Source organism: Mustelus asterias, chromosome 14, assembly GCF_964213995.1.
Source record: "Mustelus asterias chromosome 14, sMusAst1.hap1.1, whole genome shotgun sequence".
NCBI lineage: Eukaryota > Metazoa > Chordata > Chondrichthyes > Carcharhiniformes > Triakidae > Mustelus > Mustelus asterias.
The window spans coordinates 211,723-500,080 of NC_135814.1; the positions used below are offsets into that span (position 1 = coordinate 211,723).

The 288,358-nt window shown below is 46.7% G+C and overlaps 3 protein-coding genes across 4 annotated transcripts in view; 2 read left to right on the forward strand and 1 right to left on the reverse strand.

Moving 5' to 3' along the window:
• LOC144503445 (X-ray repair cross-complementing protein 5-like) overlaps positions 1 to 81,437 on the forward strand; it is a 292,714-nt gene extending 211,277 nt beyond the window's left edge. Inside the window, exons 17-21 of the mRNA XM_078227765.1 lie at positions 11,199 to 11,308; positions 37,873 to 37,969; positions 56,018 to 56,085; positions 56,870 to 56,941; positions 81,023 to 81,437. Coding sequence (XP_078083891.1) covers positions 11,199 to 11,308; positions 37,873 to 37,969; positions 56,018 to 56,085; positions 56,870 to 56,941; positions 81,023 to 81,037 — 362 coding nt within the window. The 3' untranslated portion in view covers positions 81,038 to 81,437. The remainder of the gene's footprint in view (positions 1 to 11,198; positions 11,309 to 37,872; positions 37,970 to 56,017; positions 56,086 to 56,869; positions 56,942 to 81,022) is intronic.
• A 25,985-nt stretch (positions 81,438 to 107,422) lies between these two features.
• On the reverse strand, positions 107,423 to 225,512 carry LOC144503455 (E3 ubiquitin-protein ligase MARCHF4-like). Of its 2 annotated transcripts, none has more exons than XM_078227785.1 (5): positions 225,020 to 225,512; positions 224,024 to 224,892; positions 200,182 to 200,337; positions 179,216 to 179,408; positions 107,423 to 108,349 (listed from the first exon to the last, which is right to left on the reverse strand). In XM_078227785.1, exons 2-5 carry the CDS (start codon positions 224,408 to 224,410, stop codon positions 108,027 to 108,029), a joined length of 1,059 nt encoding a protein of 352 aa, XP_078083911.1. In that variant the 5' UTR covers positions 224,411 to 224,892; positions 225,020 to 225,512; the 3' UTR covers positions 107,423 to 108,026. The 2 variants fall into 2 exon arrangements, with proteins under 2 accessions (XP_078083911.1, XP_078083912.1); XM_078227786.1 differs by having other exon boundaries at positions 224,024 to 224,530; positions 224,568 to 225,512.
• A 30,349-nt stretch (positions 225,513 to 255,861) lies between these two features.
• Positions 255,862 to 288,358, forward strand: part of smarcal1 (SWI/SNF related, matrix associated, actin dependent regulator of chromatin, subfamily a-like 1) — a 129,518-nt gene continuing 97,021 nt past the window's right edge. The window contains exon 1 of the mRNA XM_078229161.1: positions 255,862 to 255,940. Coding sequence (XP_078085287.1) covers positions 255,862 to 255,940 — 79 coding nt within the window. The remainder of the gene's footprint in view (positions 255,941 to 288,358) is intronic.

Consider the following 288,358-nt stretch of genomic DNA (forward strand, 5'->3'; position numbering starts at 1 on the left):
TTCCCAGTGTGTCCGCCTCCACCACCTTGCCTGGCAGCACATTCCAGGCCCCCACCACTCTCTGTGTAAAATATGTCATTCTGATATCTGTGTTAAACCTCGCCCCCCCTTCACCTTGAACCTATGACCCCTCGTGAATGTCACCACCGACCTGGGGAAAAGCTTCCCACCGTTCACCCTATCTATGCCTTTCATAATTTTATACACCTCTATTAAGTCTCCCCTCATCCTCCGTCTTTCCAGGGAGAACAACCCGAGTTTACCCAATCTCTTCTCATAACTAAGCCCCTCTATACCAGTCAACATCCTGGTAAACCTCCTCTGAACTCTCTCCAAAGCCTCCACGTCCTTCTGGTAGTGTGGCGACCAGAACTGGACGCAATATTCCAAATGCTCCTGGAGAACTGGAGCCAATGTCCTGGAAGAGTGTTTGCCAGTGCTGTTGGGGAAGGTTGAAACTAGTGTGGCGGGGGGGGGTGGGAACTGATGCAGGAAGCAAGGTTTGATTTGATTTATTATTGTCACACGTATAAGTATACAGTGAAAAGTATTGTTTCTTGCGCGCTATACAGACAAAGCATACCATTCATAGAGAAGGAAAGGAAAGAATGCAAAATGTAGTGTTACAGTCAGAGCTAGGGTGTAGAGAAAGATCAACTTAATGCAAGGTAGGTCCATTCAAAAGTCTGATGGCAGCAGGGAAGAAGCTGTTCTTGAGTCGGTTGGTACGTGACCTCTGACTTTTCTATCTTTTTCCCGACGGAAGAAGATGGAAGAGAGAATGTCCGGGGTGAATGGGGTCCTTGATTATGCTGGCTGCTTTGCCGAGGCAGTGGGAAGTGTAGACAGAGTCAATGGATGGGAGGCTGGTTTGTGTGATGGATTGGGCTACATTCATGACCCTTTGTAGTTTCTTGCGGTCTTGGGCAGAACAGGAGCCATACCAAGCTGTGATACAACCAGAAAGAATGCCTTCTATGGTGCATCTGTAAAAGTTGGTGAGATTTGCAGCGGACATGCCAAGTTTCCTTAGTCTTGTGAGAAAGTAGAGACATTAGTGGGCTTTCTTAACTATAGCATTCGCATTGAGGGACCAGGACAGGTTGTTGTTGATCTGGACATCAAGAAACTTGATGCTTTCGATCATTTCTACTTCATCCCCGTTTATATAGACGGGGCATGCCCTCCACTACGCTTCCTGAAGTAGATGACTATCGCCTCCATTTTGTCAACATTGAGGGAGAAATTATTGTCACCGTATCAGTTCACCAGATTCTCTATCTCATTCCTGTACTCTGTCTCGTCATTGTTTGAGATCTGACCCACTACAGTGGTGTCATCAGCAAACTTGAAAATCGAATTGGAGGGGAATTTGCCCACACAGTCATAGGTGTATAAGGAGTATAGTAAGGGGCCTTGTGGGGCACCGGTACTGAGGATGATCGTGGAAGAGTGTTCATAGAATCATAGAAACACTATAGTGCAGAAAGAGGCCTTTTGGCCCATCAAGTCTGCACCGACCACAATCCCACCCAGGCCCAACCCCCATATCCCCACATATTTACCTGCTCATCCCTCTTACCCACGCATCTCAGGACACTAAGGGGCAATTTTAGCATGGCCAATCAACCTAACCCACACATCTTTGGACTGTGGGAGGAAACCGGAGCACCCGGAGGAAACCCACGCAGACACGGGGAGAACGTGCAAACTCCACACTGAGTGTTGTTGCCTATCCTTACTGTTGTGATCTGTGGGTTCGGAAGTTCAGAACCCAGTCGCAAAGGGAGGAGTCGAGCCCCAGGCCACGGAGTTTGGAGATTAATTTTGTACGCATGATGTTGTTGAAGACTGAGATGTCGTCAATAAATAGGAGTCAACTTGGAGTAAATAGGTGAGGACAGAAACAAAAAGACAGGAAGGGGGAAAGTGGAAGGCAGAGAAACTAAAGACAAAAATCAAAAAGGGCCACAGTACAAAGTATAGAGACTGTGGAGAACTCAGTGAATGGGTCCAGTAAGGCTGAGAGAAATAAAACACAAGGAAAGTGTACAAAACATAACAGGACAGATGGTCTGAGGTGTGTTTGCTTTAACGCAAGGAGCATGACAGGTAAGGCAGATGAACTTAAAGCTTGGACTACTAAATGGAACTATGATGTTGTGGCAATTACAGAGACTTGGATGAAAGTAGGCCGCATTTGGAGTATTGTGTGCAATTCTGGTCGCCACACCACCGGAAGGATAGAAACATAGAAAAACTACAGCACAAAACAGGCCCTTCGGCCCCACAAGTTGTGCCGAACATATCCCTACTTTTTAGGCCTACCTATAACCCTCCATCCTATTAAGTCCCATGTACTCATCCAGGAGTCTCTTAAAAGACCCTATTGAGTTTGCCTCCACCACCACTGACGGCAGCCGATTCCACTCGCCCACCACCCTCTGTGTGAAAAACTTACCCCTAACATTTCCCCTGTACCTACCCCCCAGCACCTTAAACCTGTGTCCTCTCGTAGCAGCCATTTCCACTCTGGAAAAAGGCCTCTGAGAGTCCACCCGATCTATGCCTCTCAATATCTTATATACCTCTATTAGGTCTCCTCTCATCCTACGTCTCTCCAAGGAGAAAAGACCGAGCTCCCTCAGCCTATCCTCATAAGGCATGCCACTCAATCCAGGCAACATCCTTGTAAATCTCCTCTGCACCCTTTCAATCTTTTCCACATCCTTCCTGTAATGAGGCAACCAGAACTGAGCACAGTACTCCAAGTGGGGTCTGACGAGGGTCTTATATAGCTGCATCATTATCCCCGGACTCCTAAACTCAATCCTTCGATTGATAAAGGCCAGCACACCATACGCCTTTTTAACCATCTCCTCCACCTGTGGGGCCGATTTTAGAGTCCTATGGACCCGGACCCCAAGGTCCTTCTGATCCTCTACAGTACTAAGAGTCTTTCCCTTTATATTGTACTCCTTCATCCCATTTGACCTGCCAAAATGGACCACTACGCATTTATCTGGGTTGAAGTCCATCTGCCACTTCTCTGCCCAGTCTTGCATCCTATCTATGTCCCTCTGTAACTTCTGACATCCCTCCAGACTATCCACAACCCCACCAACCTTCGTGTCGTCAGCAAACTTACCAACCCATCCCTCCACTTCCTCATCCAGGTCAATTATGAAAATGACAAACAGCAAGGGTCCCAGAACAGATCCCTGGTGACCGACCTCCATTTAGAAAAAGACCCATCTATACACACTCTCTGCCTCTTTTGGGCAAGCCAGTTCTGGATCCACAGGGCAGCAGCCCCTTGGATCCCATGCCCTCTCACTTTTTCTCGAAGCCTTGCATGGGGGACCTTATCGAACGCTTTGCTAAAATCCATATAAACCACATCTACCGCTTTCCCTTTGTCAATGTGTTTCGTCACATTTTGGAAGTACTCCACCAGGCTCATAAGGCACGATCTGCCTTTGACAAAGCTATGCTGAGTATTCTTGAGCATACTAAACCTCTCTAAATGCTCATAAATCTTGTCCCTCAGGATCTTCTCCATCAGCTTACCAACCACTGTGGTTAGACTCACCGGTCGGTAATTTCCTGGGCTATCCCTATTCCCCTTCTTGAAAATTGGAAACACATCCGCAATCCTCCAACACCTCTCCCGTCTCCATCGACGACGCAAAGATCATCGCCAAAGCTCTTCCCTCGCCTCCCACAGTAACCTGGGGTACATCCCATCCGGACCCGGGACTTATCTATCTAGATGCCATTCAAAGATTCCAGCACAATCTCTTTGTTAAAGTCCACATACTCGATCTTTTCAGTCCACCGCAAGCCCGCAGTACATCCACCCAGGTCCTTCTCCTCTGTGAAAACCGAGGCAAAATACTCATTAAGCACCTCTGCCATTTCTACTGGTTCCGTACAGACTTTCCTGCCTTCAGCTTTTATAGGCCCTATTCCTTCACGTCTCATCCTTTTACTCTTCACATATTTATAGAATGCCTCAGGGTTTTCCTTAATCCTACTTGCCAAGGCCTTCTCGTGACCCCTTCTGGCTCTCCTAATTTCCTTCTTTAGTCCCTTCCTACAAGCTGTATACTCATCTATTGTTCCACTGGAGCAAGCTGAGAGGGAGTGATTGGAGGCAGCAGTGCTGGTGAGAGATTAATTGAATTGTTTATTTATTTAATTAGTCAGCTAGTCTTAAATCGGCCTCGCAGGTGGAGGATGCGGTCAAGAAGGCGTACGGCGTACTCGCCTTCATTAATCGAGGGATTGAGTTTAGGAGTCGGGAGATAATGCTGCAGCTTTATAGGACCCTGGTTAGACCCCACTTGGAGTACTGCGCGCAGTTCTGGTCACCTCATTACAGGAAAGATGTTGAAGCCATTGAAAGGGTGCAGAGGAGATTTACAAGGATGTTGCCTGGATTGGGGGGCATGCCTTATGAGGATAGGTTGAGGGAGCTTGGTCTCTTCTCCCTGGAGAGACGAAGGATGAGAGGTGACCTGATAGAGGTTTACAAGATGTTGAGAGGTCTGGATAGGGTAGACTCTCAGAGGCTATTTCCAAGGGCTGAAATGGTTGCTACGAGAGGACACAGGTTTAAGGTGCTGGGGGGTAGGTACAGAGGAGATGTCAGGGGTAAGTTTTTCACTCAGAGGGTGGTGGGTGAGTGGAATCGGCTGACGTCGGTGGTGGTGGAGGCAAACTCGTTGGGGTCTTTTAAGAGACTTCTGGATGAGTACATGGGATTTAATGGGATTGAGGGCTATAGATAGGCCTAGAGGTGGGGATGTGATCGGCGCAACTTGTGGGCCGAAGGGCCTGTTTGTGCTGTGGCTTAAAAAAAAAATATCCACAGATCTCTGAAGGTTGCCACTCAAGTGGACAGAGCCGTGAAGAAGGCCACTTGTATGTTAGTGTTTATTAACAGGGGGTTGGAGTTTAAGAGCCGTGGGGTTATGCTGCAACTGTACAGGACCTTGGTGAGACCACATTTGGAATCTTGTGTGCAGTTCTGGTCACCTCACTATAAGAAGGATGTGGAAGCACTGGAAAGAGTGCAAAGGAGATTTACCAGGATGCTGCCTGGTTTGGAGGGTAGGTCTTATGAGGAAAGGTTGAGGGAGCTCGGGCTTTTCTCATTAGAGCGGAGGAGGTGGAGAGGCAACTTAATAGAGGTTTATGAGATGATGAGGGTAATAGATAGAGTGGATGTTCAGAGACTATTTCCTCGGGTGGATGTAGCTGTTACTTGGGGGCATAACTATAGGGTTCATGGTGGAAGATATAGGAGGGATGTCCGAGGTAGGTTCTTTACTCAGAGAGTGGTTGGGGTGTGGAATGGACTGCCTGCTGTGATAGTGGAGTCGGACACTTTAGGAACTTTCAAGATGTTATTGGATAGGCACATGGAGCACACTAGAATGATAGGGAGTGGGATAGCTTGATCTTGGTTTCGGACAAAGCTCGGCACAACATCGTGGGCCGAAGGGCCTTTACTGTGCTGTACTTTTCTATGTTCTATGTTCTATGTTCTAGTGTGGGTTTTTTTTTTTGGCCTTTACTTTTGCAGTAGTATTTTAAGTTTAAAGTGAAAACTGGAAGTGGGCTGCTAAGGAGTCTGGGAAGGGTTTTTATTTTAACTTTATGAGTCAGTTACCTGGGAGGTTCCCCCTCATTGTTCCACTGGAGCAAGCTGAGAGGGAGTGATTGGAGGCAGCAGTGCTGGTGAGAGATTAATTGAATTGTTTATTTATTTAATTAGTCAGCTTGTGTGGGGGTTTTTTTGGCCTTTACTTTTGCAGTAGTATTTTAAATTTAAAGTGAAAACTGGAAGTGGGCTGCTAAGGAGTCTGGGAAGGGTTTTTTAAGCGCGTGAAGTATAAAAGGTAGGCTGCAGTATACAGCGGGCAGCGTCGGGAGCGGGCAGTGGAGTGAGTGGGAAGCAGAGTGTGAGCTATAAGGCTTTGGCTCACAGGGCTTCAGGGGCCAGGACGAGCAGGGGTGAGTTTAATTAATTTGTGCTGTTTCTACCTGGTACTGGCAAGGTATCTAGAGGGGATGGGTGTGCAGGCAGTGCTATGTTCCTCTTGCACTATGTTTGAGGTGAGGGACGACGACAGTGTCCCTGCTGATTACACCTGTGGGAAGTGCACCCATCTGCAGCTCCTCCAAAACCGTGTTAGGGAGCTGGAGTTGGATGAACTTAGGATCATTAGGGACGCAGAGGTGGCCACAGACAGAAACTTTAGGAATACAGTTACTCCGAGGAATGAAAACAGATGGGTGACGGTGAGAGGGGCTGGGAGGAAGCAGTCCGTGCAGTGATCCCCAGTGGTCGTTCCCCTTAGCAACAAGTATTCCGCTTTGGATACGGTTGAGGGGGATGACATACCAGTGGTGAGCCGCAGTGAGAGAATCTCCAGCACTGTGTCCGTCTCTGTGGCTCGGGAGGGTAAGGGGCAGAGCGGGAGGGCAATAGTTATTGGGGACTCGTTAGTTAGAGGGATAGATAGGAGGTTCTGTGGCAGCAAAAGAGACTCACGGATGGTATGTTGCCTACCGGATGCCAAGGTCCGTGACGTCTCAGACCGTGTTTTCCGGATTCTGAACGGGGAGGGGAAACAGTCACAAGTCGTGGTACACATTGGTACCAACGACATAGGTAAGAGAAGGGACGGGGATTTAAAGCAGGAATTTCTGGAGCTGGGCTGGAAGCTGAGAGCCAAGACAAAACATGTGGTCATCTCTGGTACGTTGCCGGTGCCACGTGATAGCGAGTTGAGGAACAGGGAGAGAGTGCAGTTAAACATGTGGTTGCAGGGATGGTGTAGGAGGGAGGGTTTCAGATACGTGGATAATTGGAACACATTCTGGGGAAGGTGGGACCTGTACAAACAGGACGGGGTGCACCTGAATCAGAGGGGCACCAATATCCTAGGAGGGAAATTTGTTACGGCTCTTCAGGGGGGTTTAAACTAATTTGTCAGGGGAGTGGGAAAAGGAGTTGTAGTCCAGAAGTCAGTGAGGGTGGTGAGGTATTTGGGAAGGTATCAGGGTCAAGGGTGGGTACCGGTAGACAGGAAGGTGGGTTGAAGTGTGTCTACTTCAATGCAAGGAGCATCCGGAACAAGGTAGATGAACTTGGGGCGTGGATTGGTACTTGGGACTACGATGTTGTGGCCATTACGGAGACGTGGGTAGAACAAGGACAGGAATGGTTGTTGGACATTCCGGGGTATAGATGTTTAACTAAGTGTTGGGAAGCTGGTAAAAGAGGTGGAGGCGTGGCATTGTTAATCAAGGATAGTTTAACGGCTGCGGAAAGGCACTTCGAGGGGGATCTGCACACTGAGGTAATATGGGCTGAGGTTAGAAATCGGAAAGGAGCGGTCACATTGTTAGGAGTTTACTATAGGCCGCCAAATAGTAATAGAGATGTGGAGGAAGAAATTGCTAAGCAGATTATGGATATGTGTGGGGGTCACAGGGTAGTTGTCATGGGGGACTTTAACTTTCCAAATATTGATTGGAACCTTTGTAGGTCAAATAGTTCGGATGGGGCAGTTTTTGTGCAGTGTGTGCAGGAGGGTTTCCTGACACAATATGTGGATAGGCCGACAAGAGGTGAGGCCACATTGGATTTGGTACTGGGAAATGAACCGGGCCAAGTGTTAGATTTGGTGTCTTTTGTTATTGCAATGGAGAGGGATAGGGCCGTACGTCAGGGCAAGGTTTACAATTGGGGGAGAGGTAATTATGATGCGATTAGGCAAGAATTAGGGGGCATAAGTTGGGAACAGAAGCTGTCAGAGAAAGGAACTAATGAAAAGTGGAACTTTTTCAAGGAACAAATACTGGATGTCCTTGATGGGTATGTCCCTGTCAGGCAGGGAGGAAATGGCCGAGTGAGGGAATCATGGTTCACGAAAGAGGTGGAATGTCTTATGAAAAGGAAGAGGGTAGCTTATGTAGGGATGAGGAAACAAGGTTCAGATGGCTCGATTGAGGGTTACAAGTTAGCAAGGAATGAGCTGAAAAAGGGGCTTAGGAGAGCTAGGAGGGGACATGAGAAGTCCTTGGCGGGTCGGATCAAGGAAAACCCCAAGGCTTTTTACTCTTATGTGAGGAATAAAAGAATGACCAGGGTGAGGTTAGGGCCGGTCAAGGACAGTAGTGGGAACTTGTGTATGGAGTCAGTCGAGATAGGCGAGGTGATGAATGAATACTTTTCTTCAGTGTTCACCAAGGAGAGGGGCCATGTTTTTGAGGAAGAGAAGGTGTTACAGGCTAATAGGCTGGAGGAAATAGATGTTCGGAGGGAGGATGTCCTGGCAGTTTTGAATAAACTGAAGGTCGATAAGTCCCCTGGGCCTGATGAAATGTATCCTAGGATTATTTGGGAGGCAAGGGATGAGATTGCAGAGCCTTTGGCTTTGATCTTTGGGTCCTCGCTGTCCACGGGGATGGTGCCAGAGGACTGGAGAGTGGCGAATGTTGTTCCTCTGTTTAAGAAAGGGAATAGAAATGACCCTGGTAATTATAGACTGGTTAGTCTCACTTAGGTGTTTGATAAATTGATGGAAAAGGTCCTTAGAGATGGGATTTACGACCATTTAGAAAGATGCGGATTAATCCGTGATAGTCAGCACGGATTCGTGAAGGGCAAGCCGTGCCTCACAAATTTGATAGAATTTTTTGAGGAGGTAACTAAGTGAGTTGATGAAGGTAGGGCAGTTGATGTCATATACATGGATTTTAGTAAGGCGTTTGATAAGGTCCCCCATGGTCGGCTTATGATGAAAGTGAGGAGGTGTGGGATAGAGGGAAAGTTGGCCAATTGGATGGGTAACTGGCTGTCTGATCGAAGACAGAGGGTGGTGGTGGATGGAAAATCTTCGGATTGGAGGCAGGTTGCTAGCGGAGTGCCGCAGGGATCAGTGCTTGGTCCTCTGCTCTTTGTGATTTTTACTAATGACTTAGAGGAGGGGGCTGAAGGGTGGATCAGTAAATTTGCTGAATACACCAAGATTGGTGGAGTAGTGGATGAGGTGGAGGGCTGTTGTAGGCTGCAAAGAGACATAGATAGGATGCAAAGCTGGGCTGAAAAATGGCAAATGGAGTTTAACCCTGATAAATGTGAGGTGATTCATTTTGGTAGGACTAATTTGAATGTGGATTACAGGGTCAAAGGTAGGGTTCTGAAGACTGTGGAGGAACAGAGAGATCTTGGGGTCCATATCCACAGATCTCTAAAGGTTGCCACTCAAGTGGATAGAGCTGTGAAGAAGGCCTATAGTGTGTTAGCTTTTATTAACAGGGGGTTGGAGTTTAAGAGCCGTGGGGTTATGCTGCAACTGTACAGGACCTTGGTGAGACCACATTTGGAATATTGTGTGCAGTTCTGGTCACCTCACTATAAGAAGGATGTGGAAGCGCTGGAAAGAGTGCAGAGGAGATTTACCAGGATGCTGCCTGGTTTGGAGGGTAGGTCTTATGAGGAAAGGTTGAGGGAGCTAGGGCTGTTCTCTCTGGAGCGGAGGAGGCTGAGGGGAGACTTAATAGAGGTTTATAAAATGATGAAGGGGATAGATAGAGTGAACGTTCAAAGACTATTTCCTCGGGTGGATGGAGCTAGTACAAGGGGGCATAACTATAGGGTTCGTGGTGGGAGATATAGGAAGGATATCAGAGGTAGGTTCTTTACGCAGAGAGTGGTTGGGGTGTGGAATGGACTGCCTGCAGTGATAGTGGAGTCAGACACTTTAGGAACATTTAAGCGGTTATTGGATAGGCACATGGAGCACACCAGGATGATAGGGAGTGGGATAACTTGATCTTGGTTTCAGATAAAGCTCGGCACAACATCGTGGGCCGAAGGGCCTGTTCTGTGCTGTACTGTTCTATGTTCTAATCCCAATTGCCCGCATTTGGACCATATCCCTCTATACCTATGTAACTATCTAAATGCTTTTTAGAAACATAGAAAAACTACAGCACAAAACAGGCACTTCGGCCCCACAAGTTGTGCCGAACATATTCCTACCTTTTAGGCCTACCTATAACCCTCCATCCTATTAAGTCCCATGTACTCATCCAGGAATCTCTTAAAAGACCCTATTGAGTTTGCCTCCACCACCACTGATGGCAGCCGATTCCACTCGCCCACCACCCTCTGTGTGAAAAACTTCCCGCTCACATTTCCCCTATACCAACCCCCCAGCACCTTAAACCTGTGTCCTCTCGTAGCAGCCATTTCCACCCTGGGAAAATGCCTCTGAGAGTCCACCCGATCTATGCCTCTCAACATCTTATATACCTCTATTAGGTCTCCTCTCATCCTATGTCTCTCCAAGGGGAAAAGACCGAGCTCCCTCAGCCTATCCTCATAAGGCATGCCACTCAATCCAGGCAACATCCTTGTAAATCTCCTCTGCACCCTTTCAATCTTTTCCACATCCTTCTTGTAATGAGGCGACCAAAACTGAGCACAGTACTCCAAGTGGGGTCTGACGAGGGTCTTATATAGCTGCATCATTATCCCCGGACTCCCAAACTCAATCCCTCGATTGATAAAGGCCAGCACACCATAAGCCTTCTAAACCACCTCCTCCACCTGCGGGGCCGATTTTAGAGTCCTATGATTTTAAAAGATAAAATTGTACCCGCCTCTACTACTACCTCTGGCAGCTTGTTCCAGTCACTCGCCACCCTCTGTGTGAAAAAATCGCCTATGTTCACCTAGGCTATCTGCAGTGCTGAGTTCTTTGTGCATATCTTTCCTTTATTCTTCTAGATAACCAGGGGTGTGTAAATTTGGCAGTACCACTGTTATATTTGAGGGGACAAATCTACTTTGTACGTCTATGATCTCGCTTCTTCGTGCTTCCTCTGGTTTATCCTCCAGCACTGCGATCCAGTCCACCTCAGCCAAGTCCTTTCTCATTCTTGCAAAATTTACTTTCCCCAGTTCAGAACTTTTACTCCTGCTTTATCTCTGACCTTGTCCATGGTAATGCTAAATCTAACTGAATTGTGATTGCGATGCGCGACTGCTCCTGTTTTATATGTTTGTGTGTAAGTGAAAGGTATCCTGGCAAGGATGGAGGTGTACTATATCCATAATCCAGGAATCTTGATTTGCAGTGAATAGAAGTTCTGAAATTTCTGTCTCCTAACAGTCACCGAGCAGCTGATGGAGCGAGTCTACCAGTTCCTCAAAGTCAAGAATCGGGAGTATTACATGAAAAGCATGGACTGTATCAGAGTCTGCAGGAAGGAAGCTGTAAAGGTACGCAGAGAATGTCATCTGTCAGTTTAGAGCCCTGACTCATTTGGATGGAGTGAAAAATGCTTTACAGTCTGTGTGAAGATATAAACATGAGCTGCTGCTGCTGTTTGTAACTAACAGCAGAATGCCTGTTTATTGTATGTCTTGCTTGTCTGTCATGTACTATCTTCATATATCCACTGTAGCTCATCTGCAACAGCTCTGTAACGTCTGTCATAAAGTTACACCGAGGTCGACCCCTCTTCCCGCTGTCCTGCACTCTACCTGATAAGAGAGATCGCTACTTTTCAACTCTGGTCAAATGGCCGAAATACTGATATTTTCTTTTCTGTGTGTCACTTTTTAGTGTTTTATTTGTTCTTCCAATTTCAAACACCCTCATCTGATGGTCTTCTGGAATTTTAAGCATGCATCTTAGCATCCACATTTTAAAGTCCTCTTTTTTCTTCCATAGATCTTTATTTCCTGTCCAGATTCCTGATGCATACATTTAGGGGCAGCACAGTGGTTAGCACTGTTGCCTCACAGCGCCAGGGACCTGAGTTTGATTCCAGCCTTGGGTCACTGTCTGTGTGGAGTTTGCACATTGTCCCCATGTCTGCGTGGGGTTCCTCTGGGTGCTCGGGTTTCCTCCCACACTCCAGAGATGTGTGGGTTAGGTTGATTGGCCATGCTGAATTGACCGTTGGTGTCAGAGGGATTAGCAGGGTAAATACATGGGGTTACGGGAATAGAGACTGGGTGGGATTGTTGTTGGTGCAGGCTCGTTGGGCCAAATGGCCTCCTTTTGCACTGTAGGGATTCTATGATTCATTCTAGGATAAAAGCGGATAGAAATTGGCATTTTGAGTTTTTCCCTTGTTCCAAAATTGAGTTTTCTTGTTGATAAAAGTATCCTCAACTTCACAAAATTCTTCTCACTACCTCTATACTTCTTCTGACTTGGACATTGCATCTAACATTTTAGAACATAGAAAAAATACAGCACAAACAGGCCCTACGGCTCACAAGTTGCACCGGTCATGTCCATACCTACCGAGGCTTATATATAGGCTTACCTATAACCCTCCATCCTATTAAGTTCCATGTACTCATCCAGAAGTCTCTTAAAAGACCCTATCGAGTTTGCCTCCACCACCACTGACGGCAGCCGATTCCACTCACCCACCACCCTCTGTGTGAAAAACTTACCCCTGACATCTCCTCTGTACCTACTCCCCAGCACCTTAAACCTATGTCCTCTCGTAGCAGCCATTTCAGCCCTGGGAAAAAGCCTCCGAGAAACCACCTGATCTATACCTCTCAACATCTTGTACACTCTATCAGGTCACCTCTCATCCTTCGTCTCTCCAAGGAGAAAATACTGAGCTCCCTCAACCTATCCTCATAAGGCATGCCAACCAATCCAGGCAACATCCTTGTAAATCTTCTCTGCACCCTTTCAATCATTTCCACATCCCTCCTGTAATGAGGCGACAAGAACTGAGCACTCCAAGTTGGGTCTGACGAGGGTCTTATAAAGCTGCATCATTATCTCCCGACTCCTAAACTCAATCCCTCGATTGATGAAGGCCAGCACACCATATGCCCTCTTAACCATCTCCTCTACCTGTGAGGCCGATTTAAGAGTCCTATGGACCCGGACCCCAAGGTCCTTCTGATCCTCTACACTGCTAAGAGTCTTACCCTTGATATTATACTCCTTCATCCCATTTGACCTGCCAAAATGGACCACTACACATTTATCCGGGTTGAAGTCCATCTGCCACTTCTCCACCCAGTCCTGCATCCTATCTATGTCACGCTGCAGCTTCTGACATCCCTTCAACCTATCCACAACACCACCAACCTTCGTGTTGTCGGCAAACTTACCAACCCATCCCTCCACTTCCTCATCCAGGTCATTTATGAAAATGACAAACAGCAAGGGTCCCAAAACAGATCCCTGAGGCACTCCACTGGTGACCGACCTCCATTCAGAAAAAGACCTCTCTACAACCACTCTCTGCCTTCTGCAGGCAATCCAGTTCTGAATCCACAAGGCAACAGCCCCTTGGATCCCATGCCCTCTCACTTTCTCGAGAAGTCTTGCATGGGGGACCTTATTGAACGCCTTGCTGAAGTCCATGTAAACCACATCTACCGCTTTTCCTTCGTCAATGTGTTTAGTCACATTTTCAAAGAACTCCACCAGGCTCGTAAGACACGATTTGCCTTTGAGGGTGGCAAATGTTGTGCCTTTCAAGTGTAAGTTGATAGGGATTCAGGACCAGCACATTCCTGTGAGGATAATGATAAAGAGAACAAAGAACAAAGAAAATTACAGCACAGAAACAGGCCCTTTGGCCCTCCAAGCCTGCACCGAACATGCTGCCCGACTTAACTAAAACCCCCTACCCTCCCGGGGACCATATCCCTCTGTTTCCATCCTATTCATGTATTTGTCCAGATGCCCCTTAAACGTCACTATCGTATCTGCTTCCACTACCTCCCCCGGCAGCGTGTTCCAGGCACCCACCACCCCCTGTGTAAAAAATCTTACCTCGTACATCTCCTTTAAACCTTGCCCCTCGTACCTTAAACCTATGCCCCCGAGTAATTGACTCTTCCACCCCGGGAAAAAGCTTCTGACTATCCACTCTGTCCATGCTCCTCATAATCTTGTCGACTTCTATCAGGTCGCCCGTCAACCTCCGTCGTTCCAGTGAGAACAAACCAAGTTTCTCCAACCTCTCTTCATAGCTAATTAGCTAATGCCCTCCATACCAGGCAACATCCTGGTAAATCTTTTCTGTACCCTCTCCAAAGCCTCCACATCCTTCTGGTAGTGTGGAGACCAGAATTGAACACTATATTCCAAGTGCAGCCTAACTAAAGTTCTATAAAGCTGCAACATGACTTGCCAATTTTTAAACTCAAAGTCCCGGCCGATGAAGGCAAGCATGCCGTAAACCTTCTTGACTACCTTCTCCACCTGCATTGCCACTTTCAGTGATCTGTGTATGGTAGTATGGCAGGTTTTGGGATCGAGAGATATTGTGAGCCTAGTCAAAGAGCAAAAGGAAGCATTTCTCAAGGCTAGCTGGCTGGGAACACACAAAGCAAATGTGGAATACAAGGAAAGTAGTGTTGTAGGTAAAAATACCTCTTAGACTAGGCGTAGGTCAAAGTGCAGTGTTTATTTTCACAATTGTGGGAGAGGTCCGATTTATAACATGGTCTCAGGCCTCTCACCGAATATGAGCCAAGATCAAACATTTATACATATTTCTTCACCCCTGGTTACGTCGTCTTCTTCCCATGATTACTGCTTTCTCAGCGATTACATTCTTCGCATAGTCCGCGTCATGGTGGCAGTGTCAAGGCTGTGTTTTGTCTTATGTGGACTCCTGTAGGTTGTTTAGATTATAAGTTTGCACAAACAGGTTAACTAAAACACAAGAGCCTATTATAGCAATTTATATCAGTTTAAAATAGCATAGATGAATAGCATATAATGAATATATATGAATCTATTGTTATACGAAGACAGAAGGCATACATGTCAGCTTCACCGTGTTAAACAAAGGTACATGAAAATGGAGTCTGTTTAGTTGATTCTGCGAGCTCAGTTAGCCACATTCCTGAGCACAATTGGCAGAGACAGCTGTGCCTCTTACCTGGTAAGAAGTTTAACAACACCAGGTTAAAGTCCAACAGGTTTATTTGGTCGCAAAAGCCACAAGCTTTCAGAGCCTTAAGTTCCTTCGTCAGGTGAGTGGGAATTCTGTTCACAAACAGGGCATATAGAGACACAAACTCAATTTACAGAATAATAGAACATAGAACAGTACAGCACAGAACAGGCCCTTCGGCCCACGATGTTGTGCCGAGCTTTATCTGAAACCAAGATCAAGCTATCCCACTCCCTATCATCCTGGTGTTCTCCATGTGCCTATCCAATAACCGCTTAAATGTTTCTAAAGTGTCTGACTCCACTATCACTGCAGGCAGTCCATTCCACACCCCAACCACTCTCTGCGTAAAGAACCTACCTCTGATATCCGTCCTGTATCTCCCACCACGAACCCTATAGTTATGCCCCCTTGTAATAGCTCCATCCACCCGAGGAAATAGTCTTTGAACGTTCACTCTATCTATCCCCTTCATCATTTTATACACCTCTATTAAGTCTCCCCTCAGCCTCCTCCGCTCCAGAGAGAACAGCCCTAGCTCCCTCAACCTTTCCTCATATGACCTACCCTCCAAACCAGGCAGCATCCTGGTAAATCTCCTCTGCACTCTTTCCAGCGCTTCCACATCCTTCTTATAGTGAGGTGACCAGAACTGCACACAATATTCCAAATGTGGTCTCACCAAGGTCCTGTACAGTTGCAGCATAACCCCACGGCTCTTAAACTCCAACCCCCTGTTAATAAACGCTAACACACTATAGGCCTTCTTCACAGCTCTATCCACTTGACTGGCAACCTTTAGTGATCTGTGGATATGGACCCCAAGATCTCTCTGTTCCTCCACAGTCATCAGAACCCTACCTTTGACCCTGTAATCCACATTTAAATTTGTCCTACCAAAATGAATCACCTCACATTTATCAGGGTTAAACTCCATTTGCCATTTTTCAGCCCAGCTTTGCATCCTATCTATGTCTCTTTGCAGCCTACAACAGCCCTCCACCTCATCCACTACTCCACCAATCTTGGTGTCATCAGCAAATTTACTGATCCACCATTCAGCCCCCTCCTCTAAGTCATTAATAAAAATCACAAAGAGCAGAGGACCAAGCACTGATCCCTGTGGCACTCCGCTAGCAACCTGCCTCCAATCCGAAAATTTTCCATCCACCACCACCCTCTGTCTTCGGTCAGACAGCCAGTTACCTAGCCAATCGGCCAACTTTCCCTCTATCCCACACCTCCTCACTTTCATCATAAGCCGACGATGGGGGACCTTATCAAACGCCTTACTAAAATCCATGTATATGACATCAACTGCCCTACCTTCATCAACACACTTAGTTACCTCCTCAAAAAATTCTATCAAATTTGTGAGGCACGACTTGTCCTTCACGAATCCGTGCTGACTATCTCGGATTAATCCGCATCTTTCTAAATGGTCGTAAATCCCATCCCTAAGGACCCTTTCCATCAATTTACCAACCACCGAAGTAAGACTAACCGGTCTATAATTACCAGGGTCATTTCTATTCCCTTTCTTAAACAGAGGAACAACATTCGCCATTCTCCAGTCCTCAGGCACCATCCCCGTGGACAGCGAGGACCCAAAGATCAACGCCAAAGGCTCTGCAATCTCATCCCTTGCCTCCCACAGAATCCTAGGATACATTTCATCAGGCCCAGGGGACTTATCGACCTTCAGTTTATTCAAAACTGCCAAGACATCCTCCCTCCGAACATCTATTTCCTCCAGCCTATTAGCCTGTAACACCTTCTCTTCTTCAAAAACATGGCCCCTCTCCTTGGTGAACACTGAAGAAAAGTATTCATTCATCACCTCGCCTATCTCTACTGACTCCATACACAAGTTCCCACTACTGTCCTTGACCGGCCCTAACCTCACCCTGGTCATTCTTTTATTCCTCACATAAGAGTAAAAAGCCTTGGGGTTTTCCTTGATCCGACCCGCCAAGGACTTCTCATGTCCCCTCCTAGCTCTCCTAAGCCCCTTTTTCAGCTCATTCCTTGCTAACTTGTAACCCTCAATCAAGCCATCTGAACCTTGTTTCCTCATCCCTACATAAGCTTCCCTCTTCCTTTTCACAAGACATTCCACCTCTTTTGTGAACCATGGTTCCCTCACTCGGCCATTTCCTCCCTGCCTGACAGGAACATACCTATCAAGGACATCCAGTATTTGTTCCTTGAAAAAGTTCCACTTTTCATTCGTTCCTTTCTCTGACAGTTTCTGTTCCCAACTTATGCCCCCTAATTCTTGCCTAATCGCATCATAATTACCCCTCCCCCAATTGTAAACCTTGCCCTGACGTACGGCCCTATCCCTCTCCATTGCAATAACAATAATGGTTGGGATGCGAATACTTACAGCTAATCAAGTCTTAAAGGTACAAACAATGTGAGTGGAGAGAGCATTAAGACAGGTTAAAGAGATGTGTATTGTCTCCAGACAGGACAGCCAGTGAGACTCTGCAAGTCCAGGCAAGCTATGGTGATTACAGATAGTGTGACATGCCATCATCTCACGTGAGAACACCAACCACCAGGTACACGGTACATACTCTTGCGACTCGGCCAATGTTGTCTACCTGATACGCTGCAGGAAAGGATGTCCCGAGGCATGGTACATTGGGGAAACCATGCAGATGCTGCGACAACGGATGAATGAACACCGCTCGACAATCACCAGGCAAGACTGTTCTCTTCCTGTTGGGGAGCACTTCAGCGGTCACGGGCATTCGGCTTCTGATATTCGGGTAAGTGTTCTCCAAGGCGGCCTTCACGACACACGACGGCGCAGAGTCGCTGAGCAGAAACTGATAGCCAAGTTCCGCACACATGAGGACGGCCTCAACCGGGATATTGGGTTCATGTCACACTATCTGTAATCCCCACAGCTTGCCAAGAATTGCAGAGTCTCACTGGCTGTCCTGTCTGGAGACAATACACATCTCTTTAACCTGTCTTAATGCTCTCTCCACTCACATTGTTTGTACCTTTAAGACTTGATTAGTTGTAAGTATTCACATTCCAACCATTATTCTGTAAATTGAGTTTGTGTCTTTATATGCCCTGTTTGTGGACAGAATTCCCACTCACCTGAATAAGGAGCTTAAGGCTCCGAAAGCTTGTGGCTTTTGCTACCAAATAAACAAAGAACAGTACAGCACAGAAAACAGGCCCTTCGGCCCTCCAAGCCTGTGCCGCTCCTTGGTCCAACTAGTCCAATCGTTTGTATCCCTCCATTCCCAGGCTGCTCATGTGACTATCCAGGTAAGTCTTAAACGATGTCAGCGTGCCTGCCTCCACCACCCTACTTGGCAGCGCATTCCAGGCCCCCACCACCCTCTGTGTAAAAAATGTCCCTCTGATGTCTGAGTTATACTTCGCCCCTCTCAGCTTGAGCCCGTGACCCCTCGTGATCGTCACCTCCGACCTGGGAAAAAGCTTCCCACTGTTCACCCTATCTATACCCTTCATAATCTTGTATACCTCTATTAGATCTCCCCTCATTCTCCGTCTTTCCAAGGAGAACAACCCCAGTCTACTCAATCTCTCCTCATAGCTAAGACCCTCCATACCAGGCAACATCCTGGTAAACCTTCTCTGCACTCTCTCCAATGCCTCCACGTCCTTCTGGTAGTGCGGCGACCAGAACTGGACGCAGTACTCCAAATGTGGCCTAACCAGCGTTCTATACAGCTGCATCATCAGACTCCAGCTTTTATACTCTATACCCCGTCCTATAAAGGCAAGCATACCATATGCCTTCTTCACCACCTTCTCCACCTGTGTTGCCACCTTCAAGGATTTGTGGACTTGCACACCTAGGTCCCTCTGTGTTTCTATACTCCTGATGACTCTGCCATCTATTGTATAACTCCTCCCTACATTATTTCTTCCAAAATGCATCACTTCGCATTGATCCGGATTAAACTCCATCTGCCACCTCTCCGCCCAATTTTCCAGCCTATCTGTATCCTGCTGCATTGCCCGACAATGCTCTTCGCTATCCGCAAGTCCAATCATCTTCGTGTCATCCGCAAACTTGCTGATTACACCAGTTACACCTTCTTCCAAATCATTTATATATATCACAAATAGCAGAGGTCCCAGTACAGAGCCCTGCGGAACACCACTGGTCACAGACCTCCAGCCGGAAAAAGACCCTTCGACCACTACCCTCTGTCTCCTATGGCCAAGCCAGTTCTCCACCCATCTAGCCACTTCTCCTTGTATCCCATGAGCCTTAACCTTCTTAACCAACCTGCCATGTGGGACTTTGTCAAATGCCTTACTGAAATCCATATAGACGACATCCACGGCCCTTCCTTCATCAACTGTTTTTGTCACTTCCTCAAAAAACTCCACCAAATTTGTAAGGCATGACCTCCCTCTTACAAAACCATGCTGTCTGTCACTAATGAGATTGTTTCGTTCTAAATGCACATACATCCTGTCTCTAAGAATCCTCTCCAACAACTTCCCTACCACGGACGTCAAGCTCACCGGCCTATAATTCCCTGGGTTATCCCTGCTACCCTTCTTAAACAACGGGTCCACATTCGCTATCCTCCAATCCTCAGGGACCTCACCCGTGTCCAAAGAAGCGACAAAGATTTCCGTCAGAGGCCCAGCAATTTCATCTCTCGTCTCCCTGAGCAGTCGAGGATAGATGCCATCAGGCCCTGGGGCTTTGTCAGTTTTAATGTTCCCTAAAAAACCTAACACTTCCTCTCTTGTAATGGAGATTTTCTCTAACGGGTCAACACCTCCCTCCGAGACACTCCCGGTTAACACGCCCCTCTCCTTCGTGAATACCGATGCAAAGTATTCATTTAGGATCTCCCCTATTCCCTTGGGTTCTAAGCATTCCCTTGGGTTCTAAGGGCGGCACGGTAGCACAGTGGTTAGCACTGCTGCTTCACAGCTCCAGGGTCCCGGGTTCGATTCCCGGCTCGGGTCACTGTCTGTGTGGAGTTTGCACATTCTCCTCGTGTCTGCGTGGGTTTCCTCCGGGTGCTCCGGTTTCCTCCCACAGTCCAAAGATGTGCGGGTTAGGTTGATTGGCCAGGTTAAAAATTGCCCCTTAGAGTCCTGGGATGCGTGCATTAGCGGGTAAATATGTGGGGGTAGGGCCTGGGTGGGATTGTGGTCGGTGCAGACTCGATGGGCCGAATGGCCTCCTTCTGCACTGTAGGGTTTCTATGATTCTATGATTCTATGATAATTCCCCTCCTTTGTCCCTGAGAGGTCCGATTTTCTCCCTGACAACTCTTTTGTTCCTAACGTATGAATAGAATGCCTTAGGATTCTCCTTAATCCTGCCTGCCAAGAACATCTCATGACCTCTTTTTGCCCTTCTAATTCCCCGTTTGAGTTCTTTCCTACTCTCTCTGTATTCCTCCAGAGCTCCATCTGTTTTCAGTTGCCTGGACTTAACGTACGCCTCCCTTTTCATTTTAATCAGATCCTCAATTTCCCTGGTTATCCACGGCTCTCGAATCCTACCTTTCCTATCTTTCCTTTTTACAGGCACATGCCTATCCTGCAGCCTTATCAATAGTTCCTTAAAAGACTCCCACATGCCAGACGCAGACTTACCCTCGAACATCCTCTCCCAATCAACATCCACCAATTCCTGCCTAATCCGGCTATAGTCAGCCTTCCCCCAATTTAGCACCCTGCCCGTAGGACAGCACTCATCCTTGTCCATTACTATCCTAAAGTTAACAGAGTTGTGGTCACTATTTGCCACATGTTCCCCTACCGAAACTTTGACGACCTGACCAGGCTCATTTCCCAGAACTAGGTCCAGTATAGCCCCCTCTCTAGTCGGGCTATCTACATACTGTTCCAAAGAACCTTCCAGTACGCATTTTACAAATTCCTCCCCGTCCGGACCCCCAGCTCTAAGCACTTTCCAGTCTGTGCCAGGGAAATTAAAGTCCCCCACTACAACAACCCTATGTTTTCTGCACCTATCCAGAATCTCCTGACATATCCTTTCCTCCACTTCCCGTGGGCTGTTGGGTGGTCTGTAGTACACCCCCAGCATAGTGACTGCACCCTTCCTGTTTCTGAGTTCCACCCACAGCGACTCAGTACATGACCCCTCTAAGTTGTCTACCCTCTGCACCGCGGTAATATGCTCCTTAACTAATATCGCTACTCCCCCACCTTTTTGAGCCCCTCCTCTGTCTCGCCTAAATCACTTATACCCCGGAATATTCAGCTGCCAGTCCTGTCCTTCTTTTAACCAAGTTTCCGTCACCGCAACCACATCCAAATTCCGCATAAGCATTAAGGCCCTAAGTTCGTCTGTTTTACCCGTTACACTCCTCGCATTGAAGCAGATGCACTCCAGACCTCCAGGCCCAGTCAGGTCCTCCTCCTCCAGAGTGCTCCTCTTCTTAGCTAGCCTTGCCCTGGCCCCCAGCTCAACCCCAGCCTCAGTATTTACTGACCTCCTGTTTTGTTCCCCACCCCCCTGCCACACTAGTTTAAATCCTGCCGAAACACTCTAGCAAAACTCCCAGCCAGGATATTTGCTCCCTTCCAGTTGAGGTGTAACCCATCCTTTCTGTACAGTTGCCATCCTGACTTGAAGATTTCCCAGTTATCTATGAATTTAAAACCCTCCCTCTTGCACCAGTCCTTTAGCCACGCGTTCAACTGTAGAATCTCCCTGTTCCGAGCCTCACTTGCACTAGACACCGGGAGCAGTCCAGAGATTGCTACCCTGGAGGTCTTACTTTTTAGCCGAGCACCCAACTCCCTGAATTTCTCTCGTATGACCCCCCTGCTCTTCCTACCTACATCATTTTCACCAATGTGTACAATCACATCCGTTTGACTACCTTCCTTTTTAAATATGCTTCCTACCCTCTCGGAAACATCCAGTACCCCGGCACCAGGGAGGCAGACTACCATCCTGGATTCTCGTTCAGTCCCACAGAAGCGCCTGTCCGTGCCTCTAACCATTGCGTCCCCCACAACTATCGCTCTCCTAAACCCCTTCTTTCCGTTCCGGATCCCTGAGCCTGTCTCCGTGGAGGCGATCTGGTCCTCGTGGCTTACCCCTGGAGGGTCATCCCCCTCCACAGAATCCAAAACAATAAACCTGTTGGACTTTAAGCTGGTGTTGTTAAACTTCTTACTGTGTTTACCCCAGTCCAACGCCGGCATCTCCACATCATCTCTTATTTGGTACAGACATGAAAACACCGAACTCTGACAAAAACATGAACTCTGCAGTGTTTCTGACAAAATCAGAGTTCGGGTCTTAATGCTTAAGTGTCACAAAGTTCATTAACCCATTCCCGTCTTCAGTAGAAAGAAATTTAAGTAAGGAGTAAGGGTCACGAAAAGTCGTTGATCAGCAGGACTGAGGAAAATCCCAAGGGTTTTTATACATATATAAAGGGTAAGAGGATAGCCAGAGAGAGGGTTGGCTCTCTCAGGGACAGGAGAGGAATCTATGCCAATGGAAATGGGCGAGGTATTAAATGAGTACGTTGCTTCAGCATTCACCAAAGAAAGGACTTGGTGGATGATGAGTCGGGGGAAGGATGTGCAGATAGTTTGAGTCATGTTGAGATCAAATTGGAGGAGGTATTGGGGTTCTTGAGAAATATTAAGGTATGCAAGTCCCCAGGGCCTGATGGGATACACCCCAAAATATTGAGAGAGGCAAGGGAGGAAATTGCTGGGGCCTTGAGAGAAATCTTTGGCTACAGGGGAAGTCCCAGAGGATTGGAGAATAGCCAGTGTTGTTCCTTTGTTTAAGAAGGGTAGCAAGAATAATGCAGATAATTACAGGCCAGTGAGTCTTACGTCAGTGGTCGGGGAATTATTGGAAAGGATTCTTCGATACAGCATTTACTCCCACTTGGAAATAAGTGGGCGTATTAGCGAGAGGCAACATGGTTTTGTGAAGGCGAGATCATGTCTCACTAACTTGATCGAGTTTTTCAAGGAAATGACGAAGATGTTTGATGAGGGTAGGGCAGTGAATGCTGTCCACATGGACGTCAGTAAGGCCTTTGACAAGGTCCCTCACGGCAGACTGGTACAAAAGGTGAAGTTGCAAGGGAACAGAGGTGAGCTGGCAAGGTGGATACAGAACTGGCTCAGTCATAGAAGTCATGATGTGGAGATGCCGGTGTTGAACTGGGGTAAGCACAGTAAGAAGTCTCACAACACCAGGTTAAAGTCCAACAGGTTTATTTGGTAGCAAATACCATAAGCTTTCGGAGCGCTGCCCCTTCGTCAGATGGAGTGGTTATCTGTTCTCAAACGGTGCAAACAGACACAGAAATCAAATTACAGAATACTGATTAGAATGCAAATCTCTACAGCCAGCCAGGTCTTAAATGTACAGACAATGTGGGTGGAGGGAGCATTCAACACAGGTTAAAGAGATGTGTATTGTCTCCAGACAGAACAGCCAGTGAAGTTCTGCAAGCCAAGGAGGCAAGCTGTGGGGGTTACTGATAATGTGACATAAATCCAACATCCCGGTTTAGGCCGTCCTCATGTGTACGGAACTTGGCTATCAGTTTCTGCTCAGCGACTCTGCACTGTCGTGTGTCGTGAAGGCCGCCTTGGAGAACGCTTACCTGAAGATCCAAGGCTGAATGCCCGTGACTGCTGAAGTGCTCCCCCACAGGAAGAGAACAGTCTTGCCTGGTGATTGTCGAGCGGTGTTCATTCATCCGTTGTCGTAGCGTCTGCATGGTTTCCCCAATGTACCATGCCTCAGGACATCCTTTCTTGCAGCGTATCAGGTAGACAACGTTGGCCGAGTTGCAAGAGTAGGTACCGTGTACCTGGTAGATGGTGTTCTCACGTGAGATGATGGCATCCGTGTCGATGATCCGGCACGTCTTGCAGAGGTTGCTGTGGCAGGGTTGTGTAGTGTCGTGGTCACTGTTCTCCTGAAGGCTGGGTAGTTTGCTGCGGACAACGGTCTGTTTGAGGTTGCGTGGTTGTTTGAAGGCAAGAAGTGGGGGTGTGGGGATGGCCTTGGCGAGATGTTCGTCTTCATCAATGACGTGTCCAAGGCTGAATGCCCGTGACTGCTGAAGTGCTCCCCCACAGGAAGAGAACAGTCTTGCCTGGTGATTGTCGAGCGGTGTTCATTCATCCGTTGTCATAGCGTCTGCATGGTTTCCCCAATGTACCATGCCTCAGGACATCCTTTCTTGCAGCGTATCAGGTAGACAACGTTGGCCGAGTTGCAAGAGTAGGTACCGTGTACCTGGTAGATGGTGTTCTCACGTGAGATGATGGCATCCGTGTCGATGATCCGGCACGCCTTGCAGAGGTTGCTGTGGCAGGGTTGTGTAGTGTCGTGGTCACTGTTCTCCTGAAGGCTGGGTAGTTTGCTGCGGACAATGGTCTGTTTGAGGTTGCGTGGTTGTTTGAAGGCAAGAAGTGGGGGTGTGGGGATGGCCTTGGCGAGATGTTCGTCTTCATCAATGACATGTTGAAGGCTCCAGAGGAGATGCCGTAGCTTCTCCGCTCCGGGGAAGTACTGGACGACGAAGGGTACTCTGTCCACCGTGTCCCGTGTTTGTCTTCTGAGGAGGTCGGTGCGGTTTTTCGCTGTGACGCGTCAGAACTGTTGATCGATGAGTCGAGTGCCATATCCTGTTCTCATGAGGGCATCTTTCAACGTCTGGAGGTGTCTGTTGCGATCCTCCTCATCCGAACAGATCCTGTGTATACGGAGGGCTTGTCCATAGGGGATGGCTTCTTTAACGTGTTCAGGGTGGAAGCTGGAGAAGTGGAGCATCGTGAGGTTATCCGTGGGCTTGCAGTACAGTGAGGTGGTGAGGTGACTGTCCTTAATGGAGATGCGTGTGTCCAAGAATGCAACCGATTCCAGAGAGTAGTCCATGGTGAGTCTGATGGTGGGATGGAACTTGTTGATGTCATCATATAGTTGTTTCAGTGATTGCTCACCATGACTCCAAAGGAAGAAAATGTCATCGATGTATCTAGTGTATAGCATCAGTTGAAGGTCCTGTGCGGTGAAGAAGTCTTGTTCGAACCTGTGCATGAAGATGTTGGCATATTGAGGTGCGAATTTTGTCCCCATGGCTGTTCCGTGTGTCTGGATGAAGAACTGGATGTTGAAGGTGAAGATATTGTGGTCCAGGATGAAGCGGATGAGTTGTAAAAATGCATCTGGAAACTGGCAGTTGACGGCATTGAGTACTGAGGCCGTTGCAGCAATGCCATCATCGTGGGGGATGCTGGTGTAGAGTGCCGAGACATCCATTGTGACGAGGAGTGCTCCTGGTTCAACTGCTCCATGTGTGTTGAGTTTCTGTAGGAAGTCCGTAGTGTCGCGACAAAAGCTGGGGGTTCTTTGTACAATGGGTTTCAAGATGCCCTCGACATAGCCGGAGAGGTTCTCGCACAGGGTTCCGTTTCCTGAAACGATGGGACGGCCGGGTGTGTTTGCCTTGTGTATTTTTGGGAGGCAGTAGAGATCTCCAACGCGTGGAGTACGTGGGATGAGAGCACGGAGGGTGCTCTGAAGGTCCGGTAGTCGTCCAGTACTTCCCCGGAGCGGAGAAGCTACGGCATCTCCTCCGGAGCCTTCAACATGTCATTGATGAAGACGTACATCTCACCAAGGCCATCCCCACATCCCCGCCTTCAAACAACCACGCAACCTCAAACAGACCATTGTCCGCAGCAAACTACCCAGCCTTCAGGAGAACAGTGACCACGACACCACACAACCCTGCCACAGCAACCTCTGCAAGACGTGCCAGATCATCGACACGGATGCCATCATCTCACGATCTACCAGGTACACGGTACCTACTCTTGCAACTCGGCCAACGTTGTCTACCTGATACGCTGCAAGAAAGGATGTCCTGAGGCATGGTACATTGGGGAAACCATGCAGACGCTACGACAACGGATGAATGAACACCGCTCGACAATCACCAGGCAAGACTGTTCTCTTCCTGTGGGGGAGCACTTCAGCAGTCACGGGCATTCAGCCTTGGATCTTCAGGTAAGCGTCCTCCAAGGCGGCCTTCATGACACACGACAGCGCAGAGTCGCTGAGCAGAAACTGATAGCCAAGTTCCGTACACATGAGGACGGCCTAAACCGGGATGTTGGATTTATATCACATTATCAGTAACCCCCACAGCTTGCCTCCTTGGCTTGCAAAACTTCACTGGCTGTTCTGTCTGGAGACAATACACATCTCTTTAACCTGTGTTGAATGCTCCCTCCACCCACATTGTCTGTACATTTAAGACCTGGCTGGCTGTAGAGATTTGCATTCTAATCAGTATTCTGTAATTTGATTTCTGTGTCAGTTTGCACTGTTTGAGAACAGATATCCACTCCATCTGACGAACGGGCAGCGCTCTGAAAGCTTATGGTATTTGCTACCAAATAAACCTGTTGGACTTCAACCTGGTGTTGTGAGACTTCTTACTCAGTCATAGAAGACAGTGGGTAGCAGTGGAAGGGTGCATTTCTGAATGGATGGCTGTGACAAGTGGCGTTCCTCAGGGATCAGTGCTGGGACCTTAGCTGTTTGTAACATATATAAATGATTTGCAGGAAAATGTAACTGGTTTGGTTAGTAAGTTTGCGGACGACACATAGGTTGGTGGATTTGCAGATAGTGATGAGGACCATCAGAGGATACAGGAGGATATAGATCAGTTGGAGACTTGGGCGGAGAGATGGCAGATGGAGTTTAATCCAGACAGATGTAAGGTAATGCATTTTGGAAGGTCTAATAAAGATAGGAAATATACAGTAAATGGCAGGACCCTTAAGAGTATTGATAGGCAGAGGGATAGAATCATAGGATCCTAGAGTGCAGAAGGATGCCATTTGGCCCATCGAGTCTACACCCACCACAATCCCACCCAGGCCCTTTTCCCGTATACCCATGCGTTTACCCTGCTAGTCCCCTGACACTACGGAGCAATTTAGCATGGCCAATCCACCTAACCCACACATCTTTGGACTGTGGGAGGAAACCGGAGCACCCGGAGGAAACCCACGCAGACACAGGGAGAACGTGCAAACACCGCACAGACAGTGACCCAAGTCGGGAATCAAACCCGGGTCCCTGGCGCTGTGAGGCAGCAGTGCTAACCGCTGTGTCATTTTGCTGCCCAATCTGGGTGTACAGATACATAGGTCACTGAAAGTGTCAATGCAAGTGGGGAAGGCAGTCAAGAAGGCATATGGCATGCTTAACTTCATCGGCCGGGGCATAGAGTTTAAAAATTGGCAAGTCATGTTGCAGCTTTATAGAACCTTAGTTAGGCTGCACTTGGAATATAGTGTTCAATTCTGGTTGCCACACTACCAGAAAGATGTGGAGGCTTTGGAGAGGGTACAGAAAAGATTTACCAGGATGTTGCTTGGTATGGAGGGCATTAGCTATGAGGAGAGGTTGGAGAAACTTGGTTTGTTCTCACTGGAATGACAGAGATTGAGGGGCGACCTAATAGAAGTCTACAAGATTATGAGGGGCATGGACAGAATGGATAGTTCAGAAGCTTTTTCCCAGGGTGGAACAGTCAATTACTAGGGGGCATAAGTTTATGGTGCGAGGGGCAAGGTTTAAAGATGTATGAGGCAGGTTTTTTACACAAGCGGGTGGTGGGTGCCTGAAATTCGCTTCCGGGAGAGGTAGTGGAAGCAAATATGATAGTGACTTTTAAGGAGCGTCTTGACAAATACATGAATAGGATGGGAATAGAGGGATATGGTCCCCGGAAAGATAGGGGGTTTTCGCTCAGTCAGGCAGCATAGTCGGTGCAAGCTTGGAGGGCCGAACAGCCTGTTCCTGTGCTGCAATTTTCTTTGTTCTTTTTCTTTGTTTAAGAAGAGCTGCAGGGAAAAGGCTGGGAACAGGATCTACAGGCATTTAGGGAGGCAAGGACTGATTAGAGACAGTCAGCATGGCTTTCTGAGTGGAAAATCATGTCTCATGAATTTGATTTGAGTTTTTTAAAGGGGCAACCAGGAAGCTACATGAGGACGGTGCAGTCGACATTGTCTACATGGACTTTAGCAAGGCCTTTGACAAAGTACTGCATGGTAGGTTGTTGCAAGAGGTTAAATATCACTGGATCCAGAGTAAGATAGCCAATTGGAAACAAAATTGGCTTGATGACAGAAGACAGAGGGTGGTTGTAGATGGTGTTTTTCAAACTGGAGGCCTATGACCAGCGGTGTGCCTCAGGGATCGTTGTTGGGTCCACTGTTATTTATCATTTACATTAATGATTTGCATGAGAATTTAGGAGGCATGGTTAGTAAGTTTGCACATGACACCAAGATTGGTGGCACATTGGATAGTGAAGAAGATTATCTAGGATTGCAACGGGATCTTGATCAGTTGGACCAGTGGGCTGATGAATGGCAGATGGAGTTTAATTTAGATAAATTAAAGGTAGGGGAGCCTAAGACTAGAGAGCATAGGTTTAAGGTGAGAGGGGCAATTGTTTCACACACAGGGTGGTGAGTGTCTGGAACAAGCTGCCAGAGATAGTAGTAGAGGCGGGTACAATTTTATCTTTTAAAAAGCATTTAGATAGTTACATGTGTATGATGGGTATAGAGGGATATGGGCCAAATGCGGGCAATTGGGATTAGTTTAGAACATAGAACAGTACAACACAGTACATGCCCTTCGGCCCTCGATGTTGTGCTGAGCTTTGTCCGAAACCAAGATCAAGCTATCCCACTCCCTATCATTCTGGTGTGCTCCATGTGCCTATCCAATAACCGCTTGAAAGTTCCTAAAGTGTCCGACTTCACCATCACTGCAGGCAGTCCATTCCACACCCCAACCACTCTCTGAATAAAGAACCTACCTCGGACATCCCTCCTATATCTCCCACCACGAACCTTATAGTTATGACCCCTAGGAACAGCTACATCCACCAGAGGAAATAGTCTTTGAACGTCCACTCTGTCTATCCCCCTCATCATCTTAGAAACCTCTATTAAGTCGCCTCTCATCCTCGTCCGCTCTAAAGAGAAAAGCCCTAGCTCCCTCAATCTTTCCTCATAAGACCTACCCTCCAAACCAGGCAGCATCCTGGTAAATCTCCTCTGCACTCTCTCCAATACTTCCACATCCTTCGTATATAGTGAGGTGACCAAAACTGCACACACTATTCCAAATGTGGTTTCACCAAGGTCCTGTACAGTTGCAGCATAACCCACGGCTCTTCAACTCAAACCCCCTGTTAATAAACGCTAACACACTATAGGCCTTCTTCACGGCTCTATCCACTTGAGTGGCAACCTTCAGAGATCTGTGGATATGAACCCCAAGATCTCTCTGTTCCTCCACATTCCTCAGAACCCTGCCGTTGACCCTGTAATCCGCATTCAAATTTGTCCTACCAAAATGAATCACCTCGCACTTATCAGGGTTCAACTCCATCTGCCATTTTTCGGCCCAGCTCTTCATCCTATCAATGTCTCTTTGCAGCCTACAACAGCTCTCCACCTCATCCACTACTGCACCAATCTTGGTGTCATCAGCAAATTTACTGACCCACCCTTCAGCCCCCTCCTCCAAGTCATTGATAAAAATCACAAACAGCAGAGGACCCAGCACTGATCCCTGTGATACACCGCTGGTAACTGGTATCTAGTCTGAAAATTTTCCATCCACCACCACCCTCTGTCTTCTATGAGATAGTAAGAAGTCTCACAACACCAAGTTAAAGTCCAACAGGTTTATTTGGTAGCAAATACCATAAGCTTTCGGAGCGCTGCTCCTTCGTCAGATGGAGTGGAAATGTGCTCTCAAACAGTGCACAGAAACACAAAATCAAGTTGCAGAATACTGATTAGAATGCGAATCCCTACAACCAGCCAGGTCTTAAAGATACAGACAATGTGGGTGGAGGGAGCATTAAACACAGGTTAAAGAGATGTGTATTGACTCCAGACAGAACAGCTAGTGAGATTCTGCAAGCCCAGGAGGCAAGCTGTGGGGGTTACTGATAATGTGACATAAATCCAACATCCCGGTTTAGGCCGTCCTCATGTGTGCGGAACTTGGCTATCAGTTTCTGCTCAGCGACTCTGCGCTGTCGTGTGTCATGAAGGCCGCCTTGGAGAACGCTTACCTGAAGATCCAAGGCTGAATGCCCGTGACTGCTGAAGTGCTCCCCCACAGGAAGAGAACAGTCTTGCCTGGTGATTGTCAAGCGGTGTTCATTCATCCGTTGTCGTAGCGTCTGCATGGTTTCCCCAATGTATCATGCCTCGAGACATCCTTTCTTGCAGCGTATCAGGTAGACAACGTTGGCCGAGTTGCAAGAGTAGGTACCGTGTACCTGGTAGATGGTGTTCTCACGTGAGATGATGGCATCCGTGTCGATGATCCGGCACGTCTTGCAGAGGTTGCTGTGGCAGGGTTGTGTGGTGTCGTGGTCACTGTTCTCCTGAAGGCTGGGTAGTTTGCTGCGGACAATGGTCTGTTTGAGGTTGCGTGGTTGTTTGAAGGCAAGAAGTGGGGGTGTGGGGATGGCCTTGGCGAGATGTTCGTCTTCATCAATGACATGTTGAAGGCTCCGGAGGAGATGCCGTAGCTTCTCCGCTCCAGGGAAGTACTGGACGACGAAGGGTACTCTGTCCACCGTGTCCCGTGTTTGTCTTCTGAGGAGGTCGGTGCGGTTTTTCGCTGTGGCGCGTCGGAACTGTTGATCGATGAGTCGAGCGCCATATCCTGTTCTTATGAGGGCATCTTTCAGCATCTGGAGGTGTCTGTTGCGATCCTCCTCATCCGAGCAGATCCTGTGTATTCGGAGGGCTTGTCCGTAGGGGATGGCTTCTTTAACGTGTTTAGGGTGGAAGCTGGAGAAGTGGAGCATCATGAGGTTATCCGTGGGCTTGTGGTACAGTGAGGTGCTGAGGTGACCGCCCTTAATGGAGATGCGTGTGTCCAAGAATGCAACCGATTCCGGAGAGTAGTCCATGGTGAGTCTGATGGTGGAATGGAACTTGTTGATGTCATCATATAGTTGTTTCAGTGATTGCTGGCATCTCCACTTCTTTGAGATAGCCAGTTTAGGGGTTTTAAAAAAAACGGGGTGGCATGTACAAGCTGGGCCGAAGGGCCTGTTTCCATGCTGCAAACCTCTATGACTATGACTCTAAATGCGAGGTGACGCATTTTGATGGATCAAATCGGGGCAGGATTTACTCAGTTAATGGTGGGGCGTTGGGGAGAGTTACAGAACAAAGAGATCTTGGAGCACAGGTTCATAGCTCCTTGAAAGTGGAGTCACAGGTGGACAGGGTGGTGAAGAAGGCATTCAGCATGCTTGTTTAATTGGTCAGAATATTGAATGCAGGAGTTGGGATGTCTTGTTAAAGTTGCACAAGACATTGATAAGGCCACACTTGGAATACTGTGTACAGTTCTGGTCACCCTATTATAGAAAGGATATTATTAAACTAGAAAGAGTGCAGAAAAGATTTACTCGGATGCTACCAGGACTTGATCTTTTAGGGGTCTGTAAAATAATGAGGGGCGTAGATCAGCTAGATAGTCAACATCTTTTCCCAAAGGTAGGGAAGTCTAAAACTAGAGGGCATAGGTTTAAGGTGAGAGGGGAGAGATACAAGCGGGTCCAGTGGGGCATTTTTTTCACTCAGAGGGTGGTGTGTGTCTGGAACGAGCTAACAGAGACAGTAGTAAAGGTGGGTACAATTTTGTCTTTTAAAAAACGTTTAGACCGTTACATGGGTATAGAGGGATATGGGCCAAATGCAGGCAATTGGGATTAGCTTAGTGGTAAAATCTGGGCGGCATGGACAAGTTGGGCCGAAGGGCCTGTTTCCATGCTGTAAACCTCTATCATTGTATGTTTGATCACACATTTCTGATATAATTTATAATTCTGTTTCTCCAAGGGCCTTGCAATATTCAGTTGTTACTTCATCTATGCCTGGAGCTTTTCCTGTACACTTCAATTTTAAAATATTCTTTACCTCTGATATCATTTGGTCCTTCATCTGCTTTTATATCTTGAGGACTCTCTCAATTTGAATTATCATGCAATTATTTTATATTTTCTGTCCAGTTTTTCCTCCTGCATGTCTTTTATACCATATTTTGTCATTTTTGCCTTTTGTGTACCCGCCATCTGTTGTTGTCTCTTTCTTTCTATCTTTCAAAGATTTCACCTTGCATAGCCATCATTTTTGATTCCTTTCCAGTTGCAGTGTTTCATCGCACAAATCATTTCTCTTTAGTGTGCCTATCTGCAGCTTTTATTTTCTCTTCAATTTCATCATACTCCATTGTGTTTTTTTTTCTTTCGCTTACTATCATTTCCAGTATCTCACCTTCCAGCCATTCCTTGTCTTTGCTTCTTTTCCACATTGGTAATATGTCCTTTGCAGTGTCTTGTATACTTTCTTGTCTGTTTTCCCATTTGGTTTCTATTTCTTGTTCTGAGACGTCTGTTTGTTCTGTTTCCTCAATTCTGAGACACTCATACATATGTTTATAAGATACAGGAGCAGAATTTGGCCATTCAGCCCATCGAATCCACTCATCATTCGATCATGGCTGAAATGCTCCTCATCCCCATTTTCCTGCCTTCTCCCCATAACCCTTCATCCCATTACCAATTAAAAAACTGCATAACTGTCCTTAAATTTACTCACTGTCCCAACATCCACCGCAGTTTGGGGTTTTTTGTTTTAAGAATGAAAGCCTCTCTGATGGGAGCAGGATATGGGAACTGGAATAGGTTCAACGGTCCATTGAATCTGCAATACAATTCAATATGATATGGCTTAACTTCTACCTCAACCCCACATTCCCACACTGCCCTGTATCCCTTACATTTTTGGACTCTAAGGGAGCTATCAGGTCCAGTCTTTAATATATGAATATACAACTCGGTTGGAGTAGAACTGCTCGGGATCAAATGAGCTGTTTAGAAACATAGAAAAACTACAGCACAATACAGGCCCTTCAGCCCACAAAGTTGTGCCGAACATGTCCCTACCTTAGTGATTACTAGGCTTACCTATAACCCTCTATCTTACTAAGTTCCATGTACTTATCGAAAAGTCTCTTAAAAGACCCTATCGAATCCACCTCCACCACCGTTGCCGGCAGCCCATTCCACGCACCCACCACCCTCTGAGTGAAAAACTTACCCCTGACATCTCCTCTGTACCTACTCCCCAGCACCCTAAACCTGTGGCCTCTTGTGGCAACCATTTCAGCCCTAGGAAAAAGCCTCTGACTGTCCACTCGATTGTTTGAAAGAGAAGAGCTGAAAATTCCTCATAAGAAAGAGTTTTATTTCTTTGACTGACATCTTAGTGGATTGCTGAGGAATCTGAGTGACCTGCCTTGGTTTGGTCTGCCATTTAATGTGTAGTTGTGTTGTGTTTGAACATAGAACAGTACAGCACAGAACAGGCCCTTCGGCCCCCAATGTTGTGCCGAGCTTTATCTGAAACCAAGATCAAGCTATCCCACTCCGTATCATCCCGGTATGCTACATGTGCCTATCCAATAACCGCTTAAATGTTCCTAAAGTGTCTGACTCCACTATCACTGCAGGCAGTCCATTCCACACCCCAACCACTCTCTGCGTAAAGAACCTACCTCTGATATCCTTCCTATATCTCCCACCACGAACCCTATAGTTATGCCCCCTTGTAATAGCTCCATCCACCCGAGGAAATAGTCTTTGAACGTTCACTCTATCTATCCCCTTCATCATTTTATAAACCTCTATTAAGTCTCCCCTCAGCCTCCTCCGCTCTAGAGAGAACAGCCCTAGCTCCCTCAACCTTTCCTCATAAGACCTACCCTCCAAACCAGGCAGCATCCTGGTAAATCTCTGCACTCTTTCCAGTGCTTCCACATCCTTCTTATAGTGAGGTGACCACAATATTCCAAATGTGGTCTCACCAAGGTCCTGTACAGTTGCAGCATAACCCCACGGCTCTTAAACTCCAACGCCCTGTTAATAAAAGCTAACACACTGTAGGCCTTCTTCACAGCTCTATCCACTTGAGTGGCAACCTTTAGAGATCTGTGGATATGGACCCCAAGATCTCTCTGTTCCTCCACAGTCTTCAGAATCCTACCTTTGACCCTACCTTTGAACACGGTGTTTTATGTTTACCTCATGTTAGTTCTGTATGTTAGAGTGTAAGTTAGATGGTATTGACTGGTTTGTGGGCTCTTGTATCGCAAAATGTTTTCTGTTTGTTTCAAATCTTGTGGCTTTATTCTCTTGGTGAGTAACTGGGATTTCAAATTTGGTCTACTTTAAATCAAAAAATTACAGGTCCCTGCTAGATTTTGACAAAATGTGGAGGTCTGTTCTGGGATCGTAACAAAGGTTTGGCTAGATATGTATATGCGTATATAAGAACATAAGAACATAAGAAATAGGAGCAGGAGTAGGCCACCTAGCCCCTCGAGCCTGCCCCGCCATTCAATAAGATCATGGCTGATCTGACGTGGATCAGTACCACTTACCCGCCTGATCCCCATAACCCTTAATTCCCTTACCGCTCAGGAATCCATCCATCCGCGCTTTAAACATATTCAGCGAGGTAGCCTCCACCACCTCAGTGGGCAGAGAATTCCAGAGATTCACCACCCTCTGGGAGAAGAAGTTCCTCCTCAACTCTGTCTTAAACCGACCCCCCTTTATTTTGAGGCTGTGTCCTCTAGTTTTAACTTCCTTACTAAGTGGAAAGAATCTCTCTGCCTCCACCCTATCCAGTCCCCGCATTATCTTATAAGTCTCCATAAGATCCCCCCTCATCCTTCTAAACTCCAACGAGTACAAACCCAATCTCCTCAGCCTCTCCTCATAATCCAAACCCCTCATCTCCGGTATCAACCTGGTGAACCTTCTCTGCACTCCCTCCAATGCCAATATATCCTTCCTCATATAAGGGGACCAATACTGCACACAGTATTCCAGCTGCGGCCTCACCAATGCCCTGTACAGGTGCATCAAGACATCCCTGCTTTTATATTCTATCCCCCTCGCAATATAGGCCAACATCCCATTTGCCTTCTTGATCACCTGTTGTACCTGCAGACTGGGCTTTTGCGTCTCATGCACAAGGACCCCCAGGTCCCTTTGCACGGTAGCATGTTTTAATTTGTTTCCATTGAGATAGTAATCCCATTTGTTATTATTTCCTCCAAAGTGTATAACCTCGCATTTATCAACGTTATACTCCATTTGCCATATCCTCGCCCACTCACTCAGCCTGTCCAAATCTCTCTGCAGATCTTCTCCGTCCTCCACACGATTCACTTTTCCACTTATCTTTGTGTCGTCTGCAAACTTCGTTACCCTACACTCCGTCCCCTCCTCCAGATCATCTATATAAATGGTAAACAGTTGCGGCCCGAGTACCGATCCCTGCGGCACGCCACTAGTTACCTTCCTCCAACCGGAAAAACACCCATTTATTCCGACTCTTTGCTTCCTGTCGGATAGCCAGTCCCCAATCCACTTTAACACACTACCCCCAACTCCGTGTGCCCTAATCTTCTTCAGCAGCCTTTTATGGGGCACCTTATCAAACGCCTTTTGGAAATCCAAAAACACCGCATCCACCGGTTCTCCTCCATCAACCGCCCTCGTCACATCTTCATAAAAATCCAACATGTTCGTCAAGCACGACTTTCCCCTCATGAATCCATGCTGTGTCTGATTGATCGAACCATTTCTATCCAGATGCCCTGCTATCTCCTCTTTAATAATGGATTCCAGCATTTTCCCTACTACAGACGTTAAGCTGACCGGCCTATAGTTACCCGCCTTTTGTCTCCTTCCTTTTTTAAACAGCGGCGTAACATTAGCCGTTTTCCAATCAACCGGCACTACCCCAGAATGCAACGAGTTTTGATAAATAATCACTAATGCATCCACTATTACCTCTGACATTTCTTTCAATACCCTGGGATGCATTCCATCCGGACCCGGGGACTTGTCCACCTTCAGTCCCATTAGTCTACCCAGCACTGCCTCTCTGGTAACATTAATCGTATTAAGTATTTCTCCTGCTGCCAACCCTCTATCGTTAATATTTGGCAAACTATTTGTGTCCTCCACCGTGAAGACCGACACAAAAAACGCATTTAAAGACTCAGCCATATCCTCATTTCCCACTATTAACTCCCCCCTCTCGTCCTCCAAGGGTCCAACATTCACTCTAGCCACTCTATTCCTTTTTATATATTTATAAAAACTTTTACTATCATTTTTTATATTAATTGCTAGCCTAGCTTCATAGTCTATCCTTCCTTTCTTTATCGCTTTCTTAGTCTCTCTTTGTTGTTTCTTAAATTTTTCCCAATCACTTGTTTCTCCACTATTTTTGGCCACTCTGTACGCAGCTGTTTTTATTTTAATACTCTCCTTTATTTCCTTCGTTATCCACGGCTGGTTCTCCCTTTTCTTACAATCCTTGTTTTTTGCTGGAATATATTTTTGCTGAGAACTGAAAAGGATCTCCTTAAAAATCCTCCACTGTTCCTCAGCTATCCTACCTGCCAGCCTGCTCTCCCAGTCTACCTTAGCCAATTCATCCCTCATCCTATCATATTTCCCTCTGTTCAAACAGAGGACACTGGTTTGAGACCAAACTTTCTCCTCTTCCATCTGAATCAGAAATTCGACCATATTGTGGTCACTAGACCCAAGAGGGTCCTTCACAATAAGATCCTTAATTCTACCTACCTCGTTACACAATACCAGATCCAAAATAGCTCGTTCCCTCGTCGGTTCCGTAACATGCTGTTCAAGGAAACTATCCCGACAGCATTCTAAGAACTCTTCCTCCATTCCACCCTTACCGACTTGAGTCTGCCAGTCAATGTGCATGTTGAAGTCCCCCATGATTATTGCCGTTCCGTTTTTACACGCATCCCTTATCTGCTTGTTTACAGCCCTCCCTACCTCAACATTATTATTTGGGGGCCTATATACCACACCTACTAGTGTCTTTCTCCCTCTACTATTCCTCATCTCTACCCATAATGATTCCACGTTTTGTTCCTCAGAGCCTATGTCATCCCTCAGTACTACCCTGATATTATCTCTTATTAATAGCGCGACCCCACCACCTTTTCCTTCCTGTCTATTCTTCCTAAACGCCTGATACCCCTGGATATTCATCTCCCAGTCCTGGTCACCTTTCAGCCACGTTTCTGTAATGGCCACTAGATCGTACCCACTTGTGCTGATTTGCACCATCAACTCATTCACCTTGTTCCGAATGCTTCGTGCATTCAGGCAAAGTGTCCTTATTCCAGCTTTTATCTGGACCCGCTTTGATGAGTCGCGAACACCGTCTCCCTCTACTCCCTTATCTAAATTACCGCCTTCATTCACTTGCACCCTCTCCTCTACCATTAATTTTGTAATTCCCCTTACCCCTGCATCCTCCCCCCCATCAATTAGTTCCTTGATCCTAGTCAACTCTTCTAGCTCCCCTCCCCCCAACCTATCTAGTTTAAATTCTCCCCAGTAGCCTTAGCCAACCTACCGGCCAGGATATTGGTCCCCGTGTGATTCATGTTCAATATGTTCGTTCGTTGGCACTCGCCATTGGTCTCCAATCAATGGAAATTATTTTAAATGATTTTGATGTTAAATTATAAAGATTGGAGGCTGGATGGTTCCAAATGGTCACCCGACCAGGCCTTTATACCTCACTTTAGGTAGGTGGGTGATGTTTGTACACCAATTTGGATAAGTGTAATGCTGAAGTTTATAAAATGGGCACTGCTTGTGTAAGCTAAAACTGTCCTATTGCCGGTCAATTGATTTCCAGGCTGGAGAATCTGAACTCTTCAATATGTTACTGAAAACTCTGAAAGAGAATGTGGAAACAAAGGGGCTACAAGACTTCTGGGAGTTGATCGTGCAAGGTGGGAAGCATTTCTTTATTCCATTTGTAAGATGCAGACAGAACGACAGCTTGCACGTATCCAGCACTTTTAACATAGTATGGTCATTCATCTAATTTAGTACTGGACAATCCAACATTCAAAGGGACTGCCTCAATTCCAGTATAAAAACAGAAAATGCTTGAAATATTCAGCAGGTTGGTCAGCATGCACCCGGACGTTCTCTCTTTCACCTTCTTCCGTCAGGAAAAAGATACAAAAGTCTGAGGTCACGTTTCAACCGACTCAAGAACAGCTTCTTCCCTGCTGCCATCAAACTTTTGAATGGACTTACCTTGCATTACGTTGATTTTTCTCTACATCCTAGCTATGACTGTAACACTACATTCTGCATTCTCTCCTTTCCTTCTCTATGAATGGTAGGCTTTGTATAGCAAGAAAGAAACAATACTTTTCACTGTATACTAATACATGTGACAATAATAAATCAAATCAGATCAAAGCCTCTGCAGTGGGAAATAAAATGTAATGAGCTGAATTTTACAGGGTTCCGCACTCCCCATGCCCCCAGCAAAAATACAGTAAGAGTTTGAACAACACCAGGTTAAAGTCCAACAGGTTTATTTGGTAGCAAATGCCATTAGCTTTCGGAGCCCTGCTCCTTCGTCAGATGGAATGGATATTTGCTCCCAAACAAGGCACACAGAGACACAAAATCAATTTACAGAATACTGATTAGAATGCGAATCTTTACAGCTAATCAAGTCTTAAAAATACAGACAATGTGAGTGGAGGGAGCATTAGGCACAGGTTAAAGAAATGTGTATTGTCTCCAGACAGGATAGCCAGTGAGATTCTGTAAGTCCAGGAGGCAAGCTGTGGGGGTTGCTGATAGTGTGACATGAACCCAAGATCCCGGTTTAGGCCGTCCTCATGTGTGCGGAACTTGGCTATCAGTTTCTGCTCAGCGACTCTGCACTGTCGTGTGTCGTGAAGGCCACCTTGGAGAACGCTTACCCGAAGATCAGAGACTGAATGCCCGTGACCGCTGAAGTGCTCCCCCACAGGAAGAGAACAGTATTGCCTGGTGATTGTCGAGCGTTGTTCATTCATCCGTTGTTGAGGCGTCTGCATGGTTTCCCCAATGTACCATGCCTCGGGACATCCTTTCCTGCAGCATGTCCCGAGGCATGGTACATTGGGGAAACCATGCAGACGCTACGACAACAGATGAATGAACACCGCTCGACAATCACCAGGCAAGATTGTTCCCTTCCTGTTGGGGAGCACTTCAGCGGTCACGGGCATTCAGTCTCTGATCTTCGGGTAAGCGTTCTCCAAGGCGGCCTTCACGACACATGACAGCGCAGAGTCGCTGAGCAGAAACTGATAGCCAAGTTCCACACACATGAGGACGGCCTAAACCGGGATCTTGGGTTCATGTGACACTATCTGTAACCCCCACAGCTTGCCTCCTGGACTTGCAGAATCTCACTGGCTGTCCTGTCTGGAGACAATACACATTTCTTTAACCTGTGCCTGATGCTCCCTCGACTCACAATGTCTGTATCTTTCAGACTTGATTAGCTGTAAAGATTCGCATTCTAATCAGTATTCTGTAAATTGATTTTGTGTCTCTGTGTGCCTTGTTTGGGAGAAGATATCCACTCCATCTGACGAAGGAGCAGGGCTCCGAAAGCTAATGACATTTGCTACCAAATAAGCCTGTTGGACTTTAACCTGGTGTTGTTAAAACTCTTACTGTGTTTACCCCAGTCCAACGCCGGCATCTCCACATCATGACTCCTAGCAAAAATGCCAGAGATAAGCCTGCTCACCTTAGAGAAGCTTTAGAGAACTATAGTCCCATCAGTGCCAGCCGGGAGCATGGCTTTGGCTGGCACTGCAGGCAGTTCCACTATGCCGAGGTAAATGTGAGGTCGGGGTCTCAGCGAGGCCATGTTCAAGAGGCCTGGAGAATGAGTTCAAGAGGGAGTTACATTGGGGACAGTGAGAGGGGGAGCTGGTGGTGAGGTGCTTCCATTGGGCCCAGTGGACCTATAAGGGAGGCACTCCCCCTCCACAGTAGGCCCAAAGGTGGGTGGGTATGAGGAAGATGGCCTGCTGGGATTTTCTGCCTACAAACCTGTTCGGGGAGCATAAAATCCAGTTCAATGTTTCAGGTGAATGAATTCATCGGAATTTCAGTCTGGTCTGAATTTGGAAACAATTAAACGCGGCGAATATTCAATATATCCGTTCGTTGGCCATTGGTCTCCAATGAATGGAAATTATTTTAAATTGCTTTGATGTTAAATTATGAAGATTGGAGGCTGGGTGGTTCCAAATGGCCACCCTACCAGACACACAAGTTAATGTCAGTGTCATTTAAAATCAGGTCCAGGTTGGTGAGTGCTGGTGAATGAGACCAGGGTACGTTTGTGTTGAGTATGTGGTGCCTGTCTCATTATTACAGTGCAGCAGAAGTAAATCACCTGACTTGAGGGACCAATGGAAACTGAGATTGAGTGTTCCCACCAGAGGGTGGAGTCTTTTGCCAGGCAGAATCATTTAGAAGCCATGTTGTAAGCATGTAAAGACTAGCGCTGCTGCTCCAGGGGGCAGAACATGTGCATAGAATAGGTTAGAAGGCATATGGGACACTTGCTTTTATCAATCATGGTACATAGTTTAAGAGCAAGGAGGTAATGTTGGAGTTTGTACAGAGCGTTGGTTAGCCACAGCTGGAACATAGAACAGTACAGCACAGTACAGGCCCTTCGGCCCTCGATGTTGTGCCGAGCTTTGTCCGAAACCAAGATCAAGCTATCCCACTCCCTATCATTCTGGTGTGCTCCATGTGCCTATCCAATAACCGCTTGAAAGTTCCATATCCTTGAATATCATAATATGGGATTGGAAGGGTGCCTTTATTGGTAGTTATAGTCAGTGTAGACTCGATGGGCCAAAGGGCTTTTTTTGGCTATATGACTCTCTGACAGGAAAGAAATTGGCCTTGGGAAGTAGAGAAGTAATAACGAGGATATAATGAATCATAGAATCATAGAAACCCTACAGTGCAGAAAGAGGCCATTTGGCCCATCGAGTCTGCACCGACCACAATCCCACCCAGGCCCTACCCCCATATCCCTACATATTTACCCACTAATCCCTCAAACCTACACATCTCAGGACACTAAGGGGCAATTTTAGCATGGCCAATCAACCTAACCTGCACATCTTTGGACTGTGGGAGGAAACCGGAGCACCCGGGGGAAACCCACGCAGACACTAGGAGAATGTGCAAACTCCACACAGACAGTGACCCAAGCCGGGAATCGAACCCAGGTCCCTGGAGCTGTGAAGCAGCAGTGCTAACTACTGTGCTACCGTGCCGCCCCGGTATAATTGCAATTATAGATTGGAAAGTATAAAGAACAGTATAGCACAGGAACAGGCCCTTCGGTCCTCCAAGCCTGCACCAACCATGATGCCTACCTAAACTAAAACCGTATGCACTTACGGAGTCCATATTCTTCCATTCCCATTCTGTTCATAGTAAGAGGCCTCATAACACCAGGTTAAAGTCCAACAGGTTTATTTGGTATCACAAGCTTTCGGAGCACTGCTCCTTCATCAGGTGAGCGGAGAGGTGCGTTCACAAACACGGCATATAGAGACAGAGACACATTTACAAGATAATGGTTGGAATGCGAGCCTTTACAGGTAATCAAGTCTTTACAGGTAGACAGTGCGAGTGGAGAAAGGGATAATCACAGGTTAAAGAGATGTGAATTGTCTCAAGCCAGGACAGTTAGTAGGATTTTGCAAGCCCAGACAAGTCATGGGAGTTACAGATAGTGTGACATGAACCCAAGATCCCGGTTGAGGCCGTCCTCATGTGTGCGGAACTTAGCTATCAGTTTCTGCTCGGCGATTCTGCGTTGTCGTGTGTCATGAAGACCGCCTTGGACCGTCAGGGAGCGGCGCGGGCTAATTGTTCCTTGTTTCTCGTTTCAAGGCTTCATTCTATGATCATCTTGCTGGTGCCAGTACAGAGCGAGACTGCGGATAGTTGGGAACCTGTCTCGGGGGCAGGGAATTCATATGGTGTTCGTGGAAGTGGAAATGACTAGGGTTGGGAAGCATTTTCCGATCAGGGCCAGTGTGATCTCCTGGACTCGTTTCGATCGCCTCAGGGGGTCGGAGAGGAATTTCCCAGATTTTTTTTCCCCATATTGGCCCTGGGGTTTTCACTCTGGGTTTTCGCCTCTCCCTGGAGATCACATGGTCTGGAATGGGGGGGTGGGGGTGAGTTAATAGGTTGTGATGAACAAAGCATCGTAGCTGTGAGGGACAGCTCGGTGGATAGGATATTGGTATGTAGATAGGCTGGAAAATTGGGCGGGGATCCTGGATTCAATCCTGGACCGGGGAGCGGCGCGGGCTTGGAGGGCCGAAGGGCCTGTTCCTGTGCTGTATTGTTCTTTGTTGGAGAACGCTTACCCGAAGATCAGAGACTGAATGCCCTTGACTGCTGAAGTGTTCCCTGACTAGAAGATTGTTGAGCGGTGTCCATTCATCTGTTGTCGTAGCATCTGCATGGTCTCGCTGATGTACCGCACCTCGGGATATCCTTTCCTGCAGCATATGAGGTAGACAACGTTGGCTGAGTCACATGAGTATGTACCGTGTGCCTGGTAGGTACTGTTCTCACTGTGACATCACACGTGAGAACACAACAGCTACAACAGAGACCTGGCTCAAAGAAGAACAGACTGAGTGTTAAATATTCCTGGGTACAAATTGTTTAGGAGAGACGGGAACAGTAGAAAAGCGGGAGAGTGGCAGTATTGATTAAAGGCAGCATCACGGTACACGAGAGAGGAGTCGAGAGGAGTCAAGGACGGAATCTCTCTGGCTAGAAGTAAGGGATGAAAAAGTGCAATAACATTGAACAGTGTAGTTTATAGACCAGGGAAGGTTGAAAGTATATATTAGCTTAAAAAAAGGTAGGGACATTTGATTATAATAGAATGTTTGAAACAAAGGTAGGTCCCTAGCTTAATTAAATTCTCTTATAGGGAGAAACTAGCTTAATCTAGAGAGAAGTCATTGCAGGAGACCTCAGACCCATATTGTGCTCCTCTTGCACAATGTGGGAAATAAGGGACGCTTCTGATGACCATGTGTGCAGTAACTGTGTCCAGCTATAGCTACAGGCTAGTATCATTTCAGAGCTGGAGCTGTGGGTGGAGCATCTGCAATGCTGAGAACATCGTGGACATTTATCAAGATGGTCACACCACAGATGAGATTGCAGGAAGGGAATGGATAACCAGCAGACAAAGTCAACGGCTCAGGAAGGAAGTGCAGGAGTCCCCTATGGTAACCTCACATGTATCCACATTATACTGCATCTGCCATGCAGATGCCCACACACTCAGACTGTCCAAATCATGCTGAAGCATCTCTGCATCCTCCTCACAGCTCACCCTCTCACTCAACTTTGTATCATCTGCAGATTTGGAGATAATACATTCAGTTCCCTCTTCCAAATCATTAATATATTATGTGAACAGTTGGGGTCCTAGGACAGCTCTCTGCGGAACCCCACTGGTCACTGCTAATCAGAAAAAGACCCATTTATGCCCACTCTCTGCTTCCTGTCTGCTAACCAGCTTTCTGTCCATCTCAAGACATTACCTGCAATCCCATGTGCTTTAACCTTACATAGCAGTTTGTTATGTGAGACCTTGTTGAAAGCCTTCTGAAAGTCTAATTAAACTACATCCACAGGTTCTCCTCTGTCAACTCTGCTAGTCAGATCCTCAAAAAATTCCAATAAATTCATCAAGCATGATTTCCCCTTTATAAATCCATGCTGACTTTGTCTGATTATACCACTGCCTTCCAAATGCCGAGTTATGAAATCCTGGATAATGGACTCTAGCAACTTCCCCAGTACTGACGTTAGGCTCACTGGTCTATATTTCCCTGTTTTCTCTCCACCTCACTTTTTGAATAGCAGGTTTACATTAGCTACCCTCCAATCTGTAGGAACTATGCAAGAACCATAGAACCATAGAAAATTACAGCTCAGAAACAGGCCTTTTGGCCCTTCTTGTCTGTGCCGAACCATTTTTTGCCTAGTCCCACTGACCTGCACTTGGATCATATCCCTCCACACCCCTCTCATCCATGAACCCGTCCAAGTTTTTCTTAAATGTTAAAAGTGACCCCGCATTTACCACTTTATCCGGCAGCTCATTCCACACTCCCACCACTCTCTGCGTGAAGAAGCCCCTCCTAATATTCCCTTTAAACTTTTCTCCTTTCACCCTTAACCCATGCCCTCTGGTTTTTTTCTCCCCTAGCCTCAGTGGAAAAAGCCTGCTTGCATTGACTCTATCTCTACCCATCAAAATCTTATACACAAAGCATTTTATATACAAAGAATTTTGGAAAATGTGGCGGTGATAGACGGCTGCTTTAGTGACTGGAGTCCAGTGACCAGTGGCCTACCACAGGGCTGCGCCCCCTATAGTTTGTCATTTATATAAACGGCATAGATGACTATGTGAGGGGTAGGATCAGTAAGTTTGCCGATGACACAAAGATTGGCCAGGTGGGTAACAGTGAGGCCGAGTGTCTTGGGTTACAGGAAGATATAGACGAGATGGTCAAATTGGCAGATAAATGGCAGATGGAATTTAACCCTGAAAAGTGTGAGGTGATGCACTTTGGAAAGAGTAATTTGACAAGGAAGTATACTATGAAAGGTCTGGCACTGGGAAGTTCCGAAGAACAAGGGAACTTGACGTGTTTGTCCATAGATCTCTGAAGGTGGAAAGGCAGGTAAATAGGGTGGTGAAAAGGGCATATAGCACACTCGCCTTTATCAACCGGGGTATAGATTACAAAAGCAGAGAGGTCATGATGGAATTGTATAGAACTTTGGTGAGGCCACAGCTGGAATACTGTGTGCAGTTCTAGTCGCCACATTATAGGAAGGTTGTGAACGCATTGGAAGGGGTGCAGAGGAGATTTACCAGGATGCTGCCTGGGGTGGAACATTTAAGTTATGAAGAGAGGTTGAATAGGCTTGGGTTGTTTTCTCTGGAGCAAAGAAAACTGAGGGGCGACCTGATTGAGGTGTTCAAGATTATGAGGGGCATGGATAGGGAGCAGCTGTTCCCGTTAGTTGAAGGGTCAATTATGAGGGGACACAAGTTAAAAGTGAGGGGTGGGAGGTTTGGGGGCAATTTGTGGAAAACCTTTTTTACTCAGAGGGTGGTGACGGTCTGGAATGCACTGCCTGGGAGGGTGGTGGAGGCGGGATGCCTCACATCCTTTAAAAAGTACCTGGATGAGCAGTTGGCACGCCATAACATTCAAGGCTATGGGCCAAGTACTGGCAAGTGGGATTAGGAGGGCAGGTCAGGGCCTTTCATGTGTCCATGAGACTCGATGGGCCAAAGGGCCTCTTCTGCACTGTTGTATTCTGTGATTCCGATTCTGTAAAAATGATCACCAATGGGTCTACTATTTCCAAGGCCACTTCCTTACGTACTCTGGGATGAAGATTATCAAGGCCTGGAGATTTATCCCCATTCAATCCCATCAATTTTCCCAAAACTATTTCTGTACTAATGCTGATTTCCTTCAGCTCCTCATTAAAACATGTTTCTCTCAGCACTTCTGGCACATTATTCATGTCTTCCTTTGTGAAAACTGAAGCCAAGTACGAATTTAATTCCTCGGCCATTTCTTTATTCCCTGTCATGAATTCTCCCATTTTTGACTGTAATGTGCCTACATTCATTTTTTTTCCATTTTTTTCTCTTTACATGCCAATAGAAACTTTTACAGTCAGTTTTTATGTTCCCTGCTAGCTTACTTTCATACTCTATTTTTTTCCTTCTTAACCAATCCCTTGGTCCTCCTTTGCTGAATTATAAACTGCTCCCAATCCTCAGGTCTATTGCTTTTTCTTGCCAATTGCTTCTTTGAACCTGATACTATCTCTAATTTCCCTTGTAAGCCATGGTTTGGCTACAATTCCCTTACCACTCTTGCGCCAAACAGGAATAAACTTCTGGAGTTCACCTTTTCATTCTTTAAATGACTGCCATTACCTGTCCACTGTCTTTCCTTTCAGTAATGTTTCTCAGTCAATCATGGCCAGTTCATGCCTCATACCATCATAGTTACCTTTATTGAGAGTCAGGACCCTGATCTCAGAATCAACTACAACATTATTCACCTTGACAAAGAATTCTACCATATTATGGTCTCTCACAATTAGATTGCCAACTAATCCTTTCTCATCGCACAACACCCAGTCCCAGATGGCCTGCTCCCTTGTTAGTTCTCAATGTATTGCTCCAGAAAAACATCCCGTATACACTCCAGAAATTCCTCCTCTATTGAAGAGTGACTAATTTGACTCTCCCAATCTATATGTAGATTAAAGTTGCCCATAATCACAGATGTTCCTTTAACACATACATCTCTCATTTCCTGTCTAATGCATTTCCCAACATTACCACGACAGTTTGTGGTCTGTATATCACCCCCACCAATGTTTTTGTCCCTTGTTGTTTCTTAATTCGACCCATACAGATTCCACATCATCTATGCTAATACCTTTCCTCAATATTGTATCAATATCATCTTTAATCAACAATGCAACTCCATCACCTTTTTCTTTCTATCTGTCCTTACTAAACACTGAATAACCCTCAATGTTTAGTTCCCATCCTTGCTCACCTTGGAGCCACGTCTCCATAATGCCAACTATATCATATCCCTCTACATCTATCTGTACAACTAATTCATCCATTTGGTTTCAAATGTTCCGAGCATTCATAGAACATAGAACATAGAACACTACAGCGCAGAACAGGCCCTTCGGCCCACGATGTTGCACCGACCAGTTAAAAAAAAAACTGTGACCCTCCAACCTAAACCAATTTCTTTTCGTCCATGAACCTATCTACGGATCTCTTAAACGCCCCCAAACTAGGCGCATTTACTACTGATGCTGGCAGGGCATTCCAATCCCTCACCACCCTCTGGGTAAAGAACCTACCCCTGACATCGGTTCTATAACTACCCCCCCTCAATTTAAAGCCATGCCCCCTCGTGCTGGATTTCTCCATCAGAGGAAAAAGGCTATCACTATCCACCCTATCTAAACCTCTAATCATCTTATATGTTTCAATAAGATCCCCTCTTAGCCGCCGCCTTTCCAGCGAAAACAATCCCAAATCCCTCAGCCTCTCCTCATAGGATCTCCCCTCCATACCAGGCAACATCCTGGTAAACCTCCTCTGCACCCTCTCCAAAGCCTCCACATCCTTCCTGTAATGTGGGGACCAGAACTGCACACAGTACTCCAAGTGCGGCCGCACCAGAGTTGTGTACAGTTGCAACATAACGCTACGACTCCTAAATTCAATCCCCCTACCAATAAACGCCAAGACACCATATGCCTTCTTAACAACCTTATCTACTTGATTCCCAACTTTCAGGGATCTATGCACACATACACCTAGATCCCTCTGCTCCTCCACACTATTCAAAGTCCTCCCGTTAGCCCTATACTCAACACATCTGTTATTCCTACCAAAGTGAATTACCTCACACTTCTCCGCATTAAACTCCATCCGCCACCTCTCGGCCCAACTTTGCAACCTGTCTAAGTCTTCCTGCAAACTACGACACCCTTCCTCACTGTCTACCACACCACCGACTTTGGTGTCATCAGCAAATTTGCTAATCCACCCAACTATACCCTCATCCAGATCATTAATAAATATTACAAACAGCAGTGGCCCCAAAACAGATCCCTGAGGTACACCACTTGTAACCGCACTCCATGATGAATATTTACTATCAACCACCACCCTCTGTTTCCTATCCGCTAGCCAATTCCTGATCCAATTTCCTAGATCACCCCCAATCCCATACATCTGCATTTTCTGCAGAAGCCTACCATGGTGAACCTTATCAAACGCCTTACTAAAATCCATATATACCACGTCCACTGCCTTGCCCCCATCCACCTCCTTGGTCACTTTCTCAAAAAACTCAATAAGGTTAGTAAGGCACGACCTACCTGCCACAAAACCATGCTGACTATCACCTATCAATTCATTACTCTCCAAATAACTATAAATCCTATCCCTTATAATTTTTTCCAACATCTTGCCGACAACAGAAGTGAGACTCACCGGTCTATAATTCCCGGGGAAGTCTCTGTTCCCCTTCTTAAACAATGGGACAACATTCGCTAACCTCCAATCTTCTGGTACTATACCAGAGGCCAACGACGACCTGAAGATCAGAGCCAGAGGCTCTGCAATCACTTCTCTTGCCTCCCAGAGAATCCTTGGATAAATCCCATCCGGACCAGGGGATTTATCTATTTTCAGACCCTCCAGAATATCCTGCACATCCTCCTTATCAACTGTAATACTGTCTATTCTACTCCCTTGCAACCCAGTGTTCTCCTCAGCTATATTCATGTCCCCTTGCGTGAACACCGAAGAGAAATATTGGTTCAATGCTTCACCAATCTCCTCCGGTTCCACACATAACTTCCCTCTGCCATCTATAACTGGCCCTAAACTTGCCCTAACCAACCTTCTGTTCTTGACATACCTATAGAACGCCTTAGGATTCTCTTTAACCCTATCCGCCAAAGTCTTCTCATGTCCCCTTTTAGCCCTTCTAAGCTCGCTCTTCAACTCCCTCTTAGCCAATCTAAAGCTTTCTAGTGCACTACCCGAGTGCTCACGTCTCATCCGAACATAAGCCTCCTTTTTCTTTTTAACCAACAAAGAAACTTTTTTGGTGCACCACGGTTCCCTAGCCCTACCAATTCCTCCTTGCCTGACAGGGACATACCTATCACAGACTCGCAGTAGCTGCTCCTTGAAAAAACTCCACATGTCGGACGTTCCCAGTCCCTGTAATCTCCTAGTCCAACCTATGTTTCCTAATTCTCTCCTAATAGCCTCATAATTACCCTTCCCCCAGCTAAAACCACTGGCCCGAGGTTCATGCCTATCCCTTTCCATCACTAAGGTGAACGTAACCGAATTGTGGTCACTATCACCAAAATGCACACCAACTTCCAAGTCTAGCACCTGGTCTGGCTCATTTCCCAGCACCAGATCCAATATAGCCTCACCTCTAGTTGGCCTGTCTACATACTGAGTCAAAAAACCTTCCTGCACGCTTTGAACAAAAACTGACCCCTCTAACGAGCTAGAGCTATAACAATTCCAGTCAATATTAGTCAAGTTAAAATCCCCCATAACAATTGCCCTATTACTTTCACTCCTAAGCAGGATTGACTCCGCAATCCTTTCCTCAACCTCTCTAGAACTTTTAGGAGGTACAAAACCTTAAGGTGGGCACTTTTAACATTTCTTTTCCTACTATTTTTTACTCTGTCCTATCTGACTCTGGCCCTTGATTTCTCTGCCTATCACTTGCTTGATTCTCCTTACTGTCTTTTCCTCTTGTTCTTAATTCCCCCATGCTCTGAATCCTTGCAAAGGAATGTAGGCCCCCTTATGGTCAAAAATGGAGGAAATTCATAATTGGGACCAAAGAAATGGCTGAGGAACTAAATTTGTACTTTGCTTCTGTCTTCACAAAGGCAGAGGTGAATAATGTACCAGAGAAGCACAAGTTTTAGTGAAGAGCTGAAGGAAATCAGTATTGTGTAATACAGTAGTAAAATGGTTTTGGGGAAATTGATGGGATTGAAAGTGGATAAATCTCCAGGTCCTAATAATCGTCATCCCAGAATACTTGAGGAAGTGGCCCTGGAAATTATAAATCCATTGGTGGTTATTTTCCAAAATTCTTTGGACTCTGGAATAGTTCCTATAGGTTGGAGGGTAGCTAATGTAAGCCCGCTATTCAAAAAGGGAGGGAGAGAGAAAACAAGGAACTATAGACCAGTGACCATAACATTGATAGTAGAGATGTTGCTAAAGTCCATTATCAAGGATTTCATAACTCGGCATTTGGAAGTCAGTGGTATAATCAAACAAAGTCAGCATGGATTTATAAAGGGGAAATCATGCTTGATGAATTTATTGGAATTTTTTGAGGATGTGACTGGCAGAGTTGACAGAGGAGAACCTGTGGATGTGGTTTAATTAGACTTTCGGAAAGTTTTCAACAAGGTCCCACATAACAGACTACTATAGAGTCATAGAGTTTTACAGCATGGAAACAGGCTCTTCGGCCCAACTTGTCCATGCCACCCTTGTTTTTTTTTAAAAACCCCTAAGCTAATCCCAATTGCCCGCATTTGGCCCATATCCCTCTATACCCATCGTACCCATGTAACTATCTAAATGCTTTTTAAAAGATAAAATTGTACCCACCTCTACTACTACCTCTGGCAACTTGTTCCAGACACTCACCACCCTCTGTGTGAAAAAATTGCCCTTCTGGACACTTTTGTATCTCTCCCCTCTCACCTTAAACCTATGCCCTCTAGTTTTTAGACACCCCTACCTTTGGGAAAAGATATTGACTATCTACCTTGTCTATGCCCCTCATTATTTTATAGACCTCTATAAGGTCACCTCTCAGCTTCCTACGCTCCAGAGGAAAAAGTCCCAGTCAATTCAGCCTCTCCTTATAACTCAATCCATCAAGTCCCGGTAGCATCCTAGTAAATCTTTTCTGCACTCTTTTTAGTTTAATAATATCCTTTCTATAATAGGGTGACCAGAATTGCACACAGTATTCCAATTGTGGACTTACCAATGTCTTGTACAACTTCAATTTCATAAATGACCAGGATGAGGAAGTGGAGGGATGGGTTGGCATGTTTGCCGACGACGCGAAGGTTGGTGGGGTTGTGGATAGTCTGGAGGGATGTCAGAAGTTAGAGAGGGACATAGATAGGATGCAAGACTGGGCGGAGAAGTGGCAGATGGACTTCAACCCAGATAAATGCGTAGTGGTCCATTTTGGCAGGTCAAATGGGATGAAGGAGTACAATATAAAGGGAAAGACTCTTAGTACGGTAGAGGATCAGAAGGACCTTGGGGTCCGGGTCCGTAGGACTCTAAAATCGGCCCCGCGGGTGGAGGAGGTGGTTAAGAAGGCATATGGTGTGCTGGCCTTTATCAATCGAGGGATTGAGTTTAGGAGTCCGGGGATAATGATGCAGCTATATAAGACCCTTGTCAGACCCCACTTGGAGTATTGTGCTCAGTTCTGGTCGCCTCATTACAGGAAGGATGTGGAAAAGATTGAAAGAGTGCAGAGGAGATTTACAAGGATGTTGCCTGGATTGAGTGGCATGCCTTATGAGGATAGGCTGAGGGAGCTCGGTCTTTTCTCTTTGGAGAGACGTAGGATGAGAGGAGACCTAATAGAGGTATATAAGATGTTGAGAGGCATAGATCGGGTGGACTCTCAGAGGCTTTTTCCCAGGGTGGAAATGACTGCTACGAGAGGACACAGGTTTAAGGTGCTGGGGGTTAGGTACAGGGGAAATGTGAGGGGGAAGTTTTTCACACAGAGGGTGGTGGGTGAGTGGAATCAGCTGCCGTCAGTGGTGGTGGAGGCAAACTCAACAGGGTCTTTTAAGAGACTCCTGGATGAGTACATGGGACTTAATAGGATGGAGGGTTGTAGGTAGGCCTAAAAGGTAGGGATATGTTCGGCACAACTTGTGGGGCCGAAGGGCCTGTTTTGTGCTGTAGTTTTCTATGTTTCTATGTTTCAACAAGACATCCCAACTCCTGTATTCAATGTTCTGACCGATGAAACCAAGCATGCCGAATGCCTTCTTCACCATTCTGTCCACCTGTGACTCCACTTTCAAGGAGCTATGAACATGTACCCCTAGATCTCTTTGTTCTGTAACTCTCCCCAACGTCCTATCATTAACTGAGTAAGTCCTGCCCTGGTTCAATCTACCAAAATGCATTACCTCACATTTGTCTAAATTCAACTCCATCTGCCATTCGCCAGCCCACTGGCCCAATTGATCAAGATCCCGCTGCAATTTGAGATAACCTTCCTCACTGTCCACCATGCCACCAATCTTGGTGTCATCTGCAAACTTACTAACCATGCCCCATGTATTCTCATCCAAATCATTAATACTAATGACAAATAACAATGGGCCCAGCACTGATCCCTGAGGCACACCGCTGGTCACAGGCCTCCAGTTTGAAAAACAACTCTCTACAACCACCCTCTGGCTTCTGTCAAGAAGCCAATTTTGTATCCATTTAGATACCTCACCCTGGATCCCATGAGATTTAACTTTATGCAACAACCTACCATGCGGTACCTTGTCAAAGGCCTTGCTAAAGTCCATGTAGACAACATCAACTGCACTGCCCTCATCTACCTTCTTGGTTACCCCTTCAAAAAACTCAATTAAATTTGTGAGACATGATTTTCCACTCGCAAAGCCATGCCGACTGTCCCTAATCAGTCCTTGCATCTCTAAATGCCTGTAGATCCTGTGTCTCAAAATACCTTCCAACAATTTACTCACCACAGATGTGAGACTCACTGGCCTGTGGTTCCCAGTCTTTTCCCTGGAGCCCTTTTTAAACAAAGGCACAACATTTGCCACACTCCAATTTTCAGGTACCTCACCCGTGACTATCAGTGATTCAAATAACTCAGCTAGGGGACCCGCAATTTCCTCCCTAGCCGCCCACAACGTCCTGGGATATACCTCATCAGGTCCCGCAGATTTATCTACCTTGATTCTCTTTAAGACTTCCAGCACCTCCTTCTCTGTAATATGTACACTCCTCAAGACATCAATATTTAACTCCCCAGGTTCCCTAACATCCATGCCTTTCTCAGTAGTAAAAAAATACTGATGAGAAATATTCATTTAGGATCTCATCCATCTCTAGTGGACCCGCACATAGATTACCTTATTGATCCTTAAGAGGCCCTACTCTCTCCCTTGTTACTCTTTTGCCCTTTATGTATTTGTAGAAGCTCTTTGGATTCTCCTTTGCCTTATCTACCTAAACAATTGCATGTCCCCTTTTTGCCCTCCTGATTTCTCTCCCAACTCTACTCCTACACCCCCTATACTCTTCAAGAGATTCACTTGATCCCAGCTGCCTATGCACGTCATGTGCCTCTTCTTCTTGACCAGGGCCTCAATATCCCGAGTCATCCAGGGTTCCCGACTTCTGCAGCCTTGCCCTTCACTCGAAGAGGAATGTGTTTACCCTGAACACTGGTTAACACACTTTTGAAAGCATGCCATTTACCAGATGTCCCTTTTCCTTCCCACAGACTCCCCCAATTAACTTTTGAAAGTTCCTGTCTGATACCATCAAAATTGACCTTGCCCCAATTTAGAATATTAACTTTTGGGACAGACCTATCATTCTCCATAGCTATCTTAAAACTAATAGAATTATGGTCACTGGTCCCAAAGTGATCCTCACTAACACTTCTGTCACCTGCCCTTCCTTATTTTCCAAGAGGAGGTCAAGTTTTGCCCCCTCTCTAGTCGGGCCATCCACATACTGAATGAGAAATTCCTCCTGAATACACTCAACAAATTCTCTACAACCACCCTCTGGCTTCTGTCCAGAAGCCAATTTTGTATCCATTTAGATACCTCACCCTGGACCCCGAGGGATTTAACCTTATGCAACAGCCTACCATGCGGTACTTTGTCAAAGACCTTGCTAAAATCCATGTAGACAACATCAACAGCACTGCCCTCATCTACCTTCTTGGCTACCCCTTCAAAAAACTCAATCAAATTTGTGAGACATGATTTTCCACTCACAAAGCCATGCTGAACTTTACTGTGTAAAGTTAAAGCACATGGGATTGCAGATAATGTCTTGAGATGGATAGAAAGCTGGTTAGCAGATAGAAAACAAAGAGTTGGAATAAATGGGTCTTTTTCTGATTGGCAGGCAGTGACTACAGGGGTTCCGCAGGGATCTGTGCTAGGACCCCAGCTGTTCACATTATATTTTAATGATTTGGACAGGGGAACTAAATGTATTATCTCCAAATTTGCAGATGATACAAAGCTGGGTGGGAGGGTGAGCTGTGAGAGGATGCAGAGATGCTTCCGCGTGATTTGGACAGGCTGAGTGTGTGGGCATCTGCATGGCAGACGCAGTATAATGTGGGTAAATGTGAGGTTATGCACTTCAGTAGCAGAGATAGGAAGGCAGATTATTATTTGAATGGGTGTAAATTGAGAGAGGTGGATACTCAGCGAGACCTTGGTGTTTTCCTGCATCAGTCACTGAAAGTAAGCACTCAGGTATAGCAGGCAGTAAAGAAGGCAAATGGTATGATGGCCTTCATAGCGAAAGGATTTGAGTATAGGGATGGGGATGTTTTGCTGCAATTGTATAGAACGTTGGTTAGACCTCGCCAGGAGTATTGTGTGCAGTATTTATGTCCTTATCCAAAGAAGGATGTCCTTGCTATAGAGGGAGCGCAGTGAGGGTTTACCAGGCTGATTTCTGGAATGGCAGGACTGTTGTATGAGAAGAGACTAAGTCGGTTAGGAGTATATTCACTGGAGTTTAGAACAGTGAGAGGGATCTCATAGAATCAGAATCCCTACAGTGCAGAAAGAGGTCACCAAGCCTGTACTAACACCCATCCCACCCAGGCCCTATCCCTGTAACCCCACGTATTTACCTTGATAATCTCCCTGACATCAAGGGACAATTTAGCATGGCCAATCAATCTAATCCACATATCTTTGGACTGTGGAAGGAAACCAGAGCACATGAAGGAAACCCAAGCAGACATAGTGAGATGAGCAGGTTAGGTGGATTGGCCATGCCAGATGTGCAGGTTAGGGGGATTAGCGAGATAAGTACATGGGGTACAGGGATAGCGCCTGAGTAAGGTGCTCTGTCAGAGTCAATGCAGACTCAATAGGCTGAACGGCCTCCTTCCACACAGACAATTACTCGAGGCCGGGAATTGAACCCATGTCCCTGGTGCTGTGAGGCAGCAATGCTAACCACTGTGTGCCACCGTGCCGCCCATCTCATAGAATGTTAGAATGTTACAAGTTTCTAACAGGGTAGATTCTGAAAGAGTGTTCCTGATGGTGGGGCAGTCCAGAAATAGGAAGCATGGTTTGAGGATAACCTTTTAGGACTGAATACTGTTGTTTATGCTTCACTCAAACCCCCCTCCTGTCTTTTCTCATCTAAATCTATTATAACCATCCATTTTTTTCTCCATCAAATGCTCGTCTAGTTTCTCTTTAAATTCTTTACCTTTAGTATTCGTTTCAACCACTCCCTCTGGTAGCAAGTTCTACATTGCCACCACTCCTTGAATCATAGAATCCCTACAATGCAGAAGGAGGCTGTTCAGCCCATTGGGTCTGCACTGACTCTCCGACAGAGCATCTTACTCAGGCCCTATTCCTGTAACCCCACGTACTTTTCCCGCTAATCCCCCTAACCTGCACATCTTGGGACACTAAGGTGCAATTTAGCATGGCCAATCCACCTAACCCACACATCTTTGGACTGTGGGAGGAAACCAGAGCACCCAGAGGAAACCCACGTAGATACGGGGACAATGTGCAAACTCCACACAGACAATCACCAAGGCTGGTATCAAACCCGGGTCCCTGGCGCTGTGAGGCAGCAGCACTAATCACTGTGCCACCTTATTGGGTTTCGTGGTGACTATCTTGTATAGACAACCTCTAGTTATACTCTTCCCTATAAGGGGAAACATTCTCTCTGTATTCAGTCTTTCAAAAGCTTTCATAATTTTAAAGACCTCAGTTAGATCACCCCTCAGCCATTTTCTTTCAATAGATAAGGGACCCAGCCTATCAGATCGTCTCTATAGGGATAATCCACATTTCTGATACCTTGCCCAAATTTTCTCTAAACTTTCTCCAATGTCTCCGTATCCTTTTCATATTACCGTGACCAGAACTGCACACAGTACAATCAGGATTCTTGTGAATCCAAGAGTTATGGAGTATGTGATACCTGACATTAATATTGACAAACTGTCTCTTAATTGCAGATGCTGTCACTCTCATCACAAAGGATGAAGCTGCAGAAAGCTCAGTGACCAATGATGACGCCAAACAGGTAAAACCAATCACTTGGTTTGGTTACCCAATAAACGAGGGGTCTGAACCCCAGTCAATACCATGATTCCCAGGTCCAGCGGCTCGGGACTATTATTTACCATTTGAGAACAATTCGGTTACAACCAATATATTGGTCAGATTGGTAATAGAGTCATAGAGGTTTACAGCATGGAAACAGGTCCTTCGGCCCAACTTGTCCATGCCACTCTGTTTTTTAACTCCTAAGTTGGTCCCAATTGCCCATGTTTGGCCCATATCCCTCTATACCCATCTTACCCATGTGACTGTCTAAATGCTTTTTAAAAGACAAAATTGCACCCTCCTCTACTACTACCTCTGGCAGCTTGTTCCAGACACTCACCACCCTCTGTGAAAAAATTGCCCCTCTGGACTCTTTTGTATCTCTCCCCTCTCACCTTAAACCTATGCCCTCTAGTTTTAGACTCCCCTAACTTTGGGAAAAGAGGTTGACTATCTCGCTGATCTATGCCCCTCATTATTTTATAGACCTCGATAAGATCACCCCTAAGTCTCCTATGCTCCAGAGAAAAAAAGTCCCAGTCTATCCAGCCTCTCCTTATAACTCAAACTGTCAAGTCCCGGTAGCATCCTAGTAAATCTTTTCTGCACTCTTTCTAGTTTAATAATATCCTTTCTATAATAGGGTGACCAGAACTGTACACAGTAATGGCCTAGCTGTGTCAGCCTTGTTCTCCTGCAGATGCTCTGATCCAGTTATTGTTCCTGTCTGTAGTTCTGAGTTGTTTCTTTCTCATCTGCAGTTTTTGGCTCCAGAAGAGAGACTCATGGAAGAATCAGCAGTGCCCGAGAACGATGGAGATGTGGATGATCTGGTTAGTCTTGTATTCATAGAACCCATACAGCATAGAAGGAGGCCATTTGGCCCATCGAGTGTTCATGTGCCCAACACGTGTTCAGCTGCAGCTGCTAGCAAAGCGTGTTAGGGAACTGGAGAAGGAGCTTGATGACCTCCATCTAATTCGGAAGAATGAGAAGTATATAGACAGTAGCTTTAGGGAGATAGTTACACCTAAGCAGCAGAGCACAGGAAATTGGGTTACTGTAAGGAGAGGAAATGGCAGTGTGAAAGGACAGGCAGAGCAGGGTTCCCCTGTGGCCATACCCCTCCACAACAGGTATACTGAGTTGGATACTGTTGTGGGAGATGCTTTACCTGGGACAAGCTGCGACAGCCGGAACTCTGATACTGAGTCTGGTTCCACAGCGCAAAAGGGTGAGATGAAGAAGAGGAGAGCAGTAGTGATAGGGGACTCAATGGTCAGAGGTACGGACAGGAGGTTCTGTGGTCGGGACAGAGACTCCCGCATGGTTTGTTGCCTCCCAGGTGCCAAGGTCAGCGATGTCTCTGATCGCGTGCACAGCGTTCTAAAGTGGGAAGGTGATCAGCCAGATGTCGTGGTACACATTGGTACCAATGACATGGGAAGGAAGAGTGAGGAGGTCCTAAAGAGTGAGTACAAAGAGCTTGGAAGGAAGTTAAAAAGCAGGACCCCGAGGGTAGTAATCTCAGGATTGCTACCTGAGCCACATGCCAGTGAGGGCAGGAGTAGGATGCTTGGGTGGATGAACACGTGGCTGAGGAACTGGTGCAGGGGGCAGGGTTTCCAATTCTTGGATCATTGGGACCTCTTCTGGGGCAGGTGGGACCTGTACAAGAGAGACGGGTTACACCTAAACTTCAAGGGGACCAATATACTTGCAGGGAGATTTGCTAGTGTTATTGGGGAGTGTTTAAACTAGATTTGCAGGGGGATGGGAACCAGAGTGCCAGAGCAGATAGTGGAGCAGGGGTAAAAAGACAGGTTAGTTCAAGCAAAATCACAAATGGAAGGGTAGAGTGTGGTGGAAATAATCTTTTGAGGTGTGTCTATTTCAATGCCAGGAGTATTGTGGGGAAGGCAGATGAGCTGAAGGTGTGGATAGACACATGGAAATATGACATTATAGCCATTAGTGAAACTTGGCTACAGGAGGGGCAGGACTGGCAGCTCAATGTTCCAGGGTTCCAATGTTTCAGGCGGGATAGAGGCAGAGGGATAAAAGGTGGGGGGGTGGCATTGTTGGTCAGGGAAAATGTTACAGCGGTACTCAGGCAGGATAGATTAGGGAGCTTGTCTACAGAGGCCCTATGGGTGGAGCTGAGAAACAGGAAAGGTATGACCACATTAATGGGCTTGTATTATAGACCACCCAATAGTCAGTGAGAATTGGAGGAGCAAATCAGCGGAGAGATAGCTGACAACTGCAAGAAACACAAAGTTGTGATAGTAGGGGATTTTAATTTTCCACATATAAGAACATAGAACATAGAACAGTACAGCACAGAACAGGCCCTTCGGCCCACGATGTTGTGCCGAGCTTTATCTGAAACCAAGATCAAGCTATCCCACTCCCTATCATCCTGGTGTGCTCCATGTGCCTATCCAATAACCGCTTAAATGTTTCTAAAGTGTCTGACTCCACTATCACTGCAGGCAGTCCATTCCACACCCCAACCACTCTCTGCGTAAAGAACCTACCTCTGATATCCGTCCTGTATCTCCCACCACGAACCCTATAGTTATGCCCCCTTGTAATAGCTCCATCCACCCGAGGAAATAGTCTTTGAACGTTCACTCTATCTATCCCCTTCATCATTTTATACACCTCTATTAAGTCTCCCCTCAGCCTCCTCCGCTCCAGAGAGAACAGCCCTAGCTCCCTCAACCTTTCCTCATATGACCTACCCTCCAAACCAGGCAGCATCCTGGTAAATCTCCTCTGCACTCTTTCCAGCGCTTCCACATCCTTCTTATAGTGAGGTGACCAGAACTGCACACAATATTCCAAATGTGGTCTCACCAAGGTCCTGTACAGTTGCAGCATAACCCCACGGCTCTTAAACTCCAACCCCCTGTTAATAAAAGCTAACACACTATAGGCCTTCTTCACAGCTCTATCCACTTGACTGGCAACCTTTAGAGATCTGTGGATATGGACCCCAAGATCTCTCTGTTCCTCCACAGTCTTCAGAACCCTACCTTTGACCCTGTAATCTACATTTAAATTTGTCCTACCAAAATGAATCACCTCACATTTATCAGGGTTAAACTCCATTTGCCATTTTTCAGCCCAGCTTTGCATCCTATCTATGTCTCTTTGCAGCCTACAACAGCCCTCCACCTCATCCACTACTCCACCAATCTTGGTGTCATCAGCAAATTTACTGATCCACCCTTCAGCCCCCTCCTCTAAGTCATTAATAAAAATCACAAAGAGCAGAGGACCAAGCACTGATCCCTGCGGCACACCGCTAGCAACCTGCCTCCAATCCGAAAATTTTCCATCCACCACCACCCTCTGTCTTCGGTCAGACAGCCAGTTACCTATCCAATCGGCCTACTTTCCCTCTATCCCACACCTCCTCACTTTCATCATAAGCCGACCATGGGGGACCTTATCAAACGCCTTACTAAAATCCATGTATATGACATCAACTGCCCTACCTTCATCAACACACTTAGTTACCTCCTCAAAAAATTCTATCAAATTTGTGAGGCACGACTTGCCCTTCACGAATCCGTGCTGACTATCTCGGATTAATCCGCATCTTTCTAAATGGTCGTAAATCCCATCCCTAAGGACCCTTTCCATCAATTTACCAACCACCGAAGTAAGACTAACCGGTCTATAATTACCAGGGTCATTTCTATTCCCTTTCTTAAACAGAGGAACAACATTCGCCATTCTCCAGTCCTCTGGCACCATCCCCGTGGACAGTGAGGACCCAAAGATCAACGCCAAAGGCTCTGCAATCTCATCCCTTGCCTCCCACAGAATCCTAGGATACATTTCATCAGGCCCAGGGGACTTATCGACCTTCAGTTTATTCAAAACTGCCAAGACATCCTCCCTCCGAACATCTATTTCCTTCAGCCTATTAGCCTGTAACACCTTCTCTTCCTCAAAAACATGGCCCCTCTCCTTGGTGAACACTGAAGAAAAGTATTCATTCATCACCTCGCCTATCTCTACTGACTCCATACACAAGTTCCCACTACTGTCCTTGACCGGCCCTAACCTCACCCTGGTCATTCTTTTATTCCTCACGTAAGAGTAAAAAGCCTTGGGGTTTTCCTTGATCCGACCCGCCAAGGACTTCTCATGTCCCCTCCTAGCTCTCCTAAGCCCCTTTTTCAGCTCATTCCTTGCTAACTTGTAACCCTCAATCAAGCCATCTGAACCTTGTTTCCTCATCCCTACATAAGCTTCCCTCTTCCTTTTCACAAGACATTCCACCTCTTTTGTGAACCATGGTTCCCTCACTCGGCCATTTCCTCCCTGCCTGACAGGAACATACCTATCAAGGACATCCAGTATTTGTTCCTTGAAAAAGTTCCACTTTTCATTCGTTCCTTTCTCTGACAGTTTCTGTTCCCAACTTATGCCCCCTAATTCTTGCCTAATCGCATCATAATTACCCCTCCCCCAATTGTAAACCTTGCCCTGCCGTACGGCCCTATCCCTCTCCATTGCAATAACAAAAGACACCGAATTGTGGTCACTATCTCCAAATTGCTCTCCCACAACCAAATCTAAGACTTGGCCCGGTTCATTTCCCAGTACCAAATCCAATGTGGCCTCACCTCTAGTCGGCCCATCCACATATTGTGTCAGGAAACCCTCCCGCACACACTGCACAAAAACTGCCCCATCCAAACTATTTGACCTACAAAGGTTCCAATCAATATTTGGAAAGTTAAAGTCCCCCATAACAACTACCCTGTGACCCCCACACATATCCATAATCTGCTTAGCAATTTCTTCCTCCACATCTCTATTACTATTTGGGGGCCTATAGTAAACTCCTAGCAACGTGACCGCTCCTTTCCTATTTCTAACTTCAGCCCATATTACCTCAGTGTGCAGATCCCCCACGAAGTGCCTTTCCGCAGCCGTTAAACTATCCTTGATTAACAATGCCACTCCTCCACCTCTTTTACCAGCTTCCCTACACTTAGTGAAACATCTATACCCCGGAACGTCCAACAACCATTCCTGTCCTTGTTCTACCCACGTCTCCGTAATGGCCACAACATCGTAGTCCCAAGTACCAATCCACGCCCCAAGTTCATCTACCTTGTTCCGGATGCTCCTTGCATTGAAGTAGACACACTTCAACCCACCTTCCTGTCTACCAGTACCCACCCTTGACCCTGATACCTTCAATTGGGACTCGCATACTGTTAAAGGTTTAGATGGGGTAGAGTTTGTAAAATGTGTTCAGGAGAATTTTCTACATCAGTATACAGAGGTGCCAACTAGAGAGGATGCGATATTGGATCTCCTATTGGCAAATGAGTTAGGGCAGGTGATGGATGTGAGTGTGAGGGAACACTTTGGATCCAGTGATCATAATGCCATTAGTTTCAACCTGATCGTGGATAAGGATAGATCTGGTCCTCGGGTTGAAGTTCTGAACTGGAAAAAGGCCAAATTTGATGAAATGAGAAGGGATCTGGGAAGTGTGGATTGGCATAGGCTGTTCTCTGTTAAGGATGCAAATGGAAAGTGGGAGGCCTTCAAAGGAGAAATTTTGAGAGTGCAGAGTTTGTACGTTCCTGTCAGGATTAAAGGCAAAGTAAATAGAAATAAGGAACCTTGGTTCTCAAGGGAGATTGTAACACTGATTAAGAGGAAGAGAGAGTTGTATGAAATGTGCAGGCAGCAAGGAACAGATCAGATGCTCGAGGAGTATAAAAAGTGCAAGAAGCTACTTAAGAGGGGAATCAGGAGGGCTAAAAGAAGACATGAGGTTGCTTTGGCAGACAGAGTGAAGGAAAATCCAAAGAGCTTCTATAGGTATGTTAGGAGCAAAAGGATAGAACATAGAACAGTACAGCACAGAACAGGCCCTTCGGCCCACGATATTGTGCCGAGCTTTATCTGAAACCAAGATCAAGCTATCCCACTCCCTATCATCCTGGTGTGCTCCATGTGCCTATCCAATAACCGCTTAAATGTTCCTAAAGTGTCTGACTCCACTATCACTGCAGGCAGTCTATTCCACACCCCAACCACTCTCTGCGTAAAGAGGGATAGTGGCAGAGGATAGTGAGGGATAAAATTGGTCCTCTTGAAGACCAGAGTGGTAGACTGTGTATGGAACCAAAAGAGATGGGGGAGATACTAAATGGTTTTTTTGCATCCGTATTTACTGAGGAAACGGGCATGGAGTCTACGGAAATAGGACAAACTGGTAGGGAGGTCATGGAACCTTTACAGATTAAAGGGGAGGAGGTGCTCGCTGTCTTGAGGCAAATCAGAGTGGATAAATCCCCAGGACCGGACAGGGTATTCCCACGGACCTTGAGGGAAGCTACTGTTGAACTTGCAGGGGCCCTGGCAGACATATTTAAAATGTCAGTATTCACGGGGGAGGTGCCGGATGATTGGAGGGTGGCTCATGTTGTTCCGTTGTTTAAAAAAGGTTCCAAAAGAAATCCAGGAAATTATAGGCCAGTAAGTTTGACGTCGGTGGTGGGCAAGTTATTGGAAGGTGTGATAAGGGATAGGATCTACAAATATTTGGATAGACAGGGACTTATTAGGGAGAGTCAACATGGCTTTGTGCGTGGTAGGTCATGTTTGACCAATCTATTAGAGTTTTTCGAGGAGGTTACCAGGAAAGTGGATGAAGGGAAGGTGGTGGATGTTGTCTACCTGGATTTCAGCAAGGCCTTTGACAAGGTCCCTCTTGGGAGGTTAGTTAGGAAGGTTCAGTCGCTAGGTACACATGGGGAGGTAGTAAATTGGATTAGACACTGGCTCAATGGAAGAAGCCAGAGAGTGGTTGTGGAGGATTGCTTCTCTGAGTGGAGGCCTGTGACTAGTTGTGTGCCGCAGGGATCGGTGTTGGGTCCATTGTTGTTTGTCATCTATATCAATGATCTGGATGATAATGTGGTCAATTGGATCAGCAAGTTTGCTGATGATACAAAGATTGGAGGTGTAGTGGACAGTGAGGAAGGTTTTCAAAGCTTGCAGAGGGATTTGGACCAACTAGAAAAATGGGCTGAAAAATGGCAAATGGAATTTAACGCAGACAAGTGTGAGATATTGCACATTGGAAGGACAAACCAAAGTAGAACGTACAGGGTAAATGGTAGGACTCTGAAGAGTGCAGTTGAACAGAGGGATCTGGGAATACAGGTACAGAATTCCCTAAAAGTGACGTCACAGGTGGATAGGGTCGTAAAGAGTGCCTTTGGTACATTGGCCCTTATAAATCGGAGTATCGAGTATAAAAGTTGGAGTGTTATGGTAAGGTTATATAAGGCATTGGTGAGGCCGAATTTGGAGTATTGTGTACAGTTTTGGTCACCTAGTTACGGGAAGGATGTAAATAAGGTTGAAAGAGTGCAGAGAAGGTTCACAAGGATGTTGCCGGGACTTGAGAAGCTGAGTTACAGAGAGAGATTGAATAGGTTGGGACTTTATTCCCTGGAGCGTAGAAGATTGAGGGGAGATTTGATAGAGGTGTATAAGATTTTGATGGGTATAGATAGAGTGAATGCAAGCAGGCTTTTTCCGCTGAGGCTCGGGGAGAAAAAAACCAGAGGGCATGGGTTAAGGGTGAAAGGAGAAAAGTTTAAAGGGAATATTAGGGGGGGCTTCTTCACGCAGAGAGTGGTGGGAGTGTGGAATGAGCTGCCGGATAAAGTGGTAAATGCTTTTAACATTTAAGAAAAACATTTAACATTTAAGAAAAACTTGGACGGGTTCATGGATGAGAGGGGTGTGGAGGGATATGGTCCAAGTGCAGGTCAGTGGGACTAGGCAAAAAATGGTTCGGCATAGACAAGAAGGGCCAAAAGGCCTGTTTCTGAGCTGTAATTTTCTATGGTTCTATGAGTCTACAATAACAGCAATCCCACCCAGGCCTTATTCCCCTAACCCCACGTATTTATCGTGCTAATCCCCCTGACACTAAGGGGCAATTTACCATGGCCAATCCACCTAACCTGCGCATCTTTGAACCGTGGGGAGGAAACTGGAGCACCCGGAGGAAACCCTCACAGACATGGGGAGAACATGCAAACTCCATGTAGACTGTCATCCAAGGCCAGAATTGAATCTGAGTCTCTGGTGCTATGAGGCAGCAGTGCTAGCCACTATATTGTCAAATAGCGATCTGCCCAGTTGATATTAAGTTTTCAGAAAGTGTGTGTGTTGTAATTGGTTAACTGATTCTGCTTGGATCGAGAAGGTTTGAAAATAGATTACCTTAGGGTCACTGCTGCCTCCAATTTTACTCTCAGTGTAGATCCGTGAAATCGGGAGCACAATTTGAAACATTTCTGATAACACAAAAGTAAGGACAATTCTGGGAAGATACAGGCATGTTAGTGGAAGTGACAGGAAATACATTTAGAGGGAAGAACACAAAACACAAATATATTCAAAAATGATGTAGCTAAATGGAGACCTAGGACTACCTCAAAGAACAGGACAGCACATGAACAGGCCCTTCGGCCCTCCAAGCCTGCACCGATCACGATGCCTGCCTAAACTAAAACTATATGTACTTACAGAGTCCATATCCTTCCATTCCCATCCTATTCATGTATTCATCTAGTTGCCCTTTAAATGCCGCTATCATACCTGCTCCCACCACCTCCCAGGCAGCGCGTTCCAGATGTTCACCACCCTCGTGTGTAAAAAAAACTTGCCTCACACATCTCCTCTAAACTTTTCCCCACGCACCTTAAACCTCGTACTCTGGTCCTCTAGTACTTGACTTTTCTACCCTCGGAAAGAGTATCTGACTATCCACTCTGTCCATGCCACTCATAATCTTGTAAACCTCTATCAGGTCACCCCTTAACCTCCGTCGTTCCAGTGAGAACAAACCGGGTTTATCCAACCTTTCCTTGTAGCTAATACCCTCCAGACCAGGCAACATCCTGGTAAACCTATTCTGTACCCTGTCCAAAGCATCCACATCTTTCTGGTAGTGTGGCGACCAGACTTGTACACAATATTCTAAATGAGGCCTAACTAAGGTTCTGTACAGCTGCAGCATGACCTGCCAATTTTTACACTCAATACCCCGACCGAAGAAGGCAAGCATGCTGTATGCCTTTGTGACTACCTTATCCACCTGCATTGCCACTTTCAGATCGGTGGACATGTTTGCTCCGATCTCTCTGCCTGTCAATACTCCTAAGGGTTCTAGCATTTATTGTACAATTCCGATATGCATTGGACCTTCCAAAATGCATTATCTCACACTTGTCCAGATTAAACTCCATCTGACATTTCTCCGCCCAAGTCTCCAACCGCTCTACATCTTGCTGTATCCTCTGACAATCCTCTTCACTATCCGCAACTCCACCAATTTTTGTGTCATCTGCGAACTTACTAATAGTGACCATCTACATTCTCCTCCAAATCATTTATGTATACTACAAACAACAAAGGTCCCAGAACAGCCTCCCATTCAGAAAAGCTACCCTCTGTGTTCTATGGCCAAGCCAGTTCTGTATCCATCTTGCCAGCTCTCCTCTGATCCCATGTGACTTCACCTTTCATACCAGTCTACCATAGAAACATAGAAAAACTACAGCACAAACAGGCCCTTCGGACCACAGGTTGTGCCGAACACATCCCTACCTTCTAGACCTACCTATAACCCTCCATCCTATTAAGCTCCATGTACTCATCCAGGAATCTCTTAAAAGACCCTATTGAGTTTGCCTCCACCACCACTGACGGCAACCGATTCCACTCGCCCACCACCCTCTGTGTGAAAAACTTCCCCCTAACATTTCCCCTGTACCTACCCCCCAGCACCTTAAACCTGTGTCCTCTCGAAGCAGACATTTCCACCCTGGGAAAAAGCCTCTGAGAGTCCACCTGATCTATGCCTCTCAACATCTTATACACCTCTATTAGGTCTCCTCTCATCCTTCGTCTCTCCAAGGAGAAAAGACCGAGCTCCCTCAGCCTATCGTCATAAGGCATGCTGCTCAATCCAGGCAACATCCTTGTAAATCTCCTCTGCACCCTTTCAATCTTTTCCACATCCTTCCTATAGTGAGGCGACCAGAACTGAGCACAGTACTCCAAGTGGGATCTGACGAGGGTCTTATAAAGCTGCATCATTAACCCCGGACTCCTAAACTCAGTCCCTCGATTGATAAAGGCCAGCACACCATACGCCTTCTTAACCACCTCCTCCACCTGCGGGGCCGATTTCAGAGTCCTATGGACCCGGACCCCAAGATCCTTCTGATCCTCTACAGTACTAAGAGTCTTTCCCTTTATATTGTACTCCTTCATCCCACTTGACCTGCCAAAATGGACCATGACACATTTATCTGGGTTGAAGTCCATCTGCCACTTGTCCGCCCAGTCTTGCATCCTATCTATGTCCCTCTGTAACTTCTGACATCCCTCCAGACTATCCACAACCCCACCAACCTTCGTGTCGTCGGCAAACTTACCAACCCATCCCTCCGCTTCCTCATCCTGGTCATTTATGAAAATGACAAACAGCAAGGGTCCCAGAACAGATCCCTGGGGCACACCACTATTGACCGACCTCCATTTAGAAAAAGACCCATCTATACCCACTCTCTGCCTCCTTTGGGCAAGCCAGTTCTGGATCCACCGGGCAGCAGCCCCTTGGATCCCATGCCCTCTCACTTTTTCTCGAAGCCTTGCATGGGGGACCTTATCGAACGCCTTGCTAAAATCCATATAAACCACCTCTACCGCCTTCCCTTCGTCAATGTGTTTAGTCACATTTTCGAAGAACTCCACCAGGCTCGTAAGACACGATCTGCCCTTGACAAAGCCATGCTGAGTATTCTTGAGCATACTAAACCTCTCTAAATGCTCATATATCCTGTCCCTCAGGATCTTCTCCATCAGTTTACCAACCACTGAGGTTAGACTCACCGGTCGGTAATTACCTGGGCTATCCCTATTCCCCTTCTTGAAAATAGAAACCACATCCGCAATCCTCCAGCACCTCTCCCGTCTCCATCGACGACGCAAAGATCATCGCCAGAGGCTCTGCAATCTCTTCCCTCGCCTCCCACAGTAACCTGGGGTACATCCCTTCCGGACCCGGTGACCATGAGGTACCTTGTCAAAGGCTTTACTGAAGCCTATGTATACAACATCCACTGCCTTTCCCTCAACTATCATCTTAGTCACATCCTCAAAAAAGTCGATCAAGTTAGTGAGGCACGACCTCCCCTTCACAAAACCATGCTGTCTATCACTAATAAGTCCATAAGGTAATGCATTTTGGAAGGTCTAATATAGATAGGAAATAATGAGTAAATGGCAGAACCCTAAAGAGGGATCTGGGTGTACAGGTACACAGGTCACTGAAAGTGACAACGCAGGTGGAGAAGGTATCATAGAATCATAGAATCCCTACAGTGCAGAAGGAGGCCATTCGGCCCATCGAGTCTGCACCGACCACAATCCCACCCAGGCCCTACCCCCACATATTTACCCGCTAATCCCTCTAACCTACACATCCCAGGACTCTAAGGGGCAATTTTTAACCTGGCCAATCAACCTAACCCGCACATCTTTGGACTGTGGGAGGAAACCGGAGCACCCGGAGGAAACCCACGCAGACACGAAGAGAATGTGCAAACTCCACACAGACAGTGACCCGAGCCGGGAATCGAACCCGGGACCCTGGAGCTGTGAAGCAGCAGTGCTAACCACTGTGCTACCGTGCCGCCCATAGGTAGGTAGTCTAGAAGGCATACGGCATGCTTGCTTTCATCGGCTGGGGCATTGATTTTAAAAATTGGCAAGTCATGTTGCAGCTTTATAGAACCTTAGTTAGGCCACATTTGGAATATAGTGTTCAATTCTGGTCGCCACACCACCAGAAGGATGTGGAGGCTTTGGACAGCCTACAGAAAAGATTTACCAGGATGTTGCCTGGTATGGAGGGCATTAGATTTGAGGAGAGGTTGGAGAAACTTGGTTTGTTCTCACTAGAACGACAGAGGTTGAGGGGAGACCTGATAGAAGTCTACAAGATTATGAGGGGCATGGACAGAGTGGATAGTCAGAAGCTTTTTCCCAAGGTGGAAGAGTCAATTACTGGGGGGCACAGGTTTAAGGTTCAAGGGGCAAGGTTTAAAGGAGGTGTACAAGGCACGTTTTTTACACAGAGGGTAGTGGGTGCCCGGAACTCGCTGCCGGGGAAGGTAGTGGAAGCAGATACGATAGTGACTTTTAAGGGGCGTCTGACAAATACATGAATGATAAGAACTAGGAGCAGGAGTAGGCCATCTGGCCCCTCGAGTCTGCTCCACCATTCAACAAGATCATGGCTGATCTTTTCGTGGACTCAGCTCCACTTAACCATCCACTCACCAAAGCCCTGAATTCCTTTACTGTTCAAAAATTTATCTATCCTTGCCTTAAAAACATTCAATGAGGTAGCCTCAACTGCTTCACTGGGCAGGGAATTCCACAGATTCACAACCCTTTGTGTGAAGAGGTTCCTCCTCAACTCAGTCCTAAATCTGCTCCCCCTTATTTTGAGGCCACGAATAGGATGGGAATAGAGGGATATAGTCCCCGGAAGGGTAGGGGGTTTTAGTTTAGTTGGGCAGCATGGTCGGTGCAGGCTTGGAGGGCCAAAGAGCCTGTTCCTGTGCTGTAATTTTCTTTGTTCTTTGTCTTTTGTTTTCAAATGTGAGTAAATCCTGTCCCTAAGAATTCTTTCCAATAATTTCCCTACCACTGACGTAAGGCTCATCGGCCTATAATTTCCTGGATTATCCCTGCTGCCCTTCTTAATGGAACAACATTGGCTATCCTCCAGTCCTCTGGAACTTCACCTGTAGCCAATGAGGATACAAAGATTTCTGTCAAGGCCCCAGCGATTTCTGTCAAGGCCCCAGCAATTTCTGCTCTTGCCTCCTCAGTATCCTGGGGTATATCCCATCAGGCCCTGGGGACGTATCTACTTTAATGCTTTTTAAGACACCCAACGCCGCCTCCTTTTTGATATCGACATGACTCAGAATATCTGCACACCCTACCCTAGACTCGTCATCCATCAAGTCCCTCTCTTTGGTGAATACTGAGGCAAAATATTCATTTAGTATCTCGCCCATTTCCTCTAGTTCCACGCATAGGTTCCCTCCACTATCCTTGAGTGGACCAACCCTTTCCCTGGCTACCCTCATGCTCTTTACATACATATAAAATGCCTTAGGATTTTCCTTAATCCTGCTTGCCAAGGGCTTTCCATGACCCCTTTTAGCCCTCCTAACTCCTTCCTTAAGCTCCTTCCTATGTTCTTTATATTCTTCAAGGGCAAATCTGTCCGAAGCCTTTTAGACCTTACGAATGTTTCCTTTTTCTTTTTGACAAGGCTTATAATATCCCTCGTTATCCAGGGTTCCCAATACTTGCCACACTGATCCTTCTTCCTCACAGGTACATGCCAGTCCTGAATTCCAATCAATTGACATTTGAAAGACTCCCACATGTCGGATGTTGATTTACCCTCAAACAGCCTCCCCCCCAATCTACACTCCAGATCCTGCCTAATGTCCCTACACCAATTTGCTCCACTAACTAGTGCCCCCACACCAATCCGATGCATACTACCTGAATCCACACCACGACATCCTGCTCACCACAACATAAAACACCCACAAAGAATAAAAAGTGACCCCATCCATGGGCGGCACGGTAGCACAGTGGTTAGCACTGCTGCTTCACAGCTCCAGGGTCCCGGGTTCAATTCCCGGCTCGGGTCACTGTCTGTGTGGAGTTTGCACATTCTCCTCATGTCTGCGTGGGTTTCCTCCGGGTGCTCCGGTTTCCTCCCACAGTCCAAAGATGTGCGGGTTAGGTTGATTGGCCAGGTTAAAAATTGCCCCTTAGAGTCCTGAGATGTGTAGGTTAGAGGGATTAGCGGGTAAATATGTGGGGATAGGGCCTGGGTGGGATTGTGGTCGGTGCAGACTCGATGGGCCGAATGGCCTCCTTCTGCACTGTAGGGTTTCTATGATTTCTATGATCCCACCAGTTCTGGGAGTCCCGTCACTCCACCCACCCTAACAGGCACACGCCGGAGACGAAAGTGCCACCCTTCAACCTACCCACCAACATCCCTATCAGGAAACCACCAGGACTTTTTTTTCCCACCGCCTGACCTCAGTAGCCCACCTACTACCCCCTCAGTAGTCCATCCACTAACAAAACCCTTCTCTCTCACCTTCCCCCCCCCCCCCCTGAAAAAACAGAATCTGACTCAGTAACAGACACAAAACCTTCCCAGCCATGAAACCCCCAAAAAACAACTCTCCAACACACACACCACTTGGACATCCATCCCAGCCCCTGGAAATGCGTAAACCCCCGACCTAGCAGCCCCCTCCTCCTAATACAACCTCAACAACCACCCCTCCCCAATCACCTAAAATACGACAGAAGCAGACCATCACCCTGTTTTCCCTTGTTCTTTCTTCCCCCCCCCCAACCTACTACTCTTTTGCCACGTGGGGGTACCCCCACTCACCACTCCACACGAGAAAAAACTAACACGAATAATAATATATAAGAAGAAAGAGGTCTAGGAGGCAAGAAAGCAACAAACCACAAGATAAGGGCAAGGCATCATAGGGAACAACAAGGGTTGGATGTGAGCCGAAAGAAAAGTGGCAGAGCACGAAGAAAAGGGGACATGTCCTCTCTCTGTCTCACCCCAAAAATCTCCACACCCTGCCTAATGTTGGTGCAGTTAGTCTTCCCCCAATTTGTCCAAGCATCACTCTTGCCGTTATCCGCCAGCGCCTTAAAACTTATGGAAGGTAACTAAGTGTGTAGATGAAGGTAGTGCAGTTGATGTCATATACATGGATTTTAGTAAGGCTTTGATAAAGTCCCCCACGGTCGGCTTATGAAGAAAGTAAGGATGTGTGGGATAAAGGGAAGTTTGGCCGATTGGATAGGTAACTGGCTATCTAACAGAAGACAGAGGGTGGTGGTGGATGGAAAATTTTCAGACTGGAAACTGGAGTGCCACAGGGATCAGTGCTTGGTCCTCTGCTATTTGTAATTTTTATAAATGACTTGGAGGAGGGGGCTGAAGGGTGGATCAGTAAATTTGCTGATGACACCAAGATTGGTGGAGTAGTGGATGAGGTGGAGGGCTGTTGTAGGCTGCAAAGAGATATAGATAGGATGCAGAGCTGGGCTGAAAAATGGCAAATGGAGTTTAACCCTGACAAATGCGAGGTGATTCATTTTGGTAGGACAAATTTAAATGTGGATTACAGGGTCAAAGGTAGGGTTCTGAAGAATGTGGAGGAACAGAGAGATCTTGGGGTTCATATCCATAGATCTCTGAAGGTTGCCACTCAAGTGGATAGAGCCGTGAAGAAGGCCTAGAGTGTGTTGGCGTTCATTAACAGGGGGTTGGAGTTTAAGAGCCGTGGGGTTATGCTGCAACTGTACAGGACCTTGGTGAGACCACATTTGGAATATTGTGTGCAGTTCTGGTCACCTCACTATAAGAAGGATGTGGAAGCGCTGGAAAGAGTGCAGAGGAGATTTACCAGGATGCTGCCTGGTTTGGAGGGTAGGTCTTATGAGAAAGGTTGAGGGAACTTGGGCTTTTCTCTTTGGAGCGGAGGAGGTTGAGAGGAGACTTGATAGAGGTTTATAAGATGATGAGGGGGATAGATAGAGTGGACGTTCAAAGACTATTTCCTCGGCTGAATGGAGCGGTAACTAGGGGGCATAACTATAGGGTTCATGGTGGGAGATATAGGAAGGATGTCCGAGGTAGGTTTTTTACTCAGAGAGTGGTTGGGGTGTGGAATGGACTGCCTGCAGGGATAGTGGAGTCAGAAACTTTAGGAACATTTAAGAAGCTATTGGATAGGCACATGGAGTACTTCGGGATGTTAGGGAGGAAATAGCTTGATCGGGGTTTCAGACAAAGCTCGGCACAACATCGTGGGCCGAAGGGCCTGTTCTGTGCTGTACTGTTCTATGTTGCTTTGGAGAAAGGCAGAGGTGTGACTGGTGACAGGATTTTTGGGGTAAGATTTAATTTAACGTACTTTTTCGCGGGTGTTATTTATTTAATTATTCTTACATTTTGGCGCGAAATCGGCAGTGGCCGCGAGGTTTACTGGGAGGGTCAAAAGTTGTATAAAAGTCAGTTAGTTGGGGGGATAGTCCTCTTTGTTGCTTTGGAGAAAGGCAGAGGTGTGACTGGTGACAGGATTTTTGGGGTAAGATTTAATTTAAAGTACTTTTTCGCGGGTGTTATTTATTTATTTAATTATTTTTAAATTTTGGCGTGAAACCGGCAGTGGCCGCGGGGTTTACTGGGAAGGGTCTTTTGAGTTTTTTTTAGTGCACGGGAGGTTTAAAAGGCAGGCCCCACTATCTAACGGGCAGCGCTGGGAGCGGGCAGCGGAGTGAGAGGGAGCTGAATGAGAACTGAGGGGCTTTGGCTCATCGGGCTTAGGCAGAAAGGGCGAGCAGGGGTGAGTTTCTTATTTTTTTAATTTATAATTTACTTTTCTCTGTGTACCTTGGAAGAAAGGGTGAAATATGAGTGTTAAGCCAGTGTGTTGCTCGCAGTGCAGTATGTGGGAGGTCCTGGAGGCACCTGGCCTCCCGGACATCCACATCTGTGAGGGGTGTGTCGAGCTGCGGTTCCTGAGGGCCCGTGTTAGGGAGCTGGAACTGCAGCTTGACGATCTTAGGCAGGTGAGGGAGAATGAGGAGGTGATAGACAAGAGCTATCATCAGGTGGTCACACCAGGGCCACGGGAGGAGGCCAAGTGGGTGACAGCCAGGAAGGGTAAAACATGGGTGATTGAGAGCACCCCGGTGGAAGTGCCTCTACATAACAAGTACTCCTGTCTGAGTACTGTTGGGGGGGACAGCCCATCTGGGGGAAGCAGCAGTGGCCGTGATTCCGGGGTGGAGTCCGGCCCTGTAACTCAGAGGGCTAAGGAAAGGAGGAGGAAGGGCGGTATTAATCGGGGACTCGACAGTCAGGGGGACGGACAGGCGATTTTGCGGAGGCAGGCGGGAGTCTTGCATGGTGGTCTGCCTCCCTGGGGCTGGGATCCAGGATGTCGCTGGGCGAGTCCCAGAAATCCTGAGGTGGGAGGGAGAGGAGCCGGAGGTAGCGGTACATATTGGTACCACTGATGTGGGTAAGAAGGGGGAAGGGAACATGAAAAAAGAGTATAGGGAATTAGGGAGACAGCTGAGAAGGAGGAAAGCAAAGGTAGTAATCTCGGGATTGCTGCCTGTGCCACGGGAAGGTGAGGAAAGGAATGGAGTGAGGTGGAGGATGAATGTGTGGCTGAGGGAATGGTGCAGGGGGCAGGGATTCAGGTTCCTGGACCATTGGGACCTCTTTAGGGGCAGGTGTGACCTGTATACTAAAAACGGGTGGCACTTGAATCCCAGGGGGACCAATATCCTGGCAGGAAGGTTGGCTAAGGCTACTGGGGAGAGTTTAAACTAGATAGGTTGGGGGGAGGGGATCAAAGTGACGTGACTGAGAGTGAGGAAGGTAGCTCGCAAACAGAGAAGGGTTATAGGCAGTGCAAGAGGGCAGGTGGACTGGGAACAGAGAAGGGGAGAGGTCAGACCATAGGATTGAGATGTGTCTACTCTAATGCCAGGAGTATGTTAGTAGCGCTTCAACAAACCGGGTCCAGATAAAGGCTGGCATAAAGACACTTTGTCTGAATGCACGAAGCATTCGAAACAAAGTAAATGAGTTGATGGCACAAATCCATACAAATGAATATGATCTAGTGTCCATCACAGAAACGTGGTTGCAGGGTGACCGGGACTGGGAACTGAATATACAGGGTTATCAGGCATTTAGGAAGGATAGACAGGTAGAAAAAGGAGGTGGGGTAGCTTTAGAACATAGAACATAGAACAGTACAGCACAGAACAGGCCCTTCGGCCCACGATGTTGTGCCGAGCTTTATCTGAAACCAAGATCAAGCTATCCCACTCCCTATCATCCTGGTGTGCTCCATGTGCCTATCCAATAACCGCTTAAATGTTTCTAAAGTGTCTGACTCCACTATCACTGCAGGCAGTCCATTCCACACCCCAACCACTCTCTGCGTAAAGAACCTACCTCTGATATCCGTCCTGTATCTCCCACCACGAACCCTATAGTTATGCCCCCTTGTAATAGCTCCATCCACCCGAGGAAATAGTCTTTGAACGTTCACTCTATCTATCCCCTTCATCATTTTATACACCTCTATTAAGTCTCCCCTCAGCCTCCTCCGCTCCAGAGAGAACAGCCCTAGCTCCCTCAACCTTTCCTCATATGACCTACCCTCCAAACCAGGCAGCATCCTGGTAAATCTCCTCTGCACTCCTTCCAGCGCTTCCACATCCTTCCTATAGTGAGGTGACCAGAACTGCACACAATATTCCAAATGTGGTCTCACCAAGGTCCTGTACAGTTGCAGCATAACCCCACGGCTCTTAAACTCCAACCCCCTGTTAATAAAAGCTAACACACTATAGGCCTTCTTCACAGCTCTATCCACTTGACTGGCAACCTTTAGAGATCTGTGGATATGGACCCCAAGATCTCTCTGTTCCTCCACAGTCTTCAGAACCCTACCTTTGACCCTGTAATCCACATTTAAATTTGTCCTACCAAAATGAATCACCTCACATTTATCAGGGTTAAACTCCATTTGCCATTTTTCAGCCCAGCTTTGCATCCTATCTATGTCTCTTTGCAGCCTACAACAGCCCTCCACCTCATCCACTACTCCACCAATCTTGGTGTCATCAGCTTTGTTAATAAAGGATAATATCAGGACGGTAGTGAGAGACGACATAGGCTCTAAGGAGCAAAACGTGGAATCGTTGTGGGTGGAGATAAGGAATAGTAGGGGGAGAAAGACACCGGTAGGCGTGGTCTATAGGCCCCCAAATAATAACTTAGAGGTGGGGAGGGCTATAAACAAGCAAATAATGGATGCGTGCAGAAGTGGAACGGCAATAATCATGGGGGATTTTAACCTACATATTGATTGGTCGACTCAAATTGGATGTGGAGGGCTTGAGGAAGAGTTCTTGGAATGCTGTCAGGATTGTTTCATTGAACAGTATGTTACCAAACCTACGAGAGAGCGAGCTATCTTGGATCTGGTTCTGTGCAATGAGACAGGTAGGATTAAGGATCTTCTTGTGAAGGATCCTCTTGGGATGAGTGATCATAATATGGTGGAATTTCTGATACAGATGGAGGGTGAGAAAGTAGGGTCCCAAACCAGTGTCCTCTGCTTGAACAGAGGGGAGTACGATAAGATGAGGGTGGAATTGGCTAATGTAGACTGGGCGAGCAGACTGGTAGGTAGGACAGCTGAAGAACAGTGGAGGATTTTTAAGGAGATTTTTTAAAGTACTCAGCAAAAATATATTCCGGTGATAAAGAAGGACTGTAAGAAAAAGGATAACCGGACGTGGATAACGAAGGAAATAAAGGAGAGTATTAAAATAAAATCAGATGCGTACAGAGTGGCCAAAAATAGTGGAGAATTAGTGGATTGGGAAAGCTTTAAAGAAAAACAAAGAACGACTAAGAAAGCGATTAAGAAAGGAAAGATAGATTATGAAACTAAACTAGCACAAAATATAAAAAATGATAGTAAAAGTTTTTACAAGTATATAAAAAGGAATAGAGTGGCTAGAGTGAATGTTGGACCCTTGGAAGATGAGAGGGGGGATTTAATAGTGGAAAACAAGGAAATGGCTGAGACTTTAAATAAGTTCTTTGTGTCGGTCTTCACGGTGGAAGACACAAATAGTTTGCCGAATATTAGAGATCGAGAGTTGGTGGGAGGGGAGGTCCTTAATACAATTACTGTTACTAAGGAGGTGGTGCTTGGTAGACTAATAGGACTGAAGGTAGACAAGTCCCCGGGCCTGGATGGAATGCATCCCAGGATACTGAAAGAAATGGCTGAGGTAATAGCAGATGCGTTGGTAGTAATTTATCAAAATTCGCTGGACTCTGGGGTAGTGCCGGCTGACTGGAAAACAGCTACTGTTACGCCGCTGTTTAAAAAAGGAAGTAGACAAAAGGCGGGTAACTACAAGCCGGTTAGCTTAACGTCCGTAGTTGGGAAGATGCTAGAGTCCATTATTAAAGAGGAAATAACAGAGCACCTGAATAAGAATGGTTCGATCAAGCAGACGCAGCATGGATTCATGAAGGGAAAGTCGTGTTTGACGAATCTACTGGACTTTTATGAAGATGTCACTAGTGCGGTTGACAGAGGGGAACCGGTGGATGTGGTGTTTTTAGATTTCCAGAAGGCGTTCGATAAGGTGCCTCACAAAAGGTTGCTGCAGAAGATTGGGGTACACGGAGTTAGGGGTAAGGTGTTGGCGTGGATTGAGGATTGGCTATCTAACAGGAAGCAGAGAGTTGGGATAAATGGGTGCTTTTCTGGTTGGCAGTTGGTGACCAGTGGCGTGCCGCAGGGATCGGTGCTGGGGCCTCAATTGTTTACCATTTACATAGATGATCTGGAGGAGGGGACTGAATGTAGGGTATTCAAGTTTGCTGATGACACGAAGGTGAGTGGGAAAGCGAATTGTGTGGAGGACGCGGAAAGTCTGCAGAGAGATTTGGATAGGCTGAGCGAGTGGGCGAGGATCTGGCAGATGGAATATAACGTTAGCAAATGTGAGGTTATCCACTTTGGAAGAAATAATAGTAAATTGGAATATTATTTAAATGGAGAAAAATTACATCGTGCGACTGTGCAGAGGGACCTGGGGGTCCTTGTGCACGAATCGCAAAAACTCAGTCTGCAGGTGCAGCAGGTGATCAAGAAGGCGAATGGAATGTTGGCCTTTATCGCGAGGGGGATAGAATATAAAAGCAGGGAGGTCTTGCTGCAACTGTACAAGGTACTGGTGAGGCCGCAACTGGAGTACTGTGTGCAGTTTTGGTCCCCTTATTTGCGAAAGGATATATTGGCCTTGGAGGGAGTGCAGAGAAGGTTCACCAGGTTGATACCGGAGATGAGGGGTGTAGCTTATGAGGAGAGATTGAACAGATTGGGTCTGTACTCGTTGGAGTTTAGAAGGATGAGGGGTGATCTTATAGAGACATATAAGATAATGAAGGGGCTGGATAGGGTAGAGGTGGAGAGATTCTTTCCACTTAGAAGGGAAACCAGAACTAGAGGGCACAGCTTCAAAATAAGGGGGGGCCGGTTCAGAACAGAGTTGAGGGGGAACTTCTTCTCTCAGAGGGTAGTGAATCTCTGGAATTCTCTGCCCATTGAAGTGGTGGAGGCTTCCTCGTTGAATATGTTTAAATCACGGGTAGATAGTTTTCTGATCGATAAGGGAATTAGGGGTTATGGGGATCAGGCGGGTAAGTGGAACTGATTCGCTTCAGATCAGCCATGATCTTGTTGAATGGCGGGGCAGGCTCGAAGGGCCAGATGGCCTACTCCTGCTCCTATTTCTTATGTTCTTATGTTCTATGAATTATAATCACTGTTTGATCACCTGGCTGGGCTCATTCCCCAGTACCAGGATTAATATGGCTCCTTCCCGAGTTGGGCTATTTCATATTGTTTCAAGAAACTCTGAAACTCTCAGTTCCTGAAAGTGAGTGCAAGTAAAGGCCAACAATATTTGGAACTTATAAATGGGGCTTGGAGTAAAGCAGTGGTATGTTTCTACAAAGCATTGATTATCATTATGTGAAGTTTGGGTGCCTCACTATGAAAAGGACATTAAAACCATAGGCTGCAGACACTGTGGATTCAGTGTAGACTGGAGATGCCAATGGAGTAAAGAAGTCAACACTTGAGAGATTGAAAAAAGATTATAAAAATAATGAATAGGTTTAATCGTGAACAGGGAAAGACTTTTCAGTGATTACTGTCTGAGTGAACAATTTAAAATATTAAGATACTAAGGACAGAATTAGGAGAAATGAGGAGAATGTTTCTGAGTTTGGAATATTTGACCATAGGGAGCAGTTGAACCAAAGAACATTACATCATTTAAGGGGAGATTACCTAAACCTTTGGTGAAGAATGAAATATAAGCCTATGAATAGAGTGAGGCAGTAAGATTAGTTTGAAATTGATACTGGGCAATGGGGAGAGAACAGCGCAGTGGGATTATTTTCCAGTTGATATTCGGCTGTGTGGGGAAAGCAGGAAGTGGAAATACAATTCTGAGAAGTTCAGCCGTGCTATTTTTGGACATTTTGTTTCTAGGCTGTGATCTTATTTCGCTTCCAGTAGCTGTTTAAGATCATTTATTATCTGGCAGAGATTGTGCCAGGATGTGTGTGTGATGTGTGGACAAGATCTGGACAACAAGATCTGGACATATCCAGGCTTGGGCAGACAAGTGGCAAGTAACATTCGTGCCACACAAATGCCAGGCAATGACCATCACCAATAAGAGACACTCTAACCACCAGCCCTTGACATTCAGTGGTGTTACTTACCACATAAACACAGTGGCTACAAGAGCAGGTCAGAGGCTAGGAATACTGCAGCGAGAAACTCACCTCCTGACTCCCCAAAACCTGTCTCATCATCTACAAGGCACAAGTCAGGAGTGTGATGGAATTATCCCCACTTGCCTGGATGGGTGCAGCTCCAACAACATTCAAGAAGCTTGACACCATCCAGGACAAAGCAGTCCACTTGATTGTCACCACATCTACAAACATCCACTGACTCCACCACCGATGCTCAGTAGCAGCAGTGTATACTATCTACAAGATGCACTGCAGCAATTCACCAAAGATCCTTAGACAGCACCTTCCAAACCCACGACCACTTCCATCTAGAAGGACAAGAGTAGCAGATACATGGGAACACCACCACCTGCAAGTTCCCCTCCAAGCCACTCCACACCCTGACTTGGAAATATATCACCGTTCCTCACAGTCGCTGGGTCAAAATCCTGGAATTCCCTCCCTAATGGTAAGGGCAACGAGGGATAAGAACAAACAAAGAACAGTACAGCACAGGAAACAGGCCCTTCGGCCCTCCAAGCCTGTGCCGCTCATTGGTTCAACTGGACCATTCTTTTGTATCCCTCCATTCCCAGACTGCTCATGTGACTATCCAGGTAAGTCTTAAACGATGCCAGCGTGCCTGCCTCCACCACCCTACTTGGCAGCGCATTCCAGGCCCCCACCACTCTCTGTGTAAAAGACGTCCCTCTGATATCCAAGTTATACCTCGCCCCTCTCACCTTGAGCCCGTGACCCCTCGTGATCGTCACCTCCGACCTGGGAAAAAGCTTCCCACTGTTCACCCTATCTATACCCTTCATAATTTTGTACACCTCTATTAGGTCTCCTCTCATTCTCCATCTTTCCAGGGAGAACAAGCCTAGTTTACCCAATCTCTCCTCATAGCTAAGCCCCTCCATACCAGGCAACATCCTGGTAAACCTTCTCTGCACTCTCTCTAAAGCCTCCACGTCCTTCTGGACGCAGTACTCCAAATGTGGCCTAACCAGCGTTCTATACAGCTGCAACATCAGACTCCAGCTTTTATACTCTATACCCCGTCCTATAAAGGCAAGCATACCATATGCCTTCTTCACCACCTTCTCCACCTGTGTTGCCACCTTCAAGGATTTGTGGACTTGCACACCTAGGTCCCTCTGCGTTTCTATACTCTTGATGGCTCTGCCATTTATTGTATAACTCTCCCCTACATTAGTTCTTCCAAAATGCATCACTTCGTATTTATCTGGATTAAATTCCATCTGCCATTTCTCCACCCAATTTTCCAGCCTATCTATATCCTGCTGTATTGTCCGACAATGTTCATCGCTATCCGCAAGTCCAGCCATCTTCGTGTCATCCGCAAACTTGCTGATAACACCAGTTACACCTTCTTCCAAATCATTTATATATATCACAAATAGCAGAGGGCCCAGTACAGAGCCCTGCGGAACACCACTGGTCACAGACCTCCAGCCGGAAAAAGACCCTTCGACTGCTACCCTCTGTCTCCTGTGGCCAAGCCAGTTCTCTACCCATCTAGCCACCTCTCCTTGTATCCCATGAACCTTAACCTTCTTAACCAACCTGCCATGAGGGACTTTGTCAAATGCCTTACTGAAATCCATATAGACGACATCCACGACCCTTCCTTCGTCAACCGTTTTTGTCACTTCCTCTAAAAACCCCACCAAATTTGTACGGCACGACCTCCCTCTTACAAAATCATGCTGTCTGTCACTAATGAGATTGTTCCGTTCTAAATGCGCATACATCATGTCTCTAAGAATCCTCTCCAACAACTTCCCTACCACGGACGTCAAGCTCACTGACCTATAATTACCCGGGTTATCCCTGCTACCCTTCTTAAATAACGGTACCACATTCACTATCCTCCAATCCTCAGGGACCTCACCTGTGTCCAATGAAGAGACAAAGATTTCCGTCAGAGGCCCAGCAATTACATCTGTTACATCTGGATGGGCAATAAATGCTGGCCAGCCAGTGACGCCCATGTCCCACAACTGAATAAAAAAAAGGACAGTATCTTTATCCCTGCACTTGTTCCATCAAAAGTACCATTGCCTTAATCTGCAATCACAATAACATCAGTTTTGGTGGCATTTGCAATTCCAGTTTTCAAATAAATTGAGAATAAAAGGAAATGGAATGTGACAGAAATGTGAGACGGATGAGAATGAGGAATTCTAAAAAATGAACAGTAGCCAAGGAATTATATGGCCAAGGACAGGTCAACTTTGGGTCCAGCACTGGCTGTTTTTTACCCAGTCCTGTTTTAATGTTTCTTACTTGTATCTTATTTTTACAGCTTGATATGATGTAAGGTGAACCTGCCTAAGTGGAGGAGTGGACAGAGACGTGGGAACTAGAAGAAGAAAAAGTCATGGGTTCATGACTGCGCAAGCTTCCAGAATGTTTCTACTGATCTTTTACACGATAGATTTTGTCAGATTGTTCCTGCAGGTCTCCGCACATGCTCAGGTGGTTCTTTGTTCATCAATCCAACATGAAAATAAAAGCTAACTTGATCTTAGACAATGATTTCCTATACCGGTAATGAAGACAGCAAATAGAGGAATGGGGAATGAATGAAACTAATATGGTAGAATAGAAAATATCTAAATTTTATACTAATGAAGGAGAACAAGATTAATAAAGCTGTTAGAATAGTGAAAAAACATATTCACAGAAACACAAGAAATCGGAGCAGGAGCAGACTATATGGGCCACAGCCATTTGGCTGTGATGACACAGAGTAATCACATGACCATCCTCCCTGCCATTTATGGAATCCCTACCGTGCAAAAGGAGGCCAGTCAGCCCATTGAGTCTGCAATGACTCTCTGACAGAATACCTCACCTAGGCCCACCCCTATCACTGTAACCCGTTGCTTTTACCATGGCCAATCCCCCTAATCTACACATCTTTTGGATACTAAGGGGCAATTTAGCATGGTCATTCCACCTAACCTGCAGATCTCTGGACTGTGGGAGGAAACCAGAGCACCTGGAGGAAACCCACACAGACACGGGGAGAATGTGCAAGCTCCACACAGACAGTGACCCAAGCTGGGAATCAAACCCAGGACCCTGGTGCTGTGAAGCAGCCGTGCTAACCACTGTGCTACCGTGCTGCCCTGGAGCAAGAGGAGGCCACTCAGCCTCGTGACCCTGCTCTGCCATTTATTAAGACCATGGCTGATCTGATTGTAACCTCAACTCCACATTCCCACTGACCCCCAATCATTCCCCTGCTTATCAAGAGTCTATCAAGTGCTACCTAACACTCAAAGACTCTGCTTCCACCACATTTTGAGGAAATGTTCCAAAGACTCACTACCCTCTGAGAAAATAAAATCCTCATCTCTGTCCTGTTATTTAAGAAGGGTAGGAAGGATAACCCGGGTAATTATAGGTCGGTGAGCTTGACGTCCGTGGTAGGGAAGTTGTTGGAGAGGATTCTTAGAGATAGGATGTATGCGCATTTAGAAAGGAATAAACTCATTAACGATAGTCAGCATGGTTTTGTGAGAGGGAGGTCATGCCTCACTAACCTGGTGGAGTTTTTTGAAGAAGTGACTAGAATTGTTGACGAGGGAAGGGGTGTGGATGTCGTCTATATGGACTTCAGTAAAGCGTTTGACAAAGTCCCTCGTGGTAGGTTGGTGCAAAAGGTTGGATCTCATGGGATAAAGGGGGAGGTGGCTAGATGGGTGGAGAACTGGCTTGGTCACAGAAGACAGAGAGTGATAGTGGAAGGGTCTTTTTCCGGCTGGAAGCCTGTGACTAGTGGTATTCACAGTAAGAAGTTTAACAACACCAGGTTAAAGTCCAACAGGTTTATTTGGTAGCAAAAGCCACACAAGCTTTCGAGGCTCGAAAGCTTGTGTGGCTTTTGCTACCAAATAAACCTGTTGGACTTTAACCTGGTGTTGTTAAACTTCTTACTGTGTTTACCCCAGTCCAACGCCGGCATCTCCACATCATGACTAGTGGTATTCCGCAGGGCTCTGTATTGGGACCTCTGCTGTTTGTGATTTATATAAACAATCTGGAAGAAGGTGCAACTGGAGTGATCAGTAAGTTTGCAGACGACACGAAAATGGCTGGACTTGCAGTTAGTGAGGAACATTGCCAGAGGCTACAGAAGGATATAGATAGGCTGGAAATTTGTGCAAAGAAATGGCAGATGGAGTTCAATCCAGATAAATGCGAAGTGATGCATTTTGGTAGAACTAACGTAGGGGGGAGCTATACGATAAATGGCAGAACCATAAAGGGTGTAGATACGCAGAGGGGCCTGGGTGTGCAAGTCCACAGATCCTTGAAGGTGACGTCACAGGTGGAGAAGGTAGTGAATAAGGCATATGGCATGCTTGCCTTTATAGGACGGGGCATAGAGTATAAAAGTTGGGGTCTGATGTTGCAGTTGTATAGAACGTTGGTTCGGCTGCATTTGGAATACTGCGCCCAGTTCTGGTCGCCACACTACCAGAAGGACATGGAGGCTTTAGAGAGAGTGCAAAGGAGGTTTACCAGGATGTTGCCTGGTATGGAAGGGTTAGTTATGAGGAGAGATTGGGTAAACTGGGGTTGTTCTCACTGGAAAGACGGAGGATGAGGGGTGACCTAATAGAGGTATATAAAATTATGAAAGACATAGATAGGGTGAACGGTGGGAAGCTTTTTCCCAGGTCGGTGGTGACGTTCACAAGGGGTCATAGGTTGAAGGTGAGGGGGGGGAGGGAGGTTTAACACGGATATCAGAAGGACGTATTTTACACAGAGGGTGGTGGGGGCCTGGACTGTGCTGCCTGGCAAGGTGGTGGAGGCGGACACACTGGGAACGTTTAAGACTTATCTAGATAGCCACATGAACGGAGTGGGAATGGAGGGATACAAAAGAATGGTCTAGTTTGGACCAGGGAGCGCGCGGGCTTGGAGGGCCGAAGGGCCTGTTCCTGTGCTGTATTTTTCTTTGTTCTCAGTGATCTCCGAGGTGGGGGCGCTCTCGCCCCACCCACCTCTCTCTCTCTCCCCCCCCCCCCCGGGATTTTGGAGCTTTGTGACCCTTCTCCCAATGCCACAATTGTCCCCCCGACCACTCAGACACTCCTTACCATCCCACCCCCGCAACCCTGGGGCCATAGTGAAGGATGGGCCATGCTTGAGATCTCCAACAAGCTGTAGTGCTCCACATGTCAGTGCAACTTTGACAACCAAGAGGACCAGGTAAAGACCAAACGATGGCTTGTTACCCTGGCAATGGGCTGTGTGTTATCCACAGTTACCCCTGGCGTTGTATAGTCTGTAACTGTGATGTGCAGAGATCAGTTCCATTCAGGAAGTTCACACAAATATGTTTTAACAACAGTAGGAGGTTTATTTTTAGGTGTGCATTGTACAGGCTCCAATCCCCAAATGCCATTTGGCTGTGATGACACAGAGTAATCACATGACCATCCTCTTAAAGGGGCCACACCACACACAGTAATTCCCCGAATAGACAACATCCCTCCCCCTTTATTTCTAAGCCCCATCTTCCCCTCCAGACAATCACGGAGATGTTTATGCATTGCATCACCAGTCTGATTGTATCTGTCGCTCGGGCACATCGCTAGATATTTCTTCCCTCTGGAGGTTACAGTCCGGTTTCCAATAGAAAAATTGGCATTGGCGATACAATCACTAATCCTTTCTGGTTGCCTGATGCTCCAGTAGTAACAGGCCCAAAGTCAGGAACTGAAGAGGTCGATTCATCTTGAGGTGATTCTGGCGAGCCACTGTAGTCAGAATGGCGTCTACAAACATCCGCAATTTTGACTGTGTACAATAGGTTTGAACCAAGACTATTGCAGGTACCAGCTGCTCGCAGGTAGTTTAGTTACATGCCAACACTCACTCCCCTTGATAAAACAAGTGTAGTTTAGCACTCGCTTTTCTATTGGCTACTTCCGACTGTTGGTTTCACTCTATTATCGCCAATGTCTCTTAGGGTATTAATAGATCAAATGTCTTGCAGTTTCTTCATGAGTAGCAGTGCAGGGGAACTCTGTGTGGGTGCATGTGTAGTATTCCTGTAGGATGCCAAGAAGTTATTGGGACAAACAAACAAAGAACAATACAGCACAGGAACAGGCCCTTCGGCCCTCCAAGCCCGCGCCGCTCCCTGGTCCAGGATTGAATCCTGAATCCAGGATCCCCGCCCAATTTTCCAGCCTATCTACATCCTAATATCCTATCCACCGAGCTGTTCCCTCACAGCTACGATGCTTTGTTCATCACAACCTATTAACTCACCCCCACCCCCCCATTCCAGACCATGTGATCTCCAGGGAGAGGCGAAAACCCAGAGTGAAAACCCCAGGGCCAATATGGGGGAAAAAAAATCTGGGAAATTCCTCTCCGACCCCCTGAGGCGATCGAAACGAGTCCAGGAGATCACACTGGCCCTGATCAGAAAATGCTTCCCAACCCTATTCATTTCCACTTCTGCTTTACGAACACCATCTGAATTCCCTGTCCCCGAGACAGGTTCCCAACTATCCGCAGTCTCGCTCTGTACTGGCACCAGCAAGATGATCATAGAATGAAGCCTTGAAACGAGAAACAAAGAACAATTAGCCCGCGCCGCTCCCTGGTCCAAACTAGACCACTCTTTTGTATCCCTCCATTCCCACTCCGTTCATATAGCTGTCTAGATAAGTCTTAAACGTTCCCAGTGTGTCCGCCTCCACCACCTTGCCCAGCAACACATTCCAGGCCCCCACGACCCTCTGTAAAATATGTCCTTCTGATATCTGTGTTAAACCTCCCCCCCTTCACCTTGAACCTATGACCCCTCGTGAACGTCACCACCAACCCGGGGAAAAGCTTCCCACCGTTCACCCTATCTATGCCTTTCATAATTTTATACACCTCTATTAAGTCTCCCCTCATCCTCCGTCTTTCCAAGGAGAACAACCCCAGTTTCCCCAATCTCTCCTCATAACCAAGCCCCTCCATACCAGGCAACATCCTGGTAAACCTCCTCTGTACTCTCTCCAAAGCCTCCACATCCTTCTGGTAGTGTGGCGACCAGAACTGGACGCAGTATTCCAAATGCGGCCGAACCAACGTTCTATACATCTGCAACATCAGACCCCAACTTTTATACTCTATGCCCCGTCCTATAAAGGCAAGCATGCCATATGCCTTCTTCACCACCTTCTCCACCTGTGACACCACCTTCAAAGATCGGTGGACTTGCACACCCAGGTCCCTCTGCGTCTCTACACCCTTTATGGTTCTTCCATTTATCGTGTAGCTCCTCCCTACATTATTCCCACCAAAATGCATCACTTCGCATTTATCAGGATTGAACTCCATCTGCCATTTCTTTGCCCAAATTTCCAGCCTATCTATATCCTTCTGTAGCCTCTGACAATGTTCCTCACTATCTGCAAGTCCTGCCAGTTTTGTGTCGTCCGCAAACTTACTGATCACCCCAGTTACTCCTTCTTCCAGATCATTTATATAAATCACAAACAGCAGAGGTCCCAATACAGAGCCCTGCGGAACACCACTAGTCACAGGCCTCCAGCCGGAAAAAGACCCTTCCACTACCACCCTCTGTCTTCTATGACCAAGCCAGTTCTCCACCCATCTAGCCACCTCCCCCTTTATCCCATGAGATCCAACCTTTTTCACTAGCCTACCATGAGGGACTTTGTCTAACGCTTTACTAAAGTCCATATAGACAACATCCACGGCCCTTCCTTCGTCAACCATTCTGGTCACTTCTTCAAAAAACACCACCAGGTTAGTGAGGCATGACCTCCCTCTCACAAAACCATGCTGACTATCGTTAATGAGTTTATTCCTTTCTAAATGCGCATACATCCTATCTCTAAGAATCTTCTCCAACAACTTCCCCACCACGGACGTCAAGCTCACCGACCTATAATTACCCGGGTTATCCTTCCTACCCTTCTTAAATAACGGGACCACATTAGCTATCCTCCAATCCTCTGGGACCTCACCTGCGTCCAGTGACGAGACAAAGATTTGCGTCAGAGGCCCAACGATTTCACCTCTCCTCTCCCTGAGCAGCCTTGGATAGATTCCATCAGGCCCTGGCGATTTGTCAGTCTTTATATTCTCTAACAAACCTAACACTTCCTCCTTTGTAATGGAGATTTTCTCCAACGGTTCAACACTCCCCTCCAAGACACTCCCAGTCAACACATCCCTCTCCTTTGTGAATACCGACGCAAAGTATTAATTTAGGATCTCCCCTACTTCTTTGGGCTCCAAGCATAAGTCCCCACTTTTGTCCCTGAGAGGTCCGATTTTTTCCCTGACAACCCTTTTGTTCCTAACGTATGAATAAAATGCCTTGGGATTCTCCTTAATCCTGTCTGCCAAGAACATTTCGTGACCCCTTTTTGCTCTTCTAATTCCCCGTTTGAGTACTTTCCTACTTTCTTTGTACTCCTCCAGCGCTCCCTCCGTTTTTAGCTGCTTGGACCTAACATACGCCTCTCTTTTCTTTTTGACCAGTCCCTCAATTTCCCTGGTTATCCACGGTTCTCTAATCCTACCCTTCCTATCCTTTTTTACAGGCACATGCTTGTCCTGTAGCCCTAACAACTGTTCCTTAAAAGACTGCCACATACCAGATGTGGATTTACCCTCAAACAGCCTCTCCCAATCAAGAGCTGCCAATTTCTGCCTGATCCCAGTAAAGTTAGCCTTCCCCCAATCCAACACCTTACCCTTGGGACACCACTCATCCTTTTCCATCACTATCCTAAAGCTAACAGAATTGTGGTCACTATTTGCCACATGTTCCCCTACCAAAACTTTGAAGACCTGACCGGGCTCATTCCCCAGTACCAGGTCCAGTATAGCCCCCTCTCTAGTCGGGCTGTCTACATATTGTTCCAACGAACCCTCCTGTACACATTTTACAAATTCCTCCCCATCCAGAGTCCCTGCCCTCAGCGATTTCCAGTCTATACCAGGGAAATTGAAGTCTCCCACTACAACAACCCTATTTTTCCTGCACCTATCCAGTATCTCCTGACATATCCATTCTTCCATTTCCCTTGGGCTGTTGGGGGGCCTGTAGTATACCCCCAACATAGTGACTGCACCCTTCCTGTTTCTAAGCTCCACCCAGAGTGACTCGTTACACGACCCCTCTGAATTGTCCTCCCTCTGCACCGCTGTAATATGCTCTCCAACTAATACCGCTACTCCCCCACCTCTTTTGGCCCCTCCTCTGTCTCGCCTAAAACACTTGTACCCTGGAATATTCAGCTGCCAGTCCTGTCCCTCTTTCAACCAAGTCTCTGTCACCGCAACCACATCCAAATTCCTCGTGAGCATTAAGGCCCCAAGTTCGTCTGTCTTACCTGCTACGCTCCTTGCATTGAAGTATAAGCACTCCAGACCCCCAGGCCCAGTGAGGTCGTTCTTCTTCTTTGCCAGCCTTGTCCCAGCCCCAAGCTCGTCCCCAGCCTCCACACTTGTAGACCTAATATTTTGATCCCCACCCCCCTGCCATACTAGTTTAAACCCCCCCGAACTGCACTAGCAAAGCTCCCAGCCAGGATATTTGTGCCCTTCCAACTTAGTTGTGACTCCTCCCTCTTGTACAGGTGCCATCCTCTCCTGAAAACTTCCCATTGACCTATGAAAATGAAGCCCTCCCTCCTGGACCAGTCCTTTAGCCAGGCATTCATTTGTACCAACTCCCTATTCTTAGCCTCACTGGCACGAGGCATTGGGAGCAGCCCAGAGATGGCCACCCTAGTGACCCTACTTTTTAACCTATTTCCCAATCTGGAAGGACAAGTGTGGCAGACATATGGGAACACCACCACTGGAGATTCACCTCCAAGTCACTCACCATCTTGTCTTGGAAATATATTGTCATTCCTTCACTGTCTTGCTGGGTTAAAATCTGGAACTCTCTTGCTGATGCACCATTGATACACGCAAAGACTAGAGGTTGCGGAACAACAGGCTTTTATCAACAAGAACAGAAGCACTCCCAAACCGATGACCAACTTGAACTGAGGCAAAGGGGCGGAGAGCAGCCACCTTTATACCCCGAGGAGGGCGGAGCCCCGGACCAAGGCAGCAGGGGCGTGTCAAGGCACATCCCACACACAGACAGTGTTACAATGGTTCACCACATTCACCCCCTGTTTAAAAAGAGTTCGGCGGGGGCGAGGTGGTGGAAATGACAGTCACAAGTTATTGATTCAAATTACAAGTTCAGAATCTCCGGGGGCTTGATCTGCCGCTGCGACCGCCGCAGTGTCAGCCGTGGGGCCGGTTCAGGAGGCCGCGGCGATGAGTCAGGCGCCAGTCCATAACCGGTGGTGCCGTCCGTAGCGCCTTCAGACTGCCGGGTGTGTGGATGCTGCGCCTGGGGCTCAGGCATGCCATACACGGGGGCTAAATGAGCGTGCTGCGACTCTGGTGAATCATGGACGTTTGGAGCTGGGGGTGAGGGGCCGTAGGACGTATTACCTGCAGGGGCCAGATCGCGAATGGAGACCGTGTCCTCCCGCCCGTCGTGATACGCCACATAGGCGTATTGGGGGTTGGCGTGGAGGAGCCGGACCGTTTCGACCAGGGGGTCCGATTTATGGGTCCGCATGTGCTTCCAGAGCAGGACAGGGCCAGGGGACGTCAGCCACGACGGTAGTGAGGTCGCCGAGTGGGACTTCCTGGGGAAAACAAACATTCGTTCATGAGGGCTGGCGTTGGTAGCCGTGCACAGTCGTGACCTAATTGAGTGTAGTGCATCAGGGAGGACCTCTTGCCAACGGGAGACTGGAAGACCCTTAGATCGGAGAGCTAATAAAACGGCCTTCCAGACTGTCGCATTCTCCCTCTCCACCTGTCCGTTCCCCCTGGGGTTGTAGCTGGTGGTCCTACTCAAGGCTATGCCTTTGGAGAGCAGGTACTGGCTCAGCTCGTCACTCATAAAAGAGGACCCCCGGTCGCTATGAATATAGCTGGGGAAACCAAACAGGGTGAAGAGGCTGTGCAGGGCCCTGATGACCGTGGCCGAGGTCATATCCGGGCAGGGGATAGCAAAGGGGAACCGCGAATATTCATCAATGACGTTGAGGAAGTAGACGTTGCGGTTAGAGGAGGGGAGGGGGCCCTTGAAGTCAACGCTCAAGTGTTCGAAAGGGTGGGTGGCTTTGATGAGGTGCGGTCTGCCCGGCCGGTAGAAGTGCGGCTTGCACTCTGCGCAGACTTGGCAGTGCCTGGTTACAGACCTGACTTCCTCAATGGAATAGGGCAGGTTCCGGGCCTTGATGAAATGGAAGAACCTGGTAACCCCCGGGTGGCAGAGGTCATCGTGGAGAGTCTGTAACCGGTCTAGGTTCGCGCTGGCACAGGTCCCCCGGGACAGGGCGTCTGGGGGCTCATTGAGCTTCCCAGGCTGGTATAAAATGTCGCAATTGTAGGTGGAGAACTCGATCCTCCACCTCAAAATTTTGTCGTTCTTGATTTTGCCCCGCTGCGCGTTGCTGAACATAAAGGCAACGGACCGTTGGTCCGTGAGCAGGGTGAACCGTTTGCCAGCTAAGTAGTGGCTCCAGTGCCGCACAGCCTCCACGATGGCTTGTGCCTCTTTTCGACAGAGTGTCGAATTTCAGGGCCTTGGAGGGTGCGCGAGAAGAAGGCCACGGGTCTGCCCGCCTGGTTAAGAGTGGCGGCTAGGGCAAAGTCAGACGCATCGCTCTCCACCTGGAATGAGGTAGATTCGTCTATGACGTGCATCATGGCCTTCGCGATATCCGCTTTGATGCGGTCAAAGGCCAGCCGGGCCTCCGCCACTAGGAGAAAAGATGTGGATTTGATGAGCGGACGGGCTTTGTCCACATAATTGACCCACTGGGCGTAGTATGAGAAGAAGCCTAGGCATCTCCTCAGCGCTTTGAGGGTGGTGGGGAGGGCAAGTTCCAGGAGGGGATGCATGCGGTCGGGGTCGGGGCCGATGACCCCGTTCTCCACAACACAACCAAGGATGGTGAGGCAGCACGCGCGGAATACACACTTCTCCTTATTGTCGGTCAGGTTAAGGAGTGCCGCAGTGTGGAGGAATTTTTGGAAGTTGGCGTTGGGGTTCTGCTGATTGTGGCCGCAGATGGTGACGTTATCCAGGTATGGGAAGGTGACCCGCAGCCCGTTCTGGTCCACCATTCAGTCCATCTCACGCTGGAAAACCGAGACCCCGTTGGTGACACCAAAGGGGACCCGAAGGAAGTGGTAGAGATGACCATCCGCCTCGACGGCAGTGTATTGGCAGTCTTCCGGGCGGATAGGGAGCTGGTGGTATGCAGACTTCAAATCAATGGTGGAGAACACCCGATATTGCGCAATCTGATTGACCATGTCAGAGATGCGGGGAAGGGGATACGCGTCCAGCTGCGTGTATCGGTTGATGGTCTGACTGTAGTCAATGACCATGCGAAGTTTCTCCCCAGTCTTGACAACCACCACTTGGGCTCTCCAGGGACTGGTACTGGCCTCAATGATCCCCTTCCCCAGAAAACATCACACCTCGGACTTGATGAACGCTCTATCACCAGCGCTGTACTGTCTGCTTTTGGTGGCAATGGGCTTGCAGTCGGGGGTGAGGTGCTCAAAAAGCGAGGGAGGGGTGACTTTGAGGGTCGAGAGACCACAGGTGGTGCGCGGTGGCTGGTCTGTTAGCTGTGGATTTTGGACGGAGATTGGGGGAAAAGGCCCATTATACACCATTGTGACGCTCCCGAGGTGGCACAGGAAATCTAGCCCCAGTAGTACGGCAGCACAGAGCTGTGGCAGCACGAGGAGCCTGCACTTGTCGTACACCGTGTCCTGTACAGTCAGATTCGCTACACAGTACCCAAGGACATTCACTGATCGGGACGTCATTGGCAGTACTGGCAGTGCGTAGCACCTCACCGTGTTAGGGTGGATGAAACTCTCCGTACTCCCACTGTCAAATAAGCAGTTAGTAGTGTGGCCGTTTACCTTGACGTCCATCATCGACCAGGCGAGCTGGTGAGGCCTGGACTGGTCCAACGCGACCGAGGCCACTGTCGGATTAGGCAATGCGGTGGACGGTTCCCAAAATGGCAGCACCCGTGAGTTGGCTGACGTCACCCAAGATGGCGGCTCCCGTGGGTCGCAAATGGCTGATGGCGTCCAAGATGGCGGCCTCCGTGGGTCGCACACGACCGCTGGCGTCCAAAATGGCGGCACCCATGGATAGCACGTGGCCGATGGCGTCGACGACGGTCCCTCCCGCGGATCGCACACGGCGCTGCTGGGCCTGGGGGCCGATTTTGCCCTACAAACCTTCAGGTTGTGAACATCTTACCGCAGCTAGAGCAGATCACGTCTTTCGCCGGGCAGCGTCGTCGTGGGTGCTTCTCCAGGCCGCAGAAGTAGCATCTCGGGCTTCCGGGGACTGCTGCAGTGGTCAGTTCGGCTTTGGGAGGGGGCGTGCCGTAGGTTTGTGGCCCTCCTGGGTACAGCGATGGCTGCGGTCGCGGTGTCCACGGTGCGCCCTCGTGGTCGGGGGTGTAGACCTCGAGGTTCCGAAACACTACCTCCAGCGAGCTGGCAAGTTCCACAGTTTTCTTAAGGTCCAGCCCACCTTGTTCCAGCAGGTGCTGCCGGATATAGGTTGACCTGATGCCCGCGACAAAGGCATCTCTGATCAGGTCGTCGGCGTTTTGGGCGGCTGAAACGGCCTTGCAGTTGCAGGCTCTGCCGAGTGCACGCAGTTCGCGCAGGAATTGCTCAGTTGATTCCCCGGGCTGCTGTCTGCGAGTGGCCAGCAGATGTCTGGCATAGACTTCGTTCAGTTGCCGGTTGTATTGGCTCTTGAGGAGATCAATTGCCTCCTGGTGGGTCTCTGCATCGTGGATCATCGCGAAGACGTGAGCGCTGACGTGGGCGTGGAGCACGTGCAGTTTGTCGATGTCTGTTACGACGACGGAGGAGGAGGCGGTGATGAAGGTCTCAAAACAGCGCAGCCAGTGATCGAAAGAATTAGAGGCGCCGACTCTAATTCAAAAATGTTGTTAATAAAATTGATGCACCATTGACACATGCAAAGACTAGAGGTTGCGGAACAACAGACTTTTATTAACAAGAACAGAAGCACTTCCAAACCGATGGCCAACACAAACTGAGGCAAAGGGGCGGAGAGCAGCCACCTTTATACCCCGAGGAGGGCGGAGCCCCGGACCAAGGCAGCAGGGGCGTGCCCAGGCACATCCCACACACAGACAGTGTTACAGTGGTTCACCACAATTGCGAACAGCGCTGTGGGTGTATTTACACCTCAGGGAGTGCAGTGTTTCAAGAAAGCAGCCCCCCACCATCTTCTCAAGTGCAATGAGGGATGGACAATAATTACTGGCATAGTCAGCGATGTCCACATCTTATCAATGATTTTTTAAAAATTATCCTTTCTCTGGATTGTTCATTGCTCTTTTCCATAGCCAACCTAAACATTGAACACTGTTCCCTAAATGTCCCCTAGTGACACTTGGGATGGAATTTTCCAGCCGCGCTCGCTCCAGAATTGGAAAATCCCACCCGAGGTCAATGGACCTGTGAAAGGTCTGGAAACAATCCCTGGGGCGGGTGGGACAGGAAAATTCCAGTGATGGAATTGGCCCACATCATTCACAAGAAACAAGTCTCCTGGTGCCTCCTTTCTGATTGGACTGGAAATAAACTGTCAAAAAAATCCCCTGAACATAGTCAAGGAACCCAAACCCTTCCCTGCCTTTTACACGATTATCATCCCAGTCTGTATTGAGATAATTATTGCTCTTCCCTTTCATTTCCTTGCAAATTTGTTCCCCTATATTCTTCCCACTAGTTGGTAGCAAATAGAGTATACAGAGCATAGCAATTACACCATTTTGTTCCTTAGCTCCAGCCAAATAGATTCTGTCCTTGACTACTATGGGACATCCTCTCTCTCCAGCACTGAAAAGTTTGCCTTAATCAATGCACCTGCCCTTTGCCTTTTCCTTCCTTTATCTTTCTTGAACACTCTGTATCCAGGAATATTTAACATTCAGTCCTGTGATTCTTTGAGCTAGGTCTCTGTTATAGCCATAACGTTGTATTTCCACATGGCAACCTTCACTTGCAACTCACCAATCTTATTTATACACTCCACAATTTACACAAATGCACAGTAACCCTAATTTAGACTTTATTACTTTCTTCCTTACTCTGAACCCACCCAATGCCGTACTATTTCCTATTCTAATGTTTCCTCTCTGTCCCACTATTGCTATCTCTCTGATATTACCTTCTAGATCCCAACTCCTGCCAAGTTAGTTTAAACCCTTCCCAATAGCCCCACAAGGAAATAGTTTCAGGCTTTGTTTAAAATGCAATCTGTCTTGCCTGTACAGGTCCCATCTCCCCTAGAGTTGCTGCCAATATCCCTGGTGCAGGAGGGAGGGTTTCAAATTCGTGGATCACTGGGAAGTCTTCAAGAGAGGATGGCACCTGTACAAGAAGGACAGGTTACACCTAAACTGGAGGGGCACGAATATCCTAGCTGGGAGTTTTGCTCGTGTGGTTCGGGTGGGTTTAAACTAATATGGCAGGGGGGTGGGGATCAGAACAAAAGGTCAATAAGCACAGAGGCTGGGGACGAGGTTGGGGCCAAGACAAGGCTATCTAAGAGGAAGAGCATTCTGGGGGAGGATGACCTCAGTGGGCCTGGAGGTCTGGCGTGCATCTGCTTCAATGCAAGGAGTGTCACGGGCAAGACAGACGAACTTAGAGCCTTAATGCTTGCGCGGAACTTGGATGTGGTTGCAGTGACGGAGACTTGGTTAAAAGAAGGACAGGACTGGCAGCTGAATATTCAGGGGTATAAGTGTTTTAGGCGAGACAGAGAAGGGGCTAGGAGAGGTGGGGGAGTAGCAACGCTGGTTAGGGAGCATATTACAGCATTACAGAGGGTGGACAATTTGGAAGGGTCAGGTAACGAGTCACTGTGGGTGGAGCTCAGAAACAGGAAGGACGCAGTCACTATGCTGGGGGTATACTACAGGCCTCCCAACAGCCCACGGGAAGTTGAGGAACGGATATGTAAGGAGATTCTGGACAGGTGCAGAAAAAATAGGGTTGTTGTAGTGGGAGACTTTAATTTCCCTTGTATAGACTGGAAATCACTTAGGGTTGGGGGCCTGGACGGGGAAGAATTTATCAAATGCGTACAGGAAGGTTCTTTGGAACAATATGTTGAGAGTCCAACTAGAGAGGGGGCTATACTGGACCGAGTACTGGGGAGTGAGCCCGGTCAGGTCATCAAAGTTTCAGTAGGGGAACATGTGGCAAATAGTGACCACAATTCTGTAAGCTTTAGGATAGTAATGGAAAAAGATGAGTGTTGTCCTATGGGTAAGGTGCTGAATTGGGGGAAGGCTAACTACAGCCGGATTAGGCAGGATTTGATGGCTGTTGATTGGGAGATGCTGTTCGAGGGTAAATCCACATCTGGCATGTGGGAGTCTTTTAAGTAGCAGTTGATAGGACTGCAGGACAGGCATGTGCCTGAAAGAAGAAGGATGGATAGGAAAGGTAGGATTCGGAAGCCGTGGATAGCCAGTTAAATTGTGGGTCCAATCACAAAGAAAAAAGAGGCATAAAGGAGGTCCAGGCAGCTAAAAACTGATGGAGCACTGGAGGAATACAGAGAAAGTAGAAAATAACTCAAACAGGGAGTTAGAAGGGCAAAAAGGGGTCACGAACTGTCCTTGGCAGACAGGATTAAGGAGAATCCTAAGGCATTTTATACATACGTTAGGAACAAGAGGGTTGTTAGGGAAAGAATCGGACCTCTCAGGGACAAAGGAGGGGAATTATGCTGAGAACCAAAGGAAGTAGGAGAGATCCTAAACAAATACTTTGCATCAGTATTCACAAAGGAGAGGGACACGTTAACTGGTAGTGTCTCAGAGAGATGTGTTGACCCGTTAGAAAAAATCTCAATTACAAGGGAGGAAGTGTTAGGTTTTTTAGGAAACATTAAGACAGACAAATCCCCAGGGCCAGATGGCATCTATCCTAGACTCCTCAGGGAGGCAAGAGATGAAATTGCTGGGCCTCTAACAGAAATCTTTGTCTCTTCACTGGACACAGGTGAGGTCCCAGAGGATTGGAGGATAGCAATTGTGGTCCCGTTATTTAAGAAGGGTAGCAAGGATAACCCGGGTAATTATAGGCCGGTGAGCTTGATGTCCGTGGTAGCGAAATTGTTGCAGAAGATTCTTAGAGATAGGATATATGCGCATTTAGAACTGAATAATCTCATTAGTGATAGACAGCATGGTTTTGTACGAGGGAGGTCATGCCTCACAAATTTGGTTGAGTTTTTTGAGGAGGTGACAAAAACGATTGACGAGGGAAGGGCCGTGAATGTCGTCTATATGGATTTTAGTAAAGCGTTTGACAAGGTCCCTCATGGCAGGCTGGTGCAAAAGGTTAAATCTCACGGGATGAAAGGTGAGCTAACTAGATGGGTGGAGAACTGGCTTAGCCATAGAAGACAGAGGGTAACAGTGGAGGGATCTTTTTCCGGTTGGAGGTCTGTGACTAGTGGTGTTCCGCAGGGCTTTGTACTGGGACCTCTGCTGTTTGTGATATATATAAATGATTTGGAGGAAGATGTAGCTGGTGTGATCAGTAAGTTTGCGGACGATACGAAGATTGCTGGAGTTGCGGATAGTGATGAACATTGTCAGAGAATACAGCAGGATATAGATAGGCTGGAACATTGGGCGGAGAAATGGCAGATGGAATTTAATCCAGATAAATGTGAAGTGATGCATTTTGGTAGATCTAATGTAAGGGGGAGCTATACAATAAATGGCAGAACCACCAGGAGTATAGACATACAGAGGGACCTGGGTGTACAAGTCCACAGATCCTTAAAGGTGGCAGCACACATGGAGAGGGTGGTCAAGAAAGCATATGATATGCTTGCCTTTATTGGACGGGGCATAGAATATAAAAGTTGGCATATGATGTTGCAGCTGTATAGAACGTTGGTTAGGCCACATTTGGAATACTGCGTCCAGTTCTGGTTGCCACACTACCAGAAGGACGTGGAGGCTTTGGAGAGAGTACAGAAAAGGTTTACCAGGATGTTGCCTGGTATGGAGGGTCTTAGGTATGAGGAGAGATTGGGTAAACATAGAACATAGAACAGTACAGCACAGAACAGGCCCTTCGGCCCACGATGTTGTGCCAACCTTCATCTGAAACCAAGATCAAGCTATCCCACTCCCTACCATCCTGGTGTGCTCCATGTGCCTATCCAATAACCGCTTAAATGTTCCTAAAGTGTCTGACTCCACTATCACTGCAGGCAGTCCATTCCACACCCCAACCACTCTCTGCGTGAAGAACCTACCTCTGATATCCTTCCTATATCTCCCACCATGAACCCTATAGTTATGCCCCCTTGTAATAGCTCCATCCACCCGAGGAAATAGTCTTTGAATGTTCACTCGATCTATCCCCTTCATCATTTTATAAACCTCTATTAAGTCTCCCCTCAATCTCCTCCGCTCCAGAGAGAACAGCCCCAGCTCCCTCAACCTTTCCTCATAAGACCTACCCTCCAAACCAGGCAGCATCCTGGTAAATCTCTGCACTCTTTCCAGTGCTTCCACATCCTTCTTATAGTGAGGTGACCACAATATTCCAAATGTGGTCTCACCAAGGTCCTGTACAGTTGCAGCATAACCCCACGGCTCTTAAACTCCAACCCCCTGTTAATAAAAGCTAACACACCATATGCCTTCTTCTGTCCCCTCCTAGCTCTCCTAAGCCCCTTTTTCAGCTCATTCCTTGCTAACTTGTAACCCTCAATCGAGCCATCTGAACCTTGTTTCCTCATCCCTACATAAGCTTCCCTCTTCCTTTTCACAAGACATTCCACCTCTTTTGTGAACCACGGTTCCCTCACTCGGCCATTTCCTCCCTGCCTGACAGGGACATACCTATCAAGGACACCCAGTATTTGTTCCTTGAAAAAGTTCCACTTTTCATCAGTGCCTTTCCCTGACAGTTTCTGTTCCCATCTTATGCCCCCTAATTCTTGCCTAATCGCATCATAATTACCTCTCCCCCAATTGTAAGCCTTGCCCTGCTGTCCGGCCCTATCCCTCTCCATTGCAATAACAAAAGACACCGAATTGTGGTCACTATCTCCAAAGTTCTCTCCCACAACCAAATCTAACACTTGGCCCGGTTCATTTCCCAGTACCAAATCCAATGTGGCCTCACCCCTTGTCGGCCTATCCACATATTGTGTCAGGAAACCCTCCTGCACACACTGCACAAAAAGTGCCCCATCCAAACTATTTGACCTACAAAGGTTCCAATCAATATTTGGAAAGTTAAAGTCCCCCATGACAACTACCCTGTGACCCCCACACGTATCCATAATCTGCTTAGCAATTTCTTCCTCCACATCTCTATTACTATTTGGGGGCCTATAGTAAACTCCTAACAATGTGACCGCTCCTTTCCTGTTTCTAACTGCAGCCCATATTACCTCAGTGTGCATATCCCCCTCAAAGTGCTTTTCCGCAGCCGTTAAACTATCCTTGATTAACAATGCTACTCCTCCACCTCTTTTACCAGCTTCCCTACACTTAGTGAAACATCTATACCCCGGAACGTCCAACAACCATTCCTGTCCTTGTTCTACCCACGTCTCCGTAATGGCCACAACATCGTAGTCCCAAGTAGCAATCCACGCCCCAAGTTCATCCACCTTGTTCCGGATGCTCCTTGCATTGAAGTAGACACACTTCAACCCACCTTCCTGTCTACCGGTACCCACCCTTGACCTTGATACCTTCCCCAATACCTCACCACCCTCAACACTGACTTCCGAAACTACAACTCCTTTTCCCACTCCCCTGACAAATTAGTTTAAATCCCCCTGAAGAGCCGTAGCAAATTTCCCTCCCAGGATATTGGTGCCCCTCTGGTTCAGGTGCACCCCGTCCTGTTTGTAGAGGTCCCACCTTCCCCAGAACATGTTCCAATTATCCACGTATCTGAAACCCTCCCTCCTGCACCATCCCTGCAACCACATGTTTAAGTGCACTCTCTCCCTGTTCCTCAACTCGCTATCACGTGGCACCGGTAGCGTACCAGAGATGACCACATGTTTTGTCTTTGCTCTCAGCTTCCAGCCCAGCTCCCGAAATTCCTGTTTTAAATCCCCGTCCCCTCTCCTACCTATGTCGTTGGTACTAATGTGTACCACGACTTGTGACTGTTTCCCCTCCCCCTTAAGAATCCGGAAAACACGGTCCGAGACGTCACGGACCCTGACATCCGGTAGGCAACAAACCATTCTCGAGTCTCTTTTGCTGCCACAGAACCTCCTATCTATCCCTCTAACTAACGAGTCCCCAATAACTATTGCCCTCCCGCTCTCCTCCTTACCCTCCTGAGCCACAGGGACGGACTCAGTGCCGGAGATCCTCTCACTGCGGCTCACCACTGGTATGTCGTCCCCCTCAACCGTATCCAAAGCGGAATACTTATTGCTAAGGGGAACGACCACAGGGGATCCCTGCACCGACTGCTTCTTCCCAGCCCCTCTCACCGTCACCCATCTATTTTCATTCCTCGGAGTAACTGTATCCCTGAAGCTTCTGTCTATGGCCATCTCTGCATCCCTAATGATCCTAAGTTCCTCCAACTCCAGCTCCAGTTCCCTTACACGGTTTTGGAGGAGCTGCAGATGGATGCACTTCTCACAGGTATAATCAGCAGGGACACTGACGTCGTCCCTCACCTCGAACATAGTGCAAGAGGAACATTGCACTGCCTTCACACCCATCCTCTCTAGATACCTTGCCAGTACCAGGTAGAAACAGCAAAAAATGAATTAACTCACCCCTGCTCGCCCAAGCCCTGTGAGCCAAAGCCCTACTGCTTTCACTCTGCCTCCTGCTCACTCTGCTGCCCGCTAACGACGCTGCCCGCTCAAAAGTGCGGCCTACTTTTAAACCCTCCAAAAACCTTCCCAGACTCCTGCTGGGCCCACTTCCTGTTTTTAAAAAAAAACCTCCGATTTTTTTACACAAATTTAACTTAAAATAAATAAATGTAGTGAACACACCAACTGCCTTCTCCTCAGCCTGGTCCTGTGGAACAATGAGCTCTGGGGTTGTTCTCCCTGGAAAGACGGAGGGTGAGGGGCGACCTAATAGAGGTGTATAAAATTATGAAGGGCATAGATAGGGTGAACAGTGGGAAGCTTTTTCCCAGGTCGGAGGTGACGAACACAAGGGGTCATGGGTTCAAGGTGAGGGGGGCAAGGTTCAACACAGATGTCAGGGGGACATATTTTACACAGAGGGTGGTGGGGGCCTGGAATGCACTGCCAAGCAAGGTGATTGAGGTGGACACGCTGGGATCGTTTAAGACTTATCTAGATAACCACATGAACAGACTGGGAATAGAGGGATACAAACGAATGGTCTAGTTGGGCACATGAGCGGCGCAGGCTTGGAGGGCCGAAGGGCCGGTTCCTGTGCTGTATTGTTCTTTGTTCTTTGAATCTAAGGTCTAAAATATCTAAGGGGAAAGAAAACAATCTAATAATAGATAAGATTATCTGTAAATGGTACCTATATATTGGGAATATCATATTTAAATTGTATAAAATTTCAGAAAACAGGGCAAAAAAACAGGCCAAGTGATCCAACAGTACATACAGGTGTTTATGCTCCACTCAAGCCACTTCCCATCCTTCCTCAACTAACTTTATCAGTGTAACTCACAATTTGCCATCTCCCTCGTGGCTGGGATTTTCCAGTCCTGCCACAGCATGGTCCCTGTAGTGAATGCTGAGAGCTATTCAAATCTCCATTGACTTTGGTGGGAGGGGCTGAATATTCTGTGTGCTTGACTGGCTTCCCCTTAAATGCTTTGTTTTCTTCACCTTAACTGCTGCCTTTGGTAGTGAGTTCCACTTTAGTAGAGAATTCACCATTCTGAGTGAAGAAGTTTCTCTTGAATTCCCTATTTGATTTCTTGGTGATTATTTTCTAGTGGTGGCCTCTGGTTAAGCTCTTCTCCAACACATTGGAAACCCTCTCCCTTTGCCCACTCAATCAAAACCTTTCATCATTTGAAAAACCTCTATCCCTCAGCCTTCTCTTTTCAAGAAAAAAAGAGACTCCAATGTTCACCCTTTCTTGACAGATAAAACCTCAACTCTGGCATCATCCTGGGAATCAAGTAGATAAGGTTGTTAAGAAGGCATATGGTGTCTTGGCGTTTATTGGTAGGGGGATTGAATTTAGGAGTCGTAGCGTTATGTTGCAACTGTACACAACTCTGGTGCGGCCGCACTTGGAGTACTGTGTGCAGTTCTGGTCCCCACATTACAGGAAGGATGTGGAGGCTTTGGAGAGGGTGTAGAGGAGGTTTACCAGGATGTTGCCTGGTATGGAGGGGAGATCCTATGAGGAGAGGCTGAGGGATTTGGGATTGTTTTCGCTGGAAAGGCGGCGGCTAAGAGGGGATCTTATTGAAACATATAAGATGATTAGAGGTTTAGATAGGGTGGATAGTGATAGCCTTTTTCCTCTGATGGAGAAATCCAGCACGAGGGGGCATGGCTTTAAATTGAGGGGGGGTAGTTATAGAACCGATGTCAGGGGTAGGTTCTTTACCCAGAGGGTGGTGAGGGATTGGAATGCCCTGCCAGCATCAGTAGTAAATGCGCCTAGTTTGGGGGCGTTTAAGAGATCCGTAGATAGGTTCATGGACGAAAAGAAATTGGTTTAGGTTGGAGGGTCACAGTTTTTTTTTTTAACTGGTCGGTGCAACATCGTGGGCCGAAGGGCCTGTTCTGCGCTGTAATGTTCTATGTTCTATGTTCTATCCTTGGAAATCTTCTTTGTATTTTCTCCAGTATCTATTTATTTTTAATACTGCACCAACCAGAACTGTTCACAGTACTTTGTGTGGTCTAATAACGGTTTAATACATATTCAACATATCTTCTACACTTTTCAATTCTATCCCTCTAGAAATAAGACCCCGTATTTCATTTGTTTACTTTTTATTAACCTGCTTTTAATGATTTGTGTATTCCAAAATTTAATCAGAAAATGTAAACAACACTGGTCATAGAATTGATCCTTGTGGAGTGCCACTTTCGACATTCAGCCACTCTGAATAACATCATCTCTATTCTCTGCTTTCTATCTTGCTGCCATTCATAAGACCATCTGAGCAATGGCAATATTGTAACATGTATGTCACCAGAACATAAGAACTAGCAGCAGGATAGGCCAATCAGCCATTAAGCCTGCTCTGCTGACCAATAAGATCATGACTGATTTGATCATGACCTCAAATCTACTGTCCTGCCTGCTCCTGCTAACCTTGACTCCCTTGTAAATTGTAGTCTATCTCAGCAAGAGAGTTTCCTGCAGGATAAGAGCATCTGTAGAATGGGAATGTCATTTGGTAATTATCTTTGCCAAACAATTTGCCTTTAAAATAATTTAAAATCCCAGGGCATTTCACAAGAGCATTGTCAACAAAACTGGGCACTGAACCACATAATCAGATACTAGGACAAGTAGCCAAAAGGTTAGTTAAAATGGGATGGTTTAAGGAGTGTCTTAGAGGAAGAGAGAACTAAATAAACAGACATTTAGGGAAAGAATTTCAAAGATTCTTTAGCAACTGAAGGCACAACTACCAATGATGGAGTAATTAAAATTGGCAATGTGCAGGTTTCCAGATTTGGAGTAGAGGAAGGGATGGGTTGTCTTAGCTGGAAAGGTTGGAGAGATAGAAATCATAGAAACCCTACAGTACAGAAAGAGGCCATTCGGCCCATTGAGTCTGCACCGACCACAAACCCACCCAGGCCCTACCCCCATATTCCTACATATTTACCCACTAATCCCTCTAACCTACGCATCTCAGGACACTAAGGGCAATTTTTAGCATGGCCAATCAACCTAACCCGCACATCTTTGGACTGTGGGAGGAAACCGGAGCACCCGGAGGAAACCCACGCAGACACGAGGAGAATATGCAAACTCCACACAGACAGTGACCCAAGCCGGGAATCGAATCCAGGTCCCTGGAGCTGTGAAGCAGCAGTGCTAACCACTGTGCTACCGTGCCGCCCCGTATAATTTAATATATATGTAGATAGGTTCATATCCACTAGAGTTTAGAAGAGTGTGAGGCAACTTGATCAAAATTTTTAAGATACTGATTTGGAGAGGATGTTTACTCTTGTAAGAGAATCTAGAACTAGGGGGCCACTGTTTAAAAATAAGAAGTTGCTCATTTAAAATGGGAAGGTGGAGAAATTCTTTCAGAGGATCATGTGTCTCTGGAACGCTTCCTCAAAAGGCAGTGGGAGTAAAGTCCTTGAATATTTTTAAGGCAGCACTCGATAGATTCTTGATCAACAAGGTGGTGAAGAGTTATCAGGGGTTGGCAGGAATGTGGGGTTGAGGTTACAATCAGATCAGCCCTGATCTTATTAAATGGGGGAGCAGATTCAAGGGGCCGAATGGCCTACTCCTGCTCCTAATTCATATATGTTCATATGTATCTTTGTACACATATATCTTGGCGGTTCTGCGGCTAGAGAATTTTAAAAAGATGGGGAGGGACAAGATCACAGAGGGGTCTGAAGACAAGGATGAGAATTTATAAATTAAGGATTTGCTGGATTAAGAGTCAAGGTAGGTCATTGAGCACAGGTATAATAGGGCTCTAACATGATGTGAGTTAAATACAAGCAACAGCATTTGGGATAAAGTCAAATTTAAGAAGGATGGAAGATAGGAAGTGAACGAGGAGTGTTTTTTTTAATTATAGGATGTGGGTGTCGCTGGTTAGGCCAGCATTCATTGCCCATCCCTAGCTGCCCTTCAGAAGATGGTGGTGAGCTGCATCTTGAATCGCTGCAATCCCTGAGGTGGAGGTACACCCACAGTGCGGTTAGGAAGGGAAATCCAAATTTCAGTCCAGCGACAGTGAAGGAACAGTGATGTATTTTCAAGTTAGGATAGTGAGTGACTTGGAGGGGAACATCTAGGTGTTGGTGTTCCCGGGTATCTGCTGCTCTTGTCCTTCTAGATAGTAGCAGTCGTGGGTTTGAAGGTGATGTCTAGGGAGTGAGTTCCTGCAGTGCATCTTGTAGATGATACACACGGCTGCCACTCCGTGTTGGACAGAGTGTATGTTTGTGGAAAGGGTAGCAATCAAGTGGGCTGCTCTTTCTTGGATGTTATCAAGTTTCTTGAGTGTTGTTGGAGCTGCACCCATCCAGGCAAGTGGAGAGTTTTCCATTACACTCCTGATTTGTGCCTTGTAGATGGTGGACAGACTTTAGGGAGTCAGAAGGTGAGTTACTCACCACAGGATTCCTAGCCTTTGACCTGCTCTGGTAGCCAAAATATTTATGTGGCTAGTCCAATTCAATTTGTGGTCAATAGTAACCCTTAGGACATTGATAGTAGAGGATTCAGTGATGGTAATCTTTTTGGTGAGGGTCATTGCCTGGCTTTTTGGTGATGGCATTGTGTGGTGCGAATGTTACTTGCCACTTGTGAGCCCAAGCCTGAATATTGTCCAGGTCTTGCTGTATTTGCATATGGACTGCTTCAGTATCTGAGGAGTCGCAAATGGTGCTGAACATTGTGCAGTCATCAGCAAACATCCCCACTTCTGACCCAATGATGGAAAGAAGATTATTGATGAAGCAACTGAGGACAGTTGGGCCGAGGAAACTACTTTGATGTTCTGCAGTTGAGATGACGTCCAACCACCACAACCATGGTGTAGGTACACCAGGTACCTACTAGGTGAAGGCGGGAAAGTCTGTACGGAACCAGTAGAAATGGCAGAGGTGCTTAATAAATATTTTACATATTTTATAATGAGTATTTTGCCTCGGTTTTCACAGAGGAGAAGGACATGGGTGGATGTACTGCGGGCTTGCGGTGGACTGAAAAGATTGAGTATGTGGACTTTAAGAAAGAGGTTGCGCTGGAATCTTTGAATAGCATCAAGATAGATAAGTCGCCAGGTCCGGATGGGATGTACCCCAGGTTACTGTGGCAGGCGAGGGAAGAGATTGCAGAGCCTCTGGTGATGATCTTTGCGTCGTCGATGGAGACGGGAGAGGTGCTGGAGGATTGGAGGATTGCGGATGTGGTTCCTATTTTCAAGAAGGGGAATAGGGATAGCCCAGGGAATTACCGACCGGTGAGTCTAACCTCAGTGGTTGGTAAGCTGAAGGAGAAGATCCTGAGGGACAAGATTTATGAGCATTTGGAGAGGTTTAGTATGCTCAAGAATACTCAGCATGGCTTTGTCAAAGGCAGATCGTGCCTTATGAGCCTGGTGGAGTTCTTCAAAAATGTGACTAAACACATTGATGAAGGGAAAGCGGTAGATGTGGTTTATATGGATTTTAGCAAGGCATTCGATAAGGTCCCCCATGCAAGGCTTCTAGAAAAGGTGAGAGGGCATGGGATCCAAGGGGCTGCTGCCCTGTGGATCCAGAACTGGCTTGCCCAAAGGAGGCAGAGAGTGCGTATAGATGGGTCTTTTTCTAAATGGAGGTCGGTCACCAGTGGTGTGCCCCAGGGATCTGTTCTGGGACCCTTGCTGTTTGTCATTTTCATAAATGACCTGGATGAGGAAGTGGAGGGATGGGTTGGTAAGTTTGCCGACAACACGAAGGTTGGTGGGGTTGTGGATAGTCTGGAGGGATGTCAGAAGTTACAGAGGGACATAGATAGGTTGCAAGACTGGGCGGAGAAGTGGCAGATGGACTTCAACCCGGATAAATGTGCAGTGGTCCATTTTGGCAGGTCAAATGGGATGAAGGAGTATAATATAAAGGGTAAGACTCTTAGCAGTGTAGAGGATCAGAAGGACCTTGGGGTCCGGGTCCATAGGACTCTAAAATCGGCCCTGCAGGTGGCGGAGGTGGTTAAGAAGGCGTATGGTGTGCTGGCCTTTATCAATCGAGGGATTGAGTTTAGGAGTCCGGGGATAATGATGCAGCTATATAAGATCCTCGTCAGACCCCACTTGGAGTATTGTGCTCAGTTCTGGCCGCCTCATTACAGGAAGGATGTGGAAAAGATTGAAAGGATGCAGAGGAGATTTACAAGGATGTTGCCTGGATTGAGTGGCATGCCTTATGAGGATAGGCTGAGGGAGCTCGGTCTTTTCTCCTTGGAGAGATGTAGGATGAGAGGAGACCTAATAGAGGTATATAAGATGTTGAGAGGCATAGATCGGGTGGACTCTCAGAAGCTTTTTCCCAGGGTGGGAATGGCTGCTACGAGAGGACACAGGTTTAAGGTGCTGGGGGGTAGGTACAGGGGACATGTTAGGGGGAAGTTTTTCACACAGAGGGTGGTGGGCGAGTGGAATCGGCTGCCGTCAGTGATGGTGGAGGCAAACTCAATAGGGTCTTTTAAGAGACTCCTGGATGAGTACATGGAACTTAATAGGATGGAGGGTTATAGGTAGGCCTAGAAGGTAGGGATATGTTCGGCACAACTTGTGGGGCTGAAGGGCCTGTTTTGTGCTGTAGGTTTTCTATGTTTCTATGTTTCTAACCATCTTTTTTTGTGCCAGGCATGACTCTAACCAGTGGAGTGTTTCCCCCTAATTCCCGCTGACTCCAGATTTGCTAGAGCTCCGCACTCGGTCAAGGGCAGCCACACTCACCTCACCTCTGGAATTCAGCTCTTTTGTTCATGTTTGAACCAAGGCCGTAATGAGGTCAGGCGATGAGTGACCTTGACAAAACCCAAACTGAGCATCTGTGAGCAGGCTATTGCTGAGTAAGTGCCCCTTTATAGCAACACTTGATGACCCCTTCCATCACTGTACTGATGACTGAGAATAGACTGATGGGGTGGTAACTAGCTGGGGTGGATTTGTCTTGTTTCTTGTATACAGGACATACCTGGGCAATTTTCCATATTGTCAGGCAGATGCCAGTATTTCAGCTGCACTGGAACAACTTGGCTAGGGGTGCGGAATGTTCTGGAGCAGAAATCTTCATACTATTGCCGGAATGTTCCCAGGGCCCATTGCCTTTGCAGGACTCAGTGCCTTCAGCCGTGTTTCGGTATCACGTGGGGTGAATCGATTGGCTGAAGACTGACATCTGTGATGCTAGAGACCCCCAGTGGAGGCTGAGATGGATCATCCACTCGGCACTTCTGGCTGTTGATTGTTGTGAATGCACTGATGTGCTGGGCTTCTCCATTATTGAATATTATTAAAATAAAGTCTAGAACATAACATATAATCTTTTTTCATTCTTACATGGGATTTGGGCATCGCTAGCTAGACCAGCATTTATTGCCCATCCCTAATTGACCTTGAACTGAGTGGCTTGCTAGGTAGTTTAAGAGGGGCATTGCTGTGGGTCTGGACTCACATGCAGGACATTAATGAACCAGATAGATTTTTACAACAATGGACAATGCTTTCATGGTCTTCATTGGACTTTTAATTCCAGAACTTTTTTTATTGAATTCAGATTTCACCTGGTTTCGAACCTGAGTCCCCAGAGCATTGCCCGGGTAGTCCAGTGACAATACCACTACGCCACTGTCTCCCCATAACTAGGCACAGTAGTAGGAAGGAGCTTACAAAGACCTGGATAACAATAACAGCCACAGTTGAGTTGAGATAAGGGCTAGGATGAATGAGTTCAGCAGGTGTAAACTGGTGATCTTGGTGATGTGCAGATATGTGGACAGCTCAACCCAATATCAAATATGACACCAGCATGTGAATGATCTAGTTCAACCTCATAAAGCTGTCAGGCTGAGGCTATGGAAATATCAGAAGGGTTAAAACAATCTGTTAAACGGCAATATCAAGCTTGGATCACAGTGAAGTTATCCATCTGGCAACTGGCTCCACATCAAAAAATGAGACTGTGCTCAAATAATTGTTTAACAGTTGTGGCCATTTTTATCTTGTTTCACAGGCAGTTCAGATTATACAGTGACTGTAATGTATGAACTGGATTAATTTCCATTGTGTGGCCTTGATTGTGGCCTAGTTCCACAGGCAACTTTGGTAGATTCACGGTGCCTGATGTCCTTCTACCATCTGTCTCTCAATCCCGGCCTCTTTGTTTTTCCTGCTGCTGTCATTCCCATGTTTAACGATGATTCGTCAAGGTGTCCTTAATGTAGATCTTTTCATCAGACTGTAGTCACCCTCATCACCAGTTCTCTGCTTGTGCTTGTTTGGTGCCTCTGTTCATTTGACCTCAGGTGGCTGAGAATATGTAAAATGGTGTATGCACAGTGATGATTGGACATGGTTCCCAATGGCCGGTTGCCTCTGGAACTGTTGTGTGTTGTAGATGACCTTTCGGCCCGTGAGTTCCTATTACGATTTGTGCCATTCTTCTGATCCTCCATGTCCTTTGACTTTTCATAGTTCAGTACTTTCCATTGCTGGTTAACTGCTTGCCAACGTTTAAAGATTCGATATACAGATGGACCCTCATGAATAATCAGTCCTAGAAAGGCAGAATGGAAAGAGCAATCAAAAATCAGTACACTGCTGGAGTTCAGCTCAATCCCAGTTACTTGTGATGATAAAATCACTGTACCTTTAACACAAGATTAGACCACTTGACTTGTATCTGGGCTACTTGAGCCCTCATTGTAGCTCATTATCTAATTATCTTTCTTTGCCTTATCCCATTACCTTTGAATGTTTGATTTGAATGGTTATCTGGTTAACTCTCAAATATATTCACAAGCATGAGGGGTCTGAGTAGAGTAGATCGGGAGAAACTGTTCCCATTGGTGGAAAGATTAAGAATCAGAGATTAGGATCTGGAATGTTCCGCCTGAGAGAGTGGAGGACATACATTTAATTGTGGTTTTCAAAGATGAATTAGATCACTGTGAGAAGGGAAAAGATTTGCAGAGCTTTGTTAAGAGTGGCACGGTAGCACAATGGTTCGCACTGCTGCCTCCCGGCTTGGGTCACTGTCTGTGTGGAGTCTGCACGTTCGCCCTGTGTCTGCGTGGGTTTCCTCCGGGTGCTCCGGTTTCCTCCCACAGTCTGAAAGACGTGCTGGTGAGGTGCGTTGACATGAACAGGCATCAGAGTGTGGTGATTAGGGCAATTTCACAGTAACTTCATTGCAGTGTTAATGTAAACACTATTTGTGACAAGTATTATGATCCTAATGCAGACCCCAGGGTGTGCGGGAAAGTCCAGTTATAGACTAGCATTGTTTTGTTTAAATAAGTTCATGGTTAAGAAAAAAGATCAATTGAATTTGAGTGAGGTTTTCTTTGATGGGATAACCAAGAAGGTAGATGGGGAAGAGTGCTGTCGGCATTGTCTACATGGACTTTAGCAAGGCCTTTGACAAGGTACCGCAGGGTAGGTTGTTGCATAAGGTTAAATCTCACGGGATCCAGGGTGAGGTAGCTAAATGGATACAAAATTGGCTTGTTGTCAGAAGGATGGTTGTCAAGGGTTGTTTTTCAAACTGGAGACCTGTGACCAGCAGTGTGCCTCAGGGATCGGTGCTGGGTCCACTGTTAATTGTCATTTATATTAATGATTTGGATGTGAATATAGGAGACATGGTTAGTAAGTTTGCAGATGACACCAAGATTGGTGGCATAGTGGACAGTGAAGATGGTTATCTCGGATTGCAATGGGATCGTGATCAATTGGGCCAGTGGGCCAATGAATGGCAGATGGAGTTAAATTTAGATAAATGCGAGGTGATGCATTTTGGTCGATCGAACTAGGGCAGGACTTACTCAGTTAATGTAGGGCATTGGGGAGAGTTATAGAACAAAGAGATCTAGGAGTACAGGTTCATAGCTCCTTGAAACTGGAGTTGTAGGGGTGGCACGGTAGCACAGTGGTTAGCACTGCTGCTGCTTCACAGCTCCAGGGACTTGGGTTCGATTCCCGGCTTGGGTCACTGCCTGTGTGGAGTTTGCACATTCCCCTCGTGTCTGCGTGGGTTTCCTCCGGGTACTCCGGTTTCCTCCCACAGTCCAAAGATGTGCGGGTTAGGTTGACTGGCCAGGTTAAAAATTGCCCCTTAGAGTCCTGAGATGCGTAGGTTAGAGGGATCAGTGAGTAAATATGTGGGGGTAGGGCCTGGGTGGGATTGTGGTCGGTGCAGACTTGATGGGCTGAATGGCCGCCTTCTGCACTGTAGGGTTTCTATGATTCCAACATTTCCACTCCATCTGACGAAGGAGCAGCGCTCCGAAAGCTAATGGTATTTGCTACCAAATAAACCTGTTGGACTTTAACCTGGTGTTGAACAAAGAACAACAAAGAACAATACAGCACAGGAACAGGCCCTTCGGCCCTCCAAGCCCGTGCTGCTCCCTGGTCCAAACTAGACCATTCTTTTGTATCCCTCCATTCCCACTCCGTTCATATGGCTGTCTAGATAAGTCTTAAACGTTCCCAGTGGGTCCGCCTCCAGCACCTTGCCTGGCAGCACATTCCAGGCCCCCACCACCCTCTGTGTAAAATATGTCCTTCTGATATCTGTGTTAAACCTCCCCCCCCCTTCACCTTGAACCTATGACCCCTCGTGAACGTCACCACCGACCTGGGGAAAAGCTTCCCACCGTTCACCCTATCTATGCCTTTCATAATTTTATACACCTCTATTAAGTCTCCCCTCATCCTCCGTCGTTTCAGGGAGAACAACCCCAGTTTACCCAATCTCTCCTCATAACTAAGCCCCTCCATACCAGGTAACATCCTGGTAAACCTCCTCTGTACTCTCTCCAAAGCCTCCACGTCCTTCTTGTAGTGTGGCGACCAGAACTGGACGCAGTATTCCAAATGCGGCCAACCAACGTTCTACACATCTGCAACATCAGACCCCAACTTTTATACTCTATGCCCCGTCCTATAAAGGCAAGCATGCCATATGCCTTCTTCACCACCTTCTCCACCTGTGACGTCACCTTCAAGGATCTGTGGACTTGCAAACCCAGGTCCCTCTGCGTATCTACACCCTTTATGGTTTTGCCATTTATCGTATAGCTCCTCCCTACATTATTTCTACCAAAATGCATCACTTCGCATTTATCAGGATTGAACTCCATCTGCCATTTCTTTGCCCAAATTTCCAGCCTATCTATATCCTTCTGTAGCTTCTGACAATGCTCTTCACTATCTGCAAGTCCTGCCAATTTTGTGTCGTCCGCAAACTTACTGATCACCCCAGTTACACCTTCTTCCAGATCGTTTATATAAATCACAAACAGCAAAGGTCCCAATATAGAGCCCTGCGGAACACCACTAGTCACAGGCCTCCAGCCGGAAAAAGACCCTTCCACTACCACCCTCTATCTTCTGTGACCAAGCCAGTTCTCCACCCATCTAGCCACCTCGCCCTTTATCCCATGAGATCCAACCTTTTTCACCAGCCTACCATGAGGGACTTTGTCAAACGCTTTACTAAAGTCCATATAGACGACATCCACAGCCCTTCCCTCGTCAACCATTCTGGTCACTTCTTCAAAAAACTCCACCAGGTTAGTGAGGCATGGCCTCCCTCTCACAAAACCATGCTGACTATCGTTAATGAGTTTATTCCTTTCTAAATACGCATACATCCTATCTCTAAGAAACTTCTCCAACAACTTCCCCACCACGGACGTCAAGCTCACCGGCCTATAATTACCCGGGTTATCCTTCCTACCCTTCTTAAATAACGGAACCACATTAGCTATCCTCCAATCCTCTGGGACCTCACCTGCGTCCAGTGACGAGACAAAGATTTGTTGTTAAAACTCTTACTGTGTTCACCCCATTCCAACGCCGGCATCTCCACATCTATGATAGGTGGACAGGGTAGTAAATAAGACATTCAGCATAAAGAACAAAGAACAAAGAACAGTACAGCACAGGAAACAGGCCCTTCGGCCCTCCAAGCCTGTGCCGCTCCTTGGTCCAACTAGACCAATCGTTTGTATACCTCCATTCCCAGGCTGCTCATGTGACTATCCAGGTAAGTCTTAAACGATGTCAGCGTGCCTGCCTCCACCACCCTACTTGGCAGCGCATTCCAGGCCCCCACCACCCTCTGTGTAAAAAACGTCCCTCTGATATCCGAGTTATACTTCGCCCCTCTCAGCTTGAGCCCGTGACCCCTCGTGATCGTCACCTCTGACCTGGGAAAAAGCCTCCCACCGTTCACCCTATCTATACCCTTCATAATCTTGTATACCTCTATTAGATCTCCCCTCATTCTCTGTCTTTCCAAGGAGAACAACCCCAGTCTACCCAATCTCTCCTCATAGCTAAGACCCTCCATACCAGGCAACATCCTGGTAAACCTTCTCTGCACTCTCTCCAATGCCTCCACGTCCTTCTGGTAGTGCGGCGACCAGAACTGGACGCAGTACTCCAAATGCGGCCGAACCAGCGTTCTATACAGCTGCATCATCAGACTCCAGCTTTTATACTCTATACCCCGTCCTATAAAGGCAAGCATACCATATGCCTTCTTCACCACCTTCTCCACCTGTGTTGCCACCTTCAAGGATTTGTGGACTTGCACACCTAGGTCCCTCTGTGTTTCTATACTCCTGATGACTCTGCCATTTATTGTATAACTCCTCCCTACATTATTTCTTCCAAAATGCATCACTTCGCATTTATCCGGATTAAATTCCATCTGCCACCTCTCCGCCCAATTTTCCAGCCTATCTATATCCTGCTGTATTGCCCGACAATGCTCTTCGCTATCCGCAATTCCAGCCATCTTTGTGTCATCCGCAAACTTGCTGATTACACCAGTTACACCTTCTTCCAAATCATTTATATATATCACAAATAGCAGAGGTCCCAGTACAGAGCCCTGCGGAACACCACTGGTCACAGACCTCCAGCCGGAAAAAGACCCTTCGACCACTACCCTCTGTCTCCTATGGCCAAGCCAGTTCTCCACCCATCGAGCCACTTCTCCTTGTATCCCATGAGCGTTAACCTTCTTAACCAACCTGCCATGTGGGACTTTGTCAAATGCCTTACTGAAATCCATATAGACGACATCCACGGCCCTTCCTTCATCAACCGTTTTTGTCACTTCCTCAAAAAACTCCACCAAATTTGTAAGGCACGACCTCCCTCTTACAAAACCATGCTGTCTGTCACTAATGAGATTGTTCCGTTCTAAATGCACATACATCCTGTCTCTAAGAATCCTCTCCAACAACTTCCCTACCACGGACGTCAAGCTCACCGGCCTATAATTTCCTGGGTTATCCCTGCTACCCTTCTTAAACAACGGGACCACATTCGCTATCCTCCAATCCTCAGGGACCTCACCCGTGTCCAAAGAAGCGACAAAGATTTCCGTCAGAGGCCCAGCAATCTCACCTCTCGTCTCCCTGAGCAGTCGAGGATAGATGCCATCAGGCCCTGGGGCTTTGTCAGTTTTAATGTTCCCTAAAAAACCTAACACTTCCTCTCTCGTAATGGAGATTTTCTCTAACGGGTCAACACCTCCCTCCGAGACACTCCCGGTTAACACGCCCCTCTCCTTCGTGAATACCGATGCAAATTATTCATTTAGGATCTCCCCTATTCCCTTGGGTTCTAAGCATAATTCCCCTCCTTTGTCCCTGAGAGGTCCGATTTTCTCCCTGACAACTCTTTTGTTCCTAACGTATGAATAGAATGCCTTAGGATTCTCCTTAATCCTGCCTGCCAAGAACATCTCGTGCCCTCTTTTTGCCCTTCTAACTCCCCGTTTGAGATCTTTCCTACTCTCTCTGTATTCCTCCAGAGCTCCATCTGTTTTCAGTTGCCTGGACTTAACGTACGCCTCCCTTTTCATTTTAATCAGATCCTCAATTTCCCTGGTTATCCACGGCTCTCGAATCCTACCTTTCCTATCTTTCCTTTTTACAGGCATGCTTGGTTTCATTGGTCAGAACATTGAATGCAGGAGTTGGGATGTCTTGTTGAGGTTGTACAAGATATTGGTACAGCCACACTTGGAATACTGTGTACAGTTCTGGTCACCCTATTATAGAAACTGTATTATTAAATTAGAAAGAGTGCAGAAAAGATTTACTAGGATGCTACCGGGACTTAATGGTTTGAATTATAAGGAGAGGCTGGATAGACTGGGACTTTTTTCCCTGGAGTGCCGAAGGCCGAGGGGTGATCTTATAGAGGTCTATAAAATAATGAGGGGCACAGATCAGCTAGATAGTCAATATATTTTCCCAAAGGTAGGGGAGTCTAAAACTAGAGGACATAGGTTTAAGGTGAGAGGGGAGAGATACAAAAGAGTCCAGAGGGGCAATTTCTTCACACAGAGGGTGGTGAGTTTCTGGAATGAGCTGCCAGAGGTAGTAGTTGAGGCGGTACAATTTTGTCTTTTAAAAAGCGTTTAGACAGTTACATGGGCAAGATGGCAATAGAGGGATATGGGCCAAATGCGGGCAATTGAGTCGAGCTTAATGGTACAAACTGGGCGGCATGGACAAGTTGGGCTGAAGGGCCTGTTTCCATGCTGTAAACCTCTATGTCTCTATCTGACCAGCCCATCTATATAATCCTGAATTCTAAGGCTTTCCTCCACACTATTTACCACAACACCAATCTGTGAATTTACTGATCACACCCCCCACATTCACGTGTAGATCATTAATGTACACTACAAACAGCAGGGGACCCAGCACGGATCCCTGTGGAACACCATTGGACACAGACTTCCAGTCACAAAAACAACCTTTGACCATCACCCTCTGACTCCTGCCACTAAACCAATTTTGAATCCAATTTGCCAAATTGCCCTGGATTCCATCAGCTCTTACCTTCTTGATCAGTCTCCCATGCAGGAGACAATATCAACTGAACTGCTCTCATCTACATACCTCGTCACTTTGAAAAATTTAATCAAATTTGTGAAACATGATCTTCCTCTGACAAAGCCATGCTGACTATCCTTGGTTAATCTCTGCCTCTCCAAAGTGGAGAGTAATTCTGGCCCTCAGAATTTTTTCAAATAATTTCCTTACCACTCATGTTAAATTCACTGGTTTGTAATTACCTGTTTTTTCCCTATTTCCCTTTTTGAATAATGGCACCACATTAATTGTCATCCAGTCCTCCGCAACCTCTCCTTTGGCACAAGAGGGCCATTGGGATGGCCTGCATCTGAACTGTGCTTGGGCCAGTGTTCTTGAAAAGCTCATAACTAGGGAAGTACAGAGGGCTTTATCTAAATAGAGGGGGTGATAGTTCTGGAGAGGGGATATACAGGCTCACAAAGCAAAATGATATGGCAGCATTGCAAGACAACTGCTAACATTAGGCTCACTGGTCTATATTTTCCTGTTTTCTCTCGACCTCCCTTTTTGCATAGCAGCTTACATTATAGCTACCCTCCAATCTGTAGCAACCAGTCCTGAGTCCGAAGAATTTTGGAAAATACCATTTGGATCTCCTATTTCCAGGACCATTTCCTTAAGCACTCTGGGATGAAGATTATTAGGACCTGGAGATTTATCCACTTTCAATCCCATCAATTTTCCCAAAACTATTTCACTACTAAAGAACAACAAAGAACAAAGAAAATTACAGCACAGGAAAAGGCCTTTCGGCCCTCCAAGCCAGCACCGACCATGCTGCCCAACTTAACTAAAACCCCCTATCCTTCAGGGGACCCTATCCCTCTATTCCCATCCTATTCATGTATTTGTCAAGACATCCCTTAAAAGTCACTACCGTATCTGCTTCCCCTACCTTCCCCGGCAGCGAGTTCCAGGCACCCACCACCTTCTGTGTAAAAAATCTGCCTCATACATCTCCTTTAAACCTTGCCCCTCGCATCTTAAACCTGTGCCCCCTAGTAATTGGCTTCTGACTAGCCACTCTGTCCATGCCTCTCATAATCTTGTAGACTTCTATCAGGCCGCCCCTCAACCTCCGTCATTCCAGTGAGAACAAACCAAGTTTCTCCAACCTCTTCTCCATACCAGGCAACATCCTGGTAAATCTTTTCTGTACCCTCTCCAAAGCCTCCATATCCTTCTGGTAGTGTGGCGACCAGAATTGAACACTATATTCCAAGTGCGGCCTAACTAAGGTTCTATAAAGCTGCAACATAACTTGCCAATTTTTAAACTCAGTGCCCCGGCTGATGAAGGCAAATATGCCATATGCCTTCTTGACTACCTTCTCCACCTGCTTTGCCACTTTCAGTGATCTGTGTACCTGTACACCCAGATCCCTTTGCCTATCAATACTCTTAAGGGTTCTGCCATTTACTGTATGATGCACAATTAATTCACTCGAGATGCTCCATCGTACTCGGGAAATAAAGGCTTTTATTAGCAACAAGAATAGAGCATACTGTTTAACCATACAATCCTAGACTAAAGGATCACTAGGAAGTGCTGTGACCTTTATACCCCTATAGGAAGGCGGAGCCAACCGGAGTGTACCATAGAACAATACCAACAGGTAGAACACCCCAACCCTAACCCCAACAGCAAGCAGAGTAACATATATACAAGTAACCATAGTGATAACAATCTATGGTTCACCATATTCACCCCTCCTTTAAAAACAAAGGCCGGTGGGGCAAAAAAAACAGTATGAACTGCCCATATATTCACAAGTTCAGTCGTATCGGAGGTCCGCACCGTCTCTGCGACCTCCGCAGCACTGGCGGTAGCGCCGGTTCTGGTGACCGTGGTGACCCTCTTTCCAAGATGGTGTCCAGTGACTCCTCCAGTTCCTCACGGACGGGTGGACCTCGAGGTGGCGACAATCTCCTGGACTCAGGCAAGCTGTACATGGGGGTAAGAGGATTAAGTGGCGGTCCCGATACTGCCCGCGCCGTGTCAGGAGGGGAGAGAATGGGCAAAGGAACCCGAACCAGGGGTGCAGGAGCGACGGGGGTTTCCTGGTCCCCTGCAGGCGCCAGATCTCGGATAGAGACTGTGTCCTCTCGCCCATCAGGATATGCTATATAGGCATACTGAGGGTTGGCGTGGAGGAGATGGACCTGTTCAACCAAAGGGTCGGACTTGCGGGTCCTAACATGCCGCCGCAGGAGGACAGGTCCTGAGTACGTCAACCAAGACGGCAGCGAGGTCCCAGAGGAAGACTTCCTAGGGAAGGTAAACATCCGCTCATGTGGGGTAGCGTTGGTTGCCGTACACAGGAGGGACCGGATTGAATGGAGCGCATCAGAAAGTACCTCTTGCCAACGGGAGACTGGAAGACCCCTAGACCTTAATGCCAGTAAGACAGCCTTCCAGACTGTAGCGTTTTCTCTTTCGACCTGCCCGTTACCCCTGGGGTTGTAACTCGTAGTCCTACTTGAGGCAATTCCTTTAGAGAGCAGGTATTGCCTCAAGTCGTCGCTCATAAACGACGAACCCCTATCACTGTGGATATAACTGGGGTAACCGAACAGGATACAAAGATCCCGCAGGGCTTTGATGACCGTGGCAGCTGACATGTCAGAACAGGGAATGGCAAAAGGGAATCGGGAGTACTCGTCAACCACGTTGAGGAAGTACACATTCCGATCTGTCGAAGGAAGGGGGCCCTTGAAATCCACACTCAGTCTTTCAAAAGGGCGAGTGGCCTTAATGAGGTGTGCCCGGTCAGGTCGGTAGAAGTGCGGCTTGCATTCAGCACATACAGCAGCTTCGAGTTATCGACCTGACATCCTCAATGGAGTAGGGCAGGTTCTGGGCCTTTACAAAATGGAAGAGCCGAGTGATCCCCGGATGGCAGAGATCATTGTGGAGGGCCTGTAGCCGGTCCTCCTGCACACTGGCACATGTTCCACGCGACAGGGCATCTGAGGGCTCATTGAGCTTCCCCGGACGATACATGATATCATAGTTGTAGGTGGAGAGTTCGATTCTCCACCTCAAGATTTTATCGTTCTTGATCTTTCCCCTCAATGTGTTATTGAACATGAACGCCACGGACCGCTGGTCCGTGAGCAGGGTGAATCGTTTTCCAGCCAAGTAATGGCGCCAATGCCGGATGGCCTCCACAATGGCCTGAGCCTCTTTTTCCACAGAGGAGTGCCGAACTTCAGGGCCTTGGAGGGTGCGAGAGAAAAAGGCGACGGGCCTGCCCGCCTGGTTAAGTGTGGCGGCCAGGGCGAAATCAGATGCATCACTCTCCACCTGGAATGGGATGGACTCATCGACAGCGTGTATCGTGGCTTTCGCGATGTCAGCTTTTATCCCTTCAAAGGCTAAGCGAGCCTCTGCTGCCAGGGGAAATGAGGTAGATTTTATGAGCGGACGGGCTTTGTCTGCATAATGGGGAACCCACTGTGCATAATACGAGAAGAAGCCTAAGCATCTCCTCAGTGCTTTGACGCTAGTGGGTAGGGGAAGTTCAAGGAGGGGACACATATGGTCTGGATCGGGGCCGAGGACCCCGTTTTCCACCACGTATCCGAGGATTGCTAGGCGGTGTTTGCTGAACACACACTTCTCCCTGTTATAGGTCAGATTCAGGCGAGACGCAGTGCGTAAAAACTTCAGGAGGTTGGCGTCGTGGTCCTGCTGGTCATGGCCGCAGATAGTGATGTTGTCCAGGTATGGGAAGGTAGCCCGTAGCCCGTTTTGGTCCACCATTCGGTCCATCTCACGCTGGAAAACCGAGACCCCATTAGTGACGCCAAAGGGACCCGTAAGAAGTGGTAAAGACGGCCATCCACCTCAAAGGCCGTGTATTTCCTGTCCTCTGGGCGAATGGGGAGCTGGTGGTAGGCTGACTTCAAGTCGATGGTGGAGAACACCCGGTACTGCGCAATCTGGTTGACCAGGTCAGATATGTGCGGGAGAGGGTACGCATCGAGCTGCGTGTACCTATTAATATTCTGACTATAGTCTATGACCATCCGGGGCTTGTCTCCAGTCTTGACCACCACGACTTGTGCTCTCCATGGGCTAGTGCTAGGTTGGATGATCCCTTCCCTGAGGAGCCGCTGAACCTCAGATTGAATAAAGATCCGATCCTCAGCGCTGTAACGCCTGCTCTTAGTTGCGATGGGTTTGCAGCCTGGCACGAGATTTGCAAATAAAGAAGGTGGGGTAATTTTGAGGGTCGAGAGACTGCATGAGGAGCGCGGTGGGCAATTTGGAGGCTGCTGTTCTCCCACTGAAAGTGGAGGGAGTGGCCCATCGTACTGCAGGATCACACTCTTCAGGTGGACCATATAGTCTAGCCCCAGGAATACCGGAGCGCAAAGCTGCAGTAACACGAGGAGCCTGAAGTTCTCATAAACTGTGCCCCGCACCGTTAGAGTTACCACGCAGCTCCCAAGAACGGTAACAGATCGGGACCTCGACGCCATAGAGATTGTCTGCCTGACAGTTTGCACACGGAGAGCGCACCGTTTCACGGTATCAGAATGAATGAAACTCTCCATGCTCCCGCTGTCAAACAGACAATGTGTCAGGTGCCCGTTTACTTCTATGTCCATCATGGACTTGTCGAGTCTGTGAGGCTTGGCCTGGTCCAGGATGATTGACGCCACTGTTGGATCCCGAGTGCAACTGCAGGCAGCTGAAGTGATCGATGATGAGGACCCCTGCTGGTTGTCTGCGGCCGTTGCCGACCAAAATGGCTGCGCCCATGGATCGCACGTGGCCGATGGCGTTGAAAGTGGCGGCACTCGCAGGAAACACGTGTCTTGCGTCGTCGTCCTCAGGAATGGCGGCGCCCATGGCTCGCACGTGTTCGAAGACATCCACGAAGCTGGAGACGAGGAGCCGGATCTTGGGGAGTCACACGCAGCGCTGCTCGGCTTCGAAGGAGGTTTCGCTCAGCACACTTTAGCATAGTGCCCTTTCCTCCCACATGCGGAGCAAAATACCGTCCTGGCCGGACATCGCTGATGAGGGTGCTTTGCCAATCCACAGAAATAGCACCGTGGGCCTCCTGGAGCTGCCGCAGCTGTCAGGTCCAAGGTTGAAAGCACGATCGCGCAGTTCCTCGGAGCCGCTGGGTAGAGTTGAGTCGGTGGGTGTACTTGCCACGATGTTCCCACGTGGTCGGTGGGGTAAGTTTCAAGACTTCTGGAGGCCGCGGATCTAAGGTAAGTCGATCTGATTTTAACATTTGCTCCATGGTGTTTTTTTTTGTTAACCAAAATTGTTGCTAATAAAATTGATGCGCGATTAATTCACTCGAGATGCTCCATCGTACTTGGGAAATAAAGGCTTTTATTAGCAACAAGAATAGAGCATACTGTTTAACCATACAATCCTAGACTAAAGGGTCACTAGGAAGTGCTGTGACCTTTATACCCCTATAGGAAGGCGGAGCCAACCGGAGTGTACCATAGAACAATACCAACAGGTAGAACACCCCAACCCTAACCCCAACAGCAAGCAGAGTAACATATATACAAGTAACCATAGTGATAACCATCTATGGTTCAGTACCCATAGTGGTAACCATCTATGGTTCACCACTCTGTATATCTCTTATCTGTATTCGACCTTCCAAAATGCATTACCTCACATTTGTCTGGATTAAATTACATCTGCCATCGCTCCGCCTCAAGTCTCCAACCGATCTATATCCTGCTGTATCCTCTGATGGTCCCCATCGCTATCCGCAAATCCACCAACCTTTGTGTCATCCACAAACTTACTAATCAAACCAGTTACATTTTCCTCCAAATCATTTATATACATTACAAACAGTAAAGGTCCCAGCACTGATCCCTGAGGAATGCCACTTGTCACAGCCCTCCATTCAGAAACGCACCCTTCCACTGCTACCCTCTGTCTTCTTTGACCGAGAAAGTTCTGAATCCACCTTGCCAACTCACCTCTGATCCTATGCGACTTCACCTTCTACACCAGTCTGCCATGACGGACCTTGTCAAAGGCCTTACTGAAGTCCATGTAGACAACATCCACTGCCCTACCCTCATCAATCATCTTCGTTATTTCCTCGAAAAATGTGATCAAGTTAGTGAGACACGACCTCCCCTTCACAAAACCTCTGTATTACACAATACTAATTTACTTCAGCTCCTCACTAAAACTGTGTTTCTCAGAACTTCTGGTCTATTATTCACCTCTACCTTTGTGAAGACAGAAGCAAAGTACAAATTTAGTTCCTCAGCCATTTCTTTGGTCCCAATTATGAATTTCCCCCATTTTTGACCATAAGGGGCCTACATTCTTTTGCAAGGATTCAGAGCACGGAGAACTAAGAACAAGAGGAAAAGACAGTAAGGAGAATAAGGAAAGTGATAGGCAGAGAAATTAAGGCCCAGAGTCAGATAAGGACGGAATGAAAAATAATAGAAAAGGGAAAAGAAATGTTAAAAGTGCCCACCTTAAGGTTTTGTACCTGAATGCTTGGAACATTTGAAACAAAATGGATGAATTAGTTGCACAGGTAGATGTAAGGCAGTATGATATAGTTGGCATTACGGAGACCTGGCTCCAAGGTGATGGTTGAGCGTTATTCAGTGTTTAGGAAGGATAGACAGAAAGAAAAAGGTGCTGGAGTTGCATTGTTGATTAAAGATGATATTGATACAATATTGAGGAAAGGTATTAGCATAGATGATGTGGAATCTGTATGGGTCGAGTTAAGAGACAACAAGGGGCAAAGAACATTGGTGGGGGTGGTATACAGTCCACTAAACTGTAGTGGTAATGTTGGGAAAAGCATTAGACAGGAAATCAGAGATGCATGTGTTAAAGGAACATCTGTGATTATAGGCGGCTTTAATCTGCATATAGATTGGGAGAGTCAAATTAGTCACAATAGAGGAGGAATTTCTGGAGTGTATACTGGATGGTTTTCTGGAGCAATACATTGAGGAACCAACAAGGGAACAGGCCATCTTGATTGGGTGTTGTGCAATGAGAAAGGATTAGTTGGCAATCTAGTTGTGAGAGAACCCTTGGGAATGAGTGACCATAATATGGTAGAATTCTTTGTCAAGATGGATAATGATGTAGTTGATTCTGAGACCAGGGGTCCTGACTCTCAATAAAAGTAACTATGATGGTATGAGGCATGAATTGGCAATGATGGACATTACTGAAACATTACTGAAAGGAAAGACAATGGACAGGCAATGGCAGGCATTTAAAGAACAAATAGGTGAACTCCAGAAGTTGTTTGTTCCTGTTTGGTGCAAGAGTGGTAAGGGAATTGTAGCCAAGCCATGGCTTACAAGGGAAATTAGAGATAGTATCAGATTCCAGGAGGAAGTATACAAATTGGCAAGAGAAGGCAATAAGCCTGAGGATTGAGAGCAGTTTAAAATTCAGCAAAGGAGGACCAAGGGAGTGATTAAGAAGAGAAAAAATAGAGTATGAAAGTAAGATAACGGGGAACATAAAAACTGACTGTAAAAGTTTCTATAGGTATGTAAAGAGAAAAAAATTGACAAAAACGAATGTAAGCCTCTTACAGTCAGAAATTGGAGAATTCATAACGGGGAACAAAGAAATTGCTGAGAATTAAATTTGTTCTTTGCTTCAGTCTTCACAAAGGAAGACATGAATAATGTACCAGAAGTTTTGAGAGAAACAAGTTTTAGTGAGGAGCTGAAGGAAATCAGCATTAGTAGAGAAATAGTTTTGGGAGAATTGATGGCATCGAAGGTGGATAAATCTCCAGGTCCTGATAATCTTCATCCCAGAGTACTTAAAGAAGTGGCCCTGGAAATAGTAGATCCATTTGTGGTAATTTTCCAAAATTCTATGGACTCTGGAATAGTTCCTACAGATTGGAGGGTAGCTAATGTAAGCCCGCTATTCATAAAGGGTAGAGAGAAAACAGGGAACTATAGGTCAGTGAACCTAACGTCAGTACTGGAGAAGTTGCCAGAGTGCCTTGTCAAGGATTTCATAACTCAGCATTTGGAGGGCAGTGGTATAATCAGGCAAAGTCATGGGATTTATGAGAGGGAAAGCATGCTTGATGAATCTTTTGGAATTTTTTGAGGATGTAACTGGTAGAATTGACTGAGGAGGACCTGTGGATGTAAAGTTAAAGCATATGGATTGCAGGTAAAGTCTTGAACAACAACAAAGAACAAAGAACAATACAGCACAGGAACAGGCCCTTCGGCCCTCCATGCCCGCGCCGCTCCCCGGTCCAGAATTGAATCCTGAATCCAGGATCCCCGCCCAATTTTCCAGCCTATCTACATCCTAATATCCTATCCACCGAGCTGTCCCTCACAGCTACGATGCTTTGTTCATCACAACCTATTAACTCACCCCCACCCCCCCATTCCAGACCATGTGATCTCCAGGGAGAGGCGAAAACCCAGAGTGAAAACCCCAGGGCCAATATGGGGAAAATAAATCTGGGAAATTCCTCTCCGACCCCCTGAGGCGATCGAAACAAGTCCAGGAGATCACACTGGCCCTGATCAGAAAAAGCTTCCCAACCCTATTCATTTCCACTTCTGCTTTACGAACACCATCTGAATTCCCTGCCCCCGAGACAGGTTCCCAACTATCCGCAGTCTCGCTCTGTACTGGCACCAGCAAGATGATCATAGAATGAAACGAGAAACAAAGAACAATTAGCCCGCGCCGCTCCCTGGTCCAAACTAGACCACTCTTTTGTATCCCTCCATTCTCACTCCGTTCATATAGCTGTCTAGATAAGTCTTAAACGTTCCCAGTGTGTCCGCCTCCACCACCTTGCCCGGCAACACATTCCAGGCCCCCACGACCCTCTGTGTAAAATATGTCCTTCTGATATCTGTGTTAAACCTCCCCCCCTTCACCTTGAACCTATGACCCCTCGTGAACGTCACCACCGACCCGGGGAAAAGCTTCCCACTGTTCACCCTATCTATGCCTTTCATAATTTTATACACCTCTATTAAGTCTCCCCTCATCCTCCGTCTTTCCAAGGAGAACAACCCCAGTTTCCCCAATCTCTCCTCATAACCAAGCCCCTCCATACCAGGCAACATCCTGGTAAAACTCCTCTGTACTCTCTCCAAAGCCTCCACGTCCTTCTGGTAGTGTGGCGACCAGAACTGGACGCAGTATTCCAAATGCGGCCGAACCAACGTTCTATACATCTGCAACATCAGACCCCAACTTTTATACTCTATGCCCCGTCCTATAAAGGCAAGCATGCCATATGCCTTCTTCACCACCTTCTCCACCTGTGACGTCACCTTCAAAGATCTGTGGACTTGCACACCCAGGTCCCTCTGCGTCTCTACACCCTTTATGGTTCTTCCATTTATCGTGTAGCTCCTCCCTACATTATTCCCACCAAAATGCATCACTTCGCATTTATCAGGAGATGGATAGAAAGCTGGTTAGTAGATAGGAAGCAAAGAGTTGGCATAAATGGGTCTTTTTCTGATTGACAGTCAGTGACTAGTGGGGTTCCACAGGGATCTGTGCTAGGACCCCAACTATTCACATTATATATTAATGATATGGAAGAGGGAATTGAAAGTATTATCTCCAAATTTGCAGATACTACAAAGTTGGGTGAGAGGGTGAGCTGTGAGGAGGATGCAGAGATGCTTCAGCGAGATTTGGACAGGCTGAGTGTGTGGGCATCTGCATGGCAGATGCAGTATAATGTGGATAAATGTGGGGTTATCCACTTTGGTAGCAACAATAGGAAGACAGATTGTTACTTGAATGTGTGTAAATTGAGCAAGATGGATACTCAATGAGAACTTAGAGTCCTCGTGCATCAGTTGCTGAAAGTAAGCGTGCAGGTACAGCAGGCAAGAAAGAAGGCAAATGATATGTTGGCCTTCATAGCGAGAGAATATGAGCATAGAGATAGGGATGCTTTGCTACAATTGTATAGGACGTTGGTAAGGCTACACCTGGAGTATCATGTGCAGTTTTGGTGTCCTTATCTGAGGAAGGAAGTCAAAGAACAAAGAAAAGAACAAAGAAAAGTACAGCACAGGAACAGGCCCTTCAGACCTCCAAGCCTCATGTCCTTGCGACAGAGGGAGTACAGTGAAGGTTATCAGGCTGATTCCTGGGATGGCAGGTCTGTCATATGAGGAGAGACTACGTCAGTTAGGATTATATTCACTGGGGTTTAGAGGAGTGAGAGGGGATCTCATAGAAACAGGATTAGACAGGGTAGATTCAGAAAGAGGTTCCCAGTGGTGGGGGAGTCCAGAACTTTCCTTTCTGTCCTCACGAAAAGTCACATACACTGAACATTTAGTTCCCAGCTTTAATCTTCTTGTAACTAAATCTCTGTAATAGCTATAACGTCATCCCCATTAACTGCAATTTGTGCTATGAATTAATTTATTTTGTGCCGAATACTACATGCATCTAAGTAAAGAGCCAATAATTTTGCCTTTTTAACATTTTTCCCACTTTGATGCTATTTTCTGCTGTGTTTTGATATTTGCACATACTGTCCCTTCCTATAACAGTCTCATAGAAACATAGAAACTAGAAGCAGGAGTAGGCCATTCGGCCCGTTGACCTTCCTCCACCATTCATTTTGATCATGGCTGATCATTGAATTCATAGAATCATAGAATCCTACAGTGCAGAAGGAGACCATTTGGCACACCAAGTCCACACCGACCACAATCCAACCCAGGCCCTATCTAGGGCCTGGCTCAGGCCATAACTCCACGTATTTATCCTAGCTAGTCCCCCTGACACTAAGGGGCAATTTAGCATGGCCAATCAACCTAACCTGCACATCTTTGGACTGAGAGAGGAAACCGGAGCACCCGGAGGAAACCCACGCAGATTTGGGGAGAATGTGCAAATTCCACACAGACAGTGACCCGAGGCTGGAATTGAACCCGGGTGCCTGGCGCAGTGAGGCAGCAGTGCTAAGACTGTGCTGCCCACATTTCTCCTCACCTCTGTTCTAAAAGGTTTGCTCCTCATCCTCAAACTATGACCCCTAGTTCTGGACTCCCCCGCCATTGGGAACATTCTTTCTGAATCTGCCCTGTCTAACCCTGTTATATAAGAACATAAGAACTGGAAAAAAATGGTTCGATCAAGCAGACGCAGCATGGATTCATGAAGGGAAAGTCATGTTTGACGAATTTACTGGATTTTTATGAAGATGTAACGAGTGCAGTTGACAGAGGGGAACCGGTGGATGTGTTGTTTTTGGATTTCCAGAAGGCGTTCGATAAGGTGCCTCACAAAAGGTTGCTGCAGAAGATTAGGGTACACGGAGTTGGGGGTAAAGTGTTAGCGTGGATTGAGGATTGGCTGTCTAACAGGAAGCAGAGAGTTGGAATAAATGGGTGCTTTCCTGGTTGGCAGGGATCGGTGCTGGGGCCTCAACTGTTTACCATATACATAGACGATCTGGAGGAGGGGACCGAGTGTAGGGTAACAAAGTTTGCAGATGATACAAAGATGAGTGGGAAAGCGAATTGCGTGGAGGATGCAGAAAGTCTGCAGAGAGATTTGGATAGGCTGAGTGAGTGGGCAAGGATCTGGCAGATGAAGTATAACGTTGACAAGTGTGAGGTTATCCACTTTGGAAGGAATAATAGTAAAATGGACTATTATTTAAATGGTGAAAAATTACAACATGCTACTGTGCAGAGGGACCTGGGGGTCCTTGTGCATGAATTGCAAAAACTCAGTTTGCAGGTGCAGCAGGTGATCAAGAAGGCAAATGGAATGTTGGTCTTTAGCGCAAAGGGGATGGAGTATAAAAGCAGGGAGGTCTTGCTGCAATTGTACAAGGTACTGGTGAGGCCGCAACTAGAGTACTGTGTGCAATTTTGGTCCCCTTATTTGCGGAAGGATGTATTGGCCTTGGAGGGAGTACAGAGAAGGTTCACCAGGTTGATACCGGAGATGAGGGGGTTAGCTTATGAGGAGAGATTGAGTAGATTGGGCCTGTACTCGTTGGAGTTTAGACGGCTGAGGGGAGATCTTATAGAGACATATAAGATAATGAAGGGGCGAGACAGGGTAGAGGCAGAGAGATTCTTTCCACTTAGAAAGGAAACAAGAACTAGAGGACACAACCTCAAAATAAGGGGGAGTCAGTTTAGGACAGAGTTGAGGAGGAACTTCTTCACTCAGAGGGTAGTGAATCTCTGGAATTCTCTGCCCATTGAAGCAGTAGAGGCTATCTCGTTAAATGTGTTTAAGTCACAGGTAGATAGATTTCTGATCAATAAGGGAATTAAGGGTTATGGTGAGTGGGCGGGTAAGTGGAACTAAACCACTATCAGATCAGCCATGATCTTATTGAATGGCGGGGCAGGCTCGAGGGGCTAGATGGCCTACTCCTGCTCCTATTTCTTATGTTCTTATTAACTAGGAGCAGGAGTAGGCCAACTGGCCCCTTGAGCCTGCTCCGCCATTCAATAAGATCATGGCTGATCTTTTTGTGGACTCAGCTCCACTTACCAGTCCGCTCACCATAACCCTTAATTCCTTTACTGTTCAAAAATGTATCTATCTTTGCCTTAAAAACATTCAATGAGGGAGCCTCAACTGCTTCACTGGGCAGGGAATTCCACAGATTCACAACCCTTTGTGTGAAGAAGTTCCTCCTCAACTCAGTCCTAAATCTGCTCCCCCATATTTTGAGGTCATGCCCCCTAGTTCTAGTTTCACCCACCAATGGAAACAACTTCCCTGCTTCTATCTTATCTATTTCCTTCATAATCTTATATGTTTCTATAAGATCTCCCCTCCTTCTTCTGAATTCTGAGTATAGCCCCAGTCCACTCAGTCTCTCCTCATAAGCCAACCCTCTCAACTCTGGAATCAACCTAGTGAATCTCCTCTGCACCCCCTCCAGTGCCAGTATATCCTTTCTCAAGTAAGGAGATCAAAACTGTACACAGTACTCCAGGTGTGGCCTCAGCAGCACCTTATACAGCTGCAACATAACCTTGCTGTTTTTAAACTCCATCCCTCTAGCAATGAAGGACAAAATTCAATTTGCCTTCTTAATTATCTGCTACACCTGCAAACCAACTCCTTGTGATTCTTGCACAAGGACACGGAGGTCCCTATGCACAGCAGCATGCTGCAGTTTTTTACAATGTAGTCCATTTTGCTGTTATTCCTACCAAAATGGATGACCTCATATTTACCAACATTGTACTCCATCTGCCAGACCCTCGCCCACTCACTTAGATTATCTATATCCCTTTGCAGACTTTTAGCGTCCTCTGCACACTTTGCTCTGCCACCCATCTTAGTGTCATCTGCAAATTGTGACACACTACACTTGGTCCCCAACTCCAAATCATCTATATAAATTGTGAACAATTGCGGTCCCAACACTGATCCCTGAGGCACACCACTAGTCACTGATCGCCAACCAGAAAAACACCCATTTACCCCCACGCTTTGCTTTCTGTTAGTTAACCAATCCTCTATCCATGCTAACACATTACCCATAACACCGTACACCTTTATCTTAAGCAGCAGCCTTTGGTGCGGCACCTTGTCAAATGCCTTCTGGGAATCCAGATACACCACATCCACAGGTTAGAATTTTATAAATTTCTATGAGATCCCCTCTCACTCTTCTAAACTAGTGAATATAATCCTAACCAACTTAATCTCTCCTCATATGACAGACCTGACATCCCAGGAATCAGCCTGGTAAACCTTCGCTGTGTTCCCTCTGTAGCAAGGACATCCTTCAAAGAACAAAGATCAGCACAGCTGGAACAGGAACAGGCCCTTCGGCTCTCCAAGCTTGCGCCGATCACGTTGTCTTATCTAACCAACCGCTTGTATCCCACTATTCCCTGTCTGTTCATGTGTCTATCCAGATAAGTCTTAAATGTGGCTATGTATCTGCCTCAATGACCTCACTTGCCCCCTTGTAATTGTCATTTCTGCCCTGGGAAAAAGCTTCCAACTGTTCACCCTATCAATACCCGTCATAATTTTATAAACTTCTATCAGGTCGTCCCTCAGCTTCCATTTTTCCAGGGAGAACAATCCCAGTTTATTCAATCTCTCCTCATAGCTAATACCCTCCATACCAGGCAACATCCTGGTAAACCTTTTATGCACTCTCTCCAAAGCTTCCACGTCCTTCTGGTAGTGCGGTGACCAGAATTGGACACCGTATTCCAAATGTGGTTAAACCAACGTTTTATATAACTGCAACACAAGTTGCCAACTTTTATACTCGATGCCCCGTCTGATGAAGGCAAGCATTCCATATGCTTTCTTCACCACCTTTTCCACCTGTGCTGCCACTTTTAAGGATCTGTGGACCTGTATTCCCAGATCTCTCTGTGTGTCTCTGCTCCTGGTGGTTCTGCCATTTATTTTGTAGCTCCCACCTGAATTGGATCGACCAAAATGCATCACCTTGCATTTGTCCGGATTAAATTCCATCTGCCATTTCTCTGCCCAATTTTCCATCCTATCTATATGCTGCTGTATTCTCTGACAATCTTCATCACAATCCGCAACTCCGAGCCAGTTCTGAATCCATCTAGCTCGTTCACCCCTGATGCCGTGGAACAATATGTGGATAGTCCGATGAGAGAGGGGATCTAGTACTAGGGAATGAGCCCGGCCAGGTCATCAAAGTTGCAGTGGGGGAACACGTGGTGAACAGTGACCACAATTCCACAAGCTTTTGGATACTCATGGAAAAGGATGAGTGTTGTCCTAGGGTTAAGGTGTTAAATTGGGGGAAAGCTAACTACAACCGGATTAGGCAGGATTTGGAGGCTGTTGTTTGGGAGAGGCTGTTTGAGGATAAATTCACATTTGGCATGTGGTAGTCTTTTAAGAAGCAGTTGATTGGAGTGCAGGACAGGCATGTGCCTGTGAAAAGGAAGGACAGGAAAAGCAGGATTTGGGAATCATGGATGACCAGTGAAAGAAAAAAGATGCAGATATGAGGTCTAAGCAACTAAAAATAGATGAAGCATTTGACGAATACAGGGAAAGTAGAAAAGAGCTCAAACCGGGAGTTAGGGGGGCAAAAAGGAGTCACAATGTCCTTGGCAGACAGGATTAAGGAGAATCTCAAGGCATTTTATACCTATATTAGGAACAAGAGGGTAGTGAGAGAAAGAGCTGGTCCACTCAAGGAAAAAGGGGAGAAATTATGTGTAGAACCAAAGCAAATGGGTAAGATCCTTAATGAGTACTTTGCATCGGTATTCACAAAGGAGAGGAACACATTGATTGATGGTGATTCAGAGGGATATGTAAACCCTTTAGAACAAGTCGTCATTACGAGGAAGTGTTTGGTATATTAAGAAACATTAAGATAGACAAATCCCCAGGGCCAGATGGCATCTAACCCAGATTACTGAGGGAGACAAGATATTAAATTGCTGGTTTTGTACGAGGGAGGTCATGTCTCACTAATTTGAGTTTTTTGAGGAGGTGACAAAAATGAGTGATGAGAGGAGGGCCATGGATGCTGTCCACATGGACTTTAGTAAAGCACTTGAATCATCGACAGCTACAGGTGAGATTCCTGAAGATTGGGGGGTGGCAAATGTTGTGCCTTTGTTTAAAAAGGGCTGCACAGAAAAGCCTGGAAACTACAGGCCGGTGAGCCTCACATCTGTGGTGGGTAAGTTGTTAGAAGGAATTCTGAGACACAGGATCTACAGGCATTTAGAGAGGCAAGGACTGATTAGGGACAGTCAGTATGGCTTTGTGAGTGGAAAATCATGTCTCACAAAATTGATTGAGTTTTTTGAAGGGGTAACCGAGAAGGTAGATAAGGGCAGTGCAGTTGATGTTGTCTACATGGACTTTAGCAAGGTCTTTGACAAGGTACCGCATGGTACGTTGTTGCATAAGGTTAAATCTCACGGGATCTAAGGTGAGGTAGCTAAATGGATACAAAATTGGCTTGATGACAGAAGAGAGAGGGTGGCTGTAGAGGGTTGTTTTTCAAACTGAAAGCTTGTGACCAGCAGTGTGCCTCAGGGATCAGTGCTGGGTCCACTGTTATTTGTCATTTATATTAATGATTTGGATGAGAATTTAAGAGGCATGGTTAGTAAGTTTGCAGATGACACCAAGATTGGTGGGATAGTGGACAATGAAGAAGGTTATCTAGGATTGCAACGGGATCTTGATCAATCGTTGGGTCCTCACTGTCCACGGGGATAGTGCCAGAGGACTGGAGAGTGGCGAATGTTGTTCCTCTGTTCAGGAAAGGAAATAGGAATGATCCTGGTAATTATAGGCCGGTTAGTCTTACTTCGGTGGTCGGTAAGTTAATGGAAAAGGTCCTGAGGATAGGATTTATGACCATTTGGAAAGACAGTAAGAAGTATAACAACACCAGGTTAAAGTCCAACAGGTTTATTTGGTAGCAAAAGCCACACAAGCTTTCGGAGCTCCAAGCCCCTTCTTCAGGACTTTAACCTGGTGTTGTTAAACTTCTTACTGTGTTTACCCCAGTCCAACGCCGGCATCTCCACATTTGGAAAGATGCAGCTTAATCCCGGATAGTCAGCACAGATTCGTGAAGGGTAAGTCTTGCCTCACAAATTTGATTGAATTCTTTGAGGAGGTAACTAAGTGTGTAGATGAAGGTAGAGCAGTTGATGTCGTATACATGGATTTTAGTAAGGCGTTTGATCAAGTTCCCCATGGTCGGCTCATGAAGAAAGTAAGGAGGTGTGGGATAGAGGGAAATTTGGCCGATTGGATAAGTAACTGGCTATCTCATAGAAGACAGAGGGTGGTGGTGGATGGAAAATTTTCAGACTGGAGACGAGTTGCCAGCAGGGATCAGTCCTCTGCTGTTTGTGATTTTTATCAATGATTTGGAGGAGGGGGCTAAAGGGTGGATCAGTAAATTTGCTGATGACACCAAGATTGGTGGAGTAGTGGATGAGGTGAAGGGCTGTTGTAGGCTGTAAAGAGACATTGATAGAATGCAGAGCTGGGCCGAAAAATGGCAGATGGAGTTTAACCCTGATAAGTGCGAGGTCATTCATTTTGGTCGGACAAATTTGAATGCGGATTACAGGGTCAACGGCAGGGTTCTGAGGAATGTGGAGGAACAGAGAGATCTTGGGGTTCATATCCACGGATCTCTGAAGGTTGCCACTCAATTGGATAGAGCCGTGAAGAAGGCCTATAGTGTGTTAGCATTCATTAACAGGGGGTTTGAGTTTAAGAGCCGTGGGGTTATGCTGCAACTGTACAGGACCTTGGTGAGACCACATTTGGAATATTGTGTGCAGTCTTGGTCACCTCACTATAAGAAGGATGTGGAAGCATTGGAGAGAGTGCAGAGGAGATTTACCAGGATGCTGCCTTGTTTGGAGGGTAGGTCTTATGAGGAAAGGTTGAGGGAGCTAGGGCTTTTCTCTTTAGAGCGGAGGAGGATGAAAGGCGACTTAATAAAGGTTTATAAGATGATGAGGGGGATAGATAGAGTGGACGTTCAGAGACTATTTCCTCGTGTGGATGTAGCTGTTACTAGGGGGCATAACTATAAGGTTCATGGTGGGACATATAGGAGGGATGTCCGAGGTAGGTTCTTTACTCAGAGAGTGGATGGGGTGTGGAGTGGACTGCCCGCTGTGATAGTGGAGTCGGACACTTTAGGAACTTTCAAGCGGTTATTGGATAGGCACATGGAGCACACCAGAATGATAGAGAGTGGGATAGCTTGATCTTGGTTTCGGACAAAGCTCGGCACAATATCGAGGGACAAAGGGCCTGTACTGTGCTGTACTGTTCTATAATTGGGCTTAGGAAATCAGAAACACAAAGGACTTGGGAGTCCTTGTTCAAGATTCGCTTAAGGTTAACGTGCAGGTTCAGTCGGCAGTTAGTAAGGCAAATGCAATGTTAGCATTCTTGTCGAGAGGGCTAGAATACAAGAGCAGGGATGTATATCTGAGGCTGTATAAGGCTCTGGTCAGACACCATTTGAAGTATAGAGAGCAGTTTTAGGCCCCGTATCTAAGGAAGGATGTGCTGGCCTTGGAAAGGTCCAAAGGAGGTTCACAAGAATTATCCCTGGAATGAAGAGCTTGTCGTATGAGGAACGGTTGAGCACTCTGGGTCTGTACCCGTTGGAGTTTAGAAGGATGAGGGGGGATCTTATTGAAACTTACATGCTCTCCTGTAAGTTTCCACTGGCTGGATAGAGTGAACGTGGACAGGATGTTTCCACTGGTAAGAAAAACTAGAACGAGAGGGCACAACCTCAGGCTAAAGTGATGATCCTTTAAAACAGAGATGAGGAGGAATTTCTTCAGCAGAAAGCTGCAGAAGGCTGTGGAGGCCAGGTCATTGAGTGTCTTTAAGACAGAGATGGATAGGTTCTTGATTAATAAGAGAATCAGGGGTTATCGGAAAAAGGCAGGAGAATGAGGATGAGAAAAATATCAGCCATGATTGAATGGTGGAGCAGACTCGATGGGCCGAGTGGTCTAATTCTGCTCCTATGTCTTACAGTCTTATGGGCCAGTGGGCTGACGAATGGCACATGGAGTTTAACTTAGATAAATGCAAGGTGATGCATTTTGGTCGATTGAACCAGGGCAGGACTTACTCAGTTAATGGTAGGGTGTTGGGAAGTGTTATAGAACAAAGAGATCTAGTGGTACAGGTTCATAGCTCCTTGAAAGTGGAGTCACAGGTGGACAGAGTGGTGAAGAAGGCATTCAGCATGCTTGATTTCATTGGTCAAAACATTGAATACAGGAGTTGGGATGTCTTTTGAAGTTGTACAAGACATTGGTAAGGCCACACCTGGAATAAGGTCACCCTATTATAGAAAGGATATTATTAAAGTAGAAAGATTGCAGAAAAGATTTACTAGGATGCTCCCAGGACTTGATGGTTTGAGTTATAAGGAGAGGCTGGATAGACTGGGACTTTTTTCCCTGGAGCGTAGAAGGCCGAGGGGTGATCTTATAGAGGTTTATAAAATAATGAGGGGCACAGATCAGCTAGATAGTCAATATCTTTTCCCAAAGGTAGAGGAGTCTAAAACTAGAGGACATAGGTTTAAGGTGAGAGGGGAGAGATACAAAAGGGTCCAGAGGGGCAATTTCTTCACACAGAGGGTGGTGAGTGTCTGGAACAGGCTGCCAGAGGTAGTAGTAGAGGCAGATACAATTTTGTCTTTTAAAAAGTGTTTAGACAGATAGATGGGTAAGATGGGTATACAGAGATATGGGCCAAATGCGGGCAATTGGGACTATCTTAGTCATTAAGAAAAAGGGGCGGATGCATCAGTAAGATCGCCCCCATACACTTCAGTGTGAAAAACAGAAAGGAAGAGTATTATTTAAATGGTAATATATTGGGAAGTGTTTGATTTTGATTTGATTTATTATTGTCACGTATTAGCATACAGTGAAAAGTATTGTTTCTTGCGCGCTATACAAACAAAGCACACCGTTCACAGAGAAGGAAACGAAAGAGTGCAGAATGTAGTGTTACAGTCATAGAACAAAGAACAAAAAAAACAAAGAACAATACAGCACAGGAACAGGCCCTTCGGCCCTCCAAGCCCACGCCGCTCCCTGGTCCAAACTAGACCATTCTTTTGTATCCCTCCATTCCCACTCCGTTCATGTGGCTATCTAGATAAGTCTTAAACGTTCCCAGTGTGTCCGCCTCCACCACCTTGCCTGGCAGCGCATTCCAGGCCCCCACCACCCTCTGTGTAAAATACGTCCTTCTGATATCCGTGTTAAACCTCCCCCCCCTCACCTTGAACCTATGACCCCTCGTGAACGTCACCACCGACCTGGGAAAAAGCTTCCCACCGTTCACCCTATCTATGCCTTTCATAATTTTATACACCTCTATTAGGTCACACCTCATCCTCCGTCTTTCCAGTGAGAACAACCCCAGTTTACCCAATCCCTCCTCATAACTAAGCCCTTCCATACCAGGCAACATCCTGGTAAACCTCCTCTGCACTCTCTCTAAAGCCTCCACGTCCTTCTGGTAGTGTGGCGACCAGAACTGGGCGCAGTATTCCAAATGCGGCCGAACCAACGTTCTATACAACTGCAACATCAGACCCCAACTTTTATACTCTATGCCCCGTCCTATAAAGGCAAGCATGCCATATGCCTTATTCACTACCTTCTCCACCTGTGACGTCACCTTCAAGGATCTGTGCACTTGCACACCCAGGTCCCTCTGCGCATCTACACCCTTTATGGTTCTGCCATTTATCGTATAGCTCCCCCCTACGTTAGTTCTACCAAAATGCATCACTTCGCATTTATCTGGATTGAACTCCATCTGCCATTTCTTTGCCCAAATTTCCAGCCTATCTATATCCTTCTGTAGCCTCTGACAATGTTCCTCACTATCTGCAAGCCCAGCCATTTTTGTGTCATCCGCAAACTTACTGATCACCCCAGTTATACCTTCTTCCAGATTGTTTATATAAATCACAAACAGCAGAGGTCCCAATACAGAGCCCTGCGGAATTCCACTAGTCACAGGCCTCCAGCTGGAAAAAGACCCTTCCACTACCACCCTCTGTCTTCTGTGACCAAGCCAGTTCTCCACCCATCTAGCCACCTCCCCCTTTATAGCTAGGGTGTCGAGAAAGATTAACTTAATGCAAGGTAAGTCCATTCAAGAAAGATCCACTTAATGCAAGGTAAGTCCATTCAAAAAAGTCTGCCAGCAGCAGAGCAGGAGCCGTTCTAGAGTCGGTTGGTACGTGACCTCAGACTTTTATATCTTTTACCCGACAGAAGAAGATGGAAGAAAGAATGTCGAGAGTGCGTGGGGTCCTTAATTATGCGGGCTGCATTGCTGAGACAACGGGAAGTGTAGACTTCCTACATTTTTCTTCCTTCTCTAATGAGTCAATGTCAATCAATGTGGATCTGCCTGTCCTTATACACCAGTCAGTGAAAGTGAAGAGGAAAGTACAGCATGCAATTCCTGCATCCAGTCCATAGCCCTGTAGCTTACAGCAATTAAGGTGCAGATCCAGGTACCTTTTAAAAGAGTTTAGGGTCTCGGTCTCCACCGTCAACTCGGGCAGCGAATTCCAGATACCCACTACCCTCTGAATAAAAAAGGTCTTCCCCGTGTCCCCTGTATACCTTCTGCCACTTATCTTGAATCTATGTCCCCTGGTTCTAGAATTCTCCACCAAGGGAAATAATTTTATCCTGTCCACTCTATCTCTCCCCCTCATCATTTTGTACACCTCTATCGAGTAACCCCTCAGCCTTCTTTGGTCCAAAGAAAATAACCCCAACCTATCCAATCCCTCCTCAGTTACACTTTTCTAGCTCTGGCAACGTTCTTGTAAACCTCCTCCATATTCTCTCCAAAGCAATTACATCCTTAAGAACATAAGAAAATAGGAGCAGGAGTAGGCCATCTAGCCCCTCGAGCCTGCCCCACCATTCAATAAGATCATGGCTGATCTGACGTGGATCAGTACCACTTACCCGCCCGATCCCCATAACCCTTAATTCCCTTACCGATCAGGAATCCATCCATCCGTGCTTTAAACATATTCAGCGAGGTAGCCTCCACCACCTCAGTGGGCAGAGAATTCCAGAGATTCACCACCCTCTGGGAGAAGAAGTTCCTCCTCAACTCTGTCTTAAACCGACCCCCCTTTATCCTTCCTGTACTATGGTGACCAGAACTGCACACAATACTCCAGTTGTGGCCTCACAGTGTTTTATACAATTATTCCAACATTATATTCTTACTTTTATATTCTAGACATCTGCCAATGAAGGAGATTATTCCATATGCCTTCTTTACAACCTTGTCTTCTTGAACTGCTGCCTTTAGAGAGCTGTGAGCTTGTATGCCAAGATCTCTCATTTCATCTACCCCTCTCAGTACATTCCGTTTATTGTGCATTCTGTTTTGCTGTTTGACCTCCCTAAATCACCTCACAGCTCTCTATATTAAAATTCATCTGCCACTTCATCACCCACTCCACCAACCCATCGGTATCATTTTGGAGATTATAGCTATCCTCTACACTATCCACTACTCAGCCAATCTTTGTGTCATCTGCAAATTTCCCAATCGTGCCCCCCACATCCACGTCCTTTGAAGTATCCGTTTTTTCTCTTGTTGGTAATTCTTCATGTGAAACTATTTTGGTGTCAGTTCTCATTGGTACCCACTGCAAGTTCCCCTCCAAGTCACACACTATCCTGACATGGAACTATATTGCCATTCCTTCATTGTGACTGGGTAAACATTCTGGAACTCCCTACCTGCACTACACGATATAGTCTGCAGCGGTTCAAAAAGCTGACCACAACCTTCTCAAGGGCAATTTCTCTTAAAGGATTAAAAAAATGGCATTTTGCAATGTATTGTAATTATTTGTAAATTAAAATGTCCAATCCTTTTATTATTTTATACTATATTTTAATGGTTGTTTATAACAATATTATGAGTTATGATTACTTGTTTTACTTGTACCGTCATCACAATTTAGCAACTGCCAGCAAGATGAATTTTCAACAAATCAACAATCTGTCAATAATTCTGTGATTTTGCTTCTCATACAATTCTCAAATTGGGGGTGGGATTGCACTCGCCCCAAAACTGGAAAATTCCCATCCGAGGTCAACGGACCTTTGCATGGTCCATCCCCCTGCCCACTATGATTCCCGTGGCAGGCAGGACACTAGAAGCAGGAGAGGCCATTCGGCCCTTCGAACCTGCCCCGCCATTCATCTTGATCATGGCTAATCATCGAATTCAATATCCTGATCCCCCTTCCCCCTGATGTCTTGATCTCTTTAGCCACAAGAAATATATCTAATTTATTTTTGAAATCAGACAACGTTTTGGCCTTAATTGCAATCTGTGGTCGTGAATTCTATACATTTACCACCCTCTGGGTGAAGAAATTTCTCCTCACCTCAGTTCTAAAAGGCTTACCCCTTATTCTCAAACTATGACTCCTAATTCTGGACAACCCACCATTGGGAACACTCTTTCTGAATCTACCCTGTCTAACCTGGTTAGAATTTTATAAGTTTCTATGAGATGCCCTCTCACTCTTCTAAACGCCAGTGAATATAATCCTAAGCAATTTAATCTCTCCTCATATGACAGACCTGCCATCCCAGGAATCAGCCTGGTAAACCTTCGCTGTATTCCCTCTATAACAAGGACAACCTTCCTCAGATAAGGACACCAAAACTGCACACAATACTCCAGGTGTGGCCTTACCAATGCCCTATACAATTGCAGCAAAACATCCCTATTCCTATACTCAAATCCTCTCGCTATGAAGGCCAACATACCATTTGCCTTCGTCACTGCTTGCTGTACCTGTGCGCTTACTTTCAGCAACTGATGCATAAGGACTCCAAGGTCTCACTGAATATCCACCTCTCTCAATTTACACCCATTCAAGTAATAATCTGCCTTCCTATTATTGCTACTAAAGTGGATAACCTCATATTTACCCACATTATGCTGCATCTGCCATGTAGATGTCCACATACTCAGCCTGTCCAATGCTGAAGCATCTCTGCATCCTCCTCACAGCTCACCCTCCCACCCAACTTCGTATCATTTGCAAATTTGGAGATAATACATTCAGTTCCCTCTTCCAAATCATTAATATATAATGTGAACAGTTGGAGTCCTAGCACAGATCTCTGTAGAACCCCACTAGTCACTGACTGCCAATCAGAAAAAGACCCATTTATGCCAACTCTTTGCTTCCTATCTGCTAACCAGCTTTCTATCCATCTCAATATGTTACCTGCAATCCCATGTGCTTTAACTTAGTGTTTTGATTGTAAACATAGAAAAATAGAAAATAGGAGTAGAAGGAGGCCATTCGGCCCTTTGAGTCTCCTCCATCATTCATTATAATCATGGCTGATTATCCAACTCAATAGCCTGATTCCACCTTCTCCCCATATCCTTTGATTCCCTTCCCCATAAGTGCCATATCCAACTGCTTCTTGAAAATATTTAATTGTTTGGCCTCAGCTACTTTCTGTGATAACAAATTCCATAGGCTAACCACTCTGGGTGAAGAAATATAGTTATAGACTCTATGGTTCTATACTTTTAACATTTAAGAAAAACTTGGACGGGTTCATGGATGAGAGGGGTGTGGAGGGATATGGTCCAAGTGCAGGTCAGTGGGACTAGGCATAAAATGGTTCGGCACAGACAAGAAGGGCCAAAAGGCCTGTTTCTGAGCTGTAATTTTCTATGGTTCTATGGGTGGGATTTTATAGCTTCGCTTGTCCCAAAACCGTAAAATACACCTGAGGTCAACAGACGGTACCCATCGTCTGCACCTTGCCCGTGGCAGGCGGGTTGGTAAAATTCTGGCCTATTTCTCCCTATCTCTGTCCTAAATTAGCAGTGTAGAGGATCAGAAGGACCTTGGGGTCCGGGTCCATAGGACTCTTAAATCGGCCTCGCAGGTGGAGGATGCGGTCAAGAAGGCGTATGGCGTACTAGCCTTCATTAATCGAGGGATTGAGTTTAGGAGTCGGGAGATAATGCTGCAGCTTTATAGGACCCTGGTTAGACCCCACTTGGAGTACTGCGCGCAGTTCTGGTCACCTCATTACAGGAAAGATGTTGAAGCCATTGAAAGGGTGCAGAGGAGATTTACAAGGATGTTGCCTGGATTGGGGGGCATGCCTTATGAGGATAGGTTGAGGGAGCTTGGTCTCTTCTCCCTGGAGAGACGAAGGATGAGAGGTGACCTGATAGAGGTTTACAAGATGTTGAGGGGTCTGGATAGGGTGGACTCTCAGAGGCTATTTCCAAGGGCTGAAATGGTTGCTACGAGAGGACACAGGTTTAAGGTGCTGGGGGGTAGGTACAGGGGGGATGTCAGGGGTAAGTTTTTCACTCAGAGGGTGGTGGGTGAGTGGAATCGGCTGACGTCGGTGGTGGTGGAGGCAAACTCGTTGGGGTCTTTTAAGAGACTTCTGGATGAGTACATGGGATTTAATGGGATTGAGGGCTATAGATAGGCCTAGAGGTGGGGATGTGATCGGCGCAACTTGTGGGCCGAAGGGCCTGTTTGTGCTGTGACTTTCTATGTTCTATGTTCTAAATAGTCAATCCTGTATCGTCAGACTGTGATCCCTGGCTCTGGACATGCCCACCATGTCCTTCCTGCAGCTACCCTGCCTAATCCTGTTAGAATTTTATGTTTCTATGATATTTTAAAACAGTCAGTTTCTGCCTTGTTTTGAAAGGGGCAAGAAATGTCTCTCTGTCTCACTCTCCAGAAGTGCTCAGACAACTCTAGAACTGATAATCTAACTACAAACACGTAAGCCTGATTTTGAAGAGGGGTTTAATTCTGTAAGAGGAATATTGCTTGAATTGGAACTAATAGCGAGGTTAGCAATTAAGATTTGTATCTTGTCATGTTTAGGCATTTCAAGTGGTAAAGTTAAGCTACTTCATTTGTTATAGCTAAACTGTGTGGTTAAATAAAGTTTGTTTTGATAAAAGCTTCCTAGTGTGTCAATAGAATCATACCTGGAGTGAAACAACTTATCTTCACATTAATGCCAAAATAGAAAAACTGTTGGGGTCTAGTTGGACTACATCATGTACTTTGGGGTTTCTTATCCATACCTTAACAAACCCCAAATCCACAATCTGGTCTACCTCCAATAAGCTTTCACCATAAGACCATTAGAAATAGGAACAGGAGTAGGCCATTCATCCCCTTGAGCCTGCTCCGCTATTCAAAAGGATCATTGCTAATCCAACATTCCTCACATCCACTTTCCTGCCCTTTTCCTGTAACCCTTGATCCCTTACTAATCAAAAATCTATCTCAGCCTTAAATATGCACAATGACTCTGCCCCCCACAGCTCTGTGGCAAGGAGTTCCAAAGACTCACAACCCTTTGCGAGAAGAAATTGCTCTTCATCTCCCCAGTATATTAAGAATTTTTCTATCTCTGTCTTAAAAATATACAAAGACTCTGCTTCCACCATGGTTAGCACTGCTGCTTCACAGCTCCAGGGACCTGGGTTCGAATCCCGGCTCGGGTCACTGTCTGTGTGGAGTTTGCACATTCTCCTCGTGTCTGCGTGGGTTTCCTCCGGGTGCTCCGGTTTCCTCCCACAGTCCAAAGATGTGCGGGTTAGGTTGATTGGCCATGCTAAAATTGCCCCTTAGTGTCCTGGGATGTGTAGATTAGAGGGATTAGCGGGTAAAATATGTGGGGGTAGGGCCTGGGTGGGATTGTGGTCGGTGCAGACTCGATGGGCCGAATGGCCTCTTTCTGTACTGTAGGGTTTCTATGATTTCTTTCTATGATTTCTATGATATTTTGAGGAAGAGAATTCCAAAGTCTCTCAACTCTAAGACAAAAAACTTCTCATCTCTGTCCTTACTGGGCAACCCCTTTTAAACAGTGACCCTCTAATTCTAGATACTCCCACAACAGGAAGCACCCTTTCCATATCCATCTTGTCAAGACCTCTCAAGATCTTGTATATTTCAATCAAGTCACAACTTACTCTCCTGAACTCCAGTGGATACAAGCCTAGCCTGTCCAACCTTTCCTCATAAGGCAACCCGCCCATTCCAGGTATTGGTTTAGGAAACCTTCTCTGAACTGCTTTCAATATATTTACATCTTTCCTTGCTCACTGTCACAACTGGTCCATGGCAGACACCATCTCCTTGGAACATCTGGATAACAAGGGCACCTACGTCAGACTCCTGTTTATTTACTATAGCTCCACCTTCAACACCATAATTCCAACCAAGCTCATATAGAAACTCCCAGACCTAGGACAAGGCTATCATCAAGAGCTATCATCAGGTGGTCACACCAGGGCCACGGGTGGAGGCCAAGTGGGTGACGGCCAGGAAGGGTAAAGCTCGGGTGATTGAGAGCACCCCGGTGGATGTGCCCCTACACAACAAGTACTCCTGCCTGAGTACTGCTGGGGGGGACAGCCCACCTGGGGGAAGCAGCAGTGGCCGTGTCTCCGGAGTGGAGTCCGGCCCTGTAACTCAGAGGGCGAAGGAAAAGAGGAGGAAGGCAGTGTTAATCGGGGACTTGACAGTAAGGGGGTCGGACAGGCGTTTTTGCGGAGGCAGGCGGGAGTCTCGGATGGTGGTCTGCCTCCCTGGGGCCGGGATCCAGGATGTCGCTGGTCGAGTCCCAGAAATCCTGAGGGGGGAGGGAGAGGAGCCAGAGGTAGCGGTACATATTGGTACCGCTGATGTGGGAAGGAAGGAGGAAGGGGTCATGAAAAGAGAGTATAGGGAATTAGGGAGACAGCTGAGAAGGAGGAAAGCAAAGGTAGTAATCTCAGGATTGCTGCCTGTGCCACGGGAGGGTGAGGGCAGGAATGGAGTGAGGTGGAGAATGAATGTGTGGCTGAGGGACTGGTGCAGGGGGCAGGGATTCAGGTTCCTGGACCATTGGGACCACTTTAGGGGCAGGTGTGACCTGTACACAAAAAACGGGTGGCACTTGAATCCCAGGGGGACCAATATCCTGGCAGGAAGGTTGGCTAAGGCGACTGGGGAGAGTTTATACTAGATAGGTTGCGGGAAGGGAATCAAGACGAGGTGACTGGGAGCGAGGAAGGTAGCTCGCAAACAGAGAAAGGTTATAGACAGTGCAAGAGGGGGGATGGACGGGGGATAGAGAAGGAGAGAGCTCAGACCAAAGGATTGAGATGTGTTTACTTTAATGCCAGGAGTATAGTGAATAAAGGGGATGAGCTCAGAGCATGGATCGATGCCTGGAAGTGTGATGTGGTGGCCATTACGGAGACTTGGATGTCTCAGGGACAGGACTGGATACTACAGGTGCCGGGATTCAGATGTTTCAGGAAGGATAGGGAGGGAGGCAAAAGAGGGGGTGGAGTGGCACTGCTGATCAGAGATAGTGTCACAGCTGTAGAGAAGGTGTATGCTGTGGAGGGATTGTCTACAGAGTCTCTGTGGGTGGAAGTTCGGAGTGGGAAGGGGTCGATCACTTTGCTGGGAGTTTTCTATAGGCCGCCCAATAGTAACAGGGAGGTGGAGGAGCAGATAGGGAAACAGATCCTGGAGAGTTGCAATAATAGCAGAGTTGTTGTGATGGGAGACTTTAATTTCCTAAACATAGATTGGAATATCCCTACGGTAAGAGGATTGGATGGGGAGGAGTTTGTTAGGTGTGTTCAGGAGGGTTTCCTGACACAGCATGTGGACAAGCCTACAAGAGAACAGGCTGTACTTGATCTGATACTGACCAATGAACCTGGACAGGTGTCAGATCTCTCAGTGGGAGAGCATCTTGGGGATAGCGATCATAACTCTATCTCCTTTATGCTTGCATTGGAAAAAGAGAGGATCAGGCAAGCTAGGAAAGTGTTTATATGGAGTAAGGGGAAATATGAAGACATAAGGCAGCAAATTAGAGGAGTAAATTGGAAGGTGGTATTCTCGGGGAAATGTCCTGAAGAGAGGTGGCAGTTTTTCAAGGAATGCCTGTCTAGAGTTCTACAGGACACCGTTCCGAGCAGACAGGGAGGAGTTGGTAGGTTAAAGGAACCGTGGTGCACGAAAGCTGTGCGGGACCTAGTCGAGAAGAAAAGGAAAGCGTACAAAAGGTTCAGAGAGCTTGGCGAAGATAGGGATCTAGATGAGTATACGGCTTGTAGGAAGGGACTAAAGAAGGAAATTAGGAGAGCCAGAAGGGGTCACGAGAAGGCCTTGGCAGGTAGGATTAAGGAAAACCCGAAGGCGTTCTATAAATATGTGAAGAGTAAAAGGATGAGATGTGAAGGAATAGGGCCTATAAAAGGTGAAGGCGGGAAAATCAGTACGGAACCAGTAGAAATGGCAGAGGTGCTTAATGACTATTTTGCCTCGGTTTTCACAGAGGAGAAGGACATGGGTGGATGTACTGTGGGCTTGCGGTGGACTGAAAAGATTGAGTATGTGGACTTTAAGAAAGAGGTTGTGCTGGAATCTTTGAATGACATCAAGATAGATAAGTCGCCGGGTCCGGATGGGATGTACCCCAGGTTACTGTGGGAGGCGAGGGAAGAGATTACAGAGCCTCTGGCGATGATCTTTGCGTCGTCGATGGAGACGGGCGAGGTGCCAGAGGATTGGAGGATTGCGGATGTGGTTCCTATTTTCAAGAAGGGGAATAGGGATAGCCGAGGAAATTACTGATCGGTGAGTCTAACCTCAGTGATTGGTAAGTTGATGGAGAAGATCCTGAGGGACAAGATTTATGAGCATTTAGAGAGGTTTAGTATGCTCAAGAATACTTAGCATGGCTTTGTCAAAGGCAAATCGTGCCTTACGAGCCTGATGGAGTTCTTCGAAAATGTGACCAAACACATTGACGAAGGGAAAGCGGTAGATGTGGTTTATATGGATTTTAGCAAGGCGTTCGATAAGGTCCCCCGTGCAAGGCTTCTAGAAAAAGTGAGAGGGCTGCTGCCCTGTGGATCCAGAACTGGCTTGCCCAAAGGAGGCAGAGAGTGGGTATAGATGAGTCTTTTTCTAAATGGAGGTCGGTCACCAGTGGTGTGCCCCAGGGATCTGTTCTGTGACCTTTGCTGTTTGTCATTTTCATAAATGACCTGGATGAGGAAGTGGAGGGATGCGTTGGTAAGTTTGCCAATGACACGAAGGTTGGTGGGGTTGTGGATAGTCTGGAGGGATGTCAGAAGTTACAGAGGGACATAGATAGGATGCAAGACTGGGCGGAGAAGTGGCAGATGGACTTCACCTCAGATAAATGCGTAGTCGTCCATTTTGGCAGGTCAAATGGGATGAAGGAGTACAATATTAAGGGAAAGGCTCTTAGTACTGTAGAGGATCAGAAGGACCTTGGGGTCCGGGTCCAAAAAGAACAAAGAGAACAAAGAACAGTACAGCACAGGAAACAGGCCCTTCGGCCCTCCAAGCCTGTGCCGCTCCCTGGTCCAACTAGACCAATCGTTTGGATCCCTCCATTCCCAGGCTGCTCATGTGACTATCCAGGTAAGTCTTAAACGATGTCAGCGTGCCTGCCTCCACCACCCTACTTGGCAGCGCATTCCAGGCCCCCACCACCCTCTGTGTAAAAAACATCCCTCTAATATCTGAGTTATACTTCGCCCCTCTCACCTTGAGCCCGTGACCCCTCGTGAACGTCACTTCTGATCTGGGAAAAAGCTTCCCACTGTTCACCCTATCTATCCCCTTCATAATCTTGTACACCTCTATTAGATCTCCCCTCATACTCCGTCTTTCCAGGGAGAACAACCCCAGTTTACCCAATCTCTCCTCATAGCTAAGACCCTCCATACCAGGCAACATCCTGGTAAACCTTCTCTGCACTCTCTCTAACGCCTCCACATCCTTCTGGTAGTGCGGTGACCAGAACTGGACGCAGTACTCCAAATGTGGCCTAACCAGCGTTCTATACAGCTGCATCATCAGACTCCAGCTTTTATACTCTATACCCCGTCCTATAAAGGCAAGCATACCATATGCCTTCTTCACCACCTTCTCCACCTCTGTTGCCACCTTCAAGGATTTGTGGACTTGCACACCTAGGTCCCTCTGTGTTTCTATACTCCTGATGACTCTGCCATTTATTGTATAACTCCTTCCTACATTATTTCTTCCAAAATGCATCACTTCGCATTTATCCGGATTAAACTCCATCTGCCACCTCTCCGCCCAATTTTCCAGCCTATCTATACCCTGCTGTATTGCCCGACAATGCTCTTCGCTATCCGCAAGTCCAGCCATCTTTGTGTCATCCGCAAACTTGCTGATTACACCAGTTACACCTTCTTCCAAATCATTTATATATATCACAAATAGCAGAGGTCCTAGTACAGAGCCCTGCGGAACACCACTGGTCACAGACCTCCAGCCGGAAAAAGACCCTTCGACCACTACCCTCTGTCTCCTATGGCCAAGCCAGTTCTCCACCCATCTAGCCACTTCTCCTTGTATCCCATGAGCCTTAACCTTCTTAACCAACCTGCCATGTGGGACTTTGTCAAATGCCTTACTGAAATCCATATAGACGACATCCACGGCCCCTCCTTCATCAACCGTTTTTGTCACTTCCTCAAAAAACTCCACCAAATTTGTAAGGCACGACCTCCCTCTTACAAAACCATGCTGTCTGTCACTAATGAGATTGTTCCATTCTAAATGCATATACATCCTGTCTCTAAGAATCCTCTAAGAATAGGACTCTAAAATCGGCCCCGCAGGTGGAGGAGGTGGTTAAGAAGGCATATGGTGTGCTGGCCTTTATCAATCGAGGGATTGAGTTTCGGAGTCCGGCGATAATGATGCAGCTATATAAGACCCTTGTCAGACCCCACTTGGAGTACTGTGCTCAGTTCTGGTCGCCTCATTACAGGAAGGATGTGGAAAAGATTGAAAGGGTGCAGAGGAGATTTACAAGGATGTTGCCTGGATTGAGTGGCATGCCTTATGAGGGTAGGCTGAGGGAGCTCGGTCTTTTCTCCTTGGAGAGACGTAGGATGAGAGGAGACCTAACAGAGGTGTATAAGACGTTGAGAGGCATAGATCGGGTGGACTCTCAGAGGCATTTTCCCAGGGTGGAAATGTCTGCTACGCGAGGACACAGGTTTAAGGTGCTGGGGGGTAGGTACAGGGGAAATGTTCGGGGGATGTTTTTCACACAGAGGGTCGTGGGTGAGTGGAATCGGCTGCCGTCAGTGGTGGTGGAGGCAAACTCAATTGGGTCTTTTAAGAGACTCCTGGATGAGTACATGGGACTTAATAGGATGGAGGGTTAACCTAAAAGGTAGGGATATGTTCGGCACAACTTGTGGGGCTGAAGGGCCTGTTTTGTGCTGTAGTTTTTCTATGTTCCATGTTCTGAGGCGCCCCCCCTCCTCTGCAACTGGATCCACGACTTCGTGATCCACAGACTACAATCAGTAAGGATCGGTGACCACCTTCTCCACGATAATCCTCAACACCGGGTCCTGCAAGGCTGTGTCCTCAGCCCCTTCGTATACTCCTTATACACCTGTGACTGTGTGGCCAAATTCAGCTCTAACCCCATTTACAAGTTTGCTGATCGCATCACAGTGGCCGGGTCTGAAGCAATAATGAGATGGAGTATAAGAAAGAGATAGACAGCTTAGTTGCATGGTGCAAAGACAACAATATCTCCCTCAATGTCAGCAAAACAAAGGAGCTGGTGTCGACTTCAGGAAGTGATTTTAGGACATGCCCCTGTCTGTATCACTGGCGCTGAGGTGGAGATAATCGAAAGCTTCAAGTTCCTAGGAGTAAAGATCACCAACATCTATCCTTATCTACCCACATAGACACTATGGTCAAGAAAGCACGCTAACGCCTTCACTTCCTCAGAAGACTTAGGAAATTTGGCATGTTTACAATGACTCTTACCAACTTCTATAGATATACCATAGAAAGCATCCTATCTGGAAGCATCACAACTTGGAATGGAACCTGTTTTGCCCAAGACCGGAAGAAATTAGAGAGTTGTGAATGTATCCCAGTCCATCACACAAACCAGCCTTCCATCCAGTGACTCCGTCTTGAGTACTTCTCACTGCTTCAGGAAAGCAGCCAGCATAATCAAAGCCCTCTTCCACCCTGGTTATACTCTCTTCCACCCTCTTCTTTTGGGCAGAAGATACAAAAATTTGAAAACACCTACCAACAGACTCAAGAACAGCTTATTTCCTGCTGTTACCAGACTTTTGTACGGACTTCTCAGATACTGAACTCATCTCTGCACCTTCTCTGTAGCTGTAACACTACATTCTGCACTCTGTTCTGTTACCCTGATGTACTTATGTATGGTATGATTTGTATGGATAGCACGCAAAACAATACTTTTCACAGTATCTTGGTACATGTGACAAGAAAATAAATAACAAGACCAATAGTTGTGACAAAAATGATTGATGAGGGAAGGGCTGTGGATGTTGTCTATATGGACTTTAGTGAAGCATTTGACAAGGTCACTCATGGCAGGCTGGCACAAAAGGTTATATCACATGGGATCAAGGTGAATTGGGGGAGTAGTGGATAGTGAGGATTGTCAGAGGATACAGCAGCATATAAATCGGCAGGAGACCTGGGCCGAAAGATGGCAGATGGAATTTAATCCGGACAAATGTGAGGTGATGCAAGTTGGAAGATCTACAGCAGAAGGAAAGTATACAGTAAGTGGTAGAGCCCTTAGAAATATTAGCATACAGAGGGATCTGGGCGTGCAGATCCACAGTTCCCTGACGGTGGCAACTCAGGTGGACAAGGTGGTCAAGAAGGCGATGGCATGTTGGCCTTCATTGGTCGAGGCTTTGAGTATAGGAATTGGAAAATCAGTTGCAGCTGTGTGAGACTTTGGTTCGGCCACATTTGGAGTATTGTGTACAATTCTGGTTGCCACACTACTGGAAGGATGTTGATGCATTGGAAAGGGTGCCGAAGAGATTTACCAGAATGTTGCCTGGTTTCGAGGATATGGACTATGAAGAAAGGCTGAACAAACTTGGATTGTTTTCATTGGTGTGTCGGAGGATGAGGGGGGACCTGATAGAGGTTTACAAGATTATGACAGGCTTGAATAGAGTGGATAGTCGGAGTCCTTTTCCCAGGGTCGAAGGGTCAATTGCTCGGGGGCATAGGTTGAGAGCAAGAGGGGGAAAGTTTAAAAGAGATGTAAGGGGCAGGTTTTTCACACAGAGGGTGCTGAATGCCTGGAACGCGCTGCTGGAGGAGGTGGTGGAAGCAGATTCTATAACAACATACAAGAAGCATCTGGATAGATACATGAATAAGCAGGGAATAGAGGGATATGGACCACGTAAAGGCAAAAATAGATTAGAGAGGCATCTGTGTCGGCACAGACTTGGTGGGCAGAAGGCCTGTTCCTGCTGTACTGTTCTTTGTTCTTTGAACTAGCTGGATGGATTCAGAATTGGCTTGGCCATAGAAGATAGAGGGTAGCGGTGGAAGGGTGTTTTTCTGAATGGAGGTCTGTAACTAGTGGTGTTCCGCAGGGATCAGTGCTGGGACCTCTATATGTTTGTAATATATATAAATGGCTTGGAAGAAAACGTAGCTGGTCTGATTAGCAAGTTTGCGGATGATACTAAGATTTCTGGAGTTGTGGACAGTGATGAAGATTGTCAGAGAATACAGCAGGATAGAGATAGGATGGAAAATTGGGTGGAGAAATGGCAGATGGAATTTAATCCGGACAAATGCGAAGTGATGCATTTTGGTCGATCCAATTCAGGTGGGAGCTATAAAATAAATGGCAGAACCACTAGGAGCATAGACACACAGAGAGATTTAGGGGTACAGGTCCACAGATCCTTAAAAGTGGCGCACAGGTGGAAAAGGTCGTGAAGAAAGCATATGGCAAGCTTGCTTTCATCGGCCGGGCATCGAGTATAGAAGTTGGCAAATTATGTTACAGTTATATAAAACATTGTTTAGGCAACATTTAGAATACTGTGTCCAATTCTGGTCACCACACGACCAGAATTAGACACAGTATTCTTCCTGCCAAAATGGACAATTTCACATTTTCCCACCTTATACTCCATTTGCCAGATCTTTGCCCACTCATTAAACTTATCTATATCCCTTCGTAGCCTCCTTATGTACCAGCTGATACTACTGCATAAGTCAGATCCTAGGATGGCACCTAACTTTTTTTGAAAGGGCAACCAAGAAGGTAGATAAGGGCAGTGCAGTTGATGTTGCCTACATGGATTTTAGTAAGGCCTTTGACAAGGTACCCATGGTAGGTTGTTGCATAAGGTTGAATCTCACGGGATCCAGGGTGAGGAAACCAAATGGAAACAAAATTAGCTTGATGACAGAAGACAGAGGGTGATTGTGAAATGTTGTTTTTCAAATTAGAGGCCTGTGACCAGCGGTGTGCCTCAGGGATCGGTGCTGGGTCCACTGTTATTTGTCATTTATATTAATGATTTGGATGAGAATTTAGGAAGCATGGTTAGTAAGTTTGCAGATGACACCAAGATTGGTGGCATATTGGATAGTGAAGAAGATTATCTCGGATTGCAATGGGATCTTGATCAACTGGGCCAGTGGGCTAATGAATGGCAGATGGAGTTTAATTTAGATAAATGCGAGGTGATGCATTTTGGTAGATCAAACCAGGGCAGGACTTATTCAGTTAACAGTAGGGCATTGGGTAGAGTTATAGAACAAAGAGATCTAGGGGTACAGGTTCATAGCTCTTTGAAAGTGGAGTCACAGGTGGACAGAGTGTTGAAGAAGGCATTCTTCATAGAACATTACATTGCAGCGCAGTACAGGCCCTTCGGCCCTCGATGTTGCGCTGACCAGTGAAACCAATCTAAAGCCCCTCTAATCTACACTATTCCAATATCATCCATATGTTTATCCAAAAACCATTTAAATGCCCTTAATGTTGGCGAGTCCACTGCTGCTGCAGGCAGGGCATTCCACACCCTTACTACTCTCTGAATGAAGAACCTACCTCTGACATCTGTCCTATGTCTATCACCCCTCAATTTAAAGCTATGTCCCCTCGTGCCAGCCATCACCATCCGAGGAAAAAGGCTCTCACTATCCACCCTATCTGATCCTCTGATCATCTTGTATGCCTCTATTAAGTCACCTCTTAACCTTCTTCTCTCTAATGAAAACAACCTCAAGTCCCTCAGCCTTTCCTCATAAGACCTTCCCACCATACCAGGCAACATCCTGGTAAATCTCCTCTGCACCCTTTCCAATGTTTCCACATCCTTCCTATAATGCGGCCACCAGAACTGTATGCAGATACAATGCACATCAAAATACTTCTTAAATGCTATGAGGGTCTCTACCTCAAACACCTATTCAGCCTCCCACCATCCCCTCTAAACCTCATGGTCATCGATCCCTCTAACAAGGAGAAAAGTTTCTTCTTGTGTACTCTGTCTATGCCTCTCGCCATTTTATACATCTCAATGTCCAGGTCCTCCTCAGTCCACTCTGTTCCAAGGAAACAACCCCAGTCTAACCAATCTCTCTTCATAACTAAAACTCTCCAGCCCAGGCAGCATCCTAGTAAATCTCCTCTGCACCCTTTCCAGTGCTATCACATCCCTCCTATAATGTGGATTCCGGAACAAAGAACAGTACAATACAGCACAGGAAACAGGCCCTTTGGCCCTCCAAGCCTGTGCCGCTCCTTGGTCCAACTAGACCAATCGTTTGTATACCTCCATTCCCAGGCTGCTCATGTGACTATCCAGGTAAGTCTTAAACGATGTCGGCGTGTCTGCCTCCACCACCCGACTTGGCAGCGCATTCCAGGCCCCCACCACCCTCTGTGTAAAAAACATCCCTCTAATATCTGAGTTATACTTCGCCCCGCTCACCTTGAGCCCGTGACCCCTCGTGATCGTCACTTCTGACCTGGGAAAAAGTTTCCCACCATTCACCCTATCGATCCCCTTCATAATTTGTACACCTCTATTAGATCTCCCCTCATTCTCCGTCTTGCCAGGGAGAACAACCCCAGTTTACCCAATCTCTCCTCATAGCTCAGACCCTCCATACTAGGCAATATCCTGGTAAACCTTCTCTGCACTCTCTCTAACGCCTCCACGTCCTTCTGGTAGTGCGGCGACCAGAACTGTGAAATTCTCCAAATGTGGCCTAACCAGCATTCTATACAGCTGCATCATCAGACTCCAGCTTTTATACTCTATACCCCGTCCTATAAAGGCAAGCATACCATATGCCTTCTTCACCACCTTAAAATAAAAACAGCTGCGTACAGAGTGGCCAAAAATAGTGGAGAAACAAGTGATTGGGAAAAATTTAAGAAACAACAAAGAGAGACTAAGAAAGCGATAAAGAAAGGAAGGATAGACTATGAAGCTAGGCTAGCAATTAATATAAAAAATGATAGTAAAAGTTTTTATAAATATATAAAAAGGAATAGAGTGGCTAGAGTGAATGTTGGACCCTTGGAGGACGAGAGGGGGGAGTTAATAGTGGGAAATGAGGATATGGCTGAGTCTTTAAATGCGTTTTTTGTGTCGGTCTTCACGGTGGAGGACACAAATAGTTTGCCAAATATTAACGATAGAGGGTTGGCAGCAGGAGAAATACTTAATACGATTAATGTTACCAGAGAGGCAGTGCTGGGTAGACTAATGGGACTGAAGGTGGACAAGTCCCCGGGTCCGGATGGAATGCATCCCAGGGTATTGAAAGAAATGTCAGAGGTAATAGTGGATGCGTTAGTGATTATTTATCAAAACTCGTTGCATTCTGGGGTAGTGCCGGTTGATTGGAAAACGGCTAATGTTACGCCGCTGTTTAAAAAGGGAAGGAGACAAAAGGCGGGTAACTATAGGCCGGTCAGCTTAACGTCTGTAGTAGGGAAAATGCTGGAATCCATTATTAAAGAGGAGATAGCAGGGCATCTGGATAGAAATGGTTCGATCAATCAGACGCAGCATGGATTCATGAGGGGAAAGTCGTGCTTGACGAACATGTTGGATTTTTATGAAGATGTGACGAGGGCGGTTGATGGAGGAGAACCGGTGGATGCGGTGTTTTTGGATTTCCAAAAGGCGTTTGATAAGGTGCCCCATAAAAGGCTGCTGAAGAAGATTAGGGCACACGGAGTTGGGGGTAGTGTGTTAAAGTGGATTGGGGACTGGCTATCCGACAGGAAGCAAAGAGTCGGAATAAATGGGTGTTTTTCCGGTTGGAGGAAGGTAACTAGTGGCGTGCCGCAGGGATCGGTACTCGGGCCGCAACTGTTTACCATTTATATAGATGATCTGGAGGAGGGGACGGAGTGTAGGGTAACGAAGTTTGCAGACGACACAAAGATAAGTGGAAAAGTGAATCGTGTGGAGGACGGAGAAGATCTGCAGAGAGATTTGGACAGGCTGAGTGAGTGGGTGAGGATATGGCAAATGAAGTATAACGTTGAGAAATGCGAGGTTATACACTTTGGAGGAAATAATAACAAATGGGATTACTATCTCAATGGAAACAAATTAAAACATGCTACCGTGCAAAGGGACCTGGGGGTCCTTGTGCATGAGACGCAAAAGCCCAGTCTGCAGGTACAACAGGTGATCAAGAAGGCAAATGGGATGTTGGCCTATGTTGCGAAGGGCATAGAATATAAAAGCAGGGATGTCTTGATGCACCTGTACAGGGCATTGGTGAGGCCGCAGCTGGAATACTGTGTGCAGTATTGGTCCCCTTATATGAGGAAGGATATATTGGCATTGGAGGGAGTGCAGAGAAGGTTCACCAGGTTGATACCGGAGATGAGGGGTTTGGATTATGAGGAGAGGCTGAGGAGATTGGGTTTGTACTCGTTGGAGTTTAGAAGGATGAGGGGGGATCTTATGGAGACTTATAAGATAATGCGGGGGCTGGATAGGGTGGAGGCGGAGAGATTCTTTCCACTTAGTAAGGAAGTTAAAACTAGAGGACACAGCCTCAAAATAAAGGGGGGTCGGTTTAAGACAGAGTTGAGGAGGAACTTCTTCTCCCAGAGGGTAGTGAATCTCTGGAATTCTCTGCCCACTGAGGTGGTGGAGGCTACCTCGCTGAATATGTTTAAAGCGCGGATGGATGGATTCCTGATCGGTAAGGGAATTAAGGGTTATGGGGATCAGGCGGGTAAGTGGTACTGATCCACGTCAGATCAGCCATGATCTTATTGAATGGCGGGGCAGGCTCGAGGGGCTAGATGGCCTACTCCTGCTCCTATTTCTTATGTTCTTATAGTGGACAGTAAAGAAAGTTATCTTCGATTGCAACGGGATCTTGATCAATTGGGCCAGTGGGCTGACGAATGGCAGATGGAGTTTAATTTAGACAAGTGCAAGGTGATGCATTTTGGTAGATTGAACCAGGGTAGGACTTACTCAGTTAATGGTAGGACATTGGGGAGAGTTACAGAACAAAGAGATCGAGGAGTACATGTTCATAGCTCCTTGAAAGTGGAGTCACAGGTGGACAGATTGGTGAAGAAGGCATTCGGCATGCTTGGTTTCATCGGTCAGAACATTGAATACAGGAATTGGGACGTCTTGTTGAAGTTGTACAAGACATTGGTAAGGCCACACTTGGGATACTCTGTGCAATTCTGGTCACCCTGTTATAGAAAGGATATTATTAAACTAGAAAGAGTGCAGAAAAGATTTACTAGGATGCTACCGGGACTTGATGGTTTGAGTTATAAGGAGAGGCTGGATAGACTGGGACTTTTTTCTTTGGAGCGTAGGAGGCTGAGGGGTGATCTTATAGAGGTCTATAAAATAATGAGGGGCACAGATCAGCTAGATAGTCAATATCTTTTCCCAAAAGTAGGGGAGTCTAAAACTAGACGGCATAGGTTTAAGGTGAGAGGGGAGAGATACAAAAGGGTCCAGAGGGGCAATTTTTCCACACAGAGGGTGGTGAGTGTCTGGAACAAGCTGCCAGAGGTAGTAGTAGGGGCGGGTACAATTTTATCTTTTAAAAAGCATTTAGATAGTTACATGGGTACGAAGGGTATAGAGGGATATGGGCCAAATGCAGGCAATTGGGATTATCTTAGGGGTTTAAAAAAAAGGGCGGCATGGACAAGTTGGGCCGAAGGGCCTGTTTCTATGCTGTAAACCTCTATGACTCTATGAGTGTGAGGTGATGTATTTGGGCAGGACAAACAAGACAAGGGAATACATGATGAACAGCAGGACACTGGGAAGCACCAAGGATCAGAGGGATCTAGATCTGCATATGCAATTGTCCCTTAAGGTAATAGGACAGGTGGATAAAGTGGTTGAGAAGGCATGTGATATACTTGCCTTTATTAACCGAGGCATAGAGCTGAAGAGCAGGGACGTTATGTTGGAACTAAATAAATCACTGGTTATGCCACAACTAGAGTATTGTGTTCAGTTCTCGAACCCATAAGAACTAGGAGCAGAAGTAGGCCATTTGGCCCCCCAAGCCTGCTCCGCCATTCAATAAAATCATGGCTGATCTTTTTGTGGACTCATCTCCACTTACCCGCCTGCTCACCATAACCGTTAATTCCTTTACTGTTCAAAAACCTATCTATCTTTGCCTTAAAAACATTCAATGAGGTAGCTTCAACTGCTTCACTAGGCAAGGAATTCCACAGATTCACAAACGTTTGGGTGAAGAAGTTCCTCCTCAACTCAGTCCTCGATCTCCTCCCTTATTTTGAGGCCAAGCCCCCTAGTTCTGGTTTCAGTGGAAACAACTTCCCTGCTTCTATCTTATCTATTCCCTTCATAATTTTATATAGAATACAATCATACAATGCAGAAGGAGGCCATTTGGCCCATTGAGTCTGCACTGACCACTGGCCCACCCAGGACCTAATCCCATAACCCGATGCTTTACTCTAGCTAGTCCCCCTGACACTAAGGGGCAATTTAGCATGGCCAATCCACCTAATCCTTACTAAGTGGAAAGAATCTCTCCGCCTCCACCCTATCCAGCCCCCGCATTATCTTATAAGTCTCCATAAGATCCCCCCTCATCCTTCTAAACTCCAACGAGTACAAACCCAATCTCCTCAGCCTCTCCTCATAATCCAAACCCCTCATCTCCGGTATCAACCTGGTGAACCTTCTCTGCACTCCCTCCAATGCCAATATATCCTTCCTCATATAAGGGGACCAATACTGCACACAGTATTCCAGCTGCGGCCTCACCAATGCCCTGTACAGGTGCATCAAGACATCCCTGCTTTTATATTCTATGCCCTTCGCAACATAGGCCAACATCCCATTTGCCTTCTTGATCACCTGTTGTACCTGCAGACTGGGCTTTTGCGTCTCATGCACAAGGACCCCCAGGTCCCTTTGCACGGTAGCATGTTTTAATTTGTTTCCATTGAGATAGTAATCCCATTTGTTATTATTTCCTCCAAAGTGTATAACCTCGCATTTCTCAACGTTATACTTCATTTGCCATATCCTCGCCCACTCACTCAGCCTGTCCAAATCTCTCTGCAGATCTTCTCCGTCCTCCACACGATTCACTTTTCCACTTATCTTTGTGTCGTCTGCAAACTTCGTTACCCTACACTCCGTCCCCTCCTCCAGATCATCTATATAAATGGTAAACAGTTGCGGCCCGAGTACCGATCCCTGCGGCACGCCACTAGTTACCTTCCTCCAACCGGAAAAACACCCATTTATTCCGACTCTTTGCTTCCTGTCGGATAGCCAGTCCCCAATCCACTTTAACACACTACCCCCAACTCCGTGTGCCCTAATCTTCTTCAGCAGCCTTTTATGGGGCACCTTATCAAACGCCTTTTGGAAATCCAAAAACACCGCATCCACCGGTTCTCCTTCATCAACCGCCCTAGTCACATCTTCATAAAAATCCAACATGTTCGTCAAGCACGACTTTCCCCTCATGAATCCATGCTGCGTCTGATTGATCGAACCATTTCTATCCAGATGCCCTGCTATCTCCTCTTTAATAATGGATTCCAGCATTTTCCCTACTACAGACGTTAAGCTGACCGGCCTATAGTTACCCGCCTTTTGTCTCCTTCCTTTTTTAAACAGCGGCGTACCATTAGCCGTTTTCCAATCAACCGGCACTACCCCAGAATGCAACGAGGTTTGATAAATAATCACTATAATAATCAATATAATACAAGATCCCAGACTGAAGGGTCCCAGACAGAGCAGTGACCTTTATACCTCTCCCAGAAGGCGGAGCCCGACTGGGATGTACCATAATAACTATATTACAGGTAGAACAGCCCAACCCTAACCCCAACAGTAACATGTAGAACAGCCCAACCCTAACCCCAACAGTAACATATATACAGACTCATAGTACTGGCCAGACCCTGGCTCAGTACTACCTGGTGGGAACCAACGATGGTTCACCACACCTACCATGCGGTACCTTGTCAAAGGCCTTGCTAAAGAACAAAGAACAAAGAAAATTACAGCACAGCAACAGGCCCTTCGGCCCTCCAAGCCTGCACCGGCCACGCTGCCTGACTTAACTAAAACCCCCTACGCTTCTGAGGACCATATCCCTCTATTCCCATCTCATTCATGTACTTGTCAAGACGCCCCTTAAAAGTCACTACCGTATCCGCTTCCACTACCTCCCCCGGCAACGAGTTCCAGGCATCCACCACTCTCTGTGTAAAAAATCTGCCTCGTAAATCTCTTTTAAAACTTGCCCCTTGCACCTTAAACCTATGCCCCCTCGTAATTGACTCTTCCACCCTGGAAAAAGCTTCTGACTATCCACTCTGTCCATGCCTCTCATAATCTTGTAGACAACATCAACTGCACTGCCCTCATCTACCTTCTTGGTTACCTCTTCAAAAAACTCAATTAAATTCGTGAGACATGATTTTCCTCTCACAAAGCCATGCTGACTGTCCCTAATCAGTCCTTGCATCTCTAAAAGCCTGTAAATCCTGTCTCTCAAAATACCTTCCAACAATTTACCCACCACAGATGTGAGGCTAACTGGCCTGTAGTTCCCAGGCTTTTCCCTGCAGCCCTTTTTAAACAAAGGCACAACATTTGCCACTCTCCAATCTTCAGGCACCTCACCCATCACCTCACCTTCTGGAACATGTTCCTTATTATTCTTGAGGCTGTCACTGCCTTTCCTTGACTGCCTGCTCATGCGACTGGAACTCCAAATTTGTAATGGATTCTCTGACATTTCACTTATCAAGTGATCTTAGTTGAGGAATGATCACTGTTGCATGAGGCCCTTCCCACTAACTGGAGGATATTACTGTCTGATTCCCCCCATGTAGCTCCTGAGCCCCTTTTCCTGAGTTTTCCAGTATTAGAGATTTTAAAAAATCCAGATTGGGTTCTGCCAATAACCTTTTTTGAGCTGTCAGGTTGTTAATTTAACATACCAAGCTGTCTCACACCATTTTGTTCAGGAGTGGCCCGAATTCACAACATTCTGCCAATTTTTGTAACCTTGCCAAAAATCTGATGACAGGATTCCCAGAGGTTCTCCCTGCTGTGTTAAGGTGGTATCTCTGGAGTATAACAGAAGGCTTTGGGTCATAGTGGGTTTTTTAACCAAGTCTACTAGCTTGTTAAAGGTTTTTGAGTCAGGGGCATTTGGATTGGCCAGATTTTTTATCACGCTGAATGTCAGGGCGCTACATGTTATCAATAAGATTACTTTCTGTTTTTCATCTCCCTCAATATTATTAGCCCATGTTGCAGTACTGTGCCTTTAAGAAATGTATTTTAATCATGTGTCCTTGCAGGATGTTTCGAGCAGTCCCTGGCACTTTGTCAGAGTTGTTTTGTCTGCAGCCAGTATTGTCTATTGTTACTGAAGCAGTAAAATTAATACCATGTTTGTTTTAATCTGAACTAATGCAATGTTCTGTTGTTTTAGTGTTCCCCTGGGATTGCAAAGTAGAGCTTGATTGGGATAATTGACAGGTCAGGTCATATGACTGGGGACAGCTAGGCTTTCACAGAGACTTCCAGCTTAGTCATTTTCAGATGCTGTTTGGAAATGAGAGAGAGAGCAGTATCTCTGTCTTCCCCTCTCTGGAGTTGGAAATTCTGCTGTGCGTGTTGCTGTTTTGGAAGCTGCAGAGAGAGAGGTATCCTTTTCTGTCTCTTATGTCTGAAGACTGGAAGCTGCTCAAGACTAGGTTTACTTCTATGTTTTCCTGTCTTGAGGATATATCCTTCTCTGAAAACTGCTGTTTGGATTTCTGTCCACAAGTGTTAAAAGCTGGAAATCTAGTATCACATGACATACTTGTTTTAGAACAAAGAAAAGTACAGCACAGAAACAGGCCCTTTGGCCCTCCAAGCCTATGCCAATCATGATGCCCTAACTAAACTAAAGAAAAAACTTCTGCCCTTACTCAGTCCGTATCCCTCTATTCCCTCCCTATTCATGTACCCATCCAGATGCCTCTTAAATGTTGTTAATGTGGTGGTTCCACCACCTCCTCTGGCAGCGCGTTCCAGGCACCCACCAAACTCTGCGTGAAAAATTTCCCTCGTACATCTCCCTTAAACTTTCCCCCTCTCACCTTGAACCTGTGCTCCCTTGTAATTGATTCTTCCACCCTGGGAAAAAGCCTCTGACTATCCATCCTGTCTATGCCTCTCATAATTTTGTAGACCTCTAACAGGTCTCCCCTCAGCCTCCGTTTTTCCAGTGAAAACAATCCTAGTTTATTCAACCTCTCCTCATAGCCAACACCCTCGAGACCAAGCAACATCCCGGTGAACCTTCTTTGCACTCTCTCCGAAGCTTCCACATCCTTCTGATAGTGTGGTGACCAGAACTGCACGCAATACTCCAAATGCAGCCAACCAAGGTTGCAACATAGCTGCAACATGATTTCCCAACTCTTGTACTCAATGCCCCGGCTGATGAAGGCAAGCATGTCATATGCCTTCTTAATCACCTTGGTCACCTGTGTTGCCACTCTTAGGGAACTGTGGACCTGTATGCCCAATCCCTCTGTATATTAATGTTCCTAAGGCTTCTGCCATTTACAGAATAATTCACACCTAAATTTGATCCTAATTTTGATGCTAACTAATTCGGAAGAAGAGTGGAGGTCCATGGGGTATTGTTTTAAATCGGAACAACAGAGATAGCGTGCTGTTAAAAATCATACTGTGTCATGTTTAAGTCTTGTAATTGGTAAAAGTTATGCTAATTATTTTTGCTATATTTTAACTGTGTTCTTAAAGAAACTTTGTTTGATAAAAGCTTCCTAGTGGGTCACTTGAATCATACCTGGAGTGAAAAACTTTATGCTCACCAATGCCAAAATCAATTGTAAAACTTAGGGTCTAGGCCAACTTCACAAAACACCCTGGAGCTTCAGGCTTGGGCCTTCACACCTGGAAGAAGTAACGCATGTGCTCTGTGTATTGGGCCCTGTCGTCTCCGCTTGCATCATAGGATTCAAATTTACCAAAGAGAGGCTGTTTCTTTTTCTTAGTGGAGAGGAGTTGATTGTTCTTGATGATGAAGGTTGTCTGGAGAAAAAAATAGTTTTACCCCTCGTTGCTAATGTAATAATCTTGCCAAGGTCAGTCTTCCATCACCAATTTCCTTTATTTACAAAAAGGATAAGAGCCGCATCCACGGCTTACAGCGCACAGGTCCGAGCCTCGAGACCTACACAGTAACATTGAGGCAGTGGGTTTTAAGCCACCACTGCCCGTTTCCCATTGGGCAAGCCCTCACATGCTCAATAGGGGAGTTCATACTCCACAAAGCCAATGGGGAGATTTACTGATGACATTCGTACTAATGAATCATTCATAGCCACCATAACATAGAAACATGGAAAATAGAATCAGTCTGGTAAACCTTTTCTGCACTCCCTCTAGAGCAAGAACATCCTTCCTCAGATAAGGAGACCAGAACTGCACACAATAGTCCAGGTGTGGTCTCACTGTATAATTGCATCAAGATATCCCTGTGCCTGTACTCAAATCCTCTCACTATGAAGGCCAACATGCTTTTTTTAGTGCCTGATGCACCTGCATGCTTACCTTCAGATACAGCAGGCAGTAAAAAAGGCAAATGGTATGTTGGCCTTCATAGCGAGAGGGTTTGAGTATAGGGATAGAGATGTTTTACTGCAATTGTATAGGGCATTGGTGAGGCCACACCTGGAATATTGTGTGCAGTTTTGGTGACCTTATCTGAGGAAGGATATCCTTGCTATAGAGGGAGTACAGCGAAGGTTTACCAAGCTGATTCCTGGGATGGCAGGCCTGTCATATGAGGAGAGACTAAGTCGGTTAGGATTATATTCATTGGAACTTAGAAGAGTGAGAGGGGATCTTCTAGAAACTTATAAAATTCCAACAGGGTTAGACTGGGTAGATTCAGAAAGAATGTTCCCAATGGTGGGGGAGTCCAGAACTAGGGGTCATAGTTTGAGGATGAGGGATAAACCTGAGGGGTAGAACTGAGGTGAGGAGAAATTTCTTCACCCAGAGGGTGGTGAATGTGTGGAATTCACTACCATAGAAAGTAGTTGAGGCCAAAACGTTGTCCGATTTCAAGAAGAAATTAGATATAGCTCTTGGGGCTAAAGGGATCAAGGGATATGGGGGGGAAGGGGGGATCAGGATATTGAATTTGATGATCAGCCATGAAGGGCTTGAAGGGCCAAATGGCCTACTCCTGCTTCTAGTTTCTATGTTTCAGTGATTGGTGTGAAAGGACACCCAGGTCTCGTTGCACGTTCCCCTCTCCTAATTTATGGCCAGTCACAAAGTAATCTGCCTTCCTGTTTTTGCTACCAAAGTGGATAACCTCACATTTATCCACATTATACTGCATCTGCCAGTCATTTTCCAACTCACTCAACTTGCCCAAATCACCCTGAAGGATCTCTGCATCCTCCTCACAGTTCACCCTCCCACCCAGCTTTGTGTCATTTGCAAATTTGGTAATATTACATCTAGTTCCCTTGTCTAAATCATTCATATATATATAAAATATATATATATATATATATATATAGTGAATAGTTCAGGTCCCAACACTGATCTCTGCGGTACACCACTAGTCACTGCCAGTCATTGGGAAAAACCTGTTTACTCCTACTCTTTGTTTCCTGTCTACCAACCAGTTGTCTATCCATCTCAATACATTACCCCCACTGACAAATGGAGAATTTAATTTTCCTGAAATATAAAGGAATAGCAATACTATAAAGTTCAGAGAAATACAGTGTTTTTAAAAATATTTAACTTCAATTAATTAGAACAACATCCATTCTGTCAAATTCCCTCGAAATCTTATATGTTTCAAACAAAGAAACATACAATAGATATGTGAAGAAAAAGAGATTGGTGAAGACAAATGAAGGTCCCCTACAGACAGAAAGGGAGGAATATAATAGGGGACAAAGAAATGGCCCAACTAAATACATACTTTGGTTCTGTCTTCACAAAAGAAGACACAAATCAGATGCCAGAAATGTTGGAGAATGCAAGATTTAGTGAGAAGGGAGAACTGAGGGAGAACAATATTAGTAGAGACATGGTACTGGGAAAGTTGATGGGATTGAAGGCAAATAAATCCCCAGCGTCTGATAATCTACATCCCAGAGTACTTAAGGAAGTACTCTCTTTTTACACAGAGAGTGGTGGATGCCTGGAACTCGTTGCCGGGGGAGGTAGTGGAAGCGGATACGGTAGTGACTTTTAAGGGGCGTCTTGACAAGTACATGAATGAGATGGGAATAGAGGGATATGGTCCCCGGAAGCGTAGGGGTTTTTTATTAAGATGGGCAGCATGGTCGGTGCAGGCTTGGAGGGCCGAAGGGTCTGTTCCTGTGCTGTAATTTTCTTTGTTCTTTGTTCTTGCTCTCGAAATAGTGGATGCATTGGTGGTCATCTTCCAGGATTCTACGGACTCTGGAACAGTCCCTGCAGATTGGAGGGTAGCGAATGTCACTCCAATATTCAAAAAGCGAGGTAGAGAGAAAACAGGGAATTATAGATCAGTAAGCTTAACATCGGTAATGGGGAAAATTCTCAAATCCATTATTAAGGACTTTATAGCAGAGCATTCAGAAAGCAGTGGTAGGATCAGACAGAGTCAGCATGGATTTATGAAGGGGAAATCATGCTTGACAAATCTGTTGGAATTCTTTGAAGATGTAACTAGTAGAGTTGACAAGGGGGAACCAGTAGATGTGGTATATTTGGACTTTGTCAAATGTTTTCTGAAAGTGCGTCAAGATTATCGTGCAAGATTAAAGTGCATGGGACTGGGGGAAGTGTATTGAGATGGATAGAAAACTGGTTGGCAGAGAGGAAACAAAGAGTAGGAATTAATGGGACCTTTTTAAATTGGCAGGCAGTAACCAGTGGGGTGCCACAGGGATCGGTGCTGGGACCCCAGCTATTCACAATATATAATAATGATTTGGATGAGGGAACAAAATGTAACATCTCAAAGTTTGCAGATGCTACTAAGTTGGGTGGGAGGGTGAACTGTGACGAGGATGCAGAGATCCTTCAGAATGATCTGGACAGGTTGGGTGAGTGGGCAAATCAATGGCAGATGCAGTATAATTTGAATAAATGTGAGGTTATTCACTTTGGAAGCAAAAACAAGAAGGCAGTTTACTACCTGAACGGCTGTAAATTGGGAGAGGGGAGTGTGCAGTGGGACCTGGGTGTCCTTGTGCACCAGTCACTGAAGGTAAGCATGCAGGTGCAGCAGGCGGTAAAGAAGGCGAATGGTATGTTGGCCTTCATTGCGAGAGGTTTCGAGTACAGGAGCAGGGATGTGTTGTTGCAATTATACAGGGCCTTGGTGAGGCCACACCTAGAGTACTGTGTGCAGTTTTGGTCTCCTTTTTCTTAGGAAGGATGTTTCAGATAGGAAATATACAGTAAATGGCAGAACCCTTAGGAGTATTGATAGGCAAAGGGATCTGGGTGTACAGGTACACAGGTCACTGAAAGTGGCAATGCAGGTGGAGAAGGTAGTCAAGAAGGTATACGGCATGCTTGCCTTCATCAGCTGGGGTATTGAGTTTAAAAATTGGCAAGTCATGTTGACGCTTTATAGAACCTTAGTGAGGCCGTACTTGGAATATAGTGTTCAATTCTGGTCGCCACACTACCAGAAGGATGTGGAAGCTTTGGAGAGAGTACAGAAAAGATTTAGAACCATAGAACTATAGAACCATAGAAAATTACAGCTCAGAAACAGGCCTTTTGGCCCTTCTTGTCTGTGCCAAACCATTTTATGCCGAGTCCCACTGACCTGCACTTGGACCATATCCCTCCACACCCCTCTTATCCATGAACCCGTCCAAGTTTTTCTTAAATGTTAAAAGTGACCCCGCATTTACCACTTTATCTGGCAGCTCATTCCACACTCCCACCACTCTCTGCGTGAAGAAGCCCCCCCTAATATTCCCTTTAAACTTTTCTCCTTTCACCCTTAACCCATGCCCTCTGGTTTTTTTCTCCCCGAGCCTCAGCGGAAAAAGCCTGCTTGCATTCACTCTATCTATACCCATCAAAATCTTATACACCTCTATCAAATCTCCCCGGATGTTGCCTGGTATGGAGGGCATTAGCTATGAGGAGAGGTTGGAGAAACTTGGTTTGTTCTCTCTGGAGCGATGGAGGTTGAGGGGAGACCTGATAGAAGTCTACAAGATTATGAGAGGCATGGACAGAGTGGATAGTCAGAAGCTTTTTCCCAGGGTGGAAGAGTCAATTACGAGGGGGCACAGGTTTAAGGTACAAGGGGCAAGGTTTAAAAGAGATTTTTTACGAGGCAGATTTTTTACACAGAGAGTGGTGGGTGCCTGGAACTCGTTGCTGGGGGAGGTAGTGGAAGCGGATACGGTCGTGACTTTTAAGGGAGTCTTGACAAGTACATGAATGAGATGGGAATAGAGGGATATGGTCCCCGGAAGCGTAGGGGGCTTTAGTTAAGTTGGGCAGCATGGTCGGTGTAGGCTTGGAGGGCCGAAGGGCCTATTCCTGTGCTGTAATTTTCTTTGTTCTTTGTTCTTGCTCTCGAGGGAGTGCAGCGAAGGTTTACAGGCTGATTCCAGGGATGGCGGGACTGATGTATGAGAAAAGATTGACTAGGTTAGGATGTTTTCACTGGAGTTCAGATGAATGGGGGAGTTCTCATAGAGACTTATAAAATTCTAACAGGTCTGGACAGGATAGATGTAGGGAGGATGTTCTCGATGGTGGGGGAGTCCAGAACCAGGGGTCACAGTCTGAGGATTCAGGGTAGACCATTTAGTACGGAAGTGAGGAGACATTTCTTCACCCAGAGAGCGGTGAACCTGTGGAATTCATTACCACCGGACGTAGTTGATGCCAAAACATTGAATGCATTCAAGAGGTGGCTGGATATAGCACTTGGGGTAAATGGGTTCAAAGGTTATGGGGAAAAAGCAGGATTAGGCTATTGAGTTGGACTATTAGCCATGATCGTGATGAATGGTGGAGCAGGCTCGTAGGGCCAAATGGCCTCCTCCTGCTCCTATCTTCTGTGTTTCTATGTTTAGCACAGGAGGGCCGAAGGGCCTGTTCCAAGCCTGTGCCGATCATGATGCCCTTTCTCGGTCCATATCCCCCTATTCATGAGCCAGTCTAGCTATCTCGTAAATGTTGCTAATGTGCCTGCTTCGATCACCTCCTCTGGCAACGCATTCCAGGCACCCACCACTCTCTACATAAAAAACATCCCCCCTCTCACCATGAACCTGTGCTCCTTGTAATTGACACTTCCACCCTGGGAAAAAGCCTCTGATTATCCACCCTGCCTGCCTATAACTCTCATAATTTTGTAGACCTCTATCAGGTCTCCCCTCAGCCTCTGTCTTTCCAGTGAAAACAGTCCTAGTTTATTCAACCTCTCCTCATAGCCAATACCCTTGAGACCAGGCTACATCCTGGTGAACCTTCTTTGCACTCGCTCTAAAGCTTCCACATCCTTCTGGTAGTGTGGTGACCAGAACTGCATGCAATACTCCAAATGTGGCCGAACCAAGGTTTCATTTGCCAAATCTTGTACTCAATGCCCTGGCTGATGAAGGCAAGCATGCCATATCCCTTCTTAATCACCTTGGCCACCTGTGTTGCTTTTTTTGGGTAACTGTGGACCTGCACGCCCAGATCCCTCCGTATGTTAATGTTCCTAATGGTTTTGCCATTTACAGCATAATTCGCACCTACATTTGATCCTCCTAAATGCATCACCTCCCATTTGCCCGGATTAAATTCCATCTGTCATTTCTGTTTCCAAGTCTCCAATCTATTTGTATCCTGTTTCAATAAGATCACCTCTCATCCTTCCAAACTCCAAAGGATACAAGCCCAATTTAGAACAACAAACAAAGAACAAAGGAAATTACAGCACAGGAAAGGCCCTTCGGCCCTCCAAGCTTGCACTGACCATGCTGCCCGACTGAATTAAAATCCCCTATCCTTCTTGGGACCATATTCCTCTATTCCCATCCTATTCATGTATTTGTCAAGATGCCCCTTAATAGTCACTATCGTATCTGCTTCCACTACCCCCCCCGGCAGCGACTACCTTCTATGCAAAAAACATGCCTCGTATATCTCCTTTAAACCTTGCCTCTCGCACCTTAAACCTATGCCCCCTAGTAATTGACTCTTCCACTCTGGCAAAAAGCTTCTGACTATCCACTCTGTCCATGCCTCTCATAATCTTGTAGACTTCTATCAGGTCGCCCCCTCAACCTCCGTCGTTCCAGTGAGAACAAACCAAGTTTCTCCAATCTCTCCTCATAGCTAATGCCTTCCTGGCAACATCTTGGTAAATCTTTTCTGTACCCTCTCCAAAGCCTCCACATCCTTCTGGTAGTGTGGCGACCAGAATTGAACACTATATTCCAAGTGCGGTCTAACTAAGGTTCTATAAAGCTGCAACATGACTTGCCAATTTTTAAACTCTATGCCCCAGCTGATGAAGGCAAGCTTGCCGTATGCCTTCTTGACTACCTTCCCCACCTGCGTTGCCACTTTCAGTGACCTGTGTACCGATACACACAGATCCCTCTGCCTATCAACATTCTTGAGGGTTCTGCCCATTTACTGTATATTTCCCATCTGTATTAGACCTTCCAAAATGCATTACCTCACATTTGTCCGGATTAAACTACATCTGCCATCTCTCTACCCAAGTCTCCAACTGATCTCTAATATCCTGCTGTATCCTCTGATGGTCCCCATCGCTATCCGCAAATCCATTAATCTTTGTGTCATCCACAAACTTACTCATCAAACCAGTTACATTTTCTTCCAAATCAATTATATATATTACAAACAGCAAATGTCCCAGCACTGATCCCCGAGGAACACCACTTGTCCACAGCCCTCCATTCAGAAACGCACCCTTCCACAGCTACCCTCTGACTTCTATGACCGAGCCAGTTCTGTATCCACCTTGCCAGCTCACCTCTGATCCCATGCGCCTTCACCTTCTGCACCAGTCTACCATGAGGGACCTTGTCAAAGGCCTTACTGAAGTCCATGTAGACAACATCCACTGCCCTACCCTCATCAATAATCTTCGTCACTTCCTCGAAAAACTCGATCAAGTTAGTGAGGCACGACCTCCCCTTCACAAAACCATGTTGCTGATCGCTAATACGTTCACTTATTTCCAAGTGGGAGTAAATCATGTCTCGAAGAATCCCCTCCAATAATTTCCCTACCACTGACACAAGGCTCACTGGCCTGCAATTACTTGGATTATTCTTGCTACCCTTCTTAAACAAAGGAACAACATTGGCTATTCTCCAGTTCTCTGGCACCTCCCCTGTAGCCAGTGAGGATACAAAGATTTCTCTCAAGGCCCCAGCAATTTCCTCCCTTGCCTCTCTCAGTACTTTTAGAACATAGAACATAGAACAGTACAGCACAGAACAGGCCCTTCGGCCCACGATGTTGTGCTGAGCTTTATCTGAAACCAAGATCAAGCTATCCCACTCCCTATCATCCTGGTGTGCTCCATGTGCCTATCCAATAACCGCTTAAATGTTCCTAAAGTGTCTGACTCCACTATCACTGCAGGCAGTCCATTCCACACCCCAACCACTCTCTGCGTAAAGAACCTACCTCTGATATCCTTCCTGTATCTCCCACAACGAACCCTATAGTTATGCCCCCTTGTAATAGCTCCATCCACCCGAGGAAATAGTCTTTGAACGTTCACTCTATCTATCCCCTTCATCATTTTATAAACCTCTATTAAGTCTCCCCTCAGCCTCCTCCGCTCCAGAGAGAACAGCCCTGGCTCCCTCAACCTTTCCTCATAAGACCTACCCTCCAAACCAGGCAGCATCCTGGTAAATCTCCTCTGCACTCTTTCCAGCGCTTCCACATCCTGCTTATAGTGAGGTGACCAGAACTGCACACAATATTCCAAATGTGGTCTCACCAAGGTCCTGTACAGTTGCAGCATAACCCCACGGCTCTTAAACTCCAACCCCGTTAATAAAAGCTAACACACTATAGGCCTTCTTCACAGTTCTATCCACTTGAGTGGCAACCTTTAGAGATCTGTGGATATGGACCCCAAGATCTCTCTGTTCCTCCACAGTCTTCAGAACCCTACCTTTGACCCTGTAATCCACATTTAAATTAGTCCTACCAAAATGAATCACCTCACATTTATCAGGGTTAAACTCCATTTGCCATTTTTCAGCCTTGGGTATATCCCATCAGGCCCTGGGAACAGTGACCACAATTCAGTAAGCTTTAAGGTCCTGATGGATAAAGACAAGTGTAGTTCTCAAGTGATGGTGCTAAACTGGGGGAAGGCTAATTACAACAATATTAGGCAGGAACTGAAGAATGTAGATTGGGGGCAGATGTTTGAGGGCAAATCAACATCTGGCATGTGGGAGGCTTTCAAGTGTAAGTTGATAAGTCTACCTTAATGTTTTTCAAGAACCCCAAAACCTCCTTTTTGATCTCAACATGACTCAAACTACACACTCTTTCTCAGAGTCATATCCACCATTCCTTCTCTTTGGTGAATACTAACACAAAGTACTCATTTAATACCTCACCCATTTCCTCTGGCTCCACAGATAGATTCCCTCCCTTGTCCTTGAGTGGGCTAACCCGCTCCCTGGCTACCCTCTTGCTCTTTATGTATGTATAAAAAGCCTTGGGATTTTCCTTAATCCTGCTGGCCAATGATTTTTTGTGACCCCTTTTAGCCCTCCTTACTTCAGTTTCTTTCTACTCTCCTTGTATTCCACACTTGCTTCGTGTGTTCCCAGCCTCCTAGCTTTGACAAATGCTTCCTTTTTCTCTTTGACTAGGCTCGCAATTTCTCTCATTATCCAAAGTTCCCAAAACTTGCCATACTTATCCTTCATCCTTACAGGAATGTGCCGGTCCTGAATCCTTATCAACTTACACTTGAAAGCCTCCCACATGCCAGATGTTGATTTGCCCTCAAACATCTACCCCCAATCTACATTCTTCAATTCCTGCCTAACATTGTTGTAATTAGTCTTCCACCAGTTTAGCACCTTCACTTGAGGACTACACTTGTCTTTATCCATCAGTACCTTAAAGCTTACTGAATTGTGGTCACTGTTCCCAAACTGCTCCCCTGCTGAAACGTCAACCACCTGGCCGGGCTCATTCCCCAATACCAGGTCCAGTATGGCTCGTTCCCTCGTTGGACAGGACCTTGGTGAGACCACATTTGGAATATTGTGTGCAGTTCTGGTCACCTCACTATAAGAAGGATGTGGAAGCGCTGGAAAGAGTGCAGAGGAGATTTACCAGGATGCTGCCTGGTTTGGAGGGTAGGTCATATGAGGAAAGGTTGAGGGAGCTAGGGCTGTTCTCTCTGGAGCGGAGGAGGCTGAGGGGAGACTTAATAGAGGTGTATAAAATGATGAAGGGGATAGATAGAGTGAACGTTCAAAGACTATTTCCTCGGGTGGATGGAGCTATTACAAGGGGGCATAACTATAGGGTTCATGGTGGGAGATACAGGACGGATGTCAGAGGTAGGTTCTTTACGCAGAGAGTGGTTGGGGTGTGGAATGGACTGCCTGCAGTGATGGTGGAGTCAGACACTTTAGAAACATTTAAGCGGTTATTGGATAGGCACATGGAGCACACCAGGATGATAGGGAGTGGGATAGCTTGATCTTGGTTTCAGATAAAGCTCGGCACAACATCGTGGGCCGAAGGGCCTGTTCTGTGCTGTACTGTTCTATGTTCTATGGACTATATACATAATGTTTCAAGAAGCCGTCCTGGATGCTCCTTACAAACTCTGCCCCATCCACGCCCCCAGCACTAAGTGAGTCCCAGTCAATATAGGGGAAGTTAAAATCACCCACCACAACAACCCTGTTACTTTTATACCTTGCGAAAATCTGCCTACATATCTGTTCCTCTATCTTCTGCTGGCAGTTGGGTGGCATATAGTAAACCCCCAACATTGCGACTACACCCTTCCTATTCCTGAACTCTACCCATATTGCCTCGCTGTATGAGTCCACCGAAGTGTCCTCCCGCAGTACAGCTGTGATATTCTCCTTAACCAGTAGTGCAACTCTCCCACCCCTTTTACATCCCCCTCTATCCCACCTAAAACATCTGTATCCTGGGACATTAAGCTGCCAATCCTATCCTTCCCTTTGCCAAGTCTCTGTTATAGCAACAACATCATAGTTCCAAGTACTAATCCAAGCTCTAAGTTCATCTGCCTTACCTGTTACACTTCTAGCATTGAAACAAATGCACTTCAGTCCACCAGACCCTCTTTGATTAGCAACCACACCCTGCCTGCTCTGAGTCTTACTGGCTCTACTCTCTGGTTTCCCTTCAGTTAATTCACCTTTGCTTTGGTTCCCACCCCCCTGCCAAACTAGTTTAAATCTTCCCTTGTGGCACCAGCAAACCTCCCGGCCAGAATATTTATGCCCTTCCAGTTTAGATGCAACCCATCCTTCTTGTACAGGTCCCATCTGCCCCGAAACTTGTCCAACCTCTCCTCACAAAATAACCCTAGCATCAAGTGAACCTCTGAACTGCTTCGAACACAATTCTAATTCTTTCTTACATAAGGAGAGCAAAACTGTAGATAGAACTCCAGGTGTGATCTCACCAAAACCCTATACAACTGGAGCAAAACTTTCTTATTATATACTCTATTTCCCCTGCAATAAATGACAACATTTTATTTCCCTTTCTGATCACTTGCTGAACCCGTATTCTAGCTTTTGTGAATCATGTACCCGGTCACCTAAATCCTTCTGTAACACAGCATTCTGTAATCTGTCTCCTTTTAAATAAACATTGCCTTCCTATTCTTCCTGCCAAAGTGGACAATAATACGGGATAAAATGAACAATCACTTGGACAAATGTGGATTAATTAAGGACAGCCAGATCAGATGTGTGAGGGTAAGTCGTGTTTAATTAACTTAAAGATTGAGTTTTTCTTTCAGGTAACAGAGACAGTTGATGAGGTCAGCATTGTGCCTCATTAGTGCCACATTACAGGCTTGTCAGCAAAGTTAAAGCCCATGGAATAAAGACAGCGTGGATGCAAAGTTGACTGAGTGATCGGAACCAAAACTGGAGGAAGGTCTATACTGGGATTCCCCAGGGACCAGTATTTGGACCACTGCTTTTTTTGATGCATATTAGTGGCCTAAATTTGGGTGTGCATGGCAATTTCAAAATTTACAGATGACACAAAACTTGTAAGTATTGCGAACTGTGAGGATGATTGTGATAACCCCCAAGAGGATATAGAAAGGTGTGAGGAATGGGTGGATTGAAATAGATGAAATTTAATACAGAGAAATGTGAATTGGTACATTTTGCTAGGAAGATTGAGGAGGGATGATATAAAGTGAAGAGTACAACTCTACAGAGGTTGCAGAAGCAGAGGGCCCCGAGAGGGACAATCCAGAAGGCTTGTTTGTGCACTAATCATTGAAGGTGGCAGGGCAAATTGGGAAAGTGAAATTAAGCATAGGGAATTTGGGTTTTATAAATAGAGGCACTGATTACAAAAATAAGGATCAGAATAAAAGGTTCCCTCATAACAATGATAGCAGTTCATATTCAGTTAATTCATGACTCTCAGCAAAAATATATCCCAGGAAGGAGGAAAGATTCTAAGAGAGGGATAAACTAACCATGACTAACCAAGGAAGTTAAAAAGAGTATTAACTTGAAAGAAAAAGCATATAAGGAGGCAAAAGTCAGCGGTAGCCCCAAAGACTGGGATAAATTCAGAATGTGGAGATGCCGGCGTTGGACTGGGGTAAACACAGTAAGAAGTCTCACAACACCAGGTTAAAGTCCAGCAGGTTTATTTGGTAGCAAAAGCCACTAGCTTTCGGAGCGCTGCTCTTTCGTCAGCCTTGTTTGCTACCAAACAAACCTGTTGGACTTTAACGTGGTGTTGTGAGACTTCTTACTGTAATAAATTCAGAATCCAGCAAAGGAGGACTAAAAAGATAATAAAGAGAGAGAAAATAAACTATGAGGAAAAAATAGCGAGGAATATAAAAACTGACAATAAGAGCTTCTTTAAATGTATAAAAAGGAAGAGAGAGATCAAATTGGACATAGGCCCCTTAGAGAATGAATCTGGGGAGAGAGTTATGAGAAACAAGGAAATGGCAGTGGGGTTAAACAGATATTTTGCATCGGTCTTTACGGTGGAAGACACTTCACACACCCCATTAATACTAAAGAATACGGGGGAGGAATTAAGTACCGTCACCATCACTAGAGAAGTAGTATTAGACAAACTAATGGGGCTAAAGGCAGGTAAGTCCCCAGGTCCTGATGGCTTGCATCCTAGGATCCTAAAAGAAGTAGCTACAGAGATAGAAGATGCATTGGTTGTAATTTTCCAGAAGTCCTTGGATTCTGGAGCAGCAGCAGAGGATTGGAAAACTGCCAATCTGACACTCCTATTCAGAAAGGTAGGGAGACACAAAGAGGGTAACTATAGGCTGATTAGCCTAACATTTATTGATGGGAAAATGTTGGAATCCGTTATTAAGACAGTAATAGCGGCACATTTAGAAAACCATAATCTAATCAAGCAGTCAGCAAGGCTTCATGAAAGGGAAATTGTATCTGACTAAGTTATTAGAGTTTTTTGAGGAAGCCTCAACCAGAATGAATAGAGGGGAACCAGTAGATGTGTTGTATTTAGACTTCCAGGTGTTCAGTGAGGCACTTCAAAAAGGTTGTCATAAGGTAAGAGCCCTTGGTGTTGGATGTAGTATATTGGCACGGAGAGAGAATTGGCTAATGGACAGGAAACAGCAAGTGGGGTTCAGGGGTTCTTTTTCAAGTTGGCGACCTGTAACCAGTGGAGCTCCACAGGGATCAGTGCTGGGACTACAACTGTTTACAATATTTATTAATGAGATGGAGGAAGGAAGCAAATGCACTGTAGACAAATTTGCAGATGACACAAAAATAGGTGGAAAGGCAAGTTGTGAGAGGGATACAAAGAACAAAGAACAAAGAACAACACAGGAAACAGGCCCTTCGGCCCTCCAAGCCTGTGCCGCTCCTTGGTCCAACTAGACCAATTGTTTGTATCCCTCCATTCCCAGGCTGCTCATGTGACTATCCAGGTAAGTCTTAAACGATGTCAGCGTGCCTGCCTCCACCACCCTACTTGGCAGCGCATTCCAGGCCCCCACCACCCTGTGTAAAAAACGTCCCTCTGATGTCTGAGTTATACTTCGCCCCTCTCAGCTTGAGCCCGTGACCCCTCGTGATCGTCACCTCCAACCTGGGAAAAAGCTTCCCACTGTTCACCCTATCTATACCCTTCATAATCTTGTATACCTCTATTAGATCTCCCCTCATTCTCCGTCTTTCCAAGGAGAACAACCCCAGTCTACTCAATCTCTCCTCATAGCTAAGACCCTCCATACCAGGCAACATCCTGGTAAACCTTCTCTGCACTCTCTCCAATGCCTCCACGTCCTTCTGGTAGTGCGGCGACCAGAACTGGACGCAGTACTCCAAATGTGGCCTAACCAGCGTTCTATACAGCTGCATCATCAGACTCCAGCTTTTATACTCTATACCCCGTCCTATAAAGGCAAGCATACCATATGCCTTCTTCACCACCTTCTCCACCTGTGTTGCCACCTTCAAGGATTTGTGGACTTGCACACCTAGGTCCCTCTGTTTCTATACTCCTGATGACTCTGCCATCTATTGTATAACTCCTCCCTACATTATTTCTTCCAAAATGCATCACTTCGCATTTATCCGGATTAAATTCCATCTGCCACCTCTGCGCCCAATTTTCCAGCCTATCTATATCCTGCTGTATTGCCCGACAATGCTCTTCGCTATCCGCAATTCCAGCCATCTTCGTGTCATCCGCAAACTTGCTGATTACACCAGTTACACCTTCTTCCAAATCATTTATATATATCACAAATAGCAGAGGTCCCAGTACAGAGCCCTGCGGAACACCACTGGTCACAGACCTCTAGCCGGAAAAAGACCCTTCGACCACTACCCTCTGTCTCCTATGGCCAAGCCAGTCCTCCACCCATCTAGCCACTTCTCCTTGTATCCCATGAGCCTTAACCTTCTTAACCAACCTGCCATGTGGGACTTTGTCAAATGCCTTACTGAAATCCATATAGACGACATCCACGGCCCTTCCTTCATCAACCGTTTTTGTCACTTCCTCAAAAAACTCCACCAAATTTGTAAGGCACGACCTCCCTCTTACAAAACCATGCTGTCTGTCACTAATGAGATTGTTCCGTTCTAAATGCACATACATCCTGTCTCTAAGAATCCTCTCCAACAACTTCCCTACCACGGACGTCAAGCTCACCGGCCTATAATTTCCTGGGTTATCCCTGCTACCCTTCTTAAACAACGGGACCACATTCGCTATCCTCCAATCCTCAGGGACCTCACCCGTGTCCAAAGAAGCGACAAAGATTTCCGTCAGAGGCCCAGCAATTTCACCTCTCGTCTCCCTGAGCAGTCGAGGATAGATGCCATCAGGCCCTGGGGCTTTGTCAGTTTTAATGTTCCCTAAAAAACCTAACACTTCCTCTCTAAAGGAGATAGCTGAAGAAATACTAAAGGAGATAGCTGAAGAAATAGTGGAGGCGTTAGTTATGATCTTTCAAAAGTCACTGGAGTCAGGGAAAGTCCCAGAGGATTGGAAAATCGCTGTTGTAACCCCACTGTTCAAGAAGGGAACAAGAAAAAAGATGGAAAATTATAGGCCAATTAGCCTAACCTCAGTTGTTGGCAAAATTCTAGAATCCATCGTTAAGGATGAGATTTCTAAATTCTTGGAAGTGCAGGGTCGGATTAAGACAAGTCAGCATGGATTTAGTAAGGGGAGGTCGTGCCTGACAAACCTGTTAGAGTTCTTTGAAGAGATAACAAATAGGTTAGACCAAGGAGAGCCAATGGATGTTATCTATCTTGACTTCCAAAAGGCCTTTGACAAGGTGCCTCACGGGAGACTGCTGAGTAAAATAAGGGCCCATGGTATTCGAGGCAAGGTACTAACATGGATTGACGATTGGCTGTCAGACAGAAGGCAGAGAGTTGGGATAAAAGGTTCTTTCTCAGAATGGCAACCGGTGACAAGTGGTGTCCCGCAGGGTTCAGTGTTGGGGCCACAGCTGTTCTCTTTATATATTAACGATCTAGATGACGGGACTGGGAGCATTCTGGCCAAGTTTGCCGATGATACAAAGATAGGTGGAGGGGCAGGTAGTATTGAGGAGGTGGGGAGGCTGCAGAAAGATTTAGACAGTTTAGGAGAGTGGTCCAAGAAGTGGCTGATGAAATTCAACGTGGGCAAGTGCGAGGTCGTACACTTTGGAAAAAAGAATAGAGGCATAGACTATTTTCTAAACGGTGACAAAATTCATAATGCTAAAGTGCAAAGGGACTTGGGAGTCCTAGTCCAGGATTCTCTAAAGGTAAACTTGCAGGTTGAGTCCGTAATTAAGAAAGCAAATGTAATGTTGTCATTTATCTCAAGAGGCTTGGAATACAAAAGCAGGGATGTACTTCTGAGGCTTTATAAAGCACTGGTTAGGCCCCATTTGGAGTACTGTGAGCAATTTTGGGCCCCACACCTCAGGAAGGACATACTGGCACTGGAGCGGGTCCAGCGGAGATTCACACGGATGATCCCAGGAATGGTAGGCCTGACATACGATGAACGTCTGAGGATCGTGGGATTATATTCATTGGAGTTTAGGAGGTTGAGGGGAGATCTGATAGAAACTTACAAGATAATGAACGGCTTAGATAGGATGGACGTAGGGAAGTTGTTTCCATTAACAGGGGAGACTAGGACGCGGGGGCACAGCCTTAGAATAAAAGGGAGTCACTTTAGAACAGAGATGAGGAGAAATTTCTTCAGCCAGAGAGTGGTGGGTCTGTGGAATTCATTGCCACAGAGGGCTGTGGAGGCCGAGACGTTGAGCGTCTTCAACACAGAAATTGATAAATTCTTGATTTCTCGAGGAATTAAGGGCTATGGGGAGAGAGCGGGTAAATGGAGTTGAAATCAACCATGATTGAATGGTGGAGTGGACTCGATGGGCCGAATGGCCTTACTTCCGCTCCTATGTCTTATGGTCTTATGGTCTCTTGTAATGGAGATTTTCTCTAACGGGTCAACACCTCCCTCCGAGACACTCCCGGTTAACACGCCCCTCTCCTTCGTGAATACCGATGCAAAGTATTCATTTAGGATCTCCCCTATTCCCTTGGGTTCTAAGCATAATTCCCCTCCTTTGTCCCTGAGAGGTCCGATTTTCTCCCTGACAACTCTTTTGTTCCTAACGTATGAATAGAATGCCTTAGGATTCTCCTTAATCCTGCCTGCCAAGAACATCTCGTGACCTCTTTTTGCCCTTCTAACTCCCCGTTTGAGATCTTCCCTACTCTCTCTGTATTCCTCCAGAGCTCCATCTGTTTTCAGTTGCCTGGACTTAACGTACGCCTCCCTTTTCATTTTAATCAGATCCTCAGTTTCCCTGGTTATCCACGGCTCTCGAATCCTACCTTTCATACCTTTCCTTTTTACAGGCACATGCCTATCCTGCAGCCTTATCAATAGTTCCTTAAAAGACTCCCACATGCCAGACGCGGACTTACCCTCGAACATCCTCTCCCAATCAACATCCACCAATTCCTGCCTAATCCGGCTATAGTCAGCCTTCCCCCAATTTAGCACCCTGCCCGTAGGACAGCACTCATCCTTGTCCATTACTATCCTAAAGTTAACAGAGTTGTGGTCACTATTTGCCACATGTTCCCCTACCGAAACTTTGACGACCTGACCGGGCTCATTTCCCAGAACTAGGTCCAGTATAGCCCCCTCTCTAGTCGGGCTATCTACATACTGTTCCAAAGAACCTTCCAGTACGCATTTTACAAATTCCTCCCCGTCCGGTCCCCCAGCTCTAAGCACTTTCCAGTCTGTGCCAGGGAAATTAAAGTCCCCCACTACAACAACCCTGTGTTTTCTGCACCTATCCAGAATCTCCTGACATATCCTTTCCTCCACTTCCCGTGGGCTGTTGGGTGGTCTGTAGTACACCCCCAGCATAGTGACTGCACCCTTCCTGTTTCTGAGTTCCACCCACAGCGACTCAGTACATGACCCCTCTAAGTTGTCTACCCTCTGCACCGCGGTAATATACAAAGAAATATTGATTGATTAAGTAAGTTTTTTTTAATTCATTCGTGGGACATGGGCATCACGAGCTGGCCAGCATTTATTGTCCATCCCTGGTTGCCCTTGAAGGACAGTTGAGAGTCAACCACATTTCTGTGGCTCTGGAGTCACATGTAGGCCAGACCAGGTAAGGACGGCATATTTCCTTCCCTAAAGGACATTAAGTGAACCAGATGGGTTTTTCTGACAATCGACAATGATTGCATGGTCATCAGTAGATTCTTAATTCCAGATCTTTTTTATTGAATTTGAATTCCACCATCTGCCGTGGCGGAATTTGAACCTGGGTCCCCAGAACGTGAGCTGAGTTTTTCCTGGATTAATAGTCCAGCGATAATACCATCAGGCCATCGCCTCCCCCTAGTATGGATGGAGAAAAACTGCAGAAAGCTGCAACACAAAGAGACTTGGTGGTACTTGTGCACAAAACACAGAAAGCTAGCACACAGGTGCAGCAGGTAATCAGGAAGGCTAATGGAATGTTGGCCATTATTTCAAGGGGGTTGGAGTATAAGAGTAGGGAAGTCTTGCTGCAACTGTACAAGGTACAGGTAAGACCACATCTGGAGCACTTCCTTGGTCCCAATTTTTAAGGAAAGATGTTATTTCATTGGAGGCAGTTTAGAGAAGGTTCACTTGGATGGTCCTTGGACTGCTGAGACGATGTTTCCCCTCATGGGAGAGTCTAAGATCAGAGGGCATCATCTTAGAATAAAGGGGCACCATATAAGACTGAGATTAGGAGCAATTCCTTCTCTCATGGGTTGTAAGTCTTTGAACTCCATGCCACAGAGAGCTGTGGAGTTCTTGGGGTCAGAATCAAGGGTTACAGGAAGTGGACATGAGGAATATCAGATCATCCATGATCTTATTGACCAACCTACTCCTGTTCCTATTTCATCTAGTCTTATAATGAGCCTTTATTAAACCCTAATTCATCTCAACTAGAATATTAAACTCAATTCTGGGCATCACAAATTAGGAAGAATGTGAAGGCATTAGAGAGAATGCCATAAAGATTTCCAATAATGTTTTCAGGATGAGGGTTATGTGGATGGATTGGAGAAGCTGGAACTGTTCTCCTTAGAGAAGAGAAAGTTGAGATGAGATTTGATGGTGTTGTTGAAAATCATGAGGGATCTGATCAGAATAGATAGGAAGAAACCTTTCTCATTGGTGGAAGGATCAAGAACAAGAGGACTTTGATTTAAGGTGAATGGTTTAAGAACTCAAGGCAAAAGAAGGAAAAACATTTTTATACAATGAGCAATTAGGATCTGGAATGCATTCCCTGAGAGTGTGTTAACTACAGATTCACTATTGGGTTTGAAAAAGAATTTTATCTGAAAAGGAAAAACGCAGAGCTACAGGGCAAGGGCTGATGAGTGGAATTAATTGAATTCCTTTCGCAGAATCGGAACAAGCTCAACTGCCTAAATAACTCTCATTTGTGAAGTAGTCATGCTACAATTCGAGCTATATATAAAAAATATACACACACAAGCCTCCTGGATTCTAACATAAACCTAACTCGTTCACCCTTCAGAGAAGAAATATCCTTGATACTGAGTCTGGCTGATAACTTTAACTCCTGAATTATATTTGATTTTTAATGCCCTTTGAAATATAGTGAGAAGCTTTCAGGGCACAGTAAGAAGTCTCACAGGCCAGGTTAAAGCCCTACAGGTTTATTTGGAATCACGAGCTTTTGGAGCGTTGCTCCTTCATCAGGTGAAGGAAAGCTCGTGATTCCAAATAAACCTGTTGGACTTTAACCTGGTGTTGTGAGACTTCTTGCTGTGCCCACCCCATCCCAACGCTGGCATCTCCGCATCAAAGCTTCAGGGTAATTCATGATGAGCGATAGTTGTGACCTTCCAGTGCCCTTTATGATAGTGACTGTTAATTACGGGTAGTTTTGTTCCCTTGGTTAATGTTCACCAGGGACTTGGATTGAGAACACTTAAATTCACTTCACGTTTCCTTCTTACACCCAATGGATTCAGATATTGTTATGAGATAAAAGTTCAGCACTCACATTACTTTCATACTAAACCCTTTTGTTCCATCTGTTCCACTCATGTTTATGTAGAGACTCAGAAATGAGGACCTACCAATGCAGACAATGTCCATAAATCCATACATTCCATAGCAGATCTGGAAGAGCAAGTCCTGTCTCTGCCACTTTGCTGATGGGCTGATTGTTGACCAAATGAGCCAGGAAATGCTTGCGATGAGGAACAAGGAACCCAGGATCGCAGCTGCAATTTGAACTCTTTCAATCACCGTCAGGGATATTGCCTGCCACTGGAATTGGAGCAGAAAGTGGTCAGAATCTCAGGATGTTTCAGGAGGACACCCTATTATCAATATTTGATAGTTTGATTACAGAAAACAAAGTAATATCATAGGTGCACAATTAAGAGTAATACTATATATTTACATAGCACAAGTAATGTAAAAATAAGTTGAGTGTAAGGATGAACAAAATATAGGAACAAAGAATGAAAGATTCATAGGAGTGACCAAAATTTGGCCAAATGTTTTTTAAGAACATAAGAACATAAGAAATAGGAGCAGGAGTAGGCCATCTAGCCCCTCGAGCCTGCCCCGCCATTCAATAAGATCATGGCTGATCTGACGTGGATCAGTACCACTTAATGATGGAATTACCACAACTGCCCTTGAACTTAATATTTCAAAGGGCAGTTAAGAATCAACCACATTGCGGTAGGTCTGGGATCACATGTATGCCAGACCAGGTAAGGACTACAGATTTCCCTTCCTAAAGTAAACCTGATGGGCTTTTACAACAATTGATGATTGTTTCACTGTTACCATTACTGAGACCAGCTTTATATTCCAGATTCATTAATTGAATTTAAATTCCACCAGCTGCCATAGTGTGATTGAACCCAAGGACAGTAACCCATGGCCGGAATCAAACCTGGGTCCCTGGCGCTGTGAAGCAGCAGTGCTAACCATTGTGCCACCATGCTACCAATTACCTCTTCTCTCACCAGAGAAATTAATGGGAATTCTTTAGAAATCCAATTGAATGATGGAATTACCTGTCTTGTGGAAAACACAAATGAACCGAAGAAATTGGCATTCTGCAGAGGCAGAAACTATCAGTACTGCAGTGAGAAATGATATAAGAACAAAGAACAATACAGCACAGGAACAGGCCCTTCGGCCCTCCAAACCAGCGCCGCCCCCTGGTCCAAACTAGGCCATTCTTTTGTATCCCTCCATTCCCACTCCATTCATGTGACTATCTAGATAAGTCTTAAACATTCCCAGTGTGTCCGCCTCCACCACCTTGCCCGGCAGCGCATTCCAAGCCCCCACCACCCTCTGTGTAAAATACGTCCTTCTGATATCCGTGTTAAACCTCCCCCTCCTCACCTTGAACCTATGACCCCTCGTGAACGTCACCACTGACCTGGGAAAAAGCTTCCCACCGTTCACCCTATCTATGCCTTTCATAATTTTATACACCTCTATTGGGTCACCCCTCATCCTCTGTCTTTCCAGTGAGAACAACCCCAGTTTACCCAATCCCTCCTCATAACTAAGCCCTTCCATATCAGGCAACATCCTGGAAACCTCCTCTGCACTCTCTCTAAAGCCTCCACGTCCTTCTGGTAGTGTGGCGACCAGAACTGGGCGCAGTATTCCAAATGCGGCCGAACCAACGTTCTATACAACTGCAACATCAGACCCCAACTTTTATACTCTATGCCCCGTCCTATAAAGGCAAGCATGCCATATGCCTTATTCACTACCTTCTCCACCTGTGACGTCACCTTCAAGGATCTGTGGATTTGCGCACCCAGGTCCCTCTGCGTATCTACACCCTTTATGGTTGTGCCATAATGCATCACTTCGCATTTATCTGGATTGAACTCCATCTGCCATTTCTTTGCCCAAATTTCCAGCCTATCTATATCCTTCTGTAGCCTCTGACAATGTTCCTCACTATCTGCAAGTCTAGCCATTTTCGTGTCGTCCGCAAACTTACTGATCACCCCAGTTACACCTCCTTCCAGATCGTTTATATAAATCAAAAACAGCAGAGGTCCCAATACAGAGCCCTGCGGAACACCACTAGTCACAGGCATCCAGCCGGAAAAAGACCCTTCCATTACCACCCTCTGTCTTCTGTGACCAAGCCAGTTCTCCACCCATCTAGCCACCTCCCCCTTTATCCCATGAGATCCAACCTTTCGCACCAACCTACCATGAGGGACTTTGTCAAACGCTTTACTAAAGTCCATATAAACGACATCCACGGCCCTTCCCTCGCCAACCATTCTAGTCACTTCTTCAAAAAACTCCACCAGGTTAGTGAGGCATGACCTCCCTCTCACAAAACCATGCTGACTATCATTAATGAGTTTATTCCTTTCTAAATGCGCATACATCCTATCTCTAAGAATCCTCTCCAACAACTTCCCCACCACGGACGTCAAGCTCACCGGCCTATAATTTCCCAGGTTCTCCTTCCTACCCTTCTTAAATAACGGGACCACATTAGCTACCCTCCAATCCTCTGTGACCTCACCTGTGTCCAGTGACGAGACAAAGATTTGCGTTAGAGGCCCACGATTTCATCTCTCGTCTCCCTGAGCAGCCTTGGATAGATTCCATCAGGCCCTGGGGATTTGTCAGTCTCCATCCACCCGAGGAAATAGTCTTTGAACATTCACTCTATCTATCCCCTTCATCATTTTATAAACCTCTATTAAGTCTCCCCTCAACCTCAACCTCCTCCGCTCCAGAGAGAACAGCCCCAGCTCACTCAACCTTTCCTCATAAGACCTACCCTCCAAACCAGGCAGCATCCTGGTAAATCTCCTTTGCACTTTTTCCAGCGCTTCCACATCCTTCTTATAATGAGGTGACCAGAACTGCACACACTATTCCAAATGTGGTCTCACCAAGGTCCTGTACAGTTGCAGAATAACCCCACGGGTCTTAAACTCCAACCCCCTGTTCATAAAAGCTAACACACTTTAGGCCTTCTTCACAGCTCTGTCCACTTGAGTGGCAACCTTTGGAGATCTGTGGATATGGACCGCAAGATCTCTCTGTTCCTCCAGTCTTCAGAACCCTACCTTTGACCCTGTAATCCACATTTAAATTTGTCCTACCAAAATGAATCACCTCACACTAGTATATGGTGTCAAACAAAGGGAATTACATGGGCATGAGGACAGGTTTGACCCTAGTGGGCTGGGTAGGAAGACTGAAAGATAGGACAGTTAATGAATAGGGGCAGATATTTAGAGAGATCTTCAAGTTCTCCACCGAAAATACATTCCAGAGGAAAGGTGCTAAGAGGGGGGAAAGATTTCCGTAGCTAAGTAAGGATAACACGTTAAACATAGAACATAGAACAGTACAGCACAGAACAGGCCCTTCGGCCCACGATGTTGTGCCGAGCTTTATCTGAAACCAAGATCAAGCTATCCCACTCCCTATCATCCTGGTGTGCTCCATGTGCCTATCCAATAACCGCTTAAATGTTCCTAAAGTGTCTGACTCCACTATCACTGCAGGCAGTCCATTCCACACCCCAACCACTCTCTGCGTAAAGAACCTACCTCTGATATCCTTCCTATATCTCCCACCACGAACCCTATAGTTATGCCCCCTTGTAATAGCTCCATCCACCCGAGGAAATAGTCTTTGAACGTTCACTCTATCTATCCCCTTCATCATTTTATAAACCTCTATTAAGTCTCCCCTCAGCCTCCTCCGCTCCAGAGAGAACAGCCCTAGCTCCCTCAACCTTTCCTCATAAGACCTACCCTCCAAACCAGGCAGCATCCTGGTAAATCTCCTCTGCACTCTTTCCAGCGCTTCCACATCCTTCTTATGGTGAGGTGACCAGAACTGCACACAATATTCCAAATGTGGTCTCACCAAGGTCCTGTACAGTTGCAGCATAACCCCACGGCTCTGAAACTCCAACCCCCTGTTAATAAAAGCTAACACACTATAGGCCTTCTTCACAGCTCTATCCACTTGAGTGGCAACCTTTAGAGATCTGTGGATATGAACCCCAAGATCTCTCTGTTCCTCCACAGTCTTCAGAACCCTACCTCTGACCCTGTAATCCACATTTAAATTAGTCCTACCAAAATGAATCACCTCACATTTATCAGGGTTAAACTCCATTTGCCATTTATGTTAAGGATAACATAAAGACAAAAACTAAGGCGTATCGTATTGCAAAGGCCAGTGGCACACTGAAAGATTGGGAAACTTTAAAAGATCAACAAAGGGTCATTAAAAAAGGAACAAAAAAGCAAAGGTAAATTATGAAAGAAAACTAGCACAAAATATAAAGATGGATAACAAAACCTTCTATAAGTATACAAAGTGGAAGAGAGTAGCTAAAGTGAAAGTTGGTTCCTTGGAAGATGAGGCTGGGTGTTAATAGTGGGGAACACAGAAATGGTTGAGACACTAAAACAATATTCTGCCTCGGTTTACTTGGTGAAGGACACGAGTATTACCACAATAGTAACAGAAAATACAGGGGTTATAGAAAGGGCGGAACTTAAAACAATCATCATCAATAGGGAAAAAGTATTGAGCAAACTATTGGGATTAAAGGCAGGCAAGTCCCCAGGGCCTGATGGCCTACATCCTAGGGTCTTCCACATTGGAGATCCATTGGTTACAATATTCCAAATTTCCCAGGATGCGGGAAAGATTTTGGTGGATTGCAAAATGCTAATATTACACCCTTATTCAAAAAAGGGGGGGGAAGAAATGTAGGAAACAATAAGCCAATTAGTTTAACACCTGTCATTGGGAAATTATTAGAATCCATTATTAAGGAAGTAATAAGCGAACATTGAGAAAGTCAAAATGCAATCTATTGGGGTCAGCATGGTTTTATGAAGGATGAATCAGGTTTGACTAATTTCCTTGAGTTCTTCAAAGATGTAACAAACAAGGTGGATAATGGGAATCCTGTAGATGTAATATATCCAGACTTCCAGAAGGCAGTTGATAAGGTGCCACACAAAAGGCTAGTTCTCATATGATTAGGGGTAATATATTAGCTTGAATAGAAGATTGGCGAGCCACAGAAAGCATAGAGTCAGGATGTATGGATCTTTTTATAGACAGCAAAATGTAACTAGTGGGGTGCCACAGGGTTCGGGCGCCAACCATTTACAAACTAGTTTGGGGAGAACTCACCTTCGGGGAGTAGAGAGCACTGAACCAAAAGTCATAGAGACATAGAAACAGGCCCTTCGGCCCAACTTGTCCACGCTGTCCAGTTTTTACCACTAAGCTAGTCCCAATTGCTTGCATTTGACCCATATCCCTCTATACCCATTTTACCCATGCAACTGTCTAAATGCTTTTTAAAAGACAAAATTGTACCCGCCTCTACTACTACCTCTGGTAGCTCGTTCCAGACACATTCCATTTTCTGAATGAAAATTTTGCCCCTCTAGACCCATTTGGATCTCTCCTCTCCCATCTTAACCTATGCCCTCTAGTTTTAAACTCTCCTACCTTTGGGAAAAGATGTTGCCTACCTAGATGATCTATGCCCCTCATTATTTTATAAACCTCTACAATATCACCACTAAGCCTCCTATGCTCCAGGGAACAAAGTCCAAATCTAGCCAGCCTCTCCTTATAACTCAAATCATCAAGTCCCAGTAGCATCCTAGTAAATCATTTCTGCACTCTTTCTAGTTTAATAATATCCTTTCTATAATAGGGTGACCAGAACTGTACACAGTATTCCAAGTGTGGCCTTACTAATGTCTTGTACGATTTCAACAAGACGTCCCAACTCCTGTATTCAATGTTATGTAAGAAGTCTCACAACACCAGGTTAAAGTCCAACAGGTTTATTTGGCAGCACAAGCTTTCGGAGTCTCAGGCTCCTTCCTCAGGTGAGTGAGGACTTGTGTTCACAAACAGAGCATATAAAGACACAAACTCAAAGAACAAAGAAAATTACAGCACAGGAACAGGCCCTTCGGCCCTCCAAGCCTGCACCGACCATGCTGTCCGACTTAACTAAAACCCCCAACCCTTCCGGGGACCATATCCCTCTATTCCCATCCTATTCATGTACTTGTCAAGATGCCCCTTAAAAGTCACTAACGTATCCGCTTCCACTACTTGATCAAGTAGTGGAAGCGGATACTTTACAGTATCGAGTACACCGTTGAGTCTTTACAGGTAATCAATACTTGATTACCTGTAAAGGCTCACAGTCCAACCATTATCTTGTAAATTGAGTTTGTGTCTTTATATGTCCTGTTTTGGAGCGCATTCGCGAGCCTGAGAGTTACGTGGATAGCACGTTTAGAGAAGTGATCGCACCACAGTTGAGGGGATTAGATTCTGGGTCACCTCCAAACAGTCCTGAAAGAACAGGCAGGTAGTTCAGGTGTCTGGGCTCCTGCTAAATAACGGGTATTCCATTTTGGAAGCTGACGCACCTCGGAGAAGTGCAGACAGAGCCAAGCTTCTGGCATTACACTGTGGAGGGTGGGAGGAAGAAGAAAGGAAGAGCAATAGTGATCATAGAACATAGAACATAGAACATTACAGCGCAGTACAGGCCCTTCGGCCCTCGATGTTGCGCCGACCAGTGAAACCAATCTAAAGCCCATCTAACCTACAGTATTCCAATATCATCCATATGTTTATCCAATGACCATTTAAATGCCCTTAATGTTGGCGAGTCCACTGCTGCTGCAGGCAGGACATTCCATGCCCTTACTACTCTCTGAGTGAAGAACCTACCTCTGACATCTGTCCTATATCTATCACCCCTCAATTTAAAGCTATGTCCCCTCGTGCTAGCTAGCACCATCTGAGGAAAAAGGCTCTCACTATCCACCCTATCTATTCCTCTGATCATCTTGTATGCCTCTATTAAGTCACCTCTTAACCTTCTTTTCTCGAACGAAAACAACATCAAGTCCCTCAGCCTTTCCACATAAGACCTTCTTTCCATACCAGGCAACATCCTTTAATCTCCTCTGCACCCTTTCCAATGCATCCACATCCTTCATATAATACAGCGACCAGAACTGTACGCAATACTCCAAATGCGGCCACACCAGAGTTTTGTACAGTTGCAGCATGACCTCCTGGCTCCGAAACTCAATCCCTCTACCAAGAAAAGCTAACACACCGTACGCCGCCTTAACAACCCTATCAACCTGGGTGCCAACTTTCAGGGATCTATGCACATGGACACCAAGATCTCTCTTTTCTTCCACACTACCAAGTATCTTGCCATTAGCCCAGTACTCTGTATTCCTTCCAAAGTGAATCACCTCACACTTTTCTGCATGGAACTCCATTTGCCACCTCTCAGCCCAGCACTGCAGCTTATCTATGTCCCTCTGAAACCTGCAACAACCTTCCGCACTGTCCACAACTCCACCGACTTTAGTATCATCCGCAAATTTACGAACCCACCCTTCTACGCCCTCATCCAGGTCATTTATAAAAATGACAAACAGCAGTGGCCGCAAAACAGATCCTTGCGGTATACCACTAGTTACTGAACTCCAGGATGAACATTTCCCATCAACCACACCCTCTGTCTTCTTACAAAGAACAGTACAGCACAGGAAACAGGCCCTTCAGCCCTCCAAGCCTGTGCCGCTCCTTGGTCCAACTAGACCAATCGTTTGTATCCCTCCATTCCCAGGCTGCTCATGTGATGATCCAGGTAAGTCTTAAACGATGTCAGCGTGTCTGCCTCCACCACCCTACTTGGCAACGCATTCCAGGCCCCCACCACCCTCTGTGTAAAAAACATCCCTCTAATATCTGAGTTATACTTCGCCCCTCTCACCTTGAGCCCGTGACCCCTCGTGATCGTCACTTCTGATCTGGGAAAAAGCTTCTCACCGTTCACCCTATCTATCCCCTTCATAATCTTGTACACCTCTATTAGATCTCCCCTCATTCTCCGTCTTTCCAGGGAGAACAACCCCAGTTTACCCAATCTCTCCTCATAGCTAAGACCCTCCATACCAGGCAACATCCTGGTAAACCTTCGCTGCACTCTCTCTAACGCCTCCACGTCCTTCTGGTAGTGCGGCGACCAGAACTGTGAAATTCTCCAAATGTGGCCTAACCAGCGTTCTATACAGCTGCATCATCAGACTCCAGCTTTTATACTCTATACCCCGTCCTATAAAGGCAAGCATACCATATGCCTGTGTTGCCACCTTCAAGGATTTGTGGACTTGCACACCTAGGTCCCTCTGTGTTTCTATACTCTTGATGGCTCTGCCATTTATTGTATAACTCCTCCCTACATTATTTCTTCCAAAATGCATCACTTCGCATTGATCCGGATTAAATTCCATCTGCCACCTCTCCGCCCAATTTTCCAGCCTATCTATATCTTGCTCTATTGCCCGACAATGCTCATTGCTATCCGCAAGTCCGGCCATCTTCGTGTCATCCGCAAACTTGCTGATAACGGCAGTTACACCTTCTTCCAAATCATTTATTTATATATATATATATATATATATATATATATATATATGAACACCACTGGTCACAGACCTCCAGCCGGAAAAAGACCCTTCGACCGCTACCCTCTGTCTTACAGCTTACAGCTAGCCAATTCCTGATCCAAACCGTTAAATCACCCTCAATCCCCATGCCTCCATATCTTCTGCAATAGCTTACTGTGGGGAACCATATCAAACGCTTTACTGAAATCCATATACACCACATCAACTGTTTTACCCTCATCCACCTCTTTGGTCACCTTCTCAAAGAACTCAATAAGATTTGTGAGGCACGACCTACCCTTCACAAAACCGTGTTGACTATCCCTAATCAAATTATTCCTTTCTGGATGATTAGAAATCCTATCTCTTATAATCCTTTCCAAAACTTTGCCCACAACAGAAGTAAGGCTACTGGTCTATAATTACCAGGGTTGTCTCTACTCCCCTTCTTGAACAAGGGGACAACATTTGCTATCCTCCAGTCTTCTGGCACTATTCCTGTAGACAATGACGACATAAAGATCAAAGCCAAAGGCTCTGCAATCTCCTCCCTAGCCTCCCAGAGAATCCTGGGATAAATCCCATCCGGCCCAGAGGACTTATCTATTTTCACACTTTCCAGAATTGCTAACACCTCCTCCTTATTAACCTCAATCTCATCTAGTCCAATAGCCTGTATCTCAGTATTCTCCTCGACAACATTGTCTTTTTCCTGCGTGAATACTGACGAAAAATATTAATTTAGCACCTCTCCTATCTCTTCAGGCTCCACGCACAACTTCCCACTACTGTCCTTGACTGGCCGTAATCTTATCCTAGTCATTCTTTTATTCCTGACATACCTATAGAAAGCTTTAGGGTTTTCCTTGATCCTACCTGCCAAAGACTTCTCATGTCTCCTCCTGGCTCTTCTTAACTCTCTCTTTAGGTCCTTCCTGGTTAACTTGTAACTCTCAAGCGCCCTAACTGAGCCTCACGTCTCATCTTTACATAAGTCTCCTTCCCCTTCACAAGGGATTCAACTTCTTTAGTAAACCACGTTCCCTCACTCGACCACTTCCTCCCTGCCTGACAGGTACATACTTATCAAGGACACCCAGTAGCTGTTCCTTGAACAAGCTCCACATTTCAATTGTGCCCATCCCCTGCAGTTTCCTTCCCCAACCTATGCATCCTAAATCTCGCCTAATCGCATCATGATTTCCTTTCCCCCAGCTACAACTCTTGCCCTTCGGTATGTACCTATTCCTTTCCATCGCTCAAGTAAACAGACATAGGTAGGAAAAGGGATGGGGATGTAAGGCAGAAATTCAGGGAGTTAGGGTGGAAGTTTCAGTGGCCGTAGATGTGACTCCAGGATGGAATGTTGCCTCCCTGGTGCCAGGATCAGGTATGTCTCTGAACGGCCGCAGGGCATCCTGAAGGGAAGGGTGATGAGTTGGAGATCGTGGCAAATGTTGGTATCAGTGATACAGGTAAACTGCGGAATGAGGTCTTGCTTCAAGGCCTGACTGGGCTGGAACCAGATTAGCCTATTTAGATAAGTCATTGGAGGAAGTGTGTTAGCATGGATTCAAAACTGGCAGTCACATAGAAAAGGAGTTGGAATGAATGGGTCTTTTACAGAGTGGAAAGATGTAATCAGTGGAAAACAGCTAGGATCAATTCATAGTCTGCAATTGTTCACTATTTATATTATTGACCTGGAGGAAGAAACAGAATGTAAGGTTTGCAAATTTGTCAATGATATGAAGATAGGTGGAAGGGCTTGACAGAGTAGATAGTGAGAAGATTTCACCAGTGACAGAGTCTCGAACAAGGGGAGACAGCTAGATAAAGGGCCGGTCATTTAAAACTGAGGTGCGTAGAAATTTCTTCTTGCAGAGGGTGGTGAATCTCTGGAATTCTCTGCCCCAAAAGGTAGTGGAGGTTGGATCACTGAGGTGGATAAATATTCGATAGATCGAACAATAGAGGGCATTGGGAAATGGCACAGAAAAGGTATTGAATATTGAACGGCAGAGCAAGCTTGAAGAGTCTGGTGTCCTACTCCTGCTTTTATTTCTTGTGTGTTTTACAGCAGCAGGAGGAAGTGGTGCACCACTCACTGGCACTGGGATGTTATAGTCCCTCCGTTATCAACGGGGTTTCCCATTGAACGCACCCCTCACCACCGGGAATCCCGTGGTAGGGGTGCACCGTGGGGCGGGACCATAAGATCCCACTGATATGAACAGCTGCAAAATTCCAGCACAAATTTTAGGACAAGGAGTAAAGGCAGAAATAACAGGAGCTTATCAGGCAGGTGAAGTGATAATCATGGGGGGTTTTAATCGACATATAGACTGGAAAAATCAGTTGGGTAAAGGTAGCAGAGTGAGGAATTCATAGGATGTTTTTGAGATAGTTTCTTGGAGCAGCACATTCTGGCATCAACCAGAGAGCAGGTTATACTAGACCTGGTATTGTTCAATGAAATAGGATTAATTCATGAGCCCATAGTGAAGGTACCCCAGGTATTAATGATTGTATTACGATTGAATTTTACATTCAGTCTGAGGAAGAAAAGAGTGGGTCTAAAACTTGTATTTTCAACCTAAGTGAGGGCAGTTATGAGGGCATGAAAGCAGAGCTAGCTATAGTGAACTTGCAAAATAAGTTAAGGGAGAGGTCATTGGGATGCAGGGGCAGATATTTAAGGGGATATTTCAGAATTCACAGAATAGATACATTCTAGAGAGAAAAAATAAATTCCAAGCAGAGGACCCACCACTTCAGCTTAACAAAAAAATTCAAGGATAGTATCAAACTTAAAGAGAAAAGCATCTAATTGTGCAAAGATTTTTGGAACATTGAGAGAAACAGTTTAATAAGGAGAGAAATATTAGAGTATGAGAGGAAGGTGGTAGAAATATAAAGACAGATATTAAGAGTTTCGATAGATATTTTAAAAAGAAAGTTAATAAAGTGAGTGTTTTCTTGTAGAAAGTGAGTCTGGGGAATTAATAATGGAAAATAAGGAGATGGCAGATGAATTGAACAGATTTTTCACTCTAGGGGATACGAGCAAAATTCCATATTTGGAAGTAAATCAGGAACTGAAAGAGAGGGTGGGACTCAAGAAAATTATAATCACCAGGGAAGTGTTATGGTGCAAACTGTCGGGTCTGCGGGCTGATAATGATCCTGGTCCTGATGGACTTCACTCTCGGGTCTTAACAGAAGTGGATAGTGAGATAGAACAAAGACAAAGAATAAAGAAAATTACAGCACAGGAACAAGCCCTTCAGCCCTCCTAGCCTGCACCGACCATGCTGCCTGACTTAACTAAAACCCCCTACCCTTCCGGGGATCATATCCCTCCGTTCCCATCCTATTCATGTATTTGTCCAGACGCCCCTTAAAAGTCACTATCGTATCCGCTTCCACTACCTCCCCTGGCAACGAGTTCCAGGCACCCACTACTCTCTGTGTAAAAAAACTTGCCTCGAACATCTCCTTTAACCCTTTCCTGATTGCACCTTAAACTTATGCCCCCTAATAATTGACTATTCCACCCTGGGAAAAGCTTCTGACTATCCAATGTGTCCATGGCCCTCATAATCTTGTAGACTTCTATCAGGTTGCCCCTCAACCTCCGTCGTTCCAGTGAGAACAAACCAAGTTTCTCCAACCTCTCCTCATAGCTAATGCCCTTCATGCCAGGCAACATCCTGGTAAATCTTTTCTCCAAAGTCTCCACATCCTTCTGGTACTGTGGCGACCAGAATTGAACACTATATTCCAAGTGTGGCCTCACTAAGATTCTATAAAGCTGCAACATGACTTGCCAATTTTTAAACTCAATACCCCGGCCGATGAAGGCAAGCATGCCGTATGCCTTCTTGACTATCTTCTCCACCTGCGTTGTCACTTTCAGTGACCTGTGTACCTGTACACCCAGATCCTTTTGCCTATCAATTCTCCTGATAGTCGATGTACAATATAAAGGGAAAGACTCTTAGTACTGTAGAGGATCAGAAGGACCTTGGGGTCCGGGTCCATAGGACTCTAAAATCGGCCCCACAGGTGGAGGAGGTGGTTAAGAAGGCGTATGGTGTGCTGGCCTTTATCAATCGAGGGATTGAGTTTAGGAGCCCGGGGATCATGATGCAGCTATATAAGACCCTCGTCAGACCCCACTTGGAGTACTGTGCTCAGTTCTGGTTGCCTCATTACAGGAAGGATGTGGAAAAGATTGAAAGGGTGCAGAGGAGATTTACAAGGATGTTGCCTGGATTGAGTGGCATGCCTTATGAGGATAGGCTGAGGGAGCTCGGTCTTTTCTCCTTGGAGAGACGTAGGATGAGAGGAGACCTAATAGAGGTGTATAAGATGTTGAGAGGCATAGATCGGGTAGACTCTCAGAGGCTTTTTCCCAGGGTGGAAATGGCTGCTACGAGAGGACACAGGTTTAAGGTGCTGGGGGGTAGGTACAGGGGAAATGTTAGGGGTAAGTTTTTCACACAGAGGATGGTGGACGAGTGGAATCAGCTGCCGTCAGTGGTGGTGGAGGCGAACTCAATAGGGTCTTTTAAGAGACTCCTGGATGAGTACATGGAGCTTAATAGGATGGAGTGTTATAGGTAGGTCTAGAAGGTAGGGATGTGTTCGGCACAACTTGTGGGCCGAAGGGCCTGTTTGTGCTGTAGTTTTTCTATGTTTCTATGATGTGTTGGTTTTAATTTTCCAAAATTTCCAGATTCGAGGAAGGTCCCATTAAATTGGAAAATAGTAAATGTAACTTTTCTATTTAAAAAGGAAGGGAGACAAAAACAGGAAGCTAAGGGCCAGATAGTTTAACATCTGTCTTACAGAAAATGTTAGAAACTATTATTAAAGATGTTGTAGCAGGGCACTTGGAAAAAATCAAGGTAATCAGGCAGAATCAACATGGTTTTGTGAAAAGGAAGTCATCACTGTTTCATCAATTTATTGGAGTTCTTTGAAGAAGTACCATGTGCTTTGGATAAAAAGGAACTGGTGGATGAACTGTACTTAGATTGCAGAAAGCATTTAATCAAGTGCCACATTAAAGGCTATTATTATGGAAAATAAAAGCTCATGGTGTAGGAGGTAAAGTGGATAGAAGATTGGCTAGCTAAGAGGAAACAGCGGGTAGGCATAAATGGTTCTTTTTTCGTTGGCTAGATGTAACAAGTGCTGTGCCACAGTGCTTTTTACAATTTATATAAATGACTTGGATGACAGGACCGAAGATATGGTTGCTAAACTTGCTTATGACAGAAAGATAGGTAGGAAAGTAAGTTCTGAAGAGGACTTTGGGAGGCTACAAAGGGTCATAGATAGGTTAATTGAGTTGACAGAGATCTGGCAAATGGAATATTATGTGAGAAAATGTGAAATTGTCCATTTTGGCATGAAGAATACAAAAAGCACATTATCTAAATGGTGACATATTTGCAGAGCCCTGAGGAGCACAGACCTGGGTGCCCTAGTGCATGTATCACAAAACGCTGGGATACAGGTACAGCAAGTAATTGGGAAAGCTAATATTGCCATTTATTGCAAGGAGAATTGAGTACAAAAGTAGGGAGGTTACAAATCTAGAGTGCTGTGTACAGCAGTAATCTCCTTATCGGAAGGACATGATTGCACTGGAGAGAGTGCAAAGGAGGTTCACCAGGATGTTGCCTGGGATGGAATATTTCTGCTATGAGGAGAGACTGGATAGGCTGGGTTTGTTTTCCCTGGAGCAGAGGAGGCTGGGGAGGGATCTGATACAGGTATACAAAATTCTAAGAGACGTAGATAGGGTAGATTGCAAAAATCATTTCCCCATGGCAGAGATGTAAGACCAGAAGGCATAGGTTTAAGGCAAGGAGTAAGTAGTTTTAGAGGGGATCTAAGAAAAGAATTTTCACCCAGAGGGTGGTGGAATTATGGAATGCGAAGCCAGAGAGGGTGGTGGAGGCAGGGACTCTCACAATGTTTAAGAAGCATCTGGATGAGCACTTAAATCGCCAATGTATCAGAGAACATAGAACATTACAGCACAGTACAGGCCCTTCGGCCCTCGATGTTGTGCCGACCAGTGAAACCAATCTAAAGCCCATCTAACCTACAGTATTCCAATATCATCCATATGTTTATCCAATGACCATTTAAATGCCCTTAATGTTGGTGAGTCCACTACTGCTGCAGGCAGGGCATTCCACGCCCTTACCACTCTCTGAGTGAAGAACCTACCTCTGACATCTGTCCTATATCTATCACCCCTCAAGTTAAAGCTATGTCCCATCAGCGGAACAAGGCTCTCACTATCCACCCGATCTAATCCTCTGATCATCTTGTATGCCTCTATTAAAGAACAAAGAACAATACAGCACAGGAACAGGCCCTTCGGTCCTCCAAGCCTGCACCGCTCATGTGCCCAACTAGACCATTGGTTTGTATCCTTCTATTCGCAGTCTGTTCATGTGGCTATCTAGAAAAGTCTTAAACAATCCCAGCATGTCTGCCTCAATCACCTTGCTTGGCAGTGCATTCCAGGCCCCCACCACCCTCTGTGTAAAATACGTCCCCCTGACATCTGTGTTGAACCTTGCCCCCCTCACCTTGAACCCGTGACCCCTTGTGTTCGTCACCTCCGACCTGGGAAAAAGCTTCCCACTGTTCACCCTATCGATGCCCTTCTTAATTTTATACACCTCTATTAGGTCGCCCCTCATCCTCCGTCTCACATGGCAGGTTGGTTAAGAAGGTTAAGGCTCATGGGATACAAGGAGAAGTGGCTAGATGGGTGGAGAACTGGCTTGGCCATAGGAGACAGAGGGTAGTGGTCGAAGGGTCTTTTTCCGGCTGGAGGTCTGTGACCAGTGGTGTTCCGCAGGGCTCTGTACTGGGACCTCTGCTATTTGTGATATATATAAATGATTTGGAAGAAGGTGTAACTGGTGTAATTAGCAAGTTTGCGGATGACACGAAGATGGCTGGACTTGCGGATAGCGAAGAGCATTGTCGGGCAATACAGCAGGATATAGATGGGCTGGAAAATTGGGCGGAGAGGTGGCAGATGGAGTTTAATCCGGATCAATGCGAAGTGATGCATTTTGGAAGAAATAATGTAGGGAGGAGTTATACAATAAATGGCAGAGTCATCAGGAGTATAGAAACACAGAGGGACCTAGGTGTGCAAGTCCACAAATCCTTGAAGGTGGCAACACAGGTGGAGAAGGTGGTGAAGAAGGCATATGGTATGCTTGCCTTTATAGGACGGGGTATAGAGTATAAAAGCTGGAGTCTGATGATGCAGCTGTATAGAACGCTGGTTAGGCCACATTTGGAGTACTGCGTCCAGTTCTGGTCGCCGCACTACCAGAAGGACGTGGAGGCGTTAGAGAGAGTGCAGAGAAGGTTTACCAGGATGTTGCCTGGTATGGAGGGTCTTAGCTATGAGGAGAGATTGGGTAAACTGGGGTTGTTCTCCCTGGAAAGACGGAGAATGAGGGGAGATCTAATAGAGGTGTACAAGATTATGAAGGGGATAGATAGGGTGAACAGTGGGAAGCTTTTTCCCAGGTCGGAGGTGACGATCACGAGGGGTCACGGGCTCAAGCTGAGAGGGGCGAAGTATAACTCGGATATCAGAGGGACGTTTTTTTACACAGAGGGTGGTGGGGGCCTGGAATGCGCTGCCAAGTAGGGTGGTGGAGGCAGGCACGCTGACATCGTTTAAGACTTACCTGGATAGTCACATGAGCAGCCTGGGAATGGAGGGATACAAACGATTGGTCTAGTTGGACCAAGGAGCGGCACAGGCTTGGAGGGCCGAAGGGCCTGTTTCCTGTGCTGTACTGTTCTTTGTTCTTTGTCTTTTCAGGGAGAACAACCCCAGTTTACCCAATCTCTCCTCGTAGCTAAGGCTCTCCATACCAGGCAACATCCTGGTAAACCTTCTCTGTACTCTCTCCAAAGCCTCCACGTCCTTCTGGTAGCGTGGCGACCAGAACTGGACGCAGTATTCCAAATGTGGCCGAACCATCTTTCTATACAGCTGCAACATCATATGCCAACTTTTATATTCTATGCCCCTTCCAATGAAGACAAGCATGCCATATGCCTTCTTCACCACCCTCTCCACCTGTGCTGCCACCTTTAAGGATCTGTGGACTTGTACACCCAGGTCCCTCTGTGTGTCTATACTCCTGATGGTTCTGCCATTTATTGTATAGCTCCCCCTTACGTTAGATCTACTGAAATGCATCGCTTCGCATTTATCTGGATTAAATTCCATCTGCCATTTCTCCGCCCAATGTTCCAGCCTATCTATATCCTGCTGTATTCTCTGACAATGTTCATCACTATCCGCAACTCCAACAATCTTTGTGTCGTCCGCAAACTTACTGATCACACCAGCTACATCTTCCTCCAAATCATTTATATATATCACAAACAGCAGAGGTCCCAGTACAGAGCCCTGCGGAACACCACTAGTCACAGACCTCCAACTGGAAAAAGACCCCTCCACTGCTACCCTCTGTCTTCTATGGGTAAACACAGTAAGAAGTTTAACAACACCAGGTTAAAGTCCAACAGGTTTATTTGGTAGCAAAAGCCACACAAGCTTTCGGAGCCTTAAGGCCCTTCAGAGTCTCAGACCTGCAGAGTCTCCACATCATTTGATGGCTAAGCCAGTTCTCCACCCATCTAGCGAGCTCACCTTTTATCCTGTGAGATTTAACCTTTTGCACCAGCCTGCCATGAGGGACTTTGTCAAACGCTTTACTAAAATCCATATAGACGACATCCACGGCCCTTCCCTCGTCAATCGTTTTTGTCACCTCCTCCAAAAGCTTAACCAAATTTGTGAGGCATGACCTCCCTCGTACAAAACCATGCTGTCTATCACTAATGAGATTATTCAGTTCTAAATGCGCATATATCCTATCTCTAAGAATCTTCTCCAACAATTTCCCTACCACGGACGTCAAGCTCACCGGTCTATAATTACCCGGGTTATCCTTGCTACCCTTCTTAAATAACGGGACCACATTTGCTATCCTCCAATCCTCTGGGACCTCAGCTGTGTCCAGTGAAGAGACAAAGATTTCTGTTAGAGGCCCAGCAATTTCATCTCTTGCCTCCATGAGGAGTCTGGGATAGATGCCATCTGGCCCTGGGGATTTCTCTGTCTTAATGTTTCCTAAAAAACCTAACACTTCCTCCCTTGTAATTGAGATTTTTTCTAACGGGTCAACACATCTCTCTGAGACACTAACAGTCAACATGTCCCTCTCCTTTGTGAATACTGATGCAAAGTATTCGTTTAGGATTTCTCCTACTTCCTTTGGTTCTAAGCATAATTCCCCTCCTTTGTCCCTAAGAGGTCCGATTCTTTCCCTAACAACCCCCTTTTTCTAACGTATGTATAAAATGCCTTAGGATTCTCCTTAATCCTGTCTGCCAAGGACATTTTGTGACCCCTTTTTGCCCTTCTAACTCCCTGTTTGAGTTATTTTCTACTTTCTCTGTATTCCTCCAGTGCTCCATCTGTTTTTAGCTGCCTGGACCTCATGTATGCCTCTTTTTTTCTTTTTGATTAGACCCACAATTTCACTGGTTATCCACAGCTCTCGAATCCTACCTTTCCTATCCTTCCTCTTTACAGGCACATGCCTGTCCTGCAGTCCTATCAACTACTCCTTAAAAGACTCCCACATGCCAGATGTGGATTTACCCTCGAACAGCCTCTCCCAATCAACAGCCACCAAATCCTGCCAAATCTGGCTGTAGTTAGCCTTCCCCCAATTCAGTACGTTACCCATAGGACAACACTCATCCTTTTCCATAACTATCCTAAAGTTTACAGAATTGTGGTCACTATTTGCCACATGTTCCCCTACTGCAACTTTGATGACCTGACCGGGCTCATTCCCCAGTACTAGGTCCAGTATAGCCCCCTCTCTAGTGGACTGTCAACATATTGTTCCAAAGAACCTTCCTGTACGCATTTTATAAATTCTTCCCCATCCAGGCCCCCAGCCCTAAGGGATTTCCAGTCTATGTGAGGGAAATTAAAGTCTCCCACTACAACAACCCTATTTTTTTCTGCACCTGTTCAGAATCTCCTTACATATCCATTCCTCAACTTCCCATGGGCTGTTGGGAGGCCTGAATGAATACTTTGCGTCGGTATTCACAAAGGAGAGGGATGTGTTGACTGGGAGTGTCTCGGAGGGGAGTGTTGACCCGTTAGAGAAAATCTCCATTACAAGGGAGGAGGTGTTAGGTTTTTTAGGGAATATCAAGACTGACAAATCCCCAGGGCCTGATGGAATCTATCCAAGGCTGCTCAGGGAGACAAGAGATGAAATCGCTGGGCCTCTGACGCAAATCTTTGTCTCGTCACTGGACACAGGTGAGGTCCCAGAGGATTGGAGGATAGCTAATGTGGTCCCGTTATTTAAGAAGCGTAGGAAGGATAACCCGGGAAATTATAGGCCGGTGAGTGCAGTTGAACAGAGGGATCTGGGAATACAGGTACAGAATTCCCTAAAAGTGACGTCACAGGTGGATAGGGTCGTAAAGAGTGCCTTTGGTACATTGGCCTTTATAAATCGGAGTATCGAGTATAAAAGTTGGAGTGTTATGGTAAGGTTATATAAGGCATTGGTGAGGCCGAATTTGCAGTATTGTGTACAGTTTTGGTCACCTAGTTACAGGAAGGATGTAAATAAGGTTGAAAGAGTGCAGAGGAGGTTCACAAGGATGTTGCCGGGACTTGAGAAGCTGAGTTACAGAGAGAGATTGAATAGGTTGGGACTTTATTCCCTGGAGCGTAGAAGATTGAGGGGAGATTTGATAGAGGTGTATAAGATTTTGATGGGTATAGATAGAGTGAATGTAAGCAGGCTTTTTCCACTGAGGCTAGGGGAGAAAAAAACCAGAGGGCATGGGTTAAGGGTGAAAGGAGAAAAGTTTAAAGGGAATATTAGGGGGGGCTTCTTCACGCAGAGAGCGATGGGAGTGTGGAATGAGCTGCCAGATAAAGTGGTAAATGCGGGGTCACTTTTAACATTTAAGAAAAACTTGGACGGGTTCATGGATGAGAGGGGTGTGGAGGGATATGGTCCAACTGCAGGTCAGTGGGACTAGGCATAAAATGGTTCGGCACAGACAAGAAGGGCCAAAAGGCCTGTTTCTGAGCTGTAATTTTCTATGGTTCTATGGTTCTAATGGAGTGGGAATGGAGGGATACAAAAGCATGGTCTAGTTTGGACCAGGGGCAGCGCGGGCTTGGATGGCTGAAGGGCCTGTTCCTGTGCTGTATTGTTCTTTGTTCTTTGTTGGTGGAACAGGCTCGACTATCCGAGTGGCCTCCTAACTCACATGGTCCTGTTTGTGCCAGACATTTAGACTGCATGGGGAGGGGTGAAGGTCCCACCTCCCAGAAATTAACTGTTGTTGCAATGTTAAATGGCTGTTTGGTAGCCAATATTGCCAGGAATAGTGTTTGCTGCTGACCCTCCGGTTGGCAGAAAGGGGAAACCCGCCATCCTAAAAATCCTGGCCATGAGAAAAAACTTTACCATGCAGCGAGTGGCTCGGGCCTGGAATGTAGTGCCCGGATATGTGGTGGAGGCAGGTACAATCAAGGCTTTCAAGAGGGAGTTAAATTGTTATCTGAAAAGGAAGATGCACAGAGTTACAGAGGAAACGTGGGGGAATGGCAGTTGGTCGACTGCTCTAATGAAAGGCTGGCACAGACATGTTGTAACAGTTCTGTGACCTGTGAACTAACTGAGCCCAGTATTCTTACTGATGAAGGCCAATCTTGAGGAAACGGTGTATACGCTGTGGCTTGGTTGCTAAATGAAGCATGCACACTTTTGGATGAGGCATGTCAGTGAGCTGTTTGATATGCTGATCCAAGTGTCAGATTGTCCTCCCTCAACCAACATCAGAACAAACAGGTAACCAGCAATTTATTCATTTACTATTTATGGGATCTTGCTCTGTGCACACTGGCTGTCACAATTGCCTACAATATAATACTGACTGTGATTCTTTGCAGGTGAAACAGTCTTGGATATTCTGACAGACATGAACAAGTGTATAAATTCACATCTGTCTCACCATTGGTCTCAGTCTGAACTGCAAGAACTGGATGGTTCTTTGCCCAGTTGCTCGTTGCTGAAGACACAGATGGTCTCCGGGTCCCAAGATAAAGGAGGGAAAAGTCAGCTGGGGTTCCTATTCCTGAACACTGTCCAGTGGCCCTTCTGTTAAAAATTGCATGGATAAGCATTAGAAAAACACAAGAGACCCCATAAATGGAAAGACCACTGCCACATGGTCCAGGCTCGTCTTAGGAAATGACCCTTGGGTGAGGTACTGATGGGGAATGAACAGATGGATGAGGTTCACTGATGAGGGATGATGCATTAGATGAGTCACTGAACTTTTTCTGAAAGAGTCAGTGCCTTCAGGAAGGAAGCGATGAGAGTGCAGAGTAAAACAAAAGTAGAAAAAGGTAGCACCTGCAGGGGATTCTTTGCACTGATGGCAATGACGTGGTATTTGTAGTAACACAGCTCACAGCTCCAGGATCCACGTTCACTGATCCACTTTATCAGGCAAGGTTGGTGCGTACAGCGAACAGATCCAGCACAGCGACATGGGCTCAGCAAATCCCCCTAAACAACAGCAAGAGACAGTGAAAGTGTGACTAACAGATGGCAGCACAGGACATATCGATAATAACACATAGTCACTAATCAGTGTGATGGAGAGACAGAGCACTGACAGAATTTTTATTCATTTTTGGGATGTAGGTGCCACTGGTAAGGCCAGCAACTATTACCCATCCCTAGCTGTACCTGAAAAGGAAGCCGCGAACCTTGTACTTCAACCCTTGCAGTCCATGTGGTGAAGGCGCTCCTATGGGAAGGGAATTTCAGAATTTTGACCCAAGAACAATGAAAGAACATCAGTATAGTTCTAAAGTCAGGATGGTATTGTTCCATGTGTCTACAGTATTTGTTGTCCGAAGTGGTAAAACTTGTGGCTTTGGGAGGTGCTGTCCAATAAGCAGAGGTGAGTTGTTGCAGCACATCTTGTAGATGGTATATATTACTGCCATTGTGTAATGGTGGGGAAGAAGTGAATACTTGAAGTGGTGGATGTGGAGCTGATCAAGAAATCTGCTTTGTCTTGAATGGAGTCAAGCATCTTGAGTGTTATTATTATGCCATGGAATGTCATGTGCCGGTGGAAAGATTTGCTTTAGTTGGAGATGGCATGACACCTGTGTGGGATACATGTTACTTGCCACTTATTAGCTTAAGCCTGAATGTTATCCAGGTCTTGCAGCATATGGGTACAGACTGATTTAGTATCTGGAGAGTTATGAATGGAACTGTTCTCTGTGCAATCATCAACTAATGTTCTGTCCTTATGATGGAGAAAATGTTAAAGAACAAAGAGCAAAGAGAATTACAGCACAGGAACAGGCCCTTCGGCCCTCCAAGCTGCACCGACCATGCTGCCCGACTGAACTAAAACCCCCTACCCTATGGGGACCATATCCCACCATTCCCATCCTATTCATGTATTTGTCAAGATGCCCCTTAAAAGTCACTACCATATCCGCTTCCACTACCTCCCCGGCAATGAGTTCCAAGCACCCACTACTTTCTGTGTAAAAAATCTGCCTTGTACATCTCCTTTAAAACTTGCCCCTCACACCTTAACCCTGTGCCCCCTAGTAATTGACTCTTCCACCCTGGAAAAAAGCTTCTGAATGTTCACTCTGTCCATGCCTCTCATAATCTTGTAGACTTCTATCAGGTCTCCCCTCAACCTCCGTCGTTCCAGTGAGAACAAATCAAGTTTCTCCAACCTCTCCTCATAGCTAATGTCTTCTATACCAGGCAACATCCTGGTAAATCTTTTCTGTGCCCTCTTCAAAGCCTCCACATCCTTCTGGTAATGTGGTGACCTGAATTGAACACTATGGGCCCTATTTTACCATAGAACATAGAACAGAACAGCACAGAACAGGCCCTTCGGCCCACGATGTTGTGCCGAGCTTTATCTGAAACCAAGATCAAGCTATCCCACTCCCTATCATTCTGGTGTGCTCCATGTGCCTATCCAATAACCGCTTAAATGTTCCTAAAGTGTCTGACTCCACTATCACTGCAGGCAGTCCATTCCACACCCCAACCACTCTCTGTGTAAAGAACCTACCTCTGATATCCTTCCTATATCTCCCACCATGAACCCTATAGTTATGCCCCCTTGTAATAGCTCCATCCACCCGAGGAAATAGTCTTTGAACGTTCACTCTATCTATCCCCTTCATCATTTTATAAACCTCTATTAAGTCTCCCCTCAGCCTCCTCCGCTCCAGAGAGAACAGCCCTAGCTCCCTCAACCTTTCCTCATAAGACCTACCCTCCAAACCAGGCAGCATCCTGGTAAATCTCCTCTGCACTCTTTCCAGCGCTTCCACATCCTTCTTATAGTGAGGTGACCAGAACTGCACACAATATTCCAAATGTGGTCTCACCAAGGTCCTGTACAGTTGCAGCATAACCCCACGGCTCTTAAACTCCAACCCCCTGTTAATAAAAGCGAACACACTATAGGCCTTCTTCACAGTTCTATCCACTTGAGTGGCAACCTTTAGAGATCTGTGGATATGGACCCCAAGATCTCTCTGTTCCTCCACAGTCTTCAGAACCTTACCTTTGACCCTGTAATCCACATTTAAATTAGTCCTACCAAAATGAATCACCTCACCATTTATCAGGGTTAAACTCCATTTGCAGTTTTTCAGCCCAGCTCTGCATCCTATCCATGTCTCTTTGCAGCCTACAACAGCCCTCCACCTCATCCACTACTCCACCAATCTTGGTGTCATCAGCAAATTTACTGATCCACCCTTCAGCCCCCTCCTCTAAGTCATTAATAAAAATCACAAAGAGCAGAGGACCAAGCACTGATCCCTGTGGCACTCCGCTAGCAACCTGCCTCCAGTCCGAAAATTTTCCACCCACCACCACCCTCTGTCTTCGATCAGATAGCCAGTTACCTATCCAATCTGCCAACTTTCCCTCTATCCCACACCTCCTTACTTTCATCATAAGCCGACCATGGGGGACCTTATCAAACGCCTTACTAAAATCCATGTATATGAGATTAACACACTTAGTTACCACCTCAAAAAATTCAATCAAATTTGTGAGGCACAACTTGCCCTTCACGAATCCGTGCTGACTATCCCGGATTAATCCGCATCTTTCTAAATGGTCGTAAATCCCATCCCTAAGGACCTTTTCCATCAATTTACCAACCATCGAAGTAAGACTAACCGGTCTATAATTACCAGGGTCATTTCTATTCCCTTTCTTAAACAGAGGAACAACATTCGCCACTCTCCAGTCCTCTGGCACCATCCCCGTGGACAGTGAGGACCCAAAGATCAAAGCCAAAGGCTCTGCAATCTCATCCCTTGCCTCCCAAAGAATCCTAGGATATATTTCATCAAGCTGTGAAAATTTGAAACGCCAGGTCACTGTAATCTCGATGTCCCCTGGACAGCTGGCAGGCTTTTAAATACAGTAAGAGTTTTAACAACACCAGGTTAAAGTCCAACAGGTTTATTTGGTAGCAAATGCCATTAGCTTTCAGAGGGTTGCTCCTTCATCAGATGGAGTGGAAATCTGCTCTCAAACAGGGCACAGAGACACAAAATCAAGTTACAGCCAGCGACGCCCATGTCCCACAAATGAATTTTAAAAATGTCCTGGATGCAACAAGGAGACAAGCAAAATTGGATTTAGTAATGAGCAACGAGCCAGATTTAATTAGTAATCTAATTGTGCGTGAACATTTATCAAGTAGTGATCATAACATGATCGAGTTCAATATAGCGTTTGAAAGCAAAAAGCACAAATCAGCAACAAGAATTTTAGATTTAGGTAAGGCTGACTTTAATGAGATGAGACCGAGACTGTCCACATTAAACTAGGAAAATCTGCTAATGGGTAAAACAACTGATGAACTTGGAGCACGGGTGCTTAGCATTGGTTTAAAGGCTCAGAGATGGAGCCTAATCTACAAAGAATATGCTGATTATATGGATCACTGCAATTTGTTCACAGATCCAATCATGCATGGATGATGCAGGCTCCAGGCAACCTTGCCTTTCTACTGGCTCTTATCCAGATGATGAGGAACTGATGCAGTTATTCCAGGGCCAGCAGGAGCAATGGCCAGAGGCAGTGCAGCTTCAAGAAGGTCAGGATACTAGCGACCAAGAGCCAGTGTGATGACGAGCATTGATCCGAACTCAGACATCAATGGGGACGAAGTAGAAAGGGTCGAGAGCTTCAAGTTTTTAGGTGTCCAGATTACCAACAGCCTGTCCTGGTTCCCCCATGCCGACACTATAGTTAAGAAAGCCCACCAATGCCTCTACTTTCTCAGAAGACTAAGGAAATTTGGCTACAACTCTCACCAACTTTTATAGATGCACCATAGAAAGCATTCTTTCTGATTGTATCACAGCTTGGTATGGCTCCTGCTCTGCCCAAGATTGCAAGAAACTACAAAAGGTCGTGAATGTAGCCCAATCCATCATGCAAACCAGCCTCCCATCCATTGACTGTCTACACTTCTCGTGCCTCAGCAAAGCAGCCAGCATAACTAGGGACCCCATGCACCCCGGACATTCTCTCTTCCACCTTCTTCCTTCGGGAAAAAGATACAAAAGTCTGAGGTCATGTACCAACCGACTCGAGAACAGCTTCTTCCCTGCTGCTGTCAGACTTTTGAATGGACTTACCTTGCATTAAGTTGATCTTTCTCTACACCCTAGCTATGATTGTAACACTACATTCTGCACTCTCTTGTTTCCTTCCCTATGAAAGGTATGTTTTGTCTGTATAGTGCGTAAGAAACAATATTTTTCACTGTATGCTAATATATGTGACAATAATAAATCAAATCAAAGATTTTTTTATCAATGACCTGGATGAGGGCGTGGAAAGATGGATTAGTAAATTTGCGGATGACACTAACGTCGGTGGAGTTGTAGACAGTGCGGAGGGAAGTGGCAGGTTACAGAGGGGCATAGATGAGCTGGGCTGAGAGGTGGCAAATGGAGTTTAATGCGGAAAAGTGTGAGGTGATTCACTTTGGAAGGAGTAACAGGAATACAGAGTACTGGGCTAATGGTAAGATACTTAGTAGTGTAGATGAACAGAGGGATCTGGGTGTCCATGTGCATAGATCCCTGAAAGTTGGCACCCAGGTTGATAGGGTTGCTAAGAAGGCATACGGTGTGTTAGCTTTTATTGGTAGAGGGATTGAGTTTTGGAGCCAGGAGGTCATGCTGCAACTGTACAAAACTCTGGTGCGGCTGCATTTGGAGTATTGCATACAGTTCTGGTCGCCGCATTATAGGAAAGATGTGGAAGTGTTGGAAAGGATGCAGAGGAGATTTACCAGGATGTTGCCTGGTATGGTGGGAAAATCGTATGAGGAAAGGCTGAGGGGCTTGAGGTTGTTTTCGTGAGAGAGAAGAAGGTTAAGAGGTGACTTAATAGAGGCATACAAGATGATCAGAGGATTAGATAGGGCAGCAAGGAACAGATCAGATGCTCGAGGAGTATAAAAAGTGCAAGAAGCTACTTAAGAGGGAAATCAGGAGGGCTAAAAGAAGACATGAGGTTGCTTTGGCAGACAGAGTGAAGGAAAATCCAAAGAGCTTCTATAGGTATGTTAGGAGCAAAAGGATAGTGAGGGATAAAATTGGTCCTCTTGAAGACCAGAGTGGTAGACTGTGTATGGAACCAAAAGAGATGGGGGAGATACTAAATGGTTTTTTTGCATCCGTATTTACTGAGGAAACGGGCATGGAGTCTATGGAAATAGGGCAAACTGGTAGGGAGGTCATGGAACCTTTACAGATTAAAGGGGAGGAGGTGCTCGCTGTCTTGAGGCAAATCAGAGTGGATAAATCCCCAGGACCAGACAGGGTATTCCCACGGACCTTGAGGGAAGCTAGTGTTGAACTTGTAGGGGCCCTGGCAGACATATTTAAAATGTCAGTATTCACGGGGGAGGTGCCAGATGATTGGAGGGTGGCTCATGTTGTTCCGTTCTTTAAAAAAGGTTCCAAAAGAAATCCGGGAAATTATAGGCCAGTAAGTTTGATGTCGGTGGTGGGCAAGTTATTGGAAGGTGTGATAAGGGATAGGATCTACAAATATTTGGATAGACAGGGACTTATTAGGGAGAGTCAACAGGGCTTTGTGCGTGGTAGGTCATGTTTGACCAATCTATTAGAGTTTTTCGAGCAGGTTACCAGGAAAGTGGATGAAGGGAAGGCGGTGGATGTTGTCTACCTGGATTTCAACAAGGACTTTGACAAGGTCCCTCATGGGAGGTTAGTTAGGAAGGTTCAGTCGCTAGGTATACATGGGGAGGTAGTAAATTGGATTAGACACTGGCTCAATGGAAGAAGCCAGAGAGTGGTTGTGGAGGATTGCTTCTCTGAGTGGAGGCCTGTGACTAGTGGTGTGGCGCAGGGATCGGTGTTGGGTCCATTGTTGTTTGTCATCTATATCAATGATCTGGATGATAATGTGGTCAATTGGATCAGCAAGTTTGCTGATGATACAAAGATTGGAGGTGTAGTGGACAGTGAGGAAGGTTTTCAAAGCTTGCAGAGGGATTTGGACCAACTAGAAAAATGGGCTGAAAAATGGCAAATGGAATTTAACGCAGACAAGTGTGAGATATTGCACTTTGGAAGGACAAACCAAAGAAGAACATACAGGGTAAATGGTAGGACTCTGAAGAGTGCAGTTGAACAGAGGGATCTGGGAATACGGGTACAGAATTCCCTAAAAGTGACGTTACAGGTGGATAGGGTCGTAAAGAGTGCCTTTGGTACATTGGCCTTTATAAATCGGAGTATTGAGTATAAAAGTTGGAGTGTTATGGTAAAGTTATATAAGGCATTGGTGAGGCCGAATTTGGAGTATTGTGTACAGTTTTGGTCACCTAGTTACAGGAAGGATGTAAATAAGGTTGAAAGAGTGCAGAGAAGGTTCACAAGGATGTTGCCGGGACTTGAGAAGCTGAGTTACAGAGAGAGATTGAATAGGTTGGGACTTTATTCCCTGGAGCGTAGAAGATTGAGGGGAGATTTGATAGAGGTGTATAAGATTTTGATGGGTATAGATAGAGTGAATGTAAGCAGGCTTTTTCTGCTGAGGCTAGTGGAGAAAAAAACCAGAGGGCATGGGTTAAGGGTGAAAGGAGAGAAGTTTAAAGGGAATATTAGGGGGGGCTTCTTCACGCAGAGAGTGGTGGGAGTGTGGAATGAGCTGCCGGATAAAGTGGTAAATGCGGGGTCACTTTTAACATTTAAGAAAAACTTGGACGGGTTCATGGATGAGAGGGGTGTGGAGGGATATGGTCCAAGTGCAGGTCAGTGGGACTAGGCAAAAAATAGTTCGGCACAGATAAGAAGGGCCAAAAGGCCTGTTTCTGAGCTGCAATTTTCTATGGTTCTATGGATAGTGAGAGCCTTGTTCCTCGGATGGTGATGGCTAGCACGAGGGGACATAGTTTTAAATTGAGGGTGAGAGATATAGGACAGATGTTAGAGGTAGGTTCTTTACTCCGAGAGTAGTAAGGGCGTGGAATGCCCTGCCTGCAGCAGTAGTAAACTCGTCAACATTAACAGCATTCAAATGGTTATTGGATAAACATATGGATGATATTGGAATAGTGTAGATTGGAGGGGCTTTAGATTGGTTTCACTGGTCGGCGCAACATCGAGGGCTGAAGGGCCTGTACTGCGCTGTAATGTTCTATGTTCCATATCACAAGCGGTATCATCACAAATGAGCAAAGGCAATGCCGGAAGTACCTTTGGAATGTGGCTATTCACATGTGCCAGTTACTCCATCAAGACCTGCATCCCCAAGTACTTGGAGGTAATCACATGCCAGTGACATTAAAGGCCCTGAAAGTCTTTGCCAGTACCTCCCTCCAAGGCTCCACAGTGCAGCATTTGATAGTGGGGGAATTCGGTGATGGTAATGCTATTGGAATTCAAAGGGTGATGGTTAGATCCCCTCTTGTTGGAGATGATCATTGCCTGGCACTATTATTTGTCACTTGTCAGCCCAAACCTGAATATTAGAAACATAGAAAACTACAGCACAAAACAGGTCGTTCGGCCCCACATGTTGTGCCGAACATATCCCTACCTTTTCGGCCTACCTATAACCCTCCATCCTATTAAGTCCCATGTACTCATCCAGAACTCTCTTAAAAGACCCTATTGAGTTTGCCTCCACCACCACTGACGGCAGCCGATTCCACTCGCCCACCACCCTCTGTGTGAAAAACTTACCCCTAACATCCCCCCTGTACCTACCCCCCAGCACCTTAAACCTGTGTCCTCTCGTAGCAGCCATTTCCACCCTGGGAAAAAGCCTCTGAGAGTCCACCCAATCTATGCCTCTCAACATCTTATATACCTCTATTAGGTCTCCTCTCATCCTACATCTCTCCAAGGAGAAAAGACCGAGCTCCCTCAGCCTATCCTCATAAGGCATGCCACTCAATCCAGGCAACATCCTTGTAAATCTCCTCTGCACCCTTTCAATCTTTTCCACATCCTTCCTGTAATGAGGCGACCAGAACTGAGCACAGTACTCCAAGTGGGGTCTGACGAGGGTCTTATATAGCTGCATCATGAACATAAGAACATAAGAAATAGGAGCAGGAGTAGGCCATCTAGCCCCTCGAGCCTGCCCCGCCATTCAATAAGATCATGGCTGATCTGACGTGGATCAGTACCACTTACCCGCCTGATCCCCATAACCCTTAATTCCCTTACCGCTCAGGAATCCATCCATCCGCGCTTTAAACATATTCAGCGAGGTAGCCTCCACCACCTCAGTGGGCAGAGAATTCCAGAGATTCACCACCCTCTGGGAGAAGAAGTTCCTCCTCAACTCTGTCTTAAACCGACCCCCCTTTATTTTGAGGCTGTGTCCTCTAGTTTTAACTTCCTTACTAGGTGGAAAGAATCTCTCCGCCTCCACCCTATCCAGCCCCCGCATTATCTTATAAGTCTCCATAAGATCCCCCCTCATCCTTCTAAACTCCAACGAGTACAAACCCAATCTCCTCAGCCTCTCCTCATAATCCAAACCCCTCATCTCCGGTATCAACCTGGTGAACCTTCTCTGCACTCCCTCCAATGCCAATATATCCTTCCTCATATAAGGGGACCAATACTGCACACAGTATTCCAGCTGCGGCCTCACCAATGCCCTGTACAGGTGCATCAAGACATCCCTGCTTTTATATTCTATCCCCCTCGCAATATAGGCCAACATCCCATTTGCCTTCTTGATCACCTGTTGTACCTGCAGACTGGGCTTTTGCGTCTCATGCACAAGGACCCCCAGGTCGCTTTGCACGGTAGCATGTTTTAATTTGTTTCCATTGAGATAGTAATCCCATTTGTTATTATTTCCTCCAAAGTGTATAACCTCGCATTTATCAACGTTATACTCCATTTGCCATATCCTCGCCCACTCACTCAGCCTGTCCAAATCTCTCTGCAGATCTTCTCCGTCCTCCACACGATTCACTTTTCCACTTATCTTTGTGTCGTCTGCAATGGACCACTACGCATTTATCTGGGTTGAAGTCCATCTGCCACTTCTCCGCCCAGTCTTGCGGAGAAGTGGCAGATGGACTTCAACCCAGATAAATGCGTAGTGGTCCATTTTGGCAGGTCAAATGGGATGAAGGAGTACAATATAAAGGGAAAGACTCCCTCCAGACTATCCACAACTCCACCAACCTTTGTGTTGTCGGCAAACTTACCAACCCATCCCTCCACTTCCTCATCCAGGTCATTTATGAAAATGGCAAACAGCAAGGGTCCCAGAACAGATCCCTGGGGCACACCACTGGTGACCGACCTCCATTTAGAAAAAGACCCATCTATACACACTCTCCGTCTCCTTTGGGCAAGCCAGTTCTGGATCCACAGGGCGGCAGCCCCTTGGATCCCATGCCCTCTCACTTTTTCTAGAAGCCTTGCATGGGGGACCTGATCGAACGCCTTGCTAAAATCCATATAAACCACATCTACCGCTTTCCCTTCGTCAATGTGTTTAGTCACATTTTCGAAGAACTCCACCAGGCTCGTAAGGCACGATCTGCCTTTGACAAAGCCATGCTGAGTATTCTTGAGCATACTAAACCTCTCCAAATGCTCATAAATCTTGTCCCTCAGGATCTTCTCCGTCAGCTTACCAACCACTGAGGTTAGACTCACTGGTCGGTAATTTCCTGGGCTATCCCTATTCCCCTTCTCGAAAATAGGAACCACATCCGCAATCCTCCAATCCTCTGGCACCTCTCCCGTCTCCATCGACGACGCAAAGATCATCGCCAGAGGCTCTGCAATCTCTTCCCTCGTCTCCCACAGTAACCTGGGGTACATCCCATCCGGACCCGGTGACTTATCTAGCTTGATGCCATTCAAAGATTCCAGCACAACCTCTTTGTTAAAGTCCACATACTCAATCTTTTCAGTCCACCGCAAGCCCACAGTACATCCACCCATGTCCTTCTCCTCTGTGAAAACCGAGGCAAAATACTCATTAAGCACCTCTGCCATTTCTACTGGTTCCGTACTGATTTTCCCGCCTTCACCTTTTATAGGCCCTATTCCTTCACGTCTCATCCTTTCACTCTTCACATATTTATAGAACGCCTTAGGGTTTTCTTTAATTCTACTTGCCAAGGCCTTCTCGTGACCCCTTCTGGCTCTCCTAATTTCAAAGAACAAAGAACAAAGAACAGTACAGCACAGGAAACAGGCCCTTCGGCCCTCCAAGCCTGTGCCGCTCCTTGGTCCAACTAGACCAATCGTTTGTATCCCTCCATTCCCAGGCTGCTCATGTGACTATCCAGGTAAGTCTTAAACGATGTCAGCGTGCCTGCCTCCACCACCCTACTTGGCAGCGCATTCCAGGCCCCCACCACCCTCTGTGTAAAAAAACGTCCCTCTGATATCCGAGTTATACTTCGCCCCTCTCAGCTTGAGCCTGTGACCCCTCGTGATCGTCACCTCCGACCTGGGAAAAAGCTTCCCACTGTTCACCCTATCTATACCCTTCATAATCTTGTACACCTCTATTAGAACTCCCCTCATTCTCCGTCTTTCCAAGGAGAACAACCCCAGTCTACCCAATCTCTCCTCATAGCTAAGACCCTCCATACCAGGCAACATCCTGGTAAACCTTCTCTGCACTCTCTCTAACGCCTCCACGTCCTTCTGGTAGTGCGGCGACCAGAACTGGACGCAGTACTCCAAATGTGGCCTAACCAGCGTTCTATACAGCTGCATCATCAGACTCCAGCTTTTATACTCTATACCCCGTCCTATAAAGGCAAGCATACCATATGCCTTCTTCACCACCTTCTCCACCTCTGTTGCCACCTTCAAGGATTTGTGGACTTGCACACCTAGGTCCCTCTGTGTTTCTATACTCCTGATGACTCTGCCATTTATTGTATAACTCCTCCCGACATTATTTCTTCCAAAATGCGTCACTTCGCATTTATCCGGATTAAACTCCATCTGCCACCTCTCCGCCCAATTTTCCAGCCTATCTATATCCTGCTGCACTGCCCGACAATGCTCTTCGCTATCCGCAAGTCCAGCCATCTTCGTGTCATCCGCAAACTTGCTGATTACACCAGTTACACCTTCTTCCAAATCATTTATATATATCACAAATTCTTTAGTCCCTTCCTACAACATAGAACAGTACAGCACAGAACAGGCCCTTTGGCCCACGATGTTGTGCCGAGCTTTATCTGAAACCAAGATGAAGCTATCCCACTCCCTATCATCCTGGTGTGCTCCATGTGCCTATCCAATAACCGCTTAAATGTTCCTAAAGTGTCTGACTCCACTATCACTGCAGGCAGTCCATTCCACACCCCAACCACTCTCTGTGTAAAGAACCTACCTCTGATATCCTTCCTATATCTCCCACCATGAACCCTATAGTTATGCCCCCTTGTAATAGCTCCATCCACCCGAGGAAATAGTCTTTGAACGTTCACTCTATCTGTCCCCCTCATCATTTTATAAACCTCTATTAAGTCTCCCCTCAGCCTCCTCCACTCCAGAGAGAACAGCCCCAGCTCCCTCAACCTTTCCTCATAAGACCTACCCTCCAAACCAGGCAGCATCCTGGTAAATCTCCTCTGCACTCTTTCCAGCGCTTCCACATCCTTCTTATAGTGAGGTGACCAGAACTGCACACAATATTCCAAATGTGGTCTCACCAAGGTCCTGTACAGTTGCAGCATAACCCCACGGCTCTTAAACTCCAACCCCCTGTTAATAAAAGCTAACACACTATAGGTCTTCTTCACAGCTCTATCCACTTGAGTGGCAACCTTTAGAGATCTGTGGATATGGACCCCAAGATCTCTCTGTTCCTCCACAGTCTTCAGAACTCTACCTTTGACCCTGTAATCCACATTTAAATTAGTCCTACCAAAATGAATCACCTCACATTTATCAGGATTAAACTCCATTTGCCATTTTTCAGCCCAGCTTTGCATCCTATCTATGTCTCTTTGCAGCCTACAACAGCCCTCCACCTCATCCACTACTCCACCAATCTTGGTGTCATCAGCAAATTTACTGATCCACCCTTCAGCCCCCTCCTTTAAGTCATTAGTAAAAATCACAAAGAGCAGAGGACCAAGCACTAATACCTGTGGCACTCCGCTAGCAACCTGCCTCCAATCCGAAAATTTTCTATCCACCACCACCCTCTGTCTTCGATCAGACAGCCAGTTACCTATCCAATCGGCCAACTTTCCCTCTATCCCACACCGTATACACATCTAGATCCCTATCTTCGCCAAGCTCTCTGAACCTTTTGTACGCTTTATTGTCCAGATCTTGCTGCATTTGGACATGGACATCAGCAAACATCCTCACTCATTTGGACCAGGGTCTCCAGACCATTATCTTGGGTCTCTAAATTACTAGTCCAGTGACCATACTGCCTCCCCATGGTCCAGCACACAGGCTCAGTCTGCTCACTCTCCTCATGGGATAATACCCCAGTTTTTCAAGGAAGTCTAATGCACTTTGGTTCCAATCTCTTTGTGCGAGCTCTATTGCTCTGCTTGACAGGATGACAAGGAGGCTGCACAATTCTCCATATGAGGCCTCACAAAGGCTGCAGACTGCACACACATCTTTAATCCTGCACCCACTACCTCTTGTAGTCAAGGACAACTTTCCCATTGCCTCCTTACTTACAACCTTCACCTGAATACAAACAACAAAGAAAAATACAGCATAGGAATAGGCCCTTCGGCCCTCCAAGCCTATACCAATCATGATGCCCTAACTAAACTAAAGAAAAACTTGCCTGTACTCGGCCCATACCCCTCTATTCCCTCCCTATTCATGTACCCATCCAGATGCCTCTTAAATGTCGCTAATGTGCCTGCTTCCACCACCTCCTCTGGCAGCGCGTTCCAGGCACCCACCAAATTCTGTGTGAAAAACTTCCCCCGCACATCTCCCTTAAACTTTCCCCTCTCACCTTGAACCTGTGCTCCCTTGTAATTGACAGTTCCACCCTGGGAAAAAGCCTCTGATTATCCACCCTGTCTATGCCTCTCATAATTTTGTAAACCTCTATCAGGTCTCCCTCAGCCTCTGTCTTTCCAGTGAAAACAATCTTAGTTTATTTAACCTCTCCTCATGGTCAATACCCTCGAGACCAGGCAACATCCTGGTGAACCTTCTTTGCACTCTCTCCAATGCTTCCTTGTCCTTCTAGTGTTGTGGTGACTCGAACCTCACACAATACTCCAAATCAAGTAGAGCAAGAAACGGCAAGTAAAACGGTGCAGACAGTGGAGTGTCACATTATATGAATCATTGTAATTTTATGGATGTTGTTTGTCACCAGTGCAACAAGAAAGGGCATTTAGCAAAGAAGTGTCACGGTGCAAAGAGCAAGTCAAAGACTGAGCAGAGAACTTCAAATGCAAGGAAACTTCAGTTGACGGTGCATCGCTTGGAAAGTTCAGACCTGGCTGAGGAGCACTCTTACGACATGTTTAAAATGAGTGAGGGGTGTACAGAGCCTATTTATGCTACAGTGAAGGTCGATGGTAAACAAACCAAGATGTAGGTGGACACAGGAATCTCTGCATCGGTAATCAGCGAGAAAACCTTGAGGAAGATTTGGGGTTCTAAGCAGGCACCAGTCCTTACTTAGGCAGTGATCAATTTTCAGATATACACAAATGAGACTATACAAAGAACAGAACAGTACAGGAACAGGCCCTTTGGCCCACCAAGACAGAACTGACACATGATGCCTTCCTAAAGACCTTTTGCCTCTAGGCGGTCCGTATCCCTCTATTTTCTGACTATTCATTTATCTGTCAAGATGCCTTAATGTTGCTATTATATCTGCTTCTACCACCTCCTCTGGCAGCACATTCCAGGCACTTACCACCCTCTGTGTAAAAAAACTTGCCTTTCACATCTCCTTAAAACTTTCCCCCTTTTCCCTTAAACCTATGTCCCCTAGTAATTGACACTTCTACCCTGGGAAAAAGACCTTGACTATCTATTCTATCCCTGTCAAACTTCTAGAGGTTGCCCCTCAGCCTCCGATATTCAAGTGAAAACAAACCAATTTTGTCCAATCTCCTCTCATAGCTAATATCCTCCAAACCAGGCAACATCCTGGTAAATGCTCTCAAAAGCTATCACATCCTTCTGATTGCTTGGAACATGAGAGGTTGACAATGCATATAACATGGCTCCTGATGGTAAAAGGACATGGATCTAGTCTACTAGAGCATGATTAGTTCAGAAAAATTTAGTTGAACTGGAGTGAGATAAAGCACACAAAAGTGACAGTGAATGTCATTCAGAGATATCCTGAGACTTTTAAAGATGAACTTAGTACCTTGCGGGGCATTACAGTTAGATTCTCAAGCCATTCCTCGCTTTTTCAAGCCCTACGGCATAAACGATAAAGTGGAGGAAGAGGTGGAGTGGCTGCAAAGGCCAGGAATCATTAGGGTAGGCCATTTAGGATGGAGGTAAGGAGACATTTCTTTATCCAAAGAGTGGGGAGCCTGTGGAATTCATTACCACAGGAAGTAATTGATGCCAAAACATTGAATGCATTCAAGAGGCAGCTGGATATAGCACTTGGGGCAAATGGGATCAAAGATTATGGGGAGAAAGCAGGATTAGGCTATTGAGTTGGATGATCAGCCATGATCTTAATGAATGGCGGAGCAGGCTCAAATGGCCGAATGGCCTCCTCCTGCTCCTATCTTCTATGTTTCTATGTTAATTCAGTTCGGACATCGGACAGTTTCAATTGTTCCTGATCTTAAAAGGGATGGTACTGTGAGCATATGTGGGGATTACAATCTTCGCATTAATCAAGTTTCCAAACTGGATGCTTAGCCATTGCTGAGGGTAGATGATCTGTTTTCAACCTTTGCAAGAGGAAAGACATTTTCAAAACTAGCAGATTTGTCAATTGCAGCAATGTTTTCAGCTTTGAAAGTCTTCTTCTCTGCAGACTTCCACTTCCATTTGGTTTCTTTGTGGAGTAGTGGAGCCAACATGTAGACAGATTTGGCAAAATCTTCCCATAATAGTTTATCAAATGATCTGAGCTTGGCAACATTCCTCCAGGCATTCCTCATGTTGCAGTCTACTTCGATGACATTTTAATTACTGGTAAGACTGAGGAGGAGCACCTTGGCATGAGCCAGGTATATCAACAACTATTGCTCGAGGAAGATTCAAAGCAGTATCGTACTGTTAACATGCATAAAGGATTGTTCAAGTATAATTGTTTGGCTTTTGGCGCATACTCCAGTCCAGCGATCTTCCAAATGGACAACCTGTTACAATGCATTCCTCAGGCTGCAATCGACTGAGATAACATTTTAATTATCAATAAGACTGAGGAGGAGCACCTGAGCAACCTGGATTAAGTTTTTAAAAGGCTTTCAGAGGGGGGCTGCGTCTGAAGAGGAGCACGAGCATTTTCCAGGCACCCAGCGTGTAGTATCTCAGCAGAAAATCACTGTACAAGGCTTATCTCCTGTGGAAGGGAAGGTTTGGGCGAGTATGGAAACTGCAGCCCAGGAATGTGGCTGAACTCAGGTCATTTATATATTTGTTGAACTATTTTGGGAAGATGGAGAAGATCCTGAGGGACAAGATTTATGAGCATTTAGAGAGGTTTAGTATGTTCAAGAATACTCAGCATAGCTTTGTCAAAGGTAGATCGTGCCTTATGAGCCTGGTGGACTTCTTTGAAAATGTAGATGTGCTTCATATGGATTTTAGCAAGGCGTTCGATAAGGTCCCCCATGCAAGGCTTCTAGAAAAAGTGAGAGGGCATGGGATCCAAGGGGCTGCTGCCCTGTGGATCCAGAACTGGCTTGCCCAAAGGAGGCAGAGAGTGGGTATAGATGGGTCTTTTTCTAAATGGCCTGTCGGTCACCAGTGGTGTGCCCCAGGGATCTGTTCTGGGACCCTTGCTGTTTGTCATTTTCATAAATGACCTGGATGAGGAAGTGGAGGGATGGGTTGGTAAGTTTGCCGACAACACGAAGGTTGGTGGAGTTGTGGATAGTCTGGAGGGATATCAGAAGTTACAGAGGGACATAGATAGGTTGCAAGACTGGGCGGAGAAGTGCCAGATGGACTTCAATCCAGATAAATGCGTAGTGGTCCATTTTGGCAGGTCAAATGGGATGAAGGAGTACAATATGAAGGGAAAGACTCTTAGTACTGTAGAGGATCAGAAGGACCTTGGGGTCCGGGTCCATAGGACTCTAAAATCGGCCCCACAGGTGGAGGAGGTGGTTAAGAAGACGCATGGTGTGCTGGCCTTTATCAATCGAGGGATTGTGTTTAGGAGTCTGGGGATAATGATGCAGCTATACAAGACCCTCGTCAGACCTCACTTGGAGTACTGTGCTCAGTTCTGGTCGCCTCATTACAGGAAGGATGTGGAAAAGATTGAAAAGGTGCAGAGGAGATTTACAAGGATGTTGCCTGGATTGAGTGGCATGCCTTATGAGGATAGGCTGAGGGAGCTCGGTCTTTTCTCCTTGGAGAGACGTAGGATGAGAGGAGACCTAATAGAGGTATATAAGATGTTGAGAGGCATAGATTGGGTGGACTCTCAGAGGCTTTTTCCCAGGGTGGAAATGGCTGCTACGAGAGGACACAGATTTAAGGTGCTGGGGTGTAGGTACAGGGGAAATGTTAGGGGTAAGTTTTTCACACAGAGGGTGGTGGGTGAGTGGAATCGGCTGCCGTCAGTGGTGGTGAAGGCAAACTCAATAGGGTCTTTTAAGAGAGGCTTGGATGAGTACATGGGACTTAATAGGATGGAGGGTTATAGGTAGGCCTAAAAGGTAGGGATATGTTCGGCACAACTTGTGGGGCCGAAGGGCCTGTTTTGTGCTGTAGTTTTTCTCTGTTTCTATGTTTCTTGCCAGACCTGTCAACAATGTTGGCTCCACTTTACCTACTTCTACACAGAGAAACCAAATGGAAGCGGGAATCCGCACAGAAGGCAGCTTTCAAACACTGACATCAACAAATCTGCTCACCCAATCTGATCCAGACAGGGAGCTTATTCTGTCATGTGATGCCTCGCCCTAAAGTGTGGGGGCAGTACTTTCTCATGTAATGGAGGACGGGTCTGAAAAATCCATTGGCTTTGCACCTAGGACACTGACAAAGGCTGAATACGGATAACCTGACCACAAAAGCGTAGTCAAAGTGCACTGTGAAAGTTAATTTTTATTTTAAACTTGTTATTTTTATATTTTAAAGTATGGGCTCAGAATCGAAAGCAGCTAGTTAAACATCGAAGAAAAAACAGCAACAGAAAAGAATCAGAACAAATTACAGTGAGTATACAAATGTACAAGTGGCAACAACAATAACTGATATGTCACAACACTTATTCATGACATCAGCAATGGATTTAAATAAGAAGATGCATAATAATAACACTATAACACCGAGTGTTGGACACCCGTGCAGGAGGTGAATGTGAGTATTGGACACTTGTGCAGGAAATGTTTGTTTATTCATTCCAGTATAATTTGTGGAGTTTCTCTCCATCATATTGATTAACACTTGATGTTCAGACCAAGTTCTAAGGTGAACCTGTTCCTGTGTGGATTGCACCTCAGGACATGTCATCATCTGCAAGTGAGGGCCCCTGACTTCAGGACAATAGAAACACAGAAAGTAGAAGCAAGAGTAGTCCATTCGGCCCTTCAAGCCTGCTGTGCAATTCATTATGATCATAGTTGATCACCAAATTCAATATTCGGATCCCCCTTCTCCATATATCCTTGATCCCTTTAGCCCCAAGAGCTACATCTAATTCTTCTTGAAATAACACAACGTTTTGGCCTCAACTATTTTCTGTGGTGGTGAATTCCACAAATTCATCACTCCCTTATCCTCAAACTATGATCCCTAGTTCTGGACTCCCCCACCATCGGTATCATTCTTTCTGAATCTACCCTGTCTAACCCTGTTAGAATTTTATACGTTTCTATGAGATCCCCTCTCATTCATCTAAACTCCAATGAATACAATCCTAACCGACTTAGTCTCTCCTCATTGACAGACCTGCCATCCCAGGAATCAGCCTGGTAAACCTTCGCTGCACTCCCTCTATAGCAAGGACATCCTTCCTCAGATAAGGGCACCAAAACTGCACACAATACTCCAGGTGTGACCTCACCAATGCCCTATACAATTGTACCAAAACATACTATCCCTATACTCAAACCCTCTCGCTATGAAGGCCAATAAATATATTATTTGCCTTCTTTACTGCTTGCTGTACCTGTGCACTTACTTTCAGCGACTGATGCACAAGGACACCAAGGTCTCGCTGAGTATCCGCCTCTCTCAGTTTACACCCATTCAAGTAATAAGTTGTCTTCCTATTATTGCTACTAAAGTGGATAACCTCACATGTATCCACATTATACTGCATCTGCCATGTAGATGCCCACACACTCAGACTGTCCAAATCTCTGCATCCTCCTCACAGCTCACCCTCCCACCCAACTTTGTATCACCTGCACAATTGGAGATAATACATTTAGGTTCCCTCTTCCAAATCATTAGTACATAATGTGAACAGTTGGGGTCCTAGCACAGAACTGTGCACTACCCCAATAGGCACTGCCAGTTAATCAGAAAAGTCCCATTTATGTCAATTCTTTGCTATTTATCTGCTAACCAGCTTTCTATCCCTCTCAAGGCATTACCTGCAATCCCATATGCTTTAACTTTACATAGTAGTCTGTTATGTGAGACCTTGTCAAAAGCCTTCTGAACATCTAAATAAACCACATCCACTGGTTCTCCTCAGTCAATTCTACTAGTTACAGCCTCAAAAAATTCCAATAGATTCATCAAGCATGATTTCCCCTTCGTAAATCCATGCCGACTTTGTCTGATTATACCACTGCTTTTCAAATGCTGAGTTATGACATCCTTGATAATGGACTTTAGCAACTTCCCCCGTACCCGACGTTAGGCTCACTGGTCTCTAGTTCCCTGTTTTCTCTCTACCTCCCTTTTTGAATAGCTGGCTTACATTAGCTTCCCTCCAATCTGTAGGAACAAGTCCAGAGTCCAAAATATTTTGGAAAATAACTACCAGTGGATTTACTATTTCCAGGGCCACTTCCTTAAATTAACTGGGATGAAGATGATCAGGACCTAAAGATTTATCCACCTTCAATCCCATCAATTTCCCCAAAACCATTTGTCTACTAATGCTGACTTCCTTCAGCCCCTCATTAAAACTTGTTTCTCTCAGAACTTCTGGTACATTATTCATGTCTTCCTTTGTGAAGACAGAAGCAAAATACAAATTTAAATCCTCCGCCATTTCTTTGTTCCCCGTTATGTATTCTCCCGTTTCTGACTAAGGATCTACATTCTGATGCACTATCAACACCCAGAGACAGAATCTGGAATAATAGGCTTTTATTAACTATAAAAGGGAACTAACTCTACAGTAAACTCTAACCAAGGGACTGGACCAGAATGAGGCGAAGGGGAGGAGCAGCCACCTTTATACCCCAGTGAACAGGGGAGGCGCCTCAGGCAGCACCGGTAGGGGTGTGTCCAGTCATCAGAACATAACAGTGGTTATCAGAACATAACAGTGGTTATCAGGACATAACAGTGGTTTACCACATTCACCCCCTGTTTAAAAAAAGAGTCCAGCGGGGGTGAGATGGGTGGAACTATATATATAGAATCACAGATTAAATCGGTTCGGTGGCTTGATCCACCGCTGCGACCGCCGTAGTGTAGATTGCGATGTCGGTTCCGATGGCCGCGAAGTCAGTTGCGGAGATTGCAGTGTCGACTCGGGCGCCAAAACCCAATTATCGGACCCATCCACAGCCTCGTCCAAGTGCCGGGTGCGTGGTGACGGTTCCCGGGGCTCAGGCGAGCTGTACACAGGGGTGAGAGGAGTGAGCAGTGTCCCTGGCGCTGTTTGGAGACCAAAGAGTTCAGGGCTGTGGGGTTGAGGGGCGTAGTGGACTCCAGGGCACCCGCGGGTGCCAGGTCTCGAATCGAGACTGTGTCCTCTTGCCCATCGGGATACGCCACGTAGACATATTGGGGGTTGGCGTGGAGGAGCTGGACCCTATCGACCAGGGGATCTGACTTCCGGGTCCGAACATGCCTCCGGAGGAGAACAGGGGTGGGGTACACCAGCCACGACGGTAGGGATGTCCTCGAGGACGACTTCCTGGGGAACGCGAACATTCATTCGTGGGGAGTGGCATTGGTTGCTGGACACAGGAGGGACCTAATCGAGTGTAGTGCATCAGGGAGGACCTCTTGCCAGCGGGTGACTGGAAGACCCTTAGACCGCAGAGCTAGTAGAACGGCCTTCCAGACTGTTGCGTTCTCTCTTTCCACCTGTCCGTTTCCCCGGGGGTTGTAGCTGGTAGTCCTACTCGAGGCTATGCCTTTAGAAAGTAGGTACTGACGCAGCTCATCACTCATGAAGGAGGATCCCCGGTCGCTGTGGATGTAGCTGGGGTAACCGAACAGAGTGAAGAGACCATGCAGGGCCCTGACGACCGTGGCCGAGGTCATATCGAGGGGAAACGTGAATATTCATCTATCACGTTCAGAAAATAGATATTGTGGTCAGAAGAGGGGAGGAGCCCTTTGAAGTCATCACTTAGGCGTTCAAAAGGGCAGGTGGCTTTTATGAGGTGCGCTCTATCTGGCCGATAGAAGTGCGACTTGCACTCTGCTCAGACCTGGCAGTGTCTAGTTACAGACCTGACTTCCTCAACGGAGTAGGGAAGGTTGCGGGCTTTAATAAAATGGAAAAGCCTGGTGACCCCTGGGTGGCAGAGGTCATTGTGGAGAGCCTGCAACCGGTCCACCTGCGCGCTGGCACATGTTCCATGGGACAGGGCATCCGGGGGCTCATTGAATTTCCCGGGCCGGTACAAGATATCGTAATTGTAGGTGGAGAGTTCGATTCTCTGCCTCAATATCTTATCATTTTTGATCTTGCCCCGCTGTGTATTGCTGAACATGAAGGCGACGGATCGTTGGTCCGTGAGCAGGGTGAACCGTTTACCGGCTAAGTAATGGCGCCAGTGCCGTACAGCTTCCACTATGGCTTGGGCCTCTTTTTCGACAGAGGAGTGTCGAATTTCAGGGCCTTGGAGGGTTTGGGAAAAGAAGGCCACGGGTCTGCCCGCCTGGTTAAGAGTGGCGGCTAAGGCAAAGTCAGACGCATCGCTCTCCACCTGGAACAGGATGGATTCGTCTATAGCATGCATCGTGGCCTTCGCGATATCAGCTTTGATGCGGTCGAAGGCCAGACAGGCCTCTGCCGTCAGGGGAAAAGAGGCGGATTTGATCAGTGGACGGGCTTTGTCCGCATAATTGGGGACCCACTGGGCATAGTACGAGAAGAAGCCCAGGCATCTTCTCAGTGCTTTGATGCTAGTGGGGAGGGGGAAGTTCCAGGAGGGGACGCATACGTTCGGGATCGGGGCCGATGACCCCGTTTTCCACCACGTACCCGAGGATGGCAAGGCGGTGTATGCGGAATACACACGTCTCCTTATTATAGGTCAGGCTAAGGAGATTTGCTGTGTAGCGAACAGAGAGGGAGGGGTGATTTTAAGAGTCAAGAGACTGCAGGTTGTGCGCGGTGGGCAATTTCGAAACTGCTGGTTACAGACGGAGAGCGGGCGAAGAGGCCCATTATAAATCATAGTCACACTCCTCAGGTGGGTCAGGAAATCCAGCCCCAAGAGTACAGCCGCGCAGAGATGAGGAAGCACGAGGAGCCTGAAATTCTCATATACCGTGCCCCTCACCGTCAGGGTCACTACGCAGCACCCGAGGACATTTACGGAGTGGGATTGCGATGCCATGGAGATCGTTTGTTTGACGGGATGCACGGAAAGGGCGTATCGACTCACCGTATCAGGGTGAATAAACCTCTCCGTGCTCCCACTGTCAAACAAACAATGCTCCACGTGGCCATTTACCTGGACGTCCATTATGGACCTGGCGAGTTGGTGAGGCTGGGACTGGTCCAGGGTAATCTACGCCACTGTCGAGGCATGCGAGAAGTCACAGGCTGCTGACGACGTCGGAGATGGCGGCCCCCGCGGGTTGCACGCGGCCGATGTCGTCCAAAATGGCAGCTCTTGCGGGTCGCATGCGGCGCTACTGGACCTTGAGGTGGATTTTGCCCTTCGCAGACCTTCGCATAGTGGCCCTTCTTCCCACATGCAGAGCGGAACAAATCCTTCGTTGGGCAGCTTCGCCGGGGGTGCTTTCCTAGGCCGCAGAAGTAGCATTTCGGGCCACTGGGGACTGCCGCGGCGGTAGAGTCGTGGACTGCACGCGGCGTGGTGTGAGTCAGGGGCCCGCTCGAGTACTGGGGAGGTAGTGGCAGCGGTGCCCACGATGCGCTCGTGTGGTCGGGGGTGTAAGCTTCAAGATTACGGGAGGCCAGCTCCAGCGATTCGGCTAGCGCCACGGTTTTCTGCAGGTCCAACCCACCCTGCTCCAGCAGCCGCTGTCGGGTATAACTCGACCCGATGCCCGTGACGTAGGCGTCCCGGATGAAGTCCTCCGCGTTTTGGGCGGCTGATACTGCCGTACAGTTGCAGGCCCGGGCGAGTGCCCGCAATGTGCGCAGAAATTGGTCGCACGACTCACCCGGCTGTTGTCGGCGTGTAGCTAGTAGATGTTGTGCGTAGACCTTATTAGGCTGCTTGTGGTATTGGCCTTTTAGCAGTTCGATTGCGGCCGTATACGTGTCGGCGTCCCGGATGGTAGCATACACGACGGCGCTTACTTGTGCGTGGAGCACGTGGAGTTTGTCAGCCTTGGATTGGACGACAGCGGAGGCATCAAGGAAAGCCTGGAAACATTTTAGCCAGTGATCAAAACTATCAGAGGCTCCCACGGCTTGAGGGTCCAGTTCGAGTTTGTCTCGCTTCAGGAGTTGCTCCATCACAAGAAAATTTTAATATAGTTAATAAAATTGATGCACTATCAATACCCAGAGACCGAATCTGGAATAATAGGCTTTTATTAACTATAAAAGGGAACTAACTCTACAGTAAACTCTAACCAAGGGACCGGACCAGAATGAGGCGAAGGGGAGAAGCAGCCACCTTTATACCCCAGTGAACAGGGGAGGAGCCTCAGGCAGCACCGGTAGGGGTGTGTCCAGTCATCAGAACATAACAGTGGCTTACCACACATTCATTGTCAATCTTTTTCTCTTTACAAATCTACAGAAACTTTTACAGCCAGTTTTTATGTTCTCCACCAGCTTACTTTCATACTTTATTTTCATCTTCTTAATCAAGCCCTTGGTCCTCCTTTGCTGACCAAGATTACACCATTTAAAAATGTGCTCACAAGTTAACAGTCCAACCACATCAATATTCAAAGTACTCATTTTTATCCCAGTTGGGTGTGATGCCATATGATCGCCATGTGAGTCGATGGGCCGAATGACCTCTTTATTACTTTGTAACTGTTACTCGCAAAAAGGGCGATAGTATTTTTCCGGGGAAGAATGGTCTTTGAAGTTGATTGGAGGAAGCAGGGAACCCAGAGGTGAGTTGGAGAGAGTTTGGATTGAAAAGAGGAGCAAATGCATCACTCACCTGCTCAGATCCCTGGAAACAGATGCGACACAGAGGAGATCGACAACCGCTGGCAATGCTGCTGCTGAGAGACTCCCTGTCCTCGCATTTCCTTCGGTAAGATTCCTCGGGCGAGGGACTCACCAGGGACATGGGCTGCTCATAGCCACTGTATTCCTGTTCCTGAGGGCACTCCTCCCCTGACAAGGCACCGCCTGCCCGCGACTTGTTCTCTTTGCCAGCCGGAGGCAGTGTGTTGTTGTTGGACGGGACCCCGTTGTTGATCGGCCGTGAGATTTGGTCGTAATTCATCACAGGAGGCGGAGGAGGAGGGCGCCGGAGTAAAAAAACCTTCAGGTCACTGAATAACATGCGGCAGCGGCACTTGAGGCGGACTTGGCGCAACATCTGTATGTTGTGAGCCAACAATGTGCAGCTGAGCAACAGAACAAGCCCGGGTCAGGGTCCCTGGGACAGACTGGACCGAGCCCCGGGTCCCTGGGACAGGCTGGACCGAGCCCCGGGTCCCTGGAACAGGCTGGACCGAACCCCGGGTCCCTGGAACAGGCTGGACCGAGCCCCGGGTCCCTGGAACAGGCTGGACCGAGCCCCGGGGTCCCCGGGACAGACTGGACCGAGCCCCGGGTCCCCGGGACAGACTGGACCGAGCCCCGGGTCCCCGGGACAGGCTGGACCGAGCCCCGGGTCCCCGGGACAGGCTGGACCGAGCCCCGGGTTTTTGGGACAGGCTGGACCGAGCCCCGGGGTCCCTGGGACAGGTTGGACCGAGCCCCGGGTCCCTGGGACAGGTTGGACCGAGCCCCGGGTCCCTGGGACAGGCTGGACCGAGCCCCGGGTCCCTGGGACAGGCTGGACCGAGCCCCGGGTCCCTGGGACAGGCTGGACCGAGCCCCGGGTTTTTGGGACAGGTTGGACCGAGCCCCGGGTCCCTGGGACAGGCTGGACCGAGCCCCGGGTTTTTGGGACAGGTTGGACCGAGCCCCGGGTCCCTGGGACAGGCTGGACCGAGCCCCGGGTCCCTGGGACAATCCCGGGCCTCCGGGAACTGAAAGTGCTGAATTATTGATGGATTTGTGTTGAATTTACAGCTTGGTTCCTCCAGCAATCGGGAAGGATTGGGAATCGGAGCTAAGGAGCCTGTTTGGAGTTGATTTCTGCCCTTCCACTCGGGTTAGTATGGAGCTCTGGCTTTCTGCAGAAATGCATTGTCATTTGCTCCGGTTTGCAGTCGGATCAGCGGGAGAGGCTCGGGATTTGCTCTGGCTTTGCTCCGGGTTCACTCTCCTCAATCCCCGCTCTGTATTTTGGTGGTAAAATCTCCCTGGGTTGCGGATTGGCTTCCTCCCTCTCCTTGTCTCACACTCGCACTCCAATTTGCAGGATCGATCCTTCCTCCGGCCCACACCTACTTCAACAGCGGCCTGCAGTCCCTCTCCCCCGGCTCCGCTTCGCATTCAACACCGAGGCTGCGCTTCCAGCGGCTGATCAATTCAGCACCAAGAACCTGGACAGCTCCCGCCTCCTGGCCTCTTAAAGCGGCCTCTCCCCAGCTTGTCTCTCCCTCCCGGCCCCTTAAAGCGGCCTCTCCCCAGCTTGTCTCTCCCTCCCGGCCCCTTAAAGCGGCCTCTCCCCAGCTTGTGTCTCCCTCCCGGCCCCTTAAAGCGGCCTCTCCCCACCCTGTCTCCCCTCCCCCCGGCGCCTTAAAGCGGCCTCTCCCCGTCCTCTCCTGCTTGCAGTCACATTCTTTTTACAAGCTTTATTAAAGATCCAATGACCCAGTCCTGCCTTTCAATTTGCCACCAATTTGCCAACAGCAGTCCCTTGCGGCTCAGAAATACCTTCACTCCCTGCCCCACCCTTCTCAATTTACTCTGTATCTAACCCCGTGCTGTACCTGTCCTGGGAGTGTTTGATGGGGGACAGTGTAGAGGGAGCTTTACTCTGTATCTAACCCCGTGCTGTACCTGCCCTTAGTGTTTGATGGGGACAGTTTAGAGGGAGCTTTACTTTGTATCTAACCCCGTGCTGTACCTGTCCTGGGAGTGTTTGATGGGGACAGTGTAGAGGGAGCTTTACTCTGTATCTAACCCCGTGCTGTACCTGTCCTGGGAGTGTTTGATGGGGGACAGTGTAGAGGGAGCTTTACTTTGTATCTAACCCCGTGCTGTACCTGTCCTGGGAGTGTTTGATTGGGACAGTGTAGCGGGAGCTTTACTCTGTATCTAACCGTGTGCTGTACCTGTCCTGGGAGTGTTTGATGGGGACAGTATAGAGGGAGCTTTACTCTGTATCTAACCCTGTGCTGTACCTGTCCTGGGAGTGTTTGATGGGGGACAGTGTAGAGGGAGCTTTACTCTGTATCTAACCCCGTGCTGTACCTGTCCTGGGAGTGTTTGATGGGGACAGTGTAGAGGGAGCTTTACTCTGTATCTAACCCCGTGCTGTACCTGTCCTGGGAGTGTTTGATGGGGACAGTGTAGAGGGAGCTTTACTCTGTATCTAACCCCGTGCTGTACCTGTCCTGGGAGTATTTGACGGGGACAGTGTAGAGGGAGCTTTACTCTGTATCTAACCCCGTGCTGTACCTGTCCTGGGAGTGTTTGATTGGGACAGTGTAGAGGGAGCTTTACTCTGTATCTAACCCCGTGCTGTACCTGTCCTGGGAGTGTTTGATTGGGACAGTGTAGAGGGATGGTGTCTCGTGGTTTATTTATTCCCTGCTTCTGTAATTCAATTGCACCATAATTCTTTCGTTATCTGATTTTATGATTCTGTGCTTCTCAGATTCTGCTAATTGATTGTGTGAATCTCAAAGTTTGGTACTTTTCTGATGGTATGGTTGTCAGTCTAATACTTAGTTTACTGGTTTTGTGATTCTCTGATTTAGTAATTCAACAATACTCTGATTGTGGTTCCATAGTTTCCTGAGTCTATGGTTTGATGAATTGGTTCTGCAATTATTTGATTTTTTAAATATTTCACTGATTGTGTGATTGGCTAATTTAATAGTGGCATTATGCTCCAATTTGGTGATAAGCTTCCATTTCTGTGATTCTTTGATCCTTTAATTCTATCATAAAGCCAGAGAAAGGTTACAGCACAGGAAGAGGTCATTTGGTCCATCTTCTCTATTTACTCTGTATCTAAACTGTGTTGTACCTGTCCATAAAAAAAATTGCAAGAGTTTTTTTTAGATATATAAAATATAAGAGAGAGGCAAGAATGGAAAAAATTGACATTGGACTGCTGGAAAATGAGGCTGGAGAAGTAGTAATGGGGGACAAAGAAATGACAGAGAAACTGAATGGGTACTTTGAATCAGTCTTCTCAGTGGAAGACATCAGTAACGTGCCAGAACTCCAAGAGAGTCAGAGGGCAGAGGTAAATGTAGTGGCCATCACTAGGGAGAGGTTGCAAGGGAAGCTAAAAGGTCTGAAAGTGGATAAATCACCTGGACCAGATGGACTACACCCCAGGGTTCTGAAAGAGATAGCTGAGGAGATTGTGGAGGCATTGGTGGTGATCTTTCAGGAATCACTGGAGTCTGGGAAGGTCCCAGAGGACTGGAAAAAGAAGATGGGAAATTACAGGCCAGTTAGCCTGACCTCAGTTGTGGGTAAGATCTTGGAGTCCATTATTGAGGATGAAATTGCGGAGTACTTGGAAATGCATGGTAAAATAGGGCTGAGTCAGCATGGCTTCGTCAAGGGGAGGTCATGTCTGACAATTCTGTTAGTATTCTTTGAGGAGATAACGAAGAAATTAGACAAAGGAGAGCCAGTGGACTTGATTTATTTGGATTTCCAGAAAGCCTTTGACAAGGTGCCTTATAGGAGGCTGCTAAATAAGCTAAGAGCTAATGGTGTTAGAGGCAAGGTACTGGCGTGAATAGAAGATTGGTTGGCTGACAGACAGGAGTCAGAAAGTGGGGATAAGGAGGTCCTTTTTAGGATGGCAACTGGTGACTAGTGGTGTTCCACAGGGGTCAGTGTTGGGACAACAACTTTTCACTATGTACATTAATGATTTGGAAGATGGAACTGAGGGCATGGTTGCTAAATTTGCAGATGATACAAAGATATGTAGAGGGACAGGTACTGTTGAGGAAGTGGGGAGGCTGCAGAATGATTTGGACAGGATAGGAGAATGGGAAAAGAAGTGGCAGATGAAATACAATGTGGGAAAGTGTGAGGTTATGCACTTTGGTAGGAAGAATAGAGACATAGACTATTTTATAAATGGGGAAAGGCTTTGGAAATCTGAAGCACAAAGGGACTTGGGAGTCCTGGTTCTGGACTCTCTTAAGGTTAACATGCAGGTTCAGTTGGCAGTTAGGAAGTAAAATTCAATGTTAGCATTCACTTCTAGAGGGCTAGGATGCAAGAGCAGGGATGTACTGCTGAGGCTATATAAGGCTCTGGTCAGAACCTATTTGGAATATTGTGAGGAGTTTTGGGCCCCATACCTAAGGAAGGATGTGCTGGCCTTGGAGGGGGTCCAGGGGAGGTTCATAAGAATGATCCCAGGAATGAAGGGTTTGTCAAATGAGTAGTTGAGGAGTCTGGGTCTATATTCAATGGAATTTAGAAGGATGAGGGGGGATCTAATTGAAATTTACAGAATACTGAGAGGCCTAGATAGATTGGATGTGGAGAGGATGTTTCCATGAGTGGGAGAGACTAGAACTCAAGAGCACAACCCCAGAGTGAAGGGGCGCTCCTTTAAAACTGAGATGAGGAATTTCTTCAGCCAAAGGGTGGTGAATCTATGGAACTCATTGCCACAGAGGGCTGTGGAGGCCAGGAAATTGAGTGTCTTTAAGACAGAGATAGATAGTTTCTTGATCAATAAGGGGATCAAGGGTTACGGGGAGAAGGCAGGAAAATGGGGATGAGAATCATATCAACCATGATTGAATTGCGGAGCAGACTCGATGGACTGAATGACCTACTTCTGCTCCTATATCTTCTGGTCTTATGATCTTGCCCATGCCAGCCCTTTCTATTCCCACTTCCCTGCACCTGGCCCATAGCCCTGTAGCTTCCAACACAGGGCGGCACGGTAGCACAGTGGTTAGCACTGCTGCTTCACAGCTCCAGGGACCTGGGTTCGATTCCTGGCTTGGGTCACTGTCTGTGTGGAGTTTGCACATTCTCCTCGTGTCTGCGTGGGTTTCCTCTGGGTGCTCCGGTTTCCTCCCACAGTCCAAAGATGTGCGGGTTAGGTTGATTGGCCATGCTAAAAATTGCCCCTTAGTGTCCTGAGATGCGTAGGTCAGAGGGATTAGTGGGTAAAATATGTAGGGATATGGGGGTAGGGCCTGGGTGGGATTGTGGTCGGTGCAGACGCGATGGGCCGAATGGCCTCTTTCTGTACTGTAGAGTTTCTATGATTCTATGAATCCGCTGTCTGGTTTCTATGATTCTATGATCTATGATTCTACTTAAGGTGCAGTTTCACCTTTTAAGAGTTTAGGGTCTCTGCCTCCACCACCAACTCGGGCAGTGAATTCCAGACATCCATCAGCCTTTGCGTAAAAAAGTTCTTCCTCATGTAATCTTACTGACCCTACTGGCACTTATCTTGAATCTATGTCCCCTGGTTCTGGAATTCTCAGCCAATTGTATCCTGTCCACTCTATGTCTTCCCCTCATAATTTTGAACACCTCAATCAAGTCACCCCTCAGCCTTCTTCCAAGGAAAATAGCCCCAACATATCTGGTAAGCAAGTTTGCAGACAACATCAAGATTGGTAGGGTGGTTAATAGTGAAGAAGATAGTTGTAGGCTACAGGAAGATATGGATGGGTTGGTCAGGTGGGCAGAGCAGTAGTAGGTGGTACTTAACCTTGGTAAGTGTGATGTGATGCACTTTGGAAGAAGAAACAAGATGAGGGAGTATTTAATGAATGGCAGGACACTGGGAAGCTCAGAGGAATAGAGAGATCTTGGGGTAATTATTCACAGATCCCTGAAGTCAGCAGAGCAGATGAATAGGATAGTTCAGAAGGCATATGGGACACTTGCTTTCATCAGTCGTGGTATAGAGTACAAGAGTGGGGCGGCACAGTGGCTAGCATTGCTGCCTCACAGCGGCAGGGGCCCGGTTTCAATTCCTGGCTTGGGTCACTGTCTGTGTGGATTCTACATGTTCCCCCCGTGTCTGTGTGTTTCCTCTGGGTGCTCTGGCTTCCTCCGAAAGACATGCCGGTTAGGTGCATTGGCCATGCTAAATTCTCCCTCAATGTACCCGAATAGGTGCCGGAGTGTGGCAACTAGGGGATTTTCACAGTAACATTGTTGCAGTGATAATGGAAGCCTACTTGTGACACTAATAAATAAACTATAAAAAAGGCCTGGAGATAATGTTGGAGTTGTACAGAGCGTTGATTAGGCTACAGCTGTAGCACATCACAGGTCTGAGGTCTCTCGCCATCACATCCCTCTCAATTAAGCTCGTTACTCCCTTAAAAAAATGTTAGTTAGGTGCCTTATTTACGTTAGCCTGGAACCTTGTTCTTATCAAACACTTATTATTATACAGTCCCTACCTCAGTATTAAGTGAATAATTTTAATAGATTGAAAATACAAAGGCTTACTCACCAATAAGCTGCTTTGGTTTGTCGTCACCACTTTCTCAACTCTGTTCCCAGAAGAGTGTCCCTCACAGGTCTGGTGCTCTCTGCTCCCCAAAGGTAAGTTTCATAATAAGGAATTTCTTAAATGTATAACTTTTTAATTCTAACAGTTCATGATTTTGTGATTCTCTGATGTTATGTTTTTTTCATATTAATTTGCTTTTGTCTATTGATAATTATATCTTTTTTAATCAATATGCAGCGGCTGTACCTCACTAAATCAGACATTTTGTCTTTTCAATATTTACAGTTCCACTCTTTAATAGTTATTCTTCAATCAGAAATGGTTAAAGGGAGATTTGATGAAAATATTCAGAATTTTGAAGGGTTTTGATGAAGTAAATAAGGAAGAACAGTTTCCAATGACAGGAGGATTGGTAACAAGAGGAAACAAGAGTTAAGATAATTGGTAAAAGAAGCAAATGAAACATTTTTTTAATGCGGTGGGTTGTGATCTGGCCTACACTTCGTGAAAGGGAGGTGGAAATAGATACAAGAATAACTTTAATAAAGAATTTGATTTAAAAGAGTAAAAATGCAGAGCACTGGGGAAAGAGCAGGGAATGTGGGGCTAATTGGACAGCTCATTCAAATAAAAGACACAGCTATCATTGGCCAAGTAATCTCCTTCTCATAAAATAATAGAATCATAAAATAGTACAGCACGAGGAGGCTGAGTTTGCACTGAGACTTTCTAAGCACCATCAAGTTGGTTCCTTTTATATGGCCCTTATCCTTGCAATGTTTTACTTCTTCTCTTTTGAAAGCTACTATTCAATCTGCTTTCATCACTCTATTTGGTAATACATTCCAAATCCTCAGCACGCATGGTGTAAAAAACTTCATCCTCATGTTGCTTCTTGTCACTCACCTTAAATCTGTTTCCTCTGGTTACTGACCATTCAGCAATTGAAAACAGCTACTCCTTATGTAATCTATCTAAACTCTTCATGATTTTGAACATCTCTAACAAAGCTTCAAACGAAACAAAGAACAGTACAGCACAGGAACAGGCCCTTCAGCCCTCCAAACCTGTGCCAATCATGTTGTCCTATGTGCCTATCAAGAGAAGTCTTAAATGTGGCTAAGATAACTGCCTGAACCACCTCACTTGGCAGTGGATTCCAGGCCCCCACCACCCTCTGGGGAAAAAAACTTGCCCCAAACATCTCCACTGAACCTTTCTGCCCTTATCTTGAACTTGTGCAGCCTTGTAATTGTCATTTCTGCCCTGGGAAAAAGCTTCCAACTGTCCACCTTACCTATACCTCTCATCATTTTATAAACTTCTTTAAGGGCGCCCCTTCAGCCTCCATCTTTCCAGGGAAAACAATCCCAGTTTATTCAATCTCTCCTCATAGCTAATACCCTCCATACCAGGCAACATCCTGCTAAATCTTTTCTGCACTCTCTCCAAAGCCTCCACGTCCTTCTGGTAGGGTGGTGACCAGAATTGGACACAGTATTCCAAATGTGGCCTAACCAACGTTTTATATAACTGCAACACAAGTTGCCAACTTTTATACTCCATGCCCCGTCCGATGAAGGCATGCATTCCATATGCTTTCTTCACAACCTTTTCTGCCTGTGCTGCCACTTTTAAGGATCTGTGGACCTGTACTCCCAGACCTATCTGTGTGTCTCTGCTCCTGATGGTTCTGCCATTTATTTGATAGCTCCCACCTGAATTGCATCACCTCGCATTTGATCGGATTAAATTCCAAATGCCACTTCGCTTAGCCTTCCCTGCTTTAAGTAGAATGACACCAGTTTCTCCAAACAACTAAGATATATTCCATTGAGAAATATTCCACGAGAAGAATAAATTATTCGTGGTGAACTAAGGAAGATAAAGATATGAATACAGAAAATAAATGCAGAAGTAGACCATTCGGCCCCTTGAAGCTGCTCCGCCATTCAATAAGATCATGGCTGATCTGTTTGTACTTCAAATTCCACATTCCCATCCTCTTCCCCCGTAACCTTTGATTCCCTTTCCTAACAAGAATCCATTTACCTCCTCCTTAAAATTATTCAACGACCCTCCTCACTCTGCTGGCTTCTGAGGCAGAGAGCTCCAAAGTCTCATAACCCTCTGAGTCAAAAGAAAATACTTATCTGTCCTAAAAGGGCAACCCTAATTTTAAAACAGTGCACCCTAGTTCTGGACTCACGCCCAAGAGGAAACATCCTTTCTCTGTCAACCTTGTTGAGACAGTAAGAACATAGAACACAAAAAAGCTACAGCACAAACAGGCCCTTCGGCCCACAAGTTGCGCCGAACAATTTCCTTACCTTCTAGGCTCATCTATAACCCTCTATCTTACTAACTTCCATGAACCTATCCAAAAGTCTCTTAAAAGACTCAATCGAATCCGCTTCCACCACCACTACCGGCAGCCGATTCCACGCACCCACCACCCTCTGAGTGAAAAACTTACCCCTAACATCTCCTCTATACCTACTCCCCAGCACCCTAAACCTGTGGCCTCTCATGACAACCATTTCAGCTCTGGGTAAAAGCCTCTGAGAATCCACTCTATCAATACCTCTCAACATTAAAGTTAACATTAGGTTACAGAGGGACATAGATAGGATGCAAGACTGAGCGGACAAGTGGCAGATGGACTTCAACCCAGATAAATGCGTCGTGGTCCATTTTGGTAGGTCAAATGGGATGAAGGAGTACAATATAAAGGGAAAGACTCTTAGTACTGTAGAGGATCAGAAAGACCTTGGGGTGCGGGTCCATAGGACTCTAAAATCGGCCCCGCAGGTGGAGGGGGTGGTTAAGAAGGCGTATGGTGTGCTGGCCTTTATCAATCGAGGGATTGAGTTTAGGAGTCCGGGGATAATGATGCAGCTATATAAGACCCTCGTCAGACCCCACTTGGAGTACTGTGCTCAGTTCTGGTCGCCTCACTATAGGAAGGATGTAGAAAAGATTGAAAGGGTGCAGAGGAGATTGCCTGGATTGAGTGGCATGCCTTATGAGGATAGGCTGAGGGAGCTCGGTCTTTTCTCCTTGGAGAGACGAAGGACGAGAGGAGACCTAATAGAGGTGTATAAGATGTTGAGAGGCATAGATCGGGTGGACTCTCAAAGGCTTTTTCCCAGGATGGAAATGTCTGCTACGAGAGGACACAGGTTTAAGGTGCTGGGGGGTAGGTACAGGGGAGATGTTAGGGGTAGGTTTTTCACACAGAGGGTGGTGGGCGAGTGGAATCGGCTGCTGTCAGTGGTGCTGGAGGCGAACTCAATAGGGTCTTTTAAGAGACTCCTGGATGAGTACATGGGACTTAATAGGATGGAGGGTTATAGGTAGGTCTAGAAGGTAGGGATGTGTTCGGCACAACTTGTGGGCCGAAGGGCCTGTTTGTGCTGTAGTTTTTCTATGTTCCTATGTTTCAAACATCTTATACACCTCTATCAGGTCACCTCTCGTCCTTCGCCTCTCCAAGGAGAATAGAAACATAGAGAAACTACAGTACAAAACAGGCCCTTCAGCCCCACAAGTTGTGACCGACCTCCATTTAGAAAAAGACCCATCTATACCCACTCTCTGCCTCCTTTGGGCAAGCCAGTTCTGGATCCACAGGGCAGCAGCCCCTTGGATAGCGACTCTGCGCTGATGTGTGTCGTGAAGGCCGCCTTGGAGAATGCGTACCCGAAGATCAGAGGCCGAATGCCCGTGACCGCTGAAGTGTTCCCCAACAGGAAGAGAACAGTCTTGCCTGGTGATTGTCGAGCGGTGTTCATTCATCCGTTGTCGTAGCGTCTGCATGGTTTCCCCAATGTACCATGCCTCGGGACATCCTTTCCTGCAGCGTGAACAGATCTCCCACTCACCTGATGAAGGAGCAGCGCTCCGAAAGCTAGTGACGTTTGCTACCAAATAAACCTGTTGGACCTTAACCTGGTGTTGTGAGACATCTTACTGTGTTTACCCCAGTCCAACGCTGGCATCTCCACATCACCTTGTTGAGACCATCTGGGACCTTATGTACTTCAATTTTCCTTCCATCATAAGGTCAGAAGTAGGGATGTTCACTGATGAATGCCCAATGTTCAGCACCATTTGTGCCTCCTCAGATACTGAAGCTGTCTGTGACTAAATACAGCAAACCAGGACAATATCCAGGCTTGGGCTGACAAGTGGCAAGTAACATTCATGCCACACAAGTGCCGGGCAATGATCACCAACAATAAGAGTGAATCTAACCGTCACCCCTTGACATTCAATGGCATTACCATTGCTGAATCCCCCACTATCAGCATTCTGGGGGTTAAAATTGATCAGAAACAGAACTGGACTTGCCTTATAAGTTCTGTGGCTACAAGAGTCAGAGGCTAGGATTTCTGTGACAAGTGACTCACCTCCTGACTTAAGCCTGCCCACAATTTATTTTTTTTCATTTGATTTATGATTGTCACATGTTTTAGTATACAGTGAAAAGTATTGTTTCTTGCGCACTATACAGACAAAGCATTATCGTACATAGAGAAGGAAAGGAGAGAGTGGAGAGTGTAGTGTTACAGTCATCGCTAGGATAGAGAAAGATCAATTAATGTGAGGAGGTCCATTCAAAAGTCTGACAGCAGCAAGGAAGAAGCTGTTTCTGAGTCGATTGGTACATGATCTTAGACTTTTGTATCTTTTTCCCGATGGAAGAAGATGGAAGAGAGAATGTCCGGGGTGTGTGGGGTTCTTGATTATGCTGGCTGCTTCTCCAAGGCAGTGGGTGGTATAGACAGTGTCAATGGATAGGAGGCTAGTTTGAGTGTTGGACTGGGCTTCATTCACGACCCTTTGTAGTTTCTTGCGGTCTTGGACAGAGCAGAGCCCATACCAACTGTGATACAACCAGAAAGAATGCTTTCTGTGATGCATCTGTAGAAGCTGGTGAGAGTTGTAGCGGACATGCCAAATTTCCTTCGTCGACAGGGCACAAGTCAGGAGTGTAATGGTATACTCCCCCTTTACGTGGATGAGTGTGGCTCCAACAACACAGGACAAAGCAGCCTGCTTGATTGGCACCCCGTCTGTAAATATTCAGATCCTCCATCACTGATGCACAGTAGCAGCAGTGTGTATCACCTGCAAGATGCACTGCTAAGAACTCACGATGGTTCCTAAGACAGCACCTTCCAAACACTTGACCACTACCATCTAGAAGGAAAAGACACATGCAAATACTACCAGCTGGAAGCTTCCTTCCAAAACACTTACCATCCTGACTTGGAAATATATCGCCGTTCCTTCACTGTTGCTGGGTCAAAATCCTGGAACTCGCTCCCTATAGCAGACTAGGTCCAAATGCAGCAACTGTATCAGTACTGTGAGTGTACCTACACCACATGGACTGCTGCAGTTCAAGAAGGGAGCTCATCACCACCTTGTCAAGGGCAATTAAGGATGAACAAATGCTGGCCTAACCTGTGTAGCCCATATCCGGCTCGGTGACACAGTGGCTAGCACTGCTGCCTCACAGTGCCAGGGACCTGGGTTCGATTCTTGGCTTGGGTCACTGTGTAGAGTTTGCACATTCACCCTGTGTCTGTGTGGGTTTCCTCCGGGTGCTCCGGTTTCCTCCCACAGTCCAAAGATGTGCAGGTTAGGTGCATTGGCCGTGCTAAATTCTCCCTCAGTGTACCCAAACAGGTGCCGGAGTGCAGTCACTAGGGGATTTTCACAGTAACTTCATTGCAGTGTTAATGTAGCCTGCTTGTGACAATGATAAAATTCAGATTGTGAAGTGTATTTAAAAAAAGATTACGCCATCCCTCACTCTTCCGAACTCCAGGAAAAACAAGCGCAGGCTGTCAAACCTTTCCTCATAAGACAACCCACTTATTCCAGTTATCTATCTAATAAACCTCCTCTGAACTGCCTCCAATGCACTTATGTCTTTTTATAATTCAGTCATGTCTGGGCCAACATTTATTGGCCATCCTAAATTGCCCTTGAACTGAGTAGCTTGCTAGGCCATTTCAGAGTCAACCACATTGCTGTGGATCGAAAGTTACATGTAGGCCAGACTGGATAAGGATAACGGGTTCCCTTTCCTGGTGGACATTAGTGAATCAGATGGGTTTTTACGATAATTGACAATGGTTTCATGGTCTTTTTTTATTTAATTCAAATTTCACCATCTGCCAAGGTGGGATTTGAACCTGGGTCCCCACAGCACTACCCTGGGTCACTGAATTACTAGTTCAGTGACAAAGCCACTATGCCACTGTATTCCCTTGCATTTAGAAACATAGAAACTATAAGCAGGAGTAGGCCATTCAGCCCTTTAAGCCTGCTATGCCATTCATTTTGATCATGGCTGATCAACAAATTCAATATCCTGATCCCCCCCCTCCCCCATATCACTTGATCCCTTTAGCCCCAAGAGCTATATCTAATTTCTTGAAATCAGACGTTTTGGCCTCAGCTACTTTCTGTGGTAGTGAATTCCACACATTCACCACTCTCTAGGTGAAGAAATTTCTCCTCACCTCAGTTCTAAAAGGTTTTTTTTTGTTTTTCAACTTTTAAATCTTAGTTCTTTCCCTGTGGAATCTGAGGAAAAGGGGCATTATGAATGTGAAGCCAGTTTTCTCTTCTCAGTGCCGGATGTGGGAGGTCGTGGAGTCTCCTCGCCTCCCAGAAGTGCATATCTGCACTGGGTGCATCGAACTGCGGCTCCTAAGGGACCGAGTTAGGGAACTGGAGCTGCAGCTCGAGGACATTCGTCTGGTCAGGGAAAGCGAGGAGGTGATAGATAGGAGTTATAGGCAGGTGGTCACACCGGGGCCACAAGAAGCAGGCAAGTGGGTCACAGTCAGGAAAGGGAAAAGTCAGGTGGTAGAGAGCGCCCCAGTGGTTGTGCCCCTTAAAATTAAGTACTCTTGTTTGAGTTCTGTTGGGGTGGACAGCCCACCTGGTGGAAGCAGCAGTGGTCGTGCCTCCGGCGAGGAGTCCGGCCTCGTAGCACAGAAGGGTAAGGAAAGGAGGAGGAAGGCAGTGGTGATCGGGGACTCTACAGTGAGGGGGTCAGACAGGCGTTTCTGTGGAGGAAGTCGAGAAACGCGGATAGTGGTTTGTCTCCCTGGTGCCGGGATCAGGGATGTTTCTGACCATATCCAAGAAATCCTGAAGTGGGAGGGAGAGGAGCCAGAGGTCGTGGTGCATACTGGTACCACTGACATAGGCAGGAAAGGGGAAGGAGTTATGAAAGGAGAATATAGGAAGTTAGGTAGGGAGTTAAGAAGAAGGAACGCAAAGGTAGTGATCTCGGGATTGCTGCTTGTGCCACGAGACAGTGAGGAAGGAACGGAATAAGGTAGAGGATAAATGCGTGGCTGAGGGATTGGAGCAGGGGTCAGGGATTCAGGTTCTTGGATCATTGGGTCCTCGTTAGGGGCAGGTGCGACCTGTACAAAAAGGACGGGTTTCACTTAAATCCCAGGGGGACCAATATCCTGGCGGGAAGGTTTGCTAAGGCTACTGGGGAGTGTTTAAACTAGAATGGTTGGGGAGTGAGAATCAAAATGAGGTGACTGGGAGAGAGGAGGTTAGCTTAAAAATAAAAGGGGCTTGTAGACAGTGTGAGAGGGAGGATAGGCAGGTGTCGGAGAAGGGGAGCGCTCAGACCGAAGGGTTGAGATGTGTTTATTTTAACGCAAGGAGTGTAGTGAACAAAATGGATGAACTTAGAGCGTGGATCACTACTTGGAAGTGTGATGTGGTGGCCATTACAGAGACTTGGTTATCTCAGGGACAGGACTGGATACTTCAAGTGCCGGGTTTCAGATGTTTCAGGAGGGACAGTGAAGGAGGCAAAAGAGGTGGGGGAGTGGCACTGTTGATCAGGGATAGTGTCACGGCTGTAGAAAAGGTGGACGCCACAGAGGGATTGTCTACAGAATCTCTGTGGGTGGAGGTTCACAACAGGAAGGGGTCAATAACTTTACTGGGTGTTTTCTATAGGCCGCCCAATAGTAGCAGGGATGTGGAGGAGCAGATTGGGAAGCAGATCCTGGAGAGATGTGATAATAAAGAGTGGTCGTGATGGGAGATTTTAATTTCCCAAATATCGATTGGAACATCCCTAGGGTTTAGATGGGGAGGAGTTTGTTTGGTGTGTTCAGGAGGGCTTCCTGACACAGTATGTGGATAAGCCTACAAGAGGAGAGGTATTTGGTTTGATATTAGGGAATGAACCTGGGCAGGTGTCAGATCTCTCAGTGGGAGAGCATTTTGGGGATAGTGATCATAACTCTATCTCCTTTACATTAGCATTGGAGAGAGATAGGATCAGTCAAGCGAGGAAAGTGTTAATTTGGAGTAAGGACAATTATGAGGCTATTAGGCAGGAAATTAGAGGCATAAATTGGAAGGACGTTTTCTCAGGGAAATGTACAGACGAAATGTGGCAAATTTTCAAGGAAAATTTGTCTGGAGCTCTGCACAGCAACGTTCCAATGAGACAGGGGAGTTATGGTGGGTCACAGGAACCATGGTGCACGAAAGCTGTAATAAATGTAGTCAAGAAGAAAAGAAAAGCCTACAAAAGGTTCAGGGAGCTAGGTAATGTTAGAAATCGAGAAGAGTATACGGCTAGTAGGAAGGAACTTAAGAGGGAAATTAGAAGAGCAAGAAGGGGTCATGAGAAGGCCTTGGCAGACAGGATAAAGGAAAACCCCAAGGCATTCTACAAGTATGTTAAGAGCAAGAAGATAAGATGTGAAGGAGTAGGACCTATCAAATGTGACGGTGGGAAAGTCTGTATAGAACCAGTAAAAATAGCAGAGGTACTCAATGAATACTTTACTTCAATATTCACAGTGGAAAAGGAACGTGGTAGTTGCAGTGAAGACTTGCAGTGGACTGAGAAGATTGAGCATGTGGACATTAGGAAAGAGGATGTGTTGGAGCTTTTGAAAAGCATCAAGTTAGAAAAATCGCTGGGACCGGATGGGATGTACCCCAGGTTACTGTGGGAGGCGAGGGAAGAGATTGCTGAGCCTCTGGCGATGATCTTTGCGTCACCAATGGAGATGGGAGAGGTTCCGGAGGATTGGAGGATTGCGGATGTGGTTCCGTTATTCAAGAAAGGGAGAAGAGATAGCCCGGGAAATTATAGACCAGTGAGTCTAACCTCAGTGGTTGATAAGTTGATGGAGAAGATCCTGAGAGGCAGGATTTATGAACATCTGGAGAGGAATAGTATGATCAGAAATAGCCAGCACAGCTTTGTCCAAGGCAGATCATGCCTTACGAGCCTAATTGAATTTTTTGAAGATGTAACTAGACACATAGACGAGGGAAGAGCGGTAGATGTAGTTTATATGGATTTCAGCAAGGCGTTTGATAAGGTGCCCCATGCAAGGCTTATTGAGAAAGTGAAGGGGCATGGGATACAAGGGGACATTGCCTTGTGGATTCAGAACTGGCTTGCCCACAGAAGGCAAAGAGTGGTTGTAGATGGGTCTTTTTCAACATGGAGGTCGGTCACCAGTGGAGTGCCCCAGGGATCTGTTCTGGGACCCTTGCTCTTTGTGATTTTTATAAATGACCTGGATAAGGAAGTGGAAGGATGGGTTGACAAGTTTGCTGATGACACAAAGGTTGGTGGTGTTGTGGATAGTGTAGAGGGATGTCAGCAGTTGCACCGAGACATAGATAAGATGTAAGACTGGGCGGAGAAGTGGCAGATGGATTTCAACCCAGATAAGTGTGTGGTGGTTCATTTTGGCAGGTCGAATAGGATGAAAGAATATAATATTAAGGGTAAGACGCTTGGCAGTGTGGAAGATCAGAAGGATCTTGGGGTCCGGGTTCATAGGACGTTCAAAGCAGCATTGCAGGTAGAGGTTGTGGTTAAGAAGGCGTATGGAATACTGGCCTTCATCAATCGAGGAATTGAGTTTAGAAATCGGGAGATAATGCTGCAGCTGTATAGAACATAGAACAGTACAGCACAGTACAGGCCCTTCGGCCCTCAATGTTGTGCCGAGCTTTGTCTGAAACCAAGACTCTGGTGTGCTCCATGTGCCTATCCAATAACCGCTTGAAAGTTCCTAAAGTGTCCGACTCCACTATCACAGCAGGCAGTCCATTCCACACCCCAACCACTCTCTGAGTAAAGAACCTACCTCGGACATCCCTCCTATATCTCCCACCATGAACCTTATAGTTATGCCCCCTAGTAACAGCTACATCCACCCGAGGAAATAGTCTCTGAACGTCCACTCTATCTATCCCCCTCATCTTATAAACCTCTATTAAGTCGCCTCTCATCCTCCTCCACTCTGAAGAGAAAAGCCCTAGCTCCCTCAACCTTTCCTCATAAAACCTACCCTCCAAACCAGGCAGCATCCTGTTAAATCTCCTTTGTAGGACCCTGGTCAGACCCCACCTGGAGTACTGTGCCCAGTTGTGGTCGCCTCATTACAGAAAGGACGAGGAAGCCATAGAAAGGGTGCAGAGAAGATTTACAAGGATGTTGCCTGGATTAGGTGGCATGCCTTATGAGGATAGGTTGAGAGAGCTAGGTTTTTTCTCCTTGGAGAAGCGAAGGGTGAGAGGTGACCTGATAGAGGTGTATAAGATGTTGAGAGGTATTGATAGAGTGGATTCTGAGGGGCTTTTACCCAGGGCTGAAACCGTTGCCACAAGAGGTCACAGGTTTAGGGTGCAGGGGAGTAGGTACAGAGGAGATGTTATGGATAAGTTTTTCACTCAGAGGGTGGTAGGTGCATGGAATCGGCTGCCGGTAGTGGTGGTGGAGGCGGATTCGATAGGGTCTTTTAAGAGGCTTTTGGATAAGTTCATGGAAGTTAGTAAGATAGAGGGTTATAGGTAAGCCTAGTAGGTAGGGACATATTCGGCGCAACTTGTGGGCCGAAGGGCCTCTTTGTGCTGTAGCTTTTCTATGTTCTATGTTTAGCCCATATCCTCAAACTATGACCCCTAGTTCTGGACTCCCCCACCGTTGGGAACATTCTTTCTGAATCTACCCCGTCTAACCCTATTAGAATTTTATAAGTTTTATGGGATCCCCTCTCACTCTTCTAAACTCCAGTCAATATAATCTTAACCGACTTAGTCTCTTCTCATATGACAGACTTGCCAATCTAGGAGTCAGCCTGGTAAACCTTTCTGTACTCCCTCTGTTGCAAGGACATCCTTCCTCAAATAAGGACACCAAAACTGCACACAATACTCCAAGTGTGGCCTCACCAATGCCCTATACAATTGCAGCAAAACATCCCTATCTCTATACTCAAATCCTCTCACTATGAAGACCAACATATCATTTGTCTTCTTTTACTGCCTGCTGTACCTGCACGCTTACTTTCAGCGACTGATGCACGAGGATTCCAAGGTCTCGTTGAGTACCCACCTCTCTCAATTTACACCCATTTAAGTAATAATCTGTCTTCCTATTATTGCTACCAAAGTGGATAACCTCACATTTTACCTCACAGCTTACCCTCCCACCTAACTTTGTATCATCTGCAAATTTGGAGATAATACATTCGGTTCCCTCTTCCAAATCATTAATATATAATGTGAACAGTTGGAGTCCTAGCACAGATCCCTGCGGAACCCCACTAGTCACTGACTGCCAATCAGAAAAAGACCCATTTACGCCAACTCTTTGCTTCCTATCTGCTAACCGACTTTCTATCCATCGCGATAGATTACCTGCAATCCTAGGTGCTTTAACTTTATGTGGTAATCTGTTAGGTGAGACCTTGTCGAAAGCTTTCTGAAAGTCTAAATAAACCATATCCACTGGTTCTCCTCGGTCAACTCTACCAGTTACATCCTCAAAGAATTCCAATAGATTCATCAAGTGTGATCTCCCTTTTATAAATCCATGCTGACTTTGTCTGATTATACCACTGCCTTCCGAATGCTGAGAGCAAAACTGCAGACAATATTCAAGATGTGGTCTCACCAATGCCTCATATAAGTTAAGTATATGTCCTTACTTTGATGTTCAATTCCTCTATTAAAGGATAGCATTTCATTAGCCTTCTTACTTATTTGATGTACCAGCATACTAACCGTCTGTGACTCATACACTAGAACCTCATTCCTCTGCACCTCGGAGTTCTGCAGCCGTCTCTATTTAAAGTCATATCTGTTTTTTTATTGTTCTGCCAAAGTGAACAACTTCACAATTTCTCCCATTATTCTCCATTTGCCAGATTTTTGCCAACTCACTCAATGTATCCATATCCCTCTGCAACTTCTTCTTCACAACATACTTTCCTGCCTATCTTTCTGTTATCTGCAACATCAGCTACCATGCCTCACTCCTCTCATCTAAGTCATTGATATAAATTGTAAGTGGTATTGTATCAAATTGAAATTAAAGCTATGCAAGATTAGTCATGGGCCAAAGATTGGGAATTTTTTTCAAACCAATTAAAACATGATTGAACAACAAAAAGAGTGAGACATTAGAATCATTGATTCATAAATCATAGAATCCCTACAGTGCAGAAAGAGGCCATTCGGCCCATTGAGCCTGCACTGACAACAATCCCACACAGGCCCCATTCCCATTTACCTTTCTAATCGCCCTGAAACTAAGAGGCAATTGAGCATGACCAATAAATTGGAAAATATGAGGTTTTCGACTTTGATAGAAAGAGTAGAAAAGCAGAATATTATTTAAATGGGGAATTGCAAAATACTGAGGTACAGAGGCATCTGAGTGTCCTGAACTGTTATGAATACATACATATTTATCAAATATTGATAAAATTTATCAAAGGCCGATTTTTATAGGATAAGATAGGATCTGATTAATTCTTGATTAATAAGGGGGTCAAGGGTTATGGGGAAAAGGCAGGAGAATGGGGATGAGAAAAATATCAGCCATGATTGAATGGCGGAGCAGACTCGATGGGCTGAGTGGCCTAATTCTGCTCCTGTCTTATGGTCTTATGGTCTGACCAAAGTGGACTGGGAGCAGCTACTTGTAGGAAAATCCACATCAGAGCAGTGAAAGGCATTTAAAAAGGACATGGCGAGAGTACAAAGCCGACATGTTTCCATGAAAGTGAAGGTTGGAAGCAACAAATCCAGAGAACCCTGAATATCTAGGAATATACAGGATTGAATAAGGAAAAAAAGGGAGGCTTGTAGCAGATAGAAACATAGAAACATAGAAAAACTACAGCACAAAACAGGCCCTTTGGCCCCACAAGTTGTGCCGAACATATCCCTACCTTTTAGGCCTACCTCATAGAAATCATAGAAATCATAGAAACCCTACAGTGCAGAAGGAGGCCATTTGGCCCATCGAGTCTGCACCGACCACAATCCCACCCAGGCCCTACCCCCACATATTTACCCGCTAATCCCTCTAACCTATGCATCTCAGGACTCTAAGGGGCAATTTTTAACCTGGCCAATCAACCTAACCCGCACATCTTTGGACCTATAACCCTCCATCCTATTAAGTCCCATGTACTCATCCAGGAGTCTCTTAAAAGACCCTATTGAGTTTGCCCCTACCACCACTGACGGCAGCCAATTCCACTCGCCCACCACCGTCTGTGTGAAACAAGATACAAGGTGCTCAAAACAGTGGCTGCCCGAGAGGAGTGTAGAATGTGCAGGGGGTACTTAAAAAAAATTAGTAAAGTGAATAGGGCCATTAAGGAACACTGATGGGCAAAATAAAGGAAAATCCCAAGATCTTTTATGAGTATATTAAGAGAGAGAGGGTAATCGGGGAACAGTAGGGCCCATCAGGGACCATCAGGGACCAAAATGGCAATGTGTGTGGAGCCAAAAGACATAAATGAGGTATTGAGGATTTTGCATCTGTGTTCACTCTGGAGAAGTTCGATGTAGATATAGAAATCAGGGAGGGGTGCTATGATCTAATTCAACAGATTAGTACTGAGAGGGAGGAGATATTGGTGATTTTAGCAGGCTTAAAAATGAATAAATCCCCAGGCCCAGTTGAGATGTGTTGTAGGCTGCTGTGTGAAGCAAGGGAAAGAGTTTGAAGAGACTTAGAAACTTACAACCTTTAAAAAAATTTGGATGAGCATTTGAAATATCATAACATTCAAGAAACTGGGACAAGTGCAGGAAAATGGGATTAACGTACCTTTGGTGGTAGTTACTGTCAGTGCAGACTCAATGGGCCAAAGAACCCTTTCTTCGTTGTATAACTCTATGACTTCCAGGCAGCGCATTCCAGACCTGAACCACTTGTTTTTTTTCCCTCACATCACATTTGCTTCTTTTGCAAACCACTTCAAATCCGTGCTCTCTCATTCTCAATCCTTTTACGAGTGGGAACAGTTTCTCTACTGTGTCAAGTTCCCTTATGATTTTGAACACTTTGGATCAAATCTCCTCTTGGCCTTCTTCTCTCCAAGGAGAACAGTTCCAACCTCTTCTTGATCCTTTTATGAGCAGGAACAGTTTCTCTCTATCTACTCTGTTCAGCCCTCATGATTTTGAGCATCTCTATCAAATCTCTTCTTGGCCTTCTTCTCTCCAAGGACAACAGTTCCAACCTCTCCAATCTATCCTCATAATTAAAGTTTCTCATCCCTGGAATCATTCTTGTAAACCTCTTCTGCACTCTCTCCAATACATGTGATAGCGCAGTGCCCAGAACTGTACGCAGAACTTGGAAATATTACATTTGGTCCCCATCAAATCATTGATATAGATTGTGAATAGCTGGGGTTCAAGCACTAATCCTTGTGGTATCCCACTAATCAGAGCCTGCCAACCTGAGAATAACCTGTTTATTCCTACTCTCCATTTTCTGTCTGTTAACCAATCCTCAATCCATATCAGTATAAGAACCCCAATCATGAGTCCTAATTTTGTTTACTAACCTCGTATGTGGCACCTTATCAAGAGCCTTCTGAAAATCCATATACAGGTTCTCCCTTTTCTGTTAGTTACCTCCTCAAAAAACTCCAACAGAATGGGCGGCAAGGTGGCACAGTGGTTAGCACTGCTGCCTCACAGCACCAAAGTCCCAGGTTCGATTCCGGCCTTGGGTAATTGTCTGTGTGGAGTTTGCACTTTCTCCCCATGTCTGCGTAGGTTTCCTCCCACAGTCTAAAGATGTGTGGGTTAGGTTGATTAGCCATGCTAAATTGACCCTAGTGTCAGGGGATTAGCAGGGAGGTTACAGAAGTAGGGCCTGAGTGGGATTGTGGTTGGTACAGCTGAATGGCCTCCTTCTGTACTGTAGGGATTCTATGATTTGTTAAACATAATTTCCCTTTCATAAATCCATGTTGACTCTGCCCAATCTTACTATTATTTTCTAAATGCACAGTTATCATATCCTTTGGAACATTTTCCCTACTACTTATGTCAGGTTAACTGGTCTGTATTTACCTGTTTACCTTGTTCCTCTTTTGTTAAAAAGTAGCATCACATTTGCTACCTTCCAATCTTCAGGCACTGTTCCAAAATCTACTGGATTTTGAAAGGTGATCATCAATGCATCTACTATCTCCATAGCAACCTCTTTCAACACTCTGAGATGTAGATCCAGGGTATTATCAACTTTCAGCCACATTCATTTCTCCAGCATTACATTTATATCAATTTCTTTCAGATCCTCAATCTCACTATTCCCTTGGCTCCCAATATTTCAGAAATGTTTCCTGTATCTTCCAATGTGAAGATAGGCACAAAGAGGGGGATATTCTGGCCTCCCAGGAAGCATTTATCATGGCAGGAGCTAGCAGGATCTTCTGCTCCCACCACTGTCAATGGTATTTCTCATTGACTGCACCACAAATCACCGGGAAACCCGCGGTGGGGGTGTGGGCCGGCAGGACCAGAAGATCCCAGAAGTATGAACAGCTGGAAAATTCCAGCCAAAGTCTTTGCTTAGTTTCTCTGCCGTTATAAATTCTGCTGTCTCTGCCCACAAATGGGCCTACATTTGTCTTTGCGAGTCCCTCTATCCCTTTACAAACCTATAGGAGCTTCTACAGTCAGTTTTTATGTTCCTCACTAGTTTGGTTTCATATTCTATTTTCCCTTTCTCAATCAATTTCTTGGTTCTCAAGTGCAGCTTTGGAACTGATTGCATGCCTGGGGGTTTGGTAAGTAAGGGAGTTCAGTAAGAAGGTAAAGGAGGTATTCCTTTCCTTTGGATTTTTTTCTACCTTTCTCACTGTGTAGGAATTAGTTCGCACAGGGAGAGGAGCTAGCTTTTTGTGAGTCTCTTTGACAATCACTCACTAACACATAAGGGGTGGAATTCTCCCAAAAAAATTCTAAGTGTTGAATTTGCGGGAAAACTGAAGTAATTCATGCTGTTTCTTTCAGTGAGAGTTCAGACTAGAATCTCTGTGCACTGCAGAGGCCACCAGTGTGAATGTCATTGGATTTCAGGAGGTGGGGCCTATTCCCACTGGACAGGCTGAAACCAGCGCGCAGAGGCCCCAAACTGTCAGCCTCCCATTTGCTGGTCAGTTTGATCGCTGGCCAGCCCCCCAACCCCACCACGGCCCAATTGTAACCCCCTCCCACCCCCGACTATTCCCGGACCAGCCTCAACCCTAACCCTAACTCCCCCACCATCTCGTACTGCCCCGATCTCCAGTCCCAACTCCCCCCTCAGTCACTGCCCTATGCCCCGCCCCCTTGTCACTGCCCTATGTCTGGTGGTCAGTGCCAAGGGGCCCAGGCTGGCACTTCAAGGGTTCTCATGCCCAGGGGGCACCACCCCTTGCTACCCAACCCCCTGAGGGGCCCCGATTGCCCCCCTTTCACTCCAGCGGGGTTGGGCTACCAGTTCCCCGAAAGTGGGGAGCTATTATAATCCCCGCTGGAGTGAAACACTCCGGCAGGTTGGGAGAATCTAGCGTGCTTAGAGGATTCAGTCCTAGGCCTGGCGAATCGCATTTAAATTGTAGGAAAATGATTATTTAAATAATTTCTGCGTCTCCCCGCCGATTTCCAGCGCAGAGCAGACTGTGCCAAAAATTTGACGCTGGGAGACATAAGCATGGTGTGAACGCTCACAGGAATCCGCAAATCGGCCAATGTCCGATTTCCCCGGCCCGCTGCGCTAAAAAATAAGCACAGTGGGATGGGAGAATCGTGGCCATGATTGCTACCTAAGAACTCAGTGTTACTGGTCATGGGTTCTGTGGGTCCTTGCAAGGCTGATGAGCTCAATGCTAGAGTCACATCTTCGATTGCACACTTTGTTTTCAGGAGTTGGGTTTGATCCCCGGACTCGAGATCATTGACATTACTTTCTCAGGCTCCTTTTCTGGGCCTCCTCGTATATCAGGTGTCCTCAAATAATTGTGACCCTTGAATCAGGAGGTCTATTCTGAGCAAGGGTCTCCCAGGCATCAATGTCAATATTCCATTTCATGAGGTAAGCCTTCAGGGTGTCTTTGAAGTGCTTCCTTTGTCCCTCTCTTGTTCAGGAGCCTTCTTTGAGCTGAGTGAAGAGGATTTGCTTTGGCAGTCGGGAATCTGACATCCTAAACATGTGGTTGGATGGCCCAGTGGAGTTGGTTTCGGATGATCATGACCTCAAAGCTGGTGCTCTTGGCTCTTTCAAGGACGCGGATGTTAGTACGCCTATCCTCCCAGCTCATCTGGAGAATCAGTATCAGACAGCGCTAAAGGTACTGCTCCAGGCCCTTAAGGTGACAAATATACATTGTCCAAGTTTCTGAGCCATGTAGAAGAGCTGGGAGAATGACTGCTTTGTGCAGGAGGATCTTGGTGTCAGCCCGAATGTCGTGATCATCGAAGACTCTCGTCCTTGCGTGCCTGAAGGCAGATAGGGGAAATGTTTCACATTTGGGAAGGTTTTTCCATTGATCTTTATGGATCTTGCCCTGGGTGGGTTGGTAAAGGACTTGAGTCTTCTTGAGGTTGAGGCTGAGGCTGATTCTTATAGAACATAGAACACAGAACAGTACAGCACAGAACAGGCCCTTCGGCCCACGATGTTGTGCCGAGCTTTATCTGAAACCAAGATCAAGCTATCCCACTCCCTATCATCCTGGTGTGCTCCATGTGCCTATCCAATAACCGCTTAAATGTTCCTAAAGTGTCTGACTCCACTATCACTGCAGGCAGTCCATTCCACACCCCAACCACTCTCTGCGTAAAGAACCTACCTCTGATATCCTTCCTATATCTCCCACTATGAACCCTATGCTTCCGTAAAGGTGTAAATTACAGTTTGGAGATTCTCTTCTGACAGAGTGCAAATGGCAATGTCATCCACATACTGAAGGTCCATGAGCGATGTCAGTGTCGTTTTCTTCTCGGATTTCAATCGGTCGAGGTTGAAAGGTTTTCCGGCCATCCTGTAGAAAATGTCCACTCCACTAGGTAGCTTGTTCTTGACAAGTTGAAGGATGGTGGCGATGAAGATGGAGAAAAGTATGGAGGCAATGACACATCCCTACTTGACTCCAGTCTTGACCTCAAAGGTTTCTGTCTTATTTCTGTCAGTGAGGACTGTCACCAACACCTTGTCATGCTTAAGTCAGAGAATGTTGATGAATTTCTCTGGACAGCCGGCCTTTGACAGGGTTTTCCATAGCACTTCCCGATTGAGAGGAAAGCCTTGGTCAGATTGATGGAAGGCCATGCAGAGTGGGTGATGTTTTTCCTGGCATTTCTTTTGAAGTTGTCAAGCAGTGAAAATCATATCTGCTGTTCCACAATTTGTCCGAAGCCACACTGGCTTTCTGGAAGGATTACTTCAGAGACTGGGAGAAGGCAGCAAGCAAGGATTCGGGTGATGATCTTCCTGGCAATGGAAAGTAGGGCGATTACTCGGTAGCTCCCACAGTCTGCTTTGTCTCCTTCCTTGATGGTGGCGATGACAGCATTCCTGAGGTTGGTAGTAAGTTCTCTGTCCCAGATTTTCAGGAACAGCAAACGGAGATGATGGGAAGCTCCGAACAGATGGATTTTGGGGTACTTATTCACAGATCCCTGAAGGCAGCAGAGCACGTGAATAGGGTAGTTAAGAAGGCATATTGGACACTTGCTTTCATCAGTTGTAGCGGAGTCTGAGTTTGAAAATCTCCACTGGAATCCCATCCACTCCTGTGGTTTTTCCATTTTTCACATGTTTAATGGCAGCTTCAACTTCTTCCATTCTTGATGGGAGTCCAAGATCATCTTTGATGGGAGTTATCACCATCTATGATTGTATCATGGTTTAGGAATTCTTTTAAGTGCTCTCTGAATCGGAGGCTGATGTTTTCTCTCTCTCTGGATTCTGTCCTTACTCTGGACCAGTTTGAAGCTGAGAGTGTTGGGTCCATATATTGTCTTGGTGTCACTGAAGAAGCCCCGGTTGTTGTGCTCAGTGAGGAGTTGCAGATTCTTAGCTTTCTCAGTCCACCATTAGTTCTTGGTTCCCTCGTTCATCTTTGTACCTCTCCCTTTGCCGATTGGTGAGTTCTCCTCTGCTTTGCCGGTTATGTCATTTTGCCAGGCATGGAGAGCTTTCTTCTTCTTGTTGATGAGGTCTTGGATGAAGTGGTCGTTCTCATCAAACCAGTCTTGGTGTTTCTTGGTCTTGTAGCTGATAGTTTCTTCACAGCTTGAGATAATAGCTATTTTCAGCTCTTTCCAGTTATTCTCCAATCTATTAGAATAAACACTTTGCAGACATTCTTGGAAATTCACTCGGCTTGGCTCTTAAAGCCTCCTTTTTCTGAGCTGTTCATTGGCAGATACACGGTCCAGTTCCAGTGACAAGGGAACCTTGATGATTGGGGATCACCCTTGATGTGCTATCAATAAGGCGAAAGACTACCGGTGTGCCAATACAAGTGTAGGCTTTTATTCACAACAGAATCAGGAGCACATCCCAACATATAACCAACCTGGACTGAACAAGGGGGAGGAGACAGCCACCTTTATACTAGGTGCCGAGGGGAGGAACCAAACTGAGGGGGGATGTGTCCAGGTATGACAAACACACACAACGGTGGTCCATATAGGACAAAGGCACAACCGAGGTCCACCACATTCACCCCTTCCTTTAAAAAAACAACACGAGGGTGAAGCGGAAACAATATTACAAGTCCAGACGAACCGGTGGCTTGATCCGCCATCGCGATCGTCGTAGTGCAGGTCGCAGAGTCGTCCGAGCAGGGAGCGATGTCGGCCCAGGCTCCGTACAGTGAGCGTCGAGAGAAGGCGCCAGGTGGTGTGAAGCGGACCGATCCGTCGTCCCGTCCAGTCATCGGGTACTGCGTGGCGACGGCTCCGGCGACTCAAGCGAGCTGTACATAGGGGCGAGAGGAGTGAGCAGTGGCCCTGGTGGCGTATGGGGAACAGTGGGAACCAGAGCTGGGAGGTGGGGGGCTGCAACAGGCTCTGGGCGCACTACATTGGAGACAGGGACTGAGGGAGGAAAAGGCGTAGCAATCTCCGAGTGGACAACACCGGGGACCGTGGGGTGGAAGGACGTGGTGACCTCAGGGGCACCCGCGGGTGCCAAGTCACGGACAGAAACCGTGTCCTCCCGCCCATCAGGGTACGCTACACAAGCGTATTGAGGATTAGCGTGGAGCAATTGGACCTCCTTGACCAAGGGATCTGCCTTATGGGTCCGGACATGCTTCCGAAGCAGGACGGGCCCCGGGGACATCAGCCAATCCAGGAGCGAAGTACCCGAGGAGGACTTCCTGGGAAACGAAAACATCTGCTCGTGAGGGGTCGTATTGGTCACTGTGCACAAGAGTGACCTAATGGAATGTAATGTGTCCGGAAGGATGTCTTGCCAACGGCTGACTGGAAGGCCCCTAGACCGTAGCGCTAATAGAACGACCTTCCAGACGGTTGCGTTCTCCCGCTCTACTTGACCATTTCCCCTGGGGTTATAGCTAGTGGTGCGGCTGGAGGCAACGCCTTTGGCGAGCAGGTACTGCCTCAGCTCGTCACTCGTGAAAGAGGACCCACGATCGCTATGAATATAGGCTGGGAAGCCGAACAGGGTGAAGAGCGTGGTCAGCGTCCGAATCACTGTAGCCGTGGTCATGTCCGAGCAGGGGAAGGCAAAAGGGAAACATGGGTATTCATCAATGATATTCAGGAAATAAACATTGCAGTTAGAGGAGGGGAGGGGGCCTTTAAAATCAATGCTAAGGTGCTCAAACGCGCGAGTGGCCTTTACAAGGTGCGCCCTACCTGGCCAGTAGAACTGCGGTTTGCACTCAGCGCAGACCCTGCATTGCCTGGTAATCGTCCAGACTTCCTCAAGGGAGTAGGGCAGGTTACGGGACTTGACAAAGTGGAAAATTCTGGTGACACCCGGATGACAGAGGTTGTTATGGAGGGACTGTAGCTGGTCTAGTTGGGCGCTGGCACATGATCCACGGGACAGGGCATCTGGGGACTCATTGAGCTTCCCGGGCCGGTACATGATGTCATATCTGGAGGTGGAGAGCTCAATCCTCCACCGCAAGATTTTGTCATTCTTAATCTTGCCCTTTTGCCTGGTGTTAAACAGGAAGGCAACTGACCGCTGGTCCGTAATTAAGGTGAATCGTTGGCCCGCAAGATAATGGCGCCAGTGCCGGACGGCTTCCACGATGGCCTGGGCCTCCTTCTCGACCGAGGAGTGTCGAATCTCAGGGCATTGTAAAGTCCGGGAAAAGAAGGCCACCGGACGGCCCCTCTGGTTAAGGGTGGCGGCTAGGGCAAAGTCAGACGCATCACTTTCCACTTGGAATGGGATGGATTCGTCCACAGCATGCATCGCGGTCTTCGTGATGTCCGCTTTGATGTCGTCCAAGGCCCGACGGGCCTCCTCTGCCAGGGGAAAAGAGGTCGATTTTAGAAGCGGACGGGCTTTATCCACGTAACGGGGAACCCACTGGGCATAGTAGGAGAAGAAGCCCAGGCATCTCCTCAGTGCTTTGAGGGTGATAGGGAGGGGAAGCTGCATAAGGGGACGCATACGGGCTGGGTCGGGGCCAAGGACACCATTTTCTATCACGTACCCAAGGATGGCGAGGCGGCATGTCCGGAAAACACACGTCGCCTCATTATATGTGAGGTTCAGGAGACTGGCCGTACGAAGGAATTTTTATAGGTTGGCATCATGGTCCTGCAGATCATGGCCGCAGATGGTGACGTTATCCAGATACGGGAAAGTGGCCCGTAGCCCGTGCTGGTCTACCATTTGATCCATGGCCCGCTGGAAGACTGAGACCCCATTGGTGACACCAAAGGGGACTCGGAGGAACTGGTAGAGGTGGCCATCCGCCTCAAAGGCAGTATATGGGCAATCCTCCGAGCAGATAGGGAGCTGGTGGTAAGCCGATTTCAAATCGATCGTAGAGAAAACCCTATAGTGCGCGATGCGGTTGACTATGTCCGCGATACGGGGAAGAGGGTACGCATCTAGTTGGGTATACCTGTTTATGGTCTGGCTGTAGTCAATCACCATGCGGTGTTTCTCCCCCGATTTAACTATGACCACTTGCGCCCTCCAGGGGCTGGTGCTGGCCTGGATAATCCCTTCCCGGAGCAAACGTTGTACTTCGGACCAAATGAAGGCCTGGTCATCCACACTATAGTGCCTACTTTTGGTGGCTATAGGCCTACAATCCGGGGTGAGGTTATCAAATAAGGGGGGGGGGGGGTGATCTTGAGGGTCGAGAGACTGCAGGTGGTGCGCGAGGGGCGCTGCAGTGACGGCACCTTGCAGACGGAGAGCGGGGGATAAGGGCCATCATACTGCAGGGTGACGCTCCTATGATGGCTGAGGAAATCTAACCCCAGCAGTACAGCTGCGCAGAGTCGCGGCAGCACGAGGAGCCGAAAACGCTCGTAGACTGTGCCCTGTACCGTCAGCGTCACCAAGCAGCACCCGAGGACCTCCACTGAGTGGGAATTCGAGGCCATGGAGATGGTCTGGCACCAGGGTCGCACGGGAAGGGCATATTGACGCACTGTGCGAGGGTGTATGAAACTTTCTGTGCTCCCACAGTCGAACAGGCAGTTTTCTGCATGATCATTTACCTTGATCTCCATTATTGACTTGGAGAGTTGATGAGGCTGCAACTGGTCCAGGCAAATCGATGCCACCGCCGAATCCAAGAAGAATCCATCTTCGTCCCCGTCTGATGACGTCACGGATAAAGTTTCCTGCTCGGCGCGTCTTGATGCCAGTCTCAAAGATGGCGATTCCCGCGCTTCCGGTGACCGCATCAAAGATGGTGATTCCCGCACTTCCGGTGACTGCATTAAAGATGGCGATTCGCGCGCAGCCGCCACCTGCCTTAAAAATGGCTGCACCCGCGGAACACACGTGGCGCTACGAGGCTTCGGAAGTGGCTTTGCCCGGCAGACTTTAGCGAAGTGGCCTAGCTTACCGCATCTGGAGCAAATCGCGTCCTTCGCCGGGCAGCGACGCCGAGGGTGCTTGGATAGGCCACAAAAGTAACATTTGGGCCCTGCCGGAACAGCCGTCGCGGTGGAGCCGTCGATAGAACGGGATGCAGGGTAGGACCCGAGATTGTGATAGGCCGCTTCTAGTGTTTCAGCCAACGTGGCTGTTCTTTGGAGATCCAGGCCATCTTGTTCCAGCAGGCGCTGCCGGATGTATGTAGACTCAATGCCCGCAACGTAGGCGTCGCAGATCAGGTCCTCCGTGTTCTGAGCTGCTGTAACAGCCTTACAGTCACAAGCTCGAGCTGGGACCCGCAGGGCGCGCAGAAATTGGGCGCACGATTCTCCTGGCTGCTGCTTGTGGGTAGTTAGGAGATGTCTGGCATAGACCACGTTAGGGCTCTTTCGGAACTGCCCTTTTAGGAGTTCAATAGCGTCCGCGTATGTAGCAGCGTCCCGGAAGATACCGTAGACAGCTTTGCTTACCCGGGTGCGGAGCACGTGGAGTTTAGCGTCGTCGGTGTCGATAGCCGTAGCGGTGTCGACGAATGCTTCGAAGCAGCCCAACCAATGATCAAATTTATCAGAGGCTCCAACCTCTTGAGGGTCTAATGCTAACTTGTCAGGTTTTAGAAACTGCTCCATGCTGGTCAACTGTTGTGAATAAAATTGATGCGCTATCAATAAGACAAAAGCCAATACAAGTGTAGGCTTTTATTCACAACAGAATCAGGAGCACATCCCAACAAATAACCGACCTGGACTGAACAAGGGGGAGGAGACAGCCACCTTTATACTAGGTGCCGAGGGGAGGAACCAAACTGAGGGGGGATGTGTCCAGGTACGACAAACACACACAACGGTGGTCCATATAGGACAAAGGCACAAACGAGGTCCACCACAACCCTACTGCTGCAATCTTCATCTCCATCACAGCTATTGATACCATACGAGTATCTTCTGCCTGATCCACAATTGAGGATTTGTTTTGGTTCGCGCTTTATGGTTCCTCCCCTCTGACCTTACTGTCAGGAGTATGAAACTGCCAACGGCATTGCTCTTAGGATCAACACAACTTTCAAGCCTTCCTACTATGGCAAGGTGGCAATCCAAGGAAAGTTGTTTGATGAAAATCAGGTAAGTGGTTGAGGTCTGTTCCAGTCCTAAGGTTTAAAATAGTATACAATGGTGGTAAAGTTTTTTTATGTATTCATTCATGGGATATGGGTATTGCTGGCTGGCCAGCATTTATTGTCCATTCCTAGTTGCCTGATGGCAGTTGAGAGTAAACCATGTTGCTGTGGCTCTGGAGTCACATGTAGGCCAGACCAGATAAGGATGGCAGATTTCCTTCACTAAAGGACATTATTGAACCAGATGGGTTTTTCCGACAATCGACAATGGTTTCATGGCCATCAGTAGATACTTAATTTCAAATATTTTTTATTGAATTCAAATTTCACCATTTGCCGTGGTGGGATTCGAACGCGGGTCCCCAGAACATCAGTTGAGTTTCTGGATTAATAGTCTAGCAATAATATCACTAGGCCATTGCCTCCCCAAGTAGTAAAATATATTTAAAAAGGAAAATAAGCGAATAATTAAACATATTGAGGAATACAGGTGAGGTGATGTGTCAAGACTGCAGCTCGTGGGAGCTCCTGGATGCCAGCATGATCCAGCGTAAACATACTTGCGGCTCAAGGAGTTTTGGCTCAGTCATTGAGTGGAGGCTGAACTGCAGACACTGCAACACCTCTGGGAGAAGGAAAGTTACCTGGATGTTTTGTACCAGAATGCAGTCACACCATTTCGGATCGTCTTCTGATTTGATCAGTGGTAAGGGACAGCAGTATGTGATTGCGAGTGAGGCAAGTAAGTGGACCCAGACAGCAAGAGTGCAGCAGCCTCAGACTTCATAATTGTCCAATAGATTTGAGGTTCTTTCAGCTTGTCTGGGTGAAACTGGGGGCTGCAGGGTGGCTCAGCAGACTGACAATAGCACCATGCTACAAGAAGCCATTCAAGTAGAAGGAGCAAATTGGAATGTTGTACCAGACAGTATGTCTGGGTAATTGACACTGTTCTCTGCAGTAATGAGTGAGAGTCCAGGCAGCTGTGTTGCCTGCCCAGTGACAGGGTTCAGGAAACCTGCTTAGGCCTGGAAAGGAATTAGCAGTAGGAAGGGAAGGATCCCTCATGTGGTCCAGGTAGGTGCAAATGACATAGGTAGAACTAGGAAAGCAATTCTGCATAAAAAGTATGAGAAACTAAGCATTTACTTAAAAAGCAGAACCTCAAAGGTAATAATCTCTGGATTATTACATGAGCCACATGCAAATTGGCACTAAATTAGTGAGATGAATACATGATTCAAAAACTGGTGCGGGGAGAAGTGGGTTCCCATTCATGGGGCACTGACACCAGTACTGGGGAATGTGGGATCTGTACCATTAGAATGATCTACATCTGAATTGTGCTGGGAGCAGTGTTCTAGTGAGCCACATAATTGGGGAAGTAGAGAGGGCTTTAAACTAAATAGTGGGGGAATGGATCAAATTTGAAAAGATGTGGTAAATGAAACAGAAAAGACAAGAGATAATGTGGGAAATTATAAACAGACTATGTCAGGAAGGGACAGAGGACAGCGAGTTCATCAGTGGTGGAGGGACTGAATGTTTGTGGAAGGGACAGAGGACAGCGAGTACAAATTTTTATAATTAATTTTAATGGGATGTGAGCATCGCTGGCTAGGACAGCATTTATTGCCCATCCCGATTGCCCTTGAGAATGTGGTGGTGAGCTGCCTTCATGAAATGTTGCAGTCCATGTGGTGTAGGTACACCCACTGTGCTATTAGGGAGGGAATTCCAGGGTTTTGTCCCAGGGTTTTGACCCAGGAGGTGAAGGAACGGTGATATATTTCCAAGTTAGGATGGTGAATAATCTGTGGTGGTGGTGGTCCCATGTGTCCACTGCCTTTATCCTTCCCGATGGCACTTGTCTTGTCTTGGAAGGTGCTGCCTAAGGAATCTTGGTGAGTTCCTGCAGTGCATCTTGTAGATGGTACACACGGCTCTCACTGTTCATCAGTGGTGGAGGGACTGAATGTTTGTGGAAGGGGACTGCTTTTGGGGTCAAGTGGGGCTGCTTTGTTTCTGGAGGGTCTCAAGCTTCTTGTTGTTGGAGCTGCACTCATCCAGACAAGTGGAAAGTATTCCATTTGATTTGATTTGATTTATTGTCAGATGTATAAGTATACACAGTAAAAAGTATTGTTTCTTGTGGGTTATACAGACAAAGCATACCGTTCATAGAGACAGAAAGAAGAGAGTGCAGAATGCAGTGTTACAGTCATAGCTAGGGTGTAGAGAAAGATCAACTTAATGCAAGGTAGGTCCATTCAAAAGTCTGATGGCAGCAGGGAAGAAGCTGTGCTTGAGTTGGTTGGTACGTACCTCAGACTTTTGTATCTTTTTCCTGACGGAAGAAGGTAGAAGAGAGTATGCCGGGGGTGTGTGGGTGCTCTGCTTGTAGATGGTGGACAGGCTTTAGGAGTTAGGAAGTAAGTTACTCATTGCAAGATTCCTAGCCTCTGACCTGCCACAGTATTTATAAGGCAAATCCAATTAAATTTGTGGCCAATGGTAACCCCTCTGATGCTGATAGTGGGGATTCAGGATGGTAATGCCATTGAATGTCAAAAGTCGATGGTTTGATCCTCTCATGTTGAAGATTATCATGATGTGGAGATGCCGGCGTTGGACTGGGGTAAATACAGTAAGAGTTTTAACAACACCAGGTTAAAGTCCAACAGGTTTATTTGGCAGCAAATGCCATTAGCTTTCGGAGCGCTGCTCCTTCGTCAGATGGAGTGGAAATCTGCTCTCAAACAGGGCACAGAGACACAAAATCAAGTTACAGAACACTGATTAAGAACAAAGAACAATACAGCACAGGAACAGGCCCTTCGGCCCTCCAAGCCCACACTGCTCCCGGTCCAAACTAGACCATTCTTTTGTATCCTTCCATTCCCACTCCGTTCTTGTGGCTATCTAGATAAGTCTTAAAGGTTCCCAGTGTGTCCGCCTCCACCACCTTGCCCGACAGCGCATTCCAGGCCCCCACCACCCTCTGTGTAAAATACGTCCTTCTGATATCCATGTTAAACCTCCCCCTCCTCACCTTGAACCTATGACCCCTCGTGAACGTCACCACCGACCTGGGAAAAAGCTTCCCACCGTTCACCCTATCTATGCCTTTCATAATTTTATACACCTCTATTAGGTCACCGCTCATCCTCCGTCTTTCCAGTGAGAACAACACCAGTTTACCCAATCTCTTCTCATAACTAAGCCCCTCCATACCAGGCAACATCCTGGTAAATCTCCTCTGCACTCTCTCTAAAGCCTCCACATCCTTCTGGTAGTGTGGCGACCAGAACTGGACGCAGTATTCCAAATGCGGCCGAACCAACGTTCTATACAGCTGCAACATCAGACCCCAACTTTTATACTCTATGCCCCATCTTATAAAGGCAAGCATGCCATATGCCTACTTCACCACCTTCTCCACCTGTGACGTCACCTTCAAGGATCTGTGGACTTGCACACCCAGGTCCCTCTGCGTGTCTACACCCTTTATGGTTCTGCCATTTATCATATAGCTCCCCGCTACATTAGTTCTACCAAAATGCATTACTTCGCATTTATCAGGATTGAACTCCATCTGCCATTTCTTTGCCCAAATTTCCAGCCTATCTATATCCTTCTGTTGCCTCTGACAATGTTCCTCACTATCTGCAAGTCCAGCCATTTTCGTGTCGTCCGCAAACTTACTGATAACCCCAGTCACACCTTCTTCCAGATCGTTTATATAAATCACAAATAGCAGAGATCCCAATACAGAGCCCTGCGGAACACCACTAGTCACAGGCATCCAGCCGGAAAAAGACCCTTCCACTACCACCCTCTGTCTTCTGAGGCCAAGCCAGTTCTCCATCCAGCTAGCCACCTCCCCCTTTATCCCATGAGATCCAACCTTTTGCACCAACCTACCATGAGGGACTTTGTCAAACGCTTTACTAAAGTCCATATAGACGACATCCACGGCCCTTCCCTCGTCAACCATTCTCGTCACTTCTTCAAAAAACTCCTCCAGGTTAGTGAGGCATGACCTCCCTCTCACAAAACCATGCTGACTATCGTTAATGAGTTTATTCCTTTCTAAATGCGCATACATCCTATCTCTAAGAATCCTCTCCAACAACTTCCCTACCACGGACGTCAAGCTCACCGGCCTATAATTTCCTGGGTTGTCCTTCCTACCCTTCTTAAATAACGGGACCACATCAGCGATCCTCCAATCCTCTGGGACCTCACCTGTGTCCAGTGACGAGACAAAGATTTGCGTCAGAGGCCCAGCGATTTCATCTCTCGTCTCCCTGAGCAGCCTTGGATAGATTCCATCAGGCCCTGGGGATTTGTCAGTCTTTATATTCCCTAAAAAACCTAACACTTCCTCCCTTGTAATGGAGATTTTCTCTAACAGGTCAACACTCCCCTCCGAGACACTCCCAGTCAACACATCCCTCTCCTTTGTGAATACAATGGTCTGTGACAGATCATTGTCCGCAGCAAACTACCCAGCCTTCAGGAGAACAGTGACCACGACACCACACAACCCTGCCACTGCAACCTCTGCAAGACGTGCCGGATCATCGACACGGATGCCATCATCTCACGTGAGAACACCATCTACCAGGTACACGGTACCTACTCTTGCAACTCGGCCAACGTTGTCTACCTGATACGCTGCATGAAAGGATGTCCCGAGGCATGGTACATTGGGGAAACCATGCAGACGCTACGACAACGGATGAATGAACACCGCTTGACAATCACCAGGCAAGACTGTTCCCTTCCTGTGGGGGAGCACTTCAGCAGTCACGGGCATTCAGTCTCTGATCTTCAGGTAAGCGTTCTCCAAGGCCGCCTTCACGACACACGACAGCGCAGGGTCGCTGAGCAGAAACTGATAGCCAAGTTCCGCACACATGAGGACGGCCTAAACCGGGATGTTGGGTTTATGTCACACTATCAGTAACCCCCACAGCTTGCCTCCTGGACTTGCAGAATCTCACTAGCTGCCCTGTCCTGTTGGAGACAATACACATCTCTTTAACTTGTGCTTAATGCTCCCTCCACTCACATTGTCTGTATCTTTAAGACCTGGTTGGTTGTAGATATTCGCATTCTAATCAGTATTCTGTAACTTGATTTTGTGTCTCTGTGCCCTGTTTGAGAGCACATTTCCACTCCATCTGACGAAGGAGCAGCGCTCCGAAAGCTAATGGCATTTGCTACCAAATAAACCTGTTGGACTTTAACCTGGTGTTGTTAAAACTCTTACGAAGATTATCATCTCAGAGTAAATCAACAGATAAGGAAAGAAATTACATAAATAATAAGGAAAAAAAACTAAAGGCTCTCATGTAACATTCAAAACAAAACAGATGAGCTGATTACACAAATAGAAATAAATTCGTACAATCTGATTGCCATTTCAGAGACATGGCTGCAGGAAGACATAGATTGGGACCTGAATATTGAAGGATACATGACATTTAGGAAGGACAGGAAACTAGGAAAAGGATGATGGGTGATTCTGTTAATTAATGATGGTATCAGCACATGAGAGAGGGATGACCTAAGTTCAGGAAACCAGGATGTAGAAACGGTTTGAATGGAGATGAGAAAGATAAAGGCAAGAACTCATTTTGAGAGTGGTGTACAGGCCCCCTAACAATAACCAGGCAGTAGGATGGGGTATAAAGGAAGAAATAATGGGAGTATGTCAGGAAGGTATAGCAATAATAGTGGTACCATTGTTCAAGAAGATAGGAAAACTACAGGCTAGTCAGTCTAACCTCAATGGTGGGGAAACTATTGGAAGCTATTCTGAAAGACAGAATTAGTCTACATTTGGAGAGGCAGAGATTAATCAAGAACAGTCAGCATAGTTTTAGGTGAGGTCAGTTCTGGTCGCCTCATTACAGGAAGGATGTGGAAAAGATTGAAAGGGTGCAGAGGAGATTTATAGAAGAAATCATAGAAACCCTACAGTGCAGAAGGAGGCCATTCGAGTCTGCACCGACCACAATCCCACCCAGGCCCTACCCCCACATATTTTACCCGCTAATCCCTCTATTTACAAGGATGTTGCCTGGATTGAGTGGCATGCCTTATGAGGATAGGCTGAGGGAGCTCGGTCTTTTCTCCTTGGAGAGACGTAGGATGAGAGGAGACCTAATAGAGGTATATAAGATGTTGAGAGGCATAGATCGGGTGGACTCTCAGAGGCTTTTTCCCAGGATGGAAATGGCTGCTACGAGAGGACACAGGTTTAAGGTGCTGGGGGGTAGGTACAGGGGAGATGTTCGGGGGAAGGTTTTCACACAGAGGGTGGTGGGCGAGTGGAATCGGCTGCCGTCAGTGGTGGTGGAGGCAAACTTAATAGGGTCTTTTAAGAGACTCCTGGATGAGTACATGGGACTTAATAGGATGGAGGGTTATAGGTTGGCCTGAAAGGTAGGGATATGTTCGGCACAACTTGTGGGGCCGAAGGGCCTGTTTTGTGCTGTAGTTTTTCTATGTTTCTATATCCAATCAATTTGATTGAAATTTTCAAAAAGGTGAACGGATGTGTAGATGAGGGCAATGCATTTGACGAAGTCTTCTTGGACTTCAGCAAGGCTTTTGACAAGGTCCCAGATGGGAGATTGATGGCAAAGGTAAGAGCCCATGGGATCCAAGGAAAGTTGACAAATTGGATTCAGAATTGGCCGAGTAGCAGGAAGTAGAGGATGATGCTCACTGGATGTTTTTCAGACTGGAAGACTGTTGATTGGGGTCCCGCAGGGCTCAGTGTTGGGACCTTGCTGTCTGTGGTTTATACAAATGAATTAGATTTGAATGTAGGAGGGCTGGTCAGTAAGTTCACGGATGAAAGGAAAATTGGTAGGGTGGTAAATAGGAGGATAGCCTAAGATTACAGGACGATATAGACGGCTGATTAGTGGCAAATGGATTTCAATCTGGATAAATGTGAGGTGATATACTTGGGTAGGACAAGCAAGACAAGGGAATACACGATGAATGAAAGGACCCTGGGAAGCACTGAGGATCAGAGGGGCCTTGGTGTGCACATACACCAGTCCCTTAAGGTAGCACGACAGGTGGGTAAAGTGGTTACAATGGCACATAATATATTTGCCTTTATTAGCCGAGTCATAGAATTTAAGAATAGGGAGGTTAAGTGGAAATATATAAAATGTTGGTTCGGCCACAACTGGAATATTGTGTGCAGTTCTGGAATCCACATTATAGGAGAGATGTGATAACACTGGAAAGGGTGCAAAGATTTACCAGGATGTTGCCAGGCTGGAGAGTTTTAATTATGAAGAGAGATTGGTTAAGAACAAAGAAAATTACAGCACAGGAAAAGGCCCTTCGGCCCTCCAAGCCTGCACCGACCATGCAGGCTCCTTATCCTACCGGGGTTATTTTCCTTGGAGCAGACGAGACTGAGAGGGGGGTATGATTGAGATGTATAAAATGACGAAGGGCACAGATAGAGTAGACAGGAAGAAACTTTTCCCCTTGGTGCAGTGATCAATGACCAGGGGGCAGAGATTTAATGCAAGGAGCAGGAGGTTTAGAGGAGATGAGAGGAAAAACTTTTCCGCCCAAAGGGTGATGGGAGTCTGGAACTCATTGCCTAAAAGGGTGGCGGAGACAGAGACCCTCGTAACATTTAAGGAGTATTTAGATGCGCACTTGCGATATCAAGGCACACAAGGCTATGGGCCAAGTAATGGAAAATGGGATTTGAATAGTTGATTTGTCTTTACCAGCACAGACTCAATGGACAAAAGGCCTTTTTCTCTGTGACTGTATAAAATTGGGGATTTTAATCTGCTTGGAGATTGGAAAAATCAGATGGGCAAAGATAGCCTAGATGAGGAAGTCATAGAATGTTTTCAGGATAGTTTCTTAGAATAGCATGTTCTGGCACCAACCAGAGAGCAGGCTATACTAGGCCTGGCATTGTGCAATGAAATAGGATTAATTACCTCATGGTGAAGGTACCCCTGTACAGCAGTGATCATAATATGATGAAGAGGGGGCCCTAGATTTGTATTTTAGAATTAGATAAAGGCATTTTTTTTATTTCTTCATGGGATATGGGTGTCGCTGGCTGGCCAGCATTTATTGCCCATCCCTGGTTGCCCTTGGAGGGCAGTTGAGAGCCAACCACAATTATGAGGACTTGAAAGCACAGCTAGGTAAAGTGAACTGGCAGGTCAGGTTAATGAATAGGTTGTAATGAGAGAAGCATATTTCTATGTTTTTGTGATTATGTTTTCTGTGCAGTTTTTTAAAAAATGTGCATCCAGGGTTAATTAAACGGGGGAAAGTTACTAGAGACTTGATCGCTGGAATTCTACCATCCCACCTGCCACAGAATTGGAGCGGGAGAGGGGTGGACAATGGAAATATCCATTGACCCAGGCAGGAATTTCCGGTCTCATTCGAACAAGGCCATAAAATCCCACCTGTTAGGTTTTAGTAAAGACTTTAGTAAAGCGTTTGACAAAGTCCCTCATGGTAGGTTGGTGCAAAAGGTTGGATCTCATGGGATAAAGGGGGAGGTGGCTAGATGGGTGGAGAACTGGCTTGGTCACAGAAGACAGAGGGTGGTAGTGGAAGGGTCTTTTTCTGGCTTGATGCCTGTGACTAGTGGTGTTCCGCAGGGCTCTGTATTGGGACCTCTGCTGTTTGTGATTTATATAAACGATCTGGAAGAAGGTGTAACTGGGGTGATCAGTAAGTTTGCGGACGACACGAAAATGGCTGGACTTGCAGATAGTGAGGAACATTGTCAGAGGCTACAGAAGGATATAGATAGGCTGGAAATTTGGGCAAAGAAATGGCAGATGGAGTTCAATCCAGATAAACGCGAAGTGATGCATTTTGGTAGAAAATGGGTGGAGCTATACGATAAATGGCAGAACCATAAAGGGTGTAGACACGCAGAGGGACCTGGGTGTGCAAGTCCACAGATCCTTCAAGGTGACGTCACAGGTGGAGAAGGTGGTGAATAAGGCATATGGCATGCTTGCCTTTATAGAGAGTATAAAAGTTGGGGTCTGATGTTGCAGTTGTATAGAACGTTGGTTCGGCCGCATTTGGAATACTGCGCCCAGTTCTCATAGAAATCATAGAAACCCTACAGCACAGAAAGAGGCTATTCGGCCCATCGAGTCTGCACCGACCACAATCCCACCCAGACCCTACCCCCACACCCCTACATATTTTACCCACTAATCCCTCTAACCTACGCATCTCAGGACATTAATTGCAATTTTAGCATGGCCAATCAACCTAACTCGCACATCTTTGGACTGTGGGAGGAAACCGGAGCACCCGGAGGAAACCCACGCAGACACGAGGAGAATGTGCAAACTCCACACAGACAGTGACCCAAGCCGGGAATCGAACCCAGGTCCCTGGAGCTGTGAAGCAGCAGTGCTAACCACTGTGCTACCGTGCCACTGTGCTACCGTGCCGCCCACTTCTGGTCGCCACACTACCAGAAGGACGTGGAGGCTTTCGAGAGAGTGCAGAGGAGGTTTACCAGGATGTTGCCTGGTATGGAAGGGCTCAGTTATGAGTAGAGATTAGGTAAACTGGGGTTGTTCTCACTGGAAAGACGGAGGATGAGGGGTGACCTAATAGAGGTGTATAAAATTATGAAAGGCATAGATAGGGTGAACGGTGGGAAGCTTTTTCCCAGGTCGGTGGTGACGTTCACGAGGGGTCATAGGTTCAAGGTGAGGGGGGGGGAGGTTTAACACGGATATCAGAAGGACATATTTTACACAGAGGGTGGTGGGTGCCTGGAATGCGCTGCCGGGCAAGGTGGTGGAGGCGGACACACTGGGAACGTTTAAGACTTATCTAGATAGCCACATGAATGGAGTGGGAATGGAGGGATACAAAAGAATGGTCTTGTTTGGCCCAGGGAGCGGCGCGGGCTTGGAGGGCCGAAGGGCCTGTTCCTGTGCTGTATTGTTCTTTGTTCTTTGTTTTAGTTACAAATAAATGGGTGGATATGAGATTTGCATTGTGAGATAAATGGAAAAATTGGTTTTTCAGCTGTTGAATTTCAAAAGGGTCAAAGAACAAAGAACAGTACAGCACAGGAAACAGGCCCTTCGGCCCTCCAAGCCTGTGCCGCTCCTTGGTCCAACTAGACCAATTGTTTGTATCCCTCCATTCCCAGGCTGCTCATGTGACTATCCAGGTAAGTCTTAAACGATGTCAGCATGCCTGCCTCCAGCACCCTACTTGGCAGCGCATTCCAGTCCCCCACCACCCTCTGTGTAAAAAACATCCCTCTAATATCTGAGTTATACTTCGCCCCTCTCACCTTGAGCCCGTGACCCCTCGTGAACGTCACTTCTGATCTGGGAAAAAGCTTCCCACCGTTCACCCTATCTATCCCCTTCATAATCTTGTACACCTCTATTAGATCTCCCCTCATTCTCCGTCTTTCCAGGGAGAACAACCCCAGTTTACCCAATCTCTCCTCATAGCTAAGACCCTCCATACCAGGCAACATCCTGGTAAACCTTCTCTGCACTCTCTCTAACGCCTCCACGTCTTTCTGGTAGTGCGGCGACCAGAACTGGACGCAGTACTCCAAATGTGGCCTAACCAGCGTTCTATACAGCTGCATCATCAGACTCCAGCTTTTATACTCTATACCCCGTCCCATAAAGGCAAGCATACCATATGCCTTCTTCACCACCTTCTCCACCTGTGTTGCCACCTTCAAGGATTTGTGGACTTGCACACCTAGGTCCCTCTGTGTTTCTATACTCCTGATGACTCTGCCATTTATTGTATAACTCCTCCCTACATTATTTCTCCCAAAATGCATCACTTCGCATTTATCCGGATTAAACTCCATCTGCCACCTCTCCGCCCAATTTTCCAGCCGATCTATATCCTGCTGTATTGCCCGACAATGCTCTTCGCTATCCGCAAGTCCAGCCATCTTCGTGTCAACTGCAAACATGCTGATTACACCAGTTACACCTTCTTCCAAATCATTTATATATATCACAAATAGCAGAGGTCCCAGTACAGAGCCCTGCGGAACACCACTGGTCACAGACCTCCAGCCGGAAAAAGACCCTTCGACCACTACCCTCTGTCTCCTATGGCCAAGCCAGTTCTCCACCCATCTAGCCACTTCTCCTTGTATCCCATGAGTCTTAACCTGGAGGCTTTGGAGAGGGTGCAGAGGAGGTTTACCAGGATGTTGCCTGGTATGGAGGGGAGATCCTATGAGGAGAGGCTGAGGGATTTGGGATTGTTTTCGCTGGAAAGGCGGCGGCTAAGAGGGGATCTTATTGAAACATATAAGATGATTAGAGGTTTAGATAGGGTGGATAGTGATAGCCTTTTTCCTCTGATGGAGAAATCCAGCACGAGGGGGCATGGCTTTAAATTGAGGGGGGGTAGTTATAGAACCGATGTCAGGGGTAGGTTCTTTACCCAGAGGGTGGTGAGGGATTGGAATGCCCTGCCAGCATCAGTAGTAAATGCGCCTAGTTTGGGGGCGTTTAAGAGATCCGTAGATAGGTTCATGGACGAAAAGAAATTGGTTTAGGTTGGAGGGTCACAGTTTTTTTTTAACTGGTCGGTGCAACATCGTGGGCCGAAGGGCCTGTTCTGCGCTGTAATGTTCTATGTTCTATGTTCTATGTTCTAACCAACCTGCCATGTGGGACTTTGTCAAATGCCTTACTGAAATCCATATAGACGACATCCACGGCCCTTCCTTCATCAACCGTTTTTGTCACTTCCTCAAAAAACTCCACCAAATTTGTAAGGCACGATCTCCCTCTTACAAAACCATGCTGTCTGTCACTAATGAGATTGTTCCGTTCTAAATGCACATACATCCTGTCTCTAAGAATCCTCTCCAACAACTTCCCTACCACGGACGTCAAGCTCACCGGCCTATAATTTCCTGGGTTATCCCTGCTACCCTTCTTAAACAACGGGACCACATTCGCTATCCTCCAATCCTCAGGGACCTCACCCGTGTCCAAAGAAGCGACAAAGATTTCCGTCAGAGGCCCAGCAATTTCATCTCTCGTCTCCCTGAGCAGTCGAGGATAGATGCCATCAGGCCCTGGGGCTTTGTCAGTTTTAATGTTCCCTAAAAAACCTAACACTTCCTCTCTTGTAATGGAAATTTTCTCTAACGGGTCAACACCTCCCTCCGAGACACTCCCGGTTAACACGCCCCTCTCCTTCGTGAATACCGATGCAAAGTATTCATTTAGGATCTCCCCTATTCCCTTGGGTTCTAAGCATAATTTCCCTCCTTTGTCCCTGAGAGGTCCGATTTTCTCCCTGACAACTCTTTTGTTCCTAACGTATGAATAGAATGCCTTAGGATTCTCCTTAATCCTGCCTGCCAAGAACATCTCGTGACCTCTTTTTGCCCTTCTAACTCCCCGTTTGAGTTCTTTCCTACTCTCTCTGTATTCCTCCAGAGCTCCATCTGTTTTCAGTTGCCTGGACTTAACGGACGCCTCCCTTTTCAGTTTAATCAGATCCTCAATTTCCCTGGTTATCCACGGCTCTCGAATCCTACCTCTCCTATCTTTCCTTTTTACAGGCACATGCCTATCCTGCAGCCTTATCAATAGTTCCTTAAAAGACTCCCACATGCCAGACGCGGACTTACCCTCGAACATCCTCTCCCAATCAACATCCACCAATTCCTGCCTAATCCGGCTATAGTCAGCCTTCCCCCAATTTAGCACCCTGCCCGTAGGACAGCACTCATCCTTGTCCATTACTATCCTAAAGTTAACAGAGTTGTGGTCACTATTTGCCACATGTTCCCCTACCGAAACTTTGACGACCTGACCGGGCTCATTTCCCAGAACTAGGTCCAGTATCGCCCCCTCTCTAGTCGGGCTATCTACATACTGTTCCAAAGAACCTTCCAGTACGCATTTTACAAATTCCTCCCCGTCCGGTCCCCCAGCTCTAAGCACTTTCCAGTCTGTGCCAGGGAAATTAAAGTCCCCCACCACAACAACCCTATTTTTTCTGCACCTATCCAGAATCTCCTGACATATCCTTTCCTCCACTTCCCGTGGGCTGTTGGGTGGTCTGTAGTACACCCCCAGCATAGGAGTTCATAGGTAACAAGGAACAATTGCATCTTACAAGAGTTTCAAGTAAGAACAGAGGAAGGTATATTGAATTTTATTGACCCGAAAATAGAGGCAAAATAAAAAGCATGGAAGATTTTGCTATTTGGAGAAGCTAAGTTCAAAGAGACGTTTAAGGACAATGCAACCTGCGGCAAAATGAGAAAAACATTAAGGAAATGGATGTTTACCTTAGTTGCATTGCTGTGGGAATAAGTCCTGAAGAGCAGCTCCTTTGTGTGGGATGTTGAGAAGCTGTGAAAGTTTTGAATTGGAAGCAGGCACCTAGGGTTAAGTCAGGATAGTGTTTGTTTGAGGAAACAATTTGTTTCTGAACCTCCTTTTGGAATTCCGCATCAGAGTGGAAGAGTTTGAGAAGTCATGAGGTTTATCTTTATTAAGGTGTCAGCAATTCCTTGGTTTGGATAATGTTTAGATTTTTATGGTTAAATATCTTTTAAGGGGGTTGTTGCCAAAAACATAGTTAAATGGCGTAGCATGTTTTTTGGGGGTTGTTCTGTTTTTTTCTCCCAAGATGGCGCCAGAGCAAGGAGACTTCTTTCAAGCTGTGCCCAGCATACCTTCTAATTCTATCTTTCACTCTCATTCTATGGTTCTAAAACTTCATTCTAACTCTTTTAAACTCAAACAACGGTCTAATTCTTTACACCCTAGCTATGACTGTAACACTACATTCTGCACTCTTATTTCCTTCCCTATATACTCCACTTTTATAGAATCATAGAATCCCTACAGTGCAGAAAGAGGCCATCTGGCCCATCGAGTCTGCACCGACCACAATCCCACCCAGGCCCTACCCCGTTATCCCTACACATTTACCCACTAATCCCTCTAACCTACGCATCTCAGGACACTGAGGGGCAATTTTAGCATGGCCAATCAACCTAACCCGCACATCTTTAGACTGTGGGAGGAAACCGGAGCACCCGGAGGAAACCCATGCAGACACAAGGAGAATGTGCAAACTCCACACAGACAGTGACCCAAGCCGGGAATCGAACCCAGGTCCCTGGAGCTGTGAAGCAGCAGTGCGAAACACTGTGCTACTGTGCCGCCCCCCATATACGGTATGCTCTGTCTTATAGCGCGCTAGAAACAATACTTTTCACTGTATCCCAGTGACAATAATAAATCAAATCAAATCAAAATGACATTTAACTGTGCAACATATACCTTGTGTGTTTCTTTTTTCCTTTTAACAAATCTTTTAAGGTTTAAAATTCTAAAGATGTCAATAAGTTCTATGCTTTTGAGTTCAGTAGCACTTCCTCCTTGTTTTCACAAATAAAACAAGGTTTATGGTCAGTGAGATTGACTTCACTCTGGGATCTGGCTTGCTCAGTAATAATAGAAGAGTCAAGAAATCCAGAAGGCTCTTTGTCCACCAAATAAAAAGGTTCAGCGCCGGGTACTCAAGAAGAACCCACTGAAGAACCTGAGGATCATGATCAAACTGAATCCATATTCCAAGACTGCACACGACGCCGTGCAATCCTCCTGCAGGAAAAGAATTACAAAGCCAAACTGGAGAAGAAGCAAAAGGCGGCAGTGGCAGCGGCAGAACCAGCGACAACAGCAAAATAAAGCTCCTATTTGCAGATGTGCTCATCTTGTCATGGATTCTTTACATTGCCATATGGGTTTGATCTAAATAAAATCTATTTAAAGTAAAAAAAAAATATCAGCTGTAGTCCTAACAAAGTCAATAGAAATGTAGTGGCAGACAGTTAAAGGGACATCTCAGAATACACAGAATTGCAACAAGAAAGAAAAATTACAAGGGGAGAACCTGCCATCTATGGTCAAAATCAAAAACTAAAGTTCATATTAAACTTAAAGGAATGGATAATTGCGCAAAGATGGTTGGCAGATCAGAAGACTGGAAAGTAAGGCTATGGTGGAAGAATTAAATACGTATTTTGCATCGGTCTTCACTATAGAGGACACAAGTAACATCCCAGGAATAGATGTAAATCAGGAAATGGAAGGGATGGAGGAACTCAGGAAAATTCCAATCACCAGGGAAGTGATGTTGAGCAAATTGTTGAGTCTGTGAGCTGATAAATCTCAAGGTCCAGATGGACTTCACCCCAAGGTCTTGACAGAAGTAGCTAAGGAGATAGTTGATGCATTGATTTTAATTTTCCAAAATTCCCAGATTCATGGAAAGTGCCATTAGATTGGAAGATAGCAAATATAACTGCACAACAAACAGACCTGAGAGGTCCCTGGATGAAACAGTAGATAGAAATTAACATAAGGAAAAAAATGTACAGATGATAGGTGTCATGTAGAAAATAAGTCATAATGGGCGGCACGGTAGCACAGTGGTTAGCACTGCTGCTTCACAGCTCCAGGGTCCCGGGTTCGATTCCCGGCTTGGGTCACTGTCTGTGTGGAGTTTGCACATTCTCCTTGTGTCTGCGTGGGTTTCCTTCGGGTGCTCCGGTTTCCTCCCACAGTCCAAAGATGTGCGGGTTAGATTGATTGGCCATGCTAAAATTGCCCCTTAGTGTCCGGAGATGCGTAGGTTAGAGGGATTAGTGGGTAAATATGTAGGGATATGGGGGTAGGGCCTGGGTGCAATTGTGGTCAGTGCAGACTTGATGGACCAAATGGCCTCTTTCTGCACTGTCGGATTCTATGGTTCTAAGTTGAGAACCAAGAGGAATATAGAAGGTTCAGAGGAGAGGTGTAAAAATTTATTAGGGAAGCAAAGAGCAATTATGAGAAAAGACTGGCAGCCAACATAAAGGAGAACCCCAAACTCTTCCATCGGCAAATAAAGAGTAAATTTAGGGACCTAAAAGGGAATTTACACATGGAACTTGGTGGCATGACTGAAGGATTGAAAGAATACTTTGCATGTATCTTTACCCAGGAGGTAGATGCTACCCAGGACATAAAGACTAGGAGCAGGAGTAGGCTATTTGGCCCCTCGAGCCTGCTCCGCCATTCATGCCTGATCTTTTCATGGACTCAGTTCCACTTACCCACCCGCTCACCATAACCCTTAATTCCATTACTCTTCAAAAATCTATCTTTGCCTTAAAAACATTCAATGAGGTAGCTTCAACTGCTTCACTGGGCAGGGAATTCCACAGATTCTAAACCCTTTGGGTGAAGAAGTTCCTCCTCAACTCGGTCCTAAATCTGCTCCCCCTTATTTTGAGGCTATGCCCACAGTTCTAGTTTCACCTTCCAGTGGAAATAACCTCTCTGCTTCTATCTTATCTATTCCCTTCAGAATTTTACATGTTTCTATAAGATCTTCTAAATTCCAATGAGTATAGTCCCAGTCTACTCAGTCTCTCCTCATAAGAGGCTTTTTCCCAGGGCTGAAATGGCTGCTACGAGAGGACACAGGTTTAAGGTGCTGGGGAGTAGGTACAGAGGAGATGTCAGGGGTAAGTTTTTCACTCAGAAGGTGGTGGGTGAGTGGAATCGGCTGCCATCAATGGTGGTGGAGGCAAACTCGATAGGGTCTTTTAAGAGACTTCTGGATGAGTACATGGGACTTAATAGGATTGAGGGTGATAGGTCAGCCTATATTTAGGCCTAGGTAGGTAGGGACATGAGCGGCGCAACTTGTGGGCCGAAGGGCCTGTTTGTGCTGTAGTTTTTCTATGTTCTATGAGCCAACCCTCTCAATTCCAGAATCAACCTAATGAATCTCCCCTGCACCCCCTCCAGTGCCAGTATATTCTTTCTCAAGTAAGGAGACCAAACGTGTACACAGCACTCCAGGTGTGGCCTCACCAGCATTTTATGCAGCTGCAATAGAACCTCCCTGTTTTTAAACTCCAACCCTCTAGCAATGATTTCCATTTGCCTTCTTAATTACCTGTTGCACCTGTAAACCAACTTTTTGTGAGTCATGCACAAGTCACCAAGGACCCTCTACGAAGCAGCATGCTGCATTTTTTTACTATTTAAATAAACCTGAACCAGAGGGGCACCAATATCCTGGGAGGGAAATTTGGTACGGCTCTTCGGGGGGGGATTTAAACTAATTTGTCAGGGGGATGGGAAAAACGAGCTGTAGTCCAGAAGCCAGTGTTGTGTGTAGTGAGGTACTGAGGAGGGTATCAAGGTCGCAGGAGTGAACCGGCAGACAGGAAGGTGGGTTGAAGTGTGTCTACTTCAATGCAAGGAGCATCTGGAATAAGGTAGGTGAACTTGGAGCGTGGATTGGTACTTGGATCGCCGCACTACCAGAAGGACGTGGAGGCGTTAGAGAGAGTGCAGAGAAGGTTTACCAGGATGTTGCCTGGTATGGAGGGTCTTAGCTATGAGGAGAGATTGGGTAGACTGGGGTTGTTCTCCCTGGAAAGACGGAGAATGAGGGGAGATCTAATAGAGGTGTACAAGATTATGAAGGGGATAGATAGGGTGAACGGTGGGAAGCTTTTTCCCAGATCAGAAGTGACGTTCAAGAGGGGTCACGGGCTCAAGGTGAGAGGGGCGAAGTATAACTCAGATATTAGAGGGATGTTTTTTACACAGAGGGTGGTGGGGGCCTGGAATGCGCTGCCAAGTAGGGTGGTGGAGGCAGGCACGCTGACATCGTTTACGACTTACCTGGATAGTCACATGAGCAGCCTGGGAATGGAGGGATACAAACGATTAGTCTAGTTGGACCAAGGAGCGGCACAGGCTTGGAGGGCCGAAGGGCCTGTTTCCTGTGCTGTACTGTTCTTTGTTCTTGTTCTTTGTTCTTTGGGACTACGATGTTGTGGCCATTACGGAGACATGGTTAGAACAGGGGCAGGAATGGCTGTTGGAAGTTCCAGGGTATAGATGTTTCAGTAAGAGTAGGGAAGGTGATAAAAGAGGTGGAGGAGTAGCATTGTTAATCAAGGATAGTTTAACAGCTGCAGAAAGGTAGTTCGAGGGGGATCTGCCTACTGAGGTAATATGGGCTGAAGTTAGAAATAGGAAAGGAGCGGTCACGTTGTTAGAAGTTTTCTATAGGCCCCCAAATAGTAATAGAGGTGTGGAGGAAGAAATTGCAAAGCAGATTATGGATAGGTGTGGAGGTCACAGGGTAGTTGTCATGGGTGACTTTAACTTTCCAAATATTGATTGGAATCTTTATAGGTCGAATAGTTCGGATGGGGCAGTTTTTGTACAGTGTGTGCAGGAGTGTTTCCTGACACAATATGTGGATAGGCCGACAAGAGGTGGGGCCACATTGGATTTGGTACTGGGTAATGAATCGGGCCAAGTGTTAGATTTGTTTGTGGGAGAGCACTTTGGAGATAGTGACCACAATTCGGTGTCTTTCATTATTGCAATGGAGAGGGATAGGGCCATACGGCAGGGCAAGATTTATAATTGGGGGAGGGGTAATTATGATGTGATTAGGCAAGAATTAGGGAAAGTAAGATGGGAACAGAAACTGTCAGGGAAAGGCACAAATGAATAGTGGAGCTTGTTCAAGGAACAAATACTGCATGTCCTTGATAGGTCTGTCCCTGTCAGGCAGGGAGGAAATGGCCGAGTGAGGGAACCATGGTTCACAAAAGAGGTTGAATGTCTTGTCAAGAGGAAAAAGGAAGCGTATGTAAGGATGAGAAAACAAGGTTCAGTTGGGTCGCTTGAGGGTTACAAGGAAGCAAGGAATGAGCTAAAAAAGGGCTTTGGAGAGCTCGGAGGGGGCATGAGAAGTCCTTGACGGGTCGGATCAAGGAAAATCCCAAGGCTTTTTACTCTTATGTGAGGAATAAAAGAATGACCAGGGTGAGGTTGGGGTCGGTCAAGATTAGTAGTGGGAACTTGTGCATGGAGTCAGAAGAGATAGGAGAGGCGATGAATGAATACTTTTCTTCAGTGTTCACCAAGGAGAGGGGCCATGTTTTTGAGGATGAGTGTGTGATATAGGCTGATAGGCTGGAGGAGGTGGGTGTTCTGAGGGAAGATGTATTAGCAATTTTGAAAAACCTGGGGGTCGATAAGTCCCCTGGGCCAGATGGGATATATCCTCGGATTCTTTGGGAAGCAAGGGATGAGATTGCAGAGCCTTTGGCTTTGATCTTTGGGTCCTCACTGTCCACGGGGATAGTGCCAGAGGACTAGAGAGTGGCGAATGTTGTTCCTCTGTTCAAGAAAGGAAATAGGGATGACCCTGGTAATTATAGGCCGGTTAGTCTTACTTCGGTGGTCGGTAAGTTAATGGAAAAGGTCCCGAGGGATAGGATTTATGACCATTTGGAAAGATGCAGCTTAATCCGGGATAGTCAACACGGATTCGTGAAGGGTAAGTCTTGCCTCACAAATTTGATTGAATTCTTTGAGGAGGTAACTAAGTGTGTAGATGAAGATAGAGCAGTTGATGTCGTATACATGGATTTTAGAAAGGCGTTTAATAAGGTTCCCCATGGTCGGCGCATGAAGAAAGTAAGGAGGTGTGGGATAGAGGGAAATTTGGCCGATTGGATAAGTAACTGCTATCTCATAGAAGACAGAGGGCGATGGTGGATGGAAAATTTTCAGACTGGAGACCAATTACCAGCGGTGTACCACAGGGATCAGTGCTGGGTCCTCTGCTATTTGTGATTTTTATCAATGACTTGGAGGAGGGGGCTGAAGGGTGGGTCAGTAAATTTGCTGATGACACCAAGATTGGTGGAGTAGTGGATGAGGTGGAGGGCTGTTGTAGGCTGCAAAGAGACATTGATAGGATGCAGAGCGGGGCTGAAAAATGGCAGATGGAGTTTAACCCTAATAAGTGTGAGGTGATTCATTTTGGTAGGACAAATTTGAATGCGGATTACAGGGTCAACGGCAGGTTTCTGAGGAATGTGGAGGAACAGAGAGATCTTGGGGTTCATATCCACAGATCTCTAAAGGTTGCCACTCAAGTGGATAGAGCTGTGAAGAAGGCCTATAGTGTGTTAGCGTTTATTAACAGGGGGTTTGAGTTTAAGAGCCGTGGGGTTATGCTGCAACTGTATAGGACCTTGGTGAGACCACATTTGGAATATTGTGTGCAGTCCTGGTCACCTCACTATAAAAAGGATGTGGAAGCATTGGAGAGAGTGCAGAGGAGATTTACCAGGCTGCTGCCTGGTTTGGAGGGTAGGTCTTATGAGGAAAGGTTGAGGGAGCTAGGGCTTTTCTCTTTAGAGTGGAGGAGGATGAGAGGCGACTTAATAGAGGGTTATAAGATGATGAGGGGGATAGAGTGGACGTTCAGAGACTATTTCCTCGTGTGGATGTAGCTGTTACTAGGGGGCATAACTATAAGGTTCATGGTGGGAGATATAGGAGGGTTGTCCGAGGTAGGTTCTTTACTCAGAGAGTGGTTGGGGTGTGGAATGGACTGCCTGCTGTGCTAGTGGAGTCGGACACTTTCGGAACTTTCAAGCGGTTATTGGATAGGCACATGGAGCACACCAGAATCATAGGGAGTGGGATAGCTTGATTGTGGTTTTGGACAAAGCTCGGCACAACATCGAGGGCCAAAGGGCCTGTACTGTGCTGTACGGTTCTATCTAGCTAATCGTCCATTTTGCTGTTATTCCTACCAAAATGGATGACCTCACATTTACCAACATTATAATTCATCTGCCAGACACTTGCCCACTCACTTGAACTGTCTATATCCCTTTGCAGATGTTCAGTGTCCTCTGCACACTTCGCTTTACCACACATAGAAATCATAGAATCCCTACAGTGCAGAAGGAGGCCATTTGGCCCATGAAGTCTGCACCAACCACAATCCCACACCGGCCCTATTCCCTTAATACCACATATTTACCCTGCTAATTCCCCCGACACTAGTGTCAATTTAGCATGGCCAATCATCCTAACCTGCACATCTTTGGACTGTGGGAGGAAATCGGAGCACCTGGAGGAAACCCATGCAGGCGCGGGGAGAATGTGCAAACTGCACACAGACAATGACCCGAGGCAGGAATTGAACCTGGGTCCCTGATGCTGTGAATGAGCAGTGCTAACCACTGTGCCGCCATACTGCCCATTGACACTCATTTAGTGTCATCTGCGAACTTTGACACACTACACTTGGTCCCCAAATCATCTATTTGACTAGTGACTAGTGGCGTGCCGCAGGGATCGGTGCTGGGGCCTCAACTGTTTACCATATACATAGACGATCTGGAGGAGGGGACTGAGTGTAGGGTAACAAAGTTTGCGAATGATACAAAGATGAGTGGGAAAGCGAATTGCGTGGAGGATGTGGAAAGTCTGCAGAGAGATTTGGATAGGCTAAGTGAGTGGGCGAGGATCTGGCAGATGGAGTATAATGTTGACAAGTGTGAGGTTATCCACTTTGGAAGGAATAATAGTAAAATGGACTATTATTTAAATGGTGAAAAATTACAATATGCTACTGTGCAGAGAGACCTGGGGGTCCTTGTGCATGAATTGCAAAAACTCAGTTTGCAGGTGCAGCAGGTGATCAAGAAGGCAAATGGAATGTTGGCCTTTATCGCAAAGGGGATGGAGTATAAAAGCAGGGAGGTCTTGCTGCAATTGTACAAGGTACTGGTGAGGCCGCAACTAGAGTACTGTGTGCAATTTTGGTCCCCTTATTTGCGGAAGGATATATTGGCCTTGGAGGGAGTACAGAGAAGGTTCACCAGGTTGATACCGGAGATGAGGGGGTTAGCTTATGAGGAGAGATTGAGTAGATTGGGCCTGTACTCGTTGGAGTTTAGAAGGCTGAGGGGAGATCTTATAGAGACATATAAGGTAATGAAGGGGCGAGACAGGGTAGAGGCAGAGAGATTCTTTCCACTTAGAAAGGAAACAAGAACTAGAGGACACAGCCTCAAAATAAGGGGAAGTCAGTTTAGGACAGAGTTGAGGAGGAACTTCTTCTCTCAGAGGGTAGTGAATCTCTGGAACTCTCTGCCCATTGAAGCAGTGGAGGCTACCTCGTTAAATATGTTTAAGTCACAGGTAGATAGATTTCTGATCAATAAGAGAATTAAGGGTTATGGTGAGTGGGTGGGTAAGTGGAACTAAACCACTATCAGATCAGCCATGATCTTATTGAATGGCGGGGCAGGCTCGAGGGACGAGATAGAAACATAGAAAACTACAGCACAAAACAGGCCCTTCGGCCCCACAAGTTGTGCCGAACATATCCCTACCTATAACCCTCTGTCCTATTAAGTCTCATGTACTCATCCTGGACTCTCTTAAAAGACCCTATTAAGTTTGCCTCCACCACCACTGACGGCAGCCGATTCCACTCGCCCACCACCCTCTGTGTGAAAAACTTCCCCCGAACATTTCCCCTGTACCTAACCCCCAGCACCTTAAACCTGTGTCCTCGCATAGCAGCCATTTCCACCCTGGGAAAAAGCCTCCGAGAGTCCACCCGATCTATGCCTCTCAACATCTTATATACCTCTATTAGGTCTCCTCTCATCCTACGTCTCTCCAAGGAGAAAAGACCGAGCTCCCTCAGCCTATCCTCATAAGGCATGCCACTCAATCCAGGCAACATCCTTGTAAATCTCCTCTGCACCCTTTCAATCTTTTCCACATCCTGTAATGAGGCGACCAGAACTGAGCACAGTACTCCAAATGGGGTCTGACGAGAGTCTTATATAGCTGCATCATTATCCCCGGACTCCGAAACTCAATCCCTCGATTGATAAAGGCCAGCACACCATACGCCTTCTTAACCACCTCCTCCAGCTGTGGGGCCGATTTTAGAGTCCTATGGACCCGGACCCCAAGGTCCTTCTGATCCTCTACCGTACTAAGAGTCTTTCCCTTAATATTGTACTCCTTCATCCCATTTGACCTGCCAAAATGGACCACTACGCATTTATCTGGGTTGAAGTCCATCTGCCACTTCTCCGCCCAGTCTTGCATCCTATCTATGTCCCTCTGTAACTTCTGACATCCCTCCAGACTATCCACAACCCCACCAACCTTTGTGTCGTCGGCAAACTTACCAACCCATCTCTCCACTTCCTCATCCAGGTCATTTATGAAAATGACAAACAGCAAGGGTCCCAGAACAGATCCCTGGGGCACACCACTGGTGACCGACCTCCAATTAGAAAAAGGCCCATCTATACACATTCACTGTCTCCTTTGGACAAGCCAGTTCTGGATCCACAGGGCAGCAGCCCCTTGGATCCCATGCCCTCTCACTTTTTCTAGAAGCCTTGCATGGGGGACCTTATCGAACACCTTGCTAAAATAAAATAGATGGCCTACTCCTGCTCCTATTTCTTATGTTCTTATGTTTATCTCTGTAAATTGTAAACAATTACGGTCCCAACATTGATCCCTGAGACACACCACTAGTCGTTGATCGCCAACCAGAAAAACACCTATTTATTCCCACTCTTTGCTTTCTGTTAGTTAACCAATCCTCTATCCATGCTAATACATTACCCGTAACGCTGTGCACCTTTATTTATGCATTCCATTAGCCTTCTTGATTATTTTCTGCACCTGTACATGGCATTTTAAAGATCTATGCACCTGAACCCCAAGTCTCTTTATTCATCCATTGTATTTAACTTTATACCGTTGATAAAGTACTCTGATCTATCCTTTTTTGGTCAAAATGAATAACCTCACTTTCTTAGATTGAAATCCATCTGTCACAGTTTTTCCCATTCTCCTAGTCTATCAATATCCCTTTGTAATACCATCTACACTGTCCACTATCCCACCTAACTTCGTGTCAGCAGCAAATTTAGATATATGACTTTCTGTGCCATTATCCATGTTGTTAATAAATGTGGTCAATTGAAATCCCAACAAAGATCCTTGTGGGACACCACTGGTCACATCCTGCTAATTTGAGTAATGACTCATTGTCCCTTTCTGTCCACTGCCATTCAACCAATTTCCCAGCCACATCAGTAATTTGCCCTCAATTCCATGGGTTTCTACCTTGGTTAACAGTCTCTTATGTGGGACTTTATCAAATGCCTCTGAAAGTCTATATAAACAACATCCATAAACATTCCTCTGTTCACTACCTGAGTCACCTCTTCAAAAAATTCAATGAGGATTGTCAGGCATGACCTACCTGTGATGAATCCAGGTTGGCTAGCTCTGATAATCTGAAAATTTGAGGTGTTCAGTTACCCTATCCTTGATTATAGACTCCAACAATCCCCCCACCACAGATGTTTGACTAACTGGTCTGTAATTCCCTGCTTATCCTCTGTTGCGTTTCTTAGGAAGCGGAGTTCTTAAAAAACGGAGTGACATGAGCAATTTTCCAATCCAGAGGGACGACTCCTGAATCTAGGGAACTCTGAAAGATTATCATTCGGACATCTACAATTTGTTCCCCTACTTCCTTTCACACCCTCTGATGGAAACCGTCAGCTGCTGGGGATTTGCCGCTCTATAGTTACATTAATTTCCTCATTATTGATGTTTTACTTATGTCAGCTATATTTAATCCTTGTCCACAATCCACTATTAATTTCCTCTGGATTTCTGGCAAGCTATCCTCCTTTTCTACTGTAAATACTGAGGCAAAGTAATTATTTAACAGTCTGCCATTTTGCCGTAGTCATTAACAATATCCCCACTGTCAGTCTTCAGTGGGTCAGCGTTGCTCCTGACCACCCACTTTCCCTTTAACTATAAAATTTTGTCTTATTGATTTTGATGTCCCTTGCAAGTTTCCTTTCGTAGAACATAGAACAGTATAGGCCCTTCGGCCCTCGATGTTGTACCAAGCTTTGTCCAAAACCAAGATCAAGCTATCCCACTTTAGCATGGCCAATGCAGCTAAGGGCGGCACGGTAGCACAGTGGTTAGCACTGCTGCTTCACAGCTCCAGGGACCTGGGTTCGATTCCCAGCTTGGGTCACTGTCTGTGTGGAGTTTGCACATACTCCTCGTGTCTGCGTGGGTTTCCTTCGGGTGCTCCGGTTTCCTCCCACAGTCCAAAGATGTGTGGGTTAGGTTGATTGGCCATGCTAAAAGTTCCCCCTTAGTGTCCTGAGATGTGTAGGTTAGAGGGATTAGCGGGTAAATATGTAGGGATATGGGAGTAGGGCCTGAGTGGGATTGTGGTCGGTGCAGACTCGATGGGCCAAATGGCCTCTTTCTGCACTGTAGGGTTTCTATGATTCTATGTTCAAAATCATGAGGGGGCGAGAGAGAGTAGATACGGTGAAACTGTTCCCACTCGTAAAAGGATCAAGAATGAGAGAGCACGGATTGAAAGTGATTTGCAAAAGAAGTAAATGTGATGCGAGAAAAGTTTTTTCACACAAGTGGTTTGGGTCTGGAATGAACTGCTTGGAAGTGTGGTGAAGGCAGGTTTAATCGAGGCATTAAAGAGGGCATTAGATGATTACTTGAATCGAAATAATGTACAGGAGTGTGGGGAACAGGCAGGAGAATGGCACAAAGTCATGATACTTGACTGGAGAGTTGGTGCAGGCAGAATGGGCCAAATATGCCATGACAATAAAAAAAAATCTTTTCCACATTGGCCCTGTCACAACCCCTCAGGATCGTGTATGCTTCAATGAAGTCACTCTTCTAGACTCCAGTGGATACAAGCCTCGTCTGTCCAATCTTTCTTTGCAAGACAACCCGCTCAATCTAGTCTAGTAAATCTTCTCTGAACTGCTTCCAATGCATTTTTACATCCTTTTTAGATAAGGAGACCAATACTGTACAGCTCGTCTTCTGGAAAAGTTTTCAGTGTATTGCTTTGTCAATACTGATAACTCCAATGCAGCAGTTTCTAAAGAAGCATTTAATGTCTTTAATTCATTGTATTTTCCATGGCTACATACAGCTTCTTCAAAGAGTCTTTCAAGGACACAACGTCTGAGTATCTTTTCTGCTGTTATGCCTCAACTCCCACTTTGATTTGCCAACCATGGAATTGAGGGCTGTTATTTAGTCCTGGTTCTTTTGTGTCATTTCAGAAATATACTTTTTCAAAATTTATAGAAACATAGAAAATAGGAGGAGGCCATTCAGCCCTTCGAACCTGCTCCACAATTCAACATGATTATGGCTGGTCCTCCATCTCATACTCCCTGGATCAGCTGTGTCCCATCTTTTTTCATTCCACTGTTTGCTATGCCAAGAAATAGGGCATTCAAAGTTTACGTTTTGCTCGCTGTATTCCACGCTGGATTGTCTCGATGTTCCTAAGAAATTGAAATACATAATTACTTTTTCTTATCTTAGCGTTTGGAGCCTCTGTTGTTGCTCCAGCTGGGGATCAGGTTATAGCGACAAACTTTCCATCAGTGGCATCTCTGACACTGAATTAGGAAAAGGATTCTCATGACTAACTTCAACCTGCAACTTTAAAAGATTTAGTTCACTCTTGCAGTCTCTGTGGGTACTGCACTCTGAAGATGAACTTCCAAGGAAAATTCAATGCAGTATTTTGCTGCAGTAAAAATCTCTGCCTACAGCTTCCAGACCTTCACATTGGGAGTGTCTTATGGTGAATTTTGTCTGCATTTTCAGCTTTTGTCGAAAGCTTCTTTCAAGTCAGAATTTTGGTTGAGGTTTTTCTTAGTCTTCCAGCATCTCAGTGTATGAGGTTGAGTGTTTTTGATCCTAAGCTACCACCATGTTGGTGGCTCTTAAAGAAGTCAAAAGACAAAGAACAAAGAAAATTACAGCACACCCCTCCAAGCCTGCACCGACCACGCTGCCCAACTGAACTAAAACCCCCTACCCTTCCGGGGACCATATCCCTCTATTCCCATCCTATTCATGTATTTTCCAGACGCCCCTTAAAAGTCACTACCATATCTGTTTCCACGACCTCACCCATCACCCCCTGTGTAAAAAACTTGCCTCGTACGTCTTCTTTAAACCTTGTCCCTCGCACCTTAAACCTATGCCCTCTAGTAATTGACTCTTCCACCCTGGGAAAAAGCTTCTGACTATCCACTCTGTACATGTCTCTCATAATCTTGTAGACTTCTATCAGGTTGCCCCTCAACCTCCATCGTTCCAGTGAGAACAAACCAAGTTTCTCCAACCTCTCCTCATAGCTAATGCCCTCCATACCAGGCAGCAACATGGTAAATCTTTTCTGTACCCTCTCCAAAGTCTCCACATCCGTCTGGTAGTGTGGCGACCAGAATTGAACACTACATTCCAAGTGCAGCCTAACTAAGGTTCTATAAAGCTGCAACATGACTTGCCAATTTTTAAACTTAATGCTCCAGCTGATGAAGGCAAGCATGCCGTATGCCTTCTTGACTACCTTCACCACCTGCGTTGCCACTTTCAGTGACCTGTGTACCTGTACAGCCAGATCCCTCTGCCTATCAATACTCTTCAGGGTTCTGCCATTTACTGTATATTTCCCATCTGTATTAGACCTTCCAAAATGCATTACCTCATATTTGTCTTCATAGTCTTCAACAGGTTACCTGTAAGCCTTTTTTAAAAAAGTAAACCAATTTACAATAAAAACAGAAAAGGCTGGATAAACACAGCAGGTCTGATAGCATCTGTGGACAGAGAAACAAGAGTTAACGTTTCAAGTCTGTATCACTCTTCTTCAGAGATATTTATGTATGTACAGTTAGGGGAAAAGGCTAGGAACTAACTCCATGCTTAGTTCTTGAACAATCTCTTCTCAACACCACGCTGGCCCTGGATTTGGGTCATGTGCCATTTTACACCAATGTGGGAGCAGTACTGTACTCAGTCAGTACTACAGAGACCAAAGAACAGTGCAGCGCAGGAACAGGCCCTTTGGCCTCGAAGCCTGTGTGGATCACGTTTACCCATCTAGACCAACCGCTTATGTCCCTCTATTCCCCATTTGTTCATATGGCTATCAAGATAAGTCTTAAATGTGGCTAATGTAACTGCCTCAACCACTTCACTTGGCATTCCAGGCCCCCACCACCCTCTGTGTAAAAAAACTTCCCAAGCACATCTCCACTGAACCTTTCTCCCGTACCTTTTACTTACTTATATGACATTCCCAAGTGCAGCACTCCCTCAGTACTGGGGGATGCTACTAGGATGCTACTGGGACTTGATGGATTGAGTTATAAGGAGAGGCTGAATAGACTGGGACATTTTTCTCTGGAGGGTAGGAGGCTGAGGGGTGACCTGATAGAGGTCTATAAAATAATGAGGGGCTAGACAAGGTAGACAGTCAATATCTTTTCCCAAAGTAGGGGAGTCTAAAACTAGAGGGCATAGGTTTAAGGTGAGAGGGGAGAGATACAAAAGTGTCCAGAGGAGCACTTTTTTCACACAGAGGGTGGTGTGTCTGGAACAAGCTGCAGGAGGTAGTAGTGGAGGCAGTTGCAATTTTACCTTTTAAAAAGCATTTAGATAGTTACATTGGTATGATGGGTAGAGAGGGATATGGGCGAAATGCAGGCAATTGGGATTAACTTAGGGGTTTTTAAAAAAAAAATAAGGGCGGCATGGACAAGTTGGGCCGAAGGGCTGTTTCCATAGTGTAAACCTCGATGACTCTACTGACCATCTGACAGTGCGGCACTCCCTCAGTACTGACCCTCTGACAGTGCATTACTCCCTCAGTGCTGACCCTCTGACAGTGCGGGACTCCCTCAGTACTGACCCTCTGACAGTGCGGCACTCCCTCAGTACTGACCCTCTGACAGTGCGGTACTCCCTCAGTGCTGACCCTCTGACAGTGCGGCACTCCCTCAGTACTGGCCCTCTGACAGTGCGGAACTCCCTCAGTACTGACCCTCTGACAGTGCGGCACTCCCTCAGTACTGACCCTCTGACAGTGCGGCACTCCCTCAGTACTGACCCTCTGACAGTGCGGCACTCCCTCAGTACTGACCCCCTGACAGTGCGGCACTCCCTCAGTACTGACCCTCTGACAGTGCGGCACTCCCTCAGTACTGACCCTCTGACAGTGCGGCACTCCCTCAGTACTGACCCTCTGACAGTGCGGCACTCCCTCAGTACTGACCCTCTGACAGTGCGGCACTCCCTCAGTACTGACCCTCTGACAGTGCGGCACTCCCTCAGTACTGACCCCCTGACAGTGCGGCACTCCCTCAGCACTGACCCTCTAACAATGCGGCACTCCCTCAGCACTGACCCTCTGACAGTGCGGCTCTCCCTCAGCACTGACCCTCTGACAGTGCGGCACTCCCTCAGTACTGACCCCCTGACAGTGCGGCACTCCCTCAGCACTGACCCTCTAACAATGCGGCACTCCCTCAGCACTGACCCTCTGACAGTGCGGCACTCCCTCAGTACTGACCCTCTGACAGTGCGGCACTCCCTCAGTACTGACCCTCTGACAGTGCGGCTCTCCCTCAGTACGGACCCCCTGACAGTGCGGCACTCCCTCAGTACTGACCCTCTAACAATGCGGCACTCCCTCAGTACTGACCCTCTGACAGTGCAGCACTCCCTCAGTACTGACCCTCTGACAGTGCGGCACTCCCTCAGTACTGACCCCCTGACAGTGCGGCACTCCCTCAGTACTGACCCTCTGACAGTGCGGCACTCCCTCAGTACTGCCCTCTAACAATGCGGCACTCCCTCAGTACTGACCCTCTGACAGTGCAGCACTCCCTCAGTACTGACCCTCTGACAGTGCGGCACTCCCTCAGTACTGACCCCCTGACAGTGCGGCACTCCCTCAGTACTGACCCTCTGACAGTGCGGCACTCCCTCAGTACTGACCCTCTGACAGTGCGGCACTCCCTCAGTACTGACCCTCTGACAGTGCGGCACTCCCTCAGTACTGACCCTCTGACAGTGCGGCACTCCCTCAGTACTGACCCTCTGACAGTGCGGCACTCCCTCAGTACTGACCCCCTGACAGTGCGGCACTCCCTCAGCACTGACCCTCTAACAATGCGGCACTCCCTCAGCACTGACCCTCTGACAGTGCGGCTCTCCCTCAGCACTGACCCTCTGACAGTGCGGCACTCCCTCAGTACTGACCCCCTGACAGTGCGGCACTCCCTCAGCACTGACCCTCTAACAATGCGGCACTCCCTCAGCACTGACCCTCTGACAGTGCGGCACTCCCTCAGTACTGACCCTCTGACAGTGCGGCACTCCCTCAGTACTGACCCTCTGACAGTGCGGCTCTCCCTCAGTACTGACCCCCTGACAGTGCGGCACTCCCTCAGTACTGACCCTCTAACAATGCGGCACTCCCTCAGTACTGACCCTCTGACAGTGCGGCACTCCCTCAGTACTGACCCTCTAACAATGCGGCACTCCCTCAGTACTGACCCTCTGACAGTGCGGCACTCCCTCAGTACTGACCCTCTGACAGTGCGGCACTCCCTCAGCACTGACCCTCTGACAGTGCGGCACTCCCTCAGTACTGACCCTCTGACAGTGCGGCACTCCCTCAGTACTGACCCTCTGACAGTGCGGCACTCCCTCAGTACTGACCCCCTGACAGTGCGGCACTCCCTCAGCACTGACCCTCTAACAATGCGGCACTCCCTCAGCACTGACCCTCTGACAGTGCGGCTCTCCCTCAGCACTGACCCTCTGACAGTGCGGCACTCCCTCAGTACTGACCCCCTGACAGTGCGGCACTCCCTCAGCACTGACCCTCTAACAATGCGGCACTCCCTCAGCACTGACCCTCTGACAGTGCGGCACTCCCTCAGTACTGACCCTCTGACAGTGCGGCACTCCCTCAGTACTGACCCTCTGACAGTGCGGCTCTCCCTCAGTACTGACCCTCTAACAATGCGGCACTCCCTCAGTACTGACCCTCTGACAGTGCGGCACTCCCTCAGTACTGACCCTCTAACAATGCGGCACTCCCTCAGTACTGACCCTCTGACAGTGCGGCACTCCCTCAGTACTGACCCTCTGACAGTGCGGCACTCCCTCAGCACTGACCCTCTGACAGTGCGGCACTCCCTCAGTACTGACCCTCTGACAGTGCGGCACTCCCTCAGTACTGACCCTCTGACAGTGCGGCACTCCCTCAGTACTGACCCTCTGACAGTGCGGCACTCCCTCAGTACTGACCCTCTGACAGTGCGGCACTCCCTCAGCACTGACCCTCTGACAGTGCGGCACTCCCTCAGCACTGACCCTCTGACAGTGCGGCACTCCCTCAGTACTGACCCTCTGACAGTGCGGCACTCCCTCAGCACTGACCCTCTGACAGTGCGGCACTCCCTCAGTACTGACCCTCTGACAGTGCGGCACTCCCTCAGCACTGACCCTCTGACAGTGCGGCACTCCCTCAGCACTGACCCTCTGACAGTGCGGCACTCCCTCAGCACTGACCCTCTGACAGTGCGGCACTCCCTCAGTACTGACCCTCTGACAGTGCGGCACTACCTCAGTACTGACCCTCTGACAGTGCGGCACTCCCTCAGTACTGACCCTCTGACAGTGCGGCACTCCCTCAGTACTGACCCTCTGACAGTGCGGCACTCCCTCAGCACTGACCCTCTGACAGTGCGGCACTCCCTCAGCACTGACCCTCTGACAGTGCGGCACTCCCTCAGCACTGACCCTCTGACAGTGCGGCACTCCCTCAGTACTGACCCTCTGACAGTGCGGCACTCCCTCAGCACTGACCCTCTGACAGTGCGGCACTCCCTCAGTACTGACCCCCTGACAGTGCGGCACTCCCTCAGTACTGACCCTCTGACAGTGCGGCGCTCCCTCAGTACTGACCCTCTGACAGTGCGGCACTCCCTCAGTACTGACCCTCTGACAGTGCGGCACTCCCTCAGTACTGACCCTCTGACAGTGCGGCGCTCCCTCAGTACTGACCCTCTGACAGTGCGGCACTCCCTCAGTACTGACCCTCTGACAGTGCGGCGCTCCCTCAGCACTGACCCTCTGACAGTGCGGCGCTCCCTCAGTACTGACCCTCTGACAGTGCGGCGCTCCCTCAGCACTGACCCTCTGACAGTGCGGCGCTCCCTCAGTACTGACCCTCTGACAGTGCGGCACTCCCTCAGTACTGACCCTCTGACAGTGCGGCACTCCCTCAGTACTGACCCTCTGACAGTGCGGCACTCCCTCAGTACTGACCCTCTGACAGTGCGGCACTCCCTCAGCACTGACCCTCTGACAGTGCGGCACTCCCTCAGTACTGACCTGCTGACAGTGCGGCACTCCCTCAGTACTGACCCTCTGACAGTGCGGCACTCCCTCAGTACTGACCCTCTGACAGTGCGGCACTCCCTCAGTACTGACCCTCTGACAGTGCGGCACTCCCTCAGTACTGACCCTCTGACAGTGCGGCACTCCCTCAGTACTGACCCTCTGACAGTGCGGCACTCCCTCAGTACTGACCCTCTGACAGTGCGGCACTCCCTCAGTACTGACCCTCTGACAGTGCGGCACTCCCTCAGTACTGACCCTCTGACAGTGCGGCACTCCCTCAGTACTGACCCTCTGACAGTGCGGCACTCCCTCAGTACTGACCCTCTGACAGTGCGGCACTCCCTCAGTACTGACCCTCTGACAGTGCGGCACTCCCTCAGTACTGACCTGCTGACAGTGCGGTACTCCCTCAGTACTGACCTGCTGACAGTGCGGCACTCCCTCAGTACTGACCCTCTGACAGTGCGGCACTCCCTCAGTACTGACCTGCTGACAGTGCGGTACTCCCTCAGTACTGACCCTCTGACAGTGCGGCACTCCCTCAGTACTGACCTGCTGACAGTGCGGTACTCCCTCAGTACTGACCTGCTGACAGTGCGGCACTCCCTCAGTACTGACCCTCTGACAGTGCGGCACTCCCTCAGTACTGACCTGCTGACAGTGCGGCACTCCCTCAGCACTGACCCTCTGACAGTGCGGCACTCCCTCAGTACTGACCCTCTGACAGTGCGGCACTCCCTCAGTACTGACCCTCTGACAGTGCGGTACTCCCTCAGTACTGACCCTCTGACAGTGCGGCACTCCCTCAGTACTGACCTGCTGACAGTGCGGCACTCCCTCAGTACTGACCCTCTGACAGTGCGGCACTCCCTCAGCACTGACCCACTGACAGTGCGGTACTCCCT

Bases quoted from the DNA above. Each gene is read 5' to 3' on its own strand.
- LOC144503455 (XM_078227785.1), bottom strand. From the start codon at position 224,410: ATGTTGCGCCAAGTCCGCCTCAAGTGCCGCTGCCGCATGTTATTCAGT. The intron at 200,338-224,023 runs GTGAGTGATGCA...GCTGTTGTTTAG, and splicing joins GTTTCCAGGGATCTGAGCAG to GGGGATTTGCTGAGCCCATG. The intron at 108,350-179,215 runs GTAGGTCCTCAT...CTGCCTTTCTAG, and splicing joins TATGGACATTGTCTGCATTG to GACTGATTATTCATGAGGGT.